The following is a 273803-nucleotide window of genomic DNA, read 5'->3' as shown; positions in this document are numbered from 1 at the left end:
TGTCCTGGGTCAGAATGTTGCTGGGGAGAAAAGCCCTCTCTCTAGACTGTTTTTGGACACGTTTAAAAAGTTAGCCAATCAGGTTTATCTCCAGTCTGAGTAGCAGTCCTAGTATCAAATCAGATCCTCAAACTATTTTTGTCTTTCCAGTGGGAACAAAAAATTGTCCAGGCCTTTTCATTCAGAGTTCCTGGTCACACACAGACCCTTAAAGAGCATTATACTCTTTGAAAGTAAAGAGTCTTTGAAAGCAAAAGTAATGGAAGATTTGGGGAAGGTCTGGACTTGTGAATAATTACAATTTTCAACCTGTGGGTCCCAACCCCTTGGGGGAGTCACATATCAGATATCCTGCATATCAGACATTTATTTTACAATTTGTAACGGTAGCAAAATCACAGTTGTGCAGTAGCAACAAGATAATTTTATGGTTTTGGGTCACCACAATATGAGGTACTATATTAAAGTTTCACAGCATTAGGAAGGTTGAGAACCACTGAGTCCCACTACAGTCAAGGTAGTGTATAAAGAAAGATTGTAAATTGCACTTCCTAAGAGTTTAAATTCTGAACAGTTTGAGCCAGGAACTTGTAAAGTGCAGTTTCTAACTGTAGCATTTTCACTTTGAAAACAATGCTTCTCTATGTTGCTGCTTCAGCACAAGTTAGAGAAGGAACAAGATAAAACTCTGGATGCTCTGGTTACTAAGAACGAACAGTGACAACTTCTTTGTAGTACAGTTGCCATCTCCCCTGCATGGGGACTTAGCTAGGGGCAGGGACAGGAGTTTGGGAACCTGTTTCTCATTCCACCCTGACCCAAGCTTCTCATTTTGTAAACACACAGAGGAATACAGCTTATGATCATAGGCTCACAGTGTAAGTCTGAAATTTCACTCCAGGCAAAGCATCTCCAGTATGTTATTCCTCCTTTCGAGCTCTGTCTTGATAGCCATAAGATGATCCCCACATAGGCTCAAGATCAGCTTGGGGTCTCCTCGGGAGTAGTTACATACATGGAAATTATGTTTAAACTTTTATTCATCCTGGCAGGGATTGGCACACTTTTTCTCATGAATCAGATAGGAAATACTTTCATCTTCCTGGGACATACCAATTCTGTTGTAATTTAGGCTATCCTGATTAAAAGGAGCAATAGACAACTGATGAATGAAAGATTTATTATGTTTTTAAACTAATTGTATCTAGGAAAAATAGGAGGCAAGTCAAGTTTGGAACACAGAACATTCTTCTATATTCTAAGGCAGTACCTTTTGAATGTCTTTGAGTACTCTGTACCTCTCACATGGATTGCTTGAACTGGGATAGAAGCTTCTGTTCTTCCAATCCTCCTTCACCCCTGCCTCCTTTTCATTTTGGAAACTTGTTTTCTCTTTTACAAAGGCCTTTGTAAATCACACAATTGCTCAACAGCTGTTACATAACATGCAAAAGAGTGCTCTTGCCAATGCCTCAACAGCTGCATTTTGCAGAGTCACATTTGTTTGTGGAATCAAAACTTGTTTATTTGATGTCTAGGAAGTAAAAATACAGGTTGTAAAACATTCTTGGCATTTCATCTTACTCTCTGAGTGGATACCTCATTTACTGTCTTTCACTAGATAATTATGTAAGAATGACTCCTTAAACCAACAATCACTGCATATAGTAAAGGAAACTTGGGAGGCAGTTACCATGACTGCCCATTAATTTTCAACAAGTACATACATGTATGCATTCCTAAACTTTTGCTCTGTTTGCTAGAATGGTTTTCTCTGCTCAGTACCTGCTGGGTGATAGCAAGTCTTTCTGAGGGTTCAGTTGCTAAGCCCAGAACTTACTTTATACAAAAGTTTATTTCTAGGGATGGTTATAAAAGCCAGACTTTGTCTCTCATTCTTCCCCTTAAGGAGGAAAATGAGGCTTTAAAAAAATGATGGGAGCCAGGCAGGCCCTCCTCAAGACCAGACTCAGAGTTTTCATTTGATGGCAGAGCTGGTACTTATTTAACATGGGGTCCTGGGCAAAGAATATTTAATCACTTCCTTCTCAGTGATAAGCTAAATTTCATACTCATACACATATACATACAAAGAAATACAGTATTATATTTAGGAGATAGCTCTTGTCAAAGTTGTAGTTATACCAAGAAATGTACAGATCATGACTTCAGCCATCACTGAAACCAGCTTGACAGGCAACACATCAGCACACAGCTCCATTCAAGAAGCAGTTCAGATGTGATCAAAGCTCTTCCTTATGTGAATATTTGAACCTTCCACTAATATGAATAATAGAAATTAAGTGAGAGTAGGTAACAAAACAGAACTGAATCATGAAATGAACTTTTCTGCAACAGGCCAAATGTTTGCTTCCTCTCAAAGTGCATGTGCTGAAATAAGAACCCTCAGTGTGGTGGTGTGAGAAGTGGGGTCTGTGGGATGAAAATGGGTCAGGAAGAGGAAGCCCTTGGGAATGACATTAGTGACTTTATATGAAAAACCCAGAAAAGCCTTTTTCGCCCCCCACACACACACACACTTTCTGCCTCATTGCTTTAAATTTTTCCTTCTCTCTTTCTTTTCTGGTACCATGGATTGAACCCAGAGCCTCAGCTATGTTAGGCAAGCATTCTAACATCTAGCTACGTCACCAGCTTCTCCTGCTGACGTCTTCAATGTGAAGATCCAAGGAAAAGTCAGGAGTCTGCTATGAAGAAGTGGGTTCCCACACAGCCTAATCAAGCTAGAACTCTAATAGTTGACTTTTAGCCTCCAGACCTCTTCTTTCAAAGATATCCAGTAAATACCTCTTTTTAAAAAGATATCCAATCTCTGTTGTAGTAACGTAAATGGACTATGATGCCTTCTGTTCATGTTGTCTGATTTCAGGACCCTGCATGGTTCATGGAGCTCAGAACCTTGTTCTAATTCATGCCACATTCCTCAAACTACTTCTTCCTTCATCGTGGTTGAGTTAGCCCCATGACCAATATTTCTTTACATTTCTTCATGACTACAGTGTATCTGACATCACATCATTCTTATACCCATGAAATGAAATGCTGTGCTGCTGGCTTGAAGCTTGTTGAAGGGTCCAGAGCAAAAAAGTAAAAGGACCAGAAGCAAAATTGTGTAATGTAGAAAAGGCAAGGATATGTTTTCTCCCTTGGAGCATCTGGAGGGAACAGACCCTGCTCATCACTTTATTATCATCCCCTTGACCTGAAATCAGATCTCTGGGTTCTAAATTCTATGAGCACACCACTTATATACCCCAATAAACTAAAACCACAAGAGAACTCTTTAGTGTTGGTTTTGAACAAATTCACAACAGCTGCCATAAAATAACACACTACTGAATGGAAGCTTGAGTTCAGAGATGCCCAAATCACCTCTGTACTTGATGATGATACAAATCACTCTTCATATCATTTAATTCATTAACTAAACATTCAAAAATAAAAACAAAAGCCTCATGTTAAATACTTATTAGGACAGATTGACAGATCAAAACTTCAGTATTATGGAGAGTTCCAGTGTTCCAGAGCGAGAGCCACATTCTCTTGGGCATTTTTGTGTTCTTTCATCCCTGATCCCAAAGCTATTCATTGACAACCTCTTATTCTAACCTTGTAGTGGGTGGTTGTTTGAGCCATGCCCTGAAGCACCGCCCCTAGTGAGGTAGAAGGTAATTGTTACACCTGCCTATAATCTTGAGGTACATGCCACTGGGGAGTGGCCAATGGGGGGACCCTTAAGACCTGGGATGCATGTACACGCTCTCTCTTTGCTTTCTCATGGTTTTGGATGCTGAGATCTTAGACCAGGCAGATCAGCGAGGGACACAGCTCAACTTTCCTGGACCCTATGATAAATCACTCTCAAATAAATTCCTTTGCTCAGTAAATAGACTCAGTGGTGCCAGGCAGTGGTGGCACACGCTTTTAACCCCAGCACTTGGGAGGCAGAGCCATGCAGAACTCTCTGAGTTCAAGGCTAGCCTGGTCTATAGAGCAACATTCAGGCCAGGCACCAAAATAACACAGAGAAACCCTGTCTCGGGGAAAGAAAAAAAAAAAAATACAAGAATCCATATCAGTGAAAATTATCTAAAGCTGATATTTTACTAAATTAGTTCAGTAGTATATAAAATAATCTACTTTAATATTCTATACCTATCCATTCCCCTTTTTTCTTTTCTTAAGGATAATACTGAGTCTAATTTTTTTGTTCCACCTCCAACCCTATAACCACCATCCCTGAGAAACGTAAACCTTTGGGAGAGGTGCATCATTTTCTTAGAATTGCTTCCTGCTGTTTAGGGAGCAATGATATCTCTGTGGGTCCTGTAAGAAAGCTCAGATACTTAGGTCTCATTAGGGCTAGCTGTAGATTTGGCAGCCAGTCTCAAGGTTGTCTGAGATTCTGGCTAGAAGTGTAGTATGATGGGCCATCTCATTTTGGAACTATCCTGGAAAGTTTTCAGTCTAAACTTGATCATTAAGTAATGTTCATGGGTGCTACAGCATCATTCTGGACTGGGTAGAGATATTGTTATGGGGCCCCATCTTCCTTCTGGAGACTTCAGAGATCACTATTGGAAAGACTTATTTTTTACTGTTAAAAACTTGAACATTTTTAATATCAAAAAGGAAGAGTTATTGTTTTATCCACTAAGTATTCCTATTTATTATCAATAGAGTTAAATCTGGTTGTACAGTTATTATTAATCGACTGAAGTTCTTGTGGTAAGTCAGTAGATTCCAAAGAAAGAATACATCTTTTTAAGTCCTTATTACTACTCTGCAAAGCCTGAAGTTCTTTTTTTCTTTTTCTTTTTTTTTGGAGCTGAGGATTGAACCCAGGGCCTTGCACTTGCTAGGCAAGCGCTCTACCACTGAACTAAATCCCCAACCCAAGCCTGAAGTTCTTTGTGGTAAGTTAGCAGATTCTAAAGAAAGAATCATTTTATTTAAGTCTTCATTACTACCTTGTAAAGCCTATGTCGGTCCCATTAATGCCTCAATTTTGCTGTTATTATTGAGCCAATTTTTCAATGATAAGGTAAGAATTATTATGCTAAATGGTGTAATAGTGTATATTATACATATCTCAGGAAGGTCATATATGTCCTGTAAAAATGCATTCATAATATAAGCAAAAAAAATGTAATTCTTTTTTTTTTTTTTTTTTTTTTTTTTTTTTTTTTTTTTTTTTTTTTTGGTTTTTCGAGACAGGGTTTCTCTGTGTAGCTTTGCGCCTTTCCTGGGACTCACTTGGTAGCCCAGGTTGGCCTCGAACTCACAGAGATCCACCTGGCTCTGCCTCCCGAGTGCTGGGATTAAAGGCGTGCGCCACCACCGCCCGGCAAAAATTTAATTCTTGAGATGTAATATTTTTTCCATTTTTTAAGAAACATTCAAAATTTGTAAAGAAAATTTTATTAATTTGCTTATTTACTAATCAGTTTTAAGGTGCAAAATTAGCGAGTAATTTTACCTTAGATGAATCCTTGAGGGCTGATGTCCCAGTTCTCATGATGGTTTTTTGGGTTGTAGTAGTGGAGTTCAGCCAGCAGATGTCTCAGGTGTAGCTCTTAAGCAGGTCCTGAAGCATGTTCTGAAGACCTGCTTTGACCTGTATTGGGCTTAAAGGAGCTATCAAGCAAATGCTTCTGGCATGCGCCACAACCAGCTGCAAGCATATGTTATGGGGGATACAGCTGCATGTCAGACTCAGCTGCTCCCTTGCACCCTACCGGTGGAGCCACAGGGTAGGGTCAGTCTGCCGCAGAGACGTGCTCCCTTACTCAGGGAATGGATGGCCAGGGTGCAGGGGACCCAGGGAAGACTTCATGTGTCTAGTGGAGCCACAGGTGGCAGCAGCCACGGGCAGGCGGGTGGGAGCCTGGTGGGCTGGTAAAGCTGTGGCATATGGAAGCTGGTGAGTGAGTGTTCAGCTTCCTCTTAAGCTAGCATACTTTAGGTGTATGCTAAATACAAGGAGCTATGTATTAAATAGACTCTGTGGATTAATACCATTATAACCTGACAGTGTAAATGAACATTTCCTGTTCCAACCACCCAGTCCCAAATAAATACAGAGGCTTAAATGAATTATAAATGCTCAGTCAGTACTACAAGCTTATTACTAACTAGCTTTCACACTTAAACTAACCAATAATTCTTGTTTGTGCTTAGCCATGTGACTTGATACCACTTCTCAGTACAGCTTTCTGATCTTGCTTCCTCTGTGCCTAGCTGGTTAATGTGATTAAATCACTATCAATCCATGGAATCAACTTAATGATCAAAAGAATTTATTTGGGGGTAAACTCACAACCAAGGGAGATTTATTGTAGGATCCAGGAAAGCTGAGCTATGTCCCACGTTGATCTGCCTGGTCCAAGATCTCAGCATTGAAACCATGAGCTAGCCAAGAGAGAGCGGCATATGTGCATGCCAAGTCTTTTTTTTTTTTCATTTTTCTTTATTAAAAAATTTTCTACTCACTCTACATTCCACCCACAGATCCCCCATCCTCCCTCCTCCCACCCCCACCTGCCCGCTCTCCCAAGCCACCCCACATCCCCACATCCCCCAAATCAAGGTCTCCCATGGGGAGTCAGCAGAGCCTGGCACACTGAGCCTAGGCAGGTCCAAGCCCCTTTCCACTACACCAAGGCTGTGCAAGGTGTCACACCACAGGCACCGGATTCCCAAAAGCCTGCCCATGCACCAGGGATGGATCCCAATGCCCCTGCCTGGGTGCCTCTGGTGGCCACGCCATAGGGACAGGTACCTCAAAGTCATAGGCAGGTATAACAGATATAGCTGCCTCACTAGGGGATAGTGCTTCAGGGCATGGCTCAAACAGCCACCCTCTGCAGCTGGCAACTCCTGACTCCAACCTTCTCCTTCCCATCATCTTTAGTTTGATCACCTGCCTTTACATCCTGCCTGGCTACTGGCCAATCAGCATTTTATTAAACCAATCCAAGTGACAAATCTTTACAGTGTACAAGAGGATTGCTCCACAGCATGGCAGTCTTCAAATTTATAGGTAACATCTTTCAGAATGTATTATATGTTCCAACCACCGAAATTTCAGAACTTCATCAGATAGCTTTGAGACCTATTGCAGCACTTTGCTGCACCTGCCTATATGATATACCCATCAACTTATTTGAAAATGCCTTGATTTGTGACTTTCTTTGTTCTATGATATTGTGTAGCAGTTTCCTCTGTGAGTTAGACATCCTATCCTTCAAGTAATCTCCTTAAGACAGAAGATAAACCTGAAAAAATGGCTTCAGGAAGTTATTGAAACCGACCAGATTCACCAGGTCCCTCCCTCCCAAGAGTAAACAATAAAGATGGTTGAAAGTCACTTGTAGCTAAAGTTTTCTCTAGTCCTGCCCAGCCCCATGGACCCCGCAATTACTTATAAAATAATCACTCAGAAGATTATATTAATTATATCTGCTTGACCATTAGCTCAGGCCTACCACTGACTAGCTCTTACATTTAAACTCAGCCCATTTTTGTTAATCCATATGTTGCCATGTGTTCCATGGCTTTACCTGTGTGCTGTTACATGCTGCTCCCTGGACAGAGGGCTGGCGTCCCTTGACTCAGTTTTCCTCTTTCCAGAATTGTTCTTGTCTGCTTATCCTGCCTATACTTCCTGCCTGGCTACTGGCCAATCAGCATTTTATTTATCAACCAGTCAGAGCAACACATTCACAGCATACAGAGAGGTATCACCCATCATTTCCCCTTTTCTTTCTATTTAAAAGGAAGGTTTTAACTTGAACATAGTAAAATTACATATAACAAAACAGGTACCAAGCAATAATTATAGTTATAATACCTAGTCTATTTGTATTTGGCAAAATTAAAAAAAATATTTTATTATCTATTCTATATTTGTGAGTCTAAAGTTTTATATCTACCTTTTTTATCATAACTAAGGAAAACCATAATTATAACTATCTAGTCTTGAACTACATCAAAGACCCCAGAAGGATATAATATTACCTAAGTAAACAGGAAGTGCATTGTAAGCAACTTAGTCACTCTGATAAGCCAACCTGCAAAGAAGACTTTCAGATGAGACAAGCTGCAAAGAAGACTCTGAGACAAGACCAGCTGCCTGGAAGGAACATAAACTAGCAGAGCTGCCTGGAAGAGAGTTAGACCAACTGAATCACTTGGAAAGGGCACTTTTCAACCTATTGAGCTGCCTACAGGCTATGCAGCATGCTCCAGGTTCCAGGTTTGTGAGCTGTCACCCATGCTAGGGTACATTTCAGTGATACATTTGTCTTCAGGTTATGTGTGCTCCTGTAAGAAACCCCTCACACATATTCCTGTAAGTGACTCCAATAAAACTCATTGGTTCCCCAAGTTGGACTTTACTGGTAGCTGTACTTTGGTCTGTCATGGGGTCCCTACAATATATACCTATAAAAAGTTCATGAAAGCATTTTCATATTGGGGCTTGTTATTTGGGGCAAATTGAATCCATGTTCCTAGGCCATGGTCATTCATGGTTCACTTAAGAATAACCTATCTCTTATTTTCTTTGAAGTGAGAGATATTATGAGTTGATAGTTTTGATGACAATGCAATGCACCTTGACCATGAGAGTTGTCTTGGCACAGTCACCAGAATAAACCATTTGTGCACAGACAAGTACATTGTCTTCTCTTGTGGTGTTGTGTTGATAAGTCATCTCTGGGGCCTAGTCTTTCCTTTGTTTTGGTAGAGAGACTATTAGTTTATCCTGAGCTACTTGAATATTATTTCATTTTTCACACAGAATGTTCATTATTTTTAAATGAAAAAAATCTAATAATCAAAGTAATTATCAAACTAAAGTTTTCTCTCAAAGGATTAAATTATTATAATGGGTTAAGGACAGGATTTTGAAAAATAAAATACAGTAGAATATAATATGTACCTATTCATTGCATGTGCTGTACATCAATATCATTTCATGAACTTTTTTTCAGTTAGACTTCTAAAAATGATGTGTCACGTGTCATTTTAAGTATATGTTATGTTATGTTAAAGATGACATGAAAATATACACCTTATACATTATCTCAATAATTATTTGTTGGAAATAAAGTTACTGGAAGTCATAATCTCTGGAAATTAAATGTCAGGTTAATTAATACCAGAGTAGGATTTAAAAGAGAAATCACATAATCCATTTATCAAACTTCTAGAGAGGAATGTCAGAGATCCATGATCAATATGGTGTTCTGGAAAATTTACAAGTTTTTCAGCTGTGAAGACAAGTTCATAAAGATCTGTTATGTCTACAAATCTCACAGTGAAACATTTGATGGAAAGAGTTCTCATCAATGTTGTGTTCTTAGAGGATCAGTCCCAGCTTCAGAATCATAAACTTCTTTCGAGTCTTTTCTCTACTCAGATCATACTGATGTTGCAGGCCAACAACATTCACAGATTTGTTTTCTAGGTTCCTCTGTAATCTCATGTCTGTACCTATTATGAACCAACCCTGGCTGTTTTTTCCAAAGACCTTTGAGAGGAACAAATAGTTATCCTTGATTTAGATACTGCATATTGATTAGAAAATGACTGTGTGGATAACTTGGTTAATATTTCCCAGGAATTACACACTATTCAAACAATAATGCCAGAAAGATTACAACAAAATTAATTATTTTAAGAATTACCCTTGCAATAAAGGTTAGCTAAGATTATGTGCTGACCAGGGAGCACAAAAGTACATCTGATAAATCTTCACACGCACTGCTGAAAGTTTATCTACTTACTGATGCTGCTAAACACAGAGGGATGAGAAAGCACAATACCTTCTATAGAGGTCAATGGCTGCAATAAGTAACTATGTGATTTTCCAAAGTGTCTGAGATCATCTAACTCTTGTAAATATGATTTCTTTTTCAGAAAGTTTATTATGATAGAAAGTTGCTACTGATGTTCATATGATTTTTTTTACCCTGTAATTTGACTTCATTGTGTGTGTGTGTATGTGTGTGTGTGTGTGTGTGTGTGTGTGTGTGTGTGAGAGAGAGAGAGAGAGAGAGAGAGAGAGAGAGAGAGAGAGAGAGAGAGAGAGAGAGAGAGAGAGAGAGAGAATTACAAAATCTTGTTACTCACAAATAGGGATAATTTGACTTCTACTTTTTTTTTTACTTAAAACCCGGAATTTCTTTCACTTGTCCCTGCTCTGGATAAGACTTTCAATATGACACAAAATGAGAGGAGTGGAAGTGAACATCCTGGCTCGTGTCTTCTTCTAAAGGACAGACTTCAAATGTCCCCATTCAGAGTGATGCTGGCTATGAGTCTGATGTGTGGAGGAACAATTTTCTATGCTTACTCTGTTGAGGAGTTTGAACATTAAAGGTTGCTAAATTTTATCAAGTACATTTTCTGAATCTAATGAAAGATGTCTTTTTGTCTTCTCTATTGAATAATAATATTTTATGTTTACTGTTTGTACATGTTGATACATCACTGCATGTGATGTTATCCCAACCTGTTAGTAGCTGAAAATTCTGTCTCAAGTAGGTAGTATCCCAATTCAAATCAGCAGCTAGGGTTCTGTGACACACCCTACAAGGGTAGAAAATATGGGGCTGAGTAATAGAGGAGTGAAGTTGTTGTTTATTATTGTATGCTCTAGTATGAAACAGTTTGAGCTGATGGGCCTGTCTTTTGAGATCTCCAATGGATGCATTCCTGTGGACTTCTTACACTCAAAACGTTTTTTATAGTATGTATTTGCTATAATCAGAATTCAATGATACATTTAGAGACACCCAATTAAGCACTAATATAAGTTTTCTCATCGTAAAATCTTAAACAACTATACATAATGTGACACTCTTGATTGCCAACTTGAAGAAATTTGAAACTAACATGCAAAAAAAAATCTCTGGGTATGCCTATGTGGAAATTCCTAGATTAGATTGATTGAGGTGAGAAAACCACCCTAAAAGTGGGTGATAATGTTGTAGGGGCTGGGTATCCAGAGTTGGGGCGCGGGGGACAAAACAAAGGAGTTGGGGGCAGAGAAGCAGTGCTCATCACGCTCTGCTGCCTGAGTGTGAAGGAAATTGGAGTCAAAATAAGAAGCCCTTCTTCCTCCAGGTGCTTTTGTTATAGCATGAGAAAAGTAAGTCATACTTATGTAAATGGTGAAACAACTGACTAGGATCCTCTCCCATCAACAGAATGTGAACAGTTTATGTTCACAGCCACAGGTATGTGCACATAAAATTGTTGTTTGCCTTGTTAGAAACAATTAGTATTAAACAGCTTTCAGCTTTCCTTGAACAATCTTTGTTTCAAAGTCAGGAATTAGGTCGCTGGTGACTTTCACTTGCTGGCATTGTGAGCAGTGAACCTGAGGGTGAGCCCTTCCGTGACCAGGCATCACAATGACTTAGCACTTTGTGGAAGAAGGGGTGAGGAGCTGATTACCTGACCTTTATTTACAATGTCTGATAGCACGGATGATTGGGAAAACCTTGCTCCAACATAGCCTTGAGCAATGTGGCATTCAATCTGCTTTCTTAACACACAATGATTGGAGTCATGTTAGTTAAAATAAATGTGTTTGTTTGTTGCTTTAACATGCCTTCTCTACTCCATCTGAATGCTTAGTGATAGAGTTTGCTTCTATCTGTATCTACCTATGTCTTCTATATCTTTACTGTGTTAACTACTACTTCAGGTTTCAGTCTTAATTCTAGGAAATCTTTCCAAACCTCTAAATCTACAGTTCACCTGCATCCTTCAAGATCTCTCCAGTCTTGTGGGACAATTCTGTTACCACTTGACCATGAATTTAACATCTTCACAAAAGATAAATGCATACCATATGAGACTATTGCTTCCTTAAATTTCCTCCAATCTAACATTTCCATAGGAGTCCAGTCAGCTCTTGCATAGCCTTGGGAATGCCTGCCATTTGGCAGTTGATCCCATAAGGTGGCTGGATAAATTAAGGTTGGTTGTTTGATAGCCTTGGGTTGTTTCTCTCTAATTTTATGATGAAATGGTGAGGTTGCTTGTCCTTTAAACTCCTCTGTCTGTGTCCAAATATCTCTATTTTCTGTTTTAATAAGTTTTTCTAAGTCTTGTGACTTTTTAATAGTAAATTTTTCTAAGGTTTGCATATTATCAGTCACCTTTTTGCTCTCTTCAGCAGTAAATATATCTAGAATGTTTTTATAAAATTTATTTATTTTATTTACATTGATGTTTTTCCTGCATGCATGTCTGTATGAGGGCATCAGATACCCTGGAACAGGAGTTACAGACAGCTGTGAGCTGCCATGTGGGTGCTGGGAATTGAACCCAGGTCCTCTGGAAGAGGAGCCAGTGCTCTTAACTGCTGAGCCATCTCTCTAGCCCCTTAGAATGTTTATCTTATTGGTCAAAATTGTATTATTCTCCTCAGTAATTATTAGTAAGGCCTGCATATTATCAATAGTAGCCTTTTCTAAGGCCTATATCTTAGCACTCATATCAACCAACATTTAAGGGATAAAACAAGAATTATCAAACTGATAATGATTATAATTGACATTATGTAAGTCCCATCTGTTAGTTTTTTGGCTGTGTTGTGTTCTTACCCTGCAAGGAAATGCCACGAAACAATCCGCTAACAAAGAGTTTTATTAGAGGTAAAGGGACAGAGAGTGAACAGGCCTGCGGGAAACACGTGTGTGGAGAAGAAGGAACCGGGAACATGGCGCCTGATTTTAAAGGCTGGGCGTGGACAGATCAGCGTCACTACTACACGCAAGCGCGTAGATCACATGGCCACGTTGCGCGCTTACGTGGCTAGTGAAACGTCACGCATCTCGGTCATGCGAGATGCCCTGACCCGGAAATGGCTATCCTGACCTGGGCCTGGCTAGGCGGAAGTGTCCGCCAGGCATATGCGAACATGCCTGACCATGGGGGCGTGTTGTAAATCTTCCTCTCACATTGTCATTTTTCTTGGTTATACACTCAGATGTATGTTGAGAGTAAGGTCTCTGCAGACCTGAGCCTGTTCTTTTTCACCTTTCCTCTTCACAGAACTTTTGGTCAATTTAATGTCAAAAGCTACCAACTGTCTCACTTGGTTATTCCTCCAACATGAAGTTTCATACTTTACTCACGTCTCCAAGGTGAGTTTAAATCAACATAAAAATCACTTGTATTAAAATGCTATTCAGTGTGTCTGGAGATACTAATACTTTGCCCTTCAGAAGTACCTTTATAGCAAGTGTTAAGATATTGGCACCAATACTAAATGTAGATAGCAGGGACAAGTTAGTTTGTGTCTAATAATGCGTTTACTGTCAGAGATCAAAGTCAAATCCAACACTTGCTTCTGACCCAAATTCCCTTCTCCTAATCATTTTTTTTTTCTAATCATAGTGGTAGGCACAGAGCATTGAAATTAATTAATGGAGAAATTCTTAGTTCATGTTTTTCATGCACACCGAGAAATATGAGAAGTTCAGGCTACACAGATGCATCACAGCCATGCCAGATGATAGAGCATCCAGGTGATAGAGCATCCAGGTGATAGAGCATCTGGATATATAAGACAATAGGCAGGCAGCAGACAGACCCTGGCAGAATATGAAGGGCGACAGTGCCCTATGCTCCAGAATCAGCTTAATGACATTGGACATAGGAGCAGAGTGGTTGTCAGATGAGGTCACATGCAGCAAAAGCACTTGTCACAACTCTCACATTTAAAGGAGTGGGTCAGGAAAGGGGAAGCAGGTGAGACATAAAAGCAGATTGGCTGTTGGGGTAGGGGGCCAAGAGGAACCACTCAGAGATGAGATTGCTTTGAGGTATAGGAAATGCTTTCCAGCTAGATAGGGGTGGTGCTACACAACATTGTGAATGTTGTGAACAGATTACGTCAAAATGTTTAATGTTATGATTATAAATTTTCATCATTGTAAACTGTGTGAATTTTATCTTATTAAATTATTTTTAAAATAGCAGAGTTAGTGGCTGGGGAGATTAGGTAGAGCATCTACCATGCAAGTATGAGAATCTCAGTCTGGATCCCCAAAACCAATATAAAGGCAGACAACAGTACACATCCATCATCCCAGTGTTGCTATAGCAGGACGGAGACAGATGCATCACCAGTTCACAAGGCAGCTAACCTGATATATGCAGCAACAAACAAGAAACCCCTTTCCAAACAAGATAGAAGGTGAGGGGGAACACCTGCCCTCTAGTCTACCCACATGCACCAGGCACAATAGTACTCATAAAACACACACATACACGCATGCATGAACCCATGCACATACGCAGACACACATGCATGCATGCATGCATGCAGGTACACATAGGCATACACACACAAATACATGCACAAGTACACACATGCTTATATTCATACACACACACACACACACACGTACACACACACACACACACAAACACACACGGGGTAGGGAGATGTTTTTATGAAGGAAATCACAAGGATCACCATTTGTGACCAAGTGTAATTTTGGGTCTTATTTAAATAGTGTACATATGATTCATTATACAAGACACTATAACACTGAGGATATTAAAGGCATAAGGAAAATGCTTCTACTTTATAAGTAAATATACTTTGATACTTGCAAGCTGAGCCAGCCACAGATGCCCTGTGGAGATCTGAATTTGACACCATTTGAGATGTTTTTCTTCGATGTCCCACTATTTTTTCTGCAGTTCTTAGAATCTGTGATAGCACAAACGGACACTGCATGTGCCAACAGCACATCAAGGATGGTCCCCAAGGCCAGCTTTTGTGTATTTTTCTTGTTTCTGAATGTTTTCTGAAGAGAAATTTCCCTTAAGTTTTTCTGCCTTCAAAGACTAAACCCAAAGTAGATGTTAATTCAAAAATGTCCATAAGATATCCTGATTACTTATGAAAAGGGTTTGGACAGAATCCTAACTGTTAGGATTCATTTCTCTCTGGAGTAGGGCTGCAGTAGCTCACAGAACAGAGCAGCAATTGAGCACATGTACTTTAAACATTTTTAAACAAACGATGTGTAAACATAGGAAACAGTTTGTCTTGGGCGATTGCATGGTGGTTCTTCCTGGACCCAGATTTCAAAGTCTGTCCTCAACCAAGCAGAGATGCTTCGACTAAGAAATAACTTACCTCCAAAAACACAGCAGTGCATTCATGTATGTTTCTGCATGAAGACCAGTTCCTCAGATGCAGGGGTCATATACTTTATAAACACAGAATCTACTAAAATGATCTGTGAACACTCCAAACTCTTTATCCAGAGGAGTTGGTTTCCACAGTATTAAGTCTCCAAAGGACACTGGCAAGTATATTTAGCATTAGCACCCTGCTCTTATCTCAGTTGTGAACTGAGCTGTGCAATTCAATACCTACAAAGTGCAAAAACCTAAGAATCCCTTTGTTAATGTCTGATATTGTTTGAGTGCTCAGATAGCATGGGTTTAACTTCTTTCAACTACTATTTGAATCAGCCTCAAACTGATTTTAGTTGAAGTGTTTACTTATGTGTCTCCATATCTGGGCTATCTTTGATAATGTAAGTGGGAAATTTATCTTGGTCAGCATATAGAAAAGACTACTGGAGGTCACCCTACAAAGGATAAAACAGAATTTTCATAAAATGTTTAAAGGATAATTTCAAATCTGATGTTTGGGTTTTAATTAAATATTTAGAAGACTAAAGTAAAATAAACTTGTAACATTTAAATATTTGGAATAGATTAACTTAAATACACATTTGATTTAAGCCTTGTAATATTATAAAAATATTTAGAGCAATTATGATTTTTCAATATTTATGTGAATATTAAATAACAAAAAGCTTGAGAAAAATAACAGAAGTTTAAGAAATAAAGTGTAAGTGAAAGGATGCCTCAAGGAACTGAAGAGTCTATCCACACCCATTTATCTGTAAAAAGCCACACACAGAGATGATGATATATTATTCTTTGAGGTGAGTGGGTGAACCTACCAACTCCTTTATGTCTCCTTTGACCAATGCTAAAAATAATTATCTACCCAAGCCCAGCACTCTAGCTAGCCTGAGACGTCAGCTGTACTAGGCTTCTTAGTACAGCCATGCCATTTCAGTTTTTTATTTTATATTTCTCCAAAGATTGCTATGTGAAAAACAAGAAGGAACATGGCAGACATGATCACTCAGGACCATTTTGAATCTCTTGCCTTGGACTTCTAAACCTGAGCTTAAAGCACCACTTACTAGTTTCTCCAAGATCTGTGGTGCTTTTTGTGTCTGTGCTCTGACACTCACTAAACAGTCAATGAATGTTTTTAAGGAATTCAGAGAAGCCAACATTTTTGTAACTACTGGAAGTGCCAGAAATAAGTAAAGAAGCAATGAAAGGTAGAGGCTGGAACTTTCTATATTTTCTGGTCATTTTTCATGGCCATTGCCATTTCAAGTAGTGAAGCCAATAACCTGGCATGAGATATGTTTGCTCACAAACAATATCTTAATCCTTCTTGGTTTTACACTCTACTGTAGTCAGGAAAACTCTCCTAAATTTGAGGGTTTCCCAAGCTTACACAGCTCTTCCTGAGCCTGTCAGTCTGAACTAATTTCCTCTGAGATACTTGCCTGCAGTCACTCCCCAGCAAGCGAGCAACCTGATGACTTCATTATCAAAGTTTGGTCAATTTAAATTCTGTGAATTTTTAGATTCTGATTTTAAGAAGTATATGACAGGTTTTTAAAAACAATACATGTGACATAATCTCTGACAAATTCAAGTTAAAATGATTAGTCATGGGTCAAGATTACTTCATCTCACTGCGAAGAGCTAATCCAGGTTCTCTTTTCAAGTTGATATCCTGTGTTTCCAAAGAAGAAAGGATGATAGCCATTCCCTGAGTCATCTGTCATCTTTTTATGCTTCACACTACCTTTGGATCTTCTGGGTTGCAATACAAATGGGCAGCCATGTGAATCAACCCCACACACTCTCACCAGCACTGGTATCCATAAGAAAAATCGCTTCAATATCTCAAATGCTCTTCTCTCTCCTAGGCTCCTAGGAACCCTAAAATTAAATATCACAACAGTTAAAGTCTGAATGTGCCCCGCCCCCTGAAGTTCATAATGTTAAAATATGCAATCTCCAATGCAACTGTATGGATTTTAAGACATGACTTGAGCCCCCTTTAGTAAATTTTATTATCATAGAAATGGGTCACAAAGGTTACACCTCTTTTAAAACTGAGTTCCTATCCCTGCACATTCTCCTGTCCCTGTGTTTCAATACCATCTTATGATGGAGCAACAAGGACCTTGCTAGATGTGGGTCCTCAGTCTTGGACTTCCTAGCCTCCAGAATTGTGAGCTTCTGGCTATTATTTCTAGTAGCATTGCATGTAGCAACTTCAGGAAGAGCAGGTTTATTCTGGCTTACAGTTTGAGAAGAGCATGCAATCATGGTGGAGAAGGCATGGTTCATGCAGAGAAGGAATGGTAACATAGACAGGAGACCAGCTGGTCACATTGATCAGCAACCAAGAAGTAGAATGAAAAGCAGAAATGGGCCAGGACTGCAACACATTAAGACCCTACAGATTTGCTTCCTCTAGCAAGGCTCTACTCAAAGGTTCTACAGATTCCCCAAACATTATCCTAAACTGGGGACCAAGTGTTCAAACACATGAAACCATGGAGTGTTATAGTGTTCTATATTACTTTAGTAGATGTTTAATGAGTATTCTCATTAAATAATAAACATAGAGCCAAATACAGAGGTAATAGCCAAAGAGATCAGAGAACTAGCCAAGAGCCACGACTATCTTATCTTACCATCTCACCGCTGTCATTTTTCCCAGAGAGCTTTTTCCTGTGTAACCTGTGTTTTTTTATTGTCTTTTTGTTTTGTTTTTCCATTGACTCTAAGCCCAGCCACGTGACTTCCTCGTCACTGCCTGTCTGTACAGGCCTCCAGGTCTCTATGGTTGGTACTGGGATGAAAGGTTCCTGTCACCAGTTTGGCTGTGTCTTTGACCACACAGAGACTCTGCCTGCCATGTGATCGGATTAAAGGTGTGTGCCACCACCGCCGGACTTCTGCTTATGGCTCGGTATGTGACCTCGCTATGTGACTTCTGATCTCCAGGCAAACTTTATTTATTAACATATAAATAAAATCACATTTCAGCACAATTAAAATATCACCACACAGTGTTGCTGAACAGTTTATATTCAAACCACAATTCAGTTATCTAACCTATGATATTCTGATCATAAAACTAATTAAAACAGCACATATTACTAGGAATATCATCCCACGTTGTTATGATTATTATCTTTGTCAGCACAACAAAAGCAACTGTTAAACACATACAAAGGCACATATATTTTCAATTTTATTAGTTCTTTGATAATTCTGTGCAATGTATTTTTACAATATTCACTCCTTTCCCTAACTCCTTGGTGGTGGATTCACAACATGCCCCCATGGTTGGGCATGTTTGCACATGCCCGGAGGACTTGGACACTTCCGCCTAGCCAGTTCCAGGTCAAAATAGCCATTTCCGGGTCAAGGTGTTTCGTGTGACCAGGATCCCGTGACTTTGCATGGTTGCATAAGCGTGCAACGCAGCCATGTGATCTGCGCATGTGTGGAGTAGTTACATTGACCTGTGTATGCGCATGCGCCACCCAGCCTTTATAAGCTGGTGCCATATTCCCGGATCCCTCTTCTTCTTCTTCTTTCCCATACACGTGTCTCTCCCACAAGCCTGAGCACTTGTCTGTCCCTTTTATCTTAATAAAACTGTTGTTAGTGGATTCTGTCGTGTTTCGTGACATTTCCTCGCAGGGTAAGAGCGTCGCTAAATAACTAACACTTGGTCCACCTCCCTGACTCGCCAACAAACTTTATGTGTTCTCTCTCTCTGTCTCTGTCTCTCTCTGTCTCTGTCTCTCTCTCTGTCTCTCTCTCTTTTTTTCTCTTTTTTTTATACTCATCAAGTCCAATTTGTGCTGCCCATACTTTCTTGGTTGTGTGGGCTTCTACTGGAGTATAGTTGACTTACTAAGGGTACATTCTTAAAGAAAACTTATTCTTCATTTCCCAGCAGCTATCAACAGCCAACAGCTTCTCAGATGTGGGTGGGAATTTGTGTCTACTTCTCCTCTCCACACTGTAATTTGGTCTGGTTTGGGCTTACACAGGTCATGAATGTGTCACCACAACCACTATAAGTTCATATGTAGAGATGCCCTGCTATGTCCAAAGATACTGTCTTTATTCATCTACCACCTCTCATCTTCTTTCTGTCTCCCTCTTCCTCAGTCCCTCAGCCTTAGAAAGAGAGGTCCTGATAGAGATGTCTTATTTAGGGACATACACTCTTCAGTCTCTTATTCTTTGTAGAAGTTTTGCTGCTGGAGGCTGACAGATTCATTAATCATAAGAATAATGATAAATTATGAGACGTTGGTTTCATACCATGTCTATTTAGCAGGAAATAGTAGTAGGTTCTTCCTTTAGGGCTATGACCTACTAGTCACATAGTCTTGGCCCAACAATGGTGCCAAGTATGGGTTTTATTGTGTGGAGCATGACTTAAATCCAATCACAATCACTCTCGGGGGCTTATCTTTGGAGAAGATTGACTTTCCTCCTCTCAGTAATTACTGATTGCCTATAGCTCTTCATCTAAGGATGAGTCCTTGTGAGATTTCCCCCATCCATGTTGCCATGTCAACTAGTGTTGTCATTGTACAGATCTTGTTTCGGTCACCACATTATTGAGATTTCATAAATGCAGCTTCCCTGGTATATATAGAAGAGACAGTATGAAGGCACAAAAGGCTAACAAGTTAACAGACTGGGCTTGTGCAGAAACTCCTAGCCCTTGGTAGGTATGAGATGGTTCCAGCAGGAGAGGTGAGAAGAAGGTTGTAGCAGGAGAGGTGAGAAGGATATCTCAAGTTGCCTACTCTGGATTTCAATGTGGAGATAATGTGGGAGTTCATAAATAGAGAATGAGCAAACAAAATGTGATTTATATTTACAATGGAAATTTTTATCTATAAAGAACAATGTCACATTGTTAAATATCACATATTCTCCTATTTATGGATCCTATATTTTATATAGACACTCAAAGAAAAGTATATATATATATGTGACATGAAGACAGAGTTGAAACTGTCTAGAGAAACAGAGAGGATTAACAGTAAGGTAGAGGAGGGAGGAAAAAGGGGTTTGGGCTTATGAGGAGATTATTCCAATGAATATTATGTGCTTGTATGGAAATACCCTTATGTAATTCAGAAACATGCACAATGAATACAAGCCAATTAAAAATATTACAAAACAAAATTAAAACAAACAAGTGTCTCTGAAGATACTACAAGAATCATCTCAGCAGAGGTTAATAGACTCACAGGTATGTGTTACATGTATGGAAACCCAACTAAGAGTCCTTGGCTCATTCTCTCATTGACCATTTACCTACTCATCTTTATTACACATAAAACCTCAAAATTTGTGTTTATGTTACTCATAAAAATACTAATCAGGATTACAAGTATGCATCCTACATTGAAATAAAGGTTCATTTTACCAGATAGGCCCTATCTTTAAACATTATTTTAAAGATAATTGAGAGTAAACTAGTAATGGTGTAATTTTGGGGAGAGGAAGTTTGTTTTTTTTTAAGATTTATTTATTTATTATGTATACAGAAGAGGGTACCAGCTCTCATTACAGATGGTTGTGAGCCACCATGTGGTTGCTGGGAATTGAACTCAGGATCTCTGGAAGAACAGTCAGTGCTCTTAACCTCTGAGCCATCCCTCCAGCCCAGAGAAAGTTTTTAAAGTGATGGAGATGGTTTAACAAGACTTGTGGGAAAGCCACACACGTCCTTCAAGGGGCCTTGAAGCAAGAGTTGTTTTTGATGACACACCAGATAAAAGAATTCACTTCAGGGGCATCCAACAAAGGTCTTTCCAGGCAGCAGAAATAACTGGTAAACAAACCAACGATGGCAGACCCTCAACAGAATTTCAGTACAAGGCATGATGTACCAACAGGTGTGCAGAGAGTGAGATTCACAGAGATTCCAAACAAGGCAGAGGAAATAGAGGCAGAAACTAATACAAGGCCGTCAACTAGGGAGCACTTCTCATTACCTCAGCACATACATGAGAACTACGGGTTCATGCTTGCTTTGGGTTCATTTTCTACTTAAAATTAGAATTTGAATCACATGCCAATAAGATCCTCAACAGCTTTAAAACTGGTATTCTGCTGGCTTTCCTAGTGCTACTTGTACTACATATCATAAAATACAAATATATAAAATAAAAACAATAAAAAATAAAAGAACTGATGCTGGATTTTAGGGTACTTTTTGTTTGCTAGTATTTTTTCCAAGCAGAGAGACATTTCTAAACAAAACTAAGACAAACAGAATCTCTGCAGGCAATAGCCTGAGAGGCCAGGTTACAGTTTACCTAATTCTCTAGCTTTCTCTGTCTTTAGTGCCATGGAAGCCTTTAAGAGAAGTTTGAGCGCCACCTTGTGGTAACACAATTGAGACCCGGGCTGAAGTCCCAATTCTAGGCTGAGAACAAAGCATGTGAACCAGGACAGAATTTATACTAAACAAACAAACGAACAAAAAATAACTTTGACAAATATGTGCAAAAAATGCAAAAACTGACGGGAGTCGTAAGCCTAAGCGACCCTTGACATATATGCTGCCATATTTGGGTTTCTCTCCTCTTTTCTTAGATCTAGGCCTTGTCTAAGTCTCCATAGCACCAGAACCTCTTCCCACAGATACCAGAACCTCTTCTCAGATATCAGGTGAATGAGCTGCAGTTAAGCAATTAGGCAGTTAGACAAGAGTAGATAGATAACCTTCAGAGCAACATTTCCTGCTGGCTGAACAGCCCATTACTAAGTCCCTTCCTGCTCTCAACCCCTTTTGCCTACCTATATATGCCTTGAGAGAAAAATAAAATTTTAGAGCTTTGATCAGACGTCCTGTCTTGCTCTCATTCTTTGTGTCTCTTGTCCCTCTCATTCGCCAGCCCTCCCTTTAGGTCCCCGTTGAAGACCTCGCTGGCCGGGGCAAAAAACAGACTGTTTACTGATAGTATTTCTGTTATCAGAAATATTAGAGTCTGCATTGTATAGCATCTTCCCAGTAGACTGTGAATTATTTTATAAGTACTAATTAAGTATTGTAATTTCACTCTGTGTGTCTCTCTCCCTCCCCTACCCCCCTCTGTCTCTCTCGTGTGTTTGCGGGGGGGGGGGGGGGGCACACCAGTGTTTCTTCTTGCTTTATGTCTTTTTTGAAACATGGTCTCCTGTTCTTGTCAATCTCTCTCTTGTCAATCTCAGATGAATAGCCAAGGGGCTGAGAATGTCTCAAGATGCTCAAGGCTCCTGCCTGAGATTGTCAAAGCAGCAAACAACTGCTGGGGAAAGGAGACTTTCCTGTGGTCCAGAGAACTCTGGGGATGCAGCTTCTGCGAGTCATCACCCATGCTTGGGTGGGCTTTTAAACAATGCAGCTGCCTTTGAGTTATCCATGATTCCACATGTAAATCCTCACCTGCGCTCTTATACACAATTCCAATAAACTCACTAGTTTACGAAGATAGACTTGCATGGAATTCAGTCTGTTGTTGGTACCCTGTCTAGAGTGAATAGGCATTTGTACACATTTCCCCAGGGAAAATTCATGCAACAATCTCCATAGTGATTTCCATAGTGGCTGTAACAATTTGTATTCCAAAAACCGAGTGCAAGTGCTTCCTGACCACTCACCTTAACCTTAGCTGCAGTTGTTTCTACAACATATATAAAAGTGTTTTTTTTTTTTCTCTAAAGCAAGCAAAGCTAGTCTGTAGTAATTAAATCCCTTTTAGGGAGTACTTTTTACTGGCCATGGGGTCTTAAGCAATCAAAATTACTCAAAGCAGTAAACTCTCACCGTTCATTTCACCGCAGCTATGTCTTAAGCTGAATGTGCTCCCCCCTACAATTGCGCTTCCCCATCACCTCTAAAGTATATCCTCAAGCAGCTCCATCATTTGGACTTACTGTATCCTACTTTAGCCATTATCAGTCGTGGGTTTTTTTAAATTGTGCAGGCATTTGTTTAGTTTGTTTCTTTCTGTGATGGTTTATTGTCTATATCCTCCCTGTAGAAAGAGATCTGCTGTTTGATGCTGGGTTCCAAAGACAAATCCAGTGTCTGGCATTCAATGATTGCCCATAAACTCTTCTGAGCCTATTGGTAATGTTATTCACCTTACCTAGATACCAGAGGAGGGCATGTGGATATCCATACATGTTCTTTCCTGTGAAACTAGAAACAGTGAGTGGCATGTATCTATCTCTGCCATTGGAGAGGAAGAGGGCCCAGTAGTAAAGATGTTTGCTGCCACGCCTCGGAACACACATGATGGAAAGAGACAATGAACTCCTCTGCATATTGTCATCAACCTTGACATGTGCACTTGAATGTGTGTAGAGCACACACATACACACAAACACACATACACACACACACACTAAAGAAATAATAACTAATAAATATAAAAATTATGTGGAAAAGAGAAAATGACAATTAGCCCTGTTCAGCTGCAGAATAGTAGTTGGGAAATTGGGAAACATATCAACCTGGCCCTGAATGTGATTCCAAGCTTCTCCAAAACGTCTTACTGGATTTAGCCAAGAACACTTAGTAGCACTTGTTATTTTATGGATTTTTGAAATTTGCTTTTCTTGTTTCTGACCCAACTCGAAACTCTGAAATGTGCATAAAACTTGCATCATTTTGAAAACTGGGAGGAGAGCTAGTGTGCTTAGTCCTAGGGCCAGGCCTCTTAGGGGTGTTACAGTTCTTCACAGATTTGCACACACATCAGCAGTATAGACCACACTCAAGAAGCCTGGGACAGGCACATTTAGGAAAAAAATTGTACCTGTCAAAAAGTGTTTTGTTCTGTTTCAGGAGCATAGGTCTGAGAAACACTTCACATCAGAACTGAATCTTGACACTGCCTCAAGAATATGATAATTGCATCCCAGACAAAGAGCCTGTTGATCACACTAAAACAGAGCAGGCAACGCAAAAGTGGCCGTGCATGTCTCTAGCACTTCCCCCACACTCCACACTCTCAGCCAGCCAATTAAGCCATCCTGAGACGCTATCTTCCTCGTTGACAGTTCAGAAAACCTCCTGGGCCATGGCTCTATAGACATGGCAATTTTTAAAGGTCATTGCTATTGTTTTACTCAAATTAGAAATTAAAATCTACTCTCCTGGATCTTACCAGCCTTTGTTGGGGTCCAGGACAAATGCGTTGAGTCATAGACACCGGTAGTATGCAAACTTCTATCTTCTATCTGAAGTCCATAGTTTCTGATTCGCATGTCAGGTTCCCTATGTGGCTTGACCTGTCTGTCCTCTTGCTTTGCTCCTTGTGTCCTTAGTTCCAGTGCCTGGGACATACTTGCCATTGGTTGGTGTCGTCAGAAAGCCAGAATCACTTTAAGTGGTCACTGCCTGTGCTTTCAAACAGCCAGCAGATGGTGGTTGCAGGGCATTGATGCTCTTTTCCCAAGGCTTTGTTTCCCAACCCCCACAGCTGTATCACATGTGCTCCCCTACCTCAGAGTCACCTCCCCAAACAGCTCCATTGGTTTCATCTTCAAGCTCTCTCTCTTGTGGACTCTAACCTAGCCCACTGCTACACGAATCCAGCAGCTGTCCATCACTCTAACAAAACACCCAAGGACATCAAACTACTTACCTCATGTCTGAGAAGAAAAAGTAGCTAAGGGAGACCATACTAGATGATTCAAGCTAAACGTATGTGAATGAAGTCATGCTGTATAACCTCATTGTCATATGGAAAATTCAGACCCAGAGACAATACATGATTTCCAAAGGTCAGACAACTAACCCAGAGCAGAGCCCAGCCTAGATTCTGAGACACTAATGTTCAGTCATCTTGTCTGTATTCTATTAATGCTGTTTGTCCTAAATTTAATGTGACTCTGCCACTAAAGCATCCCATCTAAAAATAACTACAAGTGCATCAAACATATGGGAAATTATTTTTATTAAACATCTAAAAAGTTAGACTTTTGCAGTTGAGCAAATGCTTCCTTGAAATTACTTCTGTTTGAAAATCTCTGAATTAATTCTCCAAAACAATTCTAAATTTTCACATACTGTAATATGTATATATAGTTTCACTGCTGTGTCTCTGTTCTTCTAGAGAATAGACCAAAGCAAACTGGAATCTTGCTGTTTCATCAAGGATGACAGGCCAGAAAGCTCTTGGAATCCATTTGTCTCCATCTCCCGGCACACACTGACAACCACGCTGGGCTTTTAGCCTAGCTATTGTGGATTCAAACTCAGGTCCTCATGACTGCACAGCGGGCACTCTTATCCATAAAGCCATTTCCCGAGACTTGAATTTTAACTAATTAGTCACTAAATCTCTAAAGTTAAAAAAAAATCTGATTCACAAAAACGGAGCTTGTGGATGATGTCACCTCACCATGACTCAACTATGTCTGAAGCTTAGCGCTCAGTGATTTGGGAAATCATATCATGTGTTCCCATCAGAAACCACAGTGGACATTATTTTTTTTAAATTTGTCCTAAAGATGGTGTGATTGAAGTTTACTTAATGAGGGAAATAAGCCCAGGTTAAGAGGCTATTGATAATATAAAAATCAGTGGCTGATGAGCGACAAGTCAGGAAGAAAGTTGCAAAGCAAGTCTTAGCAGCAGCTGCAGATTTATGCTTCCGTCCACAGTTACCTAAATCTGCAGAGATGAAACACATGGCAGCTCAGCCGCAACACCGTCCAAAGGAGGAATGTTCCCAGTGGGTCTGATCTATTGCTCCACCTGAGACGAACATTTCTTATAGATTCATCTTGTTCTCTATTCCATTAAGATTGGTTGTGAGTCTCAAGGTGCCTTTTGCAGGAGGCTCATTTTCATCTGCTGATGGGCCTATCCTATTTGGTAGCCATTTATACAGATGGAATTCCATTACCAATAAACTTTGTAAGTCTGAGGTCAGTGACCCAAGTGCCTTATTCTTCAGCTCTGTTTTTCCAATTACCCTCACCACGTTTGACAAAATGAAACCACAGAAAATCTCTCCTATCCTTTTGCAGTTTGATCTGCTTTAACATATAAATGATTTCTGAAAACTTGTACTGAATCCATTTCCATGATCGACTTTTATTATCAATTTTAAACAATATCCAAGTGGAAAAAGAACTCTGATCCCCAGAAAAAAAGAATATAGCACATAGGATTTTAGCATTCCTGGACTCGACCCTGTAGCCTGTGATTTATGTGGGAGGGCCCTGCTCACTGTGGGTAGTGCCACCTTGGGCTATGGGTCATGGGTGCTATAAGAAAGCAGGCTGAGCAAGCCATGAAGAGCAAGCCAGTGAGCAGAACCCCTCCATGGCCTCTGCATCATCTCCTGCCTCCAGGTTCCTGCCCTGACTCCTGTAATGATGAACTGTGTTGCATAACTGTAAGTGAAACAAGCCCTTTCCTACCCAAGTTGATTTGGACCTTGGCATTTCATCTCATCAATGAAACCCTAACTAAGACAGAAATATTCAGTAATTTCCTTAAAATCACACAATATATGTTACCCTTGCCTGCTGTTGTATTTAACATGAGCATTCCTATATTGGCAAACATTTGATAGATTAATATATAATTTAAAAAATGAGCCAGAGAGAAGGTTCAGTTGATAAAAGCATTTGCTGCTAAATCTACCAACCTGAGTTCCATCCCTGGGCCCCACCCACATGGTGGAAGGAAAGCAGTAACTTCAGATAGTTGTCCTCTGACCCTCATATGTAAGCTATGGCATGCATGCACATGCCCACACACATGCAAAAAAATGCGAACAAGATGAATGTAAGAATGTAATGAAAACAGAAGAAGCAAGTCATGACCGATGAAGGAAGAAATAAGCAATAAGGTGTAGCTAGAGTTTTCCTGCCTGACCCACAGTCAGGACAAATCTCTCTCACCTGCCAGTCCCACAGCCGCTCAGACCCGACCAAGTAAACACAGAGACTTATATTGGTTACAAACTGTATGGCCGTGGCAGGCTTCTTGCTAACTGTTCTTACAGCTTAAATTAATCCATTTCCATTAATCTATACCTTGCCACATGGCTCGTGGCTTACCGGCATCTTCACATGCTGTTTCTCATCGTGGTGGCTGGCAGTGTCTCTCTGACTCAGCCTTCCACTTCCCAGCTTTATTCTCCTCCTTGTCCCGCCTACACTTCCTGCCTAGCCAATGGCCAATCAGTGTTTTATTTATTGACTAATTAGCAACACATTTGCCATACAGAACATCCCACAGCAATAAGGAACAAATTGAGCATCTGTCATCTTCTGGCCTGCAACATTGAACAACATAAAGCTTCTGCCACTGCTCATGGGTGCTTTTTCTGCAAACACTGCAGCTCATCCCTTACCCCAAGCCCATAGGGAGCAGTCATACATGGAGGAGCTAGTCTATGCCAAATGAAGACATGGCAGCGAAGTTTGCATGGCATCTATGTCCGGAACACTTGAATTCAGAGTTTCTCAGACCTGTGGACCATCTAGAAAACTGTAAGGGCAATATGCCACCACAGTGTCACATATTGCTGTCTATATGGAAGCAGCACCTTCCATCCAATCCTAATGGAAATCATACATTTAGAACTTTACTTCTAAAGATTAAATTTTCAAAATAGCTACTGATACTTGTGGCTAGAGTTTTTCTCTCTGGATCCCACCAAGCCTCAGCAGTCCCATAGCCCATTTATAAAATAAACATACGGATACTTATATTATTTAAACTGCTCGGCCATTAGCTCAGGCCTACCATTGTCTAGCTCTTACTCTTATACTCAGCCCATTTCTGTTAATCTATATGTCGCCATGCATTCTGTGGCTTTACCTGTTGACTTTACATGCTGCTCCCTGGACAGCAGGCTGGCATCTCCTCCAGACTTCCACCTGCCAGCTTCTCCTCTCTGTTTGTCCCACCTATCCCATACTTCCTACCTGGCTACTGGCCAATCAGTGTTATATTTATACAGAGCGATATCTACAGCAGATACTCTTATGACAAATTGGTGTATTTTTTCCTCATATCTGAAGTAATTAATGATATCTAATTTTCTTTTCGGCTCATCCTCCTTACTCCCTTAAAAGTTATCTGTTGTCTGTGTAGAATATTTTTGTTTACAGAGAAAAATTCTTTCAGAAAATGGACTATGATAGTGAGGTTCTCCAGATATGCCCACCTGGGGCTCATGGACTGCTGTAACACACGATAGCTCTTAATGTGACCAACAAAACATAATAAACTTACTTTAAAAGTTTTTGCATTATTTTTAATAACTTGTGCTACTAAAAATAATTCATGTGTAACCATGAATTTTGTAGATGACAGTGTCATGTCACATTATACTGTCAAAATTAGACATGGGTATGGGGAGATGATTCAATGGGTAAAGTGCTTGTTGCAAAACCAGAGGACATCAGTTTGAATTTTAGTCTGAGTTCAAATGCTCTGCAGGCACATGCCTGAGTGGGTGGAGCGGTACATGTCAATAATCCTGGCACTGGAAAGGCAGAGACAGGAGAATCCCAGAAACTGGCTGGTCAGCAAATTTGTGAGCTCCAGATTTAGTGAGAGACCCTCTCTCAAAAGGTAAGGTGGAGACACATATGAATGGGAGCAAGTACCTACACACACGCATACAAAATAAATTTTATTTTATTTTAAAAACAACAAGACAAACCTGGTTCTGATCCAGTGCTCTTTTTCTCTCCAAATGGTATCAGCCATGATGAACTAACTGATAAATCTGGTCAATTATTCTCAAAGACTGTGTTTAATTACAGCTTCAGAGTTTTACCAAGAACATGAATATTCCAATCTGCTGTTAGGATACCGTTTTCCCCTGTTTTCTTTTTTGGCAAAATTTCCTGATGGCCCATCAGGACCTCCAGAGCCTGCATAGCCTGTGAATTTAACTAAAACATTGGACACACTGTGATTCACTTGAGGTGACCAGATAGTAATTTGTTATGCTATAAATTACTTTATGACTTCATTTAAATTTAAATCATTTCTGTTGGCTTGCCAACAGAATGTTCTGGAAGTAATTTACCTGATATCTGCCAACATGGAGAAGAGAAAGATCACAGTCATGACTCCTAAGATTTTCTTTTGAATGGTAATATTCACCAGAGAAATGTGGCCTTTGTGAATAGTGACAATACAAAAACATCAGCATAAGAAAAGTTAGAAATGTCTACCTGTCTTATTTGGGGAAATTATTTGGGGAAATAATTTTGAACTAGTTATGCTTAACAATAAATAGATGTTACACTCAAGACAGAAATGTAACTATCACCAAATGCTTTACATGTCAATAAAGCATGAAAAGTATGCCTATATAGACAGAAATTTGGCTTTGTTAGCAAATATAGATAATGCCTGATTTCAAGCAGTGCTTGAGAGTTGGTATATAGCCGAATAATGCCACTTGACCTAAATTAAGACTCTTAGAAACTCAGATAGTTCCTGAAAGGAGTACTTCATGTAGCCACAAATAAAACAGCATCATGAGAGAAATTCAATGACTTCAAAATAAATGCTATAAAATAGCAAATATTTTGAGTAATAAGAAGTAATATAAATATAGCAATAAATTTAAACTGTCTTGAAATATGAATACATTGATATAAAAGCCTATACACAACGCTTCTGCAAAAAAACTGTTCTAAAAGTATGTAAACTTAAAATTTGCATGTAATATTAAAATCTAAACCTACAACTCTGAAATAGTAGAACTAATTAAGTTACAATATTATTGAGTAGTTTATAGTCATTAAAGTATTCTGAAATACCTTCTATGGCATTGGTATGTTAAGAGAAGAAGCAAATTGAAACTAGATATGCTTTGTGATCTAAACTTTTTTTTTTTCTCAAAGTCTTCCACTTAAGTGTAGACATGCAGAGAACTGAGAACACCAGCCAAACTCATTCTTAATCCTCTCATATTTGAATCTTGCTGAATTACCCTTTTGGTATATGTATCTGGCCCTAGGTCTTATGGGGATCTATTAGAATAAGAAAACAGTTCAGCTGAACATTTTGTTAATATAAATCATGGATATAGATTAAATTATATGCCCCTGTGAGCAGAGGAAATCATTCAAGTAGAGTGTTGAAGTGCAGTTTATTTTTTCAAGCAGGGTAAAGCTCTCCAGATAAAGTTATTTTGTGTATATTTATCAGAGATTTTTTATTCCTCTCGGAAAATTTGTAGCCTAGATTTTTGCTTCCTTGCTGTAGACATAGGAAGAATACAGAGGTAAACTCTAGATGTCTAAGTAGCTGATTGAACAGTGTTCAGAACAGCTTTGAGCCAAGCATTCACTGCTCCAGACCCTTGTCGAGGAAGTCAGTCATTCAGTCATGCTTCGGTAGCTCTCTGAAGACTGAAAGATTACAGTTTCTAAAAATGCTTAACTTAAAACAGGAGAATGTGTGTACGTGCTTTAAAAACCTGAAGTTGATTTTTAATACATGGAAAGACTGAATGTTTGTAAGATTAAAATGGTTTCTAAAAGTATGCTGACTTTAGGTAAGGAACATCCTTAAACATAAGCTTCTTTTCATCCTTAAGAAGTAGATCTAGAGCAAGGGCAACATTCACTTCTGAATTTGGTGACATAATAAACTGATTCTCTGTATTACCACACAGTACACAAACAACTCTTGTAGAAATCAACACTATCTTTATTTACTCATCTGTATTACAGTCTAATGATAACAAAAGCCTGGCAGGAGTTAGTCCATTTCTTACATCAGAGGAACATTTTCCATGCATCTAACATAAGTTTTTTTTTCCTTCATAATGCAACTGCTATAAGTCAAATTGATTCAATTTAATTAACAAGCATTTATGCAGTGCCCAACTGTGCACAGCACTGTATGAGACATATAACAGAGTGAGAAGATATGATCCCTGCTCCTAAAGAGCTACAGTCTAGATAGGAAAGATGAGCCATGAATGCAAGAAACAATAACCACTGTGAAAAATCACAGAAAATCGGTATAGATGCTACAGTGAGGATACGGATGTAACATTCTAAGGAATTACATTAGAAGAGTGACATGATTGGGAATAAACTCTAATCTGGACAACGCAATTAGAGGAAGTGAGTCAAGGATTGGAGAACAGTATGACCATTCCACAGGCAGTAGAAGGTTGAAGAGGAGGAGTTAAGTCAAAGGTCAAAAGTCTGCAAGTCAGCTGCAGGGATGGAGATTGCCTCAGCTCTGGAAAGGGATGATGTGAGCTACAGGTTACAGCCCAAGATGAGGAGGGCACTGAGTGCTATCGTTCAGTGAACTCAAACTTTAGATAAACATAATGTTTAAACAAGGCTATAAATTAAAGCTCCAACTAAAGGCATTTTTCCCTAATCTCAACAAAAAAAAAGTAAAGAACAAACACAGACTACAACAATCGAAATTCAAGGATGGTCATTGGAGGTTAAATGAGGAGACTCTGACTGGACATCAGTCATTTGTGCTATCGTCTTTTGTTGAACTCATAAAGGTCCAGTTTGTCTAAGACCCTCATGCCTCCTTATGGTGATAAACTATTGTTAAGTCAGCACTGCAGGGGATATCAAATTACATGTGACATTTCTCCTGAAAGGCTTCTTTCTTATCATACTGAATCCAGCTATAAATACAAAGGTGCTGGGCATATGTGAGGGCTGATGGGTAGAAAGACAAAAAAAGGGGGAAGGATGTTATATTTTTAAGGTGAGCCAATTCTCTTCAAATTAATATTATATGACATTTATATAGGTAAGAAAGACATCAACTCTATCATATCGATGACTTCATAAGAAAAAGCATACACACAAAACAGTGAGTCAATGAATGATCACAGTGAGTATTTCATGCAAATAGTTCCAAATTTAGAGGGAAAATGGTGCTGTTGTATCCCCACTCCCAGTTTAAGAAACTAAACGGACAGGTGAGAAGAAAGTCCATATGAGGAAATACTGACTTTTAAAAAAGTATCCTATCAATTATACCCAGTAATTTATATCACTAGACCCCATCCTCATTTAAACTCAATCTGTTTGAGAACGTGGGGGAATAAAGAGAGAAAGCATCATAACCCAGAGAAGTACATAATATGCTGAGATTCTTCTTGCTTAAGGAGAGCTGATGATCCCTTGATAGATGGTCGTGACCGTGGCCTTGATGACCCATCAGTGGTAGAGCACAATGCAGCCGTTCCCCAATGCTAGTCCACTGGCCCTTCCCGTCATAGCTCACTACATTCAAAAGGGGAAATGAAGAGCACTTCTGGGCCCCCCAGGATATTTGACAAAGTTATTGGCCACCAGCAGCTGCAGCTGTTTAAAACGAGAGAGAGAAAGAGAGATGAAAAAAAAGACACATGAAAATTCAGTTCTCAGTGCACATAATGATTCTAAGTGAGGTAGTTTAAAATCTATTATCTTCCCAATTTGTTCTACTTTACAACAATATTTGGAATCTTGTAGTCAAAATATCTCTTATATCATTTTACAAAGTTCTCATAAGTTCTAGAGAAAGGAGAAGGAAAGTGATACTTATTTGGTACATAATTACTGTTTATGCAATAAATATAGAAATCCATTTCTTTTCATTTTTCAGATAAAAGAGTTCCTTTTGTCATTAGACACTCATTACACATTTCTCAATAACTATAAACATCATGGGAACCAGATAATTATCATGTTGTATATGATTTCATTATTTTAAGCAATAAAGATAATAGTAAGTCTTAACTAGAATGTGTGTCATAGAAATCAAGACTTTTCACTCACAATTTTAAAAACTAATCTTGTAAGATTAAATTTCATAGAAGCACTATCCAGATGCTTCTAAGCTCTCATCTCTCAATAAAACTAGGCAATGCTCCTCAATCCCCAAAGGCAAACTGCGTCCCAATGGGCAAATACTCTCCAAGTAATTGTGTGGGTTAACTGGAATCATTATGAAGAAGAATAAGCTCACTGCCCTCTCAGCATAGGATAATATTTGCCTAGACTGTGAAGATGAGTACACTGGATTGAACAAACAGAACCTTTGGGAGGGAGTGTGATACAAACTTGCTTTGTACCTTGGATGTCAGGAGACACAGACAAGCTGAGGAAGGATGTAAGGATGACCAGTGCCAGAGGAAGACAAAGTAGCATAGGGAAAAGAGACTATAAAAAGAAGAGAAACTTCAAAAAGAGGAATTAGTATTTTCATGAAGATAAGACATCACTGTCTTTGAGAAGAATGGGATGCCATTTAGACACTAAGATGATTTGGTTAAGTTAAGTTATGGTGGCCGAAGTGAAAAGAACAAAAGAAATTTTGAAAATTAAAGCTAAGAAAAACAGTAATTGTTAAAGCAAAAGGATAGAACATAAGAAATAAATAGGAATTAAAAAATTAACGGGTCCAAGATGCCAAATATTAGGAATTCCACAAGTAGAAAGTGGATAGAAAGAAATTACTAACAATTCAAGAAAATTCCATGTAGTTAAAGAGCTCCAGTTTCCAGAGTGGTGGGGCCCCCTCTTACGCACACAACAGAGATAGGATGTGGAAAAGTGCAATTGGATGAGTAGCAGAAATTTGGACATTGAATTGGTGAAATATAGAAAATTATTAATCTTGAGAAAATTAGTATGGGTAATAATGATATTCCAACCCAAACAAGTAACATGGGCTTAGAGAGTGGATGTAAAAAGAGCCAAATCCTTCCTTGCATTGGAATCAATAATTAATTGATAATAAAAAGAAGAGGTAAAGAAACAACAAAAATGTGCAATTTGGAGATGAATACCTCATGAACCAAGTGAAGTTTGTCTTGGTGTAGTTGGGTTGGGAAGCTGAGAATTGTGATGATATATTGTGTCCCCCAATATATTATGTACCTTAATAAAACTTATCTGGGGTCAGAGAACAGAACAGCCACTATATTAAACATAGAGGTTAGGCAATGGTAGAACATACCCTTAATCTTAGCATTCCGGAGGCAGAGGTCCATTGGATCTCTGTGAGTTCAAGGCCACACTGGAAACAGAGCCAGGCATAGTGGCACACATCTTTAATCCTAGCACTTGAGACCTCATATCTTTGCTTGGGAAGGACATGCGCCTTTAATCCCAGAAAGTGATGGCAGGAAGCAGAAAGGTATGTAAGGCGTTAGGACCAGGAACTGGAGGCTTTTAAGCTTTTAGACTTTTAAGCAGCAGTTCAGCTGAGATCCATTTGGGTGAGAACTCAGAACTTTCAGTCTGAGCATTTGTGGAAACAGGATTGGATGAGGACTTGTCCAGGAGAGGTTGGCTGTGGCTTGTTCTGCTTCTCTGATTTTTCAGCATTCACCACAATATCTGGCTCTGGGTTTTTTTGTTTTTTTATTAATAAGACCATTTAGCAATTCATCTACAGACAACAGGATCCAACTGTCTAGAATAAGGGAAAAGGGGCTGTTTTTGTAAAAGAGTTCATAATCCTGCACATCTCTACAGTGCTCCTATGTAGCATTGGTTAGGAAAAGACTAGTCTGCAAACTGTACATCACTCTCATCAATATGTGCTTCTCGTGATTGATGTTGCATTTCTGCATGCTGGGAGAAAAAAATATTTTTAAAACTTTAAGCTTAAAGGAGACAAGAGAGTAATCTCTTGAGTCATGCTCTTTGGGACCATCCAGCATTTCCTCCCTTTTCTTAAACTGTTGGGCCCTCTTCAGTGCATTTTGTGTGCATCAGGAAGCTAAACAAGCCTATCTCCTGGAATAAGTCTTCACCGGCTACAGCCACCCACTATACTCTTGCCCAGATCCAGTTACTGGGGGAGGGAGGGGAGCGGTGGTGGCAGGCACTATGACCTGAGTGGGCTAGTCTAAAATGAGAAGATCTCACAGAATTTCAAGGAAAGATATTCCCTTGCCATTCTCAGGAAGCTATTCAAATCCAAAGCTAAGTTCTCTTGGTAGTTAATCCGTGGGCAAGGACTTGGAGGTGGATCCAGTCCTACCATTTAGCAAATCAGCTGCTGTGACAGCATCCTGCTCTTGATGGATTCACATGGAAGCTGGCTCAGTGCTGAGCAGATTCTAAGTGCAGGACTTCAAGTGCAAACTGTGGCTGATTGACGATTCAGACATATGATCCTAGCTTCTTGGGAGGATGACACAGGAGAATGGCAATGTCAAGGCCACCTGGGCTACGTCGTGAGTTTAAGACCTGCCTGGTCAACTTAGACCTTGTTGTAAAATCTCAAAAAAAGACCAAAAAAACCAAAACAAAAACAAACATACAAACAAAAAAAAACCCACCAGTTTGTAAGAAAGAAAGCATGGAATTTCAGCTCAATGACAGATTTTGCCCAACAATTACAAGGCCTTGGAATTTTAACTTCCAGTTCAGCAAAACAACAACCGAGTGCTCTGAAGGGTCTTATTCATGTGGGATAGTAAGTATCTCTTGTTAAAATTAAATTAATTTGAGTTGAATATTTTCAAAATTACTTACAAAAGATTAAATTCTACTACTAGGAAGAATTTTAAAGTTAGGAATGAAGTTGTAAATAAAGTTAGGATAGTTGGAAAAGATTTTCATTCAAGTTGCCATAATTGCGGTGGTGGTAGAGGTGGTGGTGGTGGATCAAGACCTATCATTAGTTTTTGTCAATAAAAGTATCCCTTCTTTGAGTAATGGTGCACTGCCTTATCTGCAGGGCATTAGGTCTAACCTCACCACCATAGATACACAAATCTTAGTTGTAATATTGTTGAATAGTGATGGTAAATAAAAATCCTTTATGCCCAGTACATTTGCAATTTATTTTTTAGAATATTTACAGTACGCAGCCTGTTACATCTTTGAATGCAGGCACTCAGCAGTTGGAAGGTCAACTGTATTTTAAACATTGAAGAGGTTTAGAAAGAAGTATAGCCAGCCTGCTAACATACAACTGCAATCCTAGTTGTTCGGTAGGCCAACATCAGAAGTTGGCAAATTCAAGGAAAGCCTTGGCTACAGAGTGAGTACAGGGCCAGCCTTGGAAACACAGTGACAGTCCACACCAAAATAAACAAAGAAATAGAGGTCTGAGGACAAAGTTTTGTAGTACAACATCAGGTTGACCCTGGTATCAATCCTCAGTACTGAGAAAATAATAAAAGTGAAAGATGCCAAGAACAGAAAACACTTTTTGATGGTGAAGATGGTGAGTTGAGAAGTGGATTCCTTTGGTATCATCCCGGTTATAAAACTAGTCAAAATAAGCCCTAAGGCATTTGCTATTTGCACATGACCAGAAGGAAGTATTCATCATTTTCTGTCAGGTTTTAAGATCACTTTTTCATCTGTGCTCCAAAGTTTACACTGTTGAATTTTTCCATCCTTTTTTCTAACCCCCTCCCACGGAAGAGAAACCAACCTCTCCCTTAGATAGAAGCTTGGGATGATCTGAAACAATGGATGGTGGGAATTGTGGGATAAGCTGCCGAGGGCAATGATGTGCTGGCCATCAAATGCCTCATGTGGAGAAAGAAAGAGTTCACTCTTAGGGTCATAAAACAAACACAAACACATATCCAACCTGCTCGAGCAGCTGCCATTTTCTTGTTTCGCATTTTGTTCTCCAAAGCTTGCTACACAATAAAAAAGGAGAGAAGACTACGTTCAGATTTCTTCTACTTGACATTGGTAAAGAAGTTATAAAACATATATGTATATATTAAATTATATTGTACCATTTTCATCTTCTTTTTTAGATCCAGATTTGCTGCTTTCTGGCCCTTGGCGGTAGCATTGAGATAATAGATGGTCAAACTAAAATCAAAATTAAAATAGAATAAAATAAAATTGATAGCATTTCTCAGTTTCCCATTATCCTGCTTAAGACTATATTAACCAATACTAGCATGAAATTGGATATAAGGTACTTTCTATCCAAAAGGTGATGTTCTGCATGGAAGACCTGAGGTCCAGAGAAGTAAAGAGGTGTACTTAGAACCCATGTCTGGAGATGCCCATTGACTTAGAAAGAGGCTAAAGCAAGAGGATTTCGTGTTCACTGGCTAGGCTACATTGCAAGTTCAAGGCCAAGTAAGGAAACTCAGTGGGACCTTGGGGCTGTAGTAGCAGTTCACTTGTCTAGCATGAGTAAAGCCATAGGTTCCATCCCCAATATCACTGAAATAAAGTATAGTTAACATTATACAGTGACTGTGGTGAAGCCAGAAAGTTGGCCCAAAAGTTTCGGATCTGCCACCTAGTATGCCATCCGCAATTCCACAATTCCACAATTCCACAAGGCGCAATATTAGCTTCTTGGAAGTGTATTTTCATCAGTTTAAATTCTAATTGCAGCCGCCTTCTGAACAATGGCAATAGCAACAATGAAAACGGCAGGTCTGCTGAAGGTTTATACCTTGAACTCACCGTTTGGCCTTTAGTCTTTACAACCAAGAATGCAATCCTCAAGGGCATACCTTCATTAACCTGGATTTTTTTCCCCATAGAATACATTTGCATTTCTCCCTCCCTCAAAAACAAAACAAAAAAACAAAACAACAACAACAACAAAAACTGTTTCACCAAGGAATAACTTTGGATGGCGTTTTAAATGGCGTTTACATTTCTAGAAAAAGCAAATTCCAGCTCAACAATTCTGACAAAATAAATATCCTCATTTTCTCTTTGGGCAAAATGAACCAGCAAAGGGGAACTGTAGTAAAAAGGAAAGATGGCTGTGGCTGGCCTCACTACAAATAACTGGAGATTAAACACATTCTTTCTGCCCACCCACATGCCAGAGTATATCCTTTATGAGCCATCTGGTGCTGGCAGCATAATTATTGACACACTTTAGTTGGGTTTATCTCTTCTGTGGTTAGCTAGAGTTTGCCTGAAATTACATATATGAAAACATCTGGGGCAGCATCTGGCACGAAATTGTGTGTGTGTGTGTGTGTGTGTGTGTGTGTGTGTGTGTGTGTGTAGAGTAAGAATTTTCTTGGAAAAGTCTCTGGACATAGGTGAATGTTAGTTTCTCTTTCACAAATCATTTTCAGTTCTGGGATTCCCTATGCATCTTAAATGAGTGTGCCTCACATATACTTCCTTGCCTCACATTCACTGACAGCACGTACAGAAAACTAACCTAAACGCTGTTCGAATACTGAAAACCATCCAAATGATTTAATATAATCTACTGGGAAATTCAAAATGCTTGTAACATTCTCTAATTAATGGTAATAAAAATCTAAGCCAATTGTTGGGGTCCCTTAAAAAAGAACATGAGACAATGGAGTTTGGGGGAAAAAATCAATAGTAAACTGCAATCTGGATTTTAAGTCTGCAACTTAGAGCAAAATTCACCTGTTTGAGCACATCTTTTTAACCCTCATACTGCTGACTTCCCTCAGTGTCCAGGACCGTGAAACTATGGCTCACACATCAGAGTCAGCACTCCAGAGTACTTTCTTTAGTTCCTGAACCAAGAATGTTCTTTACATCTTTAGATGTTTAGGTCATGACCATTTTTGTCTCTCTTCCTATACTATCTACTTCTGGATCTTTAGGAGTATGCCCTGAGTCTGCCAGATATGCCAAGTTTTGACCATTGGGCCATAAGTGTCCCAGGATAGCTACAGATGAGGCTCAACACCTGTGTAGTCTACAGTGTCATGTGGCAGTGTCAACCGTTTTTGGACACCCTTGAACCATTCCCAAAAAGTGACTTTAAGGCCTTCGGAGAGTCCCACCGATTCCAAACTTTGTTGGTGCAGATGAGCAGAAGGAACCAAAGCAAGAGGGAGTCTGTGCTGCGCTGATCAACATTTCATTTGGAGCAGACCATCCCTGTGCTAATGACAATGTGATTAATACAGCTATTTCTTATGACTATTTTGGTGAAAATCAGTCACTGTAGGGTACCTGAAACAACAGCAGCATAAATTCCTGATGTAATGTGGTGGATTTTTAGACAGGCATTCCAATAGTGTTGTCTTTTTTGTTTAAAAACAAATCTCACAGCAAATTACAAATATAATAGCAAGGGTTGCCCTTTGCAGTCTGTCTGTCTGCCTGCCTGCCTATCTGTCTGTGTCAGACAAGATTTCATCTGTACTATTAAAGAGATTTGGAAAACAAAGGCGACAGGATCCTTATTGACATGCTCTCGGAAACCACACTCTCAAGAAATTGTGGAGAAAGAAAATCAATTCAAGGGCCACATGGTGATTGATGCTTCCAACACGTATAATCCAGAGACTAATTCTGATTCTTAATAAGGTTCTACGATGTGTAACAGTAATCTTTGTTACTGTTAAATTAGCTCTGAGTTAGTATCTCTTGCACATGGAAGGTGTTGGCAAGTAAAGGTGTAGACATTGAATTTACTGGAAAGGGTCTGCCTGTGTGCCATCCCACTTAGGAACGAGCATGTCAGTCATGTTTGTTAATTTATAAAAGTGAAGATGGCCTTGTTCTCACCACTTTCTGTGACTATGACCATAAAAATGGCCATGGGGAATGGTCACAATAACTGGGTTAGCATCCAGCTTGTTTACTTCAAGCCAGTTGAAGTTCAGCTCTAATTTTTGTTCCTTTCACTTTTAAGTTCAATCTTCCACAACAACCTTGTGGGTACAGCATCCCTGGAAGGAGCTTCATATGTGTTGCTCTTGACCTAAAGCAGCAGTTATTCCAGATTTTCTCATTAAGAGGGGCTGGCAGGTGAAGAGGAGAGTGTCTCTCTTAGTTCTTCCAGAATACGAATATTTTGTACTGCTGAAGCCCCAAGTGAAGGGAAAAATAGGAACAAAATCCTTCTGCTAAACGTCCTTTTGTAAATCCCTTTGACTTTGCAGGGATAGTCTAGAGTAACTGGGAGACGCTCTGCTCCTCTGATTCTGTTACTATGGATGCATAGTTACTGACAGCCCTCTAAGAAAAAAAATAATGGGGTAATTTTTAATGCTCCTTAGCCCTTTAGCCCTAAAATATAGCCTTGAGGGTTCCCAAGGGGAATATTAACACAGAGGCTCATCATCTCTGTATTCACAGCCATCTGCTTTATGGAGCAAGAGGTGGGGGCCATGCCGCGAAGGGAAACTCAACATGCTGATTAGATTTAGCATTTAGCATTTATGTTTCCCTTGCTTTAGCTGTTTACTGATAATTATTTTGGTTACTTGGGAACAAATCTTATAATCCTAGGGAGGCAGAGACAGACGCAGATGGCTGCGAATCGCATCCAGCAGGAGCAGAAGATGGCTCGCATCGTTTAGCGCCCACCATCATGTAGTCAGGATTGGAGGGGAAGGGACTCAAATGGAGCCCGAGAACAAACACATACACCATCACCAGAATGACAGCAATGACCAGGCCGGGGTTAGAAAGCTGCCTCAGGATCTTCGCCATCCAGCTCGGGAAATCATGTTCCAGGGTCTCACCGATGACTTCGAACATTCTATTTTTACCACTGGTGGTGGTAGTGGGGCGTTGAATTTAAAACAAAGGTAGAAAAATATGGTTACAGTGAGATAAGTAAGTATTTCTCCAACACTGCATAGGTTCTCTTGTGGGTTAAAGATCTGATAGTAAGCTGCACATCTAATACTCTGACCACATCTTGTTAATGGAAGAGTATATTCTGAGCAGAGCAGTCCTATCCCAATACACACGCAGAGGCAAAACACTTAGGAAAATTACTCACAGCTTCAGAAGAATTTTTAATATTCTACTTCTAAAAATTTGATTGAATGGTATTTTATGTGTGGCAAATAAATCGCTCCCAAGGCAGCTGCTCTGGGAGGAAGCTCTCTCTGAACTCAGTATGCAGTACACTCAGTTTTTAATTGGCTTTGGAAATGAACACAAGAAACAGACTGGTGGAATGAAATCTACAAATAATCGAACATCTCATTCCACACCACTGCTGCTGCTCATTGCCCATCAGACTTCATTTATCAGAGATCTAAGTCAGCCACACTCCTGGAGGAGGAGTCCTTCACCCTCAGGTCTCTGATGCTGGACAGCTCCCAGCAAAAACCAGTGAAGGGTTTAGGTTCTAGGAAAATCAGCTCCTCTGAACTAGAAGAGAGTGAGCAGAATGTTTTAACTTAGTGTGGAGTGTCTAGAATTAGTGAACTATTCATAGTGCCAAGTTACTCCCTTTGAATATGTATATTGATCCTACTATCAAATAGTGAATGTTGTATTTCACAGAAAAGCGAAATAGGCATATTTTCAGTTTAAAAGTTAGTGTAGTATTATATATGTCTACTTTTGGTTTTTAATCTTTTTTAAAATAATTTTTTATTAAGAGATTTTCTATTCCTTTTACATACCAACCACAGATTCCCTTGTCCTCCCTCCTCCCACTCCTCAGTCCTTCCCCTCAACCCACCCCCCATTCCCACCTCCTCCAAGGCAAGGTCTCCCAGGGGGAGTCAGCAGAGCTTGGTATATTCAGTTGAGGCAGGTCCAATCCCCTCCTTTCTGCACCAAAACTGTGCAAAGTGTCTCACCGTAGACACTAGGTTCCAAAAAGCTGGTTCATGCACTAGGGACAGGTCCCAGTCCCACTGCCTGGGCCCCCCCTATTTTAATCTTTTAATATTTAAACAAAATGGATATACCCCACAATTCCCAGATCAGATGGAGTTTTTTCCTCACTTCGGATTAGACTAATACTGTCTTTCAACAGGCATGGTGTGACCCCAAGTAGTTATCAGATTATGGATTATAGTATTTTCCTTTACAAAGGACACATAAGAGCTGACACATAAAATCTAACTGTGAGTAACTAATTGTGATAGTAATATCAAGCACTATGCTCACTGTTACAGCCCCACATTTTTTAGTGTATGACCTCGGATTGAGACCTCTAAACATGAACAAACGATCAAATGCCAAAATGTTTGGTGTTCTTGTTTTTAGGTCTTTGGGAGTACAAGCAGTATTTAATTACCAAATATTTCTAAACTTTTCAAGTTATATAGGATAATTGTTTTGCAGGAAGAAAAATATAAAATTGCTACAAGATAAGGAGAAGTGCAGGAGAAACTGAAGAACTATAAACTGTTTGGAATTATTGATGACGATGTGAGGAGGCTGTCAAATTGGAGGAAACATGGCTGAACAATTAGAAATATTTTCTTCATACTGTTATCAAAGAAATAGTTTTTAAATTACCAACAGTTGAAATGAAATCCCTCTAACAACAGTTTTAACAGTATTCTAGAAAACTTAGCAGAATGTGCTGGAAAAGCCCATCAAACTGTTTCTTGGGGTAGATGAGTGGGATGTAGACACCTCAGCTCAAAACACGCCAGTGGCCCGAGAACAAGACAGCATTGGTGTCCTCAAATTCAAAGCTGAGGACAAAATTCTAGTTCCATGTTAACCTCCTGCAAATTCACAATTGCTGGCTTGCTGCCCAGCCAGGCACCAGATGTGGTCTAAAAGCCTTCCCTCAGCACAAAGGTAATACCCCAACACCCAGTTCCTAAGGGTAGCAAACCATAGGAAATGTGATTCCTGGCCTCATTCTAGAACACAATTTTAGCCTTTCTGAACCTTGGAGTGAGTGTTGGGGAGGCAGGCCCAGGGGTTTGTGTGGGGATGGGGGTTAAGCATTGGTGTGCTCCAAAAGAAGGAAGGAAGCTGCAGAAAACTAATTGGAAACAACATACCACTTTCTGATGCTCCACTGCAAACATGCAGTGCTTTCTGATCTCAGAATCATGATATTTATAGCCATTTCACCTAAATGTGCCAACCAGAAATTCATGGTAAAAGTCACATACTTATGCCATTCTTGCCATCTTTTGTTTCCCGGTAAAAATCGGTGTAAGTTGGTATTGCTGAGGAACCCAGGAAGCCAGAAAGCCAGAGGGAATGCAACTTAAGAAGCTAAAATTGTACAGTCATTGCATGTTTCTGCCCAATAATTCAAGTCTGAATCCAGCTGTGTCACGACCCAGCTTAGCATTTACACTCCCCTCACTTTGCATAAAAGAGTAATGGTTCTTTCCAGTGTTTTGCTGGGGAAGATGAAGATCAACTTCCTAGTACAAGGTAAAAACATCTTTAAAGTATACCTTAGATATAAAATCACATGGGTAAGTTTCAGTTAATGGAAGACTTTTCAAGGGCTTATTTGAATTTTGTTTTCAGATTAAGATGTCAGCTTCAAGACTGCAGTTTCCTACTTAGTCTCCAGATGTCACTGTCTGCATTATTTATTTCAGCCTACTTGCCAACAGATATGTGAGCATATGTATGCTTGCACATGCACACACAGTGTACAAGCAAACACATAGAAAAAGAGACAGATGTGCAAGGCTTATCATTTTCAGTTTCCTGAGTCTGATAAACACCATCTACTTCTGAACTAATCTCAGAACAATAACTGAGGCAATTACTGGTGTGAAAACATGCCCCTTTTATAGTCTTAGGCAACAAACCCTCTGACAAGAAATCTCTTGAGTGTGACAGCACAAAGGGAAAATTCTATTTGACTATTAGAGCATTGTGTCTGGCATTTAGAAGGCTTCCTGCCTTCACAGTCTCTTCACATCAAATGCATGCTGACCAGTAACAACCTGTAGAGATAACTGGGGGACTCATGATAGGCACATGAGTAGCTTTGAAGGAAGCAAAGCTAATTCCTGAATCTTGCTTACTGATCGAGTAACCCATAGGTAGAAACCAGATGTGGAACTAAGGAGCATTCCAATGTTCCATTCATGGAGTCCTTTTGGATCACAATGTATAAAACTCTCTTTCAACGTGCATCATTATTTAATAATGATTCCACTTCTTACTTAATAAGTGAGAAATCTATTTTCTCAAGGTTCAGATGAAATCTAATCATATTCATGTGTGGATAGGATGATGTTATAATGGCAGGCAAACACTCATGTCTAGACTAGTATAGTCAAGTGTTGCTCTTGGCTCTCCCCAATATGGAAACAGCAGGACTCAGAATCTATATTGTATCCTTACAGAATATTTTCCCTTTATGACTCTCAAGTGAGACAATAAATGGAAATTGTCTGACACGCTCCATGTCATATGATGACATGAGTACTAAAGAATCTCTTTTTGACCAATGACAAATGTCATGTTTGAAAAGCCTGTGCAATGAATAGCCATTCCCACTTCAACTCCAAATGAATACTATGTTCAAGTCAAATCTGAAATATGAGAAACCTGAAGGGCCCACAATCAAAAGATGGTGGGAGGGAGACGATCATGTACAAGACGGGCATGGTGGACAGGAAGAGGATGAGCAGCAGCATGCCAAGGTAGAAGTTGTTTGATCTGGAAGCTTTAAAGACTCTGGCCTCGGGAACATTGCAGCACATCACAGCCCAGCACTGGAAATACATGGATGTGTGGAGTCGGAGGATGTTGATGCCTGGAAGGCTAGGGGCAAAGAAGGAGCCCATCCTGGAAAAGAATCAGAACACTGCTCAATTCCAAGTCCATCACCGAATTGCACACAATCTGCTCATTTTACATTGCTCCTCTTACCAAAATCAAAAACCATGTTGCTAGACACAATCATAAAGACCTTGTCTATAAATAGTCCTGACTACCCTACTCCTACCTTGTAAATAAGTTTTACCATTTCCCCATCTGTGTGTATTTTATGTAATTATTCCACAGAAATTGTCATAAACTAAATCTGTTTCATTAGCAAATGCAAAAACCAAGAGTAAACAAATGTTACAATTCTTTTGCTTCCTTATTTCTTCTGCTGTTAGTAAACTCAATTCCCTCCAATATTCCTATCACTGACTAGCATATTTCAAAATAGAAGTTTTAAAATGATAGACCTTTAAGGGCTCCCATTCTTTTCAAATAAACTGCACATTTGGTTTAATCACTTTTTCCCCAGATAATTTCTGCTAGTGAATGAAAAAAAATTATTTTAATGCTATTTTATCTTCATAGTAACTATGATGCTTTAGAGTTTATGGGAGAGATATTGATACCTAACATTATAATGCATTCATTGAAATCCATTTAAATTTAGTTCTTATTAATCTAGAAAACACACTGATTTGGGTGTCTGACTTTTCAAAAGTTCTGTAAAATATTATTTTGAACTGAAACTGCTTTGGTGATGTTATTTTTACTTGATGTCTTAGTTGGTCACTTCAGAAAAAAATAATTTCAGTTTAGTTTGAGGAGAAAGCTCATTCGCACAGTAATATGAGCTTCAATACATCAGTTTAAAACCAAAAAGAACTCTATACTTATTTCATAATTAGAGGGGAGCCCTATTTTTTAACTGTCCCAACTATAATAAAGCCTTTAGAACTTTAGTTTTAATAGTTTGTACTTCCTTAGTACACATAATAGCTGTTTAACTAAGTGTGATATCTTTCAATTGTCAACCTGACACAAGCTAGTATCAGCTGGGGAAAGAATGTCAATGAGGGATTGTGGTGCTGTTTTGTGTATGATCTAACAAATAAAGCTTGCTGAAAAAATCAGAGAAGCAGAGCAGCCAGCCACTAGATCTTCCCTCTATGAAATCCTCAGCCGAAAAGAGCCCTGAGCTCCTTTCTCCTCCCGCCTTGTATTCCTCTCTCTGTCCAGTCATATGTCAATATCACTTCCTGTCTCTACCTCCCTACTGCTGGGATTAAAAGCACAAGATCTTAAATGCTGGAATCAAAGGTGTGTGCTACCACTGCCTGGCTCTGTTTCTCTTTTAGACTGGATCAATCTTGTGTAGCTCAGGGTGGCCTTAAACTCATGGAGATCTATCTGCCTCTCCCTCCTGAGTGCTAGAATTAAAGTGGTGTGCCACCACTACCTGGCCTCTATGGCTAACTAGTGGCTGGCTTTACCCTCTGATCTTCAGGCAAGCTTTATCTGTTAGATCACAAACAAAATATCACCACAAGGGATTGTTCAGATCAGGTTGATTGGTATGTCTGTGGAGAATTATCTTGATTACATTAATTAATTTGGAAAGACCTGCCCACTCTGGGTGGCACCATTCCCTAGGCAAGGGATCTTGAACTAAAGTAAGATGAGCACATGTATTTATGTAGTCATTCACTGTTCTCTGCTTTGTATTGTAGATGGAATATGACTAGCTTTTTCAAGTTCTGCTACCTTGACATCCCTGATATGATGGGCTGTCACATGGAATTGTGATCTATAATAAATCATTGGTTCTGTAAATTTCTTTTGTCAGAGTATTTTAATCACAACAGGGAGAAAAACTAAGAAACTAAGTCAATGAAAATTTTGTATTCTAAAGAGACATCTTTTTAAGTAGGAAAAAGAAGTTATCTTATTGCACTTGAACCATCCTAAAGTTAATCCTTTCCTTTGAAAAATGAAATCTTACCACAATTTCAATTATCTTGTTTGTAAGATGCCAAGCAACAAATACAAATGATGTCATAATGAACTGACTGCAAACTTCGTAAGAAGTTATTTTTTAATGGGAAGATAGATTTTAAAATATCACTGTGTACCTTTCAACACATGACTGTGTAACTAGCAAGAGAGAAGTTGGCACTCAAAAAAGAATAAGTTACCAATTGTCCCAGTTAATTAGAATTAGAAAGCTTAGCACCTGGGGATGATCAGGTCCACCTTGTTCTAAAACTCAGGGTTATGTATGTGACTTGTTAGGACTGATAAAAATGATTATACATAAGATACCTCAGTGCTGGGTGAAAACTTTACCAGTCTTATGTGATTGTGTGCTCTTCTTTTCCAACTGCCCTGAGAGCAATGTTCCAGGTAGAGGCTATTCCATCAGTAAACATCTCTAAAGGATAAGGCAGGGGATCAGAGTGCTCCCTCAGCCCATACCAGACATTTTATTTTTCTAAGTTGTGAAGATGTGAGGTGTTTTGTTTCATTTATGTACAATACAAGTCCATGACAAAATTTTGCACACAATTCAAAAATCTAAGTTTTCTTAAAACTACCTACCTCTGTGTGTGTGTATACATGTATACACAGGCTATATGTAAATGACTTATAAGACTAGAGGAATGTCCATCATAGAATCTTGCCTCTTTCCCTATAATCCATTTGTGGTGGAATGTGGGATAGTTATGTTAAGCATAATTATGACTTGATTGTTGTTTTCATTTGGAAGTTAAGCACAATATAAGGAGATATGATTGTGTGTCAGTTTAACAAGAAGTGGGCTTCTCATGAATACTCTTGCTTGTCAACTTGACTACATTTGGAAGTAACCAAGACCCAAGCAACTTGGCATACCTGTGAAATATTTTTCTTGGTTGGATTATTTGAGCTGGAAGACCCAGGGTAAACCTGCATCAATTGAAATCAGAAGATCCACCTCAAATCCGAGCCACACCTTCTGGTGGCAGCCCATATGAAAAGAACATAGAAGAAGGAAGCTGTGTTTTCTGTCTGCTTGCCCTCGCTCTCACTGGCAAGTTCATCCATGCTGAGGTATCTTTCCCTGGTGTTAGAACCTACTTCTTTGGAATTCCAACATTAACTGAAAACTTCCAATTGTATAGGACCTCGCTGAGACTCCAGCACCAGACTGGGACTGCTAAGACATCCAGTCTCATGGCCTGAACTCTCACTAGATCTTTGGCCTTTCTGTCAAGAGACAGCCATTGCTGGACTACTCAGACCATAGCCTGTAAGCCACTCTAAAAATCACATATATGTGCATTTCATTCTATTAGTTCTGTTCCTTAGAGAACCCTGACTAATACAATAAGTATACAATAATTTCAAAAGAAACATAGACATGATGAGCATATGACTTGACAGGCATAACCTAGAAAAGCAAGTCCTGGCACAATAATGCCTCAGTCTTTTTTTTTTTTTTTTTTTGTCTCTTTTTTTTTTCTTTTTTTTTTTTTAAGATTTATTTATTTACTATGTATACAGTGTTCTGTCTGCACGTATGACTGCAGGCCAGAAGAGGGCATCAGATCTTGTTACAGATGGCTGTGAGCCACCATGTGGTTGCTGGGAATTGAACTCGGGACCTCTGGAAGAGCAGTCAGTGCTCTTAACCTCTGAGCCATCTCTCCAGCCCAATGCCTCAGTCTTAATGGTCATCTCATCTTGGTTTGTGACTTATAATCAGCTCATCCCACTAAGTCCCTTACTCAGACCTGATGCCATCATCTGTCAGCTAAAAACATCATTACACCATCTTAGCTTCATCAAATGACTCTCTTCTAAGATGATAAAAGCAAAGGGAAGCATTTTTATTTGGCCCGTCTTGCTGCTCCAGAACCATGCATGTATCACATAAATTACTCTACCCCGAACACCTGAGAAAATGAGGGGAGAAAGGGGACAGTCTGGATGGAGGAGACCCAATGGATCTGGAACTCTTCTCTCTCACACCACCATTTAATATTTACTGCCTTTCTATATTCTGCTCTTTTAAAAATATTATGTGCTTTTCCCATTTCAGCATATTACAGAAAATACATTTTAAACTAAGTGTGCAAATGAAGGTATATTGATCATTAAGTTAAATCTCAACAAATGTTTTCACTTTAACGATACTTGTGTAAGTAATCTGCAATCTTCAGCAACTCTTAAAGCAATAATTTAATGTTTCAAGTCACAAACCAATAGAACAGAACATAAAATTCCCTATTATGTTTTGATTACTTTAAAAGAAAATGGCTAATGGGCACTAGCTCCTCATGTTTAGAAATTAACAGAATCATGGTGTGTGTGGACCCTGTGCAGAAATAATCTGCTATTTTTACATATTACCCTCCCCACAACTTCCTACCATACCACTCACCAACTTCCTGGAAGTTAGGCAAAGAATATCCGTGAAAAATACTAATCTCATGGTAAGTAATAGAATAATAGTTATTTTGCCTCTGAAACTCAGGGGTATGTCTTTCTTTGTTATACTCACAAAACACTAATCACTTCTTGAGTTCTTAAGATATGGAGGGATCTGTTTCATTTATGCACAACCTACTTGATTCTAAGACAAAATTGAGTATGTCATTTAAAATCTAGACTTTCCTAAAACTATATACCCTTGTACCTAAAGTTCTAATCAAATTCACTACAAGCAAGCCTGACCAGTGTAGAAGGACAAACACAAAGTGGTAATACAGAGATTTCAAGCATGCAGTTTTCTGTTCATTAACAAACTGTAAAAAACAATTATATTTTCTCAGTATTGTAGTATGAACAATAGCAGACTAGTCACAAAATTACAAGCAAAATCAATCAGGGTAGCAATTACAATGGCTTTTCTGACAATAAAAGTGATTTCTAGACCAATCTGTTGTGATAGCTCTGAAAAAACAATAGACATTCAGCTTAAGTCTGCACCGGTGGCATCTCCAGTCCAGAGGCATTGATGGCACTGTATGGATGCCGCAGGTAGGAGGAACAAGTTTTGCATCAGTCTAGTAGCTGTGCTACCCACTTTCTGCCATGGAAGATGCTTCTCCGCTGGGAGGTAAAAAAGATCAGAACCCGTAGGAGCTGCTCCCTCACTCTGCTGAGCCTGTGAGTACTCAGGTCAGCCCTCTTTGTCATTTATTCTTCTCTACGTGGAGAATAAAGGATGTGTTGTACTCCTTAATGACTCTCCGGACACAGGAGCCATATTTTTAAAACATAGAAAGTAAGGGAGGGAACAGGAATTACATTCTTAACTATGTCTGACCTGACAGCCAAGAAAAATATTTGTATATTTTGTATTATTTGTACTGGTTCACCTTTGGAGGCAGAAACTCAACAGGTCCCATTGGTGGAATGATGGAGGCTTGGGAGTGACCCTTACTTTACTGAAGCAAAATGGCTTTCCTGTTTGCAGAGTGCTCCAGGCTCTATCAGCATTCACTGGGTCTAATGATTCTGATTGACATATTTGAATGATATATGAAGCTAATTTAAAAAAGAAACACTAGCTGAAGCTATCCTGGCACCTGAGATAGGACGGTGGTGTAGTTAGTACAATGCTGCCTTCAGCACATGTCCCTAGGAAGACAAACTAGCTTGACTGTAACTGCCTGTGGGTTGGGATGCTCAGCAGAGAATGACAGATTCTAAGACACATCATCCCCAGATGAATTGCATGCTGTGATTCAATTTTTAAAACTCAAAACTGGCTTTCACTCTATCAACTTATCATAACCTGTCAGAATTTAGAGTGAAAATGCCTCCACTTAATAGAAGATATGACAATCTTTTCGCATCAAAATAAAAATTCCCTTGTGCAAATGGCCCTGTTCAACACATTACAAAATGAAGATCTTATTTTTAACTTGAACTTCCTAAAATAATGTTGTATCTAGATCTAGAAGGTGCTGGATTTGGTAAGATTTTTAAAAAGTTATTAAATATGCTTTTAGTGTGTCTAATAGTGACAAGAAAATGTTATCAGTTTTTTTTTTCAAAAGCCATGTACAACAACATAGCTCATTCCTTCCAGGTGCTAATGTGCTTGACCATTGATGAGTGACAGTTTCCTGTTCAGTCTTGGTGTGACAAGATGTAAGAAGAGAATCTTCAAATCAGTCCAGCAGAAAGAACACAGACTCTCAATTTTTATTGAAGGAGAACTCTGCCAAACAAGCTGATGATTTAAAATATGGAAAAATTAAGCTCTCCACACCACCCATCTACCTAGGAAAATAAAGAGCTGGAATCCACAGAATGGGGGTCTTCTCTACAGCTAGCTGCAATTCCTTCTACAACAATGACCTTGGAGACTTTCCCTATGTGCTTAAGTGTCCACCAGATGACGTACCAGATCATGCCTTGGTTGAAGATCAGAGCGAGGACATTGCCACTGATGTCAAATTCTGTGTATGAAGGCTAAAGAAAACACACACACACACACACGTGGGTTAGCATTTCAAACTGGAAGCAATCAGCAAGTGGCTTCACATCAAAACACCTAAGCCCACTACTCCCCTTCAACAACAGCAGCAGAAGAATAACTAGAATACATAGAACGAGAAGGATGTAATGCTTTTCAACACACAAAGACTCATTTTCAAACTCAGTCATAGGGCTGGCAAAATGGCTTCATTGGTGAAGGTGCTTGCTGCCAAGCATGACAACTTGCATTCAGTCTTGAGGCCCACATGGTGGAAAGAGAAAAAAAAAAACCAGCAACAATAACAAAAATCCCTTAACCTGTTCTCTGACCTCTACACATGTGCCCATGGTATGTGTATGACATCCCCAGATGAGAGTATGACAGGGCACTGTCTTCTACCTGAATGATGAAAGTAAAAACTGAATCCTAATCGTTAGAAACAGCTTGACAATACATTTTAAAGGCTTTCACAATCCCACTTTCTCTGATCTGGTAAGTCTACTTGTAGGAACAGTCTTAACAATGTTATCTGAAATGCTGATAAATTTTAATGAGGAGTGATGAAACCATTTATGTGACCAACATTAGATACATACAATATACTTTTTTTTTAAGGTTTATTTATTATGTATGCAATGTTCTGCCTGCATGCCAGAAGAGGGCGCCAGATCTCATTACAGATGGTTGGGAGCCACCATGTGATTGCTGGGAATTGAACTCAGGACCTTTGGAAGAACAGCCAGTGCTCTTAACCTCTGAGCCATCTCTCCAACCCCTATACAATATACTTGTACCATGATATGTTGTTGCTGATAACTTTGGCCAGTTTGGAAGGCTATTATATCAGTGAAAACTGTGCTCTAATGTTAAACAAAAATATATTGATCTACTATTTAATATATTCATGTAGTATTCTTTAAGAAATCGTGTGTGGAACTGTAAGTAGAAAAAAGACCAGTAAGTTATCAGCAAATGGGAGTGACACAGAGATTTATGTATTTAACATTTTTTCAACAAAAATGTGAATTAACTTTACAATAAAGTAAATATAGAAAGAAAAATATAGAAAATACTAAACTGAATGCCCAGTTGCCATGTCATCAACAACCCTGTCCAGCTCAGGGCAGCAGCTCCAAGCTGCCCTTGCGTTAAGGCCACCCAGTAGTATTGCAGTAAACACCTGTCCAAGGGCAACCCAGCCAAAGGTTTCCTGGTAATACATGAGCTGTCCTATTAGGAAAGCTTCTAAATCAATGGACTTCATGCTAACTATCATGGTCAATACAACTGGCTTCTTCTTCATTTGAGATAGAGAATTCAGGGTAGACTAACAAATTGAGCATAGGAATTAAGAGGGCTAGGAAGAGTGCATGAGAGAAACATGGAGTGTGGCAGGTTCTAACAACAGTGTAGATCCTACTCTCTTCAGCCCCAATAACAACTCTGTCCCTCAACATATGCATACATACATATAAATATACACATATATTATCATGCACACATTCATACACAAATACATGCATACTCATACGTATATATATACATACATCCACATGTGCGTATACATACACATACATGTACACAAATATACATACATATACATGGGCACATACATAAACATACCACAGTGACCAGAAAGTATCTCAATTTTTTTGTGCATAAGAACTCACAGGCAATATGGAAATAAAAGGGTGGAAGGAGAGAATAACCAGAATGCATTATGTACACATCTGAAATTGGCAAAGAACTAAGTTAAATAATATAAGAAGGTACATGTAAGAAGATATAATAGGTCTCTGATATGAATGCTCAACAAAGCTATCCCTGTCAAGGCCTCTTGTCAAAACTCTTACAAATTCAACCCTCATTTATATTACTTTTCCCAAAAATAATTCTATTTTTCCTTCACAACATAAAAACATGGACAGTCTACCTTGAAACAGAACCAGGGCACAAACAGCAAATGTGACAGAATAATAATGCTTAAATAAGATAAAATGGTAAGATGAGACATAATGAAGAACAGCCCTGTGTGTTCAATAAGGACAAAGATGACCTGGATAATTTCAATATAAAGTTATTCAAGACAGTGCTAGAGGATATATGTAAAGTATTCAGTCTGAAGTTCTTTTGCAAGCATAATGTTCACAGGATACAAAAGGTTTAGCCTAAAGCTTGTGTTCTGAAATCAACAATAAAAAGTGTCCTTCACCTCCAAAGTCTATGGGAGTAGAGCTGTAACTTTGCTGATAGAACACTTACCTGGCATGCGTAAACCCCCACCTGTGTACCCTAGCCCCAGGATAAAATGGGCATGGTGTGCATGCCTGCAATCTGAGATTTGGGAGGCAGAGGCAGAAGGATCAGAAGTTCAAGATCATTCTCAGCTACACAGCAAGTCAGAAGCCAGTTTTGGATGTGTAAGACCCTGTACAGATAGATGAAAAAGGAGAGGAGAGAGAGAGAGAGAGAGAGAGAGAGAGAGAGAGAGAGAGAGAGAGAGAGAGAGAGAGAGAGAGAAGAAAATAGAAAAAAAGAAGAGAGAAAAGAAAATAGAAAAAAGAAAGAGAGAGAGGAAAGAAAATAGAAAAAAGAAAGAGAGAGAGGTATAGAAGGAAGGGCAGAAGAAAGATGAACAGAGGGAAGGAAGGCAAGACAGGCAAGACAGGGGGAGGGAGGGAAGAAAGGGAGAAAGGAAGGCAGGGAAAGAAACTAAGAAGTACCTCTCCATGGACAATACAAGCTCCAGATCTCTCCATTCACTGGAGTGCTTTGTTCTATACTGTCTAAGCTTTTTGCCTGGAGCTTGATTTTTACCCAGAGCCTGTGTTATTCCAAAACACATTTGAAAACTGCTCAGTTGGGTGGTCTGCACCATCTGTGGCCTAGAACAGCTTCTTGCTATCATTTCAAGAATCAAACCTTCAACTGGGGTCTCTTTTGGTAGCAGGATTTAGCCAAGTAGGGGACATGTAACAAGTTGAACCCTTTAAGTGCTTGTCTTTTTATTCTCCCACCAAGCCATTTAAAATGAGCTATTTGACACCTAGCTAGCTGACTAGAAGAGCACGAAGGAGGGGCTGGAGAGACAACTCACTGGTCAAGAGCACTTGCTGCAAAGGACCTCAGTTCAGTTCCAAGCACCCACATGGGAAACCTCACAAGTACCTGTAACTGCAGTTCTAAGAGATCCAACACCTTTCCTGGCTTCTGTGGGTACTAATACACGTGTACTGCACATTCAAACAAGTAGATACTCACACATGCACATATAAAATAATAATAAATCTTAAACACACGGGACATACCGGGAATCCCCTGGCCTCCCCAACACAGCGAAAGTAACTAAAGGGGTAAGGTGTTGGTTTTCTAAACTGACAGGAAGCAGTGAGGCTGCAAGGGTGTCCTCTGTGCCCTGTCGTCTTCTGTTTAGACACTTAACTTGGATTTACATTTGCCCCAATGTTTCCTGAGTACATGAGGTGGGCCAGTCATTCATCTCTTGAGGACCCAGTTTCCGCACAGAAAAATCAATGAAATAAAATAGACCCGGAGTCAGCGCGTTACAGCCCATAAACTGAAGATGGATGGCCATCTGCTTTTGTAAGTGATTTTTTATTAGAATAAAGCTGCACCTACTCTTCATGCATTGTCTCTCACAGATTTAGAGTAAAACACAGCTTTTTGGCTGAAGCAGAGAGTGCATCAGTCACAAAGTCAAAAACATTGCCCATCCCTTTTCAGAGAACAGCCACCAATTCCTGACTAGAAATTTTCTGACATCCTTTCGTAACCTAAAATCTGATATTTATTAAAACTAAGCCTGGTTATTTAAAAAATCGCTTCTCTGTAAACACTTTAAAAATGAAATTCAATATGTCATGTAGTAAGCCCATAACACCCCACTTTTATGAGAAGGCAAGAAGCTATGTAGATATGTATGACTCAGTGTTCATTCTTTTAGAGGGAAGCTTTTTGAAAACATGAGATTATATTATATTTAAAGTATAAAGAAAATACTTCATCAAATATAAATTAATTTGCAATATATTTGTTTAATTGCCTCTGAAATGGGAAAATAATGCATTAAAAGTTAGATAGTGCATGAGGAAAGGAGAAATCAGCATGTTTACGTGAAACCTGAGGTAATGTAATGAGAGTGGTATAGGAAGTTCACCCATGGCCACTCATCCAGCCTACACTGCCAGTAACAGAAGGATTCATTTGTGTTTGGTTAGAGGATTATAACCGAGGGACGGAAGACATGTTTTTTAATTTTGGGACTTTATAGTGGTCTGGAATCAGGCTTCTACCCAGGGAAGATATATGGCTCACTGGACAAAAAGCCTGGGGAAATCCATTGTGTTCCTGAAAATTGAGTTATCTGGAGCAGAATGCCACCATACAGATGTTATGAAATGCAATCAGGACCTCAAAGTCAATGTATTCTGCAATGACCTGCCGGACCATTTTCACACAATTCCCAATTCCCACAGGTATACCACTCCACTCGGTGCTGCAGGCTAGCCTGAGTTGTGACTCCAGAGCAGTGGTACTTGTGTGTGGTTTCCAAACTAGAGTCACAGGGTCACCAAGGAGCTGCTAAGAAAAGTTAATTCTTGGGTGCTGCCCCAGAGCTACTGAACAGTATTGCTGAATTCTCCTAGGCCCTCTGTGGACTCTGATGGATGACTGAATTTGAGAACCATAGATCTAGGATAAGCTTTAGCTTCATCTACCAGGATGATTCAGCCCTTGAGGCTTTGCCCTTCAACCTAGCTGAGAAGTAGAATCCTGCTAGCTGCAGATTGACTCTATCCACATACTGGAGTGCACCATCAAATAAACCCTGTCTACAGGTTCTCCACATTCATTCTTCCTCCATCAAGGTATGTCCAAATCTTCTTACTGACTCTGTACCATGCTGTCTTCCTGATGGCAATCTCATATTTACCTAGGGAGCATATTCTATCTTCTACCATTTCTTCTACCATTTACTCATTCATGTTTACTCTATTCTACTGAATGTAATGTCTTGATTCCAGGGAGCATTAGAAATTTAAGAAGCCATATATTGCATTCATTCTTTAGAAGAGTCATTAGATATCCTGGGTTACAGCTAACATTCAATATGCTATAAATGCGGTTAATGACTTTGAAGTAAGTTGGACAGGGGTTCTAGTTGTAACTCTACTTCTAACTAGCTATAAGTAATTGATTTAACATTCTCTAAGCCTTAGTTTATTATGGAGTGGGAATAATACCTACTTCACAGCATTGCTGGTTTCTTTACATGGAACGAAAAAATAATTTACACATTTCTAAATTATTTGTAACACTTCTGATATATAGTACTAAATAAAAATGGAATGTTACAGAAGGCCAAATAATCAGGACTCCACTCAGATGGTCTGACTATCATGCATGCTTATGGATAATGTTGAGCCTCTTCCTCAGATCTCAAGGAAATCTCTCATGGTTTTAATTTGTATTAATGTAGCAAAGATTCCCCTTAAAAACACAAGTATGAATAAGACGGTGGATTTGTTCACACATGCTGGCATACAACCTTACATCTTTTCAGGTACTCGGACTCTTTCTGTTGATAAACATGAAATCTGTTGTCAGTGTAAATTAAATGTTAGGTTAAGACATTCACTGAACTGGTAAGCAACAACAAAAATAAATAAAAGAGAATAAAAGAGAGAAAAGGAACCCTTTGTCTAACCAAGTAAATCAGCTCAGGGAAATATGTTGTAAGGAACAAAGTTGTGGGCACCACTATGATGTATATATGATCATGTTTACCTATATCAGTATAATTAAATGCCATCATGACAGTATTTTAACAAATATAGATATAGCAATAAACTACTATAAATTTTTCTAAATCTAGATATAGACTATCATAAAACTATTAAAATTTATATTATATTTTAAAAGAACAAAATTATCTCATTTGTGGAAAAATTGATGAAAGGCAGATCATCATGATAAAAATAAACTAGAATCATAAAAATAGGGATTGAATGTTTTCTATCATTATGGAATGTAGGGTGGCCTCAAATGGACATGAAATTAAAATTTGGACATTCAGGGGTGTTGAAGGGGAAAATGGGGGAGAGTAAACAAAGGGTGACTATGATAAAAGTATATCATATGCTATGTTTAAATATCATAGCAAATCTGATTGTTTTGTACAATTAATCTATGTTAATAAAAGTAAATAAGTTTATATTATAAAGGGCTAATGTTTTGGCTTAGTGGTGAAGAACAAGTTAGCATGATCAAGGCCTTGGGCTCAGTCCTCAGCTCACAAATAAATAGCATGTTATAATCTAGCAGTAACATGAAGATGTGGTGACACAGCCAGTCAGGTGTCCTCAAACAGGCATATAGATTACCTATCTCTATATGGACACACATGTATATATACATACACATATACACATATTTAATCTATAATGAGACATACAAATACATAATATTTATATATATGTAATATTAAGATTATTTGACTCAGATAATTTAAATGTTCTCACTAGTGGTAGGATTATCTGTAATTTTTATATTTAACTTCATTGTATTTTCCAATTTTTTTACAAAAATCACATGATATTTTGAAATTATGAGAAACAAAGAAATAATATCTTGTTTGTCACAGGAATGGCCATATTTTCTCTCAATTTCTGAAGATACTTGGGAATCATTCCTCACCTCATCAAGTTTTTCTTCCCTTCATGCTAAGTGCTTTATGGACAAAAATTGTCAATTAGAAAATCTAAACAAGAGCACAGAAACAGCGCAGGGTTCATCTCTGGGGCCCTGTGTCATCTGTCCCTTCCAGGGAATGTCTTCTTCGTCTCTCAAAATCCTATTCATCCTATAAGATCAACTCAAACGTCTCCCTCTCCAAACCTCTCTCTCTCTCTCTCTCTCTCTCTCTCTCTCTCTCTCTCTCTCCACACACACACACACATACACACCAATGTCTGAGAACAATTGATCTGTCCTTTGCTCTTTACCTTGTATGCCCTTCTTGATTCTTAACAGTTTGCAAAATAAGGGTAGTGGTGTTTGAAGAATTGAAGGATGAATACGCTCATGGTTGAAGGTGGGAGTTTCTGCATGTGTCTTCCCAATTGGGAATATGAGTCTAATATGGCCAGGTTTTCTAATATCTCAACAAAGAAAATGCATTATGTAGAAGTTCCAAGTTTTAAAAGTATTAGCTCATTAAAAATATTCAAACACTGGGCAGGCAAATTAAAATCGAGACTTCAGGTCCAAGTTGCATCCTCTCTGTGGGCTCCAGCTTCCTCATCTCTATGCCCCTCAGCACCTTGTATGAGCTTGCTCATAGTGGCCAGCACCAGCAGGCTTCCAAGGAAGTTAGTCAGACAATTGGCAGGATGATATGATCCACAAAAAATACATCATCCAACATTAACATTTTATAACTTGTTTTGATTCTGAGTTTTCCTTCAAAGAACCTTCCAAAAGGTAAAATGAGAGAAAATTCTTTCTTTATGACTTAAAAACAGAAACTTGTTTCCTGCACTTTGTACTAACCCAAGAGCTCTGTCAGCATTCAATAAATAATAAATTACAGTCATTTAATTACAGCTTTTATGCATCCAGGTCATGCTATATTGACTTCATATTCATAGTCAACTTTTCTACCACTTAAGAAGAAAGTGGCTAGGGATAAAAGGCAAACAAAAGACAAGCCATGATCTAAGAAAGAGATGGCAATTTTTATGTCTGCCTCAGAAGAGCTGAATCAGGCAGGGAAAATAGAAATGAATCTAAGCCAGATGAATACCTCATAGCAAGCAATAGCAAAGCTGCACAGGGACATCCAGGATCTGCTGCATTACTTCACAGCTGTGTACCAGAGGACATTACCTAACTGCTTTTGCCTCATCCAAGGGGGCACCTTAAGTGATGGTGACAGAGATGATCTAATAAAAGGTACTGTCTCAAAGTCAGATAGCCAATAGATATAGCCCAGAATCTTTTTTTTTTTTTTTTTTTTTTTTTTACAAATAAAGGTGTTTGGTTTCTTTTACTATAAAGCTTCATTTACACATTTAGAGAAGTTCAAGTTGCCACCTCCTGAGATAAATGATCTACATATGGATCAGGAATTGTCCAAGCTCACAAACCCCACTGAAATTCAAGGAGATGATAGCCCAGAATCTTAAATGTGGGCTTCGTCTATATACAAGAAAACACGAGATGGAAGTGAGATCACCTAGCAGAATGTTTCTTCACTGGTGGGAAGAGAAACATTGCTGGCTTAGAACACACAACCAGAATAATGTTGTGGACCCAGCCGACAAAGAGGACAAGTTCTTCCAGCTGCTACTGCTGCCCTGATGGTAGCATGATGTGGTGGTGCAAGTTCAACCACACAGTCAACAGAGGGCATTTGTCGTGTGGCTAGCCTGGCTCAAACAACAGACATTTGTTTTTTCATAGGTGCCTCACTGTAGGAGGAGATGGATAATAAGCAGTTTAAAAAGAAATGTCAAATAGTTGTATATCTTGTTCATAAAACCAAACTGTAAGCTGCCATAGCATTAGATGGGCTATGTTAAAATGGTGGTCAGAGAACTCTGAGGAGGTGACATACTAAAGGGATGCTTAGTGACAAGAAGGAAGTGCTCATGCCCAGTTCTAGGGTAGCAGCATCCCTTTGAGGGAGAAATATTAAGTGCAAATGAAACAATCCTTTTGTGACTGAAAATTTAAAATGTCCATATTTGTGAAAATTAGAATGCAGCAACTAGGCTAAGGCAGAAAGAAAAGAAGCAAACTGTTTCAGAGAGACAGGAAGCCCTGGAAAGGTCTCTGGGGCACATTCGGGGTGCTCACAAAGCCATGGAGGGCTTAAACACGGGGTACCATCACTTCTGTGACTCCCATCACTAAGGACTAACCAAAACCAGTTTTACTTATACAAGAGGGCAACAGAGACCTGTTGACATGTTAGACCAAGAACCATGTATGCTCTGCACTTCCCTGAAGATTGAGGGAGATTTTAACTTGGGCATAGAGGAAAAGCTGGTGATAAAGCCAACACCCATAGAGATTCAGAGAAACCTCTGCAATTGTTGCAGGCTGCCCCTGAGCTCCATTTAAGCAAAGCCCTGTCAGCAAACTAGGTCTTCCTTAAATCTCCATAGTCCCCCACTGTTTTCTCTGTCAGGCTCCTGTTAGGCTGTGAGCTTCATAAAGCAAAAACCATATTCACTGAGTCCTTTCATCCCTTCGTGTACTACATAGTAACTGGTGCATGATAATTATCCAGTCCTACAGCAAAATTCACAGGGACATAAAGAGTACACAGTTTATACCAATCTTGTATCAGCACCAACTTGCTTCATGGGAAGGGAACTGACCATGGGGCCACGGATTCCTACAACATTTTAATTGACAGCTCAAGGGCCATTACTTTCAAGAGCCAGAGCTAACTTTACTTCAGTATTGGAAACCATGATACCCAAATCTGGGCTCTTCTGAATTACAACTGTTGTGAAATATTTGATTACACTGTATAAGGATGTGTCACTGTGATTGGCTTAATAAAAAGCTAAATGGCCAATAGCTAGACAGGGAGGATAGGTGGTACTTCAAGGCAGATAGAGAAAGGAGGAGGAGAAATCCAGGTGGGAATAGACACCAGAAGACATGAGGAGGAAACAGGAGGTACAAGATGGAAGAGGGGTAATGTCACATGATAAAACACAGATTAAAATAAATGGGTTAATTTAAGTTATAAGTGCTAGTTAGGAACAAGCCTAAGCTATAGGCTGAGCTTTCATAATTAATAAGAGATCTCCATGTTGTTATTTGGGAGCTGGCTGGCAGGACAGAGAAAGACTCATTACAAATAACTGTACTGATGAATCTTTGTTTATTGACATCTCACAAGGTGACCTCACTCATGGAACTCTGAGGCACCCTTCCACTTGTGGAGTGTGTGTAAACAATGACTCACAAAAGAGAACTCCGATAAAGGAGAAGTCAGCACCATACTTACATATCCGTATTCCAAATCCCAGCACCAGCAGTAATTGCAAAACCTCACGAAGCACGCTCTGAGGAAGTCACCAATAAGGATCGTGACATACGTGGTCAGAACATCGGACACGGTGAGGCGCACAAACTCCTGGTACGACACAATCTTTATTAATGAACACATTTCTGCCTTCAGATGACCCTAATATTGACATCAAAACTGTCATGTTTCTAAGTCAATAGCTTGAAGATTATAGTTAATGATAAAAGATAAAAAAAAAAAGCAGGCATATCTAGTAAATGAAAAATAACTCCCCTATATTTTGTTACTCTAAAGCTAAGCAGCTCCATCCTCAAATCTCTATACCAGCTTCTTCTATTCACTGAGAAACTTTATGACATAGAAGTTTAAAAGCAGGTGGAAAAACGCTTACCATGTACAAATTTTAGATTTGCATCTGGCATTGAATTGTATGCTTTGAAAGTGTAAAATGGCCCACTGAGATCCTGTAACTTATAAGCTCCAATGCACCCCCAAACCCATCCATCCTCCAAGACCACAGCTGCTCCTGGAGACACAGACTCTGTGAGTTCCAATTGGACCAAGAGGTGAGTCTTTGTTCTCCTAGCTGATCACCCCAGCCTCTAGGCTTTAGGCCCAGGGGTCCAACCAGTGGCTGGCCAGCAGGCAGGACTCCTGGAGGCAGGCCCAACTACCACCATCCCCCACTGGACCCTGTAACATACAAGCCCCAATCCACCCCTCAAACCCACCCACCCTCTGAGACCACAGCTACTCACTGGGACTTTGTTTTTCTAGCTAATCACCCCAGCCTCTAGGTTTTGGGTCCAGGGGTACAACCAGTGCCCCCAAACCCTACTCATTGTAGCCCCAGTTGCAGGCCATCAGGCAGGAAGGCCAGATCACCAACCCTCCTCCTAACCTGTAACCTACAAGCTCCAATCCCCTCCCAAAACCCACCCATCCTCTGAGACCATAGCTGCTCCCTGAGACACAGACTCTGCCAGCTCCAATTGGACCAAGAGCAGCTCCCTGAGACACAGACACCATTTGCACCAAATGGAGAAAGAGATGGGTACATGCTATTGCAAGAATACATTCAACAACATGAAAGAGCAATATGACACCACCGGAACCTAGTGGTTCTACATCAGCAAGACCTGAACATCCCAACATAGAAGAAATAAAAGAAAATGACCTTAAAAATGACCTTAAGAAGATGATAGAAGTCTTTAAAGAGGAAATGAAAAATTCCCTTAAAGAAATTGAGGAAAAGACAAACAAAAAATTGAAAGAAATCAATAAATCCCTTAAAGAAAGCCAAAAAAAAAGAAAAAAAAAAAGAAAAAAGAAAAAGAAAAAGTAATTAAGCAGATGGAGGAAACAGTTCAAGACCTGAAAACTAAAATAGAAATAATGAAGAAGATACAAACCAAGGACATGCTGGAAATAGAAAATCTGAATAAATGAACAGGAACTACAGACTCAAGCATAACCAACAGAATACAAGAGATGGAAGAAAGAATCTCTGGCATGGAGGATACAACAGAGGAAATAGATTTGTCAGTTGAAGAAAATACTAAAGCCAAAAAGTCATAACATAAAATGTCTAGGAAATCTGGGACACCATGAAAAAGCTAAACCTAAGAATAATAGGGATAGAAGAAGAAGAACACCAACTCAAAGGCACAGAAAATATATTCAACAAAATCATAGAAGAAAATTTTCCCAACCTAAAGCAGAAAATGCCTATGAAGACACAACAAGGTTACAGAACACCAAATAGACTGGACCCAAAAAAGAAGTCCCCTTGCCACATACTAATCAAACCACTAAACATACAGAATAAAGAAAAAATATTGAACTACAAAGGAAAGAGTGCCAAGTAACATGTAAAGGCAGACCCATCAGAATAATACTTGACTTCTCAATAGAGACTCTGAAAGCCAGAAGGTCCTGGACAGACATTATGCAGACACTAAGAGAAAATGGATGCCAGCCCAAGCTATTATACCCAGCAAAACTCTCAATTGCCATAGACAGAGTAAACAAAATATTCCATGATAAAACTAAATTTAAAAAATACCTATCCACAAATCCAGCCCTATAGAAATCACTAGAAGGAAAAATCCAACCTAAGGAAGTTAGATGTACCCATGAAAACACAGGCAATGGATAATCCTATGACAACAAATCTCAAAGAAAGGAAACACACAACACTACCACCAAAAAATAACAGGAATTAACAATCACTGGTCGTTAATATCCCTTAATAACAATGAACTCAATTTGCCTGTGTTAGACACAGGCTAACAGAATGGATACAAAACAGAATTCATTCTTCTATTGCATATAACACCTCAACTTCAAAGACAAACATTACCTCAGATTAAAGGGTTGGGAAAAGTCTTCTGAGTCAAATGGACTTAAGAAGCAAGCTGGCGTAGCTATCCAATATCTAACAATATAGACTTCAAATTAAAATTAATCAAAAGAGATGAAGAAGGACATTACATATTCATCACAGGAAAAATTCATCAAGATGAAGTCTCAATTCTGAACATTTATGCCCCAAATACAAGGGCACCCATGTATGTAAAAGAAACATTACTGAAGCTGAAATAGCACATCAAACCCCACACACTAATAGTGGGAGACTTGAACTCCCCACTCTCACCAATGGACAGGTCTGCCAGACAGAAACTTAACAGAGAAATAAGGGAACTAACAGACGTTATAACTCAAATGGACTTAATAGACATCTACAGAACATTCCACCCATTATAGATTAAATATGGTCACAATTTTTTGTGGCCCCAAAAATTCTACCAGGGAACTCCTACAACTGATAAACACCTTCAGTAATATGGCAGGATACAAGATTAACTCAAAAAAATTAGTAGCCCTCCTATACGTTAATGATAAATGGGCCAAGAAAGATATCAGGGAAACATCACCCGTTACAACAGCCACAAATAATATAAAATACCTTGGGGTAACTCTAACCAATCAAGAGAAAGACCTATATGACAGGAAATTTAAATCCTTGAAGAAAAAAATTGAAGAATATATAAAAAATGGAAAGATGTCCCATGCTCATGGATAGGTAGAACCAACATAATAAAAATGGCAATTTTACCAAAAGCAATCTACAGATTCAATGCAATCCCCATCAAAATCCCAACACAATTCTTCACAGACCTCAAAAGAACAATACTCAACTTCATATGGAAAAGCAGAAAACCTAGGATATCTAAAACAATCCTTTACAATAAAGCAATTTCTGGAAGCATCACCAGCCCTAACTTCAAACTCTATGATAGAGCTAGTAGTAATAACAGCTTGGTATTGGAATAAAAACCAACATATGGACCAATGGAATCGAATTGGAGATCCTGACATTAATCCAAACACCTATGAACACTTGATTTTTGACAAAAAAGCCAAAACTGTACAATGGAAAAAAAGAAAACATCTTCAACTAACGGTGCTGGCATAACTGGATGTCAACATGTAGAAGATTGTAAATAGATCCATATCACCATTCACAAAACTCAAATCCAAGTGGATCTAAGACCTCAACATAAATCCAGCTACCCTTAACCTGATAGAAGAAAAACTAGAAAGCAGCCTAGAAAGCATTGGCACAGGAGACCACTTCCAAAAAATAACACTAGTAGCACAGACACTGAGAGCAACAATTAATAAATGGTACCTCCTAAAAATGAGAAGCTTCTATAAGGCAAATGACACAGCAAATAAGACAAAATGACAGCCTACAGAATGGGAAAAGATCTTCACCAACCTTACATTTAACAGAGGGCTGATCTCCAAAATGTATAAAGAACTAAAGGAACTAGACATCAAAATACCAAATAATCCAATTAAAAAATGGGCTACAGATTTAAACAGAGAATTCTCAAAAGAAGAATCCCAAATGGCTGAAAGACATTTAAGGAATTGCTCAACATCCTTAGTCATCAGGGAAATGCAAATCAAAGTGACTCTGAGATACCATCTTACACTTGTCATAATGGCTAAGATCAAAAACACTGATGACAGCTTATGTTGGAGAGGATGTGAACAAGGGGAACACTCCTCCACTGTTGGTGGGAGTGCAAACTTGTACAGCCAATTTGGAAATCAGTATGGCAGCTTCTCAGAAAATTGGGAATCAATCTACCTTAAGACCCAATAATACCATTCTTGGGCATATACCCAAGGGATGCTAAAGCATACCACAAGGACATTTGCTCAACTATGTTCATAGCAGCATTATTTGTAATAGCCAGAACCTGGAAACAACCTAGATGCCCCTCAACCAAAGAATGGATAAAGAAAATGTGGTACATATACACAATAGAGTATTACTCAGCTGTAATAAACAATGACATCATGAAGTTTGCAGGCAAATGGATGGAACTAGAAAATATCATCCTGAGTGAGGTAATCCAGACTCAGAAAGACAAACATGGTATGTACTCACTCATAAGTGGATACTAGATGTAAAGCAAAGGATAATCAGACTATAACCCACAGCTCCAGAGAAGTTAAGAAACAAAGGAAAACATTAAGAGGGATATACGAATCACATTGGGAAGGGGAAACAGAGGAGATCCTGATGAGTAAACTTGGGATGGGGGGACAATAGAGGATGAGAGATGAGAATATAATGGAACAGGATGGTCGAGCTGCGGGAGGGACAGAGTGGGAGAGCAATGAAAGAGATATCTTGATAGAGGGAGACTTTATGGGGTAAGGAGAAACCTGGTGCTAGGGAATTCCCAGGAATCCACAAGGACAGCTCCAAATTAGACTACTAGCAACAGTGGTGATGGGGCCTGCACTGGCCTACCCTGGTAATCAGATTGGTGAATACCCTAACTGTCATCATAGACCCTTCATCCAGTAACTGATGGAAACAGATGCAGAGATCCACAACCATGCACCAGGCCAAGCTCTGGGGGTCCAGTTGAAGAGAGGGAAGAGGGATTATATGAACAAGAGGGGGGGCAATATCATGATGGGGAAATCTACAGAGACAACTGAACCAAGCTCAAAGGAACTCATGAACTTAAGTCCAACAGCTGTGGAACCTGCATGGGACCAGACTAGATCCTCTACTTATGGGAGACAGTTGTGTAGCTGGGTCTGTTTGAAGGGGTCCTGGAAGTATGATCAGGATCTATCCCTGGTGCATGAGCTGGCTTTCTGGATCCCATTACCTATGGTTGGACATCTTGCTCACCCCTGATAAAGCGAGGAGGAGCTTAGTCCTGCCTCAACTGAATGGATAAGCTTAGCTGTCCCTCCATGGGAGAACTTACCCTGTTGGAGATGGGGAGGAGAAGTGAGGAGGAAGGCAGGGGGGCAGGTATCAGGAGGAGGGATGAGAGGAGGATCTGTGGTTGGTGTGTAAAATGAATATAGAAAAGAAGAAAGAAGATAGTTCTTCTATTAAAAGAAAAGGAAGTGTAAAATGTATACAGCACATGGATGAAACTTCAATGAGGTTGCTTAAAAAGCACTTGTATTAGTCACTTTCCTTGGTGTTGGCCAAATTCGTGACAAGAAGCTACATAAGAGGAGGGTTTCCTTTGGCTTAGAGTTGAAGGGGATATGGTCTGTTAACCAGGGAAGCATAGTGGCATGAGTGTGAGGTAGCTAATCACATGACTAACACAATCAAAAAGCAAAGAATGAACACCAGTGGGGTTCAGGCTAACCCTGCCCCAGACCTCCCCACAGTGACCCATTTTCTCCAGCTTGGTTCTATCTCCTAAAGAGTCTACTACCTTTCAAAACAGTGCCACCAGCTTGCAATCACATTTTCAAAAACATGAGCCTATGGAGTATATTTCACATTTAAACCACAACAGTGATTTAAAAAAAAAAGCCAGAAAACTTGTTTTCTCAACACAAGTTTTTAAAAATCTATAGAATAAGATACGTGGAATGAACTTATTTTTCACAAAACATCCATATATGTATGTATATATGAGTATGCATGATATATATATATATATATATATATATATATATATATATATGAAAAGGAAAGTTCTAGAAATGTCAAGTCACTTCTGTGGTGTGGGTTTGAATTTAAATGCAAAGTATGTACATTGTGAGTTGGACAGGAAGGTCACTATTACCTTACGGAAATATATGACAGGAAGCATTAATAAAAATGGCAAATAATTATAAATTTTCCTCACCATGGTTCATTCCTGCTGTTCATTTTCTTAGTGCCCTGAAGACTAAAGACATTGAATGTATAAAGTCATAATTTTGCAGAAGTACTACTGACCAAAAATGGGGATATAGCTCAGTTGACAAAGTGCTCACCCAGCATGTACAAAACACTGAGTTCAACCCCTCGATCTGTGTTAACCGGCAGTGGTGAGACCAGTGACCCTAGCACTCAGGAGACAGAGTCAGGAAGATCTGAAGTTCAAGGTCATCTTTAGCTACATAGTAAATTCACCTCTAGCCTGGGGTCCATGAGACCTTTTCTTAAAAAAAAAAAAAAAAAAAAACAAACAAAAAAAAAAAACCAAGAAAAAAGTATCACTATTCTGTAAAAAGTCTTTTGATTTTTTACTTCCATCTGTCTAGATGGTCTCCTTGCTAAAACAGCGAGTACATTGTCTCATAGGGCAAGTAAGCATTCGACAAAGAGTCAGCAGTGAATTTCCAGCTGCATGCTTCCCAGAGCTGAGCCTCCTAAATTCCTGGCATCATGAGCCACCTTGCCGTGTCTGAGTACCATATGAAATATTAAAAACTAATATTTATTTTATAATATATTAAAATAAAATATATACATTAACTACCTGAGGAATAAGTTAACTATAATGTAAGTAGAATAAAAACAAAAGATTATTGAAGACTTAATAGGTACTTTTAAATTATTTTAGCATGAATTCCCTTGCAAAGTAATCCATGACAAAGGCCTGTAAGCAGCAGGACATTTTTACCTCAAAGCAGAGGAATAAATAAAAAATGACAGAAAACAAAGAAAGCCTTTGCCCATATGTGTTTTAAACAGGTTCCAAAGCTACACAGAGAAACCCTGTCTCGAAAAACCAAAACAAAACAAAACAAAACAAAACACACACACGCCAGGCGGTGGTGGTGCACGCCTTTAATCCCAGCACTCGGGAGGCAGAGCCAGGTGGATCTCTGTGAGTTCGAGGCCAGCCTGGGCTACCAAGTGAGTTCCAGGAAAGGCGCAAAGCTACACAGAGAAACCCTGTCTCGAAAAACCAAAACACACACACACACACACACACACACACACACACACACACAAAAAAAAAAAAAAAAAAAACCTCTCCTCACTGGGGCAAGTAGTTCCTCATCCTCGTAGGGGGCTCTGCATACAGCATTCTATGTTATTCTTGTATTATTCCTCCTTTTTTTTTTTCTTTTCAGTCTTATTGGACTTCTTTCAGACCATCAAACTCCACACTTTTTCAGGGTACTCGGCCCTGCATATAGTTTTCCTTTACCAACCTCACCTAACTCACTTCCCAACTCAGTTCGTACCAACTGACAAACATTGTCATAGCATTGACTGAGGCAAGTTTCCTTTGCTCACTTATACAGATAAGCACAAAAAAAAAGCACTCAGATTCCATGCATTTTATCTCTAATTCCTAACATATATTTGAAATCTTTTTATAATTATATTGTTAATGGTTTTACCTCCCTCTGTATTAAATAGGTTGTAATCTTCATAAAACAGATCCATCTTTCAATCCCTTTATATCTCTAGTATACAACAATTCTGGGTATGCATCAGACATTAAGTAAATATGGAGTGAATAAATACATGCTAGTAACGCCTGGTTATTCTGGAATGAAATCTTTCTCTTCCATGTTCTCATTCTCCTTTTATTCCCTGGTCAATGTGAAGACCCTGACAACTAGCATGATCTAGAGGTAGGTTGGGGAGGTTATTTTTTAGTTTCCTCAGATAGTCTGGGAAGATTTCCTGGGAAGGGAAAATTTCAGAGTGGTTAGAAAGTCCCTCAGGTCTCCCTAAGTAAGGGTCATTGCTCAATATCTGAAATGTTTTTCTTTCCCAAGGTATGACATTTTACATAAAATCCACAAGGAGGATCTGAACATGGTAGTATAAATTGTTAAGTATCAATTCACAGATTGCAGAATAGGTGTGCTGCTATGGAGAAAAGAGAATCCCCTGAAATGGTGGCTCAGCTACCTCAGGAACATCCTCCAGGCTCAGTTCCTGACACCCTGGACAAAACCTCCTGAGGAGCATCTCACACCTCACAACCCTACCCCAGGACATTTAGTTGAAATGCCTGGACAGCTTTGGTCTGGAAACCCAAGAGTCGCCAAACGGTCAAGGCAAAACAGTCTGTAAGGACAGCAGAAAGGGGTATAAGCATGCAGACAGCATGAAGGGGCACATGCATGCAGAAGCCCAGAGGCTGTGCCTGGTGATAACTGTGTTTCACGTTCAGTTCAGCACTGAACAAAGATGTAAGCTCTGTAATCCCACCGTGTAGGAGAAATTCAGCTCCTGTCACAAGGTGTTGAGCAAGTCTGTCTCTTGGTACTCTCACTTATAGAATGATAAGGCTTGAGTGGATCTCACAGGGGTGGCTTAAAATTTCAAGGAGTTAATGTTTGGCACATTAGATGGCAGTTAGTGTTAGCCATTCTCATTGTGGTCCTCAGCACATGGCTTCTTATTCTTCTTCAAAACACAGTATCAGCCATAGCTTCACATGCCTACTTGGCTCACAGGAAAGGTTCTGTTGTCTGTCTTTCAAATACCACTGTAGATAAAAAAAAAAATTACTATTTGGGAAACACTGCAGAGCTGAAAGGAAAGCCAGTTTATTTATTTGTTTGTTTATTGGTTTGGTTGGATGTTTTTGTTTTGTTCTTTTGTTGTTGTTCGTTGTTTCTGTTGGTTTTCTTTCTTTTCTTTTTTTTTTTAAAGAATCAAGAGAGCTTTGAGTGCCACTGTATCATGGAAAGGGAAAAAAGTGGAAGGCATTCATGGAAAGGAAGAGCAAACACCTGGAATGTTCCACAGAATCATGAACTGTTAGGGTACATCTTCATAATTATATAAACTCAGCTGCCTTTACTATTTCTTCATTTTTAAGTGGCTTTAAAGGATGGAAATGATTCAGCTACAAGGATGGAAATACTGATATCACAAGGGCCAGTGCTCACCAGCACTCAAAGCTGGCGTATCCAAGTTATCTTCACTCTCCTACTTTCCACGACCTAGGCAGCATTCTATATTTCCCTTCTTTTCTGCCTTTCTTTCTTTCAAGGTGTATCAAACACTTGTGGGAAAGTCAGCAGATCCAGCAGGGGAAGGGGTAGTGTCTCTTAACAGAATATTGAAGGAAGGAGGCAGAGAATGGCCGTAAGGAACAATGATGAAATGGGAAACTCACGACAGATGGAATTCAGAAAACAGCACACAGCATGTTCTAAGACACACGGCCTGTTCTGGGGCCTCAGAGAGGAAGAACTAAATACATGGTTTTTGTGTTATTTGAGTCCACATGATGGAGGACTTTGGCAGAAGCTTCTGCATCAGGAATATAAATTTCTGTTAGAATGATACGTCATGTTTAATTAATCTGTCTCCTCGCCTCAGAAATGGCCATCCCATAGCTTACTCATTACAGTTAATTCTACTGATCCTGCACAGCAGGTGTTTGCCTGTCAAAGGATAGGCTTTCTAGCACATTCCAGAGAGAGCATCTCAATCTTAAACTGCCAGTTTGCCAATTGTGCATTCTAAGGGTTTCCATTCTCAAATGCTGGACTGCAGATTGAGGGGATAGGTTAGGTGTGAAGAAACAGCCCATCAGAACAGACTTCACAACAAGCACTGAAATGGTCACCCACAAGTGACTGTCTGCTTCTGGTAGAACAAACTGTCACAAACTTTGTAGATTAAAATAATACGACTATTTTCTCATGGTTCTGGAGGTCAGAAATCTAAAATCAAAGTGGAGACATGGAGAGAATTGCTTCCCTAACTTTCTGACCCCTGGAGCTTGTCCACGCTCCTTCAGCCGTTGCCCCTTCCTCCATCTCTAAAGCACAGCGCTCCAACCTCTGCTTCCTGTGTCATATCTCAGTTCTCTGACTCTGGCACCGTCTCATGTCTCTCTTACAGAGAGACCCCTTGTAACTGTATTAGGTTCACTCAGCGTAATTCAAGGTCATTCATCCTGCTAAGCTCCTGCATCTGTAAAGTCTGTTTTGCCAAGTAAGGCAACAGATTTACAGGTTCCAAGAGTTAGCATGTGAACAACTTGGAGGGCCCTTGTTCTACCTACCACACCCACAGTATCTCTCTTTTGCAGACAAGCTTTAGTTTATGTTTCTAGAAGCGTGTATGATATGTGAAGGCCTGAAAATCTAGCAGCATGCACTAAGAAAGGAATTTTTCTGATCCTCAAATGCTTAAAAAGTAAATAAAGCAAAATATTTTATTAGACTATTCATTCTCTATTCCATCTTCAGTCATATAATTCTAGTGTACTTTTTCCTCCCATAATTGAAATCACAATTGACTTAGCCTCATGAACCTCAGATTGAGAGTGAAGCTGTCTTTTGAGTCCACATTTGCTTACATTGCATTACTTCAGTAAGACTTGTGCTAATATTCTCATCCTACAGAAAATATAATTTTAAAATCCATTCAATTAATTCACAGAGACTGTGTGACTGATACAGCTGCACTGCTGTGTTCTAGAAACACTGGAATACACTTGAATTTTTCTTTACTTGATGAACCAAGGTTGCATGCACATGAAGAGTGTTTTCTCAAGCCGGGCAGTGGTGGCACATGCCTTTAATCCCAGCACCCGGGAGGCAGAAGCAGGTGGATCTCTATGAGTTCAAGGCCAGCCTGGGTTACAGAGTGAGTTCCAGGAAAGGCTCAAAGCTACACAGAGAAACCCTGTCTCGAAAAACCAAAATAAATACATAAATAAATAAAAATAAATAAGAGTGTTTTCTCCAATGAGATAAAATTACAAGCTTCCAAAACATAAACAGAATCTGTACAGAAGAGGGAGACTCTGAAACAGCATCTCTCCTTGTTGTTGTTTGGTTGGTTTTATTTCCCTTTATTAGACAGTAAGCAATAAGACCTTATTCTTTTATCTGGCAAAATATCACTAGTAGTTAGGCTAGGGTCATTTACATAACCATTATAAAAACAACTAACTTAAAATAGCATCTTTAAGGCTTAAGGGAAAATTATTAGATAAAAAGGATATTATAAAACCACCAGAGCCTTTTTTATAAAAACAAACAACTAAGTAGAGTTCCATATAAACACTATTTGAGTCCGTATCTAAATTTGGGTGCTTTGTTAGAATATAATAGGTGGCATGAATCTCTTCACATGATTGTAAGCTATCCTTTTATGTACTGCAAGAAGAAAATGTGCTGCAAGAAGAAAATGTGTTTATCTCAGGGGATAGATGTGAAGTCTCCCTGAGTTAATACATATGAAATCCAGAGCCAGCAAATGCTAAATTCAATAAACTGTCTCTATTTTTATTAATAAACAAAGACCAAAAAGGCCCCAGTTTGGAAGAAATATTTAGCCCCCTTGGCCTACTAACAACATCTACTTTTCTTCATAATGTTACCTGCCCCACCATTGTTTCCCAACAGGGTCCTCGAGGTACATCTGCAGGATGAACGAAAAAGGGTGGTCCTGTGGTGTTCCCAGAGAGGGATTCATTGTAAGCCTTAATCATGTTGGCTTCCCACAGGGTAATATTGGCCTTTACATGCTTCTCCTCTTCAATCTAGAAATCAAAAAGGGGGGGCAGGGGAAAGAAAATAACACAGCACAGTTTCAAAGGCATTTCTGGTCATCCCCAAACTGGGAAATTAACATGCTGATGACAAGGACCATCTAGACACAAGGCTCACCTTGTTGTTAATCTCATCCATCAATGCAAGAATAAACACATACAAGTTGCCTAGAAGAAGAGCAAAAATGCGCCCCAGGAGCCACTTCAGAGCAATGAGAGGATGGTAATCTTCCAGTTCAGCAAATAAGTCAAAGAGTGTGGGACAGAACATCCCCAGGAGGGACATAACCATGTTCATCTACAAGGAGACACGGGAATCAGGGTGTTTCGGTTATTACTGCTTCTCACCAGAAGCTGGGAAGATTTTCAGCTAGGTTCCTTTGATACTTTATAAAGGCAAGACTATGTCATGCACTTTTAGTATGTGATCTCAATAAAACAACCAAGACAATATTCAACTCATATTTACAAGCTATATATATGAGCTTGCGGATGTGCCCATAATGTTTCCTTGGTATTGTGAGTGCACAATTTATATCTCTCTGCCCAGAGAACACACTGTTCTATGTGGCTACTGATTATGATATGCTGATGCGTAGCACTTTGAAAATGAGGTAAAGAGGAAGAAAAGCCTGGAAGTTACTCTTGCGACTTATTCTCCAAATACTTGGCGCAAACTGTCAGCACTACACATTTTCTTATTCCCCCCTGTATAGTCCATATTTTGAATGATTAGAACTACCAGAATATATTTAGAATGTAATAGCTATATACTCCGCATGATATAAAATCAGCATGAAATATTCTCAACTGAACCTAAAAATTTGGCATTATCTGTACAACTATACATAAAGACAATTTAACTTTTGTTTCAGTAGACATGTGGAGTTATTTTTGAGTCTCCATTATTATCTTCATTTGTATCTAGAGCTCAGAGTTCCTCCAAAACAGATATTAAGTCCATTCAGAGAGTTATTCCTTTCAGGATATTGAGGTCGGCTGACCTAGAATTCACTGAGTAGTCCAGGTGGCTTCAAACTCACTAACTTTCTGTCTCAGCCTCCTGAGTGATAGGAAGTAGTTAATGATAAGCAACCATTCATCATTTAATATGATTCATTTATACTAAAATAGGACCATTGTACTATGGACCAAAGCTGAATGAACATTTTTCTTATACTTACTATCAACATTATGAGAGTATTTTGAAAACAAACTTGATAAATGCTTTGTGCTATTATTGTTAAGGCAAAAAATCCCTCTATTTAATAACTGCCACTTTACAGGTTTCCATGGAACAATTGTGATGTTGTTATCTTTAATGTGTGATACATTTCTGCTGTTATCACTTCTGAAGTTTTTATACTGTTTTTGATGTAGAGTGTTTTTTTATATTTCTACTGAATCACTTGCCAGCCAAGATATTTCTAAGAAATCATACATTTATGAAGTCATCTCAAAATTCTTCCATCTACAGAGCTTTGCAGAAGTTTCCATCTGGGATGCCTAAACATCTCATAGCATAAGTCTGCACATGCTTTGAAAATGCTCAAGTTGAAATTGATGTACACAAAAACATTTTATAAAAGTGACCGGGCTCTAGTAATAACTTAGGACCAATGATTTACTGATTCAAAACATGTGCTCTAACCACTTCTCTCCTGCACACTAACTGGGCAGACTCTCTGCAGGCAAATCTGGCCATGAGCTTGCCTTCCTCCTCACTTGAGTAGTTGGGGAACAAAGGCTTTGGCAAGAAAGAGATGGAGATATGTCACTAAGATTCTTATGAAAAGCCCGGAAATACAAAATTAAGCAGGCAAAGTAAGTGCTTCTTATAAGATAGATATTGGAGCTAAGGACAAACTAATCAGGAGTCTGGCCTTTCAGTTGTAGAAGTGACATCTTCAGAGAAAGCAATATTGGGTTATAGGAAGAGTCTTAGAGTCGAAATAAAATGTCAAAGCTGTCAGTCTGGTTTTCCTAACTTTGCCTGTCATACCACCATCTCCTAACATCCATGCTTCCTTCTTTAGAACATTCTCTTCTCTCTTCCCATTCTAACTTTGCATCTTTTCCTAGACCTGAAAATCCAACAACACAGATTTAGAAACAGAACAGGAAAACAGTGGGAAATACGCAGTGTGGTAGGTAAGCACGAGAGTAGAATGGAGCACCAGGTAGGAAGCAGCCTTGTCTTGAGTTCAACTGCAGAAACACAACCCACAAAATAGCAAGTATGAGTTTCTAAGCATTTTAAAAGCATGCAGAGACGAACTTCATTTTTTTCCCACCACCCAAGGGTGTCAGGATCTTGCTGTGCAAATTCTTGGGATCGCTTCACAGCCCAAAAGATGAGGTATCCACTTGCACCAAGTGTTAGGAACACGAAGAAGTTAGCAAGAAACCTCAGGAATCTGATGAGGTGGATGTTCTCCTCCACCTGGGCCGCTCTTTCTTCTATGATGGCTTCCTGCAGTCAGGCAAAATACAATGCAAGAGAAACACAGCTCTGAAAAAGATCATGAACTGAGAAAAACAAGAAACAAAAATGTAAACTAAATCTGAATGTCCGTAAAGCAGCTGAATAATGACAGACCAGGACAGTAAGTGAATTGGTAGAGGCAGGAGGATGGGTAATTCTGGGGTTAGCATCTGCTGCATAGCAAGCTTGAGGCTGCCCTGGGCTACATGAGACCCTTTTAAATCATAACACCAGGAGAATTTTCATTCTAAAAGATACCCTCTTCCAGGACTTAATTTTTATGGTGGGGGAGCAGTCAGCATGTAGGGCTTTGTTTTTATGAAAGAATTTCATGTAGCTTATTCTGGCTTCAAACTTACTTTGCAGCTGAGGCTGTACTTAAATTCCCGATCCTCCTGCCTCCAGTCTCCCAAATGCTGGGATTACAGGTCTGTGCAACCGTGTCCTGCTTTCCCAGGATTGCTTTAAAGCTATGTTGTAAAGCTTTAGAATCAATTTGCATACAGAGCCTACATGTTTCTGTAATTAGATAGTGAGCACTGTCACATTATTTGAACTATCTGATACTGATAACCAGTGAACTCCTATTTCAACCAAACAGCAGTGTTTTATTACTAAATTTGGAGAAGAAAAGTCCTGAAGAGAAAATACAGCTGTTATGGGTCACAGGATATTTCCATCATAATCAGACTCAGGTTCAAATCGTGATAGGCAGCAATGATGAGAGCATCCTTCTCATAATTGTCAAGGTATTTGATAATTCACATGGAATGCTTTCCAACTATTCTCCTTGGGAGTTTGTGCCTTTACCTTGAAGTTCATTGTGATTGAATTAAATTTGTTGTCGGCTGTTTCGGGGTTACCAATCAGATAGTCCCAGCTGCAGAATACCTTCCAGCTGAAGTTGAAAGTGTTGTCATCGCCACCTCCATCATCACCAATATTCTTGGTCATCCTGTAAGAAGCAGGTGTTTAATGCAGCAGCCAGGAAAAGGTAAGAAAGGCAGGCAAGGGAGTGAGAACACAGCAGTCACAGGCCAACTGAAAATGCAATGTCTGGAAAACGTTTTTAAACAGGTTATTCGTATACATAGACAACGGGAACTTTGTTTTTTAAATTTTATGGATTTTTTTTACTTAACTTTCTCATTCTGTAGTGATCAAAAACCACTCACAATGATTTTATATAAATAGACAACAGGAATTTTGATTTTTTAAAATTTTATGGATTTTTTTTACTTAACTTTCTCATTCTGTGGTGATCAAAAAACTACTATGCATGGATGATGTTAATACCTAAGAGGCTGACAGAACAAATCCCCTAAGAGAGAAGGTGAGATTATATTCTTCAAAAGAAACTGAGCCAAAGACTGGCTTGGAAAACAGTGCGAGACAAACTCACAGGACTGCAGCCTGAACAGTTACTGGCTATGCCTTTGCTCATGGGCCGTTTCCCTTGCTGAGCACCGTGACAGCAAAGACTCGTCTTGTTCATCATTAAGTCCCCAGGTGCTAGATAGCTCTCTAGATTGCTCATAGTAAAGATACCATACATTGTTTTTAAATGAATAGAAGTAAATTTAGCACTGGGGAAAGCTTTGCCAATAAACACATATACCATGAATGACCTTTTATATACATGCTGGCAATGGGGTTGCTTGCCAGTTCTGTCCTTGACATTATAAAAGGTTTTGACAATGTCATCTTCACTTCATAAATATTTGCCATTCATCCTGGAAAGTGTTTGTAAGAAGAGAATTTTACATTTTGAATCTCATAATTTTAGATACAGCTCATAAAGCAGTGACATGAAATGGAACATGGTGACCTTAGGCCTTTTATGCATCACTGCCCTTCTGTTCCAAGCACTCTTGAAAGAAGGCCAAATGCAGTTTGAAGAGGAGGAGGGGACAGTCATGTGCTATGTTGGATCTGCCAGGAGGTCATGCTCCCATAAGCCAGCCTCACAGAGGCATCCTTTAGGGCCCGTATTTTATCATCAGAAACAGTGAAAATTATCATCTCCAGTGGAAATATTGCTGACAAGTAAAATATTAAGCTCCATGAGGAGCTCTAAGTTTTTTTCTCTAAGTACATGAGAGAATCTTTCAACAAAAGGGAATGTAATTGGTAGTTGGGAAAGGAGAAAGAAGACACAATTTTGAAACTAAGATTCCAAGTCAGTAAGTATGGAAGACATTTAGGCAGGGTTTGAGGTGGGTCACAGATATTCTGGGTAAGTATGTACAACAGAAGAAAAAAAAGAAAGTGGTTTGGAAAATGATAATTTAAATAGAATGTTGAAATATTTTTACTCATTTGGAAATTATGTGTGAAGTGGCCCCTGATTCTAGTGTGAGCTGGAATATAAAAGGGTCTTGTAATATACTTACGTTTGATAAGTTTTTTTTTATTTAGTGCAAGAGTAATATCAAGGCAATTTAACTCCAAAGGGATTTTACAACAGACAAAAGAATGATTTTTAAAATTGTAAAAGGCCACCCAGAGCAAGCTAGAGATGTATCTTTGTCATCATGAGATGAATGGATACTCCTCAAAGATTAGGAAAATAAGAATCCAGTTAGGGCAGTAGTTCTCAACTAGTGGGATTATATTGCTAGCAATCCATGGAGTCTGATTAATGATCAAAGGAATTTATTCAGGGGTTAACTCACAAGACAGAATAAAGGAATTTGTCACAGAATCCTAGAAGGGTGAGGCACGGTCTAACACTTTGTTCTCTGGTAAGCTTTGCCCTGGTCAGTCCCAGCATCCAAAACCACAAGGTAGCAAAGAGAGGACAGCATACGTGCATCCCAGGTTTTAAGGGTCCACCCCTCCCTAGTGGTCACACCCCAGGAGCATGTACCTCAAGGTCATAGGCAGGTGTAACAGTTATCTGCTACCTTACTAGGGGCAGTGCTTCAGGGCAGGGCTCAAATGGCTCCCACTACACTCAACCTTCCTAATGCTGCAACCCTTTAATAGAGTTCCTCATGTTGTGGTGACCTCCAACCATAAAATTACTTCTTTGCTACTTTATAACTGTAATTTTACTACTGTTACGAATCATAATATAAATATCTGTGTTTTCCAATGAACTTGGGTGACCTTGTCAAAGGGTCGTTCAATCCCCCCCAAAGGAATTGCACCCCACATGTTGAGAACTACTGAGTTAGAGAATGGTGTTCAAAATTCTGTTCTGACTGTGAGAGCATGGCCTGGTCATCAGCTACTAAACCTTAAATTTTCTTTCTATTTCCTGAGAACAGCTGATATGTTCTCACTCACGACACAAGACACACTGGAGGAACAACTTAGTCCTATCGAAGATGAAGAAGAACAGAGAGGATGGGCAGCATGTACAGAGAACTTCTCACCTACAAATTTGGGTTCAGCCAGACTCTAAGGGCGGATGGTCTTCAGTACTCTACATTTAATAGCTTGTAAAATGGTATTATAGTTATTTTGTAATGGTTAAGAGGTAAAGGTTTCACTGGAGATGTAGCTCAATAGAATGTTTGTCTAGCATACATGAAACTTTGTGTTGAATCCTCACTACCACATAAACCTGGCATAGTAGTACATGCTTGCTATCCTATCACTCTGGAAGAGGTAAACTTGAGGCCAGCCTGGAATACATGAAACCCCATCTCAAAAAAAAAAAGCAAAACAAAAAAACAAAACCATAACCCAAACCAAAATCAAACAAAAATAAAAGAACAGCTAATGGTTTTCATGATGTATAGTACATGTTAGGCAAATATTAATTACTATTTTAAGTAATTTTATGGGTTTTTTGTTAGAGATTTTGAAATGTGGATATTGCCAAATTTCCCAATTAAAAATATTTATATGTTTATTCTTACACCAGTTCATGATGTATGTTGGTTTATAATACATGTAAGATAGTATATGTAGACAAAACTCTAACATCATTTACAGCTTACACATGACAACATAGTTAAAGTACTGAAGGATATTTCAGTCTATTCTATGCATAGCATTATTGCCAGGCTTATAAACAGACCTGAGTATGTATACTGTCAGGGAACCTTGTGTTAGGGAAGTCTTGGGAAAGCCTCCTGGGATAGGGTGGCATTAATGAGCTCCTCATTAGGCATGCATTCAGTGAATTATTCAGCTCTTTCCAGAAGCTTGATAGATGTGAAGTATGCCAGTAATATCCAGATTTTTTAGCTTATGGAGTTGCTTTGGATGAGAATAGCTCCATTTGGGAAGCAAATCACTTTTATTTTGAGATTATTAACTTCAGACGCTAAGAAGAAACTGATGATTTCCAAGCCACCAACATTACAACGCTCAACTGTTCTAGCCTGCCTTCAAAGCTTGGGTATTGCATTTAGTATTAGGATGCCAGAGCTTTGAAGAGGGAGAAGGAAGGAAAAGACTTAAAAGTTAAGGCGACCCGCCATCCATTTGCCAGGAACTCCCATGACTTTCAGACCTAAAACTGGGAGAGTCCTGGACTAACCAAACAAAGACCTTCTACCTGGAATGTTCAAAGTAGTTTATTTTTACTTTACTTTCTAATTTTTCAACTTGATAATTTAAAATAGATATTTTCCCCTATTTTTTGTATGAGGATACTGAAGTACAGGCAAGGTGACATGATACCATGGATCCAGGGTCTTGCACATGATATATAAGTATTCCACCACTGACTATATTCCCAACCCTGCATGTTGGCACCTTCCAACCCTGAGGAGTGCTCCAAAGGCCTGTGTTTATGTCATATTCTTTTGTTTTTAGGATGGAACAGTTTAACATCAGTACAGATTCATGTCTTACACACGTACTATTCTCTAGACATGAAATAGTATCAGTATTATATCCAGTTCTCAAAATGATTCTGATTGATTCCAGAAATCAGATTAAAAACTTACGCTTTGAGGACAACCAGAAAGCTGTATCCAATGCACATAATCCCCACCAGGAAGTACGAGAGAGGTAGCCGGAAATTCAGCCATCCAATCGTGCGTTTATTATCGTAGTAGCCATAAAAGAGGACAGAGTACTGTGCCAGGCCCTAAAATCCAACAACAAAGCCACTTGCTTAGCAGATGTTGTGAAGAGCAACACAAAGGAGAAGATGGACTTTAAAAAGAACAGAATGACATTAATTTCCATTGAGGTCACAGACTGACATGAGCCTTACTGTTTTGTTCCATAGAGTTACTGTTCCAGCTGTCATATTGATTGACAGCTATCTGAAATTCAGTGACTTCTAAATAGACAAAATTTTAACCAAGTATTGGCTTGCTCCAATGTGCAGCTATTACTGTGAAAGGTCCATTGAGTTAAACATCAAAACAAATTTCATGGTATCATTTAAAGAATTAGAATAATACACATGTAGGAGATCCCTGGAGTGTGCCTCCTTAAAATATTGCACTGGGTGTCTATTTCCTGTCAATTAGATCTGTTCTCCTTAGCAATAGAGTTGTGTCTCAGATACCTCTTAACAAAAATAAGCAGGTGAGATGATATTGGAAGCAATGAGATTCCTTCGGGCAGACTGACAGCATTCCCTCGTAACAGCCATGTTCATCCATGCACTACATCTTCCCCAAAAATTATCTGCCCAGGTAAGAGTCACCATCCCCCAAAGCCACTAAACATCCCCCCTCGTTACACACAGCATGTTGAGGTATCCTGATGCTACTTTCTCTCCCATCACCTTTCTCTCTCATACTTTCACTTTCAACCTTGAAGCAATATTTCCATGACATCGTATTATACATCCACTCCCGAGCTCCTGTCTGCCTTTTCTTTGGGAATTGCTTAAATAATCATTTTACTTTGTTAAATAATTGGACAGTTTGGGGTACCTTCTTGAAATCAGGTGAGTTACTTTTGAAACTCTTACACAAGCCAGTTAGCTGTCTTTAATGTCATTTACATCAACCAGTGGGAGGACTATAAGACCTACCAGTGAAGAAGGAGGGAATGGAGGTAGGGCCATATAGAGAGGGACAAGGGAAAGTGCCACAGCTAGCAAGTCCTAGAAAGAGAATGAAGAGAAGGAATTGAGAAAATTGACCTAAAAAAAAGTCATGCCTAACTCACACATGATGTTAGTGGGATCTGAAAAATTACTTCTTTCAGATTTTATTTTTAATACCATAAGAATCAGCAGGCAATAAAACTTTTACACACACACAAATATCAAATGAGTTTGTGGCTCTAACCAGGCCAAAATGCCAGGTGAGGACTGTAGCCAAATAACCATGTGCTTAGCCCCACTGTACCACCTAGGGCTGCACCTTCATCCTTTGTCTTAAGAAGTGAAGCCCATCTGTGATGGTTAAGTCCCCAGAAATCCCGTTTTAAAGTTTCTGGGTGTCAACGATGTTTCTGATGAGATTAGCATCGGTGTAGGTGAACTCTGTAAAACAAACTGCTATTTCCAGCATCAGAGCACGCCATCCCATGAGAGCCTGAGTAGAATAATGGACAGAGGGGATGTACCCCCCTGCCTTTACTGTTGCAATGCTTTGGCTGGGTCACATTTTTCATTACCTCCTGCCCTCAGACTGCAACTCACACCACCAGTGTCCAGGTGCTCATGGTACTTGGACTTAATTACCTACAGACTTCAGAGGTCTCTAGCTTAGAGATAGAGGATTATGGGATGTCTCAGCCTTGATAATTGTGGGTCAAATTCTTAAAATGATTATCTTCATGTATACTCTGTAGGAGTATATTATAATGTTTTATTAATTTTAAATTATGTATAATATATAAAGATTTATATATAACAAATTTAAATGTGAATTATTTCTATTACTATATATATTAGCTATTGGTTATTTATCTGGCAAACCCTGACCAATAAACACAAATAAATTTTTGAAACTAAATAATTGGCATAAACTTCCATTAGGGAGCAAGTAGGCTGATCTTATCCAATAAGAAACCAAATAGGGTGAATGGGCAAAGTGCTGAAGATGCAGAACTCTTCATCTCAAGAGACCATGCCCTGGTAAGAGTGCCTGGCTCCCATTTGCATGCCATGTTGTTTCACATTCAACTAGTTGAAGTCTCCTCTATCCTGTCCTGAGCCTCCATGCTGGTTTCCTTGTGTCAGGATAATAAGAAGAGAATCTGCTAAGTCTAGACGCTTGATCTCTGGTTCAGTTTAAAGGTTACATCCTCAACTGCTTATTTTTTATAAGTGTGGGACAACACATACCATTTCCCATACCATTGACTTCTTTTAGCAACTGGCCCTTATGCATTTCTTTACTGCAGCCCTGGCATACAGTAATATCAAAGTAACAATATCAGCTAATATATTTTGTTGATAATTTAGTAGCACTTGGACCCCCTTATTTCATCTCACAGGGCCATCTAGTGAGCCCTGGGAAGTTATCACTCATTCTTCCTCACCCTAATGTTTCTTTCATAAGTAGAAGTTCTCTGAGTATAACATTCCCAACCATTCTCAAGTTCCTCACTGCAGCCCAAGGAGCAGAAACAAGTCTGAGGGTAGAGCCCACATGATAAAAGGGAATGTCATCCTTCCCTTCTGGGAGCACATACCGGCTTTGTCTGTCCATGCAAATGGACACCTGTCCTGGCACAAGATCTGGCTGTGAAACCTACTTTCCCATAAAAGATACTACATTTTTCACATCTGGCTTAAGCTTATTTTTTCCTCTGGCTAGCTCACAACTTGGTTGGATAATGAAGGAGTCATTTACCACAACATTGTCCTTCAACTAACACATATGAATACTCAGTAGCCACTACCCTGATGTGTACTTTTTAGGTAAACAAACTCAGCCTTAAAAAAGTTAGGTTATTGCCCAAGTTCCCACAGCTAGTATATGACAGACTCAGAACATGAGCCAGCTTTGGCACAAATCCCGTGCATGTGAATACTGAGCTATCCACTTCTCCTTGTACTTTCTTTGTCTCCCAAGATGTGAAGCATGTTAGTATCATATCTTCCCAAGGAAAGACAGAAGCAAGACATGCTACCAGTCTAACAGGAGATGATCCGTGGTGTTGGCTGGGACTCTTTGAAAAGACCTTGTACATGTTTTTTTTTAAGGTTTCATAGAGTTTCATCCCTATGTTCATAAATATTACAGCCTAACATCTTTTATGACTCATAATCACAAATATGAAAGTAAAGAAGATGCCCTGAAAATAGCATGAGAAGAAAACATAGACCATGGAGAGCATCTGGCTAGGTCGGCACAATAGTTACTAGAGGCAGCTGGCTCATCTAGTGCCTGTCCTATTCAACATGTGTTCAAAGCTGGCACTTCATAAATAGTAGATTCTACCAAAGTAGGGGAGAGTCTTCTTTGATGCTTATATGTGTGTGTGTGTGTGTGGAGGGGTGCTGAATATTCACAGGCTCTCTTACATTCACCTATTGCTACACATGCAATCAAGTGTATAAATGGGCATTAATAAATTCGATTTTAATTTCAAAAGCTTTGTTAAATCCATCTAAGGAGTATATCGATGGTTAAACATGAGTTGATAGTTCTACAAGAGAAATAACCTCCCCTGCCGTGCAGTGGGCATGCCACATGTCTTTCTCCTTCCCTTGAAACTACAGCAGCAGACATCTGGAAGTGACCAAAATAGCAAGGACTCCTAGCCCAGGCACGGATGTATTCCGTTGCTATGTTAGTGGGCCCTGATTTCCCTGTGGGATAATTCTCCTCCCTCCTCCCCAATCTGTGACAGATAAACTACAGCCAGAGCCAAGTTTCAAATCAGCACAGAAAATGCCTTTCCAAATCTGGAGCACTACGCTTGTATGTCGTTTTTGAAGGCTACCATTGCTCTGGTCCATAGTCACCCACACATCACCACAAAAAGGGAGAAGACTAGAGGCTTTGATTATCTCATCACTAGGAATTAACTAGTGTGTTGTTTATGTGATATTTACTGAGAACTCAGTATTTGGCAAATGCAATACATAGATAAAGAAGAAAACTGGATTCCTGGACTCCTCAAGACTTCATATCAGAAGTATTTATTGCCTAAAATTGTAGTAGCACTCTATCTTTTAGGTACTTCATATAATTCCAAATAAATACTCCCTTTGAAAGACAAAACTCTATCCCCAGCATGATAAATGAATTTCATCATTTTTAGCAACTCTCTTTAATGTGTAGTAACTATTAGACAACTCTTTTATGGGCAAAAGACTCCACGAAGTTAAAAATGGTAGAAAATGAAGGTAGAATGTGTGAAGCATATCACAGAAGTTCCATGAGGTGGAGATGTACTGCAGGAACTAAGTCCACCTACATTTCCACTTTGAGTCATTACTGATCATTCACATCTCCCAATTAATTAAGAAGGTGGAAAGTAGGAGTGAAAGAGGCAGACAAGGCCACTTACTAAGAAAAGCAAAGGGTGTAGAGGCTGGTAATACCCAACAGGAGCCTTAGTTAATGTCGCAGAAGCAGCCTGGCCTTGGAGACAACATGCTGAGAGCCACCAAGTTACTTCCATGTTCCTAACCAGACCCTCTGTCACCAGCCAAGTGTTTTGCTCATATCTACACTTCCTTTCTTCTTATATAAATGCAGATCCAGAAACCTAGACCAGATACTGCATGGCTCTTGTTTGTTTAGTTATTAGTATTTTGATTAGCATACAAAGTAATGAGCTTCAACATGATATTTTCATTCTTTGTCTTTGGTGTTCTCTTTCCCAGTCTTTCCTTGTCCCCAGGTCCCCTTCTGGCTAGTCCTCTTTCTCCCCCACTAGCTTCTCTTCCAGTTTCATGTTCTGTGTATCCTAGTCTCCTCCCCAACCCTATCTTAAGACCTCCTTTTCCCCTTTCTTGGCCCTCTTTCTAGTTTTATGGTCGACACCTTCACACACAGACACATATTTATCTTTCTGAGTTTTATAACTTTTTTTACCGAATAATTTCCAGTTTCTTTCATTTTCCTGGTAATGTCATCTTTCTTTACAGCTGAATAAAAGCCCATTGTGTATATACCACACTTCCCTCATTCATTCATCTGTGGCTAATAGTAACAATGAATACTGGTAAGAATGTGGGGAAAGGATCTCTTATTTCCTGTGATGGAACTTATATAAACCCTTGTAGTCACTATGGGAATCAGTACAGAGATTTCTCTAAAAACTCAAAATAATATTACCATATGACACAGTTGTACCACTCCTGGTAACTACGCTATGTCCTACCACAGACAGACTTGCTACGTGGTCCTTGATTCATAATGTGTGTCTTGGAGAGATGAAGCAGGACTCAGCCTCCACAGACTTTCTCTTCACCAGATTAGTGTCAAAGACTCCATCCTTCAAAGCTGTGACAAAAACCATTTGTTTCGGTGTCTACCTGTGGATCAAAGCCCTTGTCTCTCTGCCTCCTGCACAAGCCAGAGATGTTGACACAGCTTCCTTTGGCTTCTGCCTTGTGGATATCAGGCTTTTATCTTTCAAGCATTTTTTCCCCTCCAACAAAAGAATATTTTCATGAGATGGATACTCAAAGCAGGTGTTTACAAAACACCTACTGTCTTAGTTAAGATTTCTATTGCTGTAAATAGACACCACAACCACAGCAACTCTTATAAAGGAAAACATTTAATTGGGGTGGCTTACAGTTTCAAAGTTTTAGTTCATTATCAACCTGATGGGAAACATGGTGGCATGCAGGCAGACATGGTACTTGAGAAGCAGCTGAGAGTTCTACATTCAGATCAGCAGGCAGCAGGAAGTGAATGTCACACTAGACCTAGCTTGAGCACTTGAGACCTCAGAGTCCATCCCCTAGTGACACACTTCCTCTGTCAAAGCCATACCTACTCCAACAAGGCCATACTTCCTAATAGTGCCACTCCCTATGGGCCAAGCATTCAAACACATGAATCTGTGGGGGCCATTCATATTCAAACCACCACATCTACCAAGTGCTAGACATTGCACTGATATTTAACGTGCATAATCTCATTTAGTTTTTTTCTACCCGTCTGGCATGTTATCAGTAAAATATTTTACATGTGGCTATCAAAAGGTCAGGGTGATTGTCTGGCATCTCAAAGGCAGTGTGCAGTAAGATTCCAATTGGAGTGCATGTGATTTCCATGATGGAGTTTCCTTTATTACGTGCACTGTGTTATAAATCTTCTGTCTTTTGTAAAAAATACTTGCATTCTCCTGCCCTTGCAGGCCCCTGCCCCTGCCCCTGTCTCTGCCTTTCAAGTGCTTGGATTAAAGGCTTACATCACCATGCCCAGCTACTTTTGTGCCCACAACTAACTCTTAGGTATGAATCTAAGCTCATAGCCCAGTGCCCATGGTGTATCTCATTCCATCATGATGACCCACAGGTGTGAATTAGCACATTCCAAACAGTTTCCCAAAGAGGTTCTTTCTCCTTTCTCAGAGAGTGGCACCAAATTACTGCTGCTAGAAACCTGGTCATTTACATTACTGTCCCATTTTCATCCATAGCTCATATCCAGTCACTAGCTACATCCTGTAGTTTCTGTCTCATTTTTGTATTACACAGAGAAACCTTCTCTGCACTGCTGCCTTTTGAGGGCTCCTCAGTTGACTTTAGAAGCCCATCATCCTATGGGGACTGGGAAATGTTCAGTCATAAAGTGTCTGCCATGAAAGCATGAGAGCTTGACTTGCAATCACCAACACCCACACAAACACTGAGTCTCAGGCTGAAGAAATGATTCAGTGGTTAAGAGCACTTGCTGCTCTTGCAGAAACCTTAGTTTGGTTCCCTGCACGCACATCTGGCAACTCACAACCACCTGCAACTCCAGTTCCAGGAAACTGATGCCTTTTCTGGCTTCTATGGGCACCAGTACACACAAAGTGCATATGCAGAGAAGCAGGCAAACATGTACACATATACAAAAATAATACATTTTCTGAAGTCACACAAGTCTTACACACACACAACTCTCTCTCTCTCTCTCTCTCTCTCTCTCCTGATCACAAGGGTCTTCAATGGGTAAATCTCTGAATGTGTTTGCATCCCGCTTCAAGGCCCTTCTAGCCATATGCCTTCTATTGGATACAGTCAGTCTCTTAGCATAATGAAAATGTCTTCCTGGGCTATGGCTTCTGCTGACTTCTCAAAGGCCAGGTGTTAAAGAGAAATGTTCTTTCAGAATCCTCAGGTACTTGGGTTTCCACCAGTTGATATCCCTCCTCTATTTCTCTTCTCAAGCCAGTTTGGGGAGGCACAATGGCTTCTCTGCTTGTAAACTGAAATTTACTGGATTGGCTCAGCTCAGAGGTAACTCCCTCCTGTAGCAAGTAAGCAAGCCTCAGGGTAAAACGGCCTAATTCGTGGTTTCATAATAGTAAGACCATTTGGCTATGGGTCTCAAATTGGTCCTCCAATTAGATCACTATAAACAATGGATGTGGGATTTTTATGTCCATCTGCCTCTCCTTTCCAAACAAATTATTCAGAACTCAGGTAGGAAATAGTTACGGTTTGACAGACTTCTCTGAAAACTCTAGATAATAAAATTCCAGTAAACCTGAACACTGGACCCATACTGAGACAGCACTGTACTTTAATACGCCCAAAAGATATATCTGATCATTTGAGAATGTAGCATTGCATAACAACTGTTGGTTTGCACAACAAATTAGACTATAGCATCCCCTTGAGCAGGGAACATGTTCGTTGTCTCGGCACTCCCAGCTTTTCTCATTCAGTTTGTTTGGCAATGGCTGAGTGAATAAAGAAATTGCTTTCAGTGATCATTAGCAGCCCTCAGTCACATTAAGCATCTTTAGATTGCCATCTAAATCACCCCTCTCTAGACACCTGCTCTCTGCTTATTCATTTTAATAAATCACAGGTATCATTCAGCACAGTAACATGACAAGTATAGTCTTGTGCTCAAATTTGAATTAAGACATCAAAAAGTATCTGAGAAACACTAAAGTTACCCAAAAAAAGGGCTAATTTCTCTGTACATCTAAAACTCATATTTAAAAAAAAAAAATGAGAATCTCAGTGTTGCAATGACATACTGTGGGTATTGTTCTCCACCATCTGGGGAAGTAGCTCAATGACAGAGCACTTGCCTATGCATATACAAGACGCACAAGGCTCTGGGTTTGATCTCTAGACACACATGCATGTGTGCATACATGCACACAACACACACGCACATGTGTGCACACACAGGTGTTTTCTTTGTTCTGAAATTGGAGGCTGAAAAGATCACATTTAGGAGTTTTGTTGGTTGGTTGACTTCTGTACTTGTGAATGTAGGTAAGTTGTAGGGTTGGAATCTAATTTTCTGGTTTTTAAATACCAGCAAACCCTGCCAGGTGAATTCAGCTCTTCACACAATCCTAGTCACCCATCAAACATACTGGTAGACTCTTCCCTACTCTCCTCTTCGTCACTTTGCCCACTTTCCATCTAGTCAGTCCCTTGACCTCTTGAAATCTAAGCCTGATGATGTCACTGCTCACCAATAACCTGCTTAAATTACTTTCAATTACGCTAAAGAAAAAAATTATATTCTAGATTTGAGAGGCTCTCACATGGTTCAATACTTTATCCCTCCAGGGCCCTGAGCCCTGCTTCCCCTCATTCTGAGCTCCACCTCCTCTGGTTCTCGCTCAGGCCCGTAATGGGGCAACCCATCCCCACCACAGCATCTTCGCACTTGCTGTTGTACGTGTTAAAATGCTTCACCATTCTCAAGTCAGGACATCATATGATTCTAAAGAGTGCAAAGGGTTATTTTCTCAAAAATGGTTTGTCTTTTCATTCATCTCTTTCCTTTAGCCATCCCAGGATCCCCAATGCAGTTCTCCTAATATTGTATCTTTCTCCCAAAGCAGTTGCTGTTACTTGACTGTTCTGCTAATTTTCCATATTCCTGAAGACAGAAGTTGGATTGGGCTTTGCTCACCTTTGCTTAATGCCTATCACCTGTCAAATGCTTACCAAATGTTTGCTGAATGATTCAAAAGACGACTCATGTCTGTGGTGGTATTGTGTTCCCAAAAATATTGTGCACTCTAATAAACTTTTCTGGGGTCAGAGAATAGAACAGCCACAATACTAAACAGAAGCTAGAAAATGGTGGCATTCACACCTTTAAGCCTAGCATTCCAGAGGTAGAAATCCCTCTGGGATCTCTGTGAGTTCAAGGCCACATTGGAAACAGCCAGGCATGATGACACACGCCTTTAATCCCAAGAAGTGAGCCTTTAATCCCAGGGACTCACGGCAGAAAGAGAAAGATATATAAGGTATGAAGACCAGAAACTAGAAGCATTTGGCTGGTTAAGCTTTTAGGTTTTGAGCAGCACAGTTCAGCTGAGAGCCATTCGGATATGAGGACACAGAGGCTTCCAGTCTGAGGAAACAAGATCAGCTGAGAAGTTGACCAGGTGAGGTTACCTGTGGCTTGTTCTGTCTCTCTGATCTTCCAGCATTCACCCCATAACTGGCCTCAGGTTTGATTTTATTGATAAGACCAGTTAAGATTCATGCTACACATGTCTGTTATAATGCCCAAAGAAAGAAGGTTATTTTCATGTCAGTGCAGCAAGCACCAGCCTCCAAAGGCATCACGAATATTTTCAGCAGGAAGCCTCATCTTTGTCTGGCCAGGTGTGGTTTGACTGCATTGATGGAATCTGGAATTTGTTGCTGAGGCAAAGGAAGACATGACAGGATAAGAGATCCCAACTCTACAATTCAGGAAAACAAGAAATCTAAAAGCAGACAGAAGAATCTCTCTCATTACTTACACGGGTTTTAATGAAGTCTTGGAGTAACAGGATGAAAAACTAATGAACCAAGAAGGAAATCTAGGATGCAAAGTAGAGTGTAAGTTGTTTCTTCTTCTGATGACCCTCGGAGAGCCTATTGAGGGAAATGCCCTGGGTAATGAGGAAGTGAAGCAAACATGGGATCCAAGGGTGGACAGCCCTTAGGTACTGCCAATCACTGGCCGTGTGCCTGGACAGCATTCTGCCCTGCTCCATGAAGGCTATAAGAATGTCACTAGACACAAGGATGAGACACTCCTCACTCCTTCCAGTCACAGGCTATCTAAGGGAAGACTAAGATCTCTGTGTAGAAATGGAAATGTACAAGCCTGGTTTTCTCCTCAAAAAGCTTAGCTTGCTGTTTTGGGTTGTGTCACCAAGGGAGGGCTATGTAGGAAGTGGGTGTCTGCTGACCCAGCCCTGGAACTAGGCTCCAACAATGATGGTGGCAAAGCAGCCATGCTGTCTGTGTTTTTGTTTGTTTGTTTGGTTGGTTGGTTGGTTGGTTTTTTGTTTTTGTTTTTCGAGACAGGGCTTCTCTGTGTAGCTTTTTACCTTTCCTGGGACTTACTCTGTAGCCCAGGCTGGCCTCAAACTCAGAGATCCTCCTGCCTCTGCCTCCTAAGTGCTGGGATTAAAGGCGTGCGCCACCACTGGCCAGCTCTGTCTGTGTTTTAAACCTGTTGAAGTTCAAAAGAGGTAAGTCAGTTCCAGGCCAACAGACCTCTTGGGAGCAGATGTGCTGCTCAGATATCTTTCCAGAGACAGCATCCAGCTTTGTGGGACACTGCAGATCCATCATGATGCTTCACACTGGCCACATACCATGCACAGTGCCCAGATAGTCACGGAATAGACAGGGCATATATGATAGAACTGATTACAGTGAACCAATACAGGTTCTCCTCTAGTCTCAGACTCCTCCCAATAGTTTCCTTTACAAGTGTCATAGTTGCCCTGGTTTATGTTGCTCTACTTGTCTAGCCCCTGCTTCCTTTCCCTCTCTCTTCTGTAAGAATCCCCCCCCATACCTTCTCATATAACATAGTTTTGTTGCCTATTTCTTGAGAAACCCTAAAGCCATCCACCTCTTTAAATTGACCCCCTAAAAATAAAGATGCACTTGGACTACTGAAATACTTTTAAAATAGAGGATTTATTATTCTATGTAGAAGTCACAAAAATCTCTCTGAGTGTGGTCAATGCAACAAGAGAGGAAGAAACTGACAGGAGCTGTATTCCAGAGTAAACAGTGTTACTTTAGAAGATTATTTCAAAGAGCTGTTGACACTGGTTAAACAAGAAACCAAACCCCTGTCTATCAACATTCCTCCTACTGCACACCGAGGTCTTTTGAGGACACGCTTCAAGGAGATAAGATGTTAAAGTAAAACAAACAACTGGATGTGGAAGTCAACCAGATTTTAGCTGGAATTTCATGCATCCATTAATTATCAGTGTTGTCTTTGGCAACTGTAAATATATTAGTAGCCTCTATCTTGAAGGATCGTCTTGAAGATAAAATGAAACATTACATGTAAAATTTAATGCATTTGATCATGTTATCTCTTCTCCCCTGGCCCTGCAAAGGCTACTTCTAATTCCCACATCTTTATGACCAGTAGAAAATGGAAGGCAAAGTCAACTCACTGTTTACCCATCCACAGTGTACAAGACACCCTCAAGCTGAAAAACTGACTGAATTCCCTTTTATTCTAAGTATGTCTCTTCAATGCTGTGATCTCAGTGTCTATTCTCAGCTTAAAAACCTTCCAAATTCCAACCTTGTTCCCCCTTCCCTCTCCTTACTAGGATATTGAAACTAGGGTCTCTTGGTCTTGTCCCACATCATCCCTGTATCTCCAAGTATCCCGCCAACAGAGGCACCCTGTCTTCCCAGTTGCTGCAGTCTGCATCTTGACTGCCCACCCTCAGAGCTAGATAGTCTCCAAGGAGAGCTCCTCATTGTGAATAGTCAGGAAGTAAACTCTTCACGGGTATGGTCTCCTCTTCCTCTGTTGCTTTGAGGCTGGAGATGAGCAATGTGCTCCACAACCCACTCCCTACCACTGTTACCTGACACCTCCACCAGATTTCCAGGGACACAGATTTGTTTGACCTTGGAAGAGACTCTCCAGAACAATGAACAAAGCAAACCTTTTCTCTATATAAATTAATTACCTCAGATATTCTCTTGTAGTGACAGAATGATGATTAACACAGACTTAAATTCTTTTTTCTAATTCTACTAATTCCAATCATAACATTTCTGCCTATTTGGTTTATAGCATACATATTAGTCTCTCTATTTCTTGCAATTTTAATAAAATAGATTTCCCTGCTGAACAGTAAGACCTATCATTTGGCACTCAATAAAAGGATCAAAACTATTTTGCTCTGTGAATGATAATTTGTGACTCTGAGGAATCATAAAACTAGTTACTTTCACGTGTCACGTGATACTTGTCTACTACTAACCAGAGGCTTTGATGAGTTGAAGAAAGTGCTTTCAAGTGGAAGAGCTCAGCTAGAATGGAAGCTTTGAGATTCCCAAACAAGGTTCACCACATTAGAAGTTCCTTAGAACTTTCCTACTTCTTTTCCAGCTTTTCTGACCCTTTCCATTTAGTAGATTCTTCTACCACAAGAGGTCATACTTTTACTGTTCTGTAAATGCAGACTTAAGGGCTTGTACTCCTTCCTTTGCCTGGAAGAAACTACCTAACCCATGGCCGAACTGTCCTTCCACTGGTCATCTTGGCTCTGGACCTGAACACACTTTTCCTTGATGATACTTCTTTGGAAGCCAGAATTAAGAGTTTCCTATGTTCTCCTCTGAGAGGGCGTGATGGAATTCTGGATTCACCTTATGATATAGAGAAAATGCCTCTGTGAAGTCACTGTCCAGATGAACAAGTCAAAACTCGGGCAAGAAGAAGTTAGAAGTCTGCCTTTTCATTTGAGGAGCTGATTGGGAAATTAGAAGTTTACTACCAAAGTAGGAAAGGGGATCAAACTACTTCCATTCCTTCCCTCTGGGGTGGACACAGCATTGAACAAAGCCAGTCAATTTTATAGAAACAGCCATGAGAATTCTACTGAAAATTAGGGCAGGAAAGTTGCTGCTGGCACACAGGACATGAGTAGAAAATTAGATTGGGGCTTGCTCAGCCAAAGACCCTGAGCTCACTTTTCCCCTTGGCCAATCTTGGGCATGGGGTGGATAATTTCTACAGTAATTCCATGGATAAAATTCTCTTATTTTCTGCATTCCTAATAAAAAACTCTAGTTACTTCAGGGCCCTCTGGCAGTATATATAGAGATGACTTCTAGGCTTCAGAGCTGTGCTAAGAATCCCAGCCCTGTCATTTACTACCTGAAGAACTGAGAGGAAAGAGCAAAGCCCAGGAGCCCTTAGCCTCCCCATCTATGAAGCAGGAATGGTAAAGTTCATCTTTCCTAGAATAAGGATTAGTTACAAGTAAAATTATCTTCTGGTTGTTAAACTACTAGTTTAGCTCTATTCTGTTATCTATCAATTGTCTATTAATCTACAGTTATCATTATCTACATAGTTATCTATGCAACTGTTCCCACCACACTTATTTCTGTTTATGCTAGCTAGGGTGAGTGAACTCTTTTCCCTGACACAAATGGAAAAACAAAATACTCCTGACATTAGCCAAACTCTTTCCCTGCCAAAGTTCGAATAAAATCTTTGAAGAAAACAACACCCACAGCAGTTCTCAAACTTCAAGACCCATAAAATTTAAACATCTCATAAAGTAACAATATTAATGTTTCTGTAGGAATAATCATATTCAATGGGCAACTTGCTAATTTTATTTCCCATGGATCCTTCAATGAATCCTCATTAGAGTCCTGCTGCATTTATTTATTTGGTTACTATAATATAAAAGACCTCTCATTACCTTGCCCTAACCACAAATCTAGCCTTGTCTGATACAATAAGCTTTGCACAGCCATTCTGTTTCCTAACTGCTGTTTGCTTTCTAAGCCAAACAGAAAGACAAATACCACATGTTCTCACTTATGTGCAATCTAATCAACCAAACGCAAAGAAACAAGAGGTGGAATGAAGCTTCCAGAGCCCAGGGAAGGGAGGATCCAAGTAATGACAATTAAAGGACACAAAACCTCACTTGGGCAGAAAGAATATATATGAAATTTTCTATCTATTGTAAAACTCAATGAACGCAGCAAATAGCAGAGTATTGTGTGCTTAATTATTAAGATAGTAAATTTCAAATGTTCTCAACCCAAAAATCATTAAATATTTGACATCCATGATAGGTTAATTAGCTTGATTTAATCATTTTTTCTTATATTAAAATATTGTAACATCATTTTGTACCCCATAATATATGCAACTATGTTGTCAATGTGTAAGAAGAAAATGTGAATTAAAATTACAAAGAAATAGTATTACAGTTTCAATAGAGCATATTAGAATCAAAATGAATAAGAATGTCAACTGTTAAAGATGTAGAGGAGTATTATCCTAAGTTCTACTGTGGAAACACTTAATGTGCACCTACTCTAGACACCAGTAACTTCCAAAAAAAGCTAGGCACATGTTTACCCAGTAACTCCACTCAAACTTATCTGCTCACAGAAATGAAAGTGTATGTCCGCAAATGGCATTCAAAGCAAATACTCAGAGTAGAATTATTCAAAACATTGGAGAAATGCATCATTCATCAGTGAATGGATAAACAAAGGAAATTAAAACCATGCAATGCAGTGCTCTCTGCAATGAATTATGGTGCATGTATAGCATAAGTAAACCTAAAACATAACAAATGAAAGATATCAGACTACAAATACAAGGTGTCATATGATTGCATTTATTCCTTTAAAAGAATCTAGAAAAGGCAAAACTATAAAAAAAAAATAGATGCAAGAGTTGTGTGAGATCGGGAGCTGAGGGCTAGATGACAGACAAGCACAAAAGAGCTCCATGGGAGGTGAGGGAAGTGTTTTAAAGCAGGCTTGTGATGACTGCTGCATAGATTTACTTTAAATTATCAGACCATACACTTACATTGGGTGAATTTAATGGTCTGTAAGTTATGCTACAATAAAACTGAAAAGTTTAAAGTCTCAAGGTTAGAAATGCCATTCAAAGACTATCCCCAGTAAAACGGAGCCTTTCTCAAGCAGAATCAATCACACGTGGTGGCTTGAAAGAAAATGTTCCCCATGGGCTCTTATGGTTCCCAGTTGATGGAACTGTTGAGAAAGGATTAGGAAGTATGACCTTGTTGGAAGAGATATGCCACTGGGGGTGGGCTTTGAGGTTTCGAAGGACTCACATTATTCCCAGCATACCCTCTCTGACTCCTATTTGTGGTTAAGATGGGCAATCTCAGCTGCTGTCCCAGCTGCCTACTTTCATGCCTTTATGCCACCATTATAGACTGTAACCATCTACAACCATAAGCCCAATTAAACTTCTTCTTTTATAAGTTACCTTAGGCATAGTATCTTGCCACAGCACTAGAAAAGTAACTAAGACACACCTAAACAGGACACCCCAGGACCCTCTTATTGTTGTTCTTCTTATTTCCATTGTGCTAATATGGTGTGCAGCACCTCATATACTAGTTGTCTATCTATCTTCCTCCTATTAACATGTACAATCAGTCAAGATCCACAGCACTATTTTTTGTAAGACCAATGCATGCTTATATTCAATGAATAAATGCTGACTTCAAATGAAATGTCTGATTAGGGTGACTACAGAGTCGAAGTGGCACACTCACTACTTAGTCTATGCTTCATGCTTCCTTAGTAGCTCACTGTGAACTCTTAGAGATGGGATCATGGTCTTAAAATTTGTGTCTTCTGGTACTGATCACATAAATCTATTTCTGTGCTTTTCATCACATAGATCTAAAAAATCTTCCCCTCACTCAGGATTGCTAGTAATGCGATTCACAAAACTAAATGTCATCTGATTCATTTATTTGAGAAAAAAAAGTCCAGAAACAAACTACAGAGATAGAAAGCAGGGTTCATGAGAGCCATCCACCAGTTAGTTGAGGACCAGATTAAGAGCTGGAAAGAATACGGAGCAGCCATCTTCCCATCTTAAGAACCTCAAAATATAGAAACCAAAATATGTGGGAATGCACATATTAACTATGAAGAGGAAATCCAGGTTTTTAATTCCTTATCATGTCAAATATACAAAATTTGACTCTCATTCGAAATTCTCCAAAAAAAAACTGAATGAATTATCAATTTCCTAAACTTTGCCTTAGAATTGTCCTACTCACAAGCTTCCAAACATCTCTGATCTGGTTAGTATTTTAAAAAAAATTCATAGAATTTCATTATCACAGACTGGAGTCATACCCCAACATGATTTTTCAATTGACAGGAATAAGTCTGTGCTATACTAATTAAATGTTCTAACTTGCTTTTTGTTTTTGTGACAAAATGCTGACCAAAATCATCTTGGGAAGAAAAGATTTATTTCAGCTGACAAGGTACAGTTCATCATCATGGGATGTCAGGGCAGAACTCAAGGCAGAAACCTGGAGGCAGAAATTTGTGGAAGACTGCTACCAGTAGGCATTTCTGGCTAACTGCCATTCTTAAATAGCCAAACCCACCTACCCAGAGATAACACTACCCACAGTGAGCTGAGAACTCCCACATTAATCATAAATCAAGAAAATGCCCCCACAGACATCCTGAGAGGCTAATCTGATAGAGGTGATTCCTTGGTTTAGGTTCTCTCTCCCCCAGGCTGGTTAAGTTGACAACCGAGGCAAATTATGCTATTGAGTAAGACTAACTTTAGCACTATAGCAGAATACTATTTATTTCAGTACTATAGTGAAGTAGTACTCATTTTAGTGTTACTTAGAATTTGGTATTTCTCAGGATGTAAATGTTTAACTTGCTTTAGCAGTGACTATTAAGTAATGTTATATATGAATCTTGTGTAGGACTGTGAAGAGGTTAATATGAAGTAGAAAAATAAATTCCCAAAGAATCCCATAAGATTTTTCAAAAGCACATTTGCAAATTCTTCTTCCTTTGTTCTTTTTCAAAGGGAGAATAAATAATATTTGGTTGAAATTGTTGGGATTTGAGCTCATCTTTAGTCCATAGTCAATATTCCTATGTAATCATATTATAATGTGTGTAAATCTTATTCGCACACATACACATTTCTACACACATAGTCTTTTATAAACAGGAGGCGGGGACATCTCTCTTAAGGCCATGGTATTCCAGGATAACAGCAACAGGGAATAACTGGTCCCCTACAGACAGTTCTGTGGAAATACTTACATTGAAGTCGTACAACACGCCAAAGTTGGCTGCAGATGCCTCTTCAGCTCTTGGGACTGTTTTCCTAGGTAAGCTGCCATATGGTAAACCCCAGAGGTACTAGTTGAAGCAAAAAGAGCAGTTAACAATTGGACGCAAAATCTGAGCTACACATGTGATCACAAATGGTTTCACTTAAAAACACTTCTGAAAGCTTTTCATTTGGACTCTGTGGTCTCCATGTGGGGGTCTCATTTCCTGGGAATCCACTAAATCCAGAATTAAAAACAAAGGAAGTAAAGCCCCTACATCCTGAGTTCACTGGATAAATCTCAAAGCAGGCCAACCACAGTCACCAAGAGGCTTGCTGAGAAGCCCTGTGCTCATCACCACCATGATAGTAGCCATATTTAGAAGAGGAGAGGTAGTCTTGGGGGTGCCACCATGTTCACCAAAATGGTACTACCCTCAGTTTCATATGAGAGCTCCCCTTAGGAGAGGAGATGGAAGGAGAGTTCATTGGAAGGAACTAAAGCTTCAGAAAAACCAACCATGCAATCAGTCAGAGGGCATCTTACTGAGAGCAAACACATACTTATTACAGCAGCACCTGCACCGTCTCCATCTGAATCTGTGCTATGGGCTAAGGAGAGAAGCATTGTAATAGAGAACAGCACCGGGAGCAGTAGATTAGGAATAAGGCAAGAATAGGCTCATAGGAAGGATTCATAAAGCATCCTCCGTCCCCACAACTCGACAAGCAAAAGCTGCTTCATATGTGAAATGAACTCCTCAGGGAGCTGGTAAGCACAGTTTAAAACCTGTGTGCAGAGGCTGACCAGCCAAAGGCTAGGACTTAGCCCCTGCTGATTCCTTTTGTTGGAAGGGCATGATCTTCTGAAACTGCAGCCTTTGGCTGTGCTGGCTTCCTGAACTGAACAGAATAGGAAGTTCTTTCTCCACACACAGCTTCACTCCAAAGTTGAGAGGCACAGAGAACAAAGGTAAGTGAGATATTGGGCCTGCAGAGAGACATGTAAGTCTGGGACAAAAGGGCACATGCCTCAGAACAATGCTAGGTGAAGCTGCTGGGTAAAGGCAGCTATGAATATGGCCATGTGGTTGGGAGATGCTTAGCTCTAGTCTCTGGTGTCTCTGCACAGTTAACACACAGGGAGCTCATCCTCTTTTGTTCCTATTTAGGAGTTAGAAATCATCACCCAGGAACATTCAGGAGTTAGAAATCATCACCAAGAACAAGACGTGCTTCAGTATCCAATGCATGCGCGCGCACACACACACACACACACACACACACACACACACACACACACACACACACGTGAACAGGTATCCAAAGGCAGGACAGTCCCAGCTCATCAGTGGGCCTGTGCACTGCACTTTACAGAATCTTGTAGAGTTCAAAGGAATTAACAACGGCCTTTCGTTTCCTCCATACAGAGCTAGCACAGCATGTGAGGAAAAGACTCCAGCTCTACCTGCTTCTGAAGCCAAGGGAGTAGCAGTAGGCAGAGATGGAGTGCAGAGTTTCAGGTTTCCTTAGATAGAGGAGCAAAAATAAAGTATGGCTTCATTTGAAATGGGTGAAATACACACACATTTGGCTACACTGCCTGAAACTCTTAACTTGGGCAAGAATCTCTTCCCACTGTCTTCTCAGCCAAACAGACTTAGAAGCCCCAGAATTGTCACAGGAATTATAAAACTAGTTGACTAAAATGCAAAATCTGGGTGATAAAAGAAGCATGGGCCCTAGACCCAGGCCAACTTACCAAAAGTACTAAATAACATAGCTATCTTTACTAAGTTACCTAATATCTAATGCGGGTGTTTGGGGCCATTTCAAATGGGAGTGGAAAATCTCTACAATCTCCTCATGAACTTGTGAGGCTCAGTATATGGAACGTGAAAGTACTTTGCTCTGTGGGGAGCCGGCATCTCTTTAGCGCTGTCAGGCCATATTATTCTGCTGACAGGAAGGCTTCTTAAAAATGTAGGAGAACCCACTGACTACACTGGGTGCATAAAATGTCATTCAAACACCCCGTTTCGACCACTGACAATGTCACATTGAACAAATTCGTTTTACCAGTACCAGAAGAGGTTCTTTGTAGATTCAACAAACTCACACCCAGCTTTTGAAGCATAAGCACCCCAAGATATCTGAGCCGCTTCATGGGGTGAAGCCAGCAAGCACAGTGGTGGTCTGGTCTCCACTCAGTTTTCCCCACATCAACTGAGGGGTTGTTTCTTCTTCAGTCTGAGCCCTCTACTTTTCTGATTTTGACCTTAAAACACTCCATGGCCACTGACCCCATCAACTGTGTGCATGAGACAAGTGAAACTTTATTTTAGGAAAATGCTGCTGGTATGGTGTTCCTCCAGTTTAGAAAAGCTAGAAGAACAACTTGGAAAGCAAATTTGGCAAAATAAATACATCTCAGTAGGCATCCCGTTGACTGATAGTACTTAACACTGGGGCAAAAAACAATGTGATTCTGAGTAAAGATATGATTTCTCCTACCTAAAGTGCACACTGAGACACAAACATAGCATGTTATATGTAACTCCATGAGAATCACATACCCTTGGAGCAAGGACCTTTGGTTATAGGTACTATTTTGAAGGTTAAACTTATTGTAAATCCCATCACTTAAGAAATGACCATAGCTAGTCATGCTACTCTAAAAGAGGGGAGGAGAGAAGGGGAACAATCACTTAAAACTTTTTTTTCAGTGTCTCTTACAAGCTGGAGTCAGAGCTTACCTCTGGTAACATGATGAGGCTGAATGTCAGGATAAAGAGTACCATGTTGACACCATACATCCACCTCAGGAACAAGAAGTATGAGGCCACTGATGAGCCAAACTGACCTATTACAGAAACAGTTAAAAGGCTGAAGGAAAGCAAAACAATAAAACAAAAGCAGTAGCTGTATCTCAGTGGCCCTCCAAAGCAGCTCCCAGCACCCACATCAGGCAACTCACAATTACCTATTACATCAGCTCCAGGGAATCAGAAATCCTCTTCTGGCCAATCAAGAGCCTGTACATACGTGCACACATACCCCCAACACACATGCGTGCACACACACACTCACACAAATAAAAATTAAATTAAAAAATGGAAGTACATCTGCTAACTGACATGCATTGGACCATTTCGTATTGGCAATCTCTCCTTTCCTTTCTCTTGGAGAGAACATTTCAATGGCATGGCAGCATTCCCTAGGGAGCAGAATGAATAAGCTTTACAAAATGTCACTGTAAAATGCAACCTATGCCTCCAGGGTCCATCCAAGGGAGAGCTTCCTTTAGTTTAGCAGTCAAGCAGCTACAAGCACCACCTACAGTGTGTGCTTTAGTCCCTGAGCTCAGTGAGTAGACACACAGAAAACAGTAGCTCTAGTTCCCTGCCTGTTGTTGGGGACAATCATAGTGACTGCAGCGCTCTTTTCCTTGGACAAATGATAAACACACCCTTCTCAAAAACCATTGACTGTACCCTCATGGGTGGTTCTAAGACCATCTGGTGCTGTTCCTCATCACTGCTGGCATTTTACAGAGATAGTGCAGATGCTGAAAGTCACACCACACATCTTAAGCGTCTTCTGGCAGAATTTTTCTTCAATGCAGAGCACAGTATCACAGGTGGTGTGGCTGCTCTGAGAGTGTTGTTTCCGTGAGGTGTAGGCACAGCAAATAGACTATCTGTACCCAAACATATAGGAAGATTATAGAAAGGGTGTGTGAATGAGAATTACAGCCAGACAGGTCCTACAGGGTGGGTATTGAGAGGAGTTGCTTTAGATCAGTTTATCTAAGAAGGTGTTAGAGAAGATGATACTGGAGCAGACATCAGCGGCAGCAATATGCCAAGCTGCAAAATCCTGAGACAGGCAAGAGCTTTGAGCAGCCAAACCAAACTAAAGCCTGTGTGACTGGAGTCTAATGGAGGAAAGAGACGGTAGAAGACACAGTTGAAGGGAGGCATGCTGGGTAGGGTGCCCTAAAGCAATAGTAGTATTTTGCTTGAAAAGTGATAAAGGGTAATGGGAACTGTTAAGTAGTGGGGCTGGAGGTCAGACATGTAAATGTCTTTTCAAAACCGAATTTGAGCTTTGGGGGCTCCAATAGACAGCAAGAGGCAGGCCTCTGTCAACTCATACCTGCTCTGGGGAAAGGCAGAGACTTGTCTGATTCTCACTGACTAAGAAGAACATAAATGCAGAGGCAGAAAACATCTTCTTAAAGCTGATATTAGTGAAGTAAAAATAAGAATTCCAGGCTGGAGAGATGGCTCAGTGGTTAAGAACACTGGCTGCTCTTCAAAAGGGCCTGAGTTCAATTCCCAGTACCCACGTGGTGGCTCACAAACCATCTCTAATTCCAGTTCTAGAGGATCTTACATCCCTTTCTGGCCTCCTTGGGCACCAGGCAGACATAGAGTACACAGACATGCATGCAGGCAAAATACACACACACACACACACACACACACACACACACACACACACACACGATTAAAAATTGAAAAAGAAAACCCACAGGAACTCTAAAACTCGGGATGAGAAGTGGTAGGATCCAGAAGTGCCCAGGGGTTTTTTTTGGTGATCACTTAAGGCCCAGTATCTAAATTCTTGTTTCCCTAGTCTTACTGATTGCGGCTTTCAGTCATCCAAGGGAATCAGGGCCCAGCCTCAGCAACCTGTGCCAGTCCCATTGATTCTTTTGATTGAGCAGGTTCCCCCATAATGAAGCCATGCTCTTTTTTAGCCCTCTGGCTTTGAAACCTTCCTATTAGAGAAGGCTTCCTACAGGTAAAGGGAGGCCCCACCAGAACAATTGCAGCCTCTGCTTGCCAATCTCACATCCACAATACTTCTCATTCTGAGGATCAGTCTATTCTTCAGTTAACAGTTCACTTATTCCCACAATAGAAAAGCAGGTTTATTTGTTTTTTTGTTTTTTTGTTTTTTTGTTTTTTTGCTTTTTTTAGAAAATTGAAAAGAGGTCAATCTCTAAACAGGTGTTTAGGAAGGAATCAATGATTTTGATGTCCAAGAACATGTGTTCACATTCATAAGACAGCTCAGACTCATGGCACATTGTATCTGGGTTATCTGTGAACTAACCTGCCAAGATACTGCAGCCACATACACTGGCCTGCCTGCAGAACACTAAAGCAGACCTGACTCCCCCGTCCACCCCCCCACCTCCAGATATCTGATCATCTACCTGCCTCCTGGTGATTTCATACCACTGCATAGCTCTTATCTCTGTTCTCTGGTAACAACTACCGGAGGGCTGCTTAGTCAAGCTCACTAATCGTGTTTTATTGAAGCAGTCCTCACTTACTGAAGGAGAACAAGCAATAGCAAATTGACAGCTGGGGTAAGGCTTTCTGTACAAACACATGGGGGACCCCCTGATGTAGACACTGGAGCACAGAGCGAGGCATCTCCCTTTCTCCCTCTCTCCATTTCTTCCTCCCTCCTCCTTCCTCCCTTCCTCTTTCTTCATTAGTTTTTTCCCCTCTCCCCATCTGTCCTTCCTTCCATCCTTCCTTCCTCCCCATCCTGCTTGTTCTTATTGTTTCTCAGCTGGTTGCCACCATGGCCCTGACTCTCAATTCTCATACATAACCACAGGCAAATAAGATCCTTGGGAATAGATTTTAAAATACTTAAATGAAAAGCAAAAGGCATAGTTGAGAAATCATCCGCTCCTCCAACACACAGATCCACATTATGGATAAAACATATTTTTAAGATAAAATTTCCTAACTAAAATTTGAGTTCTTTGAAAGTAGCTCCACAACTCTTTCATTTGAAGGTGAATTCTTTTTTTTTTTTTCTAATGTTTGAAGACAGGGTTTCTCTGTGTAGCTTTGGAAGGTGAATTCTTTACAAAATCCTAAGTATAAAGAAAATGAACTTCACTAAAACTTACTCTATAAAAATTAGAGTGAGTTTAGAAAAGATTCAGACATAGTCAGAGGGACTGGGATGGAGTTGGAAGATTTCCTGTGTCCTGCCTAGCCCACAGTCAGGAAAAATCTCTCACCTGCTGTCCTGCAGCCACTTATAAAATAAAAATCATCCAGAGGCTTAATATTATTTATAACTGCTTGGCCATTAGCTCAGGCTTATTACTAACTAGCTCTTACACTTAATTTAACCCATAATTCTTATCTATGTTTAGCCATGTGACTTGGTACCTTTTCTCAGTTCTGCCTTGTCATCTTGCTTCCTCTGTGTCTGGCTGGTGACCCCTGACTCAGCCTTCCTCTTCCCAGAATTCTCCTTGACTGCTTATTCCCACCTATACTTCCTGCCTGGCTACTGGCCAACCAGCATTTTATTTATCAAACAATCAGAGCAACAGACATTCACAGCATACAGAATGACATTCCACAGCACCAGGGGACCCAGAAGGCCGTTTTCCATCCATATTCAGCCTACAGTGGGTGAAGATGAAACAGCAAGACAGAGGCACTATAGCTGATACTCTGGGACAACTGGTGGCATCCGAGCACCAGGATATCTTTTCCTGTCTCAACACAAAAAGGAAGAAACAATTGTCTCTCAATATATAATTCTAGATGTTATGTAATACTGAAGGTTGCTGGCATTTGCTAAAGAGAAAACTTTTATTTATACTGTGTAGCTACAAAAGTGTAAGTGAAAAATAGTCATGTCCGTCAGAATAATGATCTTGTGTCCCTCAATGGACAGCCAATCAGGTATACTAAGAACTCTACCAACACCCACTTTAGGTGCCACTAGATTCTGATGGGGTTAAGTTCGATTAGTCTCACAAAAGCTGAAACAGAGAAATTGAGTAAAGCAGGGTTGATTAATTATAACTGAAATGTAATGAATCTGTGCTTTGGGTCTCTATTTGATCTCAGTATATGAGCCTGTTTACTCAGCCAGTCCCTGTGAGATGGGAACATGGGTAATTAGTAATAACCCTGGCTTCTTAGGCAGTCCTCATCTATAAGTCTTTGGCTCCAAATCTAGATCTCTCTGAATCATGACACGATGGCTCCTCAAGCAGAACTATAGTTAAATTATTTGTAATATAATATGTAAAATAATTGTGGAATGAACATGCATATCTGAAAGAATATCTATAAATAATTTCTGAAGCTAAGGCTATTCAAATTCACAATTTGGTCTGCACCCATAAATAGCTAATTCTTTTTATTTTTTTAAATGCAACTGATAAATGCTGCTTCCATAGTACATTATAAATGTGTTAAAACTCTTTCATGTGTTTTAAAGTGAAAATTAAGTACATGCATATTCTTGTCATGAATTTTCTTGTGTTCCTTTTAAATTAAAGATTAAGGCTTCACCTCTCCCTCTGGTTATTTATTATTAAGGAATGTAATTTGTAGACTGTCATCATACATAATTTTCTCTTGAACAGATGGGTAATAACACACACACACACACACACACACACACACACACACACACACTTCTGAATGAGAAAGGTCAAGTAAATGACTGGCTTTATGAGTACTATGTAAATACCACCATTCAACTAGAATATGAAGCAGTATTTTTTCAAATAAGTCTAGGGGTAGAAAACTAAGTGACACAATTACTTTGTTTCCTGGAGTTCATGCAAAAAGGCAGAAGGGGCCCAAAGCCAGGGCAAGGAAGAAAAAGGCTGAGTGAGGAGATGCCAGCCCGTCGTCCAGGGAACAGCATGTAATGGCACACAGGTAAAGCCATGAAAAACATGGTGACATAGAGATTAACAGAAATGGGCTGAGTTTAAGCGTAAGAGCTAGTCAGTAGTAAGCCTGAGCTAATGGCTGAGCAGTTTTAATTAATAAAAGCCTCTGTGTATTTACTTGGGTCTAGGCAGCTGCGGACCAGGCAGGACACAGGAAAACTTCTGGCTACAATGTACCTATAGGGTAGTAGGAGGTTTAGACTCTGTGCTTTGGGTTGCCTATGTGAAGCTATTTCTTGTCTGGAAAACAAAGCTACCACGGCATATTTTTTGATACTATGATCAATCCAGGACTCTGTAAATTGGAGGTCATGACCCCACGGTCACATAACTGAAGTGTGGTCATGAATAATTTGTCAACAATAAAAGGCTTATGAATACATGGTGACCAAAACTTCACTCAGAATTGAATACATAATGAACCCACAGTGCCGGTGCCAGTGCTGGCCTGTGTTGCACAGTATGACTTTATAGCAGTGTTGGTTCTGAACACATTTTCCCACTTGGCACCATGAATACCATCAGGCCAACACTGCCAGTGAGCATTGCCTGAGATGCCTGCCTCAGATCTGAGAAGTGAGACAGAAAACTTCTGATTTTAGAGAAACATAATCATTTAGTTATGTAAAACAAAGACTTTCTACGTTCTCCTACCATAACTGCCCAACATGTAAATTAGTACATATTTATATTGAATTGTGTTAGAATACTTGATGTTAGGAATTTCTATTTCAGTTACTAACTTGAACTGTATAAAAAAATTATTGAATGAATTCTGGCTCTGGATTAGGACAGAATTTCTGACAATTTTTTTTTTAAAATGGCCCTAAATATACTTTTGCCATTATGTACTACATATTTATACAAAGCAGCATTTTCAGTGTTGATCATTGTAAGATCAAATTATCAATCAGCTCTGAAAAATGTTGATACTCTATGTTCTGCAATACCAATTATTCAGCTGAGATTTAATTATGTAAATATAATGCACATCCATCTTAGTAGTATAAAGTTTGTTTTCATCTTTTATATGTAAAAATATATGTGTAACAAAGAAGTATGTTAAAACAATTTCTTAAGCCAAGTGTGGTGGTATACACCTTTAATCCCTGCACTCAGAAGGCAGAGGCAGGTGGATCTCTGTTTGTTCAAGGCCAGCCTGGTCTACAGAGCAAGTTCAAAGACAGTCAGGACTACACAGAAAAAACCTGTCTCAAAATACCAAAACAGAAATTTTTTTCTTTATTATTTATTTTCAGTAAGCGTTTGATTTGTATAGCTATTTTATATACCTATGTACCAGGGACATGGACAAAATGGGATTACCAATAGAAAAAATTAGGAAGCCCTACTCTAATCCACTATGAAATAAAAGTTGACTTTGATTCTAAGAGAGGTTTATAATCTCCATTTGAAAGATATTCAGCTTTTTAATGTATGGCTTTAACAGTAATGTCAGCATCTTGGTGGATATAGATAATACTTGGTTCAGTTTCTTTCAGCAATGCCAATGACAGCAAGCCTGCAGCTGTAGGTACTGACTTTCTTAAAGGCTGTTCTGTAAAAGCCCTCTCTACTCTCCCAGAATATAGAACATCACTTCGTCCTCTGAGGCTAGGATTATCAGATCAGTTCCTTAAATTAGAAAACTTTGAGAGTTACCAGGGGAGTATCCGGCCCATGCTAATGAAGCCATCCAGGTTCCCCTGTAATCAAGATGGTAATGGCTTGAAGTTCAGACTCTGACTTGAGTTTTTCCCTCGATTCTGCCAATTGCTGGCCAAGTTTTGCAGAAACTCGGTGGAGGCTGGTCACTTGAAACTCCATTACAGCCTCATTTAAAAGTATTTTATTAGAATACATTTAAAGATTGACCAGAGAGTGGAGGCAAGTAGATTAGATTAATTGTTGGGAGTGGCATGATACTACTGCCTTATGTGGTGCATGTCACTTACCATAATCCATACCAAATTCATTATTCTCTGATTTATATTTTATTGTGTCTTCTCCTCTCAACCACCCACAATATAAGACATGCAGAACTACGTCAGTAATGGGAGTTTAGCTTGTCTTTGTCAGTATCAACGATGCTTAAAAAATACCTAGCACACAGTGGACTTGCATTGAGCGTTTCTGAAATCATTAATAAAGGCCAAGCTCTCTCTGAAGATAACATGAGATATGTGTTAAAAATGGTCCTAATATTCAAAGCAATAAAATAATGTGTCTGAAGCTTCTGTATAATTAAACTGTCATTTCTTTCAGAGAAAAGCATTTATGTTACTTTTATAATGAAATATATTTTATAAACTGGGAATATATTTAGTCGACTTTATTCTAAAAAATGAGAATATAATTAAATAGGTAAATAGTAAAGATCTGTTTTCCATTTCAATTTTGCAATAATTTTTACTCAAAAGCATAAATTATTTTATATGTCACTACACATCTAAGACCTAGTATAAATTATACATTGTGTATTGTTTGGCTGGAAATGACTTTGTATAACAACTAACCAAACCTGAAAAATTCATATGAAGCCTTGGATACAGTAATATAGGACCAGAGATGAAAAGAACCATCCAAAGTGTACAGATGGCAGAGACAAGGTGGCCTTAACCTTTAGAGAACTGATTCCATGTCACACTGCCTTTTATTTTCCATTCAGTTCGGCTTCAAAGACCATCCTAGAAATATATTTTTTCTGGCCTGCCAGAGTAATTCCTATGAGATTGTGAGTTCACTCAACAGCTCTGAGAACACAGTCCTTCATATTTCATGCATTCTACCTCAGACCATAATCTGAAAATATGTGGTGTGCTTATGACTATGATTAGTATGCTGGAATATCACAGAATAGACATATGTAATGAAATAACTTCCTCAGAGTAAACACCTGAGACGTGAAAACAAATTCCTCAAATACAATAAATGTCAGTGGATTTTGCTGCACTCATTCTCCACTGACCTGGCAGAGGTGTGGATCATGCATGAAAAGAAGAAGCTTCTAGAATCTTGCTCAACATGAAAAGCTACATAGGCTGAAACTAGGCAGACTTTCTCTCCTAGCTCTACTGCAACTGCCCTCAAACACTACTGTACTATAGAGGAAGAAAATATAAACCCCACAGGCACACTGAAGACCAGGTGAAGTGATATTGGTAGAGTGTTGGGCCCTTGGCGACGTTGGGTAAGTCACAGTTAAGGTGCTGGCTGGTAAGAGGCCAGTTCTTCAAAGCTGAGGAAAAGGCTCAGCCCCAGTGAATAAATAACACACTAAGACAAACAGCAAATTATACATGGAAAGGGAAATAGTCCACACGTGGTTAACTGACCCACTTAGCTGCTTCAAATTTACTGGAGGAGGAAGGAACATAGCTGACGGAAGGATGAGTAGCTCTCGTCACGTCTATGACACTCCTGATAACTGGTAATGTGCGCGAGCCGTGTGTGTGTGTGTGTGTGTGTGTGTGTGTGTGTGTGTGTGTGTGTATGTGTGTGTGTGTGTGTAAATAATTCATATATATACAATTTTCTTCAATAAAATAATTCTACTTTTGTTTATAAAACACAAATTAACGTCATTGCTACAGAAATAGGCTGGAACCTACCATGTCCTAGTGTGTTTTAAAAAAGAAATAATTTGTTACCGTATGTTTCCTACCTATCTATACCAATAACAAGTTTCTTAGAACACATCTCACACCTGATCAAGAAGTACAGTAAATCCCAGAGGACTTAAATGACTTGCGGAAAGGCACACAGCCAATCTTTGGCAGAGTTAGTACTAACCCAAAGTTCTTTCCATGTTAATTGATCAAGGTTTTTCTTTAAAGGTGTTTTCTAATGTTTAAATTACATTAAACTTTTATCTCATGTGTGTTGATGTCATGATGCACATGTAGGGGGTCAAAGGACACCTTACAAAGCTTGTTTCCTCCTCATTGCCGGTCCCAAGGACTGAACTCAGGTCATCAGGCACAGTGGTACTTGCCCTCTCAGCCATCTTGCTGGCCCTTGATCAAGATCTTAATGCTCTATATGTCTGTTCTTTGGGGCTGGTTAGATATTTCAGCTGTGCCACTGAAACCTAAGGATTCCATAATATCTCTTTTGTTCTCATGTTCATGAAATGCCTATTAATACCTGATGTGATATGGACCTCTGGAAAACACATCTGTAATTTTATTCAATGCATATTTATTGAGTGCCAAGTGGGCTTTTGGTGTAATAAAAAAATACTAGCTTTCATGTCTATTAGGAAAAATAAGCATAGATTGAGATTATATTAAAAGATTCACTTTAAAAGATAAAATTTTGAATAAGGAAAGGAGCAGAAGGAAAATCTGGCAAGAAAATATGCTATGAGGAATGTGTGGAGAGACATGAAAATCATGAGTTGATATATTTTAACTCACTGTCATTAGCAACTGTCACTTAATGAGGGACTGAGAACTGAGGGCCACTTCCAAACATGCCCAGTCATGTCAGTGAAATGGCTGTCAGCTCTTTTATCTTCCTGTAGAGCTTCTGTATCAATTATACAATGTCATATTCAGCCATCAGGACAGCCAGGTTCAGATCTGAACAAGCATGGATGAAAGGCAGATCCTTTCTATTACCCTAGGAACCACACCTGCCAAAACTGTGATTTTTTCCCCTAAATATCCATTTTTCTCTATGTAATAGTATTTTTCCTGATGCGCTGTCTTTTATAATATTTGAATTTTTATTTGCTCTGTTCTATGAAAATGCAACTATATTCAACAAGTTTTCGCCTATCTGTACATACTGAGTGTTGCACATAATGAAGGTCACGTATGAACATCAAGGTAACAAATTCCTTGTGTTTATTCTTCTTTATAAGCTTGAATGTGAACTATCAAGGCTTCTTGTTTTTAAAAATTGTCATTTTGGTTATTGTCTACAGTTACCAAGAGTATATATTTGCACACGCTATTATTCACTGCCTTCACAATATGGGCAGTGTCACCGTCCATAAAATACTTCCTTTCCTGCCTAAGAGAGAAATGCTTTTGCCGGAATAAAGCCAGAAAGTGAAGTCTCCGATGCTGTCCTTGAAGTGCTGGTCCAGTGCTGACCCAGTTTGGGTCTGGAATGCCCCCCACATCCCATGTTGTACAGTTGTCAGCTGTGGGATTCCTGGGAGGGGGTGGCATCTTTAAGGAGGGGAGGGCCCAAAGACATGAAGTTAAGTCACTGAGAACACAGCACCACAGGACCAAGGCCCTACCTTGTCTCTCGCTTCACATCCTCACTGCCTTGAAGTGATCAGGCTGCTGCTACCACACAATCCCAGTGTTATGTATTCAGCCACCACAGCCCCGGTGCAACAGGGCCAGGTGATTGTGTACGGAAAACTAGAACGGTGAACCAAAATAAGCATTCTATCCCTTTGAGTTCATTGTCTCAGGTGTCTCCTCTCAGCAGCCAGCTGACTAACCCAACAGGGACAGAGTGGAGGTCTACTTGGTTCGTCGTATGGGTGGTTTGGTTGGGTATCAGTTCCCCCAAGAGCCCATCAATGGGGAAAGGTTTGTGAAAAGCTGAGACTATTCTCGGAGAGCTTTCTGCATCTCCTTATCTGGTGAACACTTACTTTCAATTGCCTTGATTTTGTTTTCCCATGGGACACAAGCAGCTTTGAAGTTCTCAAAGTCTCGGAGGAATTTTGCCCATTTCTGAAAACAAAGCCAAACACTAGTAAGGTACTGTCTCCTGTGTTTCTGGATGTTTATTCTCCCGTTTTCCCCAAATCACAAGACAATGGCTTTGAGGGAGCTCTCTAGCCCCCAATACTGCTGTGTGTACAAAGGAAAACCAGCAGGACCCCCTTCCTTCTCTATTTCTCAGCACTCCCACATAACTTAATTTTAAAAAATGTTAGATAGGCTTACAACCTCAGTTATCTGGGAGACTGACACACAAGGAGAGCAAGGACAAGGACAGCCTGAGCAACACAGGCACACACCAGTTCAAGAGCAAACAGAACACACACACACACACACACACACACACACACACACACACACACACTGACTGTTTTAGAGGAAATACACTGACCACTCGGAAAGACCTGTCTATTCTACTAGACAACAGTAAAATAGGAATCTCATTATTAGGTGACTGATATAAATTCTGTCTTGAATATTCAGTGCATGAGGAACCAATGGACTTATGAATAAGATTTTGTATCTTCCTTGAAAGACCTCTAGTCTCGTAAAGTAGATTGTGAGAACACAGGTCATTTTAATTCATGATTTTCCCTTATATGGGACACTTCATTTTAATAAAAGAGAATAGTCAACTGAATAGAAAGAGATGGTAGCACAGAAAAATGATGAATTCATCTTTCAAAAGGCCTTTCTTCTACTTTACTCCATAGTGTTGGGTTAGCCATGGTCAAGAGGACTGAGGAGGAGTGGGAATGAAGCAGTTAACCTTCCATGTGTCTTCCTTATGACAGGACAATGTGAGAGCTAAGTAGACACAACAGTCTAAATCTGAAGTCAAAAGATTACTCAAAACTAGAAAGGGTGTCTACAGTAGAATATGTGAATATGTAAATTGTGACATCTTCCTATAATACATAATGCAACACGAGCTGTAACCGCCCCCCAACAGCAACAGAATTGTATCTGATGACCCCAATCATGTAATAAAGAAGTCAGAAACAAAGCTCAGTCATACACAGTATGACTGAATGCATATAAAAGATAAAAGGCAAGTAAAGCTAACTACTTGCATGTGTGCATTTAAAATGAAGATCTTCACACTTTCCTTGCAAATCTCTCTTTCCATAGCGTACACCTAGCTACAGTTTTTACAGCATAAAACCTATGGACCTACTTCACTGTGAGAAACATGACTCAATAGAGAGGTTCGGTATTGTGTGTGGCCCACAGTAAGTGCATATAAAAGTGTTACTTTTCTATATTTCTCTAAAATCTGCATTTGTATGAATCTATCATATTTTTGTTATCTTTGTTGCAGTGTCTAGTTGATGATTTTAATTGAAAAAGAAAAGAGGTTGGGGAGTAAATGCTAATGATCCTTTAATTTATAGACATTTGGGAAAAGAAGCCTTGACCAGAACCCCTGAAACCTTCAGAAAATGAAAACGGAATGGGTGCACAGTCTTTTACATCTGGAAGCGGTAAAATTAAGTTAGTCTCTTGGTATAAATAAGTGTTTGCAACTATTGAAAAATTTTTCAGTCTATCTTAAAGGGTAATCTTCAATCCCACCCAAAATTTTAATACAACAGATACACCACACATATACTGTACGAGTCTTGGCTGTATGTATGCACATAGTTAACGTTGGTTTCACCCCCTCAGAACAGACACAGTGTTCTCTCTCTCAGGGTCACTGTGACACTGACCAGACTGGATTATGAAAATGCTTACCTTGGCCATCATCATCTTAAATGCAAACCACTTCTTTCCTTTTCCTTTCCCGAGAGCCCCTTCATTTTCACTCACAAATTTCTTGGCTTCCCTGAGGAAAGAGAATAAGAGGTAGGCAGACATGTGTTGACGTACCGGTAGGAGACATTTACTTTGGTTAGATCTATCTTTTTTCTTCTAGACTCTCCATACCCTCAGCAACTAAACCAAAGTTGTAGTTTATAACCTAGAGACTTAACGTTTTTTTAACACAAATGTTGAGTACATTGAACATATTTCCCTGTTCCCTCTGTCCCGGCTTTGCACCCATCCTCGTGTATACCCTCTCTGCATACCTACACGTGTCACTTCTGCTTTCAACTATGCATACCTAATTTTAGCTATCTTTGTAAAAATCTATAGCCCAGAGGCGTTTAGTGCATATTTTTTCAATTCTGGCCAGGAAAAGTAGGATATATTCAGTCTCACTTATTAATCACCTAGAGTCATTGAGAAGTGGGGGATTTGTGCCAAATGTGAAGATAGAGAAACCTTTCTTCTCATTCCCAACACATATAAAATTAAACCTGAAATTTATGTCAGGTTCTGGCAACCAGAATTTTTATTTTGAGGTTATTTTTTTTAAAAAAAATAATTTCCTTTTTAAAAAAGAAAGGAAGAAAAAGAAAATAAAGAGTTGAGGACAAACTGACCTGGTATTTAATTTCATGACAGCAGTTATGGCTTAAAAGCACAAAAGCCACACTCCAAGACAGATGGAGTTGAAGAAGAGGATGAAAGGGACGAATATGGGTTTCAAATTCAGAAAGGGATTTAAATTTAAACTTCAACATGACTCCCAGATAGTAATATGTTTTTAGTACTCACATCAGGGCCCATTAAGAAGCACACTAATTTATCAAAAAAAATGTATAATGTGATCATGCTAAGTACATGTGTTTTTTATTATTGTTGTTGGATACTGAATGTTTGCCCCTCCCCATTCCAACCTGTCAGTATAAATCTGGTGTGACATCACATGGAATGGTCACTTCAGGAGCTACAGTCCTGCACTGCTGAACAACAAGGTTGGGTTCTAACGGGGACACATTTTGTGTTTGTCCAAATGTCATAAAGTGAATACAAACCCATACACTGAAAATGCCACAAGGCAATGTCATTTTATGGGATACCATGATATCTGAAGACACCAACTGAAATATCATACAGAAAATAACTAATTAGGCTTTGAAAGGAGAACCTTAGATGGTAGAAGGGATTGCTGTCTGACCATCAGAATTAGGTAACCTCTGTCCACCATCTGAGGATGGGAGAAGTTAGTAAGAACACAACCAGTAGCTATCTGCAACTATGGATATCCAGAGAACAGAACAGTGAGAAATAAATGCTTGCAGCTTTTGCTACCCAGTCTAATTTGTTCTATCAGCCCTACCTGGCTAACTTCATCATTTTGTCATTGTCCATTCAATGAAAAGAACTTTAAAATTTGAGAACATGTGACCTAGTGAGACAGACAATTCAAGCAGATTGGGGTTCTGCAGGTGTAATGCAATGGTCGGTTGGGTAGCCCCTAAAACTGTGGTTTGCAGATGAGACCCTTCCCACTTGACTATGAACTTACTACCACATGGAGTAAGTCTTTTAAGATGAAAGTTAGAGAAGGATTTTTGTATAAGATATCCCTTAGTAGCCATGCTAAGCATAGATTCTTATAAAACATAGTGATCAAAACTACCAAATACCATCTACCTGATCTGAGATGGGAATGGACCTTCCTTACACACCTGTGTGCAAGTACCCACCTATAATCTAGCATACAAACACAAGCACCATCATGAAGTCTCTTCAGTCAACAACCAACTCCCAAGGACATTCCTGAAGAGCAGGCCACCCCGACCCCTACCCCATGGTCTTGATCTTGATAAGGGAAGATGCTCAATAAAATGTTATAAAGCTGACTGCAAAATTGTATCTAATGATTGCATTTCCCATACTCACAAATGTTAAGGATACTTATTTCCAGGTCTTAGATTGTGCCCTTCATAATTATTTTTCTCTGAGATTTAACTGGCAATATCCTAGAAATGGAGTAGAGTTTTGGGCTAGCTTTATCAAATACTCTGATATTTGGCATGACCTCTGGGTTTGGATGGCTGATTGAAAAATAATTTCTAAAGCATTTGAAACATCTTAAAATATTTAATAAGAGTATAAAATATTATAAACTGAGATCTCATGACTCACTCTCAGACCCATGCAACAAAGATAGCTTCATATTCAAATACCATTTGTTGTACAAATTTTAAGACTAGAAAAATGGCAGTAGCCAGCATACACTTTGTAAAATGCTGAACCAAAGGCTCTAAAATACAGACAAGGTCCCTCTAGTCCTAAGCAGCCTCTTAGGTCTGACTGACCTGACTCCACAACCTTGTCCGTGCTTATGATGGATTCTGTGCCCATGCTCATGAGCCCTGCTTTCAGATATAAATGCATCTCCTCAGGACTTCCACTTGACTGCTCAGGGTCTGGCACAAGGTCCCTGTTACTATGGAGCTTTTAACAGGTCAGGGTTTCCCAACCAACAATATCTCAACAATCCCTTCACTCCTAGAGATACAGATGTTGGAAGTATTGAAGCCAATTCTATCATAATGCTTATTTCTAAACAGTGATATTTGTTCTAACGTGATTGATATACCATGGACTGACTTGAACAAAACACGAATTTTGGCCTTGCTTGTTTATAATTTTATTCATGAAAAACACTGGGTGAGTATAAGAAAGCATATTCATCAATGCCAAGAAGCATGGCAAATACCCAGAATGCACACAGCATGTCTCATTGCCTCTCTTGCCAATACTAGAAAAGTCACACCCACTCAGGGTCAAGGTGACCCTCCCCTCACACTGCACAACTCCCAAGCAGCAACCATTTTAAAAATCACTTCAATAGCAAGTCTGAAGTCCTTCTCAAAGGATCCTGCTATGTGTAATGCAGCATTCATGTATTTCTTAACCATTAAACTGGGTTGAATGCTAATGACATTTTTCTCAAATTTTATTTATTTATTTTTTGAATGTGTCACTAGACATGTATCTGAATAATTGTGTTCCATCTATGGGTTCCCTATAAAACTCATGGTGTTTATTGTTCAAGTCCATATACTGCAGTGAGCTTTTTGGAGAACTGATATCTTGTATTTCAGCAGAACTGACTATTATTCAATTATTTGGCATCAAGAACTTCTGAATCTAAAACACCAAATACATGTAGGAATCATACTATTGTGTATTATAATAAACACATATAGAGAATAAAAAATTCTGGGTAGTAAAATCAGAATTTGTAACAAAACAACCACTTTATAGGCATACTGTACTGCCAATTATATTGGTAAACCACCCTGTGCTGTTTAAACTTGTTGAAATGGAACTTTGGAAGCAAGGAGGCCTTTCTTTGTCTCCTCCAAAACCTCTTGTCCTAGTCCCAGGGCTGGCCCCCAGCTCTAAAATGGGGGAAAAAAAAAAACAAACAAAACCCACCAAGAGTGAAGGGCATTAGAACACGGCATCCTCAGGAACAACTAAAAGGTTAAATTTCTAACAGAGATTTTGTTTATCTCTACGGTGAAAACGCCTTCTGTGGGAAAAGGAAGCCCAGAGCTCATCCATGGAGAGATAGTTCAATGTGGAACTCTACCCGATTTCTTCAGCTTCCCTGGTAGATTCCTGCTGGATGTCTTTAAGCCCCTAAGTTGATGATGTTACCTTGGTGTCCTCTCCATCAGGCTGCTCTAGTCTTCTCTGCTGGGTGTTGCCTGGCTGTCTTTTGCTTCTCTCTGCTACTATTGGTTCATTTACTTTTGCATTCTGAGTGCTTAAACTCACTCGTTTGGAACCAAAAGTTCAGCTATCACAGATCATTCTCTGAGCTATAAAGAACATAAAGTCAACACTGTAGGCACTTCATATTTATTATGAACCACATTCTGTTTACCCTGTATTTAGAACACTCTCTACAAGAATGGACCATTAGAAAGCATGTGTTTGTATCTGAGCATTTAGAAGTATAAGAAATAGCTAATCTACTCTCTATTTGAGCCAAGGTTTTTGATTGTGTGAGCAAATAATTATGCTAATTTTATAAATTGATGAACATTAAATCAGTAAAACTTAAGAGAGAAGGAAGTCAGTATTACAACCAAATTATAATCATCACAAAATTAATTCCAAATTCATTTAATAACATAGAACCATATTTGTGTGACATTAATAAAGATTTTTATTAGTTATTAAAGATACATTTTTGTTCAAATATTAGAAAGTTTTTTATTGCTTCTTTCATTAGTTACTGGTAGTTTTATTGACCCCAAGTATATTATTGTTTGTCTTTCAGTAGCCATCTGTGGTTCTTTGAATGGGAAATGTCCCCAAAGCTCAAGGATTTAAGGACTTGGTCCATAGCTGGTGGTGCTGTTTGGTGAGATTGTGGAACCTTTGGAAGGTGTACCCTTAGTGCAGGAAGTCTGACACTGGGGGAAGGCTCTGAGGTTTTTATAGCCTGGCCCAACTTCCTGTTTCTCTGTTTTCTGTGTGTAGATGAAGATGTGATCAGCCAGTTTCCTGTTCCTGCTATCATACTTTCCCTGCCTGTTGCTATGACTTCCCCAGAATGATGTGCTCTGTTCCTCTGGAACCAGAAGTCAGAATAAATCCTTTCTTCTTTCAGTAGCTTTTACCAGGATATTGTATCATCACAAAGGAAGAGTAACCGGCACAGACACTGTCCTCCTCAACTCTTAATATCTATATCCTGTCTGGTTTTCAGAGAAAGTCCAGACCACTGGGCATCACATAATCTAACCTGAGTTCCTCTTTTTCCTAATGCCCTACTCCTGCTCTGTTCTCTAAAACACACACACACACACACACACACACACACACACACACACACGCACACCACAAGAACAGAAAAGATCCCAGAACAGCCACCTCAGCTACCCTCTAGCTCCTAATGGACAAAATAGCTATTGGACATAATTTATCAGAAATCTTGGGAGTACTTTTAAAATAGAGCCAGAAGCCAAAGAGTGCTGTGGATACCGTTCTGTATAAATAAAACACTGATTGGCCAGTGGCCAGGCAGGAAGTATAGGCGGGACAAGGAGAGAGGAGAATTCTGGGAAGTGGAAGGCTGAGGGAGACACTGCCAGCTACCACCATGACAAGCAGCATGTGAAGATGCCGGTAAGCCATGAACCATGTGGCAAGGTATAGATTTATAGAAATGGATTAATTTAAGCTGTAAGAACAGTTAGCAAGAAGCCTGCCATGGCCATACAGTTTGTAAGCAATATAAGTCTCTGTGTTTACTTGGTTGGGGCTGAGTGGCTGTGGGACTGGCAGGTGACAGAGATTTGTCCTGACTGTGGGCCTGGAGTTTTCTCCAGTCCTGCCTGGCCCACGGTCAGGGGAAATGTCTCTCACCCGCCAGTCCTACAGCCACTCAGACCCAACCAAGTAAACACACAGAGACTTATATTGCTTACAAACTGTATAGCTGCAGCAGGCTTCTTGTTATCTAGTTCTTCTATCTTAAATTAACGAATATCTATTAGTCTATAAGTTGCCACATGGCTCATGGCTTACCAGTACCTTACATCTTGCTTTTCATGGAGGCGGCTGGCGGTGTCTCTCTGACTCAGCCTTCCACTTCCCAGAATTCTCCTCTCTCCTTGTCCCGCCTCTACTTCCTGCCTGGCTACTGGCCAATCAGTGTTTTATTTATTAACCAATCAGAGCAACACACTTAACATATAAAACATCCCACAGCACTTCCCCTTTTCTTTTTTTCAAATAGGAAGGTTTTAACTTTCACATAGTAAAATTACATATAACAAAACAATTATCAAGCAAGAAGCTGAGCTGAGAATAACTGCTTATAAGGAAGAACTCCTTTGCCTTCCCCTCAAATCTGATACCTGCATGATAAAAAGAAGCATCGTGGTTACTTATGGGCCCAGAAGAGGGCATGTGATCAGAGCATGCAGATCAGGGACATAGTGAGACAGCTTTCTTTAACATTGTGTTTATGGCTGACCTTTGTCATGAACTGGTACAACTCCAGGGTGAATAAAACAAGTTCCCACCAATCATGTCCTCCCTGATAACAGATTTCTTAACCAAAAACAATATCTTGCACTGTGTGCAGTTAGATACAAAGCACAAAAGGAAAACGTACAAACATGGAAACACAGTGTCCCTCAGAGTAAGGTGCCTGCCTGGGTAGATACCAGAAGGCAGAGAAAATCGTCATTAGAAAACCAAACATCAATAAAACATCTTTATCTTTTTTCCCATCATGAAGCCACTTTCCTATCTGTATAGATTTCTGAATTATTCAAAGAATCTTTAATACGTGGTTAAAATGAAATTTTTCTTAATATATAAACCTTGAGATCTGCTGGTTGTAAATCATCCAAATGTCTGACTGAAAGATGTGTGCCAACCCCCTGAATTGCATTCAACAAATGCTATCTACCAAGACTGTAATCTGGTCTCTGGGTCTCAGAGCCCTGGTACAGTGTGCACTGCACTCTGGACTGTAACCCCAGACTTGGGGGATGAATAATTGAATATGGTCTATTTAATGACAATAATACCTAGCCTCATTATTCATTTATCAACCCCTTGTGATAGTAATTAGAATAGTAAGGTTTCATGGGCTTTCAAGAATGCTTTCACAGTTACCTGAAAGAGCACACTTTGGCCTAATTTACAAAACAGATAATTTACCTCCAGTATATGATACAGCGCTGAGGACACAGAAGAGTCAGGACATGCTATTCTGCCTTTGACACATTCTCATCCCTGAAACATGTTCCGTTTGGGTTAAGTTGACTTTTCTTTCCTCTTGTTTCCAGTTTGATGGCTTGGTGAAGCAACCAATTTCTTGCTCAAATAAATGAGAGACATTTTGAAACCAGTGCTTAGGCTAAGTATAATAAAAAATTTTGTTCATGAATACATCCCAGTGGAGGAATCAGAAGAATGGAAGGTCTTTTGATAATAAGTACTGACATTTCAAAACTAATTAACAAAATTATTTATAAAACTCAGACTTTTCTGAAATATTGCTGAGTAATGAAAGGGAATTACAGAAGCAAGAAGTTGCTTTCATGCACCAAGATGGAAAATAAAGACCATAGACTTCCTAGATAACATGTATATATTGCATATAAATATAATCATATATATAATTTAAATTATCCTAAGACTTGAAGTAATGAGTCAGTTCATATGTTATTTTAAAGGGGATTCTATGACATTAATAAAGATAGTTGAAGTGTTCAGTAGCATCCTCCTCAAAGTGAAAGTGACAATGGAGGCACTTTGGAGCGTTTTCATAGTTCCCAAGGCAATACAAGATGCTTAGCTTAGCTCATGACAACTAGCATATGTGCTATACAATAGTAACTTTGGTTAACAACACTTTACCAACAGGGCAGACTCTCACTCTAATTTCCTAGTACATAATACAACACACTGCATGCAAGTGAATTTCAGCACTTCTGACTGAATAAATTCACATTAGTCAGAGCACTGGATGCCAATCAAGCTGCGGTTTCTGGATGCCTGCACCTCAGCATCACAGTAGGTTCTTTAGCAGTTCCCAGGTCTCTGCAACTCCAGATCACTTAAGTCACATTGGCTAGGAATGAGATGCAGGTCAGTGTTTTTTCAGTGTCCCAAACAATTCAGATATGCAAATTAGAGACAATATCTGGTATTGAATCAAATATCATTGGCTGAAACTACATTTAAGAGGTTTTCATATGGGAGACTAAATTTCAGAGAATTGAGCTGAAAAGCTTCTGTATATATGTAATTGTTTGGATGTGCCCTTGGGAAAGCAATACTCAGTCTATTCTGAGTCTTTGTGAATAAATGTATTTTCATATCCTTGACTCACTATCTCATATCTTTTAGGAGAGACCATATAACTGACCATCTGATAGCTTGAAGCAAAAACAAAAAGAAACATAAGAATTAATGTGCGTTCGTATAATATCCAAGGTTGTATAGCTGGCTTATTCTAGTACACTTTTAGATATATACCATTTCCCATTTAAAATCTATGTGTTTCAGACTATCATGAGAGATTGAAAGAGAAGGGACTGGAGACTACATTCAATAGCAAAGAAGCTTCCCGCCATGCAAACAGCTGTAGTGCTGGTCGCAGTTCCCGTGGTAGCCTTTAACTCCAGTTCCGGGCATCCTATGACCTCTTCTGGCTTCAATGGGCGCCTGCACACACGTGCCTGTTTCTGGTTTTTGTTGTTGTTGTTGTTTGTTTGTTTGTTTGTTTTCTCTCACTCGCAACATAAAATGGCAAACTTTTTTTTAAGATTAGCATATAAAAGAATAGCTGAGAAACTGTATGGACGTGGATATCCTAAGAAATGGAGCATGCTCAGGGCAGGTTGGGATTCAGATAAAGCTCAGAGCCTGCACCACAAAGCCCCATGTTATGCAAACAGAAGAGGTGAGAGGCTATCCTTTGCTTGAGGATTTTTTACCTCCGCTCACTAGCCTCCTCCTGTTCTCAGTTCTTTCTCTTTTTTAATAAACAGTCTCTCTTCCTACTTAAAACCCTGGCTCCCTGGTGCAGCCTTTGTCCCAGGATTCAGGTCTGGAATTCTGTGCCCTCTGAACTGGGGCTCATGGCCTGGAACTAAGCATGTTTTTCTTTTTCTTTCTCTTCATCTCTTCTTTGAATGTTGATCAAAAGCCTTAATATGCTTTCTCCTTCTTTCTCACCCTTTCCTTCCTCCTCCTGCCATACATCTGCTTGTTGATCTGTATTGCCGAACACACCTCTTTCTGACCCTAGCCAGATGGGCCTGACTCCCTTCCTCTCCTCTGTCTCTCTGCCCCAACAGCTGCCAGGCTTCACACCTCATTTGGTACATAGGTTTTCTCTGAAACTCTAATGATATTGCCCTCAAGCATCCTTCTTAGTTCATTCTAAAATTCTTATATAAATGACTAAGAACCCCAAAGGCAGCCCCCACTCCCCAGTAGAACCATGATCCTTAAAATTTTGATGAACAACATTTCGGTGGTCTTCCACTGTACAGGTCTATCCTCCTAGTGTCAGGCTGCCATCTTCAGGAGTTCTGTTGGGTCTCCTTGCGAAGACACAGCACAGCTGGGCCTATTGGCCATCCTTCCTAGGAGTATAGGGGGATGGCCGTGGGGGACCCTACCAGGGTGTCCAGCCACCACTCACAACCAGTTGTATGGATTATGCTCGAATTGAGTGTGGCCTTGGGGTTTGGGGGAAGCAGAGAGAGGAGATAGATTGGAGGTAGGAAGGGCAGGGGACTCCACCTAGGCAACTATAGGGGAGCCTCTACCCCTGCTGGGTAAGGCTTTCCAGGTATGGTTTCTATGGAAAGGAGTGCTCACACCCCTGTAAGGCACCCCTCACCTGTGCTCTGTGAGGAAATACAATAAGCTCATTAGGTCCTCAGAGTGAACTTTAGTGAAATTGTGCCCCTGCTCATCCTTGGGACCTTAGGAAGAAAGAAGACACTGCTTTTGTCTTCCCGGGGAAAAGAATTCTAGCAACATCTGAATATAAAAAGGGTTTAAAGGAATTGTTTCCCTACCACTAATAAAACTCATGGAAATGTGCTACAAACAAAGCTTAGGGTAATCAGATTTTTATTGGATTCAAAGTTACTATAACGGAAATTCTTCAGAATTAAGATAGATGTCTTTGCTCCCTGAGTATACCCGTTAGTTCTCTGTCAACTTGACACACTTTAGGGTCACCTAGAAAGAGGAAACCTCAGTTGAGAAAATGCCTCTATCAGACTGGCCTGTAGAAGGTTCTATCCCACTGTGGGCAGTGCCACCCCTGGGCTGTTGGTCCTGGGTTGTATTAAAAAAAAAACAACAAACAACAACAACAACAAAAACAGGCTGAGCAAGCCATGGAGAGCAAGCCAGTAAGGGGCACCCTCCATGGTTTCTGTTTCAGTTCCTGCCTCCAGACACATTGAGCTCCTGCCCTGCCTTCCCTCAGTGATGGACTGCAACCAGGGAGTTGTAAGATGAAATAAACCCTTTCCTCCTGGAGTTGCTTTTGATCCATGGTGTTTATCACACCAAGATGATGCAAACTAAGACACCAACTCTCTAAAACATGCTGATTTTCAGGACTGGCTTAAAGGTCAAAAGAAAATGCAAGTTTTATTTGTACCCTGAAGGCCAGCCAAGCATCTCAGAGCAACTGGAGATGAAGTGAAACAATAAAAACAGAAGTGGGGTTTGTGATTAATATTTTAAATATTAGAAGATAATCTTTCTGCTGGCAATTAAGTCTTCCTATTTCCACTCTGTGCCTAATGATGATTCAATTTATACCTTCCAAAGAATTCTTTGTGTTACAGTAGCAGGAAACAGAAGAACACATGTTCTTCCCCTGGAGCTAATAGCCTGTCCTGGGTTTCAAATATTGACTGGCATTCCTCTGTAGAAAAACACCAGATAACTGTCATGACTGTACTATTGTCAGCAGGAGGAACTGAAAGATAACAGAATACAATGGCCCAAAATATGTCACTTATGTGTATGCCATATTATGCAAAAGTGTTGCAAAATGTACCAAAAATAGAGCATAAGGACAATTTTGAGCTGAAGCATAAAAGGTAAGTTTTCTGTGTCCTCATTTGGCTAAAAGCAGGGGAGTTAGCTAATGGTGTTTCCTCCTCTTCCCTACCTTTTATCAGCTCAGAAGGGTCATGTGTAAATTTTACTATCTGGACCATATCTTCCATTGGATCATTATAGTAGTTGATTTCCACAGTTTGCCACTCTGTAGTCAAAGTCCTTTTTCCTAGCCCTGACTTCTTCAGACATGTGTCCTGTGGTTAAGATCCTAAGTAAGTACACCCTGGAACCACTCCTTGAGTTATTCATCACTCATTGGTCATCTGTGCAAGCTCGGTGCCCACAGCAATAAACTTTGTTTTTCTCATGTTAATGTGTTTTTTGTTAGTTTAACTTACAGAGTCCAAGCCAACAAACCTAACAATAGAAAGAAAAGCATGGGTTATGTTCTCCTGTCTCTACAGCACAATACAAACCAGATTATTGTCATTAATATGAAAAATTCTATAGTGCTGGTTTCATAAACATCTCTCTCTATATTTTTGCTGAGTGGTATAAGGGAGTTTTATGTCTATTTGACACTGCTGTTCAGGTCTTTTGTTTTAATGAGTCCTTTGTGAAGCAGGAAAACAACATTACATCCTCAAGGCTAGGGAGTATGGGGCTGTGGAGTATTGGATCAACCCCTGAAGCATCTGGAGATTCCTCAGCCAGCTATCATGGATCTGGTGCTCGAAAAGAAATGAGGTTTGATGAGAACGTGATCTTAATGCTACAAATGAATCTTGAGAATCTGAAGTTCTCAAGATGAAGGCAGTAAACTTTAGGCATTATTGTAACTGCTCTCATCAGCAAAGACTTTGCTCAAGGGTAGTATTTGCATTCCCCTTTACATTGAAAAATTTACTCTCAGCAGCAGGCATGCCACACTGATGTACACACTGTTCATCCCACTGGGCAAGAATGAGATCACTACCACAATTTTTTAGCTATATTTGAAGCTTTATTAAGTACTGGCCAGGACATTGGGCACTGGCCAGGTCCATACCCAGGATTCCCAGAGTATGGCTCTGAATTACATTAGACATGGGCTTATAAAGGCAAAATCCAACAAGGCTGTGTACTTCCCACATTAGTCGAATGGGGCAAGCATACATCCTGACATAAATCCTGCCTATGTACCTCCTACCTGCTTGTGATCAAGCACATCCTGTGCAGTTGGGACAACCAAGCTTGTTTACAAAAGCAAACCCGTGGCTTGTTATCTTCCATGAACAACAGCCTCCAGTATTCCAGGAAGCTATCTGTCCTTGTGCAAGTGGGGCTTACAGGCTAGGGTCATTGTTTTATAGATCTCTTAAGCACAGTAATTTACATTTAAAACATAATTTAGCCATCACAATACTTGTATAACTACAAAGAAAATCCACTCAAATTCTAGTCAAGACATTTATTCTATTCCTTGTATGTGTGAGTGTGTGTATGTCTTGTGTGTGTATGAGTATGTGTGTATGTCTTGTGTGTATGTATGTATGTCTATGTATGTGGGGGGGATGGAGTGGTGTGGTGTGTGTGTGTGTGTGTGTGTGTGTGTGTGTGTGTGTGTGTGCAGCATTCAGTGCAGTTAGGAGGCATCAACTGGGCCCTGAACTCAGACCTTCAAGCAGAGCAGCAAGTGCTCTTAGCAGCAGCAGCAGTAGCACTCCAGGCCCGGATTTTCTTTCTTTCACTGTTTCATGTGCTTGTTGACTTAACCATCATTTCTACAGTGTGTTAAGGGTTTGAAAAATCCTTTTAAAACCTGGAGAGTTCTTTCTGTATCTTAAACTATACTAAGAAAACTGAGACATAGACCCATAAAATGCTTACAATAACAGTGCTGGAGCGAGGACAGTGGGGACTTTCAAGCTGTGGGGCATGCAGTAGACACTGAAGATAAGAACTGAACTAGAAAGCATGAGGCTGGTAGAATTTGAGTAGGAAGCAAAAGGCATTCTAGGCATCGGTTTGCAGGATTTCTCTAACAAAGGTCGTATTTCCACCATGAGTGACCCATATCTATAATCTTAGATTAGTATTCTCATATTAACACTCAACTCTCTGCAAGGCCATGTACATGGCTTGGAAAAGAGAATTTACTGATTTTGTTTCAGGCATGTATTTTCTAATTAAGCATTTTTTCATGAATTCTGAATACTGTAAAACAAAAGATTTCTCAGGATGCTGCCTGTGCCTAAGAAGCATTCTGAGTGGAAAGACTGGAAAGTACTTCACCACAATACCTATGTGTTCTTATGATTTTTTAAAACAATTTTAAGAGTTAGGGCTTTCTTTTTCCAAACTGTGCACTTATATCTGGGACTATTGGGTCTAAATTGTTCCGACAGAATTTTCCACTATCTGTTAGAACTGTGTGTTCTGTAGTTTGGTTCATGAGTGGGCAAGCAATTTAAAATGATATTTTTCAAAATCATGGTAGTCCAGTCCATTCTGCAAGTAATCAGGACTGTCTGGTGAATCTGATTGTTCACAATGTGACAAACTCAGAATGGAGGGCCATCTCTGTACTAGACTCAAAGCTTAGATAAGGTCATCCAAAAAGCACACGAATCCTACATGGGCTGGTCTTTTTGATGAATTGACTGGGAATCTCACTATTTCGCTGTGTTCCTTCATGGCTTCCCCTCTAAACTATCCTGACCCCTATGACCAAGTGCTTGTCATGAAATATAGTAACACTGTGGGCAAAACTATAAAAATCAATTGATATGAGTCATAAATCATCATGTGACTATCACAGTGACTATATGAATATGTTTTATATATGTAATATATCAAAGTATATATGTAAATCTATGCATATATATAGTGACACTGTCAATACAACTATTTGAAAGTAGTGATTCATCTTATTTAGAAATTTCTAATTCTGGTAACTAAAAGAGGGAATCTTAAACATGTTATTTTAGGAATATATAATTATTCCCATTTTTCACTCTCATCTCAACTTGTTATGATATTCTAATAATGTTCTCTAAACACATATTTTAGTGTATATCTTAATAAAGCATAACTATTAGATCATCCAGTGACAACAAACATTTTAAACACCCCCAAAACAGTATAACACTTGCCATTGCTTCATCATTGCCCTAAAGATGGCCTCAAAAAAGGCCTTAGTTCTTCTCTTATTGTAGACTAGATTATATCTACAATGTTTGCCTTACCTGAGGTCAGTATAAGAGTTTCCAAAAACAGCAAAAACTCATTTTTCTAATTATTTGCACTTGTATTTATCAGGACATTTGCTTTCTTTCTACTGCTAATGTATTAGATCAAATATATTCAAAGTCATTCCTAGATAATCTTAAGTGTTAACTAATGCATCTTGTTTTATCACCTTTCAAATTAACATTATATTTTTAGTCTACTAAAAGTTGCAAAAACTAGCTGTTACTTACAGCTAAACTGCTGTAGAGTGTAAGTCCAGTTATTTGAGTTTTATCAAAACTTGTGGTAAGGTAGGGAGCTCTTGAATGCTGAGAAAACTGATTCAGTGTATTCTATCATGCAGCAAACACTGACAGATAAGGCTGTAGGAAATAGGCAATGCTGAGTGCAATTATGATTGCAGGTATAGTTCGGTGGTAGAACACATGCTTAGCATGCACAGTCCCTGGATATCATCCATAGGAGTAAAACCACATGACAGCCACCACACTTTTATTTATCTGGAAGAAAACCTTAGGGCTTTCTTATCCATAGCATTTATTATTTATTACCATTAAATGCTGCTACATAAAAACCCTGCTTCTTTGAAGTTCATAGTTCATTTTTTAAATATGGATAAAATAATAAGCTTTTTTTTAAATTTTGGATAAGTAAATGTGGCAATTATTGAGTAAAGTTTATTACCAACAATTTGGGGAAATATCCTTGAACACTAGTATAGAGTCATTTTTCCATGACTCGTATCTTTCCATTATCCATTGGGGAAGAAAGTTTTGGCTGATTTAACATGAATGAGATTTCAAAGTGGGTACAAAAGCAATAATCACCTGCACCATTTTCCCAAAGAAACAGGAGCAGTAGCCTTGGGGCCACCTGAGAACCCTTCCCATTCAAAGCAAGGATAAGAACACCTGCAAGACTCTATGGTCAAATGGTGCAGTGGAGATGTAGAAGGTGAATCCTGAAGCCAACAAAGGCTCTGAGACAGACAAAAATCTGTTGATCATGCATTTCAAAGCTCATATTAGCAAAGAAAATTTTATACAACATTTAAATGCCAAGGGGAAAGAGGATCAGATTTTGTTGTTGTTATTATTCCTTTTAATAACTGCTAAGTGAGAATTTTGAAGTATTTGATAAGAATTAGTAAAAATTAGCCACAACTATTTATTAGGCACTCACAATTGCACCAATAGTACTAAAGAGAAATAGTTAAATATTTGCAGGTGAATTACCTGTCAATAGGTTGAATCCTAATACAGGAAGTTACCAAGTCCATTTTTCTTGCTTAAATGTAGTTTGTGAGGTCCATGCTTATTACTGATTGGAAAGACACATTCTGATGCCACAGTGGTGAGACTGGCATAGACACCATAATAAGAGTTTTCTGATATTTGCCTGGATCTAATTTCTCTAAATAAAATGTTTTCTTCTTTGATTTCATAAAGAATTAAAATAGAGAAAGTTAAGCCAACTGGAGAAAGACATATTATACACAATAAGCAATTTGAGAGAAAAATTCTAGAATACAAAATGAAAGCATTTATAAGGGTGTTAAATGAGCATAAAGACGTTAACCACACCAAAGAAAACACAAGGAATCCAAGATGAGCAAATATAAAGAGATGAAACACACACACACACACACACACACACACACATACAAAAATAACAGGAATCAACAAACACTGCTCAATAACATCTCTCAATATCAAAAAACAAAAAAAAACAAACAAACAAAAAACAAACAAAAAAAATCAGACTAACAGAATGGATGAGAAAACAGGATCCATCCTTCTGCTGCAACCAAGAAATATACCTTAAAATCAAAGATAGACATAGTCTGGGTAAAACGATGAAAAAAGATATTTCCAGAACATGGACCTAAGAAACAAGCTGGTGCAGCCATTTTAATATATGACAAAATAACAAAACTAATCAGAAGAGATAGGGAAGGGCACTACATACACATCAAAGGAAAAATCCGACAAGAGGACATTGCAATTCAGTTCTTAACATCTATGTACCAAAGACAAGGGCAGCCAAGCTTATTTAAAAAATACAAAAACAAAAACAAGCGCGCGCGCACACACACACACACACACACACACACACACATACTACTACTACGACTACTACTCCAGCTTAAATCACATATTAGCCCTCACACGCTGATAGTAGGAGACTACAATACCCTACTTTCACCAATAGACAGGTAATCCAGACAAAAACTAAACAGAGAAATGCTGGAGATAATTGACATTGTAAACAAAATGGACCTAAGAGATATTTACAGAGTATTTCACACAAACCCAAAAGAATATACTTTCTTCTCAGCACCGCATAGAAGTTTTTCCAAAATTGGCCACATAGTTGGACACAAAACAAGTCTCAACAGATACAAGAAAATTGAAATAACACCATGCATCTTATCTGACCACCACAGATTAAAACTGGATAGCAACAACAGTTTACAAACTCATTAAAAACAGTACAAATCATGACTGAATGAAAAATTCATCAAGACAGAAATTAACAAAGAAATAAGACTTTCTATAATTGAATGAACATGAATGTAAACATATCCCAAATGTATGGAACACAATGAAGGCAGTTCTAGGAGCTAGTAACTACATTAAAAAAAAAAAATGAAGGAAAAAAAATTAACCCAGGAAGTGGTGATACACAACTTTAATCCCAGCACTCAGGAGGCAGAGGCAGACTGATCTCTGAGTTCGAAGCCAGCCTGGTCTACAGACTGAGTTCCAAAACAGGAGCTACACAGAGAAACCCTGTCTCACTTGAAAAAAAAATGGTGAGATCTCATATGAATAACTTAACAACACACCTGAAAGCTCTAGAACTAAAAGAAGAAATCACACCTAAAGGAGTAGACATAATTAAATAATAAAAAAGAAATAATTAAACTTTGGGTTAAAATTAAATAATAGAAACAAAGAGAGCAACAGAAAGAATCAATGAAACCAAGAGTTGGTTCTTTGAGAAAAATCACTAAGTTTGAGGAACCCTTTTCCAAATTAACTAAAGTCAGAGAATATCCAAATTAACAGAATTAGAGATGAAAAGTGGTGTAGATGTAACAGTCTTATTAAATAAGAAACACAGAGCCAAATGCAGAGTTAAAAGCCCAAGAGGTCAGAGCAGTAGCTAAGAGCTGATACTAAAAAACTTTTTTACCCTTCACTGCCACTGCTGTCCTTCCCCTCAGCAAGAGACCTATTTCCTGTGTATCTGTCTTTTTATTGACTTCCTGTTCTGCCTTCTCATTGGTTGTAAACCCAACCACATGACCTCTTCATCACTGCCTGTCTATACAGACCTCCAGGTCTTCTATGGTTAGTATTGAGATTAAAGGCGTGTGTCTCCATGCTGGCTGTATCCTTGAACACACAGAGATCTGTCTGTCATGTGATCAGGATTAAGGATGTGTGCCACCACCGCCTGGCTCTTGCTATGGCTTGCTATTAGCTCTGACCCCCAGGCAACTTTATTTATTAACATACAAATAAAATCACATTTCAGTACAAAAAAAAATCACCATAAAGGGGAACAAAACAACAGACACTAAAAAAATCCAGAGAATCATAAGGACATACGTTAAAAACCTGTACTCCACCAAATAGGAAAATCTGAAAGATATGAATAATTTTCTCAATACATACTTACCAAAGTTAAATCAAGATCAGATAGACAATTTAAACAGACCTGTAACCCTTACTTAAATGAAAGCTATTATTAAAAGTCAACCAACCACAAAAAGCCCAAGGCCAGATGGTTTTAGCAAAGCATTCTACCAGACTATCAAGGAAGAGTTAATGCCAATATACCTCAAATTATTCCACAAAATAGAAACAGAAGGAACATTGCCCAATTCATTTTATAAGGCCACAGTTACCCTGATACCAAACCACATAACCCAACAAAGAGAATTATAGACCAATTCTCCTTATGAACATACATGCAAATATTCTCAGTAAAATACTTGCAAACCAAATCTAAGACTACATGAAAAAGATTATTCACCATGATCAAGTAGGCTTTCTCCCAGAGATGTAGAAATAGTTCAATAAACATGAAACAATAAATGTAATCCATCATATAAATAAGCTGAAAGGCAAAAACAACACTAGCATCTCCTTTGAGACAGAAAAGGCCTTTGATCCAACTACCCTTCATCATAAAAGGCTTGGAAAGATTAGGGATTCAAGGGATGACCTCAACATTATAAAGGCAATTTACATCAACCCTATAGCCAACATCAACTTAAATAGAGAAAAATTCAAAGCAATTTCACTAAAATCAGGAACAAGACAGGTTGTCCACTCTCTCCATACCTATTCAATATAGTAGTTGAAGTCTTAGCTAGAGTATTAACACAACTGTTAAAGATCAGGGGGTTACAAACTGGAAAGGAAGAAGTAAAAATATCTTTATTTGCAAATATGACAGCATACAATAGTGACCCTAAATATTCCACCAGGAAACTTGTACAGCTGATAAACACTTTCATCAAAATAGCTGAATGCAAAGTAAACTCAAAAAAGTTAGTAGCACTCCTATATACAAAGAACTGACTTAGAAAGAAATCAGGGAACCAACACTTTTCACAATAGCCTCAAATAATATATTTTGGGATAACTCTACCCAGCAAGTGAAAACTTGCATGAGAAAAACTTCAAGACATTGAAGAAAATATCTGAAGCTGGAGAGATATCCCATATTCATAGATTGGTAGGATTGGTACAGTACAAATAACTATCTTAACAAAAACAATTTTCAGACTCAATGCAATTCCCATCAAAATTCTAATACAATCCTTCACAGATCTTGAAAGGACAATTTTCAGCTTCATATGGAAATACAAACATACACACACACACACACACACACACACACACACACACACACACACATACCAACATAGCTAAAACAATCCTGAATAATAAAAGAACTCCTAGAGGTATCACTTTCCCCAGTCTGAAATTGTATTACAGCACTATAGTAAGAAAAATATAAGAGAAAATAAAAATATAGTAATAAAAACAGCATACTATTGGTACAAAACATATACACTGATCAATGAAATCAGACTGAAGACCCAGACACAAATGCACACACCTATAGACACCTAATTCTTGATAAAGAAGCCAGAAACACACAATGGAAAAAAAGACAGCATCTTCAACAAATAGTGCTAATCAAACTGGACAGCTGCATGTAGAAGAATACAAATATACCCATACTTATCACCCTGTACAAAACACAACTCCATATCTCTTAAAGACCTAAATATAGAATCAGGCACACTGAACCTTATAGAAGAGAAAATGGGAAATGGCCATGAATTCATTGGAACAGGAAATATATTCTGAGCATAACACAATAGTGTAGGCACTAAGACAAACATTAATAAATAGGATCTCATGAAACTGAGAAGCTTCTGCACAACAAAGGATACCATCATTGGGACAAAGCAGTGGCCTAAAGAATGAGAAAATATTTTTACCAACTATTTATCTTACAGAGGGCTAATATCCAAAATATATAAATAACTCAAAAAACTACATATCAAGAAAACAAATAACAATTAAAAATGGGGTACAGATCTGTGGTAGTTTGAAAGGAAATGACCCCAAAGAGAGTAGCACTAGTAGGAGGTGCAGCTTTGTTAGAGTAGGTGTGACCTTGTTGGAGGAAGTGTGTCACTGTGGCAGTGGGTTTTGAGGTCTCCTTTGCTCAAGCAACCCTCAGTGAGACAGTTCACTTCCTGTTGTCTGCATATCAAGATGTAAAACTCTCAGCTCCTTCTCCAGCATGTTGGCCTGCATCTGCATGCCACCATGTTCCCCACCATGATCATAATGGACTAAACCTCGGAAACTGTAAGCCACCCAAATTAAATGTTTTCCTTTATAAAAGTTGCTATGGTCATGTTGTCTCCTCACAGCAATTGAAACTCTAAGACAAGATCGAAACAGAATTTTCAAAAGTGAAAATTCAAAAGGCTGAGAAACACTTAAAGAAATGTTCAACATCCTTAGCCATCAGGGAAATGCAAATCAAAACTGCTTTAAGATTTCATCTTACACTCATTAGTATGGATAAGATTAATAAATCAAGTAACAGCTCATGCTGGCAAAGATGTAGAGTAATGGGAACACTCATCCATTCCTGGTGGGAGTAAAAAATTCATACAGCCACTATGGAAATCAGTGTGGCAATTCCTCAGGAAGATAGAAATTGACTTACCTCAAGATCCAGCTATACAACTCATTGACATAAACCCAAAGTCATATATATACTCTTCATCCTACCAGAGAAACTTACTCAGTCATGTTCATTGTTGTTCTACTCATAATGTCCAGAAATTGGAAACAATCTAGATATCCCTCACAGAAGAGTAGATAAGGAAATGTGATACATTTGCACACTTTAGTATTATTCAGCTATTCTGTTTTTTGTTTTGTTTAATGAAATCATGAAATTTGCAGGTAAATAGATGGAACTAGAAAAAAAAATCATCCTGAGTGAGGTATCCCAGACCCAGAAAGGCAAATATGTTATGTATTCACTTATATGTGGATGTTAGCTGTTAAGCCAATGATATCCAAGCTACAATCCATAGAACAAGTTAAGTATATTGTAAGGTACTGGGGGGGGGGGGTACAGATAGATCTCATCAGGAAAGGGAAATAGAATAGTTATGGATGAATGGGGAGGCTGGAATGGAAAGATCAAATGGGGAAAGAGAGAGAAGAGGGGGAAGGAATACAGGGAAAGACAGCTAACATTAAAGGCCATTTGGGGGGTAGTATGGAGCCTAACACAGTAGATGCTCCCTAAAATATATACATACGTGAAGGTGATCTAAATGAAATGGCTAAATGGTGGAACAACAAGGCTGCAACTGGCCATCCTTTGTCACCAAATGCAGCTTCCTGTAGTAGGATTGGGTTACATCTAATTGAGTTGTTGGCCAAAGGGGTCCCATGGGAATCCCCAAACAATCCAGGCTGTGCCAAGACTATAGGTTACTCTCCACAAACTGACAGCGAGGCCCCATTGCTGAAGATAACACCTTCACAACTCATTGAGCATGGAGGAATTGAGCTAGTGCCTTCACTCCTACCTAAGGACCAAAAATTCAATTTTCTTTGAGACAGGAAGTTATTTTGCACACTACCAAAATAGAAATTTAAATACCAAGCCAGCCACAAACCCTTTGATCTACAATAATGCCCTACCTCCAAGATATGCTAGGGCAATGGTGGCACAAATCTTGTGGGAGTAACCAACCAATAACTAATTTGATTTAAGGCCCACTTCACAAGATAGAACCTATACCCAACACTGCTGTGGATATAGCTTTGTGTAAATAAACACTGGCTGGCCAGTAGCCAGACAGGAAGTATAGGCAGGACTAACAGAGAGGAGAATTGGGGGAATAGGAAGGCAGAGAGGGAGACTGCTGGAGCTGCCGCCAGGACAAGGAAGATGTAAGGTACCAATAAGCCACTAGCCACGTGGCAAAGTATAGATTAATAGAAATGGGCTAAATGTAAGAGTAAGAGCTAGACAATGATAAGCCTGAGCTAATGGCCAAGCAGTTTAAATAATATAAGCATCTGTATGTTTATTTTATAAGTGGGCTAAGGAACTGCCGGGGCTTGTCGGGACCTGGAGAGAAAACTCCAGCTACAAATAGCACCTAACATGTTGGCAAGAGTTTCCACCTAACACCTGAGTAAAAAGATTCTAAAATGGAGCTAAAAACAGTTCCTAGTTGTCTCTTTCAAGTTAGCGGCAGCCTGCGTGTTTGAGCTACTATAGATAGTAGACTATGGTGGGTTCCTGGCATGTGTGCTCGATAATTGTTTTGTTATATGTAATTTTACTATGTTAAAGTTAAAACCTTTTTGAAAAAGAAGAAAAAGGGAAGTGCTGTGGATATCACTCTGTATAAATAAACACTGATTGGCCAGTAGCCAGACAGGAAGTATAGGCAGGACTAACAGAGAGGAGAATTAGGGGAACAGGAAAGCAGAGGGGGAGACTGACTGCAGCCGCTGCCAGGACAAGGAAGATGTAAGGTACCAGTAAGCCACTAGCCACGTGGCAAAGTATAGATTAATAGAAATGGGCTAAATATAAGAGTAAGAGCTAGACAATGATAGGCCTGAGCTAATGGCAAAGCAATTTAAATAATATAAGCATCTGTATGTTTATTTTATAAGTGGGTTAAGGGACTGCCGGGGCTTGTCGGGACCTGGAGAGAAAACTCCAGCTATACAACACTGCTTGGGTGGCCAAGAGCTTGAGACTAGACAGCCCAAGGACCTAGGGTAAAACCAAATATTACTGTTCTAAAGAAAAAAGAAGTGGCAATAAAATGACTCCTAATGATACTCTACTATACTTATAGATCAGCACTTTGCTCAGCCATCATCAGAGATGCAGCAGATAGAACAAATACAGAGACCCACAGCCAAACACTATGCAGAGTGTTAGAGACCTTGGAACACTCAGCCCTAAATGGGATGTTTCCATCAAATCCTTCCCTTCAAAGTTCAGGGAACCCTATGGAAGAGGATGTGGAAACAATTTAAGAGCCTGAGGGGTAGAAAACACCAAGAAAACAAGGCCCTTTGGTCAACTCGATCAAAGATCATATGAACTCCCAGAAACTGAGGCAGCATGCACAGGACCTGCACTGGTCTGCATCAGGCCCTTTATGTATATATTATGGCTTCCAGTTTAGTGTTAGTATGGGATTCCTGAGTGTGAGAGCTAGTATGCTTCTTGTTCCTTCTCTGGAACTTTTTTCCTTCTGTTTGTTTTCAACAATTCTGGTGTGCTAGCTTTTGTTTTATCTCGTTATATTTTATTATTTTTCCATAGAAACCTGTTTGTTTTGATTTTTTATTTGTTTTGAGTTTTTCCTCTGTTTTGTTTTTTGACGCAGGGTTTCTCCATGTAGCCTCACTGTCCTGGAACTTGCCCTGTAGACCAGGCTGGCCTGGACCCACCTGTCTCTGCTGATATTAAAGTTGTGTTCCACCATGCTCTACTACTCTGATGTTTGTTTGTTTTCTAATCAGAGATAGAAAAGAAGTAGGTATGAATAAGAGGTGAGATGGAGAACTGAGAGGGAAAATGTAATCAGGATATATTATGTGAGAAAAAAATCTATTTTCAATAAAAGGGTTTTTTTTTTTTTAAACTTCAAGTAGTTCAAAGCTAGTCATAGTAGAGGCAGGCACGGTGAATTAGACCAGTAGTTCCATCATTGGACACTAAGGCAGAAGGACCAAAAATTCAAGACCAGCCTGTTAGTGTGACTCATTTTTAAAAACAACTCCAAAACAAAATGAATTAAAATTAAATAAAAATGTGGACACCGTGAAAGCACTTACACTATGGAAATTAGCAGAGATCAGAGCATCTTAGTCAGCCCATGACTGTCCTCTGTTCACCTAGTCTTCTTCATCCTTGGACTATCCAGACCGGTGGTGGCAATGGTTCTCTCGCCTTGAGAATGAAGGGCCAACAACAGCAGAATCACTGCCACTGGCATTGCTTCCTAGAGGAAGCACTAATCAAGTGTGTGTGATCTACAGAGCACTCTGCTGGGCACACACACACACACACACACACACACACACACACACACACACACACAAAGGTGTGCTTTTCATATACTTTTTATGTGTTTATATTATCTATCAAAATCTATTCTGGAAGGAGAATTTGCACACAATTATTCAAATGTACCACTGTACAAACCAACTACTTATCCTCACAGAACTTCCATTTTTTTTAAATGTGTAAAATCATAATAACACAGACTGTGAAGTAAAGTTTAGAGGATAAAAGGAGACAGAAAAATAATAAGCAGCATGCATTAAATGGTGACTGTGCTGGAGTACTTTTTTGTTTGTGTGTGTGTTATTGTTGTTTTGTTTGGTTTGCTTTTTCAGTTGAGTTCATGTAACCCAGGCCAGCCTCTACTTCTCCAGTGGGGATTGCAGATACCGGCCACCTTGCCTGGTTCAAGCCCCATGTTGTGTTCTTCCCAGGAACCTCACAAAGTAGGGGTTACATTTATCTCTATGCACAATAAGAAAACTCAAGACACAGAGAGTTTCAGAAACTATACTGTTTCCCACTTGACAGAAATGTGTGAAATCATGGAGAAATTAGTTATCAATGTGACATTTTGAAGTTCAGATGTATGGTTCCCTGTTCTTCAGGTGAAAATGCTGTCTATGCACTAGATGATGTGAGGACCAGGAGACAAAGACCTGTGTACCATTGTACGGGTGAGCTGAAAAAGAAACCAGTGTGATGAATTATGTGCTTGGTTGTGTATGCATGCTTAAAAATCCTCTTTTGTGCAATCTTTCATTTCTTTAACAATGTCAGATGAAGAAAATATGTATGCTCAATATCTCCTGACAGCTGCTCACAATGAACTTAAGCCCCAAGGAAGGAGGTGGGGCTGAGAACTTGGCTCAGAAAATCAAGCTTAGTCTGATCTCACTTTTCTAAAACATGTTAACTTCCTCACTCCAAAACTAAAGCAAAAATAAATTAAAAGCAGGTGAAGCTGGTTAGGTGAGTGAGACTGAGCAGGGAGAACGATTAGTTTCATGGCTTGTATTTGCCAGTCCCTGTTCCTGTATGAATGAAATGCTAAGGGTACCTTACTTGGCTCCTTAGCCTCAACTAATAAACCACAGATACAGCCAGCCAAAGTGGACAGATTCCGGAAACACGGGTCAAGGTTCTACAAAACTTAGAAATTATTCAATATGATATCTAATGTTTTTGTTATCTAAAGTATATCACTTTAGGGGATATTTTATCATGAGCCAACTCAATGAAAAAGGAAGCCTGAAGAGCTCATACACTCTCGTTTGTGGATTCCTGAAAAGTTAGAACTGATCCGTCCCTAAGAAAAGCATCTTAATCCAGATAGGATCCATTTTGTAATGTTTCTTATTTTAACCTCCATGGAAGGACTCATTCTCCAGTGAGTGTTTCACACGCAAACACTGTATACAATAAGCACAACACAGACCTCTTCCGGTGTAGCTGGCTAGTAACCACATGGTGCCCACCCTCTTACCTCAGGACCTCCTTGTCCTGAACTGATTTGGCCAAACCACTTGACCTCTGAGGACAGCAATCTGAGAACCATGGACCATAATCCACCCTCTTGGGTTTGTAAATTGCTGAAGTTGGAGGTAGCTTTAGATCAAAGTCCAGTCCTTTGGTTTGTTTCTTTGTTTGTTTGTTTTTAAAGCTACGTCCTAGCAGCAAAATAAGGTGGTTGGTCAGTTAGTCTTAGTAATAATGCTGTATTATAGTCAAGGGTTTGGGTTTCTGGTGAGTAAGAAGTTATGCCAGTTATTTTCCATCCAGGTGTGTTATTTCACCCCTGGTGAGTGTGGCTGTCTTTTACAGGAAGGAAGTTCTAGTCATGCAACCTCTGTGCAAAACTTATGAGTAACTGAACTATGGAATATACTTAATATTCACACTGGTAGAAATTTTATAGATAGAAAAGTAATATAAATTATCCTCGACTTTCAGATAAATGAAAAGTGCACCATACTTTCCCCTTCTCCCTGTACACATATTCTCAACCACTTCATAAACTATCCACAGGGTGATGTCCTTAATTACAGCTTCTGCTTCTCAGAGCTGAACACAGTGGCTCTAGTTCCTGCTCTTGTACCAGTGTTTTTTAGAGTAGGAAATAAAGACTTCCGTCTTGGGCCATCTGTGCAAAGATCTGTATGTATTTAAATACATTCTAAACTGAATTCACACAAAGGACAGAGAAGGAGAAGCACAACTGTACATGGGTGGGGAGAATGAAGTAAAGGGGTTCCCTTGAGCTCTATAGAACCAAATCCATAGCTTTGAACATGCCAAGCACTCACTCCTGAGCCTTGCTGGAGAGTTCCTATGGAGACACAACCATTCCCAAAGCTTCCCACCCACATAGTACAGTCTACATAGACTGCTTAACCATCTTCCCCCCTCACCCATTTTTGCAGTGCTGGCATTTGAACCAAGAGTCTCACACACAGAAGGGCACATGCTCTGCCACTAAGTTATCTTCCTAGCTCCATTACTATCCTTTGACTAGGATCCCTGAAGATGTTTATATTCATAGTGGGAAATGTTCTTTAAAAGTTCAGCCCTGAAAACATACACACAAGGAACATTATATAAATTGAGCAGGTTGTATTTATGTATTTAAGAAACACATGAAAAACGAGGCCATGAATTCAAAAGGAGGGAATAAAGAGAAGGAAAATGATGCAATTATATTACAATCTCAAAAATATAAAAAATAAATAATAAAGACTTGGGAATGATTGCTGAATGACTTCCAACTGCCCCCACACACACCCCACCCAGAACCATAAGCTGGCATTCCTTAGACTTTTCTCTTGACAAGCCCAAAAGCCTTCACCCTCTCTATAATCAGTTTTAGAAATTTTATACATGTTGGACTCCAGAGCAAAAAGGGAAGCCTTGGAATTCCACACAAACTTAAACCTGGGACAAAATGTCTGTTCCAATAATGGTGAGCCTATGGACTTGGTCCCACAGACTTAGCAAGAACAAAGTTTTGAGGTTGCTTCTGGGAAAAACATAATCCTGAAAATACTCTTTCAAAGTAGATTTTTCTATGTCTTAATTAGAGTTACCACTGATGTGATGAAACATTGTTACCAAGGGGCAACTTTGGGAAGAGGTTTATCTGGTTTACACTTCCATGGCACTACTCATCATTGAAGAAAGCCAGGACAGGAACTCAAGCAGGGCAGGAACAGGGAGGCAGGAGCTGATGCAGAGGCCATGGAGGAATGCTGATTACTAGCTTGCTCTCCATGGCTTGATCAGCTTGCTTTCTTATAGAACCTAGGACTCCACACCAATCTCTAATTAAGAAAATACCCTACAGGGTGCCTGAAGTCCAGTCTTATGGAGACATTTTCTCAACTGAGATTCCCTCCTCTCAGATGACTCTAGCTTGTATCTGACAGGAAATTAGCTGGCACACTCTGAAAGAGACAAAAGCAGAGGGAAAGCTTCTGACTCTCTTGTCCTAGTGATGTTGGGGCAGAAGAACCTTCCAGCATAGTCTATGAGGCAGTGAGCACTGGAATCTATATGGAAGAAGCTCACACAGCTTCAAGGCCTGCAGAGGAAGACAAATGTGGCATTATATTAACATGTTCTTCCCACAGGAAAATTAGGGCAGCCACAATCCCAAGCATCAGCAGTGCATAGATGGTATTGCAGACATGTTTCTAGTGAACTGAGAGCGATCTGGCTCAGATTTTGCCAAACTGTCAAGAGATCCTCTCTTTCCTTTTGTTAACACTTTAAAATCTGGTAATTGGGCCATATACTACCAATGTGTCGCCATCCTCCACAGCTCCTGAGTCCCCCTGTAACTAGGTTTCCTGTACCTAGCCCTATTGATTCCCACTTCTCTCTTCCATTTTATCATACTGCAGGTCATGGAATATGAAGTCTATTCTCAGCAATGTTTCCCAGATTTGTGCTGTGTGCTGACACCATTCCACATGCTTTCTATGGCATATTATGCTAAAAATATAATTTCATGAGAAACACTGGGTGAAAAAGTCTCTACATCTCCTTCAATTTTCTACAGCCAATAAATTGAAGGCAAGAAATTCAAACTCAAGGTTGAGGTCTGTATCTACTCTACTGTCTTACAGGTAAAGAGACGTGTGTGTGTGTGTGTGTGTGTGTGTGTGTGTGTGTGTGTGTGTCTGTGTGTGTGCCTGTGTGTGTGTCTGTGTGTGTGTCTGTGTGTTCCTTTGTGTGCCTGTGTCTGTGTGTCTGTGTGTCTGTGTGTGCCTGTGTGTCTGTGTATGTGTGGTATGTGTATGTGTGTCTGTGTGGTATGTGTATGTGTTAGGGTAAAATGTTTTTCCAGGCTGCTACTTGGCATTGTTCCTCAGTTTTATTCTCTGAAAGTTCATGGCTATTCTTTTCTAATACTTAAACTTCTATATATAGTTGTGTGTGTGTGTGTGTGTGTGTGTGTGTGTGTAGGTTTTCTGTCTCTCAATAATAGGTTTCTCTGGATCAAGTTGAACTGGAAAAGTGTATCAACAGGTTTATTTGAACAAAGCAACTTCCAGGCAGGTTCTCAAGTCCCAGAGATTGAGAAGCTGTGGGCCCAAAGCAAAGCAGGGGGATGATACAGGTTGTAGGTGACGGGTGATAATGTGTATGCCACAAGCTGGGTTTGTGCCAAAGTATGGTCAAAAGCTGAATGCTTAAGCAGGCACTTGGGCAGCTGGAGGCAATGGGGAGGAAGTTGTAGTAATCACCAAGAATGCAGTACTGGGCTTTTTGGTACCTTTCATTTGTTGGAGATTCTCTGAGAGGGTGGGGTGTAAGATGAAGTGCTAAATTGTCTTATTAATAAAAAAAAATGAGAGCCAGATATTGGGGTTAAAATTAAGAGATCAGAAAAGCAGAAAGAAGCCAGCCACATTCTCACCACTTGGAGATCCTCAGCCAAAGGGACCTAATTCCTGTATACTCACACCTATATGCTGCCTATATGCCTTTCTGTTCTGCCATCTTATTTCCTCTCTTCTCCCAGTTACATCACTTCCTCTTCTTGCCCAGCTCTGTCACTTCCTGCCTGTCTGTACAGACCTCCAGACCTTTATGGTTAGTTCTGGGATTAAAGGTATGTATCACCACACCTGGCTCTGTTTCCAGTGTGGCCTTGAACTCACAGAGATCCAAATGGATCTTTGCCTTCCAAGTGATAGGATTAAAGGCATGTGCTACCATTGCTTGACCTCTATGTTTACTATAGTGGCTGGCTTTTTTCCTCTGATCCCCAGATAAACTTTATTGGGGTACACAGATAAAATATCACCACAGTGAGGTTTGGAGAGAGAAAAATAGGAATGAAGCTTTCCAGATCATGTAGGGATGAGCTAGAGGTTCCAATCAAATACGTGTATCTCAGGTTTAGGAATTTCATGAGCTATTTATATCTCAAAATGTATTTCAGGAGCCAGAAAAGACTTGTAGGTTGCGAAATAAGGATACTTCTAAAGCCTATGTCAACAGCATTATCATCTCATTAAATTAAAAGTATTTTGATAGCCAAACAGACAGACACAAACTCGGTAAAGAACTGCCAGATCCCCAAACAAAAGGTGGTTTTTATTTTTTAAATGTAGTAACTGAGCTCTCAAGAAGTTTAAAAACTAAAGTAATTTCCTCAAATAACACACTGACTCTAGCAGAGTCAGGCTTAGAAGAGAACAATTCTGAGAGCTCCTTCGATTCCTTTAATCATTTCCAGCAACAATTAGGTGATCCTATCCTGTGACAGCATTATTGGTGAAACGGGCTGAGAGGAAGATAACTTTGGAAACTCACCACCACATATAAAACTATCTCATGGAAAAATAACGTCTGGGGCAAAATCAAAAGATGGAGACATAGGTATCAATGCAGCCGTGTTGCTTTGCACAGCCTACCACTCCCAAGGTCACAGCAAGAAAAATAATGATGTCTCTCCACCCCCACCCCGACCCCAGAAAGAGGTGCTTGCTTGATTTTGCATACGAGAAGTTTAGAAAGCTATGTGCTGAGTGTGTTTGCACCCACCTCAACAGTCTACATGAGAGGGAAAGGCGGGTAACTCCCATGGGAGCAAGGACTAGATGGTAGCGTAAGCCTCAACTGAATCCTGTTTACTGTTCTGTCAGTGTAGCAGCCTCCCTGTGCTTTCATGAGAGTCATGATGGAAAAGTTCACTAGAATCTAGAATGCTATAGAAAAACAAAGCAAGCAACCACACAGACCTGTAAAGTTCACTGTTTTGCAGAGAAATAGTAGCTAAGTAACCCTAATTTAAGGAGTAGATGATTCAAGGTGACCACAGAAGTTCCAGGAGCCTACATGCTGATGTCATTCACAATTATTATAATTATTAATCCCAAAGCTCTCTGGCATATGCATGCACGTGATTATAGCATCACCTATAATACAGAAGTAATCAGATTTCTGAGATGTATGTTTCTGTATGTAAAAAGTAGCAACCTACTTGAGAACTTCAATTTTCTTCTCCATTTTCCAAGGTTTGCATTTGACAGTAGCAATCATTTGTCTATTCTCATCTAACTGTGCCTTCAATCGTTCTAATTCCTCTTCATCAATCTCTTCTTCTTCTTCCCTTTAAAAGAAAATGAAAGGTTAAATTTTGCTTCATTTCCAAACCTAAAAAAAGGCTCCTGCTAGATACCCGAGCCCCTTTTTCAAACTCAGCTGCCCACAGTCAATGAGGAGTCCCCTAAGCGCTAGAATTCACATCTCAACACTGACGTCCATCCAGCTTGGGGATTATTATAACCTTCAACAATGCTATTTGCATTCTAATGCTCAAAATGGAACTGTTCTTTTATGTCCTCAGCCTCCAGCTGTCAGAACGGGGAAGCTGTGGAAAGGATAGTAACAGATCCATCAAGATACACACTTCTCTCCTCTGTTCCTCTTGGCAGCCAGCCTCCCCAGTTCTACGTTTCATTTAAGAACCTTATTTTTCAATACGGATAATAAATTAAAGGTGAAGATGTCTTTGAAGTGTCCTTAGAAATTTTAAATTAGTCCTGTCTCAAGAGAAAAGCGGAAAAATTGAAACAGGGAAAAATGAAACTCTGCTTCTCAGAAGAAGCCTAATCTGTTAATTACACCCCAAACTTCATTTGATAAAATTTAACTTGAAATGCTTTTGGTGGAGGCAAATGCTTTGAAGACGCCTTCAAAGGGATTTTGCTTCTCACTAAGAAGATGCTGCGTTCTCTTTGGTGTGATCCTACCATTGCAAAACTGGAAGCTAAAGGAAACAAAATCTAAACATGAGTCACGTGGTTTTAGTGGAGCAACCTAATACTATATTATAGAAATCAAATTGTTGGCAATAGGTTGTTTTAATTATTAGGCTAATGTCTCAATTTTAAATACACCCTTTCATACTTAATATCACAGTACTGAGACTGGGACTCTGTAACTCATATTTTTGCTTTGTAAGCAGAGTCAACTTTATAATCAAATTGTAGCAGTCACTAAGTACCTCCATCCTTTCCTTGGCCTCCTGTCTACTTCCATTTGCCGCCTAGACAGACACTTCTTCCTTGGCAACACTTTACTCCCGGAGCTGAATAGCCCTCCCTCTCATAGCTGGAGGTGCATCTATTCTGTCATTTCTCCGAATCTTAGCAGAATTAGCTCTACCTACCCCACCACCCCCACCACCCTACCACCCCCACCCCCGTGGAACCAGCACTTCTGTGCATCAGTCCTCTATGGAGCTTCAGGCTTCTGCTCCCTGGATCTCTCTTCTACTCTTCACATTTGCATTTTAATCCTTTCCAGGGTTCCAGCTCATGAATGCTAGCTGCCTTCTACAGCTGTTGCCATCGTATTTCACTTCCCTGCTTGCTCCTACCAAAGACCTAGTTCCCGACTCTTTTATTTATAACCCCTAACAACTCTCATATAAAATTCTCAGTATTCAAGTCACTGTTGAAGTTTCTCTCCTCACTTGACGCAGAGTGAAAAAGAGATTGTAAACTAGTCATTATTATTGAAAAACATATTTTATAGTTCACTAAGCTTATTACTGGATACAACAGGAATATGAGGGAAAGCTATTTTTAAATTATTAATCATAATGTAGGAGGACACATTTGCAGATTACAGGCCAGGCTGGAAAATGACTTTGTAATCTCCTACTTGTTGTCAGTATATAGTTTCTAATCATGCCTTTATTCCTCAAATAAAAATTCAGATTACCCCTGTAAAATATCACCTTCTAGTTGCTTTTCAACTCAACACACTTAAGAAGAGGGAACCTCCGTTGAGGAATTGCCTCTATCAGATTGGCTTGTAGGTATGTGGGTTAGGCATTTTCTTGATTCCTACTTGATGCAGGAAGGCCCAGCCTACAGTGGAGGATGCTGACCTAAAGCGAGAAATCCATGGAGCCTACTAAATGAACAAAGGAATTACTAGAGGGTAACTCACTACAGCACGGGTATTTATCATAGGGTCCAGGGAAGCCGATCTATGTCCCATGCTGATCTTATTCCAAGATCTGCCTGGTCAGTCCCAGCATCCAAGCCATGAAGGAGCAAAGAGAGCACCATGTACCTGCATCCCAGTTCTTAAACCCCACACCCTAGCCCCCCTCCCCCGCCACAGCCACCAGCAGCCATGCCCCAGGGGCATGTACTTCAAGGTCATAGGTAGGTGGAGTAGTTACCTGCTGCTTCACTAGGGGTAGTGCTTCAAGGTCATAGCTAGAACAGCTACCCACCACACTGATCCTTGGCAGACTGGCCTAGGCTGTAGCTTTACCAGCCAGCCAGAGGGATAAGTCAGTAAACAGCTCTCCTCCATGGTTCCTACCTTTGCTCCTATTTGATTTCCTGCCCTGACTTCCCTCAATGATAGATTGTGATGTGAAGGCTTAAACCAGTGGTTCTCAGTATGTGAAGCATGACCTCTTTGATGGTCAAATGACCCTTTCACAGGGGTCACCTATCAGATAGCCTGCTATCAGATATTTACATTACAATTCAAAACAGATTCAAAATTAAAGTTATGAAGTAGCAACAAGAATAATTTCATGGTTGGGGTTACTACAACATGAGGAACTATATTAAAAGGGTTACAGCATTAGGAAGAAGGTTGAGAACCATTGGCTTAAACTCTTTCCCTCCACAAGTTGTTTCTGTCAGTGTTTTATCAGAAAGGAAACTAGGACATGTATTTTGCTTAAAATAGCAATCTCAAAGCCAGGCAGTGGTGGCGCATGCCTTTAATCCCAGCACTCGGGAGGCAGAGGCAGGCGGATCTCTGTGAGTTCAAGGCCAGCCTGGTCTACAGAGCAAGATCTGGGATAGGCATCAAAACTACACAAAGAAACCCTGTCTCAAGAAAAATGAATAAATAGCGATCTCAGTGCAAGAAAACTATATAAGGGCACTAAAATATAATTCAGATTGTCATTGGGTAGTTTCTTTTTAATTATTTGGTATTTATTATACAAAATTCTGTGATACTGCGTAACAATGGCATAAATACTTGAGACAATCTGAAGCAATATATAGGTTGAGTTGGTTAGTCTTAGAAAGGTTAGAAATGTTTTCACAAAAATAATTGAACTTGTTTCCATGTAGCTATAGATATGAATACAAATCATAAAACCTGCTTCTTTCGACAATAAAGAATGCTAGCAAAAGGAACTAGATGCATGAAACTCTCAAGAATAGAGTCAATTCACAATATGAAAACTTTAAGATTAGTAACTTAATTATTTGATATTTCAAGCCTTTAGCCGACCCACTATCTAGAATAAACCATGTGTACATTAAGTACAATAATGTACTACATTACTGAGTTCTACTATGAATCATATATAAGACAGTCTCAGTAAGGATAAAAGAATGAGCCAATCAATATATGAATAGCCTCAAAGCTTATGAATTTACATGCCAAATATAGAGACTATAACAGACTTTTCTGATGTAGCCCTGACTCTGACTTTGACTTCTATCAGCCTCCAAATACTTTGCTCATATTTTTTTCAGCATGTATATCCTAATTTATTTCATAATAATTTGTGTTTGAGTAGCTTCTCCTTTAAGGTACTATAAATTTGAAGGTCTGCATAAATATTTATTGAAGAAATGATTATGTATCAAACTTTCCTGAATAACATTGAGTACTCACCCTGAACCCAGTAATGGAATCAAAGTAAACTAGAACATAGTAATGCTCTACAAGGCTCCTATGACATGAGAAGATGTGCACCCCTACACTAAGTGACCCGAGACTTGTATATTTTTAAAGACTTCATTGTTAATTGTTGGCAACTCCCAAGAAGATCCTGCTGTACTTCAGAGTGTGGCTGATAGACAAGTTACCTTCAAATACCCAAGCAACTAAAATACCATGTTCATCGGCATTACAAGGAAACTGGTTATCTAGGAACCACTCAAAGAAAGAGCTCTTCATATATATATATATATATATGAAGCTATATACACATATATATACATATATATAATACATGTGACATATGTTCTACTTTCTAAAATTCAGAACTGCTCTGTGAAAAAAAGACTTTCTATCTTAAGCTTACCAACAGTTGTGAGGAAAACGAAAGCATAACATACTGAATTTCACTATTCTGAACGTTTTGCTTACTCGTTTAAAAGTGGGTCAGGAAAAGCCAGGGATGTCACTAGAAATACTCTACAGTGTCTAACAAGGCACTATGTGTTAACCATCGCCAAAGATAGCATTACAGCCTTAGATTTCCTTGGTTTTAAATGTTTCTAAGGGCAAGGGAAACTCCCAAGGCTTTGCTTGAACATTTAAAGAAGAAAGATTCTGAATTAATTCTCTTAAACCAATGTGTCCTCATTTGCCTAATTTTCTTCAAAATATATTTCAAAAGTATATTTTCCTTTTTAACAAAAGATTCTTATCTATAAAGCAAACAAAAGAAAATAAACCCTAAAATTTTAGTCAGAATGCTAACACTAAATATGTAGAGTACTATGGCTTTGGCAACATAATTTGAAAATTCTGTGGAGACTAAAGTTAGCTAGCTATGTGGAGGGTTTGTGAGATGGGGAGTGACTACAGGATCCTCAGAACCAAAATGGAAGTGAGACCAACTGAGGTGAGACACTCTCATAGAAGAAGATCCAATTGATGAGCACAGACCTGTTTCTCAGAAGCTGGGCATTTTTGTTTTTGTTTTTCTGTTTTTTGTTTTTGAAAGTTTCTCTGTGTAGCTTTGGAGCCTGTCCTGGAACTTGCTCTGTAGAACAAGTTGGCCTCGAACTCACAGAGATCTGCCTGCCCCTGCCTCCCAGGTGCTGGGATTAAAGGCGTGTGCTCAGGTATTTTATATGAAAGCCCTAAGTAGGCCAGGCAAGCAGAAAAATTCCAGCCCACTGTATCTTCTTAGAAAGATTCTTTTCCTCGGGCATAAATGAGGAGGAAAAGCAAATTCTATTACGGAATCTGTATCACACTAGTGTACATTGGTGATGCTTTCTTGATGGCAATACCTCCTAAAAAGAATAAACTTTGCTAACAGGACATATTCCTGTATAATAGCACTAACCGTCATAACATTACATGGGACTTGAAATTTGATTGCATTTTCATTTTTTTAAATGCTTGCCAAAAAAATGCAAATAAAAATATCAGAGTTAAAATCTAAAGCAAATGATACCTTGGTATTCAAGACGAAGGGAAAAGAAATAACAGTAGAAGGGAAATTCAAAACTTAAGCTAAAACATTAAGAAATATATCTGGTTACTTGCATTCTAAAAGGAAGTACAGTCTATTAGTACAAAGCTTTTCTCCCCTACCTGACAAATTTCCATATGGTTTCATTAAATAATGATTATTTCTGGGGATAATATAGTAGAGTTATTGAATACTGAAAGGTATCATCTTGGGAGGATGAGGTGAGCACATTCCCCAATAAGCAGAGGAGTATTGGCTCTCACTGCCTGGTGGTAGTCCACAAAGCCCCATAACCTTCAAGTATAGAACAGGTTGGCTCTTTGCTTGAATCAAACAAAGAGCCTAGGTCTTCCATCATTAGATGTGTGCAGGCTCACTTGCCCTCCCTCCTTGCCATCTGCAAGTTTCTACTAATCTAAAAAATAATCTTCTTGAGTCGTTTAAAAATAGCACTTACACACATTACTCTCTACAGTGTCAGAAGTAAAAGTTTGGAGCAAAAGATGCTGATTTTTTTTTAATATAAATATGAGCTGAGTGTAGTGGCTCACACCTTTAATCTTAGCACTTCAGAGGCCATCCTGGTTTACATGGTGAATTCCAGGCCAACCAAGGCTTACATAGTGAGACCCTGTCTTCAAAACAAGCACAAGCAAATTATATATGTGTGCACGCATGTATATGTGCGCGCATGTGTATCCCCAACCTTCTATAATAAAAGCCAGCACACTTTCTTTCTATAAAATTCCTAGCAGTTAACATTTGAGGCTTTGCATACTACATGCAACTCTGTCTTGTACTCATTTTCTTTATTAATAACCTTATAAAAACTGTAAAAAGTAGCTCTTGTACTAGATTTAGCCATATTTTACCAAATGCTTCTCCATAAGATAAAGTGACCAGAGCTCATTCTTCTCGAGTTTTCTATATGTTATAATTTTCAAATATTAAAAAAACCATGATATTGTAACAACCTGTAACACTTTAAGTCTTGCACGGGAGAATTCCTCATAGGCCATTCTTAGTGTGCATTCGTTTTAAAGACTATATTTCAGTATTTAAATATATTTAAGTGGAGGAAAATGGCAGAATCAGATTAAGCCTGTCTAATTAGAAGTAATTTTAGTGACTGATTTAAAGTCCAGTGAGTCCCACATAGAGCCATTTTCTTTTATGTGTTTTTACATAATAACGTCGCCAGCTATATAAGAAAAATAACTTACGCTCCTCTCCTCAGCCTCCTCCGTCTTTCTTTTTCTCTTGCTTTCCTTGTCTCTTCATCCTCTGGCTCAGGTTCTGGGTCATCCTCCCTGATAACATCTCTGGTCCGTTTCCTCTTTGGTCTCAAGCTCTCTCTTCTTGGTAGTTTATCTTCTTCTTCACCTGACCACAGCAATTGATGCATCAGTAAGTAGCATCCTAATGTGCCTGTTTTCTCTAACAAGTTTATTCTTGCTTTTGAATAACTCTGCCACATACCAATGAGTGTGACAATCAGTTCACCACAATGTAATATGAAATATTATTTTACACACATATGCACACACACACACACACACACATACACACCTTAACTTAATTTGCTCTGTGGTTCATCTATTCAAATATTCAAATATGGGTCTCTCCATTGTAATTAATTCTTCCAGTTCTAGTCTTTGTTTATTAAGATAAATCAATGACTTAGAGTTTAGCAATATATTATGATTTCTAAAACCATTCAAATCAAGCTCAAGTTTGAAGGCTACCATGTAACATATAATGTAGAATTATAAAGCATTGTGTATGTATTACTAGTTTTCCTAGGACAGACCAGGACTCACAGGAAATGTCTACACACCCAAACAGTTTTAGAGAAATTGATGAAATCCTTGGAGTCTTCCTAGTTCAAATTATCCACCTTTTTTTTTTTTTTTAGCATTTTAGTATTCATTTTAGAAGTCTGCTCAATTTGACCAGGGTGGTACAAACTACTGGGTTCAATTGAGTGTCCTGCTTTTGTCTCCCGAGCTCCTGGGACTACAGGTACCATACCTAACTCATCTTCATTGTTTACTCCAAATAATTCTTATTTTTCCATTCTTTAAAAAAATATATAATTTCTGTATTTACTCGATTCACTGATAAATCCCACAGTCTTTAAGTAAGAATGCTGTCTGATGGTTCTAGTGGGTGCTCTTTAATACTAGTACAAGTGCTTATGAAACACTTTGAAATTGAAGAGGTGGAATATTAACTCATTACACAAGACCCACACTACTGACATACCTGAGAGACTAAAGAAAATTATTTCTGATGAATGCAGATGCAAAATTAATGAGTTCAATGTAACAACATAGTGAAACGACTATACACCATAACCAAGTAGGATTTATCAATAAGGTGTAAAGATGGTTCAATATGAAAAATTCAAATAACATGACATTGCTACCTTGACAGAATGAAGGACAAAGATCACATTAATAGGTATAGAAAAGCACTTAATAAAACTGAACATGTAGAAGATTTTTACGAAATAAGAATAGAAAGAATCACCTCACCATGATAAAGGTCTTATGTAAACATGACTAATATGGTCAACAGTGAAGAAAAAAAAAATCAAAGCTTTCTCTCAAACATCATAAGTAAGCCAAAGAAGCAAACTCTTGCAGTATAGTATTGAAAATCCCTTACTAGAACCAATAGGCAGCAAAAAAGAAAATAAGAAGGAAAGGGACCTCAATTGAACAAAAGTAAACTATCAATTTACAGAAGACATAATCTTACATGTGGAAAACTTCTAGACTCTACAAACATCTATTAGGATAAATAAATGAATCTAATAAAAATATTCACAGAATTTACAAAGTCAATATATAAAATTCAGTTGTACTTTTTTACACTAAGGATGAAGGATCTAAAAAGGAAATTAATAAGACAATTGTATTTAGAAGAGCCTGAAAAGGGACAAGGCACCTTTAAACACACTTTACTGAGGAAGTACAATACTTTTTATACACTGGAAAAAAATTTTTAAATGCTGATGAAGAAAGTTAAAGATGACACAAGAAGTGGAAAGATATATTACATCTGTGTCTTGAAATATTTTATGCTATAAAAATGTGCATAGTAGTGTAATGCTCAATGAAAACTCAATTACAGTCTCAATATCATTTTTTTCAATAGAAAAGTAACTCTCTAAAAGTTCATATGAAATCACAAAAGGCCCAAATTAGGAAAAGCATTCATGATTAAAAATAACACAATTGGGAATCCTGCAAGCTACAAATACAAACTTGTCAGGCAAGATGTATCAAGTGGTGCAATAATGGCATTACTCTTATGGTTGTAACCAACTCTTTCCTGATTGGATTTGAGATCTGTTTCACAGGACAGATTTCCACAGGCCTAGTACCATACACCTGATCAAAAGCCCATGGCTGAGAGGTCTTAGGCCCTTGAGGGGTGGGAACCTACTATGTTATCTTGCTAAACAGATATGTTACCCAACTGCTTTCTAAATATATTAAAATTGGTATCCATGGATTATACTGCTCTAACCTTGGGCAAAGTCATTTTTTTGTTTTTTTCTGTTTATTTATTTTATAGTAGGCAGTAGGCAATGCCAAGATTCTTTAAGTAGTTGAAGTTCTAAGAATAAGTATTCAGCCTTAAACAAATAGGACACCTATATTAGCCCCTTCAAGGATCATGGAACACTGCAGATAAGAGGGACAGAAAGAATGTAAGAGTCAGAACATGGGAAGAAGTGCTGTGAGAAGCGTATTCCTACACATAGCTGACTATTGTACCCATGAGCTCACAGCAGCATTGCTATCTGCACAGGACCAGCACATTCTATCATGCCTTGGGGAGAGAGCTTATAAGGCCCTACCCCTTGATAGGGAGCTATAGATAGTTACTTATTGGAAGAAGGATACTCATACATATCAATGATGTAGCTAGTATTAATTTTCCCTTGATCAAGTAAATAATCCTCAACTGATGCACATGCAGGGAACTCCAATTGTATATAGAAGATCACAAACAAAAATGACATCAAAATAGGGATGGAAGCTGATTGGAAGAGCAAGGGTTTCATTGAGAGACAGAAGAGGATATCCAAAAACAATGGGGAGAATGTTATCAAAACACATTACATATGTGTGAAATTAGAAAAGAATGTATAAAAATAGCAAAGTCATGTCATACTACTTAATTTCAAAATATAAATGTTCAGTAATAAAACTGAAATGTTATTGACATAAGAGTACATACATGTATCCCAATAGAAGGGAACAGAGAGCCCTAAGGTAAACATGAATATATACAGTCAAGTGACACTCAAAAACATTCCAAAGAATACAAAATGAGATTATCAACAAACACTAGAAGAACTAGATAGCTCTATGAAAAAGAGACTTAAACCCCTAGTCTATACTATAACAAATATCAATTCAGAATGTATTAGACTTGGATATAAGATACAAAATTTTAAAATTCCAAAAATAAATTCTGGAAAAGTTTTATAATATTGATTTTAGTAATGCTTTATTGTGCATGACATCAAAAGTACAAGCATTAAAAGAAAAAACAGTTATTGGGACAGTTAGGAGCCAAGCAAGGAAGGTGCCCTTAAGAGCAAAGTCCTACATTAATACTACTTCGATATCTCCTTTTTCTATGGTTTCAGCTAAAACCATTTTGGAGAAAAGCACTTTAGTATACCAAGAAGTATTTCTGTCAGTCATCTTTAGAATGCTTGCTAAACATGGCTGGAAACATTTTTGTCATATGCCCACGACCTTGAGCTAATCATGCCCAAGAATGTGTTGACAATTTTTCCATCCTGATTTATAATCTTAAACTGAGCATGCTACAGAATGTATAACATAAACTGAAGGTGCTCGAGATGTACCGCCTCGAAAAAGCTGGCTGGCCTTGAACTCACAGAGATCTGCTTGCCTCTGCCTCCTGAGGGTTGGGTTTAAAGGCGTGATCCATCACCACCTGGCTGTTGCTCATATTCTTACATTTTGTATCCATAACCTCAACCAACCCAGAGTTAAAAATATTTAGAAAAATTGTCTTTACTAAATGTGTACAGATTTTTTTCTCACCACTGTCCCCTAACAATGTAGTATGTCCAGAGTGTTTACATCATCCTAGATATAATACAAAAATTTAGAGATTATTTAAAATACCATAAGCTGTATACAGGTGACAAGTCATGGCTCTTGTGCATCTTCAGACTTTGGGTCTCTTTGGAATCCTGGAACCAATCCTTGTAGATACCCAACAACCACAGTACCCTGTTGTACACTTTACAAAAACATTGACAGGATAAATCTCTTATTATATGTTCTTACAACAATGAAAATAGGTAAATAAAGATACTGAAAATGTAGTTTACCAGTCTGACCTAATTAACAAATACAGAACAATTGGTCTACCTAAGGAAGACGTATTCGGGAAACATTGGATGCCCACCAGAGTAAGACCCATTCTGAGCCATAAACAAGTGTCAGTGCATGTAAGACAGGCCAGAGAGAAGTTAGGGAAGTGAAAACGGAGAAAAAAGACAGGGTAACATAATTCATATGCTATAAAAATGAAAGTAGGAACTATTTGAGGAAAAAGGCTCCTGATAAAAGGCAAGTAGATGGGAAGCCAATGAAAAAGAGCAAAGTAAAATGACACACGTTTATAGAAACATCATAGTGAAACCCTTTTTGTATAATCAACAAAATTAATAATAAAATCTGAAAAACATCAAAATTTGGGAGTAAATATGACCAAAGTACATTGTGAACATGTATAAAATGTCACAATAAAACCTGTCATTTTGTAAAATTATTATATGATAAGAAAGAGTTTGGGGCTAGGGATGCAGCTCAGGGAGCATGCTCACCCTGAAGCAGGAAGTCCTGGTTTGGTCCCCAGCATCACATCAGCAGGGCATAGTGGAACATGCCTGTAATACCAACACTTCAAGAAGAGGCAAGAGATCAGAAGGTCAAGGTCATCTTCAACTACATAGAAAGTTCAAGGCCAGGCTGGGATGTGCTGATATTTTATTTGTGCTGAAATGTGGTGATATTTTATTTGTGCTTTAATAAATAAAGCTTGCCTGGAGATCAAGGGGAAAAGGCCAGCCATTTTAAGTAAACAAAAAAAAAGTCAGGCAGCACATGCCCTTAATCCCTTAGCAGGCAGGATCTCTGTGTGTTCAAGGCCACACTAGGGAATAGAGCCTAACGTGGTGACGCACTCCTTTAATCCCAGTACCAACCATAGAGGCCTGGAGGTCTATACAGACAGATAGACAGAAAGTGACAGAGCTGTGTAGAAAGAGGAAGTAAGGTAGCTGGGCTAAGATAGCCAATGAGAGGGCAGAACAGCCAGGCAATAAAGGTGTGGATAGACAGGAAGTAATTCGCATTTGGAAGGTGCAGAGTTGGTGAGGTAAGGTTGGCTGCTGGCTTTCCCTATTTCCCTGATCTAAGGCTTGTTTATTTATTAATACACAAATAAAATATCACATTTCAGTACAAATTAAATTTAGAATAAAAAAAAAGACAAACTTTAGTACATTATCTAGTTTCTAAATATCCAAATTGCAAGCAGGGAATGTTTAAGTTTGTCTATTAAATGACACTTTTGAAACAGACTTGATTCTCATTCAAGCAATGACACCAAGACGCAGTGAAGCTCCAGGCTGTTTTCATTAGCGGGGAGGGGACTTTTAGTCAGGGCACCTTTGGTGGTCTGCTTACCGTGTGTGAGTATTAAATTGTCAGCCCAGTGTCCCTCACGGTGACTGGCCAGGGTGCCTAGAAAGGGACTTGATTCATGCTCTTGAGCTGAGCCTAGCCAACGTGAAAACAATGTAGCAGTTCACACAAACCATCTAGGAACTGGGTACACAAGACAGACATGTTCATTCCTTTTAATTGAATCGTCTGGTTAGCCCAAACTCTCTCTCTCTCTCTCTCTCTCTCTCTCTCTCTCTCTCTCTCTCTCTCTCTCTCTCTCTCTCTCTTTCTGTTGATATCGACTGGCCTAGGGGGCGCACGCCTTTTTTTTTTTTTTTTAAGATGTATTTATTTATTATGTATACAGTATTCTGCCTACACACCAGAAGAGGGCACCAGATCAAATTACAGATGGTTGTCAGATGGTTGTGAGCCACCATGTGGTTGCTGGGAATTGAACTCAGGACCTCGGGAAGAGCTGCCAGTGCTCTTAACCTCTGAGCCATCTCTCCAGCCCAGGGGGCGCACGCCTTTAATCCCAGTGCTCAGGGAGGCAGAGCCAGGCAGATCTCTGTGAGTTCAAAAAAAAAAAAAAAAAGTGCAACCTCCCATGTGTCACCAAGCCCTGTGTGAAACAGATATAGCTCGTGGCAAGCCAGTCTGTTTTGTCATCAAGCAAGGCTTTCCCAGAGAAAATAGAACAAAAATAGAAAAAAAAAAAATTAACATTACAACTTTCTTCCTAAGGAACAACTTGTAAGTTGTATGTGTGCACATGCATGCATACGTGTATATGCAGGCTGTGGACACATCAGCTGACTAGAACCTAGAGTGAGGATTCTATGCACTGGTCAGTGAGGCTGGCAGAAAGCATGTCCACTCCTGGAGTTTTCCGTGGTGGTGCAGGGGACAATGGCAGGTGCATTGCCCTCCATCAGCAGGAACCTCCTCCCGAGGAGCCCCCCTTGCTTACTTGAGCTTTCCTCGGTGTCTTCTTCTTTCTCCTCCACTTGGATCTGCACTGTTGAAGAGAGGAGACATGAACAGCCATTACATCAGTGCCCGGGGAGCTGTCAGTAACCATCTCTACTTTAACCATTTTTATCGTAAAGTTGTTGTGCAGGTTAAAAAAAATTCTAGAGCTAGAGACACGGCTCAGCAGTCAAGAGCACTTTTTATTCTTATAGAAGGCCCAAGATTCAACTCCTGTCACTCACATGGCAGCTTACGACTGTAATTTCAGTTCCAGGGGATCTGGGGTCTTCTGGCCTCCAAAGACACCAGACACACAAGTGGTACACAAACCTATATACATGTAAAACCTTCATACACGTAAAGTAAAAATAAATATTTTTAAAACTTTTTTTTCTATTTCTATTTTTGAAACTAGTGATTTTCTGGTTATATAATAAATATAAAAATCCAAATATTACAAAAAGCATGACTTTTAAAGATATTATGAAATTCAAGAATTATAAAATACATGATGTATGACGTTAGTACTTGGTAACCCAATTCCACTCCTTCCAAGTTCCCCAGATTACTACTGTTCACCATTTGGTTTTTCCTCATATCCTCTCTGGGCACAAACTGACACACAATTACAAAACTAAAAACACACTCAGAATCACAGTGCTCAGGAGAGTGAGTCAGGAAGACCATGAGTTCAAGGCCAGTCTGGGCTACATAGGAGACCCTGTCTCAAAAACCCATAACAAGCCAAGATGTCATTGTCTGCAGAGCTAGGCCACTTGTACGTGTAACAGCCTCCTGTTTCTAATCACAACTGTAACCAAATTTACTACTGTAAAATGGAGAATAATTCATTCCAACCTAGTTTGCCAAGTATCAAAAAAAAAAAAAAAAGAAAGAAAAGAAAGAAAAAGAAAATTCCTGTGTAAACATGATCCAAGTTGAGTCTTCCCTATTTTAGTTCCTGCCTTATGTCAGTGCAGCCTGAATGTCCCAGCGTGTAATCCTTTACAGAAATGTGGGAACCTATGACTTTAGCATTCAAGATTTCCATTTAGTCCATACCCAAACTCACATAGCATTTTGATGTCAGCCATGGTTCATTTTTATAAGGGAATATAATGGTCTTATAAAAAGTTTTAGTAGTACAATAATATGGGGAAAGTGTGGGATTTGGTGGAATCTTCCTAGGATCATCCCTAATGTCAAAGCTGAATTCAAAACTGCAGGCATCACTATTTGCCAGAGGTAGAGCTCTATAAGTTGTCTAAGAGCAAGGGGCTGGAGAGTGGCTCAGTGGATCCAGCACTTTGCTGCAGAAGTGTAAGGATTGGAGTTTGGACCCCAGAACATGTGAAAAAGCCAGGCATGTGTGGCAGCCTGCTGATATCCCAGCACTCTAGAGGAAGAGAATCAGGTTCCTAGGCCCTGGCCAGACTGCCTATCTGGCTAGCTAGACTAACAGGAATCCCTGAGTTGAGGCTTCAGGGAGAAATTCTGCCTCAATACATAAAAGTATGGAGCAATTGAGGAAGACATCTAATGTCACCTCCAGGTCTACACATGCTTGTACACATGTGTGCATTCACACATTGGAACATGCATACACAAGCACACCACCTATAAACACACAAGCAAAATTCAAAAACAGAAAACCAAAGTCTAGATAATTTAAGGTGGAGTGGCATAAATCTAAAAATGCCATGATGGCCAACAATGATAGAACGAGTGGGTCAAACAGCTCTTGGTTGTGTTTCTGATTTTCTCTTTCAAAGGTAAGATCTTTAATCACAGCATTCAGGAGGCAGAAACATGGAGATCTCTGTGATTCTGAAGCCAGCCTCCTCTACATAACAAACTCCAGGCCAGCTAAGGCAACCTAGTGAGACTCTGTCTCAAAAACAAAAGATTCTTTTCTTACATGCCAGAGATGTAAATTCCATTCACAAAACAGATTATTGTGAAAGCATTTTTTTTTTGCTTTTAAATATTATCTCACTAAAAAGTTTAAGATATGCAAAAATGTTATCTATCAACATCAGCCTTGGGCTGTGGAAATAAATGTCCTTTTGTTCAGGGTGGACACATGCCTTCTGTGCTAGCCGAATTTTTATGTCACTACAGAGGCTTTGAAATAATGAAGGCAGACATGTCTGAGAAGACTATGGTCTGTAATAGATCACGTTCCTTATTTCAATTACTGCCGCCTCCAAGCTTCTTTAGTCAAAGAATTTCCTAGGAAGACATTTTGATGGTGTATGATTGCTCTTGGAGCAGGGTCTTATGAGAGTACACAATATGGAAACAGCTGAGGACAACAGCAAATATCAACCCATAGCCCATTCTCCAACTGTCTTAGTTTAGATTTCTAATGTTATGACAAAACACCAAAAGCAACTTGGAGAGGAAAAGTCTTATTTGGCTTGTGCTTCCATATAACCCAGTGGTTTTCAACCTGTGGGTTGAAACTCCCCAAAGATCATTGGAAAACACAGATGTTTACATTACAACTCATAACAGTAGAAAAATTATAGTTAATGAAATAGCAACAAAAATAATTTTATTGTTGGGGCACCACAACACGAGCAGCTATGTTAAAGGGTTGCAGCATTAGGAGGTTGAGAACCACTGATATAACAGTTCATAGTCAAAAGCAGTGAGCATAGGCATTCAACCAGGGAAAGAAATGAGGCAGGAGTTAACGAAGAGGCCATGGAGGTGTGCTTACTGGCTTGTTCATCAGGGCTTGTTCACCCTGCTTTCTTATAGAATAGTGGGTTTCAACCTGTGGGTTGCAACCCCTTTGGGGGTCACATATTGCATATCCTGCATATCACATATTTACATTATGTTGTATAACAGTAGCAAAATTACAGTTTTGAAGTAGCAATGAAATAATTTTATTGTGTGAGTCACCGTAACATGAGGAACATCATTAAAAGGTCACAGCATTATTAGAAGGTTGAGAACCACTGTTAGGGAAAGACTGCTGCCATCTTTTACTTAGCAATCCCCGATAGCTTGTTCCCAACCCTACAGCCCCCTCATTCATTGGCTACTTCAAATTCCCATTGATCTTCTTTTCAAATAACCCTTCTTCCTGGAGGGGACATGAAGACAGTGAGAGGAGAGAAGACCGCAAGATCTGTCAACATGCTGGAGGCAACCAGGGAAACTACATCAGAGCATGCCTATTTAAGAGGAGAATATGCAGTAGGAACAGATGAATTCCTAGGCAACCCAGATCCTCATTTCATGCAAATAAAGTCAGTAATTAAAAAACCATAAAAGGAAACAACAGCGAAATGTCATATTTCAGAAGCATTGGAATTGTTCAGAAAAGCGGATGTTGTCAGGGGCTTTCTTATTTAATCTGCAATTCTGAAAGCCTTTCTTTGTATTTCAGGGTGACAGTAACCAAGTGGGCAGAAGAATTCAATATTGTTTAGCTCTCTGACCAAATTCAGCTCTTAAAGTGATGTTGTTGCACCAGATTATTATTTTGGAAGCTGAAAATTCTATTTTTTTCTACTAGTGATTATATATCCACAAAAGATATACAGAACAAATGTTCTGGGGTAGGAATGTATAAAGTCTTTTAAAAAAAAATAGCCTTGACTTAAGGAGTTTCCTTATTTGATTCAAGGGGGTAAAATGCCTTTGTAATGATTTTCTTTGAGATTGGGTTTATACATGAGATGCCTTTAAGACATTCAGGCATGGCATTAAATGGGAGGTTGAATATTTCAGCCTGAAGTTCAGAAGAAAGAGTAGGCTGGAAATATGAACTTGAAAATATTAGCATGGAAATCTTTAATGCCTTAAGACCAAGTAAGAACAATAAGAATTTAAAAAACAAACAGTAGTGAAATGTAAGGAAAATAGTGCTAAGACAGGAAGTAGAAATGGACAGTTTAGGGACAGGGACCACCATTCGTATCTCTGGCTATAAACTGAAAATGTTATTGGGCCTGTCCTAGCTGAAGGCCACGAGTTTCAATGCTTGAGTGCTCTCATGCCTGAGCTGACTCCTCAATGATGTTAGGACAACCTCTTCAGAGAAGGGAATGGCACAGGAGCAATAAGGGCACGCGCACATTTGCATGCCTGCCCAAAGAACAATTTAAATTCTGTTTCTCCTAAAAAATTAAACAAGAAAATAATAAATCCAAATTTCAAAATGAATGAATAAATTTAGCTCTGGAGTAGGATTTCCAGACAGTGAAACTTCTGTATTTGTCAGTCACCAAACTACCTTCAGGTTTGATCACTTGTAAGAGCCCTACTTGCCCAAGGACAAGATAACTGCCTGGAATGCTGGAAGCTGTAGTTCTTGAGAAATAACAAGCCACATGTTTTCACTCCCCAAACAAGTTTGTTTGAACCAACTAGACTGGATGTGCTTGATCACATATAGGCAGGAAGTGCATAGACAGGAAATACGTCAGAGTATATGCTTGACCCTGATTGGGCATCCCACCAGGATGGGAAATGCAGTGAATGATGGGTTTTTGCCTTGTTAAGCTTCTGCAAAACGTGACTAGCTGCCATTCCCTGGGAACCCAGGGATGGATCTGGTCAGAGTCCATCTTCCTGGCTAGTGTTTAATTAAAGCTTGCCTCGATTTTTGGAACAGGTTTTTCCCTTGAGAATTTCAGGATTAACACTCTCCATAGAGAAAGGCTCAACTGTCAGTTCCCATTCACTTCTTATAACACTGTCTGTGGATATGAAGCAGAGAAATGACACCATTCAGTCAACAAAACTGAGTGAAAATGAAAGACTGGGCAACTTCTTCCTCTACTTTCTTTTATTTTTGCTGGATTTTGGCAAGAAAAGGTGCTTGTTGCATTCACTGTGGCAGTGTTACTCTTCGCCATGATGGGATTGAGCATGATAATTTTGGAAGTCATTGAGTGAAAAGAAGAATTTCTTGATTCTCATATCAATAAACGATCTTAATAAACCTGCAAACTATAAGACATTTCAAAATTCTCTGGGTGGAAAATGAAGATGAGACCATTATACTTCAGTATTACCAAAGCTGGAAAAGGGTGTAATTTCATAGGGCTAGTCTGGATACTCTCTCTACATGTTCCAGCATCTTATCTTCCTTAAGAGGGAGTTCGGCTTTCACAGGACACACACATTCAAAAATATCATAATGGGAGGGAGAGAGGGGAAAACCAGCAAGTAAACTAACAAAATACCTCAAAAATTCACCAATAAAAATTTACACTAAAAATGCTCTTACAATAGCTCATATTTTCTAATATTATAATGTCTTCACAATACTGCATAGCTATTTTAAATTTCTGTCGCTTTAGAATTATAAAGAACAACAAGCTGGCATTTGGGTAAGGAGGGGTACAACTGTCACAGTGGTTGTTATGCTCCAGTGTTCTTCCATCTGTATTGTGCCCATTTTTTTTGAGACTCTGAGACATCCAGAAGAAGAAAATAATTAGCTACTGATGTCTGTGTTATTAGAAACACAATATAAAATATTACAGTTGTTAAACTGAACAGGAACGAGTCTGTGGAAAAACACATTTTACTGAGATTAAAGACAAAGGGTTATTAACACTTGAAGAACACAAAGAAGAGAACCCACTCAAGATATAGATCCCCTTTCTATCCTTTAAAATGGAATAATTCATTATTTATGTACATTTGAATTTATATCTGAATCGATGCATACATATTACTGAATAAATGAGTTATTTCCATTTATATCCATACACACACATATCTATGGAAAGGAAGAGAAGGCACATCAAATGCTTGCCATTTCTCCTTTTGCATTTATTGTACAATAAATTATAATTAAACTTAGGCTGACTGAAGTGAATAGTTGGTGTGCTTCCAAATTTCCCCACCCCTACACTGGAAGAGAAACATGAAATGCTGAGGTGGAGTTCCTCAGATGGTGAATTACATGCTGGAGTACATGTGAGAAGCTGCAATTAGATACTTCACGATATCAGCGGTCTACAAAGACTAAAACCTGTTCCTACTCTGTGTGGTTTAAATACTGGCTTTTTTTCCCTTTTCAACTACACATATTCAACAAATAAATAGCTATTTATGAAGATATTTAGAGTTCTTTGTGGTTGCAAATAAATAAAATAAATAAATAAACCAAAGAGGGGAAAAAAAAAAGAAAGAAAACCAAAAAGCAAATGGTGAGTCTTACTCTGTTCTTTGCTTGAGACTGTTTGGAGGAGGGGCGTTTCTTATCAAACCATGCTGTCATAACACATAATCAGAGTGTGTGCTCTAGCACTACAATTACCGCCATCCAGGGCAGTCCTTGTAAATACGTATAGTGAAATGAAAATCATTCCCTTGGGAGCTTTTGTGGCTACAGCTTTTTATAGTATTAAGATACCAAAATAACAACCAAATGGAAATACAAATGTGTGCTCTAAAATCCATAGCAGCTAAGCTTATATCTTCAGATTATTTAGAACAAAAAAGGAAATCTTTCTGCTCTCCAGAGCTCGCCTGCAATATTCCAAGTGGTGAAGAAGAATGGCTGTCAGAAATCCTGGATAAACAGAATGAAACAAAAAATACTGAGGAATTTTGAGATGCACAAAAGCCTAAGAGTGAGAGCATAGAGAAGCAAGGGGAGGATGTAGGAACATGATCCTCCCCCATCTTTATCCTTCCTTTGTAGCACTGCTTTTGTTCACATCAGAGATGGTAATTAATGCTCATTAGCATACATTAGCAAATGTTAATCAGCATCTTCCAGAGAACAAAATGCAGTGGGGGCAGGGAGAGTCAGGACGGAGGTAAATAGTTCAGGAAGGATCCAACTAAAGACAGGACTGGGGGGCAAGGGATGGGGGGGAAAGAGAGAGGGAGAGAGGGGGGAGAGAGAGGTGCAGGGAGAAAGAGAGAAAGAGAGGGAGGGGGAGAGGGAGGGGGAGAGAGAGAGAGAGGGAGAGAGGGAGAGGAAGAGAGAGAATGTCCTTTCTTGGCATTTGTACTATTCCGCTTCTCTTTCTGGCAACAGTATTAACACCAAGAAATGCTCATGTTAGTTAATTTTCTTCTAAACAACAACAGAAGAAAGGGAGGCATAGAAAAAGCAAGTCCAGTAAGTAGGAGATTGGATCTTTTTTTTTTTTCCTGATTTTTGTCATTTAAAGGTAAAATCATTATAGAATTTTCTGTCCAGTGGGGACAATAGTCAATATTGACTATAAAAAATAATTCTGAATCCTAGGTTTTCATAAATTTACAAGAGCTCCATTAATTCACCCATCCCAACTTCTTCCTCCCAGACTCCACAGTACTTAATAACACTAGCCTTCCACTTGATTTGCGATTGGTTTATAATTTTCCTAAAGCCCTGTGCTTGAGATGTGCATATATGTTACCTATACCTGGGACAGCTAGTGAACATAGGTACTCGAGTGAGTACCCCACAATGTTAAAATGGAGACTGAGCATTTCAAAAACTCAGTCAGAAGCACTTTCTTCATCTTTCTCAGATGAGCAGGTTGATATACTAATATGAATAATGCTTATTAGAAGCAAATTTACTAGTTAAATGTGATCAAGTAGTATGGCTTGAGTAAAACATCAATACCCTTTGCTTTGATACACATAGGGGAGAAAGATACCTGCTTTTATTCATTTTTTTGGCAACAGTACTCTTGAACCAAGACCTTCAAAAGGTGCATAACTTTGCCAATTAATGGAGGTTTTTGTATTCTGATAAATCTTCTTTGAAGCAATTATTATTTTCCCATTTTCCAGATGAGGAATCAAAGAACTAGAGATGATAAGGTGATAAAACAATAGTCTTAGCTCACAGAGAGAATAAATTACAGACCTGAGGTTTACCTTGAAATTATTCCCAATCTAAAACCCAGGCCTACTGATTTTATTGCCTGTCAGTATTACACACAAGTTACCATCTCTTCAGTCCAGGAATACTGAAGTAGGTTCTTTGACTCCATTAAATGAACACAATGTATACCATTACATACAGCCACAAGTACCATTCTATATTTGCTTATCAGATCACATTCATTTGGTCAATACATATACTACATATTTTTTGGACACTGATGCTTCTTCATATCCACTGAGACAGATATTGTCATCTCTCTATTTTATACACGGTGACAAGAAAATTGAAATAAAATTGAAAGCTGAGAACAACTGTGATATTCATAGGGAAATGTGTATGAATCAAAACAAACAAACAAACAAACAAAAACGTGACAGGGCATAATATGCAAATGCTCCTCCATCTTATATTCTTGCTGAGGCCATTTCAGGTTTAACTAGAACTTGATCTCCTTGATGGAGAATCCCATGGAAAACTACTCAGCTCTATTCTAAGAACCCAAGGTCAGGATGCTCCCAATAACTTAGCTTCTGTTAAAATGCTTGTTTGTGCAAACCTCCCCCTCTAGCTAAGTGCTTATCTTAGCTTCTGTTAAACTGCTTGCTTTCACAAAACCTCCCCTGCAGCTGTCAAGAAAAATACCAGTATGTGTGGGGTTTTTTTTGTTTGTTTGTTTTTTTTTTTTTTTTTTTTTTTTGCTTTTAAAACCCCAAGGTCTAAATTTTCAAGGCCACACAGGTCCTGAATATTTGAGTGTGATCCTAGACAGCTGGAATAAAGACTTTCTATTGTCTATAAATTGTATCTGAGTGGTTTTCTCTGGTGGGCTCCCCATAACATTTTGGAAGCCCCAATGAGATTCCCAAAGACTGGTCCTCAACACTTAGGAGGTTTGCAAACCCCACCCCCACCCCCGAGAGCAGGAAAGAGTGGCTGGAGAAGATTCCTAGTGAGTGCACAACCTGAGATGCTCCAGGGCCCCAGAAAATTACTTTCTGACTGGTCATTGTCAAATTCTCCAGAGGCACTGCCTCTGCTACCCAAAAGAAGAAAACGATTCAAAAGTCATCTGGTCTGAATACCTGTGGAAGTAAGTTTGGTCTATAGGAGACATCATGTGGTTTGGACACAAGAGTGGAGGTCAGATATGACCATATATCCTGTGCCTGGTATCCATGTAAGATGTTACCAGACTCCCCTGGTCTATTCAGGTATATGAATGTATGGTGGCCACCCTTGGTTGTCTTTACTATGTGTCTCTCTGTATGACTGTGTCTCTCTGTATGTGTCTCTGTGTGTCTCTCTGTGTGTTTCTATCAGTTCTGTTGGTTGGAGAAACAAATCTAAAATGAAAGGGGGAGTGAGTCATCCTGAGACCTTTAGCCACTGCTACCCTCAAGACAGTGTACAATTTCCCCAGGCTTACAGGTCATATGTGCCTGCCTACCCACAATGTGAAAGCCCCCTTCCAGTGTAGACTGTGGTCATGCCACAGTGCTGGCTACTACTGTTTCTGTGGTACAGCTCCAGAGTTAGCAATCAGTTTCCTTGTAATAACCAATGACCCCCACTGTATGTATATTGGTCTATGTTATCCCCCAGATATATGCCTATAAAGAAGAAAAGGCTAATATTGGCCTTGATCCAATGTTAATGAAAGTCAAACAGGCCTCAATTCTGATTAAGATCCTATAGAGAAGGAATAGTCAGTGTGACTGCCGAGGTTCAGCATCCTTGATGGTTGAAAACCAAAACTTAGACATTGGAAGAATTCTATTTCCTGGCTGGAGAGCCAATTTGATTCCCTCACAGAGCTAGTCCTTTACAACTAAAGGAAGATACCCCCGCCCCCACCTTTTTGAAGCTGCGTGTACTTTGCATGGGCTTAGGAGAAACTCGCTGTTTCTATGCCAACCAATCGGTCATAATTAGGGAAACCTCAAAGGAAGGGAAGAAAGGAGGCATAGATCACATAATTGGTATCAGTCTCTGTTTACTTGGTCTCTATGGATGAGCGTCTCACTGGCAACATTAGCCAGACAATTGATTCTTATTCTAATTGGGCTAGTGGTGGGACCCTGCACCCTCAACTGCATAGCCAACTACATCAAACAGAATAAACTCATTTAAGTTACTGGTCCTTAGGACCAACTATGTATGTCCTCATCAAAAGGATGGGTCAACTATTTGACTCATGCCCATAGAACCAGTGGGGAATATGACAGGGTAAAACAGTGAAAAGGTTCCTTCTGAGGCCATTTCAGGTTTAATTAGAATTTGATCTCCTTGATGGGAGAATCCCATGGAAAATTACCCAACTCTATTCCAGGAACCTGAGGTCAAGATGCCCCAGCTGACTTATCTCAGCTTCTGTTAACTACTTACTTGTGAAATAAAACCTCCCCTTGCAGCTAGATGTCAGGATGTGGTTTTTGTCTTTAAAAGTCCCTTGCTCTCAATGCTCAAGGCTACACTTAGGCCCCAGATACCTGAGTGTGGTTCCAGATGGCTAGAATAAAAACTTTCAGTTGGCTATAAACTGTGCCTGAGCAGTCATCTATAGTGGGCTCCCTGTAATATCATTACAATCACATTTTATTACATAATATAATGAGTCAGTAAAACTTTATATTATTGATATAGATAGATTTATGTTCTTTCTCAAACTGCATATTGAATTTTAAGCCCCCACAATTCTAGAATTAGAGGTGGGGTCCTGAGAAAACAGAAGAACACTGAATGAAATATAATGGACTTCAGAGGAAAGAATAAGTAAAGAACTAGGAATATGCAAACTGTGGTAGATATGGACAGGTAAAAATTGCAGGGTGTTTATCCACCAACCCTATAGTTCCCCAGAGTTTTCTTGAGTGAGACCAGTAGGAAATATTAGAGAGGATTTAGAATGTGGAGATAAACAGAAAATACAGAAAGGCCCCCAAGAGGGCCTGGAACGTATTCCAGTGAGCCCTGACTGTCTCTACCCTAAGGTGTTTATAGAAACGCCACAGGGTAGAGCAAAAGACCTCTCCCCCAGCACAGCCAAGTGCAGACCATCTCAGACACCTGCATACAGGCCTGTAGTCCAATCATCTTCTCTGTGCAGACCTGCCGGGTAAAGCCACGAGGAGCCTGGAAATGGGCTCCCACAAAAAAAGTTACAAATAAGTGTACTAATATATGGCTTTCCCAACATGTACATGTATTACTAACAATAGACACTGAAGTCAACATTACAGGAAAAAGGAAAGACGTGTCTATGTGAGATACATTTCTGGAATCATTTTGGTCATGACTGTTAAATATTTGACTTGTTGATTACACTTGGAGTTATAATTTTCTGAAACATGAGAGTCAATATGATTGAATCACGTATCTCACTAGAGCTGTTTCTGGATACAATCAACATTTGGCTTGGTAGACTAAGTAAAGAAGGTTCTATTCTCATTGTGTGGTGAACCTCATCTAATCCACTGGAGACCTGAATAAAGCAAACACTGAACAACAACAACAAAAAAATTGGGCTTCTTCTCTACATAATTCTGTGAGCTATTGGTTTCTTCTAGCCTTCAAACTCTAACTGAAACTCATAGCATTGGAGCTTCTAGTTTGCAGGCCTTTGGGCTGACAATCTTGGAAATTCTTAGCTGCCCAGAGTCAGCCTGTGTGTGTGTGTATGTGTGTGTGTGTGTGTGTGTGTGTGTGTGTGTGTGTGTGTGTGTGAGAGTGAGAGAGAGAGAGAGAGAGAGAGAGATTTATATGCAATAAAAATTGTATATTTATTCTGTATCATGAAAATGTTATATTTCAGTTTATTTGAAGAACCCTAGTCAATATAGATGATCTCTGTCCTCAAAATTACTTTGGTGGAATCAGACAAGCATACTAGAAAGACACAAGTATGGATTGGGAATATAACTCCATGGCTAAAGTGCTTTCTGGGTAAGCACTGAAACCTGAGTTTGATCCCTTGGAACCACATTTGAAAAGCCAGGCTTGATAGTAGACACTTGCAGTCCCAGCCCTGAACAGGCATAAACAGCTGGATCCTCAGACCTGCTGGTCAGATATAATAGCCTAGTCACTGGATTCCAGGTAAATAACAGCTTCTCTATCATAAAAATAAAAATTAGAAAACAATTAAAAACAAGATGGATGGCTCCTGAGGATTGATACCTGAGATCGTCCTCTGACTTCTACATACACAAATACACTCATGTATACAGCTGCATACCCACACACTTGTTCCTGCATATACATGAACACATAAATCAAAACACACACAATCACAAAAAGAAAAATATGCATGATTTAGGCTGACAAATCACACCAGAAAAACATCCACAAAAGACCTGTGAGAGTGGGGAAAGCAGCACATCTGGTTTATTAGCAGAAGTGAAAGGTGGAGGATGGTACAGTAGGGTGTGGGGGAGAGGATGGGGAGATGGTAGGTGCCTCCAGTTTGCCTCTGCACAATCCAGAAGGCCCTATTCCTATCTTTCTCTCTTTCCAAAATCCACCTGCTCATAGAGCCGCTGAATAAAGAAAAGTTGCCAAAAAGCCCAGTCCCACTTTTTTGATGACTATGTGTAGATGTAACCAACCGTCTTATTAAATAAGAAACACAGAGCCGATTCAGAGAAGAAAGCCAAGAGGTCAGAACTAAGAGCCTTACCCTTCCTGCTTCCACGATCCTGCTTCAGCCAAGAGAGCTCTTCGAAAAGGGGCCTACTTCCTGTGTGTATGTCTTTATATAGTCTAGCTGTTCTGCCTTCTCATTGGTTGTAAACCTAAACACGTGACTGCCTTGTCACTGCCTGTATGTACCGCCCTCCAGGTCCTTAAAGGCGTGCGCCACCACCGCCACGCACTTGCTATGACACTAAAACTCTGACCCCCAGGCAACTTTATTTATTAACATACAATTAAAATCACATTTCAGTACAAGTAAAATACCACCACAACTATGGTAACTTCTTCCCCTGTTGCCACCAACAGCCCAAATTGCCACCAAAGCTCAGCTTTTGGCAATACTTAGGCACAAACCCAACTTGTGGAGGTCGTCATCATCTCTTGCCTACAACCTATAAACTCTCCCTGCTTTAGTTCGGGTCATGGCTTCTCCAGCCTTGATCTCTGAGACTGGAAAACTCACCCTGGAGTTGATTTGCTCAAATAAACCTTTATACATTTTCAATTCAGCTTGATCTGGCTTACTGCATTAGTGGAAAAACTTATTACTGGGAGACAGAAAACCTATTAGTGGGTGTTTCCTCTTTGTTATAGTTCTTCAAACATTCACAAAACCAAGCAAAAGAAGAATTAAATCTCACTACTTATTTCTTTTGGACTAATCCCTACTTTTTGAAGATACTAGATGTGGAAAACAGGTCATGACTAGCCTAGTACCAAGGACTGTAGATAAGTAAAGATTCTTTTTCATTTCTGTCTCTTCAATTAATAGTGGGATTTGTATCATAGAGTTTAGAAAGGGTAAACAGATCTGAGGTCTCAGGCTGACAGCCAGTTCTACTAGGAAAAGCCTGGAGACTACCTAAACTCTCTTTGCCTTAGTGAACAGAAGGAACAATAACCTTTACATTGGATTGTTATAAGCAGTGAGGGTTGAGGAGGTCTCAGGAAACAATAGAAATAGAAAGACCAGATGAGAGACCTCTACCCAGTGTTTCCAGATTGTCAGGATCAAAGAATTTAAGCACAAAGCAAGAATCTGGAGGAAGGAAATTCACTAGAAAGAAAAAAAATGCACTGTGGAAAAAAGTGTTAACAGGAAGGATTATTCATGGTAAGTTCACCAGAGTCCCTCAAAATGACAGTGCAGGTGACAATGTCCTAAATGGAAGGATTCTGACCAGACAAACAGGAGTGCTGTTATTGGATAAACAGAAGCCTAAACTCAGGGTTCTCACAAGGCTGGTTTCTGTTCACCAAGAAAACCATTACCTCCCTATCCACCCAATGGTCAACTACCTTGGGTAAGGACATCTAGTTCCCAATTAATCCCAACAGCCTGCATCAGCTCAGAATCCCATCCTGCTGTCATATAAAATCTGTTTGCTTTCCCACCAAGTGGCTGTCCTCTATTCTTGAAGGCTGACTGGCAGTTTGTTCCTCCAATAAACTTTTCTTTCTATCCACAGAGTGGTCCAGTTTGGTGGTTTCACTGCACCCTCACAATTCATGAGTTAAGGAGGAAGAGGGGAAGGCAGAAAAATCTTGAAAGAGCTTGGACTCCAGGAAGGAGGTCTGTACTTCTTTTTTGTCCTTTCGGGAGGTTGCTGTGATGTTGTGGCATTAGATATATCATAGAAATATCATAGAAACAGTTCTGAAAAACTAAGGATAGAGAGATGATGCAAGGGACTCTGTTGGCCATGTAGGTTCTGGGCAGCTGGGATGTTGTTTTTTGTTGTTGTTTGGTTTGGTTTGGTTTTTACTGAATGTGACTGTGCATGTTACTGTAATGCAACACTGCTGTTTCTTCTTTCTTTATGCTGCCTAGGTAGCCTCAGGGATTCTGAGTAAACTAAATGCAATAATAATGCATGTACTGACCACAACATAGTACGTGGCACAGAAAGTTTATAATAGCCTACGCACAAGCATGGGGTCAATTTTATCTAAAATTCTAGAAGATACATCTATTTTGTATTATCTTCATACTTTGGAGTCTACAAATAGGAAAACTGTCATATTTGGTCTGAGATGATACTACAGGCTACTGACTAGGAAAAATATATATTACACTAAATTCTCTCTTAACACTCAGCTCCTCTGACACTCATGCCTGCTAATGATAATAACTGATGCTGAAAGTAGAGGCAGCCAAACTCAAACTTACGTCACCTAGCCAGTGGCCAGCTTTATTGTCCATTTTTTTTTTCTTTTTAGCAGTTAGAGGAAGAATTGTGGCGGAGACATTGATCAATAAACAGAGGGTAACCATTAGGTCTTTCAGTATAACAATACAATCAGTTCAATACCAATAAAGATCCAGAGTCAATGGAGTCTGGAAGAAGAGACTTTTATGTCCTTCCTCACACAGCTTCAGAATTCCTTTTCTTGGCGGTATTCTGGTACCCAGAGGACAAATCATCATGACTATGTGTCAACAGAAAAAAAAGATGTGAGATAGGGAGCACTTAGTAGGGGCTTGATGGGTTGCCAAACCCTGAAAGTCTGGACCTTCTCCGTCCTAATACATTCTGCATTATGATTGTAAGAGACATTTTCTGTTTTCCATTTATGTTAATCAATTTCATTTTGATTAAATGCCAAAAGACTGAGACCATAATTGTAACCATCACATCCTGCAAGGAAGGATAATGGTCTAAAATTGAAACCTAATTTTCTAATGATAGATAGAAAAGAGAGCAGAAAGGTGATGATGATGATGATGATGATGATGTGTGTGTGTGTGTGTTTGTGTGTGTGTGTGTGTGTAAGAAGCAAAGCCCCTTCTAAAGAAACAAAGTGCAAGTGCTAGGTGTTTTTTTATCCCCCTTATCCTTCCTTTGTTTTACATGAGATGATATCACTTTGGCTCTTGGTACAAACCATACCCTTATGCCCTAAGGAAAGACCAGACTAGTAACCAGCTTACTTATTCAATCCTGTTTATTTTTCAGATGCTTGAGTTAGAACTAGAATCAGTATGGTAACATCAGAGCCACGCAAATTCCCAATGCACATAAATGCTCCCAAGAAACTGCTTCATAGCTCAGACATCCCCCATAGACCTTCACCTCTGGATTTTAAAAGTAATCTTACAACTGAGGTACCAAACTGTCCTTTTATCCTGTCTTGTGAGTTATTTGTCATAGTGAATATATGTGTGCCTAGATTGCATGTGTGTATATGAGAGAGAGAGAGAGAGAGAGAGAGAGAGAGAGAGAGAGAGAGAGAGAGGAGAGAGGGGGGATTTTTAGAGATATAGTGTAGGGTTTAGAATCCTGAGTTTCTTTTCCCAACTTTTATATTATTTTTAAGCATCTTTTTACAGAGTGTTAGTTCTAAGAAACAAATTGTGTTTGGTAAAGCTGTTTGCTCACCATCAAGCAAAGTTATCATCAGTGTCCTCATGGCTAGACATGAGATTATCTTATTTTTTATTTATCAGCTCAGCCCAGCAACAATTGGAGTAAAATTTAATGGATTTCATGGACAAAGGCCGTCAGCATTCTCTTCATTTCAGAGACAATGAAGCCTACCATGGTCTGCAGATCTCTTCTCTTGTCTCCCAAATCCTGACAGATTTCTAGCAAGAAAAAGCTGTGACAACTCTCTCCAACTTTAACGTGCATCATTGTCACATAGAGAGCCCCTGAACCAGGCACCAGCATCTTACCCTGGAGGATATGTTTAGTAGTTCTTGCATAAGCCCAATAACTGTGTTATCTCAAATTCTTCCAGGGCATGCTAGTGCTGAGAGCAGGTATTTGTGAACTACTGCTTTGAAACAACCTGATGGACAGGTTAAGTGAGTACCTACCACTTTGTTTGAGGAAACATAACTCTTCTGTCCTAGAAGTTATCTGTCTCTGTCATCATGTTAATCTCACATGGTTTAGGTTGCTGTTTAAATATATGTCTTCAGACTTTTTTTTTTTCTTTTCAAAGTTTATTTGCCTCTTGAAGGTCCTTTTCAAATAAATTTTAAGGCTGGTTTGTAAATTAATATAAACATCTTGAAAGGCATAATAGGATAGCAAATGAAATTGTGTTGATTGACTCAAATCACAGATACCTTAATATTGATCTTCTATTCTCAAATTGGGTGTATTTATTTAATTTCACCATCTTTAATTTTTAGCAATATTTTGTAGTCCTCAATGTTCAAGTTTTGCACTACTTTCTTTTCAAATTTGTGCTTAATTACTTTGTAGTTCTTGTTTGTGATATTGCAAATGATAGTTTTTAAAGTTCTATTTCTGACTATCATTTGTAGGCAATAATGTTTAATTTTGTTTATGGAAGGTCTTAGAGGGAAGAAAGGGAAGGTGGAAATGATGTAATTATATTATAATCTCAAAAAGTAAAAGAAATATTTTTAATTAAAAAAAATAAGAGACAGCAGCCCCCGAGACCTGGCAGAAGCCTTTCCCCTCAATCTCTCACCAACAACCCCCCCCCCCCCCCCGGTGATTATGGAAGCCACAGGCCCTACCTACACATGTTAGAAGAAGAGGACCCGGAGCTCCTCCTATATGGATTGAAGGAAGAAATGGATAGACAGCAGTGTAAGAACACATTCAACAACATAAAGAGCAACATGGCACCACCAGAACTTAGTGACCCTACAACAGTAAGACCTGAACATCCCAACGCAGATGATCCAGAAGAAAACGACCTTAAAAATAACTTTATGAAGATGATAGAGGCCCTTAAAGAGGAAATGAAAAATGCCATTAAAGAAATGAAAAAGACAAACAAAAATTGAAAGAAATCAATAAATCCCTTAAACAAAGCTAAGAAACCCAAGAAAAAACACAATCAAATAGATGAAGGAAACCGTTCAAGACTTGAAAATTGAACTAGAAGCAATAAAGAAAACACAAACCGAGAGAATTCAGGAAAAGTAAAATCTAAGTAAAAGAACAGGAACTACAGAGGCAAGCATAACCAACAGAATACAAGAGATGGAAGAAAGAATCTCCAGATATATTAAGGATACGGTAGAGAAAATGGATTCATTAGTCAAAGAAAATGTTAAATCCAGCAAATTTTTAACACAAAACATCCAGGAAATTTGGGACACCATAAAAAGACCAAACCTAAGAATAGTAGGGATAGAAGAAGAAGAAGAAGAAGAAGAAGAAGAAGAAGAAGAAGAAGAAGAAGAAGAAGAATAATTCCAACTCAAAGGCATGGAAAATATTTTCAACAAAATCATAGAAGAAAACATTCCCAATCTAAAAAGACATGCCTATGAAGGTACAAGAAGCTTACAGAACACCAAACAGACTACACACACACACACACACACACAAAAAAAAAAAAAAGGTCTCCTTGCTACGTAATAATCAAAACACTAAACATACAGAACAAAAGAAGAAGAAGAAGAAGAAGAAGAAGAAGAAGAAGAAGAAGAAGAAGAAGAAGAAGAAGAAGAATATTGAGAGCAACAAAGGAAAAAGATCGAATAACATATAAAGGCAGACCTATCAGAATTATACCTGACTTCTCAATCGAAACTTTGAAAGCCAGAAGATCCTGAACAGATGTACTGCAAACACTAAGAGACCACGGATGTCATCCCAGACTATTATACTCAGCAAAGCTTTCAATCACCATAGATTGAGAAAACAAAATATTCATGATAAAGCCAGATTTAAACATTATATTCCACAAATCCAGCCCTACAAGGAAGTACTAGAAGGAAAACTCCAACCCAAGGAAGTTAGCTGCAACCACTGAAACACAGGCAATAGATAACCTCACACCAGCAAAGCCCAAAGAAGGGAAACACACACACACACTACACCACCATCAACAAAACCAAAAATAACAAGAATTAGAAATAATTGGTCATTAATATCTCTTAATATCAATGGATTCAATTTGCCTATAAAAAGACACAAGCTAACAGAATGGGTACAGAAGCAGGATTCACCCTTCTGCTGCATACAGGAAACACATCTCAATCTCAAAGACAGACATTACCTAAGAGTAAAGGGTTGGGAAAAAATTTTCCAGTCAAATGGACCTAAGAAACAAGATGATATAGCTATCCTAATATCTAACAAGATAAACTTCAATCTAAAATTAATCAGAAGAGATGGATAAGGACATTTCATATTCATCACAGGGAAAATTCATCAAGATGAAGTCTCAATTCTGAACATTTATGCCCCAAACACAAGGGCATCCACATATGAAAAAGAAACATGACTAAAGCTTAAATCACACATCAAACCCCACACACTAATAGTGGGAGACTTCAACACCCATCTGGACAGGTCTGCCAGACAGAAACTTAACAGAGAAATAAGGGAACTAGCAGATGTTATGACTCAAATGGACTTAACAGACATCTGTAGAACATTTCACCCAAACACAAAAGAATATTCTTTCTTATCAGTACCTCATAAAACCTTTTCCAAAATTGACCACATACTTGGTAACAAAGGAAATCTCAACAGATACACACACACACACACACACACACACACACACACACACACACACACACACACACATGGAATAACCCCTATATCTCATTGGACCACCATGGCTTAAGGTTAAAATTCAACAACATAAGTTGCAGAAAGTCTACAAACTCATCGAAACTGAACAATGCTCAAATGAATCATCAATGGGTCAAGGAAGAAATAAGAAAGAAATTAAAGACTTTCTTGAATTCAGTAAACATGAATGCACAACATACCTAAACATACTGTGGGACACCATGAAATCAGTGCTGAGAGGAAAGTTCATAGCACTAAGTGCCTACATAAAGAAATTGGAGAAATTTCACACTAATGACTTAAAAGCACATCTGAAAGCTATAGAACAAAAAAAAAGCAAATCACCCAGGAGGAGTAGATGACAGGAAATAATCAAATTGAGGGCTGAAATCAATAAAACTGAAACAAAGAGAACAATACAAAAAAATCAAAGAAACAAAGAGTTGGTTCTTTGAGAAAATCAACAAGATAGACAAGCCTTTATCCAAACTAACCAAAAAGCAGAGAGAAAACATCCAAATTAACAAAATCAGAAATGAAAAAGGAGACATAGTAACAGACACTGAGGAAATCATACTTCAAAAACCTGTACTCCGCAAAATTGGAAAATCTAAAACAAATGGACAATTTTCTGAATAGGAATCACATACCAAAATTAAATCTAGACCAGATAAACAATTTAAATAGTCCTACAACCCCTAAGGAAACATAAACAGTTATTAAAAGTCTCCCAACCAAAAAAACCCCAGGACCAGGTAGTTTCAGCTCAGAATTCTACCAAAATTTCAAAGAGCTAATACTAATACTCCTCAAATTGTTCCACACAATTGAAACAGAAGGAACACTGCAAAACTCTTTTTATGAGGCCACAGTCACTCTGATACCCAAAACCACATAAAGACACAACTAGGAAAGAGAATTACAGGCCAATCTCCCTCATGAACATTGATGCAAAAATTCTCAGTAAAATACTGGCAAACTGAATCCAAGAACACATCAAAAAAAATCATCCACCATGATCAAGTAGGCTTCATCCCAGAGATGCAGGGATGGTTCAACATTCGAAAATTTGTCAATGTAATCCACCATATAAACAAATTGAAAGAAAAAAAAAATCTCATGATCAACTCATTAGATGCTGAAAAAGCCTTCGACGAAATCCAACACCTCTTCATAATAAAGGTCTTAGAGAAATGAAGGATACAAGGAATATACATAAACATAATAAAGGCAATTTACAGCAAGCCAACAGCCAACATCAAACTAAAGGGACAGAAACTCAAAGCAATTCCACTAAAATCAGGAAGAAGACAAGGATGTCCACTCTCTCCGTATCTATTCAACGTAATACTTGAAATGCTAGCTAGAGCAATAAGATAACAAAAGGCTTAAAGTGTTTAATTACACCAAGCTGCCAATAATATTCTAAAGGTCTTATATGTGTTTATGTTATTTTTGGTTATTTTTCTATCAATTACAGAGAAAAGTGCTGCAGTAAAAATATAATAGTGTGGCCGGGCGGTGGTGGCGCACGCCTTTAATCCCAGCACTCGGGAGGCAGAAGCAGGCAGATCTCTGTGAGTTCGAGGCCAGCCTGGGCTACCAAGTGAGTTCCAGGAAAGGCGCAAAGCTACACAGAGAAACCTTGTCTCGAAAAACAAACAAACAAAAAAAAATAAAATAATAGTGTATTTGCATATGTGCATACATGCATACAATATTTATATTTTTGAGGAAGGGTTTCACTATGTAGCCCTGGCTGGTCTGGAACTCATTAGACCAGGCTGACCTCAAACTCACAGGTATGCACCTCCCTTGAAAGTGCTGGGATTAAATTTATGTTGCCTTTAACACCTGGCTCATTTGTCTATTTTTACTTGCAGTTACATAAATATTTTCTAGGTTTCTATATCTTAAGCTCTAACATTTGGTAAATAATTTTTTTAAATTTTCCCTTGATAAATTTATCTTTATTATAAAATGGAATTTTTCATTCCTGATAATATTATTTCATTGATAATCTAATTAATTTAATACTAATTTGACCACTCTAGGGTTTTTTTTATTGGTTTTAATATATCTCTTACATCTTATATCTTTAACCTCTTTTGTTCTTTCAAAGCATTAAGTTGGATTTTACCTTTTCATCAGACTTGATCATTTGTAACTTTTAACTGGAGTTTGATTTTCCTTTTGCATTTATTGTGAATGCCTGCCTGGTATCTGAATTGACCCCTTATCCAATTAGCATACGTTTAATATCAGATAGTGTCATTTTATCCTATAGATATTTTATTTTATATTTTTATTTTCTTTTATGAGAAGATAAGCAAGGAAAGTAAGATTTTGAAAAGAAAAAAATAGAAATATTATAAATGAAGTGGTCAATAAACCAAATAAAAACTGTGAAAAAGCATCATGAACCAATTATGGAAAAAGAGTATCAGAGATGGACAACAAGATCAAGGAAATACTACATTCAGATATCAATTGTGTGTGTGTGTGTGTGTGTGTGTGTGTGTGTGTGTGTGTGTGTGACGTGCACACAGGTGAATGCATTGGGGATTTTGGTTCTTGAATGGCCCTCTAGAACAATGGCTTTTATTAACAAATATAAGCCAGCATCTTTCTTACCCTGAGATATATGTATATGCCCCTTCCCCTTCCCTGAAACTGGCTTTAGGGTTTCCTCTCAGCAGCCCAGAGTTTTTTACCTTTCACCTTTTGACTAATAAAGCTTTCTTTGCTTGCTTATTCCTCAGTCCTCATTCATCTCATTCTTCAAGACATGAAACAAGAACAACATGGCATAAAGAAGATTCTGCAGACATTTCAATAACTTAGATTCTTTAATATTTAGTTTATCCACACTAAGATTAAGTAAAGAAATTTCAGGGTCAAACTTTGTCATAGGTATCTATAAAATATCTGCTGCATTGACTTTTCCCATATAGAAAGAACAAAGGTCTTTTTTTCCCCTATGTAGGGAACTGAAAACATACCAAAATAAGTGTTTCACCAATGAGTTTATTGGGCTTGCTTAAGGTATATGGGTGAGAAGTTATTTACAGACACCCAAGTAATCTCAAGACAGCTGCATCACAGCAAAGATTCACCTCATCGTGGATGGCAACTTTATAGCCTCAAATCTGAATTATGGGGACATACCTTCAGTTAATCTTCAAGTTCCTCCATAAATTAGTATCTTCTAAGATCAGTTGTTGCTGGGGTTTGGTTTAGAGCACCTAATACCTGGAATACCAAGTGAGGGTATTGTGACCCTCCCATTCCTCCTGTTGTAGAGTGACAATGGCTCAGTGAAGATTATCACAAACATAGCTATCTACCTATTGTTTTACTGTTTTGATTAGTTTGTTGCCATGACTATAGGTTTAGTGTATTCTATACTCCAAGATAGTGATGGGACACTTGTGTCATGACCAGAGGAAAAAAGCCATACTGCAACAGGAGTCCATCTGACTCTTTTCAGAAGCTCATGGAACTTGCTTCAAAGTAGGTAACATTAGAGGTCATAAAGTAAGTTGTAAGAAATACAAAAGAATCAAGTAATTTCTTTTATTTTTTTCTGATCATAGTGTAACTTAACTAGAAATCAATAGTGAGAGAATCCACAGAAAAAGAGTAATCATAAAAGTGTCCATATGTGACATAATACCTACCCAGTATTATACCTAAAAATATTTTTCATTAATTAAAAAAAATCAGAGAAATCTTGAATGATTAACTTGATGAACTTTAAGGTCTTAGTGAAACAAACGCAATGCCAACTCAAAAGCAATACATGGACAGAAATAGTAAAGAAGAGGGCTAAAGTCAAAGGAGACTAAAAGAATCAAACAGGCTCAAACAAGGAGCTGGTTCTCTAAGACCACAGGAAGATCGACAAACTCTGTGCCAAAGAAGAGAGAAGAGCCCAGTTAATAAAATTCAAAATGAAAGAGGGGAGTATAAAAACAGGTACCAACAACATCCAAAGGGTCATTAGCAAGTAGTTCACAAACATATTCCAAAAATGCTGGACAATCAAAAAAATGAGTTCCTAGACACCGAGGACTTGTTAAAATAAACTAATAGAACATAGACAACTTAAACAGATCAACAACAAGCAAATATTCGTCTCCCTACAGAAAAAGCCCAGAACTGGAAAGATTCAGCATCAACTTCTAGCAGACCTTTAAAGATGAGCTAGTGCTATTATTCCTCAACCTATTGCATAAAATAAAAAAGAAAGGAATACTGCCAAATTCATCCTATGGGTTCAGCAACTGTGGTCCAGTTTCACAGGTCTACATAGACAGAGCTTTCTTTTCAGAGGCTAAAACATTCTATCTTGTCATACAGCTCAGAACTAGACTTCCTGGAATATTCCAGAAATTTAGAGATTTTAGTCAATTAATTCTTCTTCCTGATTGCCAAATTACTCTGTTAGACTATTTTATTCTTAGATCAGATTCTGTCACCACCACCACAACTCACAAATGGCAGTACTAGTAACAATGTCCTACACAGAAGGACTCTGACCAGGTAAAGAGAAGGATTGTTTTTGGATAAACAGAAGCCTAAATTCAGCATTCCTGAGGAACCCAACAAGGGGGATTTATGTGTACCAGGAAAGCAGATTTCTAAGGGTGCAGTTCTGTTTACCCGGAACCTACCTGAATTTGCCTCCAAAGGTCAACTACTTTGGGCAAGGGCATTTAGTTCCAGGTCAACCCAAACAGCCTGTGTCAGCTCAAAGACCCCCCCGCCCTGTTCACTATCAGAGAAAGTCTGTTTGCTTTTCTGCCAGTTTTGTTTCCCTCTGTCCTCTGAGAGAGAGAGCCTTGGCAGTTTGAACCCCAATAAACCTTTCTTTCTACTCATAGAGTAGTTTAGCTCAGTGGTTTCACTAAGCCCTCCCTTACAACCTTCTTTCTACAAAGAAGAAAATGGAAGTATGGGCACATGTATATAAACAATGTCTTAATTCACTTAATAAAATATGTTTTGCTTCAAGAGTGGCCATGTGCTTCAGTTGAAAGAGTAATATTTTGTTTTTAGAATCAGAGCTGAGTTTTTACATCACAAGAAGTGGTACCTTCTTAATCCCTGAGCATCTGTTTCCACTTCATTAAATCCCCCAAACTCCAATCTCCTAAAAGTTCTGTGATAAGTGAATGCTCAGTATTTCAGTGCCTGTGTCTTAGTTCAGGTTTACTATTGCTGTGAAGAGACACCATGACCATGGCAACTCTTACAAAGGGAAACTTTAATTGAGGGGTGGCTCACTTATAGTTTCAGAGGTTTAGTCCATTATGATCATGAAAGGGAGCATGGTAGCATGCAGGCAGATGTGGTGCTGGAGCTGAGAGCATTAATTTTGCAGGCAACAGGAAGTCAAATGACTGTCACAATGAGTGAAGCTTAAGAAAAGAGACCTCAAAGTCTGCCCCCACAGTGACACACTACCTCCAACAAGCCCACACCTCCTAATAGTGCCACTTCTTTTGGGGGTCATTTTCTTTCAAACTACTACAGCCTGGTAGAGAGAAAGGCACTTGAATCTACATTAATCTCACAAAAACAGAGATTTATAAAATAAATACTTCCATTCTAAAATGTCATAGTCTAGCCAGGACAAAAAGATAACCACACATAAAACAGTTGTAATGAAGAGTTATGTAATCCTGTGCCTTGATAGTCAGTGTCAGGGACAGGAGCTAAGAGGACATCAGGCAATCATTTGCGGGAAATGATCAGAGACTATGGGAGCCCACAAAGATTCCAACTTGTGCTTTGCTTCCATTTTGACTCAAGGTCAGAGAGTCAAAGTTTATGTTGCTCTCCAAGGCTGCATGATAGGATGTTTTGGCCAAAATCATGGTTACCAGGTGTCTTATGCTTCAAGGCCTAATTACAAGAAGGTGTGGTTACCAGGTGTTTAAAGAAATAAGAAAGGGTCTACACTTGTTTGTACTTTGTACCTTGATCTTGAAAGGGGGAGGTCTTTTGCATCTCCCCTTACTAGTACATAAAAACCTCAGTAGGAATAAGCTCGAGGTAACTGGGTATTGACCCAGGGCCCTCCCAAAGCTATCCTGTGTCTCTATCTTTTTCTTCATCTACGTCTATATTTTTTCCTATCTAGCATTTCTCTATTCCTCACTCCCCACTTCCAGGACTGTTCAACAGGTCAGGGCTAGACCCCAACAAGAGACAGTTGTAGGAAAAAGGGAGACAGAAACTGAACGTCTAGATGTAAGGACCTTAGAAGTTACCAGTCCAACTTCCAACAATAAGCAAGTCAGCTGATCAACCTGAAAATCAATGCTTCTCAGATCTGTCCAAAGAACTGACAGAGAGAAAGGAGTGTCCATTATAGTAAGAGGAAGTGGGGTATGTACATTAGCTCTGTGACCTAACCATTTCACCACTAATATATTTTTAAATTGCAAAGCATGAGAGTACGTGGTCTCCACTGAGAAAATCCAGTCATGATGATGTTACTTTCTTAGCTTTAAGCAGGCTAAGAAGATAAGGTCATTAAATATGATAGATTGTACTTATCTGTTTCACCATGCTCCAATATCCAACTGTGCAGTAGAGAAGGAATCAAGGCATAAACTCACAAGACAAAAGGAATGAATACTAGCAGATGAAAGGCTTATTTGGCTTTTTTTAAATGAGAAAACAAAGGGCTTATCCAGGTGTGGTGGTTTGAATAAGAATGGCCCCTACAGGCTCATGGATTTGAATGCTTGATCACCAAAAGTGACACTATTAGTATATATAGCTTTGTTGGAATAGGTGTGGCTTTGTTGGAGGAATTGTGTCACTAGGGACGGGCTTTGGGGTTTCAGAAGCTTAAGCCCAGCCCAGTGCCTCTCTCTTCCAGCTGCCTATGGATCTGGATATAGAATTCTCAGCTCCTTTTCCAGCACCAGGTCTGCCTGAATGCTGCTTGCTTCCCACCATGCTGATAATATACTAAAGCTCTGAAACTGTAAACAAGCTCTAGTTAAATGTTTTCTTTTATAGGAGTTGCTGTGGTCATGGTGTCTCTTTACAGCAATAGAACACTAAGACACCAGGCAAATGAACCTAGTAAGCCAGAGGAAAGAGGCTAGGTTACACTGCAGAATTTGAAACCAGATCTCAGAGGTCCTAGAACACAGCAAAGTCTCAAGTAAGAGGAAGCAGAAGGCATGATGGAAGACAGGTAACCTGGACTAGGAAATGCTTAGACCAGACCCTGTATCATTCTCATCTTTCTTGTTAGTGTAGCGATTGCCAATCTTCCCTCTTGTGTCTGCTGCCACTTCACTGCAACATTGTCCATCAGTTTCCTCATTCCCATAACCCAGGTCTCCTCTCCTTACAGGCAGTGCAACCAAAAGACCATCAGAAAGCCATTATGATATTCCTACAACAAAGGCCATGTGCTCACGAGTGGGATGTTTCCTCCAAGAACACAAATGTTCACTGTTCTCATCTACATCTAGCACACACCAATACAAATTTGGTAGGCAATAAAAGCAAAAGATGCATATACATGAAACAAACTGCTGTACCACCGTAGTCGTTAAAGTAAGGCAGCATCACTATGCCAGAGTGTAAGCCATGACCTCCAGGTCACCTCACTGAAGCTCACTATGCTTACGAGCTCGCTGTGGTTGATTTTCATCTGTGTGCTCCCTCCTATCATTTCTCAAACCAGTGGAACAAAGAGCTGAAGCCCCTGGCTGTGACATCCCTTCTGTGAGATATCTCTGGACTACTTGTTACTGCAATCTACCTCATGAGTCCATATATCTGAAAGACCTACTTCCTTAAGCCCTGCCTTTGATAATATGTAACTTCCCAATGGAAACAAAACCAACTTCTGTTTCTAACCCCCCTTCATGCAGAAGCTAAGGACAAAGCATAGGGACTAGAGAAGACATGCCTCTTCATATGGCCAAATGTAGCAAGTTTCGGGAGGCTGCTTTGACATTAGAAACTACCAAATCTAGAGTCACTCCATTTGTTATTGAGCCATATGATCATCAATTAAGTAAATAGTTATCAAGTCTTAGCTGTTTCTGTGACAATAGGAATATATCATATAGACTGTAAGCCATAACCCAGAATTCTTGGATTTTCCAGTATAACTGGTGACCTTATAGCATATCTTGAAATCTTAAGAGGTGTCCTGATGGCAAATGTTACTGTTGCAGATTTTTTAATGTATTTGTTTATGCAAGAAAACACTTTTTTCTTTTATTTTTGAGATTATAAGAAAACTGTATTTCTCCTTTCTCTCTCTCTTCCCTCCAAATCCTCCTCCTATACCTCCCTCCTTGCTGTGTCTCAAGTTAAACACACACACACACACACACACACACACACACACACACACGCACACACACACATTTTAAATATGAATCTTAGTAAGTGAACATATTTTTTTCTTATATAATTTGAAATAAAAATAAAGCCTTTGAGTACTATTAAATACTAAAACATAAAAGTTGAGGTGGGTCAGTGGTAGAGTTGTCACCTAGCATGAGCGAGACCTTGGCCTCAACTCCACAATAAAAAGGAAAAAAAATAGAGAAGAGGGAAGGAGAGAGGGAAGGAAAGAAGAAGGAAAGGGAAACAACATGGACACCAGGCAGAACAAATAGGCCAAATGATGTAATGGGCACACATAAGAAAGACAGGGGGACTTAATAGAAAGACAATGCAGAAAGATGCACAGGCAATAGGAATCCAAAAATGAAGCAACGTTCGTGCTTATTCAGTGTTGCCACAGGGAACAAGATGTGGTTCTGGAAAAGACAAGCATTGTGATGCTTTCCTTTCTGCTGATGAAGCCTGGATGCTCCATCAGTCTGGAGGAAATATTAGAGTTTGTTCTGCAGATACTCTACCAACCTGGAAGAAGCATCCAAGTGTGTTGCCCTATCTTGACTCTGCACATGGGCTATGCAAGCTGCATTTGCATGATAAACAGGAGTCTCCCACAAAGAATTTCTCTAGAGCAATTCTATGCTAGCCAGGAGATGTAAGCCATCAGTAAGCTTAGCAACTAGACCCTTGAACTCAACAAGTTCAACCCATCCTGATTTACAATCTGGCTTATAATCTAAACAATGAGATTTCATTTCATAGATGTAAAATAATTTCTAGAAAGAAGCATATAAACTTAGAAAAAAATTGTTCAGCCAAATGCCTCAGCATTTGTTCTGTTAAAGGAAGTTCAACAGCCATACAAGGAAATGATAGCTCTATTCCAAAGGAGGAGTAATTGCTGTGGGATGGTCTGTATGTCAAATGTGTTGCTGATTGGTCAATAAATAAATCACTGATTGGCCAGTGGCCAGGCAGGAAGTATAGGCAGGACTAACAGAGAGGAGAATTGAGAGAACAGGAAGCTGGGTGAGGGAGACACTGCCAGCCACCACCATGACAAGCCGCATGTGAAGATCCCGGTAAGCCACAAGCCATGTGGCAAGGTATAGATTTATGGAAATGGATTAATTTAAGCTGTAAGAACAGTTAGCAAGAAGCCTGCCACGGCCATACAGTTTGTAACCAATATAAGTCTCTGTGTTTACTTAGTTGGGTCTGAGTGGCTGTGGGACTGGCGGGTGAGAGAGATTTGCCCTGACCGTGGGCCAGGCAGGAAAACTCTAGCTACAAATGGCGTCCAACGTGGTGGCAAGAGTTTCCACCTAAAACCTGAGAAAAAAGATTCTAAAACGGAGCTAAAAACAGTTCCTAGTTGTTTCTCTCAAGTTAGTGGCAGCCTGCGTGTTTGAGCTACTATGGCGGGTTCCTGGCATGTGCGCTCGACCTGCAGTATGGCAGGAATGAGGCCTCTGTAAGTGGCACATGTGGTGGATTTAGCCTTTGCTAGGACAAAAAAAAAAAAAAAAAGAGGTTTCTGGGCTACACGCTGCTTTGATAAAAGCATAGACCCACTATTTCTGAGAGTTGATGGCTCCCAGAGCTGGCGGAAAACGTACCACTGCCATGTTGGGAAGCTGAAGTGGGCGGAGCCAGCAGCCACAACGCCAGCGCCCTTTCAGGCTTAGAAGGCTGCAGTTTAAAGCAATAGGCTCAAGCTAATATAAAAAAATAAGCCACGTAAAGATGGCTACCACACAGAGAATCTGGATTATGTTCTCTTTGATATTCGTAACTGAAGAAAAACATTTGATTACAAAAGCTGTTGAGTTATGCCAAAATGTATATTTTAAAGGTACCTTGACTTCAAAATTTGGATGTAAGGATATGTTGCTTTGGAAAGAAGGCTTTGCTTTTGTTTCCACAGAAAGCCAGAGGCTATGGATTTGTTCCAGATTAAGATACATCAGGTTTGACCAGCCAAGACCACCTGAAAGGTCTCCGATGACACCATGGCCCAGATGATCCAACATCCAGAACCATTTCAAGGCAACTGGCTCAGACGATACACCCTCATGGACTACTCCATAATCCTAAAATATTCTTTGTGTCCCCATAAGATACAGCACCCCCCTCCAGCAGGAAGTAGTAAGAGAAGCTACGCCCAAATTCCCAAATATACCAAACTGACTTTGGAGATGTGTAAAGGTTAAAACCTTCCTTTTTAAGAAAAGAAAAGGGGAAGTGCTGTGGGATGGTCTGTATGTCAAATGTGTTGCTGATTGGTCAATAAATAAATCACTGATTGGCCAGTGGCCAGGCAGGAAGTATAGGCAGGACTAACAGAGAGGAGAATTGAGAGAACAGGAAGCTGGGTGAGGGAGACACTGCCAGCCACCACCATGACAAGCCGCATGTGAAGATCCCGGTAAGCCACAAGCCATGTGGCAAGGTATAGATTTATGGAAATGGATTAATTTAAGCTGTAAGAACAGTTAGCAAGAAGCCTGCCACAGCCATACAGTTTGTAACCAATATAAGTCTCTGTGTTTACTTAGTTGGGTCTGAGTGGTTGTGGGACTGGCAGGTGAGAGAGATTTGCCCTGACCGTGGGCCAGGCAGGAAAACTCTAGCTACAAGTGATACATAAATAATAGGTACTTAACGGCACAGGAAGTATGAAGAGGAAGAAATCGTGTCTTCCTGAGGTCATCCAGGAAAGCCTCATAGAGAAGGTGGTCCTGAATTGAGCCCAGAAGGACTCAATCAAAGATGAACAGGAACTATAGCAACTGCATCAATCAAATAAGCTTTACAGATGGGAATATGTATGGGCTTGCAGGGAATAAGAAGGCAATTACACAAACCAAATCTGAACTAAAAGAAAGACCCAAGTTTCAACTGTGATATTGAGGTTTGGAGAGTCTAGGAGGTAACTTAACTGCAGTGCAAAGCACCTAATCCCGCAATGATGAGAGTGACACCACAGACTGACGCTGGAGGGTTAGTCTGACAAATGAACCACAGCTGAAAATACAACAGTAGGCAGCCTGAAATTTCTATACCCTATGTTGTGAAATATTATTTTAACTATGTAAAGATATGTTTTGTTGGTTTATGCTATGGACTATTAACTATGTGAAGATGTGGTACATTTGCTTATGCTGCAGAACAGCACTTTAACTGTGTAAAGGTGTGTTACATTTCTTTCTGCTGAATTTGTTTAATTATGTAAAGATGTGTTACATTTGTTTTACCCAAGGCAGCTGATTGGTCTAATAAAGAGCTGAATGGCCAATAGGTAGGCAGAGAAAGGATAGGCGGAGCTGGCAGGTAGAGAGAATAAATTGGAGGAGAAATCTAGACTTGAGAGAGGGGGAGAGAATGAGGGAGAAAGAGAGAGACATGCCTGGGACCAGAAGCCAGCCAGCGAGCAGACACAAGAAGCAGTGAAAGTAATATATACAGAAGGAAGAGAAAGGTAAAGAGCTCTGAGGCAAAATGTAGATGAAGAGAAACAGGTTAAGTTATAAGAGCTAACAAGAAACAAGCCTAAGCTAAAGCTGAGCATTCACAACTAATAACAAGTCTCTGTGTCATAATTTGGGAGCTGGTTGGTGGCCCAAAAGAAATCCTGGTACAGTCCTGGGGTACAGATAATGTGCCAATATTTTCCACACAGATATTTGGATGAAAGTAGGCTAACATGAGAGATGAAGGACAAAGAGCTCATGGGCACTGGGTCCTGGACAACATTGGTATAATAATATAGGGAAGTCACAAGAGACGAATCTTGGCTGCTTCATAATTTTGACCAGAACTTCAAAACATCTCTACCATGGCCCAAGAAATACTTTTCCAAGGAGAACACTGTCTGCTCATACAGCTAGGAAAATAATAAGAAGTAGAATAAATTTATCCTCCAAGGATTTAGTGAGAGGTTAATATTGTCAACACATCTCTCTATTCAGAATCTAATGTGTGCAGTCAAACACTTAGGAATGCTCTTAAAAACTGTGTCTTTGGGGAGGAGCAGAAGTAGAGAAGAATTTTCCCCCCTTTTGGTTAAAAAACAAAAGAGACCAGGGACAGTGGGTGGTTAGTGTATTAGTCCTTACTTCTCAAAATCTAGATGTCTAAGAACCGGACAACTGATCTGAATATAATACAAGTTAAAGAGAAGGGAATACATATGAAGTAGAGAATTCTATTTCATGGAAATCACCATATGTGAAGCCCTAGGCTAGTTATAAGTATAACTTGCACACAATACTGGCTGTGAAGTTTAAAAACAAAAACAACCAGGACTGCTGGCAGGGATGCTTAGCTTTTTATTACTTAGAAAAAGCCATGATGTTCCCACAAATTAGGGATACATTTTCAGCCCAGTCTTTAATAAGCCAAAGAGAACAGTGGCATCAAAGGTATAGTAAGGTTTGTTCAATATACACAGTGTAGGGACCACCCACCACTTCAAGAAGAAAGGGAAGATGTGAAGGATAAACTAACAGACCACAAGCATTGGGAAAAGAAAATGACTCATGGCATCATGCAGTCATTCTCAAGGTTAAAATGCAGTTGATTGACAATGTTCAGCAATCAGTAATTAAGGCCAAATGGAAATCTTAGCTAAGATTAGAACAAAGGCTGAATAGACTGGGCAGGCCTGTGGATGAGCTACCCATAAGAAATTCTTTAATCAGATGGTGTAACTACTTCCCTTAAGAGGAAGAAATATTGTTTTGTCAAAACCTAGTGTGGCCCCCACAATTACACTGATAGTTCATTTTGGTGCATGCAGAAACTTTATTTAAAATGTAAAGAAACCATCCCCAGTCCCATAGCTCTCTGACCGTTTTCAGTGGGAAGAACCACTTCACTTTGGAAATTCAGATTTGTTTTCAGGTATTAAAATATCCCGTCCAGGTGCACATCCTATCAAGTACCCCCTCCACCAGCAGCTCTTGCTGTCAATCCCTTACGACTGTCCCCTGCTGCCCATAGGGAACGCTCACATTATGGTTTCTCCTAGGTGCCTTTTACAACACTCTGTAAGTAATCTCCCAAAGTTAACCCCGGAGGCTGTCTCCCACAGCTGTACAGCCTTCACCCAAACAGGCAAGCCTCACCACAGCTATGCCATCTGCATGTCCTTGGCTCAGGAGGAAAATACAAATTCTTGCCTTGAAAAATGTAATAATCCCACTGGTGAGAATAAGACCACAACCACAGTTTGAGCCAAATTTGAAGCAAGCTTGATTTTTATTGGGGTACACCCAAGAGCTGGCCAGCGACTGCCTCCTAAATCCGGTTAAAGAGAGCAGCCCAAATCCATTTCTTGGGCCCCTTTTAAGGAGTTAAAATCAAGAGCAATGCAACATAGGTTTACAGAAGAGGAACAGTGGGGAAATATGGAAATACAGAAAGAATATCTTAAAAATCATGTGGTCACCATGTAATGGAGGGGGCAAGTAGGAAGGGTCAAGGAGGGTAAGGATATTCTCAAAAACATGTCAAGGTCATGAGTTGGGGGAGATCAAATTCCAGGAAACAGAACGCAACTCAGCTCTTACAGGAAATAGAAACTTATTTTTAACAATATAGCATAATGGCTTCTGCTTTCAAAATGGAGTCAGGCAAGTTCCCTAAGTAAGCTATCTATAATAATTCTGTTTTATCAGAACATTTTCTCGGTTGTAGATCCACTAGAGTGAACAAATTTAGCAGAGGATTGTCTAAGGCAAAGAATGAAAAGTTAGGCAGACAGAAAGGAGAGTTAGGAAGGAACCTAGGGTCCGTGGAATTCTGGCTTTATATCAAATCTTATGTTATAAAGTAGGCATCATCACCATTTTACAGATGAGTAAGAAGGACTGGAAGGTGTGAAACATTTAACATTAGTTAACAGTCATTTTATTGGTTCAGCTTCTTACACTTATGGGACTTTTCTACCCTACCCTGACATTTTCTGTGACTTGAACCTTGACAGAAATGTACACACATGTACTTAGTTACATGACTGAGAAATTGAATGTTACAGACACACTTAGTATCAGGCCTTCCTGTCATGTCTACTACAAAAGAGAAGAAATATTACGTAGCCACAACAAATGAAACAGATTGGCAAACAGCAGAGGTTTCCTTGGCTTTGCTATGGGTTTTCTGGGTCTAGCTAATCCTGGGACTTGACTTCATTCTTGCCTTTATGTTACTGCCTGCTGTGTTGTTGAAGCCTAGACTAGGCTACTTAGAATATTTTGTTCTTAATCAACTTGCACTTCACTGCCACAGCAGCTCAAGATATAAAGCTCATACAGACTCAACTTTGCTCTTTATGATTATAGTATTGGTTCCAATGCCCAAGCAAGCACAGGCCTAAGATGCATGAACAAGACAGGAGCAATGAGGATTGTGATCACCTAGTAGAATCAGAACAGATCCAGTTCCCAGCAGCTGCTTCAGCTCTGCAGCTGAGAAACGACTTAGACAAACTGAAGAACATTCATTATACTTCTGAGGCTCTTCTTCAGAGAAGCAGAAAAAACAGAGGTTTGGAAAGGGGAAACGGCAATGGGCTATATCACCTATGCATTTCACTGTACCACAACCAGAAGAACAGGTGAATTATCACATACTAAAGGGAAATATTTAAGATAGTATTAAAAATTCTTTTCCAAATAGAATTACTGTTGAATGTTGAATTATGGTAAGAGGGAAAAAGTTCAAGGAACTCAGTTTCTTCATGGGGATAATTTTTTACTGTCTAGAATAACTTAACTATGCTTTAGCTTACGTTGATGCTTTATCATTTAAAGTGTGTTATAGACTTTAGGACCCTCTTTTGAGTCTCCCCAAGTCATATGAAGATGTCAGATATAAGCAGAATATCTATCATCTTTTTTCCCTATTGTATCATATCATATGGGTAGACCTAATATTTATGGACACTGACAGAGGACCCTGATACTAGAAATCAACATCCTTGGTAAAATGTAGGCTGTGAGAACTGTATCCTTTATACTATTAAAAAATGATTTAGAAAGATTCTCACTTGCCTATTTATATAATTTAAAACTTTAATACTTAAAAAGACTTCACATAATTAAGCAAAATCATGAAAAAGAATATTGGAATTTCACTTTCAGTACAACCAAAGTAACTGGAATTACCTACTTTTCTTTAACAACTAAGAAGCCAGACAAAATATATGTGATAACTTTTTCTATAGCTTGCTTGATAGGCAGTCCCAATTTGTGACCTCTGGAAGGACAAAGGTGAATGAGATGAGCTGTACACTACACTGCTCAGTCTTTTGCCTTAGGAGAAACTCGCTAACTCCTTTCATACTGTGGCTGAACACTGCAGTGGGTACACATGTGGGCCATGCTTGCACTAAACCCAGAGAAGGAAGCACTGGAGAGATTAGGCAAAACAGTTCCCAGAATTCCCAAAGTTTAGAAACACGTTATGTTGTTCACTTGAGAGGAAACAACTCATCCCATCGTTCAGAGTCCCACATCAAATTAGCTGAGCTCTGAGTGCACCAGAACATAACTCAAAAGAAAGTCTCAGGAGCATTCTAGTAATTCCAGGATGAATCTGTGTAATTTTTGTCTCAGAAGAGGGAATCTGAGAACACGAGGAGATCCTGACTAATCGTATTAAATTTGACAGCAACTATATATCAAAACACTAAGGAGCTCGATGAATAAATCCAACAGCAATGACCTGGAAAGCCAGGAATAGCATCTCTTCAGAAACTCAAAACGACCTTTAAAGCACCGAGGTGCTGTGAGCAGCTAACAGCCAGAGCTCTGCATCCCCCGAATTTCCAAAAATTAGGCAATTTGAATAGTTTCAAGCATTCAGGGGTTGAGAAAATGGTTGCCAATAGACTTTACTATCAAAAGCATCAATGGAATTTATTCCCACAGGAGGCTGGTGATGTAGCTCAGCTGACAGATGCACGTGCTGCCCTAGAGAGCAAACATGGTGGCTTGAACTTGATCCTGGAAGCCAAAGAAAGGTGGAAGAAGAGACTGAATACACCGAGTTCTCCCTCACCTCCACACACGCGCTGTGATATCGGTGTGTCATGTATATACACACACACACACACACATACAAAAATAATAATAAAACCCCTTTATTTTGTTTGAATCTGAAATTGAAGAAAAAACACTGGAAACAGTCAGTAGAAAAACAGGAAAACTTCATTTTTCAAAATATTTTAAAACATAATTGGATGTTTAGGGTTGGAGCTGCAGCTCAGAGGTAGAGATCTTGCTGAGGATTTGATCCCCAGCACCAGACAAAACAAGTAATAAATATTTATACAGGTATAGATGTATGCATATATGAGTAATTGATGTTTAAAGCAAAGATAATGACAGGCTATACAGTTTATTATACTTGGAAGTGTATGTAAAAATAATAATAACAAGGCACAAGAGGTGACATACATCATCTAGTAAATTTCTTTATGTATAAAATGGTCTGCTATTATTTGAAGATGGACTGTGACAAATAGATTTTTTTTTGTAAACTTCTGAGAATGGAAAAATGAAAGAATTATGGGTAAAATAGCAGTAGAGAGAGGATGCAATAAAAGAAGTACTTAATCTAAATGAAGAGAAGAAAATGAAGAGCAAAGAACAGAGGAGTTTAAAAGAAGAAAAAGAATAAAAGCATATTAAACATATTACCCATTAGTAAAATGCAAATTAAGGCCACAATGAGGCTCCACCACACATGTTCTCAAAAGCCTAAAATTAGATTCATTCACAATACCAACTTTTAGTGAGCATGTGGGTCAACAAGACCTCACACACTACTGGCAGGAGTGTAAGACAAATGACACAGCCACCTTGGAAAGCAATTTTATGGGGACTTAAGAAGTTACTCAAACAATCCCACAAACCCAGCCATTCTGTTCTACAGATTCACCTAGAGTTCTACTCAAGTGTTCAGAGCGCTTTAGTCATCCCCAAATCGAAAGCAGTTCTACTACTCATCAACAGGTAAATGGATAAACCAAGTGTGAAATACAAGGTAGGGTGTGCTTGGCAATACAGAGCAGCAAACGACTAACGCATCTAACAACACAGGGGCATCTCAAGCATTACACTACACTTATTATAGTGAACTTACCATGGCTGTGCTTTCCCAGAATGTATGCTGATCTGAAGTCCTTTGACTTTGCCTTTTAAACTTAGTAGATATAAATTACAAAAACCAATAAGGATGATTTAAATATATTGTTTCAAGATTCCAGATGCAAAAACAATGTTTCACTATTTCCCTTTTTATAATACTGTAGAAAGTACTAACTGATCAATAGTGGCAAAAGGCAGCTAATAATTGCTTGGGTCCTGGGGTAGAGTATACAGGAACATTGTGGCTGTTGTTTGAAGGTTTGTGCCAACAAAAGACATGAAATAACTTGGGAACAGTGGAAATCTTAATTATGGTTGTGATTGTAATGCATAAGCATTTATCAAGACTTTCAAACTCTACTTTTTAAATGTATGCAGTTTGTTGAGCATAAACTTCTCCCATGAAGTGGGAGGAAAGAAATGTGGAGATGCAACAAGATTTTATCAGTTCACAGGATACTGTCCTTTAACTGCCAAGCTCAAGAAATACTCTCAATTCAGAGGAACCTTGAAAACCCAGGGTACCTTAGAAGCAAACACTTCATGTTATTAATTTTCAAAGATTTTAGTTTGTAACATGGTATTTCTGACTGATTTTTTCCCAATAATTGTTGATTACTACCCTTAACACTTTAATCTGTGAATTCTTTGTCATTTCTATCATGTCACATTCTTCCTAGAGCATTGTCTTAGTTATTTCTCTATTACTGTGAAGAGACACCATGACCCAGGCAACTTATAGAAGAAAAAATTTATTGGGGCTTATGGTTCCAGAGAGTGAATGCATGACCAACACATCACATAACATGAGGCAGGCTGGTACGGCCTTGGAGCAGTAACTGATAGCTTACATCTGATCTACAAGCAAGAGGCAGAGAGAGAGAGACAGAGACAGAGACAGAGAGACAGAGAGACAGAGAGACAGAGACAGAGAGAGAGACAGAGAGACAGAGAGACAGAGGCAGAGACAGAGACAGAGAGAGACAGAGAGAGAGACAGAGAGAGACTGTAGCATGACAAAACTAACAGGAATTGCTATCATGTTTTGAAACCTCAAAGCTCACCCCTAGTGGCACACCTCCCTCAACAAGACCACACCTTCTAATTCTTCCCAAACAGTTCTACTAACTGGGGACCAAGCATTCAAACATATGAGCCTATGGGGGCCATTCTCATCCAAACTACCAAAAGCATATAACAAGAACAAATGAATTATTTGTCAAATGAACTAATAAATGGTCAAATAAATTATTTAATGGAGTGACTTTCTATGAGAATTTATAAAACCAAAATATGCATACACACATACCAACATCTCTTGTAGAAACTGTGATATATTTGCCTTTAAATACAGAAGGACATCATTGGAGTACCAGAAATTCAGAATTTTGACTGATTTGTTCAAGCAGAAAAGAGGCCTATCTTTGCATAGTTAAGAAACCATTCTTATGCCAAACAATAGTACAGCAACATAGTGGTGCCTGAAACCATTATTAGCACATCACTTTGGAGTTTACAAACAGTTTGCATAAGCATGGTCTCATGGTCTCATTTTTGAACACTCTTTAACCACTAACAGTTTCTGGATTCATTGATGATGGGAAATTTCTAGACACCTTTGCTAATTAGCATTCCGTTAATCTGTTTCAAATGTTAAGAGAGTGGCCACATTTTAAATGACAGTCCAGAATTGTCACCCTTCTCTCTCTCTCTCTCTCTCTCTCTCTCTCTCTCTCTCTCTCTCTCTCTCTCTCTCTCTCTCTCTCTCTCTCTCACACACACACACACACACACACACACACACACATCTTGTAGTTCTGTGTTGCAGGTTTCTCTGATACATCCTGATGATTTTAACTGGTTACCTGTCTTCCCTCATCTCCCAGCTTCTTTCTGAGCTTTCCTCCCTAAATGGTCATTCAAATCTCTTGTCCATCATTTCTGCTCCTCCAATAAGCCACCCACTGTCTCTCTCTCTACCTACCCCTCAGTGCTGCACTTGGCCAAGGTTCTATTTTCTTTTTTGTTTGTTTCTCATCTTCTTTTGTTATTCTAAATGCTACTTTTAGGCAGCCACATGAGGGCTGGAGTGTGATTCAGTGGCAGAGTGTCTGCCTAATATGCACAAGGCTCTAGGCTCAATCCATAATACTTTAAAAATATTTTAAAGTATGCTACAAAATTATACTTACTTCCTGATCTTTGATAGTACTAACATAACTCTTTCCAACCCTTATCTCTAAAACTCACCTCTCCACTGGTCCTTAATGAACGCCTTGCAGATAACAGGTCACATTCCTACTAAATCTTCCCTTTCTGCTGTGTTCTGGTTTTGTTTATTGGAATTTAATTCTACTCAGTTGACTCAGATGTTGAAGATCATCCATAGTACCTTCCCTCTCTCATCTTTCCACATTAAACCTCACAAAGGACTAGGATTTCTATGCATCAGATGTTTCTGAAGTCATACTTTTCCATGTTATAAACCTCAAATACATCTTCAAACTTCCTCAAATGTGCCCTTCTTCTCCAAACTCCAACCAAATCCTTGTCCAACTAATCACTTGTGGTTGAAGTGCCAAGCACATAGCAACATGGACTTCCAGAGTTTTAGGGCCTCCGCCACCCCATCATTGGATGGATCATCACATGACAAAGTACAGGATGTAGCATGTTAGGATGATGCCCCCAATGGCAAGGCTAAAGATTACCTTTGTGCTGTTAACTTTCCCCATGGGATAGAAGCATGAGAGAGACTTGGGCAGACAGATTTGCCTCCCTTCCTCTCACCATTGACTGTCCAAAGGCACAGGTGCATTTCCACATACGGAGCCATGCACTTGTAATTAACACACTATATATATTCTTTCACAGCTTGTTGGAAGTGGCAGAAATATTATAAGTAATTGCTTATCAGTGTTTCACATTTAGTCACCATGGTAAATGACTACTATACATTGTCTAGAGCCTGGCATGTTAGAAGTACTCAATTACAGACACACACGCCATGACACTGATAATCCCTCAACCAAAAGAGGCAAAGCTATCATCCTTTCCTTGAAAAGCCTGATACCTATGAAACTACTTTCATTTGCTTATTAAATTAATTCGCATCTACTTCACTTATTCAATTTATTTATTTATTTTGGTTTTTTCAAGACAGGGTTTCTCTGTGTAGTTTTGGTGCCTGTCCTGGATCTCACTCTGTAGACCAGGCTGGCCTCGAACTCACAGAGATCTGCCTGGCTCTGCCTCCCGAGTGCTGGGATTAAAGGCATATGCCACCGCTGCCTGGCTTTTTTTTTTGGCAATTATTCAATTTTTAAATGACAAATAATAATTACATATGCTATATATTCATGAGATCCAAAGTGATGCTTGCATTATATCTATTTTATTAAATGTAAACCAAACACAATTATCATTCAAAACATCTGGAAGAAATCCATATGCTTATACTGATCTTTCTGTAGTGGGATTCTGTCTTTTCACTGGAGTATTCCAAAATATTTTTTCTGTAAATTTTATACATTTTATACAACAGAATATTACATTCTTTTTTTTTTTTTTTTTTTAAAGATTTATTTATTTATTATGTATACAGCATGTATGACTGCAGTCCAGGAGAGGGCACCAGATCTCATTACAGATGGTTGTGAGCCATCATGTGGTTGCTGGGAATTGAACTCAGGACCTCTGGAAGAGCAGCCAGTGCTCTTAACCTCTGAGCCATCTCTCCAGCCCCAGAATATTACATTCTTAATCAAAGTTATTAAACTTTAAAATATATTATTGTGTAGAAAAATTAGTAAATGAAATACAATAGAAAGCATTGATAGTAAGCAAGAACAACCCATTCTAACTCCGTGGAAGTAACTCAGTGGTAAAAGCCTTGCCTGGCATGTGTGGGGCTCTTGGTTCTGATACCCAGCACCACATTTGAGTACAAAATTATTAATTCTAGTGCTGCTTATTAGGAGATGACCTGGATAACCCAAGAATCTCCATTGCAAGGGTCTGAAAGTACTATTGGATAACTAATAAAAATGAAACAAAAACCAAAAGCCCTCCAGTACCCTAACAAACGAAGGAGCACCAGAAGCCTGAGGACCCCAGGTGAGAACATTTTTTTTTATCTAAAACTGTGGTTGGTATGTAACATAAATTTTAAAATATTAATAAAAAAAGAAATATCTTTTTTAAAAGAACAACAGATTTGAATCTTACCTTCATTACTAGGAAATCAACTCCATTCTGCTAAAAGTTAATATATGACTTTGTGATGTTTTTCTAAAGATTCCTGAGACAGACTTGGCAAACTCTTTCTCCTCTCTCCTGCTCCCCCCCACACACCATGTGTGTGTGTGTGTGTGTGTGTGTGTGTGTGTGTGTGTGTGTGTGTTCTTTTCTGAAAGAAATAACTTCAATACTGATGTGCCTATGATTCCCCAAGCATTGGAAGTTAATAAAATGGTTGAGCATGTTAAATAGGATACTGCTCAGATCCCTAAGATACCAGCCTGAGGCTGGATAGTTTTCATAGATTATCTCTACCCGAGGTCTCAGCCTTCACTCTCCATTCTAAAATTAAATGAATTAGCTAATAACAAAAATATATGGATCATTAGAAAAACATGTATGCATGTCCATGCTTTTGCCATTTGAAAATTCTACCAGTTTGTTTTTGGGGGAGCTTAAATGTTGCCAGAAACAGATCAAAATGGATGCTAGCCAACACTTCAAAATACAGATGGATCCCACCAGTGACAGCTTTTCAGTTCCACTCAATCTCCCCCATGTGTGACGTCATGTCTCTTAGCTTTCTCTGTCTTAGTCTGTTTTCTATCCTTGGCTGCACTGAATTCAGGACCTTAGTGCATAAATCTAAGCAGCAAAGGTGTTTCACAAGAAGCCCTCCTGCTGATCTGCCCATAGATAGGTCTCTGCTCAGAAAGGCTGCCTTTGGGTTCTTACCAGAATCTCAGTGCACATTGCTTCCTGTCTTCCTGAACATAAGAAAAGTCAATGTGGCCATTTGCCAGTGGAGAAGTTGGACAACCATACAGGAAAAGACATTGAAGATCTATTAAAATCACCCAAGCTCTCAAGAAACAAAGGAATTAAGCCACGAAAAACAGAATTGAAAAGACCCCAAGAGGGGATAAAAACGCTGAAATAAAATTTGGAAGAAAATGTCTCCTTCTAATATACAGAATTCCACAGACAGTGATTTTGAAATACCTTTTTTGGGTGGCATCCTGGAGGTATCCTGTCAGAATGTCTTGGTGGGGGGCTTGCAGGGCAGAGTGGGATTAGAAGTTGAAGAAGCAACACTTTCCAGTTTGATCTAGTACCTCCACACACAGCCTACTGCCTGCCACTGAGTGTCCCTGGTGAATTTCACAGTCTGAAACATAAGAAGGTACTAATTTCCTCACTATTAAAATTTCATGGCTGTTTAGTTTACCATTTAAGGATGAAGTACTCAGGTCAAAAGGCTCCTATTTGGGCTTTACACTCAAAATAAAATTCATTTGGTCCTCTTTGTCATATGCAGCCTAAATCTCTTTTTTCCATTTTGTCTGGACTTCCCCGTCTCCCTTATAAAGCCCTCCACTCTAGGGCTTTATCCTAATTACATATAGTGAGGGCGGGCAGTGTCAGTTCACTCTCAGAAAGGTGAGAAATACTAGCCACCAGGTACACTTGGTAAATTAAATGAGTAAGTAACGAAGCTACACCCACACTTGGACTCCAGGTCAAAGCTGCAAAGCTAAGAGCATTCAACCTCACAATCATCTTCGGTGTGGGGGCATGTCATGACACACTGTACCCCTTTTCTCAACTTTTATGAAACTATACCCCCCCAACAAGGAAACTGTTGTTTTGCAGCAGGGTGAGAGGGAGTGGGCAGAGGGTCTTTAGCTTTTTGCTCTCTCTATTTAAAATTCACAAAAGAGGAAAGCCAGCTACGTTTTAGAATGATAAAAAGGTTTTCTACTATTGAAAAGAAGGGACAAAAAGTGCTGAAATGTAATGTTGCAAAAGAAACTGGGTTTTGAGCCTGAGGACTCTGGCATTCTCTGGTTACTTTGGTGATAGCAGGCCTGGTGTGCTGACCTTGGCAAGAGAAAGCGATGTTTTGAAATGGATCCTGTTGGCACATGTACACCAGAGCAGCCTTTGGCCTTGCCAATCGATTTCTGCTCACACATGATGCTTCTGGAATTAATAGACTAATGTGTAGACTTTAACCTATACAAGCTCCAAATGACAGCTTAAAATCAACTTCTGTTTTATAAAATAGCTTCTAGATTTGTTCTTTGCTGGGCACTGAACTGAGATTGTTAGACAGATAACAGAGTACTTATATTTAGAGATATCCAGGGTGGTTCTAGAAAGAGATGAGGTTCTACTGAAGATTATTCAATCTGTAATCTAGAGAGTAATATACAATTTGACCTGACCCATTTTAATAAAATCCTAAATACAAAATGACTCTAAAAACTAGTTGAACAAAAAGTAATGAATGTATAAATTAACAAAAGGTACTTACTCTACAAGCTTTGCACCTACAAAATTACAAAAGTTAAAAAAAAAGTAGTAAGGATAATGGAAAAATTCTGAAGATAATTAAAGTACGTACATTAAGGTAAAAATCTGTTAGTCAACATGTTTCAAAGTAAAATAAAGTGGAAGTTGTCATTTACAGCTCACTGCAGGCCACAAAGATTAGCATAAGAAATACAGTTTCTCATATGAGAAGGATGAACCCTGCAACAGGAGAAAACAGAAGAAGGTTATTGGAATAGATACTTCCTCGGTATAAGATGACCTGAAGCCCCAGAAGAAGCAGAATCGTAGACAACTTTCGAGAGACTCACAGCCAGTACACACAAGAAAGGAGCCCAAACTCACTCTTAGGTAAGAGAAAGCAAGCCGACTGCAAAAGTGAATGTTAGTTTTTCTCTATTTGATTGGTAAAATCGATGTTTGGTGATGCCAAAAATTAAGGAAGGGCTATGAACAGAATCTTATCTATTCTGCATGGGGATTACACATGAGCTCAATTGCTCTGGAAATGGATCCAACAGCATCCTATCAAGCTGGACATTCACTCTGCCATGAAGAAAGTCCACAAAAAGCTCCCCTGCATATACTCAAGAGAAGGCACTATTCACAATATGGTAAGGATAGCAAAAACACTGAGATAGAAACTTATATCTATAAACTAACAATTTAAGAATATCGACAGAGCAGAATGTTACCTAACAGTAAAAATGAACAAACTGATAAGCTAATTCAAAAACTTCATATGTAAATACTAATTGCATAGAAGAGAAAACACTACTTAGGAAAGGAAGACAATAGCTGGAGACACACTCCTTGGCTTCAAGCCTTCACCAGACAAGTGTAATAAACACCAGAGTGGAGTACTCACTGGCCTTAAGATATGCAATAAACAAAGTATGGAGTCCAGAAATGTACCCACATGTGTACAGTCAAGTAGTATCCCACAGTCAAAGGCAATATTGTAGAGAAATACTAGTCTTCTCAAGCAAATGGCTGGAAGAATTCAACATTTTAGTTAATAAAAAAGCTCAACTTTGTTGAGTTAAAGTATAGCTTAGTGTTAGAGCTCTTGCCTAGCATGTTGGAGTTCCTGGAGTCAATCTCTAGAACTACCAAGAAGTAAGTAAGGTGAAACAGAATCCCATGTACTCTGTGAGAAATATGGAATGGTACTCTGCTATGGGTGAAGAACTGTTAACAATGAGAATTGCATGATGGGTACTTATGTGAGCAGTCTATGATGTTTTTCCCTTTGAGACAACCAGAGCCATCATGGCTGAGTTGCTCAGTTGTTCCATAGACAGTTGTCCCACCTTTCCCTTGTGCCCTTGAGTGAAGAACAATCAAGCTTTGAATATTTCACAGCTGCTCCATGGACACTCCGTTCTACCTGCAAAAAAAAAAAACAAAAACAAAAACAAAAACAAAAACAAAAACAAAACAAAACAAAACAAAACAAAACAAAAAACGATGGCAGCTGAAGCCATGGCTTCTGCTTCAGGACGTTTTGCTCCAGGCACAACTGCTCCAGATAGCTTGCCTCAGTCTCCAGGAGACTTAATATCACCTATGACAAGTCCCAGTCACCTCTGGAAGAACTATTATTACTGTAGAAAGAGCAAAATCTCACATTTGGCCCACATTTAAAACTTATGATTGGTACACATTTGAGGCTTGTGATTGATTTAAATAGAAGCCAAGTATATTGTCTTAACTAGGGTTACCATTATTGTGATGAAACATCATGACCAAAAACAACTTAGGGGAAAAGGGGGTTTATCTGGTTTACATATCAAGAGTCACAGTCCGCTGAGGGAAGACAAGGCAGGAACTCAAACTGGACAGTAACCTGGAGGCAGGAACTGATGTACAGACCATGGAGGATTGCTGCTTACTGGCTTCCTCCTCATGTTTTCTCATCCTGTTTTCTTATAGCCCCCTAGAATCACTAGCCTATGGGTGGCACCACCCACAATGGGCTGGGTCTTCCCACATCAATCACTAAGAAAATGCCCTACAGACTTGCCTGCAGCCTAATCATATGGAGGCATTTTCTCAATTGGGATTTCCTCCTCTCAGATGATACTAGCTTATGTTAAGTTGACATAAAACTATCCAGCTCATATATTCAAGGAAGTGATTAGTGGCATTGGATGCCATTGATGAGGCCAGGAAACTTCCATTCCAGTGTACTACGGACCAACACTTTAACAGTAAGCCCTCGTAAAGGCTTATCCTGAATGGTCTTTTAATACTTGTGGTCTCTACTATGAGTGGAGGGCTGAACTAGAAATATTACAAGCAGACAAAAACAGGCTTCTGCCCCAATGCACCTGACATCAGCATCAGAAAGGCAGATGGAGAGTGATTTTTATCAGCCTCTAGGACTCTTGGGACTTTCAGTCCTTAGTTAGGCCAACAAGTAGGGGTAGCAGAAGAGTCCCAGAGAGCGCAGAAGCAGAAACTGTGTGGAAGGCTGCGACTACAGAAGATAGTTGTGAAACCTGAAGGCCAGAGTGACAAGAGTCAAGGCTTGGAATATTATAAGCCCCAGCTTCTGGAAGCCACCAAAAGTTAAAGATGAGGATCCTGTCCCCAAAGCTAAGAATGTGAAACATTAGGTACCAACGACTGGCTAACCAGCAGCCAAAGCCTGGAACGAAAATCCTCTAAACTGAGCACCTGGACTCTATGCCTGATTTGGAAAGCCTGGATCAAGAAGCCTCTACTTTTTAGGGCCTAGAGCAATCATTCCTTCTCTGTGAAAACCCAGAATTTCCTGTGACCTTAGTACCTAGATCTATGTCTTTGGTTTTTAAACTTTGTAGTCATAAGCTTTTGGTTCTTTGGGTCCAGACTATAAGTTTCTGAGGTTAGAACTCTCAGGCACTCAAGGAATGAGGGCTATCAAAACTAGAGAACCAATTTGTTGTTTGTTTGTTTTTGTTTTTAGGGGACCCATAACCCAGCTCCCAAAAAAAATCACTCATGTAGGCTTGTTCTTGATTATAAATGCCTAGCCTTAGCTTGGCTTGTTTCTAGACAGCTTTTCTTAACTTTAGATTATCCCATTCATCTTTTGCCTCTGGGCTTTTACCTTTTTTTGTTTTTGTACACCTTTCTTTGTTTCTTACTCCATTGCTGGTTGTGTAGCTGGGTGGCTGGCCCCTGATGTGCTCCTCCTTCTCTGGCTCCTTCTTCTTCTCCCAGAGTTCTCCTTCTATTTATTCTCTCTGCCTGCCAGCCACACCTATCCTTTCTCCTGCCTTGCTATTAGCCATTCCGATCTTTATTAGACCATCAGGTGTTTTAAACAGGTACAGTAACACAGCTTCACAGAGTTAAACAAATGCAACATAAACAAAAGTAACACACATTAAAATAATATTATTCTACAACACCTATTCCTTGCTTGTATGCTTCTCATGTTCCTTGCTTCTTTTCATCCAAGTAGAGTAAACTTTGTGATTTATATATAAAAGTTAATTTCAAATAGACAACAGACCAAATATAAGACACAACCCTATAAATATCCTAGAAAAACACACAAGAAACTGAGATAAGCAGGCTTTTCTTGAAATATGAAATATTCAAACAATAAAAGAAGCAATAAAATGAACTTTAAAACTCAGAACCTCCGCTTTTCCAAAAACCCTGTAGAGAAAATGAAAAGATAATCACAGATGGGGGAAGTGTTTGTGAATTAAGTAGCTGATAAGGAATTTAGGCAATCCCTAAAGCTATGAGGAAAAAAAACCACAACTCAATAGAAAATGTATAAGAGATTGAAACAGATCTTTGACCAGCAGAGGAAAAACAAAGGCAAATAAGTCCAAGATAACTGGCCAGTCCATCAGGGACTGAGTTATCTCACAGTCGCAGGTGAAGCAGCCTTGTCTTAAAGAGGGGTGGGTAGTTACATGGCTCAGTTTTTGGCCTCCACAGGAGGCAGACTGATCCCACCTGCTCCCATGCCCCACAGCTTCATGAGCAAGGCTATGATAGGCTCTTTCAACTCATATTTAAAATTTTTTTCCAATGCTGTTAGTTCAAATGCCAAGTATTCTCTAGTTATCATAGTGTCTTATACTGGGCCATTGTTAAGGGTCCCATCTGCATGTTGGATCACAGACACCCCCCCCACCTCTTTTTTTTTCTCTTAAAGGTCAAATCCCATGGATATCTTCTATCACTTCAAACACATTCTCACTCTCTAATTCTTCCCATGAGTTCCAAGTTCTCAAATCCCAAGAAAGGGGCACAAGTCTAACATAGTCTCTTTTCCTTTTGACTTGATGTGATATAAGACATCTGTCTATCCTCATGTTTATCTAATTTATTTGATAAATCCAAAAGAAGATGTTAGATGTTAGCCCTAGGCCCCTTTCTCATTGTACACTAATGAGTTCTTTGACACAGACAAGTTCCTGCTTGGCAACCATCTCAGCTTCAGATGCATTTCTTACTGCACGCAGCAGTGACCAGGCAACCTTACTACTGCCTGCTGACAATCTCAACCTTGCCTGTTACTCTGAAAGACCAGAACATTGTCTCTAAACCTTGAATTAAAGGGCCTCTCCACACTCACAAGGTGGACCCCACTCATCAAGCAGGCATGCCACATAGATAAGACTGCCAAAACAGGGATCCTCTTCCTCCTTTCCCATGACACACAGACACTACAATCCCCAATTGCTCAGCCTTAGCTGTATGTCTCACTACCCGTACCAATAATTATATAGCTGTTGCCTTAGCAAAAACAGTGTACTATCACACACACAGAGGCAAGGGCAGCTATAAAAGAATTCTCTCCATGGATGTTCCACCCTCAGGCTACTCAGCCTCAGTAGTGTGCCACAGTACCCATAGCCGGGACCATACAATCACTCTTCCCCAACTTGTATACTTCTTTCAGGTCCTTGTTTGGGTACCAAGTATTGTGTGGCAGACGTTTCCTAGGGAGACACAACACATCTCTATTCACCCGTGAAAAAGAACACCCAAACAATGATTACATTCATGTTTAACCTGATAAGCCAATGAGGATTTCTTGGGGTTTCTAACAGGAAGATGGGCCATGGGTCACTTACAAGAAGTAGGGATGATTCAAAAGGACCAGCTGCACCACTGGAAAGCTCACCGCAACATGAATGATAGCCCACAACAGCTATAACCTTATGCTCTCTGCCCAGCTTGGAGGCAGCTCCACAGTCCGAATATCTCTTTCTCGGCTGCTCTGCCAGTCAGTCTCTCCCCCAAGAACCTGTTTATTCCCCTTTCTTCTGCTGAGGAACCCTCGTAATCTTCCAAGTTTCTGTCCTTCTAGACACATGACCTTGTGTTTACCAGAGGCCCTCACAAGAATTTGGAACAAACACAACCAAGCAGAGGGCACTGTGGTTTGAGTAGCTGAGAACAAGGGTTACTGGGTGTGAGGGCATCAACAGTATAGAGGGAACATGGTGCCTCACAAAATGGCTGGAAGACTTGAACCCTGCCCATTTCACCTCACTGTTTCATTTTTAAAAACAAAGAGCTTCTTTTTTCTGGGCCTCCACTTGTAAAGAATGTACTATCACCATCACACAATGCTAAAAAATTAATAATAATAATAATAATAATAATAAAGTAGCTCTAGAGCACATGACCTTTCAACCTTTCACACTCAAACCATTAGGACATTTGGACTGTCATGATAACAGTTCTAACAAAAAAGACAGACTCAGAAAGCATCCTGCTTCCCTGGGTTATCAGAGGTGGTAGTGACAAGAGAGTGAACTCATAGCTTGCTGCAATATCCTTTTAATTCTGGCCCTAAAATTCTGCAGGAACTTTGCCTTCAACAGAAATCATCTCTAATGCTCAAGATATTCAAATCCTGTCCTTAAGCTGATATTTGTGGACATCAAAAGGATGGGAGCCCTTCCATGACACTGACGCTGTAACAAAATGTGGTGTTACCCAAGACACTCCAGGGTATGTTTTGTCTGACAAAGAATGGCAGAGGGACAGTTATCAAAAGGTGAACTGTTAAGTACATGGAAGGACGGGATGGAAGTAAGAGAGCAATTATGCAGATATGTTCAAAGTGCATGCGACAATGAAATTCCTTATTTTGCACAGTTATTATATACTAACAGCTTTAAAATAAAAATAAACAAAAAAGCAAAAGAAAAATGGATATTTAATAAAAGAAAAATGAACCAATACAATATAAAAACTGAAATGAAAGCACAAATTAAACTAAAAACCAAAATTAATAAATCAAAATATAAACCAAGACCCACCAACCAAAACCAACCAACCAGGAAACAAACTTTTTTTTTTTTTTTTTTTTTGTCAATCACTAATGTCCAGTTCTGAAAGACCACAAGCATTCAGAGCCAAAGTTTAAGCGAACTGCTTTGTAACAACCAATAGCTTGTCTGCAGGATAAGGATAAGACCCAGACTCAGCCAGTGTCTTAGACGCTCTAGTGTTTCTCATTCCCCACCATGGTTCTTTGCGATGCCACAGCCAGGAAGGAACCAGTCTAGCTGTGCACACGCCAAAGCGGTTCCTCTCACTTTCCTCTGAGAGAACATTCCAGGAAGGATTAACTGAGGGAAAAACCTTTGCGAGAGTGTGTGTGGCACCATTCAACTGTGACCTGATACAAAGAGGTCCGAAGAAAAAGCCATCTGCCTTCCCAACTTAGTTTCTAACTGCTGAATGGATAGATAGATAGATAGATAGATAGATAGATAGATAGATAGATAGATAATCTTCTGTTGCTTCTGCTGCCATCCTTCCCTGACATCAGAACTTCAATCTCCCAAAACAGATGGAAGATGAGTGAATATCCAGGAATCCTCCAGGCTTTCAATGTTGCAGAGACTGTTGAGGTACCTAGCCTGATGGTATTGGTGGCTACAGAGTTCTTAGTCTCTCCTTTGGGGAAATAAGCATTGCTAAGTTACCCAGCTCCTATCATGTAAGCCAACTCAACAAATCCCATTTATAATATAGAATTATTCCATTAGTTCTGTCTTTTAGAGAACCTTGACTAATAAGAGCATTGACCTGGAGAACAGATTATGTGCACACTAACCACACTGCTCTGGTAGACCTAATTCCTCTTGGCTCTTGGAAAACACTGACTGCAGATATCAAGAGACAGCTTGTTGCAGATGATTGCCAGGAAGCTGTGGAAAGATCTGAAGAAGAGAATTCTCATCCACTCTCATGTCCTTACTCAGGGGCCTGGATCAGTGTTCATAAGCTACTTGATCCTGAAAATGTCCAGCAGGCCAAAGGGAGACTTCAGCCATGATGCTAGAATCAGAGTAACAACAGCACTTGCTCACTCTTTCCTGCTAACAGGTGGTCCTGGGGTGTCTGGGTCTCAGAAAGATGACTCTATAACCTTTCCTGGGAGCTCAGGGAGCATGCACACATTTGCCTCCACTTCTGTATTTGTGCATCTGGAGCCAATATTTGATTCTTCTGCCACAATTTGGAACCATTTCCTTTTTCTCAGTCTTTTACATGGACCAAGTATACAGTGTACCACCCTCTGATTAGAGGTTTCTATATTTCCTTGTTTGAGATTGGGGTGTGTGTGTGTGTGTGTGTGTGTGTGTGTGTGTGTGTGTGTTTTGTTAGGGACTGAACTGAGAACCCTACTCAAGCTAGGCAAAGTATCTGTTGCTGGTTATTACAAACTTATAGAGCTTTAATAAAGGATCACACTGAGAATTTATTATATCCAGGTTTCTGTGGACTGGGAGCCTGGCCTGGGCATGGCTACTTGTCTCTGACTCAAAGTCACCTACAGGCTGCAGTCAAGGTAGCAACCAGTGCCATAGCCATGCCAAGAACTTAGGGGAAGATCTATTTCTTTGATTACTCATAGCTTCTACAAGATCTTCAAGCTCTGCCTAGCTCAGGACCAAAGACATGAGCTCATGTGGTACAGGCAGCTTATGGCATAGTGGTGTGCTCACTCTGGGTTCTGGAGAGGAACAAAACTGCCCAAGGGCCATCCCCATGCAACAAGAGCAGACAGAGAGGAACTCCATAGCACTATGATATGAAGAGGATCCATACAGGAGCTCATCCCAGGGACCTGGGTCAAAGTTCCTCTACCTACACATAGGGAATCTAGGGAGAAGCAGTGAGAAAGTATGAGTAAGCACACTGACTGCATGGCAGGAATACTGACCTCATGGCAGGGATGTACACTACCCAGCAGTGTACACTACTAACTGGTGATCTCACTAATCATTAAGAATTATATACTTCAGGGCTGGTGAGATGGTTCAGTCTGTAAAATCCTTGCTGTGTAAACATAAGAACTGAGTTCAGATCTCCAACCCAAGTAAAAATCCAGACACAAGATTGGGTGTCTGTAATTCCAGTGTTGGCAAAGCAGAGACACAAGGATGTCTAGTGCTAGCTGGCCAGTTAGTCTTGCCAAATCAGTGAGCTCCAGGTTCATTGAGATACCCTGTCTCAGAAGAAAAATTAAAAAGGTGGAGAATGATGAAGAGATATCAAACATTGATTGCTAGACTCTACACATGTGCAAAAACCACACACACACACACACACGCACATGCACACACACACACACACACACACACACACACACACATACACACACATACACACACGGCACCATGTATGGTAATACATACTGTGACCAAAAGCAAAAGCAACTTAGGGGAGAAATAATTTGTTTTACAAGTATAGGTTAGAGTCTTACATTGTGGGTAATTCAAGACAGGAAGTCAGTACTTCACATTCATAATCAAAAGCACAGAGAGAATCAACTCATGCATCATTCCTTGTCCGCTTGCTTTCAGCTAGTTTTCTCCTTCCTTATTCTGTTCAGGACCAGATGCCTAGGGAATGGTGCCACCCATAAAGAGCTACATATTTCTATATCAATTAACAATCAAGACAATCTCAGAGGTCAACCTGATCTAGATGATTCTTTACTAAGACTTTCTTCTCAATTGATTCTAGGTTGTGTCCAGTTGGCAGTTAAAACTAACTAGTACACACTCGTACACACACACATGAACACACCACATGCATAAATCACACACACATTAAAGCTTGCTAAACCTTCATCATTTGAAAGTAGACTTCATCCCTCTGTCTATGTATTGCAACAAGGCACTCACTTTTCTGGAAGTCCTACTGTGGGCTATTAGTGTTTCAAGGTTTTTCCACAATGTTGGATGCTTGGATCACTCTGGCTCCAGTGAGTCAGTTTATGTACTTTCTGTTGTGTGACAAACATTTTCTAGGAGGACAAGACAAACACATATCTACTCACCCTAGAAAGGAAACCCATGACAGACCAAAGTAATGATTACACCAATGCTTAACTTGGTAATTCAGAGAGGTTTTATTGGGGTTACTAACAGAGTATGGGTGAGGGATTACTTACAAAGAACAGAGATTACTTACAACAAACAATGACAAAACCAACTACATCCCTGGGAAGTCCAGGACAGTCCAGATATCTTTTCCTCTGCAGTTCTGCCAGTGAGTCTCTCCTTCTCCCTCCATTGTTCATTCAGTTTTATTCTGCTGGGCCCTCAAGAATCTCACAAGTTTCTGCTCTTCCAGACATGTGACCTATTTAACAACTGAGACTCCTGAGCCTCCAGTTCTGTCCTGAAGGAAAAGTTCCAATTTAGAGGGAATGTTGTAATTTAGAGGAAAACTCCAAATAAAGCACCCCCTCCTCTGGCTCTTGAATTCTCTGAGTTTTAAGAGTGAGTAATACAGATGTCCATCAACGACTAAGAATTATGTGGCAATAAACCCTTTATAGGCAACCATGTCCTCTGTGAGCACACAGTCTCTACCTACTGGTTTTGCTGTGCATGGAATATTACTTGCCCAACCTCTAGTGAGAGATATAAGCTGAATCATCCCTTTAGAACTAGGTCAATACCTTTGTTAGCATGGATTGTTCCATAGCCATGAATAAACTTGTCTAGAATTATTGGCTGGAAAAAAATAAGAATGCCATGTACAAGATCCATTCAGTCATACAAGGACCTATGGACATAAGAGATAGGAAACAACACTACATACTCATTAAATAAAAACAATCTACCAAGAAGATATTTACAAATGACAAATATACTGAGAAAGAATTTGGGGAATAATATCACAAGTGCCTCAAAAATATCTTTATTATACAAGTGAGACACTTGTATAATAAAACCTTGAGACATTGAAGAAAGAAACTAAAACAGACATCAGAAGATGGAATGATCTTCCATGTTCATAGATTGGTAGGATTAATACAGAAATGGCCATCCTACTGAAAAGCAATACACAGATCTATGCAATTCCTATCAAAATCCCAACACAATTTCTTTTACAGAAATTGAAAAAGTAAGCTTAAACATCATAAGGAAACACACAAAGACATGATAGCTAAAGCAATCTGTAATAGTGAAAGAACTATTGGAGGTATCACTATTCCTGATTGTATAGACTCTATTGTAGAGCTATAGTAATAAAAATGGTGTGGTATTAACACAAAAACTGATGTTCTGATCAATGGACTAGAAATGAAGACCCAGGTGGAAGTCCACACACCAATTTTTTACAAAGAGCCAAAAATACTGACCCTCTCAGAAACAGAGAAAGAACAGCATTTCAACAAATGGGGCTGGTAAAATTAGATAGCTACATATAGTAGAATGAAACTAGATCTGTATCTTTTAACCTCTACAATGAAAACTCCAGATTGATTGAGGAAGTGCAGGTAGTAAGTACTGAGTGCAGGTAAGACTTTCTGAACAGGACCCAAATAGCATGAGCATTAACAGCAGTTGACAAATGGGCCACATGAAACTGAAAAGCTTCTGCATAGAAAAGGACACAGTTACTTGAGTGAAGAGGCAGCCGTAGAATGTGGAAAAAAATTAACAATTATATTCAACAATGGGTTAGTATTTAGAGTATATAAGGAACAAAACAAAAACAAAAACCAACAAAAACAACAACAAAACTAAACATCAAGAGAACTAATAACTCAATTAAAAATGGAGCATGGAAATAACAGAGTTCTCCAAGGATGAAACATAAAGAGCTGAGAAACACGTTTTAAAATGTTTAATATCCTTCACCATCAGCAAAATGCAAATCAAAACTACTTTGGGATCTCGTCTTACCCTAGACAGAATGGCCAAGATCAAAAAACAAATGACAGCAGACTTCTTCCAAGATTCAGGAAAAGAGGAGCACTTATTCTCTGCTGGTAGGGGTGCAAACTAGTGCAGCCACCATGGAAATTAGTATGGAGATTCGTTAAGGAGTTGGGGACAGATCTAATGCCCAATCCACTTATGCCACTCTTGGGCATATACACAAAGAAATCCATATTTTATTACAGAAATACTTACACATTTATTGCTGCTTTCTCCACAGGAAACAGGAAGCAGTCTAGATGTTCATCAATTCATCATTACATATTGAAATGAAAATGTGGTGCATTCACACATGAAATATTATTCAGCTGCTAAGAAAAATGAAACTGTGAAATTTGAAGGTAAATAAATGGATATAATGGGAAACAACCATCCTTGGTGAGATAATTCAGACCCAGAAAGACAATTTTCATACTTTCTTTCATGTGTAGATGTTAGCATTTAAGCTTTAGATATGTATGTTTCATATATAATGCCCATAGAGGTGAGATGACTCATAAGGAACCATGGGGGAGGAAGAGATCTTCAAGAAAAGAAAAACATAATGTAGTGTTATAGGAAGATAAAGGGGGAGGGCAAAACAATAAGAACTAAATGGGGCGGGGAGATGGAATGGCAGAGTAGAGGAGCAATTATGGAGATGGAAACCTAACACTAAAGGCCTTTTGTGGAGTCATATGGAAACCTACTACTGTAGAGCATCCTAAAATGTGTGTGTGTGTGTGTGTGTGTGTGTGTGTGTGTGTGTGTGTGTGTGTGAGAAAAGGAGTTTAAATGGAATTATCCTATAATGAGGGAACAACAGTCTAACTAGACACCATATGCCACTAATTAAAACTCCAATACAAGGAATAGGGTACCTCTTTTTGAGTTGTTGTTAAGCAATGTGGCCCCATAGATACTCCCCCTCCAAACATTACAGACTATTCCACTGCCATCGGTTACCTTTCAGAACTTAATGGTAAGACCCAACTGCTAAGTGTGTAGAGAATAAGAGACTCTGCAGTATCCAGTCTTGAATGTGATGTTTCTATTACCCCATGCCCCTCATCTTAGGACTCAAAGCAGAAGACGGACTGGAAGGATTGTAAGCACTTGAAGTGATAGATGACTTCAAGAAAGCTGTTTTCCAGACAGACACAATGGGTCAATTGTCATATGAGCTCACAGAGACTGTGAAAGTACAGACAAAAACTGCAGATGCTCAAGCCAGACAAAATCCCAGCACGGAGTAGAGGAGGTGAGCAGGAAGTCGGGTCCGTAGATGAGGAGCTATTGGCATTTGATTGCTTCTGGGAGAGCAAAAGCCCATTTTCTTCAATGGAGTGACATTGGTACACGGACCATATTCTAGAGTAGGTCCCATGTCCAGTAATAGTCAAAACAAGCTAGACTCAATGGTACATTTTTTAAAAATGCAATGGGGTGGGGAGATGGTACCTAAAATTGGGTTGGTAAGGAGGTGAGAGGTAATCTAGAAGAAGTTGGAGGAGGGGGATGAATATGTTCAAAATAGATTGTATGAAAGTCTCAAAGAACAAATAAAAACATTAGCTTTAAAAATTAACTCAATATCTCACCAAGCTAAATTCAACACTTAAACTATGAAGATTTTAGGAAAAAAATACCATAGGAAATTATCTTGAAGCCCTAGGTCTGTATATATAGTTCTTAGACTCGATATGAAAAGCATAAAAAAAAGATCATGCTAAAGACATTCCCATACATTATGGAGTATTTTTTATGTTCTAGGATTTTTGTTAAAAACTTTTTTTAAAGTTTTAGATTGGTAGCATCAGATAACACATTTTACTAATACTGTATATTGATACTGAAAATTTTACAATAAAATTGATTCTTTGACCATTTCAAGCCATTTTGATATAAATTGAGATCGATTTTAAATATTGGAGTTGGAGAATAGACGGGGCCTAAAGAAAGAAAAAGGGTATAAAAACCCTCTGGCAATTTTAAAAGCTAGAAAATGGAAAATTAAATTGCATTTGAAGGAACTTGAGCTTGACATATGATGCTAAAATAAATAACTCATTCTTCATTAAGAAAGGATAATTTTGGTGTTAAATTTCATTAATTCTTCTGCACATTAGGTAAGAATGTTTATTGTAGCAACAAGTGTAAAAATAATTAAATATATTTCAAATGTGTATTTCACATGAGTGACTCTGTTAATACACATGAAAACCAAAGATAAAATGTATAAATTGTTGCAGAGATTACATATAGGCAATATTATATATAAACAATATATTTTATATATGCATTTTCTGCATAAAAATCATAGGAAAGTCCAACACCGTGTGCATGTGCATATGTGTGTGTGTGTTTAAAGAGAGCTGCAGGGTTATACAAACCTACCTTTTCCTAATTAAAATGGCTATAAAGTTGGTTTTCCTTTTTCTAATTCTTAAAATGTTGCTATAAAAATTCTTTGAGTTAAGCATACAAAGCCAAATTTATCTTATATTTATAAATGGTATAGAACATATTTAAAATTATAAAGTCAAGTCTCTGAAATGCAGCATTAGTATTCTCTAAAATGTCTTTCCATATATTATGAAAATTCACATCACAAAATTTCCAAAGAGAAACCTCACAAAATGGAATAAATTGCATTAAGAATAATCAGCAGTTTAGCTTCCAGTAATAAAATCCACAACACATCTAAATAATTTCACATATTTCTTGACTATAAAAATAAATGCATACTTTCAGTAAATAAATGTTACCAATGCATGGAAAAACATAAAGCTGAAAGTAAGTCCAGACCTGGCTAATTTATAAATTGCTCCTATTTTCTGAGCTCTTCAATAATTTAACTGCTTTCAGCAGCAAATAAATATCAATTTTCTTGTCAAAACTAAAAACTATTGTACATTAAAATGAAATAAAATTCTACTAATTTGTTGGCATGAGAAAGAACGAAGAGCTATGGCAGCATTATTTTCCATATATTAGCCCTTGACTGCTCAAGAAAAGAAATGGATTTGTAACCCCTTATCTGACAGGTCACTCTGCAATTGTTGCTAGCCCTCATTGCAAGAATGACTGGAGAGACTTTCTGGCAAGTCACCCTGGCCTCATTCCATCCTCCATTCATCCACAGAGAAGTACCTGGTGGGTGTTTCAGCAGGGCAGTCATCAACCCGCTCTGCATTTCTATTACATCCTTGAAACTTCTCTTGTCAGATAGGTTAAAGGGGCACTGTCTTAGTTAGGGCAACTAATGCTGTGATAAAACACCATGACCGAAAGCAAGATGGAGAGGAAAGGGTTTCTTTTTCTTACCCTTACATACTATTGTCCATCACTGAAGGAAGTCAGGATAGGAACTCAAGCAGGGCAGAAACTTGAAGGCAGGAGGTGATGCAGAGGCCATGGAGGGGTGCTGCTTACTGGCTTGTCCATCATGGCTTGCTCAGCCTGCTTTCTAATAGGATCCAGGACCACCAGCCCAAGGATAAGACCACCTACAATGGGCTTGGCCCTCTCCCATCAATCACTAGTTAAGGAATGCCCTACAGCCAGATCTTATGGAGACATTTTCTCAGTTAAGGTTTGGAACTCCTTTTGGAAGACTCCAGTTTGCATCAAGTTGACATAAAACTAGCTACTGCAGGCACAGTGAAGGTACAAGAGCCTTCAGGCTGCTGCTGAGACTGAGACTAGCAAGCTTCAATAGATCCTGGACAAGGGGACAGAGGGAGAGTTCAAGATGATTGGATTACAACGTTCAAGAACATTCAAGATTACCTGACAAATTAGACTTACAGGTGGGAGCAAAACAAAACAAAACAAAAGAGGATTCACAGTAGATAAAGGGCCTCAAGTTTCATTCCATGGAGATGGAAATCGTATATTATAGTATCTCAGAAGTGAGAGGTATGGGTCATTAATGTATGAGGGAATGAATAAGATTCTTGTAAATGGTCATACAGAGGAGCACATTAGAGAGGGCTTGAGAGAGTACGAAAGGTGGTGGACAAAGAGAGATGGTATTTTTGTTTTAAATGAGAAGTTTGCAAGAAATCATCTTGCAAGGTGCATTTGAGCTGAGATCTGAAGTGTCTAGAATTCGGATGAGCGCTCATCACTTGCAGTAATTGACACTCAAAGAGCAAATGCCTGACATTGAAGCAGGGAGCCTGCAAGTCCAACTGATCCAGCTGCATGCAAGCCAGCAAATCAAATCAAGAAACTCTGGGCAAACCCACTCAAGACCAGTGACCATAACCAAACCTGTACCATAAAAAGAAAACACGTGTCTCTGTTCCTGCCTGCTCTCCCTACAGTAGTAGCCTGCTGTAGCAAATTTCTGCAATAAACTTTTTTTTTTCTTTTCTTGTGCTTTAGAACCATTGTTTTTCTTACTTCTAAAAGACCTACCCAGCCAGCAGGAAAATTTCCAGACCTAAGGGCTTCTAAGCACCAAACAGTTGCTGGAAATCTTGCTTTTTTTCCTTCATATTTCTTCTCATTATTGGTTGAAAAAAATGCAACAGAAATTCTGAAGGAGAGCATGGGTCACTAGCCTGACTAACTTCATCTTGTCCCTCTCTGGCTCTACTTGCCTTAACTTTTTTTGAGTCATTTCAAATTCTGGGAACAGCAGGACTGGTTGGTAAACATCTTTCTGAGGTGGCAGTCATACTATCCCCAAGCAACAGATTACATCCAATGGAGACTGTTATCCACTATGATGAAGCAATACCCTAGAGCACAATTAATCATCTCATGAGAACCACATTGTACCCCTCAAGCAATGACAGTGACGTTCAGAAGCATGAGTGAAGGAGACTTCAACAGCAACCCGTACCTTGACCATACTGCTTAGTTACTTATCCGCTGCTGCATCTCAGGCTTTTGTCCTGAAACTCTGGTTACTGTGCTAGTCTTCTGTAAGTTTCTCAATTCCTGCTTGACTGACCCTCGGGACTGAGTAACTCTTTCAGGGGTAGCTGTCCATAAAGCTCTACAATGTTTAACTGCTTCCTTGGCTTCTGCCTGCTCTGTGTCAGTTATGCTAGGGTCTCAGTTACAACCACCAAAATTTACTTCAAACATGAGTGTCCCCTGAAGGACAAAATCATCCCTGGTTGTGATGCTTTGCTTCACATGCCACCATAGAATCAAAGTCATACAAGTTGTTGTCTTTACCAGGAAGACAATGAAGGCACAGCCAATGAACTGAGAAAGACATAGGACACTAACCCAACACTAGACTGTTATTTTAGTCCATGAGCTCAATACTAGCCACTGTAGGAAATGAGCCTTCTGAGTTGGCTTAGCTTCTATCATCACTCTTAGAATGGCCTAAATCCAAAAGACGTAAAGATGTTTCTAATAGAAATATGTGTATACTTAACAAAGATTAAGTGAGGTCAGCCTTGAACTAGTAAAGGCTGTGCCTGCTATGTGAAGATGTCTGTTCTTTCCTTACTCTGTTAGAGGCAGAAGGCAGGTGGCAACCACAAGAAGGAAAGATGGCTTCAGTTTTATTCTGGACCTTGACTCTCTTTGTATCCTTTTACCAAAGATACCTGGGAAAGTTCCTTGTATTCTATAGTGGTGTTTATAGGTCCATTGATCTCTATATGCTGTCCTTCACTGGTGGTTGCAACTGTAGTAAAAGACGTGTGATGGGGGAATGTCTCTGGTTGGTAGATAAATAAAGCTGTATTGCCCATGGCAAGGCAGCTCAGAGGCAGGCAGGAAATTCAAAGAGAGAGACAGGAAGAAGGCTGGGAGAGATGCCAGTTAGCCACCCAAGGAGCAACATATAATGGGACGCAGGTAAAGCCACAGGAAACATGGCAAAATATAGATTAATAGAAATGGGTTAATTTAAGATGTAAGAGCTAGCTAGCAGGAAGTCTGCCACAGCCATGGTTTAAAAATAATATAAGCCTCTGTGTGTTTACTTGGGTCTGAGCAGCTGTGGACCAGGTGGGACACAGGAAATCTCTCAGCTACAAAATTGTTTTGAGGGAAGTATTTGGTGAGGTATTTAATAAGCTACTCAATCTCATTAGTTTCCATTTTTTTCAGAATTCCACTCCTAAGACTTGTCATCACCAAGCAATCTGAAGCAGTTCATGGCTTTTCTCCGAACTCCTTTTCTGCTGCTACCTGGCTGATTTTCTGAGTTATCTAAATGAGACTCACAAGGAGAAGGAACTTGACTGATGTATGTTTATAAATCACAGGAAGAGCAATAACATGATACCATGACATAGTCAAGATATAAGTAGTCTTTTTTTATTACAGAGAAAAGAAAAAAAAAAAAAAAAACAACCACCCTAAGATGCTTGGAGTTTCTTAAGAGTAGATGTAAAAGTGTAAGCAAGGGCATAGCGAAACTGTGGAACTAGACCACTCCATGGGTAGAAAGAGAGGTTAATTTCAGAAATTCAAACTGCTGTATCTTCTTTCAGGAGAGCAGAGAGAATAACAAAAAGGCTCGAAAAGCCTTGCCAATTTTATGGGGAGCAAGCAGCGGCAGGAGAGGGCATGTGTGTTTAAACACCTGGGAGTTAGAGTAGTGGGAAAGGGAATGTGGGCCAGGACAGGCTGGGAACTAGTGTGCCAATTTTGATCTCTTGTAGGCTTGTTTAAGTTAATAAGGACCTAGATCCCCACTGTTGGAGGCAGTTGGCTGTTGGGAAAGGATAAGGAAATAATGGTCTTTCCTGACAAACAGAAATCTGCTTCACTAGATGTGTGTGGAATGCCGAGTTTAGGTAGCAATCCTTCTGTTTACCTAGTCAAAGTCCAACCTGAGCTGAGCCCAGACTGTCATTTAGAACATTGTCAGTGGCACTGCCATTTTGAAGGCTGGTTTTGGAACTAATGATTCAGTCTCTTCTTAATGATAAGGTGCAATGGCAGTCATCTAGATACTCTGGGCTGAATGAGGACACCATGGGGTGGGGGATGGTCTTAGGAAGGCTGGAACCCTAGTCAAAGAAAGGGAGACAGGCAGGCAAGTGATGGTAGGAGACTTGAAATTCTACCAGAAGCATCTGGTTTACTGATCATTGGGTTATTTCACCAATTCTCTCCTAAAAGTCCCTGAAGAGACAGGAAGAAATAATTATTTCAACAAGTATGGATATCAGTTGGCCAAGAAGATGGAGGAGCCAGGGACCCAAGGGAAAACAAAAAGAGAGTACCACATAGCAGTTGGCACCTGGAGGCTGATGTTTTTGAGCCAGCTTGTGTAAGGATTTAATCCTCTCTTTCTCTTGTCTGGACTAGTAACAGTCTTCATTGAGGAAGAGACAAGTGTCTCACTTGGGGGTGGTTAGCAAATCAAGGGCTTGTTGGTTTTATAGGACCACCAAGGCTAGGGAGGTGAGCTGGCTTTGGAGTAGTTAAAGGCCCGATGTTGATTTCTGGGTGGTGTCTGCTATCTGGGTAGACATCTGCTGGGATAGGTGTAGACTATGGACTGAAGGTCAAGTTAAGGGACTTAGAGGGATCTTTATCTTGGGCATGTGTTTGAAACTTTCAGACCTGTCATGCTGCCTGGGAGGTCAGGAAGATAGAGAAACACCCAACCAGATGGGGAAGAAAGAGCCCATCTTCAGAGGTAGGCAGTAGGCAGGAGAGCTGAAGCTTTAGCAGTCCCATTGACTGATGGGAATCCTTATTAGACAAACGGTCCAGAGCTCATTTGAGCTGTGACAGATGGATCCAAGTAGCAACTCTCTGAAGTATACATGATTTATTTCTTTAAGTTGACAAAAAAGACATAAACATTTTAGCTACATCAGGAGGACCACAGTCTGCTTTAATTTGTATTGAGGTCTTCACTGTAGAGGAAACAGTTACTAAGTGTATTCATATAGCTGGAGCAGACTCATGTTTTTTGAGCCTTAGCAAAATTAAAGCCTAAAAAGTTATCAACATAAATGTGAACATTAATCTCTAATGAGACAGAAATTTCCTGACAGGAAAGAGGAGAAAGGGAAGAGGAGCTCAAGGACCTAAGAGATTGTTCTGGAACAGAAGCATGGACACATTTGTCTGTCTTATCATCCTCACATGACCACCTGAAAATAAATGCAGAGCTACCAATCAGAAAGTGCTGTTTCCAGCATAAGAAACAAGTCTATATTTAGAAAACAGAAGTTTTGGGGCCTGTGACTGTGATAATTTTAATTATTCTTAAAGTTTTAATAACCAACACTTAAAATGGTTACCAACGGTTGTGGTGGTATTGTGTTCCCCAAAATATTGTGTACCCTAATAAACTTATCTGGGGTCAAAGAACAAAAAAGCCACTAGATACTTAGGATAGGCAGTGGTAGCACACACCTTTAATCCTAGCATTCCAGAGGCAGAAATCCATCTGTTCAAGGATACAGCCGAGCATGGTGACTCACGCCTTTAATCCTAGGGAGTGATGGTAGAAAGCAGAAAGGTATATAAGGCGTGAGGACTAGAAACTAGAAGCATTTGGCTGGTTAAGCATTTGGCTGGTTAAGCTTTTAGGTTTTGAGCAGCACAGTTCAGCTGAGAGTCATTCAGATATGAGGACACAGAGGGTTCCAGTCTGAGGAAACAAGATCAGCTGAGAAGTTGGCCAGGTGAGGTTAGCTGTGGCTTGTTCTGTCTCTCTGATCTTGCAGTGTTCACCCCAGTGCTTGGCTCCAGGTTTGATTTTATTAATAATAACTTTTAAGATTCCTGTTACAAACGGTAGATTAATAACTTACAGCAAATCTCTTGATTTAGAGGATTAACATTAATGTGTTAAATTTTGAACTTTTACTTTTTATATCATATTATCACCTTTAAGTCTCATTTTCACATAGCTTAAACCACATCTTCAGGCTTGCACAATTTGTATAAACCTTCTACTTCTCCTTTTCATTCTGGAAACACCAGCCATCTTAATCTTTTCTGCAACTTGTTAAAACTTTACCTTTCCTTTCCACTTATAAATTTCCAATCATTTACCATGAGAAATAGGTGCTTGGTGATTGAGAGTAATCATTGAAAAAAACAAGTCTTTTAAAAACCATCATTAGAGCATAAAAGAATAGTAAAAAGATTTTTTTTTAAGTCAGCAACAACAGTGTGGTAGTTTTGAGTTTACTTTTTATTGAAAACTGTGTTTATTTCAGTGAGAAACTCTTTAGTTCTTGAAACTAATTTGGGCTGGAAGGTAATTAAGCCTCCATTTTTGAATCTTTTTTTTTTTATTTAAAAGACTCGGGTAATTTTGATTTTTAAGCAAGCAGTGTGTCTGTCCTTTGCACCTAAAGTTATTATAAACTCATAACTGACCAGGCAGCCTCTGGGAAAGGGCTGTTTGAAGCTAGCCTGGTGCTATGGCAGCAGATGGCAGGGATGCTAAATTGTTTGATGAAGATATGGCCTGTGACAAGATGAGGCCAGCCATCGATGACTGTCACAGAGAACTGAGAAGGATACGTTTTGCCAGAGTGAGCAGGAAGTATGGACAAAACAGCTTCAGTATGAATTAACAATGACAGAGAGCTACCAGCTATCTGGCCAGTTAACCTGGGCTTCTCCACGGTAATCTTGATGGTGTTGGCAGGGGCCAAAATCCTAGGGCAGTGTCAGTCTTTGGCCAGAAGATCCGAGAGATTTCCCGTGGAGGGGGAACTTGGAGGACCGACCTACCTTGGTGAGGCAGAGAAGGACAGCCAACCCTCCAGTGCCTGTCCACAGTTTGGGCAGGGTTCTAGTAGCAGGTGAAGTGTAGGGCAGTTTTTCACCAATAACCAAAAGTTGCTATATTTGAAGCATGCTCTAAGTGGAGTCAGTTGGTACTGCATCTTCTTTGGAGGTGGCCTCAGGGCTGATGCCAGAAGCTGGTATTTCTGCCTGTTGTGGAAAACCCTTTCCATCTTTTCCTGTTTCTCCCTTCCATTAAATGCCTTGTTCAACAGATCTCTTTCAGGGATTCGAGGGCCATGGTCTAGTCTCTCAAATTCATCTTAATATATGTGATTTTGAATATTATTTTACATTAAATGAACTTTAATTTTTTTAAACTTATTTTCAGGCTTCAGGCTTATTTTGATGATATACACAGATTATATAATAGATATGAACTGGTCTCTCCCAAGTTTGTCCCTGTAAATGTATTTACAACATGACTACAAACCTGGTTCTGGGGACATTAAAGGATTTGATCATTTATAAGGTGACTGGCCATTAACTTGTATGTTTTAATTATGTTTAACAGTTTAGAATAAGTTAGAGTCCAGCCTGAGCTGAGCCCAGATTGTCATTTAGGACATGGTCAGAGGCACTAACATTTGGGGGTGCCAACTTTGGACCTAACAAAAAGGACATTTCTTGCTCAGAATAAGTCCTTCTCAATTTCCGTTGAGTTGAAGTTTCTAAGGTAACATTTATCAGGGGCTTTAAGATTGGGGGAAGGGGGAAGTGCTAGTTGCCTAGAAAATAAACTATCATTAGAGAGTAGTAATTTCAGGAGGGAAGAAGGATGGAGATGACAATTGCCAATGGACGATCATACCCATGTGATGAATCCATCAGAAAGCCCTAAAGGAATAAGTTGGGAGAACTTGTGTGCTGGTCAACGTGCACAAGTTCTGTGAGGGCAATTCAAGCCAAGAGGCCAGGAGCTCCTTGTCCCTTCTCACACGCTGCACGCTGTCCCCATCTCTCTTTTCCATCTGTCCCTAACTTGCAAATTCCTTTTACAATAAACCAGTGACTTCTGGGAGTCATTGTAACAGTGATAAGATCTGAGGAGGGTGAGGTCATGGGAGCCTCTGATTTGTAGACACATAGGTGACAATCTGAATTCTCCTTTTTCATCTAAAAGGCATGGTTTTAGAGAACTGAGATTTTAATACATGGGATCTATGGCTATTTGGGGGTATTGTCAGAACTAAACTGAATTTCATAACACCTTAGCTGTCTGACAGACTGAACTGAATAGGTTTCAATTTAATGATATTTGATCAAATATTTGATCACCAAACGTTGTAGTAATAATGGAGGAAAAAGTTTCTGCCATTAGTTGGTACAGAGAAAATTTAGGTGTTTTGTATTTAAATTATATTTTGTTTTGTTTTCAGGACATATAACAATGTTGTGCAACATATACAAGTCAAAAGGTACATTTATTATTCATTTAATCATGGATCTCAAACTGAATAAAAACTTCATTAAGCTCAGTGTGTGAAGGAAGAAAATGAAATTGGAAATTAAACATCTAACCCCATATTTGAATATAAATGGGGTCAGAGGGAGCAAGACATGTTGGAGGACAGGTTTTTTTTATCCCTGGGTAGGACAAAGCATGAGGTCCCTTAAATACTAGCTGAGAGGAGGGCCATGTGTTATGGAACAATCTTTGTACACCAAGAATATGTATTACTCTCATTGGCTAATAAAGAGCTGACAGGCCTATAGCTGGGCAGGACGAGATTAGATGGAAAAAAAAAAAAAACTAAGAGGATGCTGGGAGGAAGAAGGGCAGAGTCAGAGGAGTCTCCAGGAGACTCAGAGGGAACAAGACATGCTGGAGAACAGGTAAAGACATGAGCCACATGGCAATACATAGATTAATAGAAATGGGTTAATGTAAGTTGTAAGAGCTAGTTAGTAATAAGCCTGAGCTATTGCCCAAGCATTTATAATTAATATTAAGCTTCTTTGTGGTTATCTTGGGGCTGGCAGTCAGGACAGGAAAACTCTGCCTACAGCCATGTCATTGTAAATGTCCCAGGAACATCAATCTGTGTTCAACTTTGCAGCAGAAGAGCAATCCCATATGGCAACACAGCCAGCCTCAAAGGGAAAAGGATTAATTGGATATCAAAAACTAAGTTGTTCTTGGCTGTAACATCACATATTTGTTTACATGTACCAAATGTTCATACTGTACTCCATAAATGTATACAGATACTATGCATCAATTAAAAAGAATATATATATATTACCAAGAAGGAGTAAAAAGAGGAGGAAAGGTGGAGCCAAACTTGCCCTTTTAGTATCAAGGGTCATATCATTATACTGGAGCTATGACTATTGAACAAAATATGGAAAAGTCTACTTACCCTCAAATACTAATTTCCGATTCTTAAAATTCCTCTTTTGACTCATCTCTCAGTGACTAAAGTTCATATTAAAGTTCATTTTATTTATCACAATTATATTACTTGTTGCAAGAAAATATATATGCATAGAGAGCGCCTATTTGGAAAATTCACCTTTGCATTGTCTTATCAATGCAGGAGGCTTTTCTAATCTTAAATATGTGTATCCTAACCTAGTCACCTACAAAATTGTTTATATGTTTCTAAGTTCTTTAGCAATTCAGTGTTACATAAGAAAGGCTAGGGGGCTGGAGAGATGGTTCAGAGGTTAAGAGCAGTGACTTCTCTTCCAGAGGTCCTGAGTTCAATTCCCAGCAACCACATGGTGGCTCACACCCATCTGTAATGAGATCTGGTGCACTCTTCTGGCCTGCAATCATACATGCTGTATACATAATAAATAAATAAATCTTTAAAAAGAAACTGCTTTTGAAAAAAAAAGAAAGGCTGGAGTTTATTTTAACTTTGCTCCCTTTATTAGAAAATGCTTTTCTTCCAACTAAGTGCTTTTTTCAATTATCTTTCTTGGTTCCTTGTGAGCATTTACAGTATTTATTTATTTATTTATTTAATTTTTTGAGCCAGATTTTCAGTGTGTATGCTTGACTGGCCAGGAACTCTAGAGTGCTAGGATTAAAGGCGTGCTCCACCACGTTTGGTCACATATAGTCTTTTAACTGAGCTTTGAACTCTCTTCTGTGTCTCAAGTCCATTGCTTTCCCATTCATTCCAAATCTTGGCAAAGCTCTTGCAGTGTGGAATCTTCTGTACTCCCTCAGCAAATGTGTCTTTTGGTTTCTATATTACTACATGTCCTGGTGCTCTTTGCTGCCCTTCCTCTGCCCACTTCCATCCTCCTCAGGTAGCTTTACAACTTGCCTTTCTTTCTCTTAGTACCTTCGTGTTCCTGTTTTCAGTCTTCTCACTACCGTTAATTTAATTTTATGGGTTCTGTTAATGCCTTTTTGCGATTTTTCATCTCTGAACAATGAGACACACATCCAGATGTGGTGTTTTCAAGAAAACAACTATGTGGAGGGCTGGCACAAAACACTACCCTTACTCTTCTAACAGCTTCTCTTTAAAGAAACAGCTCCTTGGATAGTCGAGGAAACAACTATTAAAGAAAGTCATATTTGATGTGAGACTATTTATGGGTATTTTAACTTGGGAATTCAAATTCACAACACAAAATGTCACAGTACGTAACAGTTCCTGTGGTACTTGTAGATTATAATTACTCTAGTAATTTATTCAGTGTTGACCATAAATTACCAAGTTTTCTATCTTTCCAGAAAGCCAAAGGCAAAGGGGTGGGGAGATTTCATCCAATTTAGTAGAAGTATAACAAGAGAAATTTTGCTGATATTGGGAATTATAAAAAGAGATTGTGCCCCAGCTACAGATTTGTAAGAGTGTAGCAAGCACAAGAAAATATACAATAAAACTGAACACCATAGTGCATTTTGTGTTCATTTGCAACATGTCCAAACATTTTAGTTTTGTTTTTAAAAATTATAAACTCACGTGTGGTGGTATTGTGTTCTCCAAAATATTGTCTACCCTAATAAACTTATCTGGAGTCAGAGAACAGAAAAGCCACTAGATACTTAGGATAGGCAATGGTAGCACACGCCTTTAATCCTAGCATTCCAGAGGCAGAAATCCATCTGTTCAAGGATACAACCAAGCATGGTGACTCACGCCTTTAATCCCAGAAAGCGAGCCTTTAATCCCAGGGAGTGATAGTAAAAGGCAGAAAGGTATATAAGGCATGAGGACCAAAAACTAGAAGCTTTTTGGCTGGTTAAGCTTTCAGGCTTTCTAGCAGCAGTTCAGCTGAGATCCATTTGGATGAGGACTCAGAAGCTTCCAGTCTGAGGAAACAGGATCAGCTAAGAAATTGACCAGGTGAGGTTAGCTGTGGCTTGCTCTGTCTCTCTGACCTTCCAGTGTTCACCCCAATACTTGGCTCCGGGTTTGTTTTATTAATAAAGACTCTTTAAGATTCATGCTACAGTCATGGGCTAGAGAGATGACTCTCTGGTTAAGAGCACTTGCTGCTCCTGCAGAGAACCGGGTTTCATTCCTAACACTCACAACAGGCAGCTCCCAACCACCTGTAACTCAAGCTCCAGGGGATCCACTAGTCTCTTCCAGCCTCTGTAAACACATGCAAGCATGTTTGCAGACACACATGTACACATCACACACACATATACATACACAAATATGTATGTATACATGCTACAAAATAAATTTATTTATATAAATAAATATAAACTTTATTTGTAAAGTTAAAAGTATTATTTAAGAATATACAAAATCATGAAGAAAAAATTATCCATACTTACACAATCTAAAACCAGCTACTATTATTAACATTCTGTGAATTCCTTCCAGCTTCTTTTTCAGTGTGTAGTTTTAATTAACATTTTTTATTTACTTGAAAAGGAAAACATTCATGCCATGGTGTGTACATGGAGCTCAGAAGACAATCTGAAGGAATTGGTTCTCTCCCTCTACCATGTGAGATTCAGGAATCAAATACAGATCATCAGGCTTGGCAGCAAATATTTTAAATGCTGAGCCATGCACTAGCCGTGACTTCACTATTTTAGTGCACAATTTTTAATTTATTGTTATAGGTCTGGGAGTGTGTGTGTGTGTGTGTGTGTGTGTGTGTGTGTGTGTGTGTGTGTGTGTTTTAAAATAAGGTCTCACTATGAAGTCCCAACTGGCTTAGAACTTTCTATGTAGACCAGGCTGGCCTCAAACTCGGAGATCTTCCTGTCTCCGATTCCAAGTGCTAGAATTAAAGATTCATGACCATGCCCATCTATTAAATGTATTTTAAAGGTTATTTGTAAATAGAATTGCTAATGATGCTTTAAGTTACATCAAAGTAATGTGCCATAGCTACTTAGGCTGATTCCGATGATTCACTTAAAAAACTGCCATAAACATTTATTATAGCTTTCTTATTATAGAATTCCAAAACTGTTCTATTGACTCAAAGAGCATAAACATTTAAAACAGCTTATTATGTGTTGGGTATGGCCACACAAAAGTGTTAAACAAGTTTGTAGACCATTTAGCAAACTACTGTCCTCATCATCTTCTTCTTACTAATACTAGATATCTTCATTAGTTTTATTCCTTGGCTAGGATGATAATTGTTTTCTATCTTGAGTACCAGAGAGACATTTTTGCCATAAATTTCTGAGTTAATTATGTCTCTTCTTGGGGAAAATATTATGACTATTAGAGTATGTATTTAAGAGATCTAAAACCTCAAATAAGAAGAAAAGCCCTTGTCCTACCAAGGAAACTTTAAAAGTCTACAGAAATTCCAAAGCCAAGGTCCCAATCTTACCATTCTCAAAGACTTATATTTTCATACTCTGCCACACAGAGTTTAACTAAGAAATCTATGGCTTTCCATGACGTTCCATCTCAACCCCTTGACTTTGTACATGCTGTGTCCTTGTCTGCAATGTCCTTAGCCTGGCTCCAAATACACAAAACACACACACACACACACACACACACACACACACACACACACACACACACATGGCATAGGGAAGAACCTAATAATACCTTGTAACTTCTCTTAGAGCATGGAACATTTTGCATCATAAACAATATTTATTTTTATCAATACTAAGTATTAAATGTACTAGACAGGTGCTTTATAATTGGACTGTGTTTCGGACTTCTTTGCTTTTTATTTTGAGACAAGTTCTTACTATGTTGCCCAGGATATCTTCAACTAACGCCGTAGTCTAAGCAGTTATTGGATGTGTTCTCCTCCTGCCATAGCATTCCCAAATACCTGTGCCTGTACTACCATGCCTAGCTCATAATTAATATTCCTTTTTGAGACAAAGTTGTGAGTACCTCCAACTTACCTTGAACTCATTATGTGGCCAATGGTGAACTTTAAATTATGATCCTCTGCCTCTACTTCCAGAATTCTGGAACTATAGGCATGTACCACAACATACGTTTTATGTGATGCTGGGAATTGAACCCAGAGTTTTGTGTATGTTAAAGAAGCTCTCTATCAACTGAGCTACAACCCCTGCCCATCATAATGAATATTCTTAATAGATATTCTCACTAGCTTATTGATCCTGCATATATATATATATATATATATATATATATATATATATATATGGGAATTTATTAGAAGACCACTTCAAATGATTTAATTAAGAAAAAAATCCCTCACAGATGTACCTAGCCATTTGGGTTTTAGTTAATTCCAAATGTCATCAAGTTGACAACCAAGAATAGCCATAAGTCTACCCCTTGCCTACTTGACACATAGTCATATCTCCTTAAGTCATGCTTTATTTCCAAATAAAAATAATAACCAGTTCATAATTATGCCTAATGTGATATAACTATCCCTCATACAAGAGAAAACACATTATAAATTTTAGAATGAGTAGAAATATCCCTTGGGTGAGATTCTTCCAGTAAGTATCTCAAATTCAAATATGATAATCACTGATGTTCTCTTACCTGATGTTACATTACATGATAAAGAAATCAAGAAAAGAAAACACAAATATCTGTACAAACACATTCTTAAAAAAGTACAACAGAAATACTCACATCAACTGCAATTCCCATTTCTGCAATGGGCCACATGGCCTTATCTGATATTTACAACTACCTTCCTGTACTACTTATTCTATATGTCTTCCATCTTCAGCAAGCACCTCAGTAAGTCTTGGCTCTTTCTCTGGAGAGTGACCCATACCTTCATTTCTGAAGGGTCTGTGTGTGCCCCATTGTCATCCTGCCTTGAGTAGGCTGTTGTAGTTTCCCATTGACTTTAATCAAAAGACATGGTAGCACCAAGAGATACCCTAAAGGATCTCTTGCCCTCCAGGCTGTAGTTGGTTGATTTTTTAATCTTTTTACTCTTTGGGAAGTAGCAGGTCCTGCCACCCAGCTCCCAAATAAGTCACACAGAGGCTTATTCTTTTTTATAAATACCTGGCCTTAGCTTGGCTTGTTTCTAGTCATCTTTTCTTAATTTATCCCTTCTACCTTTTACCTCTGGGCTGTTACCTTTCTCTATTTCTGTATACCTTTTTTTACTTCTTATTACATGTCTGGCTGTATAGCTGGATGGCTAGCCTCTGTAGTCTTCCTCCTTCTCTCACTTCTAGTTCTTTTTTTTCTCTTTTTCTCCTTCTATTTATTCTTTCTCCTACCTTACTATTGGAAGTTCATCTCTTTATTAGACCAATCTGGTGTCTTAGACAGGCAAAGTAACACAGCTTCACAGAGTTAAACAAATGCAACATAAGAGAATACAACACATCTTTGCATCATGAAACAAATGTTCCACAGCATAAAAAAATGTAACACATCTTAAAATAATATTCTACAACACCAGATATAATCTTTTTTGCCTCCATTGTGGAGAAACAGTCCAACTTCCCCTTGATAATTTTGATCAATCACCTTTCCTAACACTGTTATTCCTTTCTCAGCTTAAGGGCATCAGAAGCCCAATATGGCCAGGGGAAAATCTGAGCTTCCAGTTCAATGGAATGTTTGAGGTGGATCCTGGCAGGAGCAACCCCCACCCACTCTGGCACCAAAACTTCCAGGCCAGCAGAACTTAAAGTCACAGGAACAGAAAGCAAACATTTTCCTAATGGGTGACTAGGGGTGATGCTGAGTGAAGTTATTCTCTTTCCCACTCCTTAATTCCTGGACCTGTGAATCCTGGCTATAGGAGAAACTGTATCATATATTGTACATTGACTCAAAGTATATTCTTGTAGTAGGACAGGCCCATAGGGTCGAGGAAATTGACTCAAACCAGTTGCCAAGGCATGTATATAATGCGCTTCCTTATGAGCCAACCTGGAGTTTGCCTGAGGGCCTAGCAACAGGTGTTGTCAGAGGTCCTAATCATGTGGAGTCTGCCTGAGGGCCTAGCAACAGCTGCTGTCAGAGCAGAGCTCCCGATGGTGCCCAGCCAATGAGGGATGACCATGCAATATCACCAGATTCGGACACAGCCTGGGTGCTGGGAGGAGGGTATATAAGGCCTTCCCCATTACTGAATAAATAAGTCTGCTGTTTGCCTTTCATCTGACTCCCAGTGTCTGTGTCATTGACACTACACCTTCTCACCCCCTCCCCTGATGAGCTGTTAAGACCCAGCAACATATACTTATGGTGATATTTTATTTGTGCTGAAATGTGATTTTATTTGTATGTTAATAAATAAAGTTGCCTGGGGATCAGAGCTAAGAGCAAGCCATTAAACAGAAGTCTGGTAGTGGGAGCACACGCCTTTAATCTGATCAAATGGCAGGCAAAGTCTCTGTGTGTTCAAGGACACAGCCTTTCTTTCTTTCTTTCTTTCTTCCTTCCTTCCTTCCTTCCTTCCTTCCTTCCTTCCTTCCTTTCTTTCTTTCTTTCTTTTTTAATTATGTGAGCTTCCATATTAAACCTAGAATCTCTTCTCACTGGGCTCATATCAATAAACTCAACCTAATCTAGTTTTATGTTTCTTCCATTGATATCCCATACTCTTAAAATCCATTCCCACATACATTCTCCAGACTTCTGCTTGAATGAATTGGAAAACCCATTAAGCTCTTTATGGTATAGCACACTTCTTCATCAACTACACTTTCTTCATCCTCTCTAGGAGTCTGGTTATAGGCCTACAGACAACTATTGGTGGGCCCTGAGGGACATCAGTGTTGTTTTTCCTGGCATCTCTTCAGAAAAAAAATTACTGCTGGTTTAGTAGACAAATAAGGATCAATTTTCTCAGTCCAAAGCTTTAAAAGCAATATTTCAGGGGGTGGGGACGGGAGTACATCTTTTGCTGAGGGTGGGAAGAATACTTCCTCGGAGGAGATAACCCTTGAGAATTTGAAGGTTTAAAGTTCTCAGCTTCAGTAATGTCCTCCTATACATCTCCATCCCAACTTACAGGATCCCGTTCTTTGCTAATTAATACTCTTACTTTAACGGCCAGTATCCTCTGAGGCTAGGCCTTGAGTTTTTGTTCTAATTTAGCCAACCTTATAATGGAACCTTCGGTTTGATTTCCTGAAACTTGAGCTCTGTGGCTGCAGGAAAGAAGATTCTCTTCCAGAGCACACTTAAAAAACTTTTAGACTATGTATGGACATATGGAGCTGGTCAATTTTATCACTGAGTTTATTGTTGTCCTGCATTGTATTCTGAGATGTTCGAAGTTGGTTAATTCTATCATGATCATTCTCTTCCTATGTCAATTTATCCAGACATGCTACGACCAGCCAGCATCATCATTGTCCTTATTTTCCCACAAATTGTCAAAATTTTTATTTACAGAGTCATTGCCTCTCTTAATTGGTGAATCAGGATAAATAAATTTATTTGTGTTTTAAGTTGTAAAATAGTTCACAACACAGATTTCAATACTCTCCAAGCTTCCTGGACAGGTTTCAGTAATTGGAGAGACTTCAGTTAACTGTAGGTGTTGGCAAATTGGACAGCCTATTCCAGATAGTTAAAATATTCATTCTTATACTTCTGTTGCATGGTGGCAGGACTGGTTCTGAACCAGTCCTGGCACCAAAATCTGTAATATTCAGGGTTCTCTAAAGAAATGGAACCTGTAGAATGAACATGTACATGCATGCGTGTGTGTGTGTGTGTGTGTGTGTGTGTGTGTGTGTGTGTGCATGTGTGTGTGAGAGAAAGAGAGAGAGAGAATTTACTAGGATGGCTTATAGGCTGTGGTCAAGCTACTCCAACCTTGACTGTCTACCAATGGAAGATCCAGTAATCCAGTAAGTGTTCAGTCCATGGAGCTGGATCTCTCAGCTGGTCTTCAGTATATAACAGGATCCTGAAGAAGTAGGCTCTAATGCCAGTGAAGGAATGGACTTGCCAAGAAGAGGAAGATAAAGCAGACAAAGAGAGCAAGCTTCCTTCTTCCATGTCCTTTACATGGGCTGCCAGCAGAAGATGTGGCTCAGATTAAAGGTATATCCTCTCACCTCAAAAGATCTGAATTAAAAGTGGGTCTTCCCATTTCAAATGATTTAATTAAGAAAAAATCCCTCACTGTTGTGACCAACTGCTTGGGTTTTAGTTAATTCCAGATATAGCCAAGTTGACAACCAAGAGTAGTCATCACACCTTCCTAGCAGAAGTGAGGACTATCCCTGGCGATGCCATCAGTTGGAGGTGCTGCTTGTTGGAACAAGAAGACAATATATTAGCCAAGCCACGGTTCAAGCTTCTAGTTGGGATGCTGCTAACAGGATATGTCATTGGAGCAACTGTCTGTTATCCCATCTCAACATCCTTGAGATTTCACTAGGATAGGAAGAGATTATAAACTATGCTAAGTAGGATCTCACTGAATAGAAATGAGATAAGAAATATGAACAAAGATGGATGAAGTTGTGGCTCAGTAAACAGAAAACATTGTTCAATTATTTATATTTAGAAAGAGTATTTCCATTATAATAAGTAATAAATGCAAAAAAGAAAAAGCCAATGGTACCACACATGCTCTGGCTTCCCAAACAAGACTGCTCCTTCTAAGTAAGAAGGAGGAAAGAATTAGTTTTGATCACAGTTTTAAAGATTTAAAATTAAAAAATTCAAGCTCATTTTAAAATGAGCTTTATATTTTGCAAAGGTAAAAAGAAACAAAATGCTCTATAAAATAACACATGGTCTAATCATCTGCTACCTTTTGTGTTTGCACCATCAATATTGTCGAAGGTATGTGAGGTCCCCAAATCACTATAAATAAAGAGTGCTGTCTCCTGATGGCAGAGAAAAGAGCTTTGAACCCACTCTGCTTTCTGCTTCTGCAGATGCAGTCACTTGGGCATACTAAAGAGACATATGCAATTTGGGGCTCTGGAAATCAGATTCAGGTTCATGACATGTTCAGCAGAGAGATGTGTCTACACACATATCTACATGCACACACACCAGAAGCCCTCAGAGACTTGGCCATATCTGTTTGTCACGCCATGCCACTGTGATTGGTATGTCCCTTCTGAGAACCTGCCATGGGCACCAACAGGCTCTTTGCATCCATCTGCCCACCATATGAGCCTGAGAAAGAGTCACAAAAAAACTATACAAATGAAGATGACACGAATATTTGTGCACAAGGCATTTGCCAAGATCCTTCCCTCTCTCCTACCCCCACGCCTCACCACGGGCTGCTTTTTGGTCCCACATGCTACAGTTTTCCCTTCCGATGACAGCTCAGACTATCTCCCCCAGGATCTCACAGTCCCAGGGCACATTCCATGCAATTGTAGATGACTAAATGTAGTGTATGAAGATCTCCAGTGTAGCACGAGTCACTCAAACACACCCTGTACGTAACTTACGTGACAAGCTTTGTTAGCACCTCTAGTCACTTTCTACAAGTGTTACCTTCCTCACGGGATCAGAGTTGTTGCTCACAGCAAGTCTCCCCAGATCCTGAGGAATGAGAATAAATTTTCCATATTAGGCTTTGCTGATAACCTGAAAATAGGGAGAAATGCCCCAACAGTTTTGCCTCAAAACATGTACTTTTTATACCTTCACATACACGCAAAAGAATACTCTGGTGGTAATAGTTCAAGGTAACTAACTACAGGACCCAGAAAAGATGCTAATTTCAGTGTCACCCACAGTTTAAATGTGACCACAGTTTAAAATGTGTACTACATACTGTCTTCTAAATCTCCCAGTCATGTTTTTGTCTCTGTAGTCTCATTTAGAAATGGCATTTTAAACACAAACTTCAAGTCCTTTAAAATGTGAACACTTCATTTTTAAGGCTGTAGTCCCACCCACCCCCATTCTTGCCATGGTGGTCTCCTCTCTGCACCTTTAGCAAGGAAAGCACAGACAAGTAATTGGTGCCATCCTAAAAGGAAGAAGGAAAAAGATTTAACGGAGGAGGACAATGTCTTTACAGTGGGATCTACGTATGGATTCAAAGAAGAGGGATTTCTGTCCATAATCCCCGGTAACTCATTCACTGTCACCAAGGAGGCATTGCTTCCCATTTTATAATCAGAATCACCTCTAGGAGAGCACACTGGAATGGGAGTCCTGACAAGCAGGCCAATGAGTCAGCAGAGTGTAACTAAATTAGCCAGACTTGGCTGGCAAAAGTAAGCTATTTCTGCAGCGTTTATAACTTTTAAACTGAGATTATTTTTCTGAAATAATTACAAGGCACCAGTGAACACTGGGTACTATTTTAAATGATGGCCTATTTTAATTGCCAGAGAAATAAACATGAGAGATTTAAAATGATTATAATGACAGGGCAAAGCACTGCACAATACAGTAATACATTTACGGCTGGAAAGTCCAACGTTAATATGTTCCAGGAGATGACCTACGCAAGCTGCTGTGGAATTGTAGGATTCATGGCATGGTGTGATTGGTTCAGCTGTTACTACATGGTAGAAAAAGAATTACATAGGCATAAATAGTCCGGAGAACAGCACCATACTGTATGGTAAAACAGCATGGAGTCTGATGTTCTTTCTCATCTCCTCATTCCTGATTGTCCCTCTTCAACTGGCTTCTGTCCCCAATATTGCCTATGCCACATTTCTCCTCAACAATGGAAACTCATTGCTGCTAAATCCAAAGGACTTTTCAGGCTTCTCTTATTTGATCTCCTTCCAAAGCTTGAGTTCTGGATAGCAGCTCCCTTTCTGGAATATTCTCATTGATGGCTTCCTGAGCATCATCTTTTATGCATCATCCAATCCTTACCAGTTGCTTATCTCTTTGTAAATGAGTTCTTCGTGCCTAGTCCTCTGGGCCTCTTTACTAAGGGTGCTACTTCAAGTTCTCTTGCTGCTGTTCTTTCTCTTGAGTCACTTCAAGTACCTTCTCCTTGGTAAAGAACTTCCTAATCTAAGTGCCCAGGCCAGATGTTCATGCTGAGCCCCAGACATCTGTATAAGTTATCCCTGTATAACACGTCACTTGAGAAGAGTCACTTAAATGGATGATAATCATTTTATTACAAATGTGGGTGTTAACTCATCTTAGCTAAGCAATTCTCCTTCACAAAGTTGTGGTCAAACAGGCTGTAGCTGTGATTATATCAAAGTTCTCTTTATTCAAAGATCTGACAGCTGAATGAAGACTAATTTAAGTGTTGGGGGCTTGAACTCTACACTGTTCTTCTCCTTATTTATGCAGTCACTCTGTACAGTATTTAAGAAGAGCCAGATTTCTTACATAAAAGATGAAAGTTATGAAAAAGACAAAAGCAATCCCTCATGTCCAGAAGTGATCTGATTGCAGCTAAGCCATATTCCCTTACTGGGCATAAACAATTTTATAGAATACCAACCTCAGACTAGGCCACTCTGAGACCACCTCATTATTTTATATAAACACAGATAAACATAAGGTTGTTACAACACCCCACTGTCTTAGTCACAATTCTATTGTTGTGAGGACACACCATAACTAAGGCAACTCTTTCAAAAAAGAAAGAATTCAACTGTGGACTTGCTTACAGTTTCAGAGGTTAGTCATTATCGTCATGGAAAGGATCATGGTGGCACACAGACAGGCGTGGTGTTGGAGAAGTAGCTGAGAGTTCTTCATCCTCATCCACAAGCAGAGAGAGAGAGAGAGAGAGAGAGAGAGAGAGAGAGAGAGAGAGAGAGAGAGAGAGAGAAACTAGACATGGCATGGAATTTTGAAACCTCAAAGCCCATTCTCAGTGACATACTTCTTCCAACAAGATCACACATCCTAATTCTCCAAATTCTCTCAAGTAGTATCATTGCCTGGTGACTAAGTATTTAAATATAAGACTATGGGGACCATTTTTATTCAAACCACCACATCCACAAAATGCCTAATCGTGTGTTTCCATCTTTGAACAGCACCAAATCTAGACCAAACCTATTCCTCAGATCTTCCCCAAATCATCCACCCAGAACCCAAATGCTCTAGTAGGTCCTTTCTGATGCCTTCTTAATAAGGGAGCAAAGCATCTCCAATAGTGATGTACCACTGTTGCAATGAACAGTGAAACAGGCTTGCTTTGCTGCAGGCTCCTTGTAGGTTTAGTTATAACTTCCATACTAATGTCTCCAGAGAAACAAACACAGCCTTTTCTAAGCTTATGTTGAGCACCATACAGCATCATCACTTCTTCTTCATTCTCTTCATCGAGGTTGTCACAAAGGCTATCTATATTCAAGGGGAAGAAAAGAACATGCCATTGTACAGCAAAGAAAATGTACCAATTCCATCGTTGTTATGAGAATCACTGGTCTTATCAGTTATCACATGTCTCAGAAATGCCTAGAATCATGGAATAGCCTAGTAAAATGTCTGCTAAGACTCCAGCTTAGAAACAAGCCCTTGTGGATCCAGGACCTCTGGGGGATCTTGGAATTTTCATAGTGATGTTTCATATACAAAAATCTAATAGTTGATACATGGCTCTACTGAATAGCTATAATGAGGCAGGTACCTGACAAGTCTTTCTTAGATGTCTCAGTTCGTCACTGCACATCTGTGCTCTGTCTTTGAAAACTCAGGTTTTACAGGATTAACACTAGCCATCCTGCCAGCTAGCATAGAGAGATGCTTATAGAGTCCAAATCTCATGATTCTAAGCAGAACAAAGAAATATAGATTTACAGCACAAAGGCAATTCAATTTTAACTGCCTTCTTGCATGTTGTCAATGTTATAACTAAGACTATGATCAATATTCAGATAATTCCTTGTGGATACCATATCTTCCACAGAATAGATTTCAACAGATGAAATTGCCAAGTCAAAAGACTTCAACATTTTTAAATGTTTGGACTTGTAACAAAAATGCTCCCCATTACAACACTGTGCCAATTTATACCCACCTCAACAGCATACAAATGTATATAGCATAAGAACAAGAGGGAATTCTAGAGGATTGATACACCAGAAAATTCCTTAGACATGAGTGATCTCAGCTGACTGCCCAGCTCAGCCCACTCTTGTTCTCACTTCATTTACCACACAGTCTTCTTGCAAAGGGATTTTTTGAGTTTGCTTGTTTGCTTATTAAAATGGCTATGAAGGTGGAGATAAAGACAGTTCCAACTGTGGGGAAATTGTGCAGCATAGCACAAGGTTATCTACAGGAAACAGTCAATGCTTTACAGAAATATAACTAGGGAAACGACCTGTTAACAGCCATGTTTAGGGGATTGAGGACTGGGAAATACTCACCATGTCCCTTCATTATGTCAAGGTTCTGCTCCTAGGTACTAATTTGCAGGGTGGTGGTGCAGACTGGTAATAATATGTATAAGGCACACACAGGGAGTCGATAAACACTACCTTTATGTCCCAAGAGCACTGCTAGGAAACTGCTAAGAATCTAATATATGTGCTTTTCATGTTGCTAAAGTTGTTTTCAATTATGGATGTAAAAAACACTCCCAGCTAAAGTTGCCTTACAATAAAATGCTATTCTCTGATGACGATTAGCCTCAGATTCAATAGTATTTCTTCCCCACTTCTTAACAAGTGCCATTTGCTCTATTTTACTGTTTTTACTGCAAGAAAATCTCAATGCAATGAGCAGACTGGAAGAGAACAGCTATTGAATGATTTTGCACCTCCTTTTATTCTTAATGCACTTAATTTGTGCTGCCATTTGGATGCCTGTCATTTGTGTACTCTCATAAGCTATTTGTATTATAGCTCTACTTTGAGGATCCATGGAGTAAGAGCCTATATCATATATGACTATAGCTAGTATTCTGATTTTCTTGTAGAAGCTTCTTAAATATCAAGAGCTTTTATGATACAAATGTTTTCATCAGCCAGGAGATATTCACAAATTAATGAATCAGGAATAATAAAAAGTAATAGAGACACATGAAAGACATGGGAGTGACACTGGGCACGGTGGCTAACATCTGAAATCCCAGAAACCCCCAAGTCTGAGGCATGAGGATTGCTATGAGTTAGAGGATAGGATAGGTGTTGGCTCCCATCTGAAATCCCAGAACCCCCAAGTCTGAGGCATGAGGATTGCTGTGAGTTAGAGGATATCGTAGGTTACATAGTGAGTCCCAGGTAAAGTGAGTAGAACCTCACTTCAAAACAAAAACAACAACAAAAATGATTGGAGATAGTACAATATATTCAAAGATTAAATAAAAAAAAAAACTAATATGAAACAAGACAATTGTGAGGAAAATTACCTAGGCTATATTGAGTCTGACATCAGCACGCAGATAGCTTATGACTTCTGTGTAAACTTCAGAAGTCAATTAAAACTGAAACAGTACTAAGACAAAACCCAGATTAACTGGACTAAATAAAGACTGGGTTCTGAGCTAGACCGTGGAGTGTGATTCTGTCGTCTCTCTTTTTCCTCCTTTTCTCTCCATCTCCTGTGACTTGGTGGATGCAGCACTCCCTGTTCTTTACATAATCCTTTCCAAAGCACCACATTTGCAGATGTTTTTAATGCAGTAACATTTACATTGTAACAATTTCAAGGTCCACAATTCAATGCCATTAGCACATTCACAATGCTACGCAACTATCTCCACTCCGTAGTTCTGGAACTTTTCACCCCATCCAAAAGGAGACTCTACCTAGTGAGCCATCATCCTGCCCCTCTCCTCAGCACCTGGCAGCTACATTGACTTTGTGTGAAGACTTGCTTTCCCTTGCAACATCGGATCAGTCCTTTCCAAAGAACATCAGCATACCCAAAGTCAGATAAAACAAGGATGCGGACCAGAGAGCACACCAAGCTCTCCAGTTGCTCTATCTGGCTTTAAAGAAACAAAGGGAAAACACCAATGTAAACACTTTTAATTTCCTTCAACTAAAAAAAGCCCTTCTCTCATCCCAAAATCAAGATACAGAACATTTCTTATCCCCTCAGGCCTTAACTTGATGGATTTTACTCCAGCTCATTTCTTACCTTTTTAAAGTAAGCATTTTCTAAACTACCTCCTTTTTCACACGAGAAATTCTGTGATCTGAGCCCTGTGATATTTCCTTATTGAGGTGTCTTTCTGTTCTCTACTAGGCTGGGTATATTCTAGTAACTTGGCAAATGGTTTCGCTTTATGCATGGAGTCACCTGAAAATGAGCTTCCACATTCACTCTGCCCTCTTTGCCAAATCACTGTTCATTGGCTGCATTAGATTTGATTGAGGTCAGTCTCCCTAGCAACCAAATAAGACATTTTGAATCATCCACCTCTAAGGCCCACTTCTCTAAAATGATGAATTTCCCAGGTCCCTAATGTCATTTCACAGCTATGATACTGATATAGGGGGAAATGCCTCTTGAGGTGATGCAATCACCATAGTCTACGCTAAAAAATCCTCAGGTCCTAGGAGGTCAATCTCTAGTCTCTTGTTAGTCTGTCCTGACAAATTCACCCACACTGTAAGTAGCAATTTCTCTTTAGGTTTAGGAAAAAGTGCAAAGCCTTATATACAGATCCATGTTAATTTCAAACTCATACAAGTCTAATCTTTAACGTATCAATATGTTTTTCTATTCTTGCCTTTCCTTCTTTGCTTAATAAAGAAAATATTTGAACTAATCACCTCACTTGTTTTGGTGACTCTAGAAAAAGACTAGATTGAACCAGATCAACAGTTTACTACCTGGAGTATTGATTTAATCTTTGAACATAAGTTTAAGAATTGCTTGTAATCTGGAAAATGTTATATTTTCTATTCATGGGCCACCATTTAAAATATTTTTTTCATTAATAAATGTTTGATAATAGTGTCTCCTGTATTAAAATACAAAATTATGTATGTTGATTGCAGAAAATAAAGACAAGATAAAATGACCTATAATCTTACCATGCAGTTATAAAGCCTATTCATATTTTATAGTATATTTATTTGTTGGCCTATGAATGTCTTCAAACTTCTGTTTATTTATTGTGATATTTATGACTTTTAAATTTTAACAATGTGTTGTAAACATTTTTCTAAATCATAATGTTCTTTTCTCCAAAGTTTAAATAGTACCTGTACATATGGACAAATACTGCTAATTTTTAATATTTAGATCAGTGGTTCTCAACCTGTGAGTAATGACTTCTTTGGGGGGTCTCATATTAGATATACTTCATATGAGACATTTACATTATGATTATAGTAGTAGCAAAATTACAGTTATGAAATAGCCAAGAAATTATTTTATGATTTGGGGTTATCACAACATGAGGAGATGGATTAAAGGGTTGCAGCATTAGCAACATTGAGAATTACTGATTTAGATTATGTGTTGGTCAGTTTTTTATTGCAATGAAATATCTGAGATAATTTCTAAACACAAAAATGCTATTTTGGCTCATTACTTCAGAGTTTTCAGCACACAGTTGCTTGGACCCATTACTTGGTCTTACAGTGGCACATTGTGAAATGGTGGAAGTTCTTGATGGCAGAAGGCTGTTCATTTCATGATGTCTGGAAATCAAAGACAGGGATGGGATCCTCATATTTTTCCAGAGCACCCCTCCAATGTTCTAGCTTCCTACCATGAGTCTCTATCTCCTCATGATTCCACCAAATCCCAATAATACCATGAACTGGGATAAGCTGTTATTACATGGACCTTTGGGGGACATTTCAGATCTAAGATACTGCAGACAATCCTAATACTGTGTTGTTTTAACAGTGCCATGGGCATCTAGAGTATTATTAAACCTGTATCATTATAAACTAAGAAATTTCATTCTAATTAGTGCTCAAATTATTCTGTCTCTGGATAGTGAGGACCTCTTTATGGTAGCCCTCAATAAGAGCATTATAGTCCTTCAGAGAGTCCCCAGCTTCCCAGTGTGGTGAACATTCTAGCAACATTTTGTGTGTGTTCTGCCTTGTGTCTTAAAAATTCACTTTTCCACAGAGCCCTAATTCTTTCTGTGAAAAATGGGCATGGATCCTGCTTATTGCTATCAGGATGGGCTTGGTAAATGCTCTTTCTAGGAGTTTGAGCTAGAAAATAATTTTTAATATAGTAAGCATAGTGTTTTGTTAATATTTCAGTTTTAATTTAGGAATATTTACTAACTTTTTAAATTTAATTTTTTTATATTTTTCTTCCTAGTCTAAAATCTTGGCCCCTAATGACATTGACAAAATCCTGTTTATACATTATCCTAATAGACATGTGTGGTGGTTTGGAAAGAATGGTCCCTTTAGGCTCATATATTCAAATGATTAGTCACCAGGAAGTAGCATTATTTGAAAGGATTAGAGGATTAGGTGGTGTAGCCTTGTTGGAGGAAGTGTATCACTGAGGGTGGGCTTTGAGGTTTCAAATGCCCATGCCAAGCCCAATATCTCTCTTTCATCCTACAGATCAGAATGTAGATCTCAGCCACTGCTCCAGCACCATGCATGCCACCAGGCTCCCCACCATGATGATAATGGACTAACCTCAGAAGCTGCAAGCAAGCCCCCAATCAGATGTTTTCCTTTATTAGAGTTGCTTTGGTCATGGTATCTCTTCACAGCAATAGAACAGTGACTAATACAGAAGTTGATACCAGGGAGTAAGTATTGCTGTGTTAGGCCTGACCATGGTTTTGCTTGGAGGAATATGAAAGACTATGAGACTTTGGGCTAGAAAAGCAGTTGAATGCTTAATGGGCCATTCTAGTAGGAGCATGGACGACAGTGGTACCAAGAGTGATGAAAGTTATAAAAGCCCAGCTCAAGAAGTTTCAGAGGGAAAGAATATTAATAATTGGCATAGAGTCCATTCTTATATTTTGGCAAAAAATGTTCTGCTTTTTGCCCTTGTCCTAAAAATATGCCTGAGATGAAATTGAAGAGTTTTGGATTAATGGCATTGGCAGAGATTTCAAGACAGCCTAGTATTGACTATGTTGTGTGGTTATTATTAATCACTCATATGCACATCTATAATGATAAGGGACAATCTGGACAATGAAAAATACAAAATATACAGTTTTAGGAGAAAAGAAGCACCAGAAAGAGTAATGGAACTAAGTCCAGTACTCAAGGAAATAACCAGATTAAAGAAAAGCCTGATGCTAAATAGAATATAGGGAGTGGTTACCTCAACATGTGAAAATAAATTTTAAAATAAGCTTAAGCAGTGAAGGAAACCATCAACAATTGACAGCTGATGTAAATGTAATTGAATGAGGGGGCCATTTTCCAGCCTCATCAGGCAGCAGAACAGGCAATTTTGACCACATGATCTCAATTTAGAGTCAAGGATACAAGAAAGGAGTTGTGGAATCTCCCTTCATGGTGATGAGGCCAAGTGTGTGTCAGGGGTATCCCTACATAGAAGCCTAGAGAGACCATTGTATGAAGCTGTGAAGGTGAAACCTGGATTTTTTGAAGACCTCAAGATGTTGGAGATGCCAGAGCCATGAGATACTTGCCTAGAAAGCTGCATACTGGGTGTAGAATCAGACCAAGAGAGAGATGTGGCAGTCAACAAAGACAGAAGGAGTTGTAGATCTGAAGAGCACATTGACATCAGACATGGGATGCAGAGTTTGGAGTTTGCCCAGCTGGTGTTTGGTCTTTCTTTGATCCAGTATTTCCTCACTATGCTCCCTTTTCTCCATCTTGGAATAATAAGGTATATTCTCTACCATTGTAAGTTGGAAATATGTGATCTGCTTTTTGATTTTTATTTTTACAAAGGTTATTGTTAAATTATTGGCTTGAGTCTCAGAACAGACTTTTAACTTTGGATTTTTAAACCATGTTGAGACTGTGATAGACTACAGGGACTTTTGAAGTTGCACTGAATGCATTTTTGCATTATGAAATAAGGAATGGCACTATTTGAAATCATTAGAATTATTAAGAGGTGTGGCCTTGTTGGAGGAAGTATGTCATTGGGAGTGGGATTTGGGTTTTCAAAGGCCCATGCCAAGCCCGTGTCTTTCTCTCAGGCTATGGACAAGTAGCTCTCAGCTACTACTCCAGCACCATGCTGACCGCCATGCTCCCTGCCATGATAATAATGGACTAACCCCTGAAACTGTAAGTAAACCCCCAATTAAATGCTTTCTTCTATAAGAGTTGCCTTGATTATGGTCTCTCTTCACAGTAATAGAACAGTAACCAAGAAACTATGTATCCATATGTTAGGATAAGGCATAAACATGTGCATACATGCAGAAGAGTGTTAAGAGTGTTTGGTTCACATACTATAAACATAGAAGAATAGCTTTAGAATAAAATTTCAATATTTCATGAGTTCCCACTAGTTTGGTTTGGTTGTCTCTGTATGTTTCCCCATTATGGTCTTGATGCCCCTTGCTCATGGAATCCCTCTTCTATCTCTTCAACTGAACTCATGAAATTTAGACCAACACCTGTGGAGCCTCCACGGGACTGGACTAGGCCCTTTGCATAGGAAGATAGTTGTGTAGCTTGATCTATTTAAGGGGCCCCCTGGCAGTAGGATCAGGATCCACCCCTGGTGCATGATCTGGCTTTTTGGAGCCCATTACCTGTGGTGGGACACCTTACACAGCCTTGATGCAGAGGGAGGGGCTTGAACCTGCCTCTACTGAATGTACCAGGCTCTGCTGACTACCTATGGGAGACCTTACCTTCTTGTAGGAGGGAATGGGAGATGGGTAGTTAGGGAAAGGCTGGAGGGGTGGGAGGAGGGAAGAGGGGATCTGTGATTGGTATGTAAAATGAATTAAAAAAATTCTTAATAAAAAAATTTTCAATATTATTGTTAATGGTCTGTCTCTATTTGGTGTGGACTCAGTCAATACATTTAAAACTTCACAGCGGATTCTAAAGATACTTTCACATCCCAAAGAAATACAAGTCATTTACAGAAAAAAAAATTCTCTCTAATTCTTTGTTAAATTGCAATTAAATAAATAATGCAAAGTAAGATACAAATACTTTATGATGCTGTTTCATGCAAATAGCATTGTTCTTAAGATTTCCATACCCCTTCTCTAGCCAGGGAGTGATTTGATTTGATTTTTGCCAGTTTATGGACATTCTTTTACTATCACCATATTTGATAGGCAGCAACTTAATTTATAGAATACTGTGCATGAATCTCAAAAGGTTTTTATGGCTGTTTATCTCATATTTATGGATATTTAAAGTTAGTAGTATAACATTTACCTAAATTTTTCTAGTATAATAAATACTCAGGAGTCAGAAATTTAGATAAAGACCTGATAAATCCAAGGACCAGCAGAGAGTTGATTTGCTGACGCTCTCCCCATGGTTTTCTGGATCCACCAGCCTCAGAAATCCCCCTAAAATTTTCTCTTCTCTCTTCCTGTCTTTCTCCTGGCAGTGGCCAGGAGTTGTGTGTCTATATGCCACCAAGCACTGGCTCACCTGGGAGAGTGTAGGACTAGGAAGCCATGACTGGCTCTATGTTTGCATTTTTGGAACTTTTTTTTAAAGCTTTCTCAGGCCCTATGTGGAAATATATGCCCCCACTTTGGAAGTCAGATGTAACATTTACCTAAATTGTTCTAGTATAATAAAAACTCGGGAATTAGAAGTTGAGATAAAGACCTGACAAATCCAAGGAACAGCAGAAGGTTGATTAGCTGACCCTCTCCCCACGTTTTTCTTGATCCACGAGCCCTGGAAATCTCCCCAGAAATTACCTCTTCCCTTTTCCTGTCCCTCTCTATCAGACCTCCTCAGTCTTCCAACAATTCTATGGCTAATCCTAGTCAACCAATCACTGACTACATCCTTTGATTCAAGGTGGCTTTATCGGCACAGTGAAATGGCCACAGAAACAATTCTCCCACAACATAGCAGCTTTGATTACAATAAAAGAAGTGATTCCCAAAAGTAAAAATCTCTTGACAGCCACTGCAGTTGATCAAAGCTATGATTTCATCCAAATGCAAAGCTCCTGTGTCCTTGCACTTAGGCTTGTCTACTAACTAACAAGATAGGGAACAATGGGGAAAAGGAAATTCTGTGGTCCAGTTATTAAACAGGAGTATTTATTAAAGGAAATATCAGTTAAGTTCAAGGACTATCAATGCTCTAATTTTGCTCTGATGTAAGTTTTAAGATAATATGCAGGTTCATTAAAAGTCACAACCCATCTTGGGGTAACAATATCTTTTCTTCAATTCTTCTTCTGATATGATCACTCTAGAATAATATATTCAGGACTAGCTCAGAGGCACATTTTCTAACTTATCTTTTCCAAACACTCACTTCCCACCTGCTGTGGAACTCTCTCCTCCAGGCATAAGGTAGCCACTGCTGTCTAGAAATCAAGGCAGCTGTGATTATCCTAAGACCTTCACAAGATCATGCCCATTAACATTCCCTTGGACAAGGCAGCAGGCTTATGGGACAGCACATGAGGAGACACGTAAAGAGCACAAAGCTCCTCAGTTTTCAGGAGATATATAAGTGGTTAACAATGTTGGGGATAGGAAACTCCTTCCCATTGTGGAGAGACACATCTTTAGTGATGTTGCTGCCCTAAGCTGTCCATGCTTTTGTAAGTAACTCAACTAAACTCGTAGGTTCACCAAGTTACAGTTGATGATACTGCTTTTTTTTTTTTAAATCTACCATCAGTTCCCTGTCTGAGATGCAGTTGTATTTGTTCATGTTTCCTCAGGAGAAGTCATGTCACATTTGGCATATAAGCAGGGACCTGACAGAACCCAAGGTTTTGGAAGAACACTTGCATTCTCCCTATTGTGAATGACAAGACACACAACCAAATTTGTGATGGCTGAGGACAGAGCATCCCTGGGAGCAATCTTGATGTGGCTAACCTTCCCCATGTTGTATGGAATTCCATTTCTTCTTATATTATTAACTGCATTGTTCCTGCTATTGGGTATAAGATGTAAGGCTTTGAAGGTAGAGTGTTCATGGGGTGGGATGGGTGGATTCCAGAGTGGCCATCTTCCTATATGTATATAAAGTAGCATGCTTCCTTGGTGAGCAGGATCTAACACAAAAGATCTGACAGACTAGAGAACACATCATAATTAATGAAAGTAGTATTATGGGTCAGGGTCATAAGCCAGCTGTGGCTTTAGTTTTGTGGCCTGTTCTGTGAGTTGTAAGACATACATATGAAGTTCAGCTACTTTCCTAGAAAGAACTTGCCCATGTAAAAAAGGAATTAAAATAAGAAAAAGACATGCAAATGCTATCCTCTTCACTGTCCCTGAGTTTACAGAAAACGTGGAGTTGGGACAATGAGTTAGAGATGTTGTCTTATTCTTTTAGCTGTGTGGCATGTAAAGGAACGAGGATACAAATTACATCTGTGTTCTGACATCTTCTTCAATTTCTTTTTTCAGGGACTTAAAGTTCTTGTCATATAGGTCCTTCACTTGCTTGGTTAGTGTTACCCCAAGGTATTTTATGTCATTTGTGGCTATAGTAAAGGGTGATGTATCTCTAATTTCCTTCCCCGCTTCTTTGTCCATTGTATATAGGAGGGCTACTGATTTTTTTGAGTTGATCTTGTATCCTGCTATGTTGCTGAAGGTGTTTTTAAGCTGTATCAGTTCCTTGGTGGAATCTTTGGGGTTGCTCAAGTATACTATCATGTCATCTGCAAATAGGGAAAGCTTGACTTCTTCCTTTCCAATTTGTATCCCCTTAATCTCCTTATGTTGTCTTATTGCTCTGGCTAGAACTTCAAGTACTATATTGCATAAGTATGGGGAGAGCGGACAGCCTTGCCTCGTTCCTGATTTTAGTGGAATTGCTTTGAGTTTCTCTCCATTTAATTTGATGTTGGCTGTTGGCTTGCTGTAAATTGCCTTTATTATGTTTAGGTATGTTCCCTGTATTCCTGATCGCTCCAAGACCTTTATCATGAAGGGGTGTTGGATTTTGTCAAATGCCTTTTCAGCATCTAGTGAGATGATCATGTGTTTTTTTTCTTTGAGTTTGTTTATATGGTGTATTGAACCATCCTTGCATCCCTGGAATGGGACCGGGTCCTGTGCTCATTGCATGAGGTGGCTGTTTGAAACCTGGGGCCTATGCAGGGTTGCCTGGCTCGGCCTGGGAGGAGAGGACTGGACCTACCTGGACTGAGTCTACCAGGTTGATCTCAGTCTGTGGGGAAGGCTTTGCCCTGAAGGAGATGAGAATGGGGGGCGGGCTGGGGGGAAGGTGAGGGGGGCCGGAGGGGGGGAGAACAAGGGAATCCGTGGCTGATATGTAGAACTGAATTGTATTGCAAAATAAAAATTAAAAAAAAACCCAAATTACATCTGTGTAAAATAATCCATTCTGTGTTGGAAAACTTGGATCTCATGGAAAGAATTGGAGAGAAAAAGAGAGAGAGTAAGGTAGAATTGATAGAAGATACCCTCAGGCCTATCTGTAACACAGAGGAAAAATCTACAATTTAGCATGAAGACAGAGGCTTTAATAATATCCCAGTACAGTAAACAAAGATGATCAGAGAGTAGTTTGCCTCTGAACTCCTTGAATTGGGGAAGATATTTTTTAAAGAATGAAACAACAAAGTCTCACGGTCTTGCTTATGAGCATGTGGGACGTGAAAGTTGATAGGATCGGTCTGAGTGTTATAAAAGTGGACAGAAACTGAGGGAAATAAAAGCTCATCTCTCCTTGGGACAATGGCTACACGACTGGAGGCAATACAGGGTAAATCAGCTTCTTGTGGAATCTGAGCCATTAAGAACACCTGGTTGTCACTGCTGAAGTTCCAATAAATATTAGGAGCTAGAAGACATTAAAGGAAACTGGGGATGCAATTCATCATGTCCAGATAAGATTGTGTTTACGGAACAGTTGGAGAAGAACTTAATTCAGCATGGTCTTTGGGAATGGAATGGCACTTGAGTGGCTTCACTGAGTGTCATGGTGGGACGTAATCTGTATGAGATAGGGGAGGCCTTGACAAATCACAATGATTTATACTGTTATGTAAATTGGGTTTGTAAAGTGCTTAAGCAATCAGGAGGATGTGAGAAAAACTAAAAGCAGACAAAAGAGGCTATTCAGGTCATTTGATAGCAAATATGGCACTATTTATGTGGAGCCAAAGTTCTTAAAGCAAAAAAAAATTGGCAGAAAGCCAAATTTGCTCTTCATGAGCCTGAAGAAGAATGAAACCCAACAACAGGTCACCGGAGGGATGAAGGAAGAAGTAAATGGTGTAACAGCAGAGGTGAAAATGGTAAATTCATCCCAGGAACAGGTAATTATTCTCCAAGAGTATGGGGTATACACTTCTCATCTGGCTATAGAAGTCTTTCACCCAGCTTAGTGCCCTTTCAGCAGCCAGATCTGGCCAATGGGAAGGCAGTGGCCACCCACAGTGTCAACCCAGGGCCTGTTGGACTCAAGAAACCAGAGTCAGGGAGCAGGTGAGAGAAAAGCATGTTGGTAGCAAGTGTAGCTTAAGCCAGCCTCACTGAGACCTGGGGTGTGAGATGTGCAGTAGCACTACACCAAGGACCACAGGATAAAGAGGCAGGACAGCTCATGGAGAATGACTGTAGGCACAGAAAGCTAAATAACATAGTGTCTCCCAGCTGAGTATAGCTTGAGTCGTCTATAATCCCAACTCTGGGAAGCAGAAGCAAGAGGATCATTGCTTCAATTTTTTTTTTTTTTTTTTTTTTTTTTTTTTTTTTTTTTTTTTTTTTTTTTTTTTTTTTTTGCTGAGCAAGTTCAAATCCACCTTTGACTACATGAATCCCCATGACAACCCTGACCACCACCATCACCAAAGGAAAATAATAAGACAATGTCTCCCATTCATAAACTGCTATACAGAACATTGTTCTTTTGAGAAGAAAATTGTTTTGAGTGATGTGATCTTTTCATGTTGTAGTGGACCTTGATAATATGCTTATTTAGTAAGCCCTGGGCTGATGAATACAAAGACCAACTAGCATTTGCTTAGAATGTTGAGCAACAGGCTTTCAGAGATTCTGCCCAAGCTCCATAAAAAGATTTCATTATATAATGCTGACCTTAGAGATTGAGAAAAGCATTTGGAAGGTTTGGAGGCATGCCTAAATAGTAAGGATGGGAGATCAGCTCACACAGGGTGCAAAGTTCAGGTAAAGCATAAATGATACCCAATAAGGTATCAGGGTTTCCTCTGAATTCCTAAAATAAATACTACTACTGTTGATTGTATGCCAGACTAATACAGTAAGAGATAAGTCTGTTACTGAATACACTTATGCTTTGTCTATCAGACATGAAGTGAATAGATGATTGTTCACATATGCCCAGGAAAATCACACAATATTAACTATCATTTTGTTTTTGAGGGGGTTTTTTGGAGTTTTACCATGTACCCCACTCTGGTCTTGAACTCATGATCCTCCTGCCTCAGTCTCCTACGTACTGGAATTATATTGCATGTCACCATGTATGGTTCCACCTGTCACTCTTTCCTCTTTCGTTCTCTCCCAATTTCTGAGACATTTATTAACTGACTTTATCCACACTAGCCTACTTTCTCCATAATCATATTCGTTCAAGCTCTTTCTTTTTTTCAAACTCAGCTGTTCAACCTCACTCCCTCAACAACCTTTCTACACACCACATTCATACTATGCATTCACCTCACTGAGTCAGATCCAGTTTTTACCAGATTCTCATTCTTCTTAATTGGAAAACCCAAGGAACCTCGAGATGATGTAGCCTTAGCAAGCTAGCCATACCACAACTTCACAAAAAGAGAAATAGACTCATCATCAACAACTCAAAAAAAAAAAAAAAAAAGTACTTAGCAGGCAAAAAGAAGTTAAAGTGGGTTGATAAGATTCATGACTTGAAGAATAAAAAAGAAATTGCCGGGGGAAACAGCAAATGTCTTAATAAATTCAGCTTACCTCACTTTTGTGAGAGTTATAATAAAACAATTCAGAATCAGAAAAAGAAAAAAAAGTATCTCTTAATAGTACTTAATTGTGAAATTACTTAGTGACTCTTTACTCCAAGCCACTGTAATAGATAAAGAAACTGATACCCTCCATAGCAGATTCCAGATCAACCTTCCTAGCTTCCATCACTACTTAGAGTCTGGAGAAATAACTCGTCATCATTTGAGACTGTTCTGTGCATTATTGCCTATTTAGCAGCTACCTTACCTCTACCCACTACATGCATTAGATCCCCTCTTCCAGTGTGACAAACATGTCTCCTGACAATGCCCTTCAGGAGGCAAAATGGCTTAAAGCCATTCTCACAGATGCCAGGAAAAATTTCTTACCCTATTTCAAGGGTCAGTGAACTATAGTCCATGGACTTTGAAAGAATAGCCTACTACATATTTCTGTAAATGAAGTTTTATTGGGGCATAGCCACACTCATTTACTTATTGCTTGTGGCTGCTTTTTCACTCACAAAGCAAAGTTGGATAAGGGTAAAAGCAATTGTCTGATCCACAAAACCAAAATGTCTACCATCTGGCTGTTATCAAAATCCTTGCCAACCTCTATCCAAGTTTACTAGTTTCAAATATTTTCTCAGTAATGATAACTTTTTATAATGAATTTTATATAAAACTGACAGAGCATTCAACTTGGGGAAATTGAGGAAGTAAAGTATATGCTACATAAACAAGACAGTGATTTCAAAGACAAGGCAGGGTGCAACAAAATAACAGTCAAAACCCTGGACCTTATTGGTTTCTCAAGGCCTGGAGGATAGAGAAGCAAGACTGCCATGTAAAAAGGAGATAGGGAAAGGATGCCTGGCACACAGCATCCTGCCCCAATCCATGTTGGTGCCCATAAGCGGCCAAACCCAAGCAGAAGCAAGAGGGCAAAAAGAACCCAGTGAAGCCAGCCACACAGGTCAGGATCCTGAGGCACAGAGCTCTGCAGAAGAGAGAGGACTTAAAGTCAAACAGAAATTATGCCACTGGGAGCCTTCATGTGCAACACTGATAAGGGAAAGGCTCCTGTAGTGTTTCATGGAGAGGATTTGGGATCAGTATAAGTTAGCCTTTTCTCTGGCCCAATGGCCTCAGACTCCACAGAACACAGTTTGAAAGTCCCGTGAATCCTCTAATGTTCTAACTTTATCTCCTTTCTGAAACAAATTTTATGATCAGATATGATCAAATACTTTCGTCTGTCTTTCTAGTAAACTCCAATCTTAAAGCATTTCATCCAAAGTCATCCGACAGATACCTCCATCCCTCGCTAGGTTCTGCCTCTGTGTCCGTGTCTTCAAGCCACTAAGCATTGGTAGAAGTCTAGTCTGGAGATGCAGCTCAGATGTAAGATACTTGCCTAGCATCCACAAGGTCCTTGGTTGCATTATGAGCACACATACACACACACACACACACACACACACACACACACACACACACACACACACAGAGAGAGAGAGAGAGAGAGAGAGAGAGAGAGAGAGAGAGAGAGAGAGAGAGAGAGAGAGAGAAGACATTTAAAATAGCCTGACTGCTAAATGCACCCCAAATTATAATAGCATACAAGAGGGGCTCCACTTCTGCTCGACCTCCAGCCCCTGGCTGAAGTGTTCTGCACACCCTACTTAGAAACTATGATGAGCATCCTCAAACCTGATCTACCTTCACCTTTTTGTAGCAAGGTTCCTGTCATCCCCTCCATCTTGGTCTACTGCTGACCACCACAGTGCAGTGTGCTCACTGATGGTTTGCGTTCTTCTTCGGCTACTCCCCTCTGTGTCTTTAGTGACATTTCCTAATTACCCTTTAGTGACCCTTCTCATTAAAAGAAAAAACTTTCTCCAAAGGACATAATAATAAATGATGACTCCAACACCACAACTAAAGCTGTATCTTGTATATTGTGGTTTGCAAGAGCATTCCCTAAAAAAAAATTCATAGATTTATAAATATTATGAATAAGTAGTTTTTATAGAACAGGTAGAAACATGCTATGACTTCCTAAACCAGCTTTTTTTTTTTTTTTACAACCCAGCTCTCTTTATGTTCCTAAATACTTAGTCCCAAAACCCCAAAGGGAGGATAGAATAGATAGATGCTTTAGAATGGAAAGATTATTAAAGATCAACTACTTCAATGGCCAGTGCTCTGTGGAGAACATTAGAGTCTTTATATCATTTGCCTCCAGATAAGGATTCTAAGAAAACATCCCAGCCCCTTCTTCTACTAGCTTTTTTCTTGGCCTTATCAACATTATCATACTTTGTTTGCTGGGGAGGAGTGTTACGCTGGGAATTGAACCCAGAGCCTTGTTTATGCTAAGGGTTACAAGCCATTTTTTTTTCTTTAGCCTTCTTGTGCTTCTTTTAATGGGGCACTGAATGACTTTCACTGAGATATAGACTACTGGGAGTGTCATTGCGTCGAGTCATAATAACTACCTGAATAATGAGTTAAGCAACATAAACAGCAGTTGTCTAGCTCCATTGGAACTTATGATGTGGCTGCAGCATTGTCTCTTCAGATATTGTTTCCATCTCCTTTTCTTTGTCGGTTGTGACAAGTCTACACGGTCAGAGTCAGGTCGCGATGGGGCCACAGCTATTCCAAACATCTCATCCTCTCAAGACAAGGTAGGGGAAGAGAGGGCTGGGGAGGAAAGGTTTTCTTATTTGGTCTCTCATTTTCCAGTTGTGAAATAGAAGCTCCAAGTAGATCTCTACATTTACATTATTAGCCCAAAATGGGTTGTGTGTCTATCCAGAGACCAATCCTGGAGCAAAGAGAGTGGTATCTTAGTCACCATTCACATTGATGGGATAAATACTTTGACAAAAGATATTAAAAAGAAGAAAGGGTTTATTTGGGCTCATAGGCTGAGGTGACAGTCCATCAGAGTGGGAAAATCACAGTAGTTGGTCACATTACATCCACCACAGACAAGGCACTAATAATGATGAATGCTTACACTCAGCTTGCTTCCTGCTTTTCACGTAGTCTAGAATCCCAACCCAGGGAATGGTGCTACCCACAGTGGATGAGTCCTTCAACCTCAATTAACCTAATCAAGATCATTTCTGTAGGCATGCCCAGAGGCCCATCTTCCAGGTAATTCTGGAGTTGACAGTTGAGATTAACCATCACAGATGGCCACGGTGGGGTGCCCAGACTTTTGCTCAAATATTATTTTGGGTGTGTCTATGAGGGTGTTTGGAAGCATTTAACATTTGAGTCAGTAGACAAAGTAAGCAGATTGTTCTCACTTATGTGGGTGGCCTTGTGCAATCTGTTGAAAGGCTGAACAGAACAAAAAGGCTGGAGTAAGGGAGAATGCCTTCTGCCTGGTAGTGTTGAGGTGAGACTTTGGATTTTCCCTGCCTTTAGACGTGCACTCCAGCATGGGCACTGCCTTTTAAACAGGAACCATCAGCCAACCTGGTCTTCAAGCCTACTGACTTCAGATCTAGGAGCTTGTTAAACTCAACAATCACATGAACCAGTTTCTCACACTTGGTTACATGACGAATGCATGTATTCTACATATTGGTTCTGTTTCTCTCAATAACATTAACTAATACAGTCTTCTCTCTAATTCTAAGCTAATATTTTCAAATCCAAGTTTAACATTCCCAACAAATGTAGCCCTGAGAGCTTCCAAGTGAAAAGCAAAGTGGAAATTTTGTTTTATTTTATTCATCCATTGACTTATCAATAAGAATATTTGGAGTTTGTATTTTGTGCTAGATTTGCAAAATTAGTTCCTAGCTTCAAATAGTTCACTGAGTACTAATGTCAGCAGATATGTAGCAAAAAAATAAGTTAGAATTTAATATTATATAGAAAAGTGGTGGACCAGAGCAGACTAAGGTACTGTTAGAGGTTTCCTAAGGAAAAAGGTTTGATACACACAGGGTCATTGGGTAAGTGAGAAGGACTTTTTCCTAGGGGGAAAAAAAAATATTTCTGGCAACTGACCAAATATGTACCTAAGAAGTAGATAAACAGGTGCAAAGTGAAAGTAGTCAGATGTTCAAGAATAGCAAGGGTTTATCACCAGTTCTAAAAGAACGTATGAAATGAAATTACTGCCCTGGAGGGGTCCCCATTATTTTCTCTCCTACTCATTAAAAACTGGGGTCTGGCTCTCCTTAGTCTCACTCTCCATCCCCTTTGCTGTCTAAGAAGCCCTGATTATGTTCCAATTTATGAGATATGTTTCTAGTGAGAGTGGGGAGATAGTAACAGACAAGAAAGATTATTCATAATTTCAGATTTTTGCTGTTGATGGTGCTTTTGTTTTTACTTGAGGTTAACACTGCTGGAGACAGTAGAAGCATTGGTAAAAATCCATTTGCATAATAATTAAGTCCTTCTTGTGAAGTGACAGAAACAGTTGCTTTTCATTTCTCTTTCCTTTTTTTCACTCCCCCCCTCCCCCCAGTACTAGGGGTCAAACCCAAAGCCTCTGCGTGCTAAGCAAGTGTTTTGCCACCACGTTACACTTCATGCTTATATCTGAGTTGTTTCAATTTTCATTTAAAGCACAGTAATTCGGGAGGTAAACCATGTGGATTACCACTTAATAAGCATTCAAGACACCTTCCCGAATAGGAACATGGTTCTTTTCCTCCAGTCAAGGCGGGAAGTCTGTTAGCCAGGGACACACCATTTTGGAAAGCTCCTTCATTTGGCTTGAAACTTGACAACTTTAAACTGCCGTAATTTGGTTTTCAGAACTAAAGTAGGTTGTTTTTCTAGATTCTTGCCTTCTGCACCCTCACAGGTGGTTCTGAAACATCCTGACTGCAAGAACTTACTATGTACTGTTCATCAATCACGACACATAACACCCCTCTCCTTCCCTCTGAAACATACTAGAAACAGCTTCTGCTGTTATATGTGCCCGAACTCTCCTCAGACCAGCCACCATCCTGCTGTTTGTCTGCCATCGGTGGCATTAATAACTCTCCTAACAAATGTCTGACCTCCAGAGGACTCACTTTATTCTCTCCCTTGAGCCCCAAACTTGAAACTTTAAAAAATCTTCAAGTGGCAGGATCGAGTCTGACGGACGCTGAACTGAAGTTCAGTTGACTGAAGTTCAGACACCAGTGTGGCTGAGTCTGAGCAGCGATTCCAGACTCCGGGCATGGTAATTGATTGAGAGAACCGTGACTGGGCTCACGTCCGTGAAACCCAAGATGTTCAGAAATGAAATTTTTCTGTTGTTTCCTCTTTTAAGAGGCCATGTCCTTTTCTCTGTACTTCATGAAGAGCCACAGGAGGTGCCATTTAAATCCTGAATCAAACCAACCCGGAAGTTTCCCTCTGGGTTTGCTTCTCACAGTTATTCTAGATTAGTCTTCCTGAGGCATCATGTTGCTGCCTGAAAATGCTGTTAGCCACAGAAATTCAAGCCATGTAGCCTGATGTCAAAATTACCTTATTACCTGGCACCAAGCCAAACCCCATACTTCCTGCTCTGACTCTGCCTCTCATATATCACGGTCTGTCAAACTCTTTTGTGGAGAGAAAAAGAGGACTTTCACTTACTTTGGGGAAGAATGATTATGATACAATGATACGATTTATAGACTTAGGCTTTGATGATGGCTTTGCTTTTTTTTTTTTTTTTAATTTTTTCAAACAAGGCTTACTACATAACATGGACTAGCCTGGAACTTGCTGTATAGACCAGGCTGGCCCCCAAATTGCAGCAATCCTCCTGTCTCAGCCTTTTGAGTATTACAGGCATACTCAAAACACCACCTCTGTTTTAGACACATGTTTTAACACAAATGCTTCCACCTTTTGCAACAAAGAACTTAACAGTTCTGTTAAATTCAAATGAGCATCCACTTGCAATGCTCCCAGCTGATACCAGCTTCTATGGCATACTCTGCTGTAACTCCACAGGGACAAGATATTTCCATCACCAGAGACCTTTGTGAGTACCTGAAACAGATCATCAGGTCTGTGTAGTGAGTAAGTCCAGCTTTGATCTGGAAGTACCACTTCTACTGAGGCTTCGGTAGCTGCCACACCTACAAGGCGGAGCCGAGAGAGGACCCCTGAAGACCCGAGAGCCTCAAGACCTGAGACCCTCGAACTCACAGAGATCCGCCTGCCTCTGCCTCCCCAGTGCTGGGATTAAAGGTGTGCACCACTACGCCAGCCTGGGTTACAGAGTGAGTTCCAGGAAAGGTGTAGCACAGTCCCTCGGTGTTCTCTGGAGAACTCTGTTTGGTCTACCTCCAGCGTCCAGGAACCAAGAGAGCCGGCGCATCCGGATCTCGGGTCTTCAGGGGTCCTCTCTCGGCTCCGCCTTGTAGGCGTGACAGTTACTGAAGTCTCAATGGGGGTTGGAACTTCCAGATCAAAGCTGGAACGGCTACCCACTACAGGTCTGTGCTGGAGTCTAGTCAGCAATAAGAAGAAGAAACCGTCACTGTGCTTTCGGCTTGCTATTTGTACTGGACCCTGTGCTAAGCATTTTCTGTGTATTCACTCATACTTCCCAGCAACCATATGAAGCAGATGCCATTTGTTTCTACCATTTTGCATGAGAATGCCAGGGAGTAGAGATTGAATAAATTGCTAAAGTTGTCAGAATATCTAAATGTTAAAATGCATATTCAAACCCAGAGTCAACTGTGATACCAACTCCCAATGCATTTTACTCAGAGGAATTGGCCCTTCGGCACTAAAACTTGCAGCACGCATTCACTTGTTTGACAAAATATTTCAGATTCTTCAGTAAATGTAATTCAATTCCAGAAAACATCATTCCTCCCCCATTAACTATTACAGTAGCTAAAAATATTTCAGTCATGTTTTACTGATTAATCAAAGTATTTTGAGTTATATAAATATGTAAATTTTTGCGGTCTAAAATTCTCATTTTCATCCAATTATCATGGCCAGTCTTCAAGCTGACCATCAATGATACTTTCTCCTGGTTCTCACTCCCTTATATAATCTCCTCCCGCAGCTTTTCTAGGTTGGTCTGTGTGGCCAATGTGATATGATAACAGCAAAGGCATGTTACTTCAGAGCTGGATTACAAAAAGCATGTGAGTTCTATTTTGGGTTTTCTCTATCTGTCTCCTTTCTTCATACTCACCAACCTCAGATCGCCTTATCTAAGAGAAACAGGGGCTATGTTGGGAGGTAATTTGGAATGCGTGTAGAAAAGCCACAAGACAAGAACTAAAATCTGAAACTGTCAGCCAAAAGACCTGCCAATCATGTGCAAGTTAAGAAGCTAGGCCTTCCCCCAACCCAACCATCAGATGAGCCCAATCTTATTGGGAACTCTTAAAAGCTGAATTTTGTCCCAATTCCCCAAAGGTGTATGTTGAAATTTTAGCCACCTACTTTAGAATGAGGCTCTCCAAAAAGGTAAATAAAGTTAAATCCTGTCCTATGGGACAGGCCCTGATTCATTTTAAGATAAGGCCTTCAAAGAATTGATCAAGGTAAAATGAGGCCTTTGGGTTGAACTTCAATTTAAGCTGGCTCATACCCTTATGAAAAGAGGAAATCAACACACAAAAGAAACACCAAGGTGCATGAGCACAGCAAGGAGGCATCTTCTCCTTAGATGAGAAGGAGAGAGGCCTCCTCCGGAGGGAAGCGCCATTGTGAGCTCCTGGCTTTCAGAGCTCTGGGAGGGCAGATTTCTGCTGTGTAAGCTGCCTGGTCTGCAGTATTGTTTATGGCAGCTGCAGTAAATCAGAACTAGGACCCTGATGCAGAACCACTCAGGGAGCCTAGCCCTGGCTCCCTGACCCACAGCAACCCTGAGGTACAATTGTTGTTTGGAGCCGCTAATGAGGCCATTCGCTGTGCAGCGATTCACCACTCAGCTGCTAGGATTCTCTGTCATACGGTGGCAAGCCAGTCTTCTCTTGGCATACCTTAAAGTTATTTCTGTGGTGGTTGCTGTCCTAATCGCCCAGAAGGTATTTACTTAGGGAATTCATTTGTATTTTTTCCATGCACATCATTTCATTTTAAAAGGAAGAAAATATCATATAAACAATAGATTAAATGAAAGAGATCTTTAAAATAATCTAGACTTTCACAAATATTTCCCATTGATATATTACCTATTTTCTACACCACTGATTACGGAGATTATTATTGGTGAAATTATTAAGGCCACTCCACGTAGTTAAAAGGAGATTTATTTAATGGCGTAACTTACAAATTAAGGGATAGGCAGGTCACAGGATCTGGGGAAGGTGTATCGCAGTCCAGCGGTGTTCTCTGGAGCTCTGCTTGGCCCACCTCCACCATCCAGGGTCCCGGAACAGAGAGCAAGCGCAGCCCATCCAGATTTCAGGTCTCCAGGCGCCTCCCTTGGCCTCGCCTTGTAGGCGTGACAGTTGCCAAAGTCTCAATGGGGGTTGGAACTTCCAGATCAAAGCACTACAGATTATTGCTGCAGACATTAGACAAAATATGTGTCACTCCTTGTTCTACGTTCTTGATTTAATAGAAAGCGTCAGAAGGACAGGAGAGTGAAGTCTGCCCAGCTCACTGCTGTCCATTGTACTTCGCTTAGTTCTTTAAACTGTCTTTGACTTCCGATGATGACGAAAACTGACATATTTTGCATAGTTATTGATTCATCACTCACTATCCATCCATTCAGTTAGGGTTATATGATGCCTACTATGTGTCAGGCACTATTGTAAACATCAACAATGTGCCAGTAAATAACACAAAGAAATACCTCTTCGTGGACTTCGTAGAAAGAAATAGCAGTAAGTGTGAACTCTGGGTAAAGTTTACGGCGTGCTGTCAATAACAGCAGGAAAACGGCAGCATGGGCCACAGAACGTTACTGCCCGTGACCAACTCTCTTGGGTGGTGGAAATGTGAACATACTGTGCCGAAAAGACCATGTTTCATAAAGAACTCCATATTTAGGGGCTGAAGGAATGACTCGGCAATTAAGAGCATGTATGTATTGTTCTTCTGGAGAACCTGAGTTCAGTCCCCAGTACCCATGTGGTGACTCACCAATTTCTATAACTCCAATTCCAGGAAACTCGACATTCTCTTCTGGCTTCCACGGGCACTGCATACATGTGGTACACAGACGTATATGTAGGCAAAATACCCCAAAACACAAAATAAAAATAAATGATAAATAATTACTTAGAAACAGGATCACACATTTAAAATGAAGTCTTAGAAATCCTCTTTCAGGAATGTGGAGGACGTAGCCTTCTTTCAGTTTTACTGTTTTTAAAAAAATCTTTTTTTGTTTGTTTTTGGTTTTTTTTCTAGACAGGGTTTCTCTGTGTAGCTTTGGAACCTGTCCTAGAACTCGCTCTGTAGCCCAGGCTGGCCTTGAACTCAGAGAGATCCACTTGCCTCTGCCTCCCGAGTGCTGGGATTAAAGGTGTGTGCCACCACCATCTGGCAAGTTCTGTGCAGTTCAAAGCTACTTTCATAGTTACGGTTTATTTTGATGTGGAGTTCCTTTCTGCCTTTCTGTTCAAGGTTATGATGAAAGCTTACTGGCAAAAGTCACATGTTTCAAATGTAATAATAAACAACGAAGTTAAAAGGACATTACTTATCAATGTTTTCTCTTCGAGAATGAGCTTTAATCACAGGAAACTTTAGCATCAAGTAATGAGAGCTTTTTCTCCTACTACATGAAGAGGCACTTAGAGCCTTAAAGCTAACTAAATGCAGCATGACCATGGTTAGAAGGCACTTTTTAAAGAAGTATTTTTACTAGTATATATGAAGTGTGCAAACTAATGGGCTCCATTAAGACGTTTCCACGCATGTATATAATCTATTTTTATCATATTCGACCCTCATTCCCTATCTTGTCCCTAGAGGGGATATTTTATGTTTAGCTTTTGACCATAGGAATCTTTCTTTCCTAACATATTCACATATTCATGAAATCTCTCTCTCTCTCTCTCTCTCTCTCTCTCTCTCTCTCTCTCTCTCTCTTTGTCTCTCTGTCTCTCTCTCTGTACCTCTGTGTGTGTGTGTGTGTGAGTGTATGTATGTGTGTGTGTGTGTTTGCACAAGAGAGAAGAGTCACTTTGCTGAACTTTACATTTCATTAATTACACATACATAGTTATGGCTATAGGGATTCGAACAGGCAGAGAGCCAGAAAAATAAGCAATAAAAAAGCCTTGTGTGTGATCAGCCATGAAGTTGCCAGTGGGCCTTCAGTGACTCCAGTAATGAGTTAATAAGCCAATAAAGTATGTGATCATTTTCGATGATCAGAGGCCACAGCTCTTGAAACAAAGTGATTTACTTGACCAATTTCCCTTGAGTCAGGATCCTTGTCTTGCTTCCAGAGGTGCCTTAACAATTTATCAGAGCCATCTGGACTATTGAAAAAGTAACTTCCACAGAGCTCTCAAAACCACCTCCATACCCTGTACTGTAAATGGCATTGGATAAAAATAAAAATAAGACAGTCCACAGTGGGTGGTAATCTGTCCTTTCTCCTACCATCTCCCTAAACTAAGAGCCATAAACTAAAGAGTGGATGCACTTTAGCTTTGTGATGCATCGGCAGGTTTGGCAATTTTTGTAGAGTCAGAAATATTCGTTGGGGATGTAGTAAACAATCCCAAAATAGGACTGTTTCACAAAGCACATTAGTTTCAGAGCAAGGTGAATTAGTCACCAAAACATGCCACCAAAATGTTCTCACAGGTCCAAAGTCTACATCTGGACTTGGTGTGCATCTGGGATGTAGAAATTAACCCCAGGAAAACCATGGTGACACATTTGCCCTCTAAGTTCAATCAATGCCCACACTTGCTGGCTGAGGGACTTTGAGAATGCTGCCTTATCATCTCAAAACCCAGTTTCTTCACTTGGGTAAAACCGGCGTCCTATGACTGACAAGACAACTCAATGAACTAATCTGAATAGGGCATTCAGAACAGACAATACAATGTGCCCAACAAAAGCCAGTTCTTGGAATGTTGGAGCAGAGGTGTACAGTGTGTGGTCTCGGGACAGCAGTCTGAGCAAGACCTGGGAACTTCTCAGAAGCCCCATTCCTCAGATACCTGCCTCCAAACCAAATCCAAACCAGTTGAATGAGACACAATGGAACTGGGCCCTGAAACTCTTAACAGCTCTTCAGAGGGTGCTGGTACATGCTCCACTTGTTTGAAAACCATACTTTCAGAGCATGAATGACAATAAATATGTACACCACAGTATCCATTGTTAAGACCTTTGTTTCATGACTATTTAAATACATGAGAGTTTCAGGTGATGTAGAGCCCCCCCTTTATCTTCCACTTCCACTTCTGATTCTTGTTAACTAATTTGTTTATTAATTGCATGTGTGCATGATGTATGTGTGCACTTGTGTTACCTCACGCTTGGGAAGGTCAGAGTACAACTTTGTGGGGTTACTTCTCTCCTTCTACCTTTATGTAGATTACAAGGATCAAAGTCGAGTTTCCAGGCTCGTGTGTCAAACATCTTTATCTGCTGAGCTATCTAACCAGCATCTACCTATAAATTTTATGTGGGTGTTTTGGCTAAAACTAAGATAAGCCCTAATTAAAAAGTGAAAATCACGTTTTTTATTAACTTTAGAGGTACCAGGGAAAACTCTACACATGAGAGTAACTCCAACATCCAAAGCCTGATACTTTTATACTGTTTCAACAAAGAATGATAAAACATGGAATGATTGGCAGGACCAATGGATGCATAGACTTGAGTGAAGTCTGAACTGTTACCAAGAGACATGTGGGACAGATAGAAACCAATGGAAGGTCAGCATCACTTCAGAGTTTATTTACTCGGGTTCAAGGTAGCCCCAGTCACAGGCTTAAGCCTTGGTGTGAGAAGGCTCTCTCTCTCTCTCTCTCTCTCTCTCTCTCTCTCTCTCTCTCTCTCTCTCTCTCTCTCTCTTTCTCTCTCTCTCATGTCTTCATAGCCTACTACAAATAGTGAAAGTCTGGCCTAGTGACCCTTTCCCAGCTACAGCCCCTCAAGTGATACTGAATGCAAGTGACTATTGTCCCAAAGGGACATACTATACTTTGAGATGGCCTATCCTTACTTACTTCAGAATACTAAGTTTTTCTGGTTTTGTTTTTTGGTTTTTTTTTTTTGTTTTTTTTTTTTGTTTTTTTTTTTTTTTTTTTTTCGAGTCAGGGTTTCTCTGTGCAGTTTTGCGCCTTTCCTGGAACTCGCTTTGGAGACCAGGCTGGCCTCGAACTCACAGAGATCCACCTGGCTCTGCCTCCCGAGTGCTGAGATTAAAGGCGTGCGCCACCACCGCCCGGCTCAGAACACTAAGTTTTAAGAAACTCAATATCTAGATAAAGAACTTCAGAAGTCATGTGAGAACATGGGGTTTGTAGGGGAACAATTTTTTGATATATATATTTTTTTACTTTGGTAATAGAATCCTCAACACCAAGGGCTAGAGATGCAGCCCAGTGATAGAGCACTTACCTAAAAAATGTGTGAAGCCTTGGGTCCAAGTCTTCAGTACCATAAGAACAGAATCATAAACATTACACAAACATGGTCAAAGAGGTCTATTATTAAATACTTTATGATAGATTATAAATTTTATAGAGCCAAAGACATAGTGGGGAGCAAAAAAAGGCTAATTGAAAACAAGGCAATCTACAATATATCTTAAGTGCAAATATTTGAATGTAGTTTATTATCTACCGTCTTGGTTCTATAAACAATACTGCCTGACGATAACAGGGACAAAGTTAGAAATATCTACATGTGCTTTTTGTTGATTGGTGTAGCAATGACAGCGTGCAAAATTACAGATAAAATTGTCATTTAGAGCAAGGTGAACCATAGTGCTGTTTTTGCAACTTTGCCCTCCACACTGTGGCCACAGAGCTTTTCTAAATGCAATCATGTCACCTTCCCACGTAAAAGACCTAATTGGCTCCCTGAAGCCTCGTTCACGAGAACCTTTGTTATTTGGCACATGCCTACCTCAGTCCTGCAATTACATCTGCTCTGTGTAGTTTTCCTACACCCCAGCCCCTGTCACTAGGAAACTGGTCCCTCCTTCTCCAACCTCCTAAAAGATCCTGTCATATTCCTTATAACACTTCATACATTGGATTATAATGGTTGTTTAAACATTATCCTCTCAACAAGACTTTTGGTAACTTTTACTGACAGAAAGATGTGCATTTTCATTTTTATGTTCCCAGCAGTCGGCATAAAATCTAGCATATAGGAAGCACTTGATACTTTACTTAGATTGAAAATGAAATCTGTGAATGAACCACAGAGGCTGGCCCAGGGAGACATAGTAATCACCTACATACAACCTTTCTCCAGTCTAAAAAGGCCTGAAATCTTAGAATTTGGAGAGTGAAGCCTGAGCTTTGAGAACAATGCCATCCTCATTATAAGAGACGCACTGTATCTGTGAGTCAGAACTCTCTAACTGTTGCAATCATCTTCTGAGAGCCATTAAAACTATCATTTTACTTAAGGTACTCTAATCACTTGGTTGACATTGTCTGAATCTTTCAAATTTAATCTTGAGCTTTAAGTCTGGACTCTGTAGCTGAAAGACAAGTTAGAGTTATAAGGCCAAAGATAGTGTGTTACCAAGCTCAAAGCAGGTGTCCCTATTTTTGGTGGCCTGTGAAATCTTCAGATCTCTATCCTCAAACATCATGATAATTCTTGGCTTATCCATGGTGCACCAGTCTCCATCAGACTCCCCTAACAGTCTAGTTTCCATTTAACAAGCCCTCTGATTGGCAATTTAGTATGCTTTCCCTTCTCAGTGAGGCTCTGTTTTGTTTCCTGACATTTTGTTCTTGCTAAAGGATTTAGCTGGAAACATTCATCCTGAGATAGCTGGAACAACCAGCTGGCTGTCTAGCCAAGCCCTCTCAGTGTATGACGGTTAAAACACCTTGAATCAATCACACATTGTTGGCTACCCAGTTGGTTTGCCTACTCATGATCATCACTGTCAACAGTAGGGCCTCTCAGTCCAAAAGTTACATTTCCAGTTTTGAAGTGAATTGAGCAACTGATGGGTACAATGAAATGACCTGTCTCCTTCAAAAACCCAGCTGTTTGAGATCTGTCTTGAGAAATCTACCAGCAGTTCACCCATGCTAATTCTGAGATGTCTGAGGCCCATCTTTCCCAATAGAAATAGCTTCTTGAAAAGACTTCTAATGAGGATCAATCCTGAAAATATTACTAAAGCATTTGACACATACTATGCACATTATAAATGGCCAGTAAACAAAACTTAATATTATAATTAGATTTCTGAAGCTGTATTAGTTTCATACTGTCCTATAACGAGTATCATACAATGATTTAAAACAACAGAGGTGTGTTTATCTCAAGGTGGTAGATGTGAGACTTTCCAAGTATTGGCAGGACTCTCTGATATCTCTAGAGAAAACTCTTTCCTTGTCTTTTCTCGTCTCTGGCGGTGGCTGGAAAGCTTTGGCATTCCATGACTTCATATGTTCTCCCTGAATATCAACATGCTTTCTTCTCACTGTGCCTGTGTGTTTCTCTGTCTCTATGCCCAAGTTATACTTTTGTAAGGACACTGTCAGGTTGGATTCTAGCCAAATGACTTCACTGTAGCTTTATTACTTCTTTAAAACTGTACTCCCAAATAAGGTCATATTCTTAGGAACACGTAGTCAGGACTTCCACATGTCTTTGGAGGGGGACACAACCCAACCACACAGTGGGCAGCAAGTCATTTGGCTTAAAGTCGAGAACAGGCTTTTGTTTTCCCAATACTCACAGCTATGCTCACATCCCTTTTCTTTAGGAGAAGTAGAATTGCAGAATGTTTTGCTTTCATGTCTCAGTCCCCTTTGGTTATTGGAACACTTCAGATAAGATATATACTCAGACTCTTACTGTTCCCCACAGTCTACAGCTTGGTATGGTGTGCTGGTAAACCCAACCCCGGAGAAATAAACAATTCAAGGGCCCTGGCTTGAACCATTTGCTGATTCCCACTGTATATTAAGTGCTACATTGAGTAATCCCATATAGCTGACTCAAGCTACTGAAAGAGCAGAAACTGTTCCCAGTATCAAGACAACACCTCCTCCCCACCGCTTCTCCTCTTCAGCCCTCCAGTGTGTTCTGCCCCCAAATCTTCAAAGACAGGGTGATATCGAAGAACTAGAGAAAGTGTAGCTGTGAATAACAACTCTGATATGGCCTTTGTGGTGGTTTGCTCCAGCTTGCCTTTCACCAGCGCAGCAGGCCCTTGGTCTTCAGGGTGAGCAGGTATTTAGGTGTTATACCTATGTTGCTAGTTGAGTTGAGAGTCCTGAAGGGACCTTCCTCTGTGCAGTGTCCGATGTGGCATTCAACTTCACCTCAGCCTTCTTTTACACTTTCTACCGCCCTTTCTTCAAAAAAAAAAAAAAAAATCTACAGGCATTTTGTAACTGAGGTCTACTCACCCACTAGCCAGCCCTTGGGTGAGAAATCTGCAAGAAGAGTTTTGTCCCATCTCTTTTTTTCATTATCTATAAAGAAAATGTTAGTCAAGAATCTTTGCTAATAATGTCTTGGAAAATGCAGCATCTTCCACTTATGACTCAAACATTTGCCTCTCCCATAGTCATCAACTTCAAGACAAAAAAAAAATAAAAATAAAAAAGGTACCCAAGGGGTTGTGAGGGATCAGGCAGTTTGGAACCCACAAGTGTCCTGGATAGAGCCACCGGTCCGAAGTCCATGTCCACATGAGAAAAGACACAAAGAGGAGTGGTTTTCAGGAGATGAGTTCTCCCAAACCTCATCTTCCTTTCAGCAGGCTCTAATATGGCTCCCTGATCAGGACGGTGAAAGGAACAGCTGGACCAGCATGCGTGAATGCCAGGCTTACATTACTTTAGCACTAGCAGCAACAATAACAACAACAGGAAAAAAAAAGATTGCAAATTTATTTGGTCTCTTTCTGGCAAGAAGTCAGAGATTAGCATTCTTGTGGCCTAAAGTCAGGTCTTTCCATTTGGAAAGGGTATGATTTTATTAACAAAGCTCTCCCCACCAGGCAGGATGCACTATTGGGCAACCTCTGGGGACAAAAGAAATAACAAGCAAGGTTGTCATATGGGAAAGAATCTGCTTTTCACAATGCCCTGCAACACTGTTATTTTAGTAGTGGAGAAATTGGGGTTCTTTAGTAAGAATGAGCACTATTGAACTTGTCTTCCAAGGCCCAGAACATAACGCAAGTCTCGGACAGAATAAATCCACAGGGCTCTTTCCTTCACAGAGCATGGTGGCCAGAACTATACCACACTGAACAGAGAGCATCAGTTGACTTTTGGGAGATGTGATGATACCCAAGAGCAAGGTCTGAGGACGGGGCTTGTTACTGTTTCTGTAAAGTTGCTGAACTAATTGGGGGAGCCAGGAGGAAATGCCAAGGCAATGCTGAGGAGAATGTGGGCTGTTTTCATCTTGTCTTTTTCTGTCTCCCACCCAGCCACGTCCCTTTTGGCCTTTTCATCAAAGATGCTTACTCTGTTAAGACATAAAACCACACTTGTGTTCTCAAACATACATTCAAAACTATTGACACATAAGTGCTCAGTTAGCATTTTTTGTACAATTCAAAGGAGTGGGGATGAGTACGGTGTTTGGTTCACCATGAGAGGACAGAAGGGAGACTGTCTGGGAGGTGGAAAGCTAGGATAGTTTCCCCAGTCAGGAGCTAACAGCCTTCCCTGAACAGACACTAATTCCCAAGAAGGTAAAGAATTCCCAAAGCACACAGAAAGTAGAGGATCTGCACTGACATCTGAATTTTATTATTAATAATGTTATTGTTATTATTTGCCACTCGGGAACCAAATAGAAACATATAACACAGCTTCCAAGGACACCCAAAACAGGATGCTCCCCTCACATCTGAATGAGGGACGTGGGGAGGGAGCATTACTATTGTCACAGACCCCTGAGAATAAAAGCACCAACTTATATTTATTTTCAGAAGCCTGGAAGGGACTGTTGAGTCCTGGAGCCAACTTGAGGGAAGCCAAGACCACCTTACACCAACTGCTACAAACAGTTACTACCATTTCCAGCCTTGATCCAATAGAGGGTGGGCAGCAGGTGCCTGGAGGTGGCCAATCCTTTTCCAGAAACTTCCATCTGTCACAGACCAGGGTGACTGCACACAGCTAGTGGACCAAAGCCAGTGTATACTAATATGAGGAACATACTCTCTGTGTCCTGCTGACCCGATTGGCAATGGTGCTCTTCCTGCCTGATATCAACAGCACAGTGAGAGGAGACATCTCCTTGGTCTGGAGAATTAGATGTCTATCCATGGAGGTACACTTCTCTAAAAAGGAGGCATTAGAAAGTTCTCGGGGTGGGGATGGGGGGGGAAATGTGTTACCCTCCCAAATGAGTTCCACATTCCCCTCCTCTGGGATGCTTGGCCCACTGGGGATTTACAGCTGTTTTCCTAGCTCTCTGGTGTTAGCAGCAAAGCCTTAAGCAGTCTTTTTCCTTTTCTGAAATTCAGATCTACAAATGTTTACCGGCATTTCTGGTGGCCCAGATACATTCTGCATTACCACAAGATGAAGGGAGCATGGGATTTCATGGAGCATATTCACAGGACACCTCTACTTAAGCATCTTCAGAAAACTTGCGCTTTCCTCAATAAAATAAAATGAAAGAGTTTCTTTCATTATTTATTTTCTACAGCAGAATAAAAACCTCTTACATTCCACAAAGGAAGTTCACTGACACACAGCTCTTAACTACTTGAAAATGTTCAGGACAACTACAATGAACACACCTTACACTCCAGAAAAAGCAGTGTGTACATCCTTAGTGGACGTGCATGGGTGGAGATTCATGCTCTGGGCTTTGCCTAATTTCTTCTACAAACCGCCCCAACTGAAGGACACATCCTGTGGAAGTCTTTACTCCTGTTCATGAAATATTTCCCACTTCTCTTTTCTGAGCGCAGGGTGGGTGGGGAGGGGAAGGATCTCACTCCTGCCTGTTAAGAAGAACTGTGAGCAGCACCCCCACACTAAAAGACAAATAGCAAGAGAAGAATGTGACAAACTGACTTGATCATAGTCTCGGGTGACACAGGAACCTCGGGATTAATGGCTCATGGACCCAGAACAAACACTCCATTTTTATCTTTGACTGGATGGAAGGGAAACACAATGGCAATAGAACAGCTGGGAAAGGCCAGAGAGGCTTGTCTGCACGGGTTCTCCTTAGAGGTAAACATCATTTTCCCCTCCCAGGTGTGGGGTAGGACCACACCTGAAATGGCATTTTATGACCTACTATCACACAAGGGACGTCAGAGAATTTGTTTATGGCCAGCTAGCTCCAAGATGGGATGGAGCAATACTTTTAACTGCATGCCTTACTTTGGAGAAACCAAGTTCTGCGATCTATGATCTGCTTTGGAGAGGAGGACTTCTGATTCCTACTGGTGGTCTTACAGAGGAAGGAGAAATGGGAGGAAGAGACTGAATGATGAGAAAAGATCAGTGAGACAGACATGTTGCTTCCGAAGTCCTCTCCAGGCTTGTTTGCTTTGGAGTCATGATTTCTAAGCCCTGGTGTGGAGCTGTACACTTCCTTGTGTGATGCAATCTCATCAAGCAGAAATGAATGGGCCTTTCAAGCCTGGAGCATCCATTTGTTCTCAGAAACCTTGCAAGGCTGTTGTTCTCTCTGCCCTGTGTACTAACACTGTCTCTAGTTATGTGCCCAGTCCAACTGTCCTAGGCGGAGGGCCACAGGCCCTGGGAGAGGAGAGAGGAGGGAACTGGGAATCTGGTCCTCACATTGTAGGAAAGCTCTTAACCATTCTAAAATGCCCAAACCTTCCAGGAGAAAATCATAACAATAAGGCAGAAGGTAAGTTGAGGACAGGAGGGGAAGATATTACAAATAGAAATAGCCAGGAGACCACATAAAATCAGTCACATGAACTGTGGAGCACAGTCATAGCTTATATTTTCTATCAAAACAACAGAAACGAGCAAACAAAAACCCAGCCAGTTTCTTCCCTGTTTTGACTGTGGAGAGTAAAGGCCATGCTGGCCCATATTGATTATTTCTTGCCAAAGGCACTTGACAAGCAGCACACCTGGAAGGGGTTACAGGACCTGCCCTTCCCACAACAGCAAGCCAGCAGACTGTCATTGAGGAAGCTGCTTTGACTGTACCAGCATGAGAAAGCAGCCCTGGCTGCCAGAGAAAACATTGATGCAACAGGAGAGCTGTGCTAGTAAACTCACTAAGCCAGCCCTCGTCCACCATCCCTTTCACCAGGCTTTTGCTGAGCCCTCAACTCCTTCTGCATTATCATTTCCTCCCAAATTCATTGGCTTCTCTAAAAGGTCAAAAAGCCTTCTCGTTGACTATTTCTTCAAATCTTTCCTCTCAACTCTCTGCCTCCATCCTCAGCATAGAGGGTCAGTTGTACTCTCACAAGGTATGTTACCCCTGCCTGTGATGGTCATGTCAAAATCAGTAAAGTCTCCAGCCCAAAGGGACAGAAGACAGCTTGTCCCTCCTTCCCAACGACAGAAATCCACAACAGAGAAATGGAGAGCACACATACTCATGCTTGACCCTCCTTCACATGCAGCCTCTGCCAGGCTGTTACTACCTTGGTAGAGCCAGAGCTGGGCAGTAGGAAGGGCCTGGAATAGAGGACCAGCAGAGGAAGTGACTGGAGCCCCTACCATGGAGAGACGGGAAGTCACGCAGCTAGAGATGAACAATTTCCTCCCTGGCCACTCGGCTCCAGACACAAAGCAGTGTCTGAGAATCCCAGCCATACACCTGCTCTTGTTTTTTTTATAAGGCTAGTGATGAGTAGAGATCCCAGCTTCCTTATGGCAGGCATCTGTCCTTTCCATAAAACCTACTTAAGTACAGTAACTTGACTGTTTCTCTGTTCAAACACTGAACATTCTTTTCAATAAATGCAATCTCCAACTCTCTCCCCAAAGAGTCTTTCTACAAAGAATAGAGAATTTTAAGCTAACAGTAACAACAGCAAAAATAAAAGACAAAAACAAAAACAAAACCTACCAGAGCATTGTTTAAACATCCCTTAGTTTGCATGAGCTTTTTAAAAAATCACTTCTCTCCACCAGATGGCACTGTTGCTAGCACAGGTAGAAACTCCGGAACAGCTGCAATGTCTAAATAAATACCAACGTTTCTCCTGTTTCCTGAGATTTCACCACGGTTTTAATAACTACCATCTCCCTACTTGACCCACTTGGGTACCCGACAACTATCTCTGTGGAGCGCTGGCATCTATATTCTTCAATGTATCCCACACAAGGTCAAAGCTGACAAATGCATTGACGTGTAATGCTTTGAGAACAAATGAGCCTTAGATACCTAACGGGGTATGCTGGTTACTACAGGGCCATAGACAGCAGAAAATGTCACTCTAGCCCACAGCCACTCAAACACTAATCCTTGACTCTGATTTGTGCTTTTGGAGAAGACAAAAGCATCTGCTTGCTCAGGTGCTCACGATCAGGCCTGAGGGTGGTGTAACTTAAGGAGTAGAAGAAAGTATGCTAAAGAAGACAGGAGAGGAAGATACCCCCAAGGTGTCATAGGGTGATGGCAAGGACTGAAAAGAGAGGACAGAGCTTTGAAATAGGCAGGAAGAGTCAGAAAAGGGGACTGGGTGATCCCATTCTTATGTCCCTGGCTTTAGTGATCCTCAGACTTACATGTGATCATCTCCCCTATACTTCTAGCACTGAATTCATGATCTGTCTGGGCTGACCCACCCATGAGGTGTCTACTCAACATCAGTGTCAATCTGTGTATTCACTTGCAAAATTCAGGAAACTGTAAGAGGCCTGGAGTCATCTTTCCCTCTTGACTCTAGATGGTCTACCAACAAATTCTCTAGATCAGTAAATTTCCAAGTATGGTCCTCACCCCGCCACATCAGCACCTCTGGGAAACATAGAAATGCAGATTGTTGGGTCCCACTAAGACTGACTGAGTTGGGGGTCCAGAAACCCCTATTTTATCAACCGCCCCCCCCCCCCGATGCAAAGTCTGTTCCAGCTTAGAAACTACAGACTGAGACCCCTGTTGTAGCATTTCATATCTGAGCTACTTCATGGCCTTTCAAGCAAGCATTCCTCCCGACGAGAGGCTTCCTCTGGTGTGCATCCCAACTATGGCATGCTGGCTCAGATCCACCCTCAAACAACTCAGTAAGTAATCAGGACCATTGGAACAGGGCTCTGGGCATGCTTTCAAAAGCATGCTTGGAAGGTGACGGCTGACACATACTGCTCAGGGTTAGCCCTGTACACTAACGAGGGGGACTGGTTCTTTTCAATGCAAATCTGCTCCTGCAGTTCCCCCTTTTCCAGCCAGCTAGACAACACCCACCTTTCTTTAGGCCCACAAGACAAACCAGTCAACAGGTCGGTGCCCTGAAAGCCACCATGCCTCCCCCGGGTCTCCAGTCACACTGGGCTTTCCTTCTTTGTGCCTTAGAGGGTTCCTCAGATGCTTTTTCTCTGGGTCTCTGGTCCCAATTCCCATTTCACCTAGGAGTTATCCCTCTCATGGGGTAGATTTCAGACCCATCTTCTTTCCCCCACCTTCCCTCTCCCAGTAGAGATAGATTGGAGGGAACCCTGGTTCCTTTTTGCCCAAGAAATACTAATTTACTGCTACCCCCCCTCACACACACACATACACACACAATTAACAATACCCATTTTCACTTTAAATAATGTCCTGTTCTGGACAACAAATTATATAACCCTGTCACCTATTTGGTGTTATCAACACCTGGTCAAATCCCTTCTTTGTGACTTGTGACCGTTTGCAGATTGACCTTCCTTGTGACCCTGCTTCTGGTTCATTTTCCTCACTGGGGCAAACTATGCTCCTGAGAGGGGGTCAGCAGACAACTGTCGAACGACTGGACAACCTCTGTCTCTTTTGGAGAGGGACGCTAATTATCGTGCCCGTTTTATAAAGGGACACAGAGGTTAGAGAGGTGTAAGTGTCTCACGGAGGTAACACAGGTAATAGATAGTATGGCTGGGATCTCAACCCAGGTCGGGCGTTTCCCAGGCTCAATTCCACAAAGCAGGGAGAGGGCCCCTTCACATCTGATTCAATGGGATTCTGCAGCAGCCCCGGTTGGAGCTCTGCCGTGTCCTGAGTAGAACTGAACTCGGTTGGAAAGCTACAGACATTTCTTTCCTATTGAAATGGCAATCTGCTCCAAGGAAATGAAGCTTATGGTGCTCTGAGTACAAAGGGCAAATGTGTGGGAGAAGCCGAGGATCAAACAGTCAAACGCACTTGGGATAGAATTTTTCATGAGCTGAATTCAAATGTTATCATTTGAGCCCAAGCTTCACTCCCTTGGATGTAAAAGAGAGAACAAAGGGCAAGGGTGAAGGCAGCTGTCAGTGAATAATCTGGAGGCAGATGAGTGGTTCATGCCTGGGGACAAAGAGGAGAGACAGCCTGGGGGCCAGTGCAGGGGCAGGGGTCACAGGAGAAGCCCCTGCAGCAGAAGCTATGAGACCACCTTTCCCTTAGTCCACAGAGAGAGGGGGGGAGAGAAAGAGAAAAAGAGAAAGACGGGATTCTCAGAGCCCAGTAGCAGCCCTTCAACCTGAGCAGACTGGTCTTCCTCCTAATTGATAGTTATGAATTTGGGCTCATTAGGTCTTTTCCCTCCATTTCTGTTTATCTATCTGCTAAATAGGCCAGTGGAACAGACAAGACTTTTAAAAACACTCTCACCTCCAAAATATGGACCCTCTCATCCACAGAATGTGATTAATATTTGATCCAGGGAGCCCTGCCTTGGCGGCCTTAATTTCACTAATAAAATGGATTTAAGAACAGACTCAAAGGGAAACTTGAGGACAATTTTATTAGTTTCATTTCTAAGAAAAATCCCAGGGCAAGCAAGCAGTAAATCTCAGAAGTTGCCTAGAGGAGAAAGATGGGAGGCAGGTCGGGGGGTAGGGGGTAGGAGTGGAGGGAAAATCCCCAAAACAGAAACGATGCCATTTGAGTTACAGGTATGGAGTCCCACCACACGGCTGGGAGGGGATTTCAGAAAATGAGCAAGGAAGCCCAAAGTGTAAGATAGCCTTGGGTTCTGGTCAGCATCCAAAGGGAAGAGACAGGAAAGAAAGGGGGAAAGAAAAAGAAAGGAATTACACCTTTCAGAGTTGGACTGAGAAAGAGAGACAGGCCCAGGCAAACAGGCCAGCTGCTGCCATGGTAAAGGCCATACAAGGGGTCAGGGATTCTGGGAAGGAGAGGTACAGAATCTTATTAAATGGAAAAGTACTCTTCTTACTGTGTAGCTGGGCTTAAGAACCCACCTCTCTAGGGGCAGTCCCTTCGCCTTGTCCTTGACCCAGGCACTGAAGAGTTAGGTCACCACCCCAGGCAGAGGGTCTGTCCTCTAGAGCAGACATACTTTTCCTGTATTGGGCCCTTGCTGCTGCTCCACCAGACTGATGCCTGGAAGACAGGAGCACACACCGCCGACAGTGAGCAATTCCCCTCTCAAAGTCAGGACAGGCAGAGCTCACTCATGCTAATGCCCAGGCTCTGTGGCATCTGATTCTTGATAAAGTCTTTCAGGTCACGTCCAGCCTGCTTTGAAGTTTAAATTGAACCATAAAGTTCAAAGTAAAATGAATTCAAAGCTGAATGAATCATTCCATTGTTTTTGCTTCTCTCTCTCTCTGTCTCTTGTGTGTGTGTGTGTGTGTGTGTGTGTGTGTGTGTGTGTGTTTCTTTTCTTCCTTTATTTTACCACAGATTGAACCAATGTTACATCACTAAATTATGTCCTCAGTTCTGATCTTACCAGAATCTCACTAAGGTACCAAGGCTGGTCTTGAACTTACTCTGTAGCCCAGGCAAGCCATGAACTTAAAATCCTCCTGGGGCACATGCACACACTCACACACACACACTCATGCGCACACACTCCTGCACACATGCACACAAAATTTAAATGGACAAGCCAATTAAAAAGAACTTCCTGCTTCGTCATTCTGAGTAGCTGGCATTGCAGGCCTAACCACCAGATGTAGGCTTTCAGGCCTGGCTTATTCTATTAATTCTATCCTATTGATTTTAAATGGCAGGAAACTAGATTATTATTATAAAATGCATATTTCACAGAAGAAAGCTATCAATGGTGTTTTTAATTGTTTTAATGAGTTAATTTGTTCCTATTAAAGTTATTCATTTTTAATTTTAGATAATTAAATCAGATTGCAGTTCACATTCACAAAACAATGTGCTCAACATACACCTATCGAATCAAAACATTTCATAATATTTAAATAAGCACTAGAAATGAGAAGTTCTGTGGTCGAACCTGCTAGAACGCTGAACTGAATTCGACTCTGATGGTTCCTTGTCTTGGCTCATGCTGTTCCCGTTGTCTAGAAAGCTGATTCCCCAAGTTCTCACTAAAGGAAGCTTGTCCCCTGCCTGAGAAGCAGTTTTAAGCCAAGGCCCTTCTGCCCTTGAAACATGAGGCCTCTGTTCTCTTCCCTTGCCATGGGCACCTATAACATCTCCAGAGAGAGCCTGAGGTAAACGTGATTCGGTGCCTGCACACATACAGGCTTGTGTTTTAGGAAATTGGCAGCATTTACTTGTTGTTCAAATCCTAGATGGTCTTTAAATAATAAACCGAGAGCCAGATATCAGGGTGAAAGCTGAAAGATCAGAGAAGCAGAACAGCCAGCCACTAGTTCTTACCCCTATGAAATCCTCAGCCTAAAGAGAGTGAGTTCCTGTTTTCTCTGCCTTATATACCTTATATACCTTTCTCTGCCCTGCCATCTTACTTCCTGGGATTAAAGATGTGTGTGCTTCCCAAGCAAAGGCATGAGATCTCAAGTACTGGGATTAAAGGTGTGTGCCACCATGCCTGGCTCCATGTCTAATCTAGTGGCTGGCTCTGTCCTCTGATCCTCAGGCAAGTTTATTAGGGTACACAATATATCACCACATTTACTTTCTGCCTGGCAACAGCCACCACTCTGGGAAGAAGCCAAAGAACCACACCCAGAGGCTACCAGGAGATGGTCAAGCCGACAGCCACAGCAGAGGTCCAAGTCCACAGCCAGCATTCATGGCCAGACATGGCTGAGTGATCCTGGTTGATGTCGCTGAGTCACTGGGGGTGAGCAGCCTCAGCTCATGTGCTGTGGTAAAGAGATGAGTTCCCAGCCATCCCTATGCAAATCCAGCTCTATGACCAGAGTGACTGCTGTCATCTTCAGCTCCTAAATATAAGGCAGAGTTTTCTATGGCAGTAAGTAGCAGGGAAAGAAGCCCCCTTTGTGTGCTCACAGTACCTCCAAAACTAGCATTACCGTCAGTATAATAATTATGAGGGCAGCTTTCAACCATTCCCGTTCTACCCCTTCTCTGCACACAAGTCGAAAGCATCACCTCGCTCACTGATGCATTGTGGCCAATGAAATGT

General features: G+C 39.6%; 1 protein-coding gene across 1 annotated transcript; it reads right to left on the bottom strand.

Annotated features, from left to right (window-relative positions):
- Nucleotides 1–32536: 32536 nt before the first annotated feature.
- On the bottom strand, nucleotides 32537–156840 carry Tmc1 (transmembrane channel like 1). Its single transcript, XM_059265370.1, has 20 exons — nucleotides 156819–156840; nucleotides 155745–155792; nucleotides 149264–149423; nucleotides 142815–142943; nucleotides 112748–112838; nucleotides 110938–111019; nucleotides 100333–100439; nucleotides 97567–97665; nucleotides 80339–80481; nucleotides 76242–76386; nucleotides 75225–75419; nucleotides 73065–73244; nucleotides 72776–72937; nucleotides 61107–61235; nucleotides 50984–51051; nucleotides 44428–44667; nucleotides 40565–40690; nucleotides 36954–37032; nucleotides 36800–36851; nucleotides 32537–32559 (listed from the first exon to the last, which is right to left on the bottom strand). Exons 1-20 carry the CDS (start codon nucleotides 156838–156840, stop codon nucleotides 32537–32539), a joined length of 2280 nt encoding a protein of 759 aa, XP_059121353.1.
- Between the last annotated feature and the right edge of the window lie 116963 nt (nucleotides 156841–273803).

Source organism: Peromyscus eremicus, chromosome 1, assembly GCF_949786415.1.
Source record: "Peromyscus eremicus chromosome 1, PerEre_H2_v1, whole genome shotgun sequence".
NCBI classification, from domain to species: domain Eukaryota; kingdom Metazoa; phylum Chordata; class Mammalia; order Rodentia; family Cricetidae; genus Peromyscus; species Peromyscus eremicus.
This window is presented reverse-complemented; position numbering and strand designations above follow the sequence as displayed.

Bases quoted from the DNA above. Each gene is read 5' to 3' on its own strand.
- Tmc1 (XM_059265370.1), bottom strand. From the start codon at position 156,840: ATGGCTGACATCAAAATGCTAT. The intron at 80,482-97,566 runs GTAAGTATTTCC...GTTGGATTTTAG, and splicing joins GCGTGTTGTACGACTTCAAT to GGCCTGGCACAGTACTCTGT. The intron at 61,236-72,775 runs GTAACATTATGA...GTGTCGTACCAG, and splicing joins GGGAAACAATGGTGGGGCAG to GAGTTTGTGCGCCTCACCGT.